The sequence below is a fragment of the Panthera tigris genome, chromosome B3, assembly GCF_018350195.1.
Source record: "Panthera tigris isolate Pti1 chromosome B3, P.tigris_Pti1_mat1.1, whole genome shotgun sequence".
Classification (NCBI taxonomy): domain Eukaryota; kingdom Metazoa; phylum Chordata; class Mammalia; order Carnivora; family Felidae; genus Panthera; species Panthera tigris.
The window spans coordinates 115,083,923-115,372,280 of record NC_056665.1 but is presented as its reverse complement, the minus strand read 5'-3'; the positions used below and the strand labels follow the sequence as shown (position 1 = coordinate 115,372,280).

Sequence of the window (288,358 nt, the reverse complement as noted above, 5' to 3'; positions counted from 1 at the left end):
GCTTTTATGTTCTTGATCTGTGAAGGTTCCTTAGAGCCATGTTTTGGAAGTATACTTCAAAAGTCAGGAGGACTGGGGCGCCTGGGTGGCGCAGTCGGTTAAGCGTCCGACTTCAGCCAGGCCACGATCTCGCGGTCCATGAGTTCGAGCCCCGCGTCAGGCTCTGGGCTGATGGCTCGGAGCCTGGAGCCTGTTTCCGATTCTGTGTCTCCCTCTCTCTCTGCCCCTCCCCCGTTCATGCTCTGTCTCTCTCTGTCCCGAAAATAAATAAAAAAAAAAAAAAAAAAAAACGTTGGAGAAAAAAAAAGTCAGGAGGACTGGGCTGAAGTCACAGTAAGTCCATCCACTAGTCTTACTGTAAGAATTAAACAAACAAGCAAATAAAAACTTGAATTTTCCCTGTTACCAAAAAGAAGAAACCTTTACCTTCTCTCCCTTTTTTTAGATTTTTTTTTTAATTTTTAAAGTTTATTTATTTATTTTGGAGAGACAGAATGAGCGGGGGAGGGGCAGAGAGAAAGGGAGTGAGAGAATCCCAAGCAGGCTCTGCAGGGTCAGCATAGAGCCGGATGCGGGGCTTGAACTCACAAACCGCAAGATCATGACCTGAGCCAAAACCAAGAGTTGGATGCTTAAACGACTGAGCCACCCAGGTGCCCTTAGATTCTTTTTGAGCAAGCTTGTAATTATAAATCTTTCCTTCTCTCTTTTATATGTATATAAAATTTTGTAAAAGCCAAAAAGCCTCTTGTCAGGTACAACTCTCTTTGAAATGTAAATATCGAGGAAAATCGTGCCCCCTCTCCCCCACAGCAGTTAGGCTAGGGCCTTGCTCTAGGTTTAAGCACCTGCCTGTCAGAGTTTTATTTTTCCTTTGAATGACAATTAACTCTCACAGATGATCACTTACAGGGGTGACTTACCAAAGAATGTATACAGCAAACTGTGTTAAGTCCTCTTGCCAGAGACCATGTATGAAATGGATTGTATTTGCCTGGATATATAAAAGGCTGTGAGATTTCATTCGCTGAAATCATATTAGCGGATTGCCTGATACGCCCGTCCTAGTCTGGAATCCTGAATACTGAACAAGAGAACTCCCGCCCCCCCATTTGTAACGATTTTCGGAGGCGTGAGGATTTTACATTTAACTTCTTCACAAAATCGATGTATTCATGTCTCCTACCTCTACGGCCCCCATCCCCCACGGTAAAGTGGAATGGTAACCGGGTCGTCTCTCACCGAGCGGTTCGCCGCGGGGACGGGGAGAGAGACCCGCGTGCCGGCCGCCGGAACCACGACTCCCAGCATCCCCTGCGCGCCCAGCGCTCCCGGCTTCCTCTTCCGGTCCGCGGGCCGCTGAAACCGAAAGTGTAGTGCTTGGGGCGCCGCGCGGAGATTGGCTCACCTTCACCTGCTCGAGCCCCAGCCGACTCAGTGGGGAACCCCGACGAGCAGTAAGACATGAACGGAAGAGTGGATTATTTGGTCACCGAGGAGGAAATCAATCTTACCAGAGGACCCTCGGGTATGTGCGGCACAGGTTGCCTCCGGGAGCAGGGTGCTTGAGGTTGTCATTGCAGAGTAGCCCCGTCTCCTGCTGAGCCGATTCCTTTGGCCTTGGAGCAGGCAGGCCCCAGCCTAGAGGTTTCCTGCACCTCTTTGAGCACGTAGAAGACTGTGTTGGCATCCACCGTTAGCCAGAGCGGGATCTGAGGAACCCACGTCATTTTTCAGTCGGATTATCCCATGTGTTTATAGTCAAGAAGGGTTTTTTTCGGGTGCTAATAGTACCAGAAAATCCTGTCCCAAAGCCTGCTTTTTAACACCCCCCCCCCCTTCCATTGCCTACTTTATTCCTGTGCCTGTGACAGACTGTTGAGTAAAAAGGGGAGCATCAGCGGTGTCGACTGTAAAGGCACAGCCGTTTTCTTGGTGCTAGAATCCCTCTCTCCTTCCTTCCATTTTTGGGAAATTCATTTAGTGTGTCAACTGGAATGCTAAAGCGGAAAGAAACCTCAGAGATCTGCTACCACACTTCTCAAACCTGCTTGCGCTTCAAAATTACCCGAGGTTTTTCGGTTTTGCTTAAAAAAAAAAAAAGTTAACTCCTAGATCCCATCTCTAGGAATTTGGATTCAAAGCAGGGTTTTGCTTGCTGGCTTGGGTTTTTCTTTTCTTTTCTTTTCTTTCTTTCTTTCTTTTTTTTAAACAAGCAAGTTGGGTGATTCTGATACAGCTAAATCCTCCCTTGGCCCTCAGTCGTATTTCCCCCTCCAACGCCCTCTTTTACCCCACGCTCTTCCGTGGGCTCTTAACACTACATGCCTTGGGTTTTGTTGACTCCCCTTTACAGCTGTCTAGTGGATCGATTAAGAGCTTTAGCTTTAGGACTACGTAGATCCATCTGGTATCTAACCTCTTACTGGATCTTCGATATTGGTTGGCTGACTAACTTTACTGGTGTAAGCTAAGCCTTAGTTTCTCATAAAACGTGCAGGATAATAGAATATACTTCATTTCATTTTTTAAAAAATATTTATTTATTTATTTATTTATTTATTTATTTATTTATTGAGAGACAGAGACAGAGCATGAGCGGGGAAAGGGCAGACAGAGAGAGAGGGAGTCACAGATCTGAAGCAGGCTCCAGGCTCTGAGCTGTCATCACAGAGCCCGGCGCAGGGCTTGAACTCACAAACTGCAAGATCGTGACCTGAGCCCAAGTCGACGCTTAACCAACTGAGCCACCCAGACGCCCCATAACAGAATATACTTCATAGGGTTATGAGAATGAAACGAGTTAATCTGTGTAAAACTTTCAGAACATTGCCTGACACCTCTTAAGCACTGTGTGTTTGCTAGTATTGTTGTTATTATTAACAAATGAGTAGCTAGACTAGCACAGTAAAACCTGCTAAATATTGTTATTCCAGGAGCCTCCAATAAGTTATCAAGTACTGTGAGCTCTGTCTCTGAAATGTTGCTGTAAATCTGTCACTCCTCTCCATTCACCACTATCTAGAACAGTCTATCATCATTACTCATGTGGAATTTTGCGATATCTTGACCACCACTTATAGATTATTCTTCATAAAATGTGGTTTTTACAGTCATCCATACTTTTTTTTTTTTTTTTTTTTGCTATAGAAGATTGGAAGTCAACTTATGGAAATGTAATTCATTCTAATCTGCATGTGTTAGTGTCATGCTTTACGTGAGCTCCTAAACTTTTGTTGAATGCACATTCTGTATGCCCAGTCCTTTTAGATTTACTTTTCCTACTTTATGTAAATTTCTCCTTCTCTCACTCTTAATATTTATTGACTTTTGAGGCTTACTATTTATTGACTTTTGAGGCTATGTGGGGAAGTGTTTTTAAGCCAAAATCTGCTTCCCTGTAACTTTTCATCCATTGGTACTTGTTCTTGGAGCCAGTTAAAATAATACTAGTTCTTTTCCTGATTGTCCTGCAAGTATTTAAAGATATCTAGTTGTTCTCCTGTTTTGTCTCTTTCCTCTATTGCCTAAATATCCCTAGTTATTATATTAACTGTTTTGATGTGATTTTGGATTTAATTCTTGTCTCTTGCTTAAGAATTTAACGTACTTTGACATAGTCCTTTTGCTGTGGCATCCACCGTATTTCCAGGGTCTCCTGACTATAGCAGAGCAGAACTCACTAAATATTTTTAAAGTTCAGTGTAATATCACTTCAGCTTTTTTGGTGTTTGCATAGCAGGGTTGACTAATGCGCACCTCACCGTTCGCTACAATTTCTGATCCTGTTAATTTTGCAGACCTATAGTTCCTAGTATTGCCTTTTTTCTCAATCACTGGAGTTAGGACAAACTTCAAAGGACTAATTTAGAAGAATAATTATATCTAGCTAATATATTTCCCTCAGAAGTGGTTTAATTACTATAGTATATGTGCCCATATTCACAATGAATATTTGTTCACCAGGTGACTTCTTTAATTTTCCTAAGCATTTTCATGTCTTGCTCATGTAAGTTGATAAACGTATGTTTTTAGGAGAATAGAGCCACAAATTTAGGATGGAACTGGCCTAAAAACAGTCATTTGAAGTTTGGTTGCTTCGGTTATCAAGAGAATGTTTCAAGTTTCTGTTTATCACCTCTCAGAGCTAATTACCTGGTTGTACAGCCTAATTCAGCTTTTCTTTATTGTGTGGTCATGAAGATACACGGGGACATCCCTTATCACCGCTAGAAACTTCCAGTAACTTTGGCAGTCACATAGAGCTCTTCCCTTCTGTAGAAGAAATAGGAAAAGCCTCTAGTTCGAAATATGCATTTCTGTTTGTAGGCAACATTGTCATTTTTCATGTACAGCTTCCTATGCAGAGACCTGATAGTTTAATCAGGTAGCAGCAAAAATGTGTATTCTGCATTTTTGTGCCAGTGTTCCGTCAAGGGTGAGAGTCTTGGATATTTTCAGTGTTTGGGCCCATTTTGGAAGGCAAATGAACCTATTCTGTTTGATCTTGTTTACTGCAAGGGAAAGAATGAAGTCTTGGGGAAATTATGACAAAGAAACTCAGTCTTTGGGAGTTCAGCTCAGTAACAGTCTCTAAGTCTCCTACATTTTCCTTTATCAAATTAAGAGTTCTTAATTTTGAAAAGCTGTGGTTACTCTGAGAAGTATCACAGGGATCGAATGTCGCTTCCCCCCCCCCCCCCCCCCCCCCCCCCCCCCCCCGCTACTGTAACAGGTAGAGATTGGCCATAAAGACAGCTCTGTTGCCCACCAAGTGTTAGGATTGGGATTCCTAGTTCAGAACTGAGGCCTCAATAGGTTTCAGCAGGTTGCTCTTGATATATTATCTTTAAAGAAGGAAGAGAATCTCTATGTGTCTACTTTTCTTTTTTTTTTTTTTTTTGCAGAGGATGATGGGTTGGTATAATGTTTTAATAATGAATAGTTACAGAGGGATTATATTTCTGGCACTGTTAGTTACTTTATATATTAACTCATTTAATCTTCACAGCAACCCTGAGTGCTAAATGATTAATCCACATTATTAGATGAGGAAATTATCTCTCGGAGAGGTTAAAGATTTGCCCAAGTTCTAAAGCCAGTAAGTTTAACCTAGATCTTTTGATTCTGCTGTTCCATCAACTACCTTCCAATATAGTAGCCATGTCTAAGGAGTTGACTGCCAGTCTTTCTCCTGACCTTTATTTGGTTATATCATGCGTTAAGGATTTGAGGCATCTTAAATGACCAACACAATCCACAGTGGAAAGTTTTTATAGTTTGCTGTTGATAGAGCTGAGGGCATATCAAGGTAAGAACCTAAAAACAAGAAACCCTGTTAAATCCAGGCACGTGAGTCTCTACAGACTGGTCACATGCTTTAGGTTTGACGCTGAGACTGTTGCTGATCTGTTGTTGATCTGTTCATTCATGTGCCAAGTATATCTGAGACTAAAGTGCTATATCTCTGCCCTGTTTTCTCTTGCTTACGTGAAGTCTTACCCTCATGGAATATATGTCCCCATGGAGACATTACAGTCACAGGTGAAAAGTTAAATCTCAGTGTAAAGGATGGTTAAGGACTATGATGAACATGCATGTCATCAGAGGGCAAAGGAAGTGTGGTGGGGACCTTGTCCTGGAAAAGTTCAAAGAATGGATCCATTGATAAGGTCCAGACTGATCAATTACAAGAAGATGGAACTTATGTTGGTCTTATAGACAGTCTATAGGCTAGTGCCAGGCATAGGGAAGGTGTGGCCTAAACAGTAAAAGAAAAAAGAAAATTAGTTAATAAGCATATTCTGAGGTCAGTGAGTTATACTGGCCTGGATAGAAAGAAAGGTTCATTTAGGAGAGTTAAGGAGATGAGGTTGCTGAGGTAGAGACTGGATTATGGCAAGTTCTTAATGCTACTGTGGAAACTTAACCTTTCTCTAAGGTTCCATCTTGACTCCTTCCCCTTCCTGTTCATTGGTTAAGACTGAATTCAAGAATCACCTCCTCTAGGAAGCTTTATATAGGCTAGTTGCCCCCTTGTTATGAGTATCATATACCATTTATTGAGTGCTTGTCATGTATTGCCAAACTAAACACTTTGTCTCACGTACTCCCAACTAGGAATAGATGAAATGGTTATTATCCCATTTTATAAATGAGAAAACCTTGACTCTTATGTCACACAGTTCTTTAAGGGGTCGAGTTAAGAATTGGATTCAGGTCTGTGTGACTTAAAAATCCAGGCTCTGGGGTGGTGCCCTGGTAGCTCAGTCACTTGAGCATCCAACTCTTGATTTTGGTTTAGGTCACGATCCCAGGATTGTGGGATCAAGCCCCACGTCAGGCTTCATGCTGAGTGTGGAGCCTACTTAAGATTCTGTCTCTCCCTTTCCCTCCTCCCCGACATGCGTTCACTCCACTCCACTCCACTCTCCCTCCTCCACTCACATGTGTTCTCTCTGTTTCTGTCTAAAATAAAAATAATTTTTAAAAAAATCCAGGCTCTCAACCATCATACAAAGTTCTTTTTCTCTTTATGCTCCAACTGGATTCTGTGCATATCCCTATCTTAGTGTTTATTTATGTATTTGCTTCCTTATTTGTGTCTCCTCCTCCCTCTACTTCACTCTGAGCTCTTCCGATTCAAAGGATATACACTTCTTTTGTTTTCCTGATGCCTTGCCAGGCATGACACAGGGTGGTCAGTAAGTGTCATGAAATGACTAGGAAAACTGATAAATCTCAGAAAAATGTAATAGAATATTGTTAAGTAAAGAGAACCAGTAACATGGTCTATTTCAGATTTCAAAAAGTCAACCAGGGTTCTCCACTAACTCCAAGAAAGAAGGAAAGAATGTGGATGTAATGTGTTACAATGGATATGAAACTAAGATGTAAGAAACAAGGAGATACAAGAGCTAGAAAACCTTATAGAGTGAGAAGAGCATATTATACAAGTATTTAAGGTTGCTTCAAGGATCATTCTTATTAATATTTTTTCAAGACAATCCTTACGAATAATATAAAGGAAAACATGTAGTAATTACCTTGGAGAAGTAGAAAGGCAAGCTGTTAGAGGCCGAACCATAGAAACATTTTTTAGGGGCTCAGTTGGTTAAGCGTCCAGTTCTTGGTTTCATCTGAGGTCATGATCTCACGGTTGGTGAGTTCAAGCCCCGTGTTAGGCTCTATACTGACAGTGCAGAGCCTGCTTGGGATTCTTTCTCTCTCCCACTCTCTGCCCCTCCTGGGCATGCTTTCTCTCTCTCAAAATAAATAAGCTTAAAAAAAAAAAAAAAAGCATTTTTTAAATCCACATGACTAGGCAGAAAAGTAGCCACTGACTGTATTTGAATAAGTACAAAATTACTTACTGAGGAAAAAGATCCAAGATGATAGAATCAGAACAAACTGTTGGTTTCAGGAGACTCGGAAATAAAGGTAGCTGTTTTTAAAAGCATTCATTTAGTGTTTGCTATGTGCCTACACCGTGATTAAGAATTATAGATACTAGGGGGCGCCTGGGTGGCTCAGTCGGTTGAGCATCTGACTTCGGCTCAGGTCACGATCTCACGGTTTGTGGGTTCGAGCCCCGTGTTGGGCTCTGTGCTGACAGCTCAGAGCCTGAGCCTGCTTCAGATTCTGTGTCTCCCTTTCTCTCTCTCTGCCCCTCCCCTGCTTATGCTTTGTCTTTTTTCCTCAAAAATAAAAAAAAACATTTAAAAAACTTAAAAAAAACAATTATAGATACTAGAATAAAGAATAAAAGATCCCAATTTTTAAGAATTTTGCAGTTCAATAGGAGAATAATTAATTATGATAGGCATATACCAAGTTCCCTTGAGGTAGAATAACCAAAATAGCTATGGACCTTCATTAAGATATGTTCTGTTCCTTGTAGAGTCACAGAATAAGACTCAAGACCATACTAAATGTCTTAGGAAATGTTTTGGAAACAAAGTAGATAATATCATTCTCCCCCTTGTAGGAAACTGTGGTGTATTCATGCCTGCTACAGCATACAGATTACCATATTTTGGGCAAGAAGCAGTAGAGTAGGAGCAAGTTGAAAAGAGGGTAGTGGGGGAGTGTACAGATTGTAGTATAAGGCAAAAAAATGAAGAGATTGAAACATTTTGAAAGCAAGGAATCAAATGGAGACATGATCCAGTGGAGACCTGGCATATACATTTGTTCAGTGTTTGAGCAAAAGCTTATCCTGGAATGAGAGACTAAAGGTGCCTACATAGGTATTTCAGAGAGAAGTTAAGGAGCTGTCATTCAAGAAGAGGAGGCTATAAAGTAACCAAAATGTTGATTTGGGGTTTCCCTGGGAGACAAGAGTCAGCTGAAATGGAAACTGTGCCCTGAATTGTGAGCCAGGAGTACAGGCTTTTAAAGGTAAAAACCACAAGGTGACATAACTTGTTTTGAGACCATCATAAACGGTGCTGGCAGAGTTTAAACTGGTTATCAAGTGCAGGATTGGCTATTTAACTAACAGGTGTTACAGTATCTCTGTTTCAGTCCAAAGTGGAAGAATGTGTCCATTTGGCAAAAGTCAGAAAAGTTCGTTGTGTTCTGCAAATTGAAACAGGAGTGGTGCATGGGACCTCCTTGGAGCTCCAGGCTCCGAGCTGTCAGTGCAGAGCCCGACATGGGGCTCAGAATGACAGAATCATGACCTGAGCTGAAGTCAGACACTCAACCAGCTGAGCCACCCAGGTGCCCCATGTGTTGACTAGGACCTCCAGTACAATGCTAAATACTAGTGGAGAGAGTGGACATCCTTTCCTTGTACCTAGTTTTAGGGATGTTAGCTGTTTGTAGATGCTTTTAATCAGACTTGACATTTCCTTGTATTTTCAGTTTGCCAAGAATTTTTATCATGAAAAGGTGTTGAGTTTTGCCACCTGCTATTTCTGCATATGCTGAAATAATCATGATTTTTTTCTTTATTAACTGGTGGATTTATTCATTTGACTGACCAATGTAAAAACCACTTTACTTACATTCCTTAGGTGAACCCTACATTCGTCCTTTATATATTGCTGGATTCATTTTGCTAATATTTTCTTGAGGATTTTTGAGTCCATATACAGAATATTTTTCTGTAGTTATGTTATAACCTGTGTTTCATGTTTTGGTATCAAGATTACCTTGTTCTCATAAAGTGGATTGAGAAACATTTTGTGAAATTACTGAATGTATTGTGGAATTTTTTACATAAGGGAATTATTTCTTCCTTAAATGTTTGCTATAACATACTTATGTAACACTTGAGGCCTGAAGTTGTCTCTGTGGAATACTTTTTTTATTATGAATTCAATATCTTTAATACACTTGAAGGTATTTTTTTTTTTTGAGAGAGAGAGGGTGCAAGTGAGCAATGGGCAGAGAGAGAGTCCCAGGAGGGATGGGGGTGGGGGAGGGAGAAGTGGGGCAAAAGTTCACCCAGTGTGGGACTCGAACTCACCAACTGTAAGATCATGACCTGAACCAAAGTCAGATGCTTAATGACTGAGCCACCCAGGTGCCCCTTGAAGATATTTCTAATAGATGGGATATTCAGATATTCTGTTTCTTCTTGAGTCAGTTTTGATAACTTGTGATTTTTTTGGAAAGAATTTTCCCATTTTATCTAATATACCATAATTCTTCACAATATTCCCTTATCCCTTTAATATCTTTAGGATATATATAGTGATAATCCATTTTGTATTCTGGAAATTGGTAATTTGTGAAATTACATTTTCTAGATTAGTCTTGCTAGCAGTTCATCAACTTTATTAATCCTTTCAAAGAACTTTCTTTTGGCTCTGTTAAATAAAAAGAATGTTTTTAATGTTTTATTTATATTAGAGACAGAGCATGAGTGGGGGAGGGGCAGAGAGATGGAGACAGAATCCCAAGCAGGCTCCAGGCTCCCGGCTGCAAGCTGTCAGCACAGAGCCTGATGCAGGGCTTGAACCCACGAGCAGTGAGATCATGACCTGAGCCAAAGTCGGACTCTGATTGAGCTACCCAGGCTCCCCTCTATGTTATTGAGTCTGCTTTTATTTTATTATTTTCTTCTTTTCTTCCTTTAGGTTTAACTTAGTGGGGTTTTTTTTTTTTAGCTTCTTAAGATAGAATTTAAGATCATTGATTTTATACCTTTTAATTATTTCTTTTCTATTGTGAGCACGTAAAGCTGTAAATTTCCCTCTAAATGTTGCTTTAGCTCCATCCCACAATTTTTAATATATGGTGATATCATTGTCATTCAGCTAAAATGTTTTCTATTTTCCTTTATAGTTTCATCTTTAACTCATAGGTTGTTTTCCAAACATTGAGGGATTTTTTTCAATATCTTATTGTTATGGACTGAATGTTTGTCCCCATGTGCCCACCCCCTGGGAAATTCAGATGTTGAAACCTTAACCCTCAATATGACTGTATTTGGAGATAAGGTCTTTACAGAAGTAATTAAAGTTAAATGAAGTTAAGGATGGAGCCTTGATCCTATAGAATCAGTGTCCTTATAGAGACCCAGAGAGTGCACGCTTGTGCATGTGCGCACAATCTCTCTCTCAGAACTCACAAAGAAGTCATGTGAGCACACAGTGAGATGGTGGCCACTTACACATCAAGAGAAGAGGCCTCAGCATGAAATTTGTCTTGCTGGTACTTTGACATTGGACTTCCCAAGCCTCCAGAACAGAATTTCAGCCATACGGTCTGTAGTATTTTGTTTTGGCAGTCCAAGAAAACTAATACAATTATTTTTGCTGATTTCTTTTTTTCTTTTTTTAATATTTTAATGTTTATTTTCGAGAGAGAGAGAGAGAGAAAGAGAGCAATCGGGGGAGGGGCAGAGAGAGAGAGGGAGACATAGAATCTGAAGCAGGCTCCAGGCTCTGAGCTGTCAGCACAGAACCCGATGTGGAGCTTGAACCCATGAAGGAGATCATGACCTGAGCTGAAGTTAGATGCTTAACCGACTGAGCCACCCAGGTGCCCCAGTTTTTGCTGATTTCTGATTTAAGTCTGTCTTTTGAAATTTATGGAGATTTACTTATGGAGCAGCCTTTGGTCAATCTTTGTGAACATTACCTGTGCATTAGAAAGGAATGTTTATTCCATAATTGTTGTGTGTGCTGTTCTGTAAAGATAAATTACATGAAGTTGGTTCTTAGTTTTGCTCAAGTGTTCTGTATTTTTACTGATTTTTTTGTTGTTGTTGTTCTATCAGTTGCTAAGAAGTGTTGAAATCTGCACCTGTCGTTTTTTATTTGCCTTTTTCTCATTTCACTTGTTGCTCCATTAATATTTAAGTTCTCTTATCTGGTGTGTTTATATTTAATGTTTTAACCTTTATTTTATTTTAGAGAGGGAGATAGAGCATGAGTGGGGGAGGAACAGAGGGAGAGAGAGAGAATCTTAAGGAGGCTCCATGCTCAGCACAGAGCCTGACACAGGGCTCCGTTCAATGACCCTGAGATCATGACCAGAACCAAAATCAAGAGTTGGATGCTCCGCTGACTCTGAGCCACCAAGGCACCCAGGTCATATGTTGTGTTTTAATGTCATCTTGGTGAATGGACTTTTTTCATTAGGAAAGGTACTTTTTTATTCTCTGTAATATTCTTTATTCTGAAGTCCACTTTTTATAATATTCATACGGCCAGTTCCCCTGCGTAGTGTGTGTCCATCCCTTTCCTTTTCACTAGTGTTTATCCATGTATTTATGATTTCTGGTGGTATTCATTCCTGCGTATAGATCCAGTTTCTGTTCAGTATTATTCCTCTTTTGTCTGAAGGATTTCCTTTAACATTTATCATAGTGCAGATCTGCTTGTGACAAATTCTCCCTGCTTTTGTTTTTCTGAAAAAAAATATTTATTTTGCCTTTCTTTTGAAGGCTGTATTCACTGGACATGAAATTCTAAATTATATTTTTATTTTAGCATTTTATTTATTAAAAAATATTTTTAATGTTTATTTATTTTTGAGAGAGAGAGACAGAGCGTGAGCAGGGGAGGGGCAGAGAGGGAGACACAGAACCTGAAGCAGGCTCTAGGCTCCCGACTTGTCAGCACAGAGCCCGATACGGGGCTCAAACTCAGGAACCGCAAGATCATGACCTGAGCCGAAGTTGGACACTTAACTGACTGGGCCACCCAGGCACCCACCGCTCTTTTAGCATTTTATTCAACGTTTTTTTTTTTAATTTTTATTTTTGGGACAGAGAGAGACAGAGCATGAACGGGGGAGGGGCAGAGAGAGAGGGAGACACAGAATCAGAAACAGGCTCCAGGCTCCGAGCCATCAGCCCAGAGCCTGACGCGGGGCTCGAACTCACAGACCGCGAGATCGTGACCCGGCTGAAGTCGGACGCTTAACCGACTGCGCCACCCAGGCGCCCCTCTTTTAGCATTTTAAAGATGATGTTGCATTGACTTAAGGCTTGTATAGTTTCTGAGGAGAAGTCTGGTGTCATTCTCATCTTTGCTCCTTAGTATATACTTGTCCTTTTCCCCTGTGACTGCTTTCAAGATTCTCTTTATATCTGGTGTTGAGCAGTGTGGTTATGATATACTTTGCTGTTTGGTTTTTTTCTTTTCTGTTTATTCTGATTGGAGTTTGTGGAGCTTCTTGGATCTGCTTGTGTATGTTTTTCACAAATTTGAGTCAGTAGATTCTTCAAACGTTTTTGTTTCCCTTTTCCTCTCCTTCTGGAACTCCAGTTACATATTGCTTTTATCCTACATGTTACTGTGGGTCCCTTCTATGTCTTCAGGCTCATTGATCTTTTCTCTTGTGGTATCACATTGGCTATTAATCACATCTAGTGTATTTTTCCTTTCAGATATTGTAGTTTTCAAAATCTGTGAGTTTTCTTTTTTTTTTTTTTTTCAACTTTCATTTTCATATATACATCAGTGGAACAAAATAGCCCAGAAATAAACCCATGCATGTATGGTCAATTAATTTGTAACAAAGAGGCTAAGAATATATAATAGGGAAAAGATAGTCTCTTCAAAAATGGTGTTGGAAAAACTGGACAGAACGCAAAAAACATGCAAACGTGCACAAGGATGAAACTGAACCACTCCCTTATACCATATACAAAAATCAACTCGAAATGGATTAAAGACTTGAAAAAAAATCTTCCATTTTTTCATTATGTTTAACTTACTTTAATTATTTCCACATAGTTATAATAACCTTTTAAACATCCTTGTCTGCCTGTTTCATTCTTTATTGTTTCTGGTTTTGTTTCTCATGATTGATTTTTCTCTTGATTATGGGTCGGGTTTTCTTCTTAGCATGTTAATTTTTAGATTCTGGATATTGTGACTATTACGTTGTTGCCTGTCTGCATTTTGTTTTATTACAGGAACATTGTTAATGTTACAGTGCTGAACTTTGTGTTAGCAGGCAGTTAAGTAACTTGTAGATCAGTTTGACCTCCTGAAGGCCTGTTTGTAACCTTTTCTAGGATGATTCTAAAGTCGTATTTACTTCAGGGATAGTTCAACTCTACAAATGAGTTATGTTCTAAGTGAGTATCCACAGAATTTTCAAGTGAATCACTGAGGATTTCCATTCTGGCTGGACAGAACTTGAAAATCTCCCTGCCCTTTTTGAACTCTGAGAATTATCCAGCATACAACTTCCTAGTTTTTGTTTTTCCAGTCTTCTGGAGTTTGACTCAGCATCTGCATGGGCTAGTACTTCGTAAAGACTCATGAAGATACCTGGATCTCTTTTTTTTTCTGCCTCCCTTCCTCCTTTCCAGAACTTTGCCCTGCAGCTTCCAGCGACCTCACCCTCTCCAGACTATAATCCCCATTTCATCAACTCAGTTGATTGATTTTGATAGAGAGTCCAGAAATAAACTTGGTTCTGCTTGGGTCCTGCTCCCTGTGGTTGTGATCAGAAATTGGGTTCACGTAGGTCGCTAGGGTGATCATAGAGCTACATTGTTTTAATTTAGGAACATATTAAGAGGAATATAGGCCATGACAAAATGGGGTTTATTCCATGAATGCAAAGATGATTCAATAAAAGAAAAATCCTTCAAAGTAATACAACATATTAATAGAATGAAGGAAAAAACCCACATGATCATCTCAGCAGATACAGAAAAAGCATTTAAGGATATTCAACACTTTTCCATGTTAAAAGCAAACTAGGAATTGAAGGAAACTTCCTCAGCATGATGATGGCAATGTATGAAGAATCCACAGCTGACAACATACTCACTTATGTAAGCATGAAAGCTAAGATTAAGAACAAGACAAGGATGTGTGCTTTCACCACTTTTGTTCAATATGGTATTAAAAGACCTAACCAGAATGGCTAGACAAGAAAAAGAAAGAAAAGGCATACAAATTGGAAAGAAAGAAGTAAAATTGTCTCTAGTCACAGATGAAATGATCTTACATGTAGTAAACTCTAAATGTTCTACAAACAATACCTGTTAGGGTTTATAACAAATTGAGTAAAGTTGCAGGATACACACTCAACACACAAAATCAGTTTAGTTTCTATACATTAACAGTGAACAACCTGAAAAGGAAATTAAGTAAATAATTCCATTTACAGTAGCATCAAAAAGAATAAAACACTTGTGAGTTTAACCAAGGGGGCAATAATTTGTACATTGAAAACTACAAATTTTGGCTGAAAAAAAAATGAAGACATGAATAAGTAGAAATACATTCCACATTCATGGACTGGAAGACTTAATATGGTTAAGATGACAGACAATACTATCAAAGCATCCTGTATAGTAATGCAAGCTTTGTCAAAATCTAATCAGCCTTTTTGTAGAAATAGAAAACCACACTCTACAATTCATATGAAATGTCAAAGGACCCCTAATAGCCAGAGCAATCTTGAAAAAGCGAAGTTGGGGAACTCAAAACTTCCTGATTTCAAGCCTTACTACAAAGCTACAGTGTTCCAAATAGTGTGGCCCTGACATAAGGACAGATATATAGAGCAGTGGAATAAAACGGGGGGGGGGGGGGGCCGAAACAAACCCTCTCCTATACGGTTAAATGATTTTGGAAAGGGTGCCAAGACCATTCGTTGTGTGGAAGGACAGTTTCCAATAAATGGTGTTGGGAAAACTGGATCTGCAAATGCAAAGCACTGAAGTTGGATTCTTGCCTTACATCTCATACAAAAATTAAAAGTGCATCAGATACCGAAATGTAAGAGCTAACACTGTCCATTGATTGATGAGTGGATAAAGAAGATTTGGAATATATGTTACACAATAGAATATTATTCAGCCATAAAAAAAAAAGAATGAAATCTTGCCATTTACAACATGGATGGAGCTGGAGACTATTATGCTAAGTGAAATAAGTCAGAGAAAGACAAATACATGATTTCACTCGTATGTGAAGTTTAAGAAACAGAACAAATGGGCAAAGGGAAAAGAGAGAGAGGCAAACCAAGAAACAGACTCTTAACTGTACAGAACAAACTGAGGGTTACCATAAAGGAGGTGGGCCGGGGGATGGGTTAAGTAGGTGATGGGGATTAAGAAGTACATTTGTTGTGATGAGCACTGGGTATTGTATGGAAGTGTTGAATATACTGCACACCTGAAACTAATATTACACTGTATGTTTACTAACAGGAATTTAAATAAAAACTTATAAATAAGTAAATAAGCAAGTGAGCAGACTCTCTGTCCCCCTACACCCTCCCCCCCCCCCAAAGTGAATACTATAAAACTTTTAAAAGATAGGGAAAATATTTACATTTTTGAGTTTGGTGATTTTTTTTTTTTTTTTGGCTATGACACAAAATGTACAGGCAGCGAAAAAAATAAATTGGGTTTTGCCAAAATTAAAAATTTTGTGCATCAAAAGACACAGAGTTAGAGATAACACAGAATGAGAGAAGATATTTGCAAGTCATATATCTGATAATGGATTAATATCCAGTATATAAAGAACTCTTATAACTCAACAACAACAAAACCAATTCAGAATAAGCAAAGGACTTGAAAGATCTCCAGAGAAGATATGCATGTGGGGCAATAAACTCATGAAAAGATATTCAAAATCACAGCCTTAGGAAAGTGCAAATCAAAATCACAATGATATACCACTTCACATCCACTAGAATGACTATTATCTAAAAGACAAGTAAAAATAAGTATTGGCAAGGGTATGGAGAAATTTGAACCCTGCGCATTGCTTCTTGGAATCTTAAATGATGCAGCCACTGTGGGAAACATTTGAGCAGTCCCTCAGATTGTTAAAAAATTGCTATGTGATCCAGCAATTCAGTTCCTAGATAATTGCCCAAAGGAATTGAAAGCTGGGACTCAAATAGATACTTGTACACCAATGTTCATAGCATTATTCACAGTAGCCAAAATGTGGAAATAACCAAATGTCCCCTGAGAGATGAGTAGATACACAAAATATGGTATGTACATACAATGGAATATTATTCAGCCTTTAAAAAGAACGAAATTCTGATACATGTTACAACATGGATGAACCTGGAAGATACTATGCTAAATGAAAAAGAAGCAAGTCGCCAAAGAACAAATATTGTATGATTCCACTTACATGAGGTATACAGAATATGCAAACTCCTAGAGACCTAAAGTATAATAGAGGTTACCAAGGTGAAGGGGAGGAACTACTGTTTAATGGGTACAGAATTTTTGTTTGGTATGATGAGAAAGTTCTGGATATGGATAGTGGTGATGGTTGCACAACATTGTGCCTGTACTTAATGCCATTTAATTATACATTCAAAAATGGCTAGTGGTAGGTCGCGTGGGTGGCTCAGTTGGTTAAGTGTTGGACTTCGTCTCAGTTTATGATCTCATGGTTTGTGAGTTCAAGCCATGCATTGGGCTTTGTGCTGACAGCTTACAGCCTGGAGCCTGCTTCAGATTCTGTGTCTCCCTGTCTCTGCCCCTCCCCCAGTCGTGCTGTGTCTTTCTCTCAAAAATAAATAAACATTAAAAAAAATTTTTAGGGGTGCCTGGGTGGCTCAGCCAGTTAAGTGTCCGACTTTGGCTAAGGTCATGATCTTGCAGTTTGTGGGCTCGAGCCCCGCATCGGGCTCTGTGCTGACAGCTCAGAGCCTGGAGCCTGCTTCAGATTCTGTCTCCCTCTCTCTCTGCCCCTCCCCTGTTCACACTCTGTCTCTCTCAAATATAAATAAATATTAAAATATTATTTAAAAAAATTTTTTTAATGGCTAGAGGCACCGGGTGGCTCAGTTGGTTAAGCATCCATTCAGTTTCAGCTCAGGTCGTGATTTCATGGTTTGTGAGTTCGAACCCTGGGTCGGGCTCTGTGCTCACAGTGGGGAGCCTGCTTGGGATTCTGTCTCTCTGGTTCTTTCTCTCTCTCTCTCCCTCTCAAAAACAAATAAACATTTTAAAAAAGTGGCTAAAAAGTTAAATTTTATGTTACATATATTTTACCACTAAACAAACAGTGAGTTTGATTGACATCTAGGGAAAATTAGTGAGATTATCTTGGGATAAAAAAAAAAAAAAACAAAAAAAACCTGCATGCTGATAGTGAGGGAAATAAGGGTGTTTGTTAATCTGGTATCCCTAATTCAAGAAGTGGCTACCATCATTGGTGTTAATGGACTCTTTTGTTTCATTTTCATTATGTCCAGAATTATTTCTAGAGCAATATGGTTAAACATTGTTTTTTACCTTATAACTTACAAATTTTAAAGACAAGAATCTAAAATAAATGAAGGGCTTTTCTTTCTTTGGCCTGAAAGTAAGCACTAGGGACCGAGATTAAAGTGACAGAACTCCAGAATGACCAGTTCTTCCTCTGGAATATATTACTGTTGGGAACTGTTCTACAAGCATTATTCCAACATTGCTTGTTCGGCCAGCCCAAAGACAAGTTGCCTCCCAAGATAGCCAGCCTTGCTTAGCAGATTTTTTTTCCTAAAGCAGTTGTTTCTATTTTCTACAACGATAGAGTATGGCAAAATGATTTAAAACTCACACTTTGGAATCAAACATCCGGATTAACCTTTTGCAAAATTACTTAATCTCTTAATGCCTCATCTTCAAATTCATCTGTAAAATGTAATAATCACTTCACCTGTTTGTTGAGAAGATTAAATGTGATAATGTATGCAAAGTGCATAGCATGGTAGCTGGTACATATTAAATGCTCCGTAAATATTAACTGTTGCTTCTACTATTACTGCTCTTATACATAAATGAGCCCAACGTCCAGACTTGGAGACAGGTTGGGGGGTGTCCACAAGAAGGCATTTCTTGTTTGACTTTGCAAAGCTTCTATACAAGATGTACTTTCTTTCTCTCCTAGTCCTACGGTGGTGTAATTCTTATGCCATCTTTACTTTCTTGCATTTAGACTTCTTTTCCAAATTAGAGACCAAGCAGTGCATTTTAATCTTATCACATTTAAAAAAAATGATTGGCACATTATAACCCGAGTTCACTATGTAATACTTCTTCATTCACTCACTTTTTAAAAAGCCATTGAGTCCTAGTCTTTTTCTTTTTTCCTCTCCCTCAGCACCTTTTGGATTATAGATGCTGAGAGCTGAATTAATTGTATCCTTTAGGTCCATAACACATTGTCATCATCAGTAAATGCAAGGTCCCTCTCTGGTTTTATTTTTGTCCTTTATCCCTAAACTTCATCTTGTACCCTTTCCCCCATAGGTACCCATTCTAACGTGTCTTTACATGTCTTTAACAATACATGTACTTTTGTCTTTTGTGTTTTTTAAAAAATATTTATTTATTTTGAGAGAGAGAGAGAAGGAAAGAGAGAATCCCAAGAAGGCTTTGCATTGTCAGGGCAGAGTCCGACTTGAGGCTCGATCTCATGAACCGTGAAATCATGACCTGAGCTGAAATCGAGAGTCAGATGCTTAACCAACTGAGCCACCCAGGTGCCCCTATATATACATGCATTTTTGTAAGTAGGTAATACTGTTTTGTGTGCATGGGTTTCTAATTTATAAGAAGATATTGGGCTATTAATAACCAACATTACATTTTAAAACCCTGTTACCTTAGATATGATTACTTAGTGCTTCTGACTTTTAACTATATTTTAGTTATCAGTTCCCTAAAGTATAGACATCTAAATTACCATCAGTTTTACCCTACCACAAAACATGCTGCAGTTAACATTTTTACATTATCCTTTATAGATAGGATGATCACAGTGGTCCAAAATGAGATGCTTTTTAAGTTGAAGGGGACTATTTTAATTATAACAGGTATTCATCAAGACTCCCAGACAAACTAGGATCGGTGGTCTACCCTATTTATGGAAGATTTTCCTGAGACACAGTTGGTAATCAGCAGATATATACTGGGAGAGCCCTTCTCCTTCTGGTTGTTTCTAGCTGACATCTGTTGCAATTGATTGGTACATGTGCTGGACTGACTGTTGTGTATTTTAAATGCCACCCTTGCTAGAAACTCTTCATGATGGGGATGTCTGGGTCACCATAGATATACTTAATTTCAATAAGTTTGAGTTCCAAACCAGTCTTGTTCTAATAGTTGGGTGGACTTTTTATCTGTCTTCTTATATTTTAGGACTTTCCACATTTGTACTGTGTCTTTCTTAATCTTTTTTCCATCAAACTGTCCAGTTTGGGCTGTAGCAGGCACCACTGTTTATTGACAACTGCTCTTACAGTAACTACTTTGTAGATTATGAAGGATTTTTTCAGATTTGATGTTATTAGACCCTAGCAATTACCTTTTGAGGTAGAGAGGGCAGAACTTGTAATCCTTATGTTACAGAAAAGGAAACTGAGGATTAGAGGTACACTGACTTAGTAAGTCCACACATGTGATAAGTTATGGAGTTGAATTTATGACCAGGTGTTCTGCCTCTAATTAGCCTCTGCACAATCTAAAAGGGACAGGCAAGAGGGTAAATTTCTGTTTGTGGTTAAAGCAGGACTATCCAGTTTAGCTTTATGTCTTCCTCAGAACATAACACCGTGCCTGACGCATAGTAAATGATCGGGGATTTTTAATGAACAGATGACTTGGGGATTAATGTAGGGCCCAGGTTTGAATTGGTAGTACTGCTGCCCAGTGCTTTGGTGACTCCCATTTTATTTCAGCAATGCTTCGAATTATGGGTGAGTTCAGTTCTGTAAATGCTCTTAATGAAGAAAGAGACTTCCTGCCAGCCTCAGAGTTTTCATGTTAAATGGCATAGTGCATTTACAACTGACCTAGCGATCGCTTAGAAACATGCCATTGAAGTGTGACTTCTGGGTGAGAGTAGACTGTACTTACGTGTTCATAGAAAATTTCGATTAGATTTCTCCCACTCTCCTTTTTTTAGGCACTCTTCTGTAGCTTTGAATAACAGTAGCAAATTCCTGCCTCTTTCTAACAATTATATTGCATTAGGCTGCTTAACACATGCTTCCTATTCCCCAAATCCCCAGTCATCTATAGTGTTTAGTAAAGATGTTAGATTTGAAAGATTTGCTCCAAATAGTTTGTGCTAGTATTGTGAGAGGCTGGTTGTCCTTAGCCACCTTGCTCAAACCAGTCACAGTTTTGAAGTGGTTTCAAAGCCTTCAACAATCAGGCTTCACCTACCTTTCTGTCTTCTCTCATAACTACCCACCGTCCCCTTTCTCATAGTTATAACTACCCACCATCCCCTTTCCAGTACCTCCCACCCACTATGAAACAAATTAAGAGTGTTCTAAGAAAAACCATTTAATAACTTAAGTTTTCATACCCTACCCTTCAAGGAAGTTGAAATAGTCATCTTCTAGAAGTAGCTTTCTATCATGTATCTTAAATCCTTTTCATTCTCTACCTGCAGAGACTCTGTGCACAAGGTATGCTATGTAAATGAGATGTTTCCTGCTGCTTCTCTCCTTTTGGCCATGTGTTTCTTTCACTCACAGATTGATTTGCTAGTACTTGTGTTAACACTGTGAGCTTTACATGGAAGCTTTCATCCTATCAATGGTGAGAATTTTTAAGAAAGCCCACGTATGTCTCCTTAAGTATCTTTTCTGTTGAAACCAATAGTAAGCTAGTGATTACGGCCATTCCTTCTAATCGTGCCACCAGACTTTTGTTTTTTCATTGTTTCCAAACCCTTTTCTCTTTTCACTGTGGCTATGAATTCTACAGTATCTGACGTAAAGAAAACCCCAGGAGGTTCTTTCCTTTTCTTTTATATTCTTTCTTTTCCTTTTCTTTCCTTTATAAAAGTGGTTTTGTAAAGTGAAATTCTTCCAACAGCTGAGTGGTGGGTCCATGGAAATGATACTTTGGTGGTCAGATGAGACCTACTCTCTTAACTGATTTTTAAGAGTACGGTAACACTGTTATTATCTGTAGGCACCATGTTGTACCTCAGATCTCTAGAACTTACTCATCTTGCATAACTGAAATTTTATACCTATTTAAATGACTCACAGAGGGGCGCGCCTGGGTGGCTCAGTCGGTTGAGCGTCTGACTTCAGCTCAGGTCACGATCTCGCGGTCCGTGAGTTCAAGCCCCGCGTCGGGCTCTGGGCTGATGGCTCAGAGCCTGGAGCCTGCTTCGGATTCTGTGTGTCTCTCTCTCTCTGCCCCTCCCCTGTTCATGCTCTGTCTCTCTCTGTCTCAAAAATAAATAAACGTTTAAAAAAATAAAATAAAATAAAAAATAAAACTTTCCAGTCGCTACGTTTCTAAAATCAAAATAAATAGGTGAAGATAATTAAAAAAATAATAAAATAAAAAAAAAATGACTCACAGAAGCAAAGAATCAAAGGGTAGTTGCCAGGGGTGAGGGTGAGGGGCAAGATGGAGAGTTGCTAATCAGTGGGTAGTCTGTTCTCTACAGTGGATAAAACTTGGCAAACTACCTGAATATGTAGTTGTTTGCACTGAAAGTAGAAAAGGAAACAAGAGTGAATTTGGTGATTTAGTCCCATTATGAAGCTTCAGTCACCTCTCTAGTTCCTGACACTACTGCCCTTCATGCTAAGTAGAAGAAAAAATGAAACTCCTAAGACCATTTCCTCCAAAACACCTCCATACACAAATTGTCCTGAAGGTTGGGAGAAGAGAAGTATGAAGGGGAAGGTTTGGTTAGGAATCTCTCCTCCACTAAATTGAAAATAGTTCAGGGCACCTGGCTGGCTCAGTCAGAACAACATGCACAATGCTTTATCTCTGGGTTGTGAGTTCAGGCCCCACTTTGTGTGTAGAGATTACTTTAAATAAGTATTAAAAAAAATAGCTCATTTGCTAATTAGTTAAATGCATGGCTTCTTCTCATGAACACTGCTTACCCTGTTACATTAATATCGAGAAAGTTGAGAATTGGGTCCTCTGAAAGCCACCAGCAGAATCAAAATCAGATGTGAACAGAAGCACATCTTACAAGAATCACCATTATTCTTTCATTGAGTTTAATATAGATTTTTCTTTTCATACTCAACAAACTATGTTGATTACCCTGTTTGTATTTTTAGTCTAGCCTGGTCTAAGTGGGCAACTCTGGGTACTGTTGACCTCTGTTGATGATACTTTTCATTGACCTTGCCTGGGTCTATTGACTAGTTACGTCACAGTTGACTCGCCAGCCTCCCCTCCCCACTAGGCCTTTCCTCTTTCTTTTTCCTCTTCTTCTCTAATCCCTTTCTTCTTCGCCACTCTCTCCTTCACAACTCCTCCATGATTTTCTCAGGGCTGGGCTTCAACATCGTCGGTGGGACAGATCAGCAGTATGTCTCCAACGACAGTGGCATCTACGTCAGCCGCATCAAAGAGAATGGGGCTGCGGCCCTGGATGGGCGGCTCCAGGAGGGTGATAAGATCCTCTCGGTGAGAACTGGCTTCGGCCTCCTTCGCTGTTCCTTGCTCCCTAGACCCCAGTTCTTACCCTTGGCCCCTTCTTTGGGAAGATTTCTGCCTGCCTTTTTGGATCTGGAAATTTCTGGATTGTAGAATTCGGTGGGAGGGACCTTGATCAGTCACCTTTTCCAGCCCTGCCATGGAGCAAGGAGGATAATACCTCACTTGATAGCAAGGCCTATAAGTCCAGAATATGAAGCTACTTACCCAAGTTCAAAAAACAGGGAACAGGGAGGGTGAGGGACCGATATGGGGGAAAAGGACTTAAAACCCATAATTGTTGTCTTTCTTCAGTTATACTTTATCACCTCCCTTTTGTTAATTGAAACACTAATGTGTGTCTTCCTTTACTCCAAAGAGACAAAAAAGGAAGGTAGGAATTAAAGTGTCCTTTTTAGACTCAGATCCTTTCTCACCTGTTATTAAGAATTGGAAATTGGAATGCATTCTCATTTGGATATGTGTCCACTGTGCTCCCATTTCACTCTGCTATATATTTTGTAATAAGACACTACATGGTAAGCATTAGTTTTTTGTTTTTGTTTTGTTTTTTTAATGTTCTAGAAGTTCCTCAAGGGCAGGGACTGGATCTTTTTAAATTTTTTGTATCCTTGCACAATGCTCAATATATATTTAACAGATGAACAGGTTGAGAAATCCAGGCAAGCCCAGAAAGGTTGGCTGATCCAAAATATAAATACAGTGTCATGGATGGTAACATCCTATTTTCGTCCTTCTCACCAACTGTTTTGCCTCTTTTCAGTCCATTGAGCTGCTAGATCCTGTTTATTAATTTGAGAGGTACAGTGATAAATACCTTTATCCCAAAACGATCCTGAGAAGCTTACAAGCAGATTATTTCCTGTGGCCCCCTGGAGAAAGATGTCCTAAAAACATGAAATCAGCTTGAATGGTACATTAAGGAAAATTTGAGAGTGAGTTGTTAAAGGTATAGCATGTAGTTAGAAACTATGCATTTTAAAGTGCCATTTACCACATTGTCTCCAGGAAACTGGGGCCTGGGTTGCATTTGAAAAGTATAGGGGTTAAGAGGACAACCATGTTATTCAAAAAAGTTTGGTAAAAGATAGATTATTGAAGAATGAGAATGGTTAGTTTTTGAGCACCATATGCTGAGCAATATGCTGAGAACTTTAAATTTGTTTAATATTGTGGTAATCCTACGAGGTGGGTACGTTTATTATGACTATTTTGCTGCTAAAGAAGCTGAGTTCTTAGTGAAGTCAAGCCGCTTGCCCAAGGTCACACAGCTAGTAGGTGGCAGAGGGCTAAAACTGGTCTGTCTGAATTTGGAGCCTTTACTCTTAATCAGTATACTGTACTGCTTCCTAAGAGGTAAATGAGGAGCTCAGACTAGTTCTCCTAAACAGAAAGTTGCATGTGAATTAATAGATTTTATGTATGGTTTCATATAAAAACTGAATATAAGGGATAGAATTAGGGGAAAGAAGGACATAAAGCTCACTATGAGAGAATTTATTAGACATAAGCTGAGATGAGGGGCCTTACTTATGTGGGCCATTGCCTCACAGAGAAAAGAAATTACTGGAAGGTCCGTTCGAGTTTTTTAAAAGGGTATGGTAGGAGATAAATGTCCATGAAAAGAAAAAGTAGATGTCGAAAAAACTCAACTCGCTTCTTTTTAAAATTTATAGCAAGGAGGATTTTACTTTATCAAAGAAAAAGAAATATGAGAAATATTACAAAGATCTATAAAAGATATTAAGTATTAAACAAATATCTGTAAGACACATAACAAAGAATGATTCATGTTTATGTTTTGGCCAGTTAAGACATGGCAAAGAAAAGAGGGAGGAAATGCCCAGCAAAGAAAAGGCAAAATTTTAAGACAGATATGGAGAGAAATAAAGGAAAGCTGAGAAAGAGAAAAAGCATGTACAGGAGGACAAGGCCAGTATATTCTCTCCATTCTTTTTTCTTTTTTTAAATTTCTTTATGTTAATTTTTGAGAGAAAGAGAGACAGAACGTGAGCGGGAGAGGGGCAGAGAGAGGGAGACATAGACTCCGAAGCAGGCTCCAGGCTCTGAGCTGTCAGCATAGAGCCTGACACAGGGCTTGATCTCACAAACTCATGACCTGAGCTGAAGTTGGACACTTAGCCGACTGAGCCACCCAGGCACCCTTCTCTATTCTTTCTGGGGCTATCTTATTTGACTCCAGTTTCCCTTCCAGGAGTTTGCTCCAAAATTCTTCTTTCTAGACCCTGTTCCTTAAGAAATAAGCTTCTGTTGCCTCACCATCTTATCCCCTTTCTGTCCTTAGGTTAACTTGTTAGGCATTAACCACTAAATGGTTATGTCTCCTCTGTAACTCACTTTATCCCTTTGATGTACTTAAGTACTCGATTACTGGCTTTGGAGTCACTTCCTTAGCACATTCATTTTGGATAACTAATAGAAGTATCATTAAGGGATCTAGGTTTCCTGTGAATTATTATTGACAATTCAGTCTTTCCATTTCTCCCCAGATTATGCCCATGTTTTTCAAGGAATATTAAATAATTGCATGACTTACCATGCAGTTTAAGGCCCTATTGCATCTGACCACCATGAAACAAAAACAGATATTACCGATGGAATAGAGCTGAGGTTGACATGAGGGCTGGAGATGGAGATTCCTCACCAAAGTTTATTTTGTGCATGTGATAGTGAGGTGATTTAATATTTGTATAGGTTACCAGGGAACCTGGGGAAATTTTATTTTTCTGAAAAAAAAATTAAACTGCCTAGGTTTATTTTCCTTGTGTGTCTGCCTCAATGAAGGGAGGTGGATAGTCAAGAATAGTCAGTCCTCAGCCAACTCTACATTTTTATGAAGCTCAGGAGCTCAAGGTGATGTGGCTGAGTTTTGCATTGAATAGATGAATATTCCATTTTGACCAAACCCCTTGTATAACAAAATGGTACACACAGATTGGGCCACTAGTCAGCTCCATTTCTTGTTCTTGTCAAATATAATTCTTAATTTGGTGACTGAAAGAGTTCATTTCAGGATCTTGGCGAGAAATTAAAATATCCAGAGTATAATCAGAAGTCAATGCTTATTAAATTGAGTCCATTTCTTCTCTACATTTTATACATGTATATTGATATTATTCTATAGTTAGAGCTCTTGAGGCAATTCAAAAATTTTTTTTCAGGCTATTCAAAATTGTTAATCATCAAAGAAAACTAAATTTAACTCAGTTTATTAATTTCCTAAGACAGAAAATAGGAAACTCCATTTTGAAGACTGCTAACAACTATAGTTAAAGGGAAAAACATGTATGTTTCCCTATATGTTAACTAGAACACCACCATTACAGTTCTCCGAACATTCAGTCAGCAAAATTTTCTAGCATGTTGCAAATCTGCCATATCTCAAGTTCAATAAAACTATGCCATGAGTTAAGGAAGCTGAAGTAGCAAGTTTAGCAATGTTCTAGGTTTCTTGGTTGAGTAGCTTGGTACTAAAAGTGAGATCCACGGACCATCTGGCCATTACTTGCGATCTTATTAGAAATGCAGTCTCAGAAACCCTCCCAGACTTACTGGAATCAAAATCTTCATTATAACACGATCCCTGGGGTATGAATAAAAAATGTGAATAAGTTTTGAGAGGCATTACTGTAGGCAAGTGTTATTGAAACGTTTCACGTTATGACCTATAGTAGGTAATACACACACATGCACATGCATACAGACATAATTGAAGCAAAGTTTAAGAAAATAATATCTCTTCTATATGTGATACATTCTGTTATGTTTTCTTCTAATTTCACTTTTTTAAAGTTAAATACTGCTCTTGACCCACTGGATTGACCTCACTATCTTCTGTGATGGGTCAATAGACTCATATTTGAAAATCACTACTTTGGTAAATGGAAAATCACTGATGAAATCTGTGTATGCACAGCATATGTATTAAATAGGGTAAGTAGGCTGGATGTAGAGACCACTAAAGTTTGTTTCAGTTAGTTTAGATTAGAATTAACTCAAACTCAGAATCACGTGGATGGCTTGTGAAAGCATGGATTGCTTTTAAGTTCCCAAGTGAATGCTAATGCTGCTGGTTCTGGGATCACATATCGAGAACCTCCATTTATTAGTATGGGTGGTGACAAAGAGTGAGCTCCACGTACATTTAGGGGTAAAATCTACAGAACTTGGTGGTTAGTATGAGGTAGAATCTAAAAATGCTTAGAGGAGGCAGATTTTGGACAGCCAGTTTGGCTTTGGATTAGAGGTGGCCTTGTCATGAGACAAAGAATCATGATTTGTTTTATGGGGCTGTTTTACCTTGAGGATAAGAAATGGTTTAGGGGTGCCTGGGTGGCGCAGTCGGTTAAGCGTCCGGCTTCAGCCAGGTCACGATCTCGCGGTCCGTGAGTTCGAGCCCCGCGTCAGGCTCTGGGCTGATGGCTCGGAGCCTGGAGCCTGTTTCCGATTCTGTGTCTCCCTCTCTCTCTGCCCCTCCCCCGTTCATGCTCTGTCTCTCTCTGTCCCAAAAATAAATAAAAAACGTTGAAAAAAAAAAATTAAAAAAAAAAAAAAAGAAATGGTTTAAAAAAGAAATTCCCTTGGAATGTCTAAAAGCCTCTTGTTTGTTTTTTTGTTTTTGTTTTTTGTTTTTAGTTTATTTATTTATTTTGAGAGAGGCAGAGAGAGTACAAGCAGAGGAGGGGTGGAGAGAGGAGAATCCTAAGCAGGCTCCATATGCAGTCAGTGCACAGAGTGGGCCTCGAAACCACGAAACCACGAGACCATGACCTGAGCCAAAATCAAGAGTCAGACGCTTAACTAACTGAGCCACCCAGGGGCCCCCGTGGGTTTTGTTTTGGTTTTTTAAGTAATTAGAGTTAAGTGTCCTTTTATATTAGAATACCTTTAGGCTTAACTAGGAGAGTTGAAAGGCATAATTGGTATAATTGGCCTGTGTCCTGTCTAGCACCTTCTTTTGCCTGATATTACCAATGTCTTTCTTCCCCATTGGCAGAAGGAGGCTCAGGTGAGGACCAAGGTTACACACTGAGTCACTGGCAGATAAAGCTGCTGTCAGAGTCCAGGCCTTTCAGCATTGTATAATACTGATAATAGGTCAGTCGGGCTCTTGCAGGGTGCAGTCTATGAGCAAACCTCAGGAGATCACGTAACATTTATTCTAATCAAGTGTTGTTCAAAGTACTCTTTAGATATAACAGGAGTTATAATGATGAGTTTTGCAACACAGCCTTTCCAGGTTATTTACAGTACAATGTAAAGTGATGTAATATAGGACAGAGTTCGCTTTGAGCTTTAAGATCACTAAATAGTATGGAGATACAGAAAAGTAAATCACTCACATCTACTAGAATTCTTTAGAAAGGTCTTGTCAATGAAGTGGCACTTGACTAAATTTTAGCTTCTTAAATTTTAATGCTGCTTCAATATATGCACATGAATAAAAATATATAAACAACTTATATTTTATACAACTAAAATTTTTTAAATGTATAACATTTGAAACAAATGAAACTGTAAAACCAGTAAAAATTCAATGAACAACACCAATATGATGGATAGTGATATTTCCTGAAATAAAATCCTTATTTACAATGTAAATTTCTATGGTTTTGTGTTGTTGTTTTTTTATTTTTGAGAGAGCAGGAGTGGGGGAGGGGCAGAGAAAGAGAGAGAGGGAGACACAGAATCCAAAGCAGGCTCCATACTCTGAGCTGTCAGCACAGAGCCCAATGCGGTGCTTGAACCCACGAACCTGCGAGATCATGACCTGAGCCAAAGTGGGCTGCTTAACCAACTGAGCCATCCAGGCAACCGTATGGTTTTGCATTTTAAAGTGAAGGTTTTGCGGCCAGGCTATTTGAGTCCTGGCTTTGCTGCTTCCGTTCTTTATGCCTGTGGACAAGCTGCATAGCCTTTCAAGTTTTTCATCTATAACATGGGGGGGTTCCTAACTCATGGGATCATCGCGAAGACTAAATAGGTTAGTACATGTAAAATGAAGAGACCTCTCCAGACATGATGATAAATATGCAGTGATTCCTAGCAATTAGTGTTGGCTGTGATTGCAAAGATGACTTTGACCTCAGTACTCCTGCCATCGCATGTCATATAGTGACTCAGTTCTCCCACTTGCATTCATGTCACTATGAAACTTGGCTCTCATACTGAGCTCTGGTATCTTTGGCATTTGTTGACATGACTGCTTCATTATTTGTCTCTAAGAGAAAACACTTATTTCCTTACAATGAAAAATACAGTTATCACATGGGGTAGAGTAGTTACAGGAGCCTTCTCAGTATAATCAGCAGTCTCACACCTATTCTCTCCCCCAGGAATTAACTGGAAAGTTGAGTTGTTGAGAATTCATTGTGATGGTTCTAGGACTCCTGAAGTTCTTTCCCTGTGGCATGGCTACCAAAAAAAAAAAAAACAAACAAAAAAAACCCACCTAATCAGAAGGTGGCTTTGTAGCATGAAATCAAAGTCCATCAACTAGAAAACTATATTCACTTCTACACTATAGATAGCAGGACTGATCTTGTTAGATACATAGAATTTTTAAAAAGGGAAGTGTATTCAGATGGTGGAAATAGCTAGGGCACAGGTATGAAGGTAAGAATATATGTTTTATGTCCTAGGGACAGTGAGTTATGTGACTTAGAGCACAGTTATGAAAAGGAATAACATGAGATTAAACTGGGAATGTGGGTTGGAGCCATTTCCTGGAGGACTTTGCATACCAGAATGAAAAATCAGGCATTCTCCCTGCCTCCAGTTTTGTTTTTGTTTTTAAGCAGTAAAGTGGTATACATAGGATTGTACTTTAGGAGGATTGATCTGGAGACATAGTGTTTGAATAGGTTAGAGTGGGGGAGGGCCTAGAGGAAAGTGAATCAGAGAGAAGGTGATCATGATAGTTCATCTGAAAGCATCCACAGCCTAAAGAGAGAGGCAATTCAAAGAAAATCGTGTATGAGGAATTATACTATGTTAGGCTATAGGATTTGACAGTCTGTTGTATGTGAAGATTGACAAAGAATGGAGTTTAAAAATATTATCAGAGTTTTAGTCTGAAGGAATGGTAGTAGCAAAAAGAGGGAAGTTGGGATAGTCTGGTTTTGTGGGAAGTAAAAAAGGAGGCGTTGGATATATTGATTGGGATCTAACAGAATATTTGGGTTCAGGCACCCAACAAGAAACTGGCAAATCCAGAAGTAGAAATAAGGATAAACATTTGGGAGTTGTGTTGCAGATTACAGGTGAAATTGTGAAAGGTCATCATGGCAGAGAAGTTCAGAAGACAGGACTACTGACATGGAGGAATATTTACTTGCCTTAAAGAGGAAGGAAGGGAAGAGGCATCAGGAAAGGAATCATTCAAGAACTAGGAGAGCTACATATGCATAAGCTGAGATTGGAGAGAACTGCAAAAGGGAGGAGGTCTGAAGACAGGAAGGGCTGTAGGATTTGGTAATGGGAAGTCACTGCTGAGCTGCAGGACAGCATATGCTTTCCTCCCACCTTATATTACGAGAGTACCAGGGAATAAAGAGCGAATGGCTGCTGAAGAAGTGGAGGATAGTGCTTTCAAACAAAGTTTGCAATGAAAGGAAGAGGAGAAAAGATGGGAAGAGGGTGATAGTTCAAGAAATATTTATATTGTTTTCTGTGTAAATGAGGATAATTTTAGTTGAGAAGGAGCCAAGAGCAATAATAAAGGAATCAAGAGGAGCAAGGGACCACTTAAGTTCTATAAGAAGGCTAGAAGGGATATGACCAAGAGCACTAGGGAGTAGCTTAGCCTTGGTAAAGGAAACATCTAATTCAGAAAGAAGGGCAAAGCAGCAGTGGGAGGCTGTCATGAAACTTGGAACTAGGTGGAAAGAAAATGGAGAGAGTGTGGAAAGTTATCCATATTCTCAAGAAAGATAAGGCAAAGGAATCTGCAGAGAGAAGAGATGGGGTTGGAGTTGGGGTTTGATGGTAGGAATGGTCTGGAACAGCTGCCACTGGGAATTCATTAGGGATTTCACCAGGTTAGTAGAGAGGTCATAAGGATATAGCAAGTGTCAGCCAGCATGGATCTGTGCTGGAAAGTGTGTGTGTGTATTTTTCCCCAGGAACATTAAACTCAGGACAAGGAAAGTAAATGCAGTGTGTTGTACAGGTCTGAAAAGATGGCAGAAGATCATAGGGGCTAGGGATTCAAATAGTTTACCAAGTGCTTTGTTGAAATAACAGCAAGAACTCCTAGATGGGTAAGGATGCAAGTAAAGCCTAAAAAGGTTAAAAGATTTTGATGAGGATAATGAGCACATGGAGTAGAGGAATATGAAGTGTGAAAGGAGTATAAATTGTGGTCCGGGAGTTTGAGATATTGGAGCTGAAGCATGCCCATTGCTGAAGTCAAAGGCATATGCCAGTTGGTGACTAAAGTGGAATAGAGCAGGAAACTGTTAATATGGAAAGGTAGACAGTCTGTAACACCAAAGTGTTGTTAGTTAGATTAATTCACCAAGGGCATTGGCAGGGGATTATATGGAGAACCTCTTGGAGAAGGAAGATAGTAACGAGATGAGAGGCTTGAATAAGTCAGTGGCTTGAGCTTCAGCTGACAATAGTTAGAGAATAGTTGGTTAAGTGTCCAACTCTTGATTTCAGCTCAGGTCATGATCTCATGGTTAATGGGATCAAGGCTCACATCAGGCTCCTTGCTGACAGCACGGAGCCTGCTTGGGATTCTCTCTCTCCCTCTCTCTCTCTCTGCCCCTCCCCTACTAGTGCTATCTCTCTGTCTCTCTCTCTCTCAAAATAAATGAACAAAAAAAGAATAGTCAAGGTGGAAGAATAATAGCACAGAAGGAACAGTAAATTGCAAGGGCACTTTAACCTTCCAGTATTTAAAAACACTAGCCCTAGCTCCTATACCTACTATGACTTAGGGTAGAGTTTCTTCATTGTGAAGACAAGATAAAAATGGTATCTACCTCATAGGATTATTGTGAAAAGTACATTACGTAGTATATGTGAAGCATACAGCACAGAACCTACCAAGTAAATACATTAAGTGTTCTTGGTGCTGTTGCTGTTGCGGACACCAACATGTACCAAAGATGTGTAAATCTTGCATAGAGTGGGCTATGCTGTGTCACTGAGTACAGCATAGGATAGATGTCACTTGTGGACACTGTCACTCCTGACGCTAAAAGGTATTACTACCACCGGTCACCTCTCACCTTTAAATGGTAGGACTGACCTACACTGAAACATTTTTTAGGACTTTATATCATCAAAGAAATAGTGTAAAATTATTAAATTGGAGAAGGATGGGAGTATTCATGGAATCAAGGGAAATTGTTCACAATTGAACAAGACCAATAAAATGGGCTAGTAGGTTTGTTTCGTAGAGTTACATTTGTAGAGTTTCATCAAGTTATATTTCTGGAGTTGATGCTGGCAATGCCAAGGATTAGGAATATAAAGGATAGAGGATAACTCGGAAGACCATGTCGGCTGTAGGGAAGCAGGCTGATGCTCATGGAAGACACACAAATACTGTAACAGAAACCCAACTGTCAAAATGAGACAGGCAGTAAGAGCTAAGGTGAAGGAGAGACTTTTTTTTTTAACCTTGGTGCTCTTCAAATGGCCCATGGAACCTCAGTTCTAGGAAAACACAGCTTTAAAAATGACAAAAGTTACTCTGAGTTCTACGTAACATTCCCATTCTCCTAGCCCTTGGAATTTGCTCTGTAGTTTTTTAAATGTCCAGTCACATGAATGTAAATCTTTGACTTAAGAGAATTCACATTCTCCCCCTCTTACTACTTTTCTTGCTGTTTTTGACAGGTAAATGGCCAAGACCTAAAGAACTTGCTGCACCAGGATGCTGTAGACCTCTTTCGTAACGCAGGCTATGCTGTGTCCCTAAGAGTACAGCACAGGGTAGGTGTTATTTGCAGCCAGCAAGCTGGCACCAGGTTTTGTGGGAATAAAGCCTCTTCGGTAGTGCGTTTGGCTTTTTTTCCCCCTCCCATTCTCACTTTTTTAAAGAGCTTGTCTGGCACAGGCAGGGGTCTTCAGGGACTTCTGCTTATCATGAAAGGAAATTCAAATAGTACGCTTGCAGCCTAGGTCCTGGCTTCAAGGTGACGTGCCTTAAATATAAAGCGTGACAACAAAATTTAAATAAATGGGGAAAAATACAACCAGCATCAGTTTTATTTTTAGTAGGGAGGGAAGCCTGTGTCTGCCCTTGAACATACTTATTAAGGAAACTCAAAGTGTAAACGAAAGATGGTGGATTTTCTGATACCCACTATGTGCTTTTCCCTATCACCACCATGAACCCCATTTCTTACCATCTTGATGACACTGTTGACCAAAGCTATAATGCTCAAAGGGGAACTCCAGGAAAAAGGAAATGGATTTCAGAGTTTCATCAAAGCAGCACCTATCCCTGCATCCACTTCTTAGTTCCTAGTGTTTTATAATTTGGATGATGGGTGGAGAAGCCAGGTAGACCTAATTCTTTCCATAGCACCAAGGACTTCAGAGTGCGTTTACAGCATAGGTTCAGTGTGCCTTTAAAGTTACTCCCTCTTAAATTAATGCTGTCCTGCCTCACTCAGCTCTTGAGTGAGGCTTCAGAGCCTGAAGAAGGGCCTAACAGGAGATAGTTCAAAATTGGAAGGGGCTAGGCATGAAAGACACTTGAGAAAACAGCCATGGTTGCAAGCAGAATCTGCATGTGATGGATTCGAAAACAGATCCGTAAGCGACAGTATTGGTAATCAGCTGTTTCTGCCTTGGCTCTTCTGTTTCTAAAGCATGGAAGGCTTTGCGCAATAGATAAAGGCAAGTAACGAACACAGGTATACACTTCAGGTATGATTAGTGCTTTTTGAAGGCATGTGGGAAATGATTTTCAAAGTTCACATTTTAGGAAACATCCATAAATAACTCCTGATAAAATTTCTGGTCAGAGAATTGGCCTAGTCCTAAAAACCATATCTTACTATTGGCATGCCTTCTCAGGAAATCTCAACAGGAAATGAGTGAAAGATGTAGAGGTAGGTGGGAGAGAGGATAGAAAAGGTAGTTTGTGCGGTGTTGCCTTTCAGATGGAATGGTCAGACTTTTCACTGGTTGCAATGAGGAGGTCGATACCATTGAACTGAAACAAGATGGTACTATGACTCATAATTGCACGTTAGCTATTAAAAGTTAATATTAAGAAAGGCCACCAGCCTCAAAAGGGAATGCCTAGGCAGTGGAAGGTTATTACCACTTGGATATGATTTTTTCTTTTTCCTTATTTCCCTCCGAGTCTTTTACTTCTGTTTCATATAAATTTCATCTTTACTGTGCCCAGTGCTAGAAAGTAGAGATGAAGGACATGACCCCGAATTAGGAGGGAGTGGGTGCCTTTTGGGAATTGCAAAGTATTTCCCAAAATGGCACCGTACCTGTGTTAACATTGCTCAGATCTGCTCTTACTGTTTTCTGATGACTGGAAATCTTTCTAAGTAAACATTTCTAGGAAGGTCGACACTCCCTGCCCCCGCCCAATAATTTCTAGCTTCCCCACAGGATCAATAGGCTTCAGCTCATGTCTTCATTGTCCTAATATGATAGACATAGAGCTTGGTGGAGGCAGTACAGAAACAGAAAGAGGTTACCTGCTTACCTTCGGATCCTTTTAGGTCAGTAGCACAGCAAGGTTAAACACCTCCCCATCAGACTTATTTCCAGAGAATTGATGATGCTGATGTATCAATCTGGAACAAATAGAGAGGGCTCCCGCTGGATAGTTCTTGGAGGTTACAGCTTTGGGTGGTCTGGACCCAGGTCATGTGTCAGCCTGGACATTTCAGTTGGGGTAAACACACATTGGTCACTAGAGTAATGTTTTTCTTCTCCTTCCAGTTACAGGTGCAGAATGGGCCTATAGGACATCGAAGTGAAGGGGAGCCGAGTGGTATCCCCATAGCTCTGGTGCTGGTGCCGGTGTTTGCCCTCACCATGGTAGCAGCATGGGCCTTCATGAGATACCGGCAACGACTTTGAAAACCTTGCTGTCTTCCAGTGCTCCCAATAGAAGATACATTTCTCTCTCCCTCTCACCCTCCTCCCCTGCCATTCTCCCATATCCTTCCCTCTCTGCGTAGCCATCACTTCATTTTAAGAGACTGCTACCTAGCCAGGACCTCGCCACCCAAATCTCCAAGTCCTTATATTCTAATGGGAGAGTGAAGGCATTGTTTGAAGACGACTTGGCTTGGAACAAATGGGGAGTTAATCTGTTTTGCTAGGACCACCAATAGAAGTTCAGCTACAACCCAAAGAGGGAAAGGTCCAGTCTTTCCATCAGCACGGGTGACACCTGTTCCTTAGCTGGCATGCCTCAAAGGCCAGCTGTGTGCTGCAAGAGAAGAGAGGATTTTTCTCCTTAATGATCTTCCTTGGGAAGTTTTTGTGGCCTTTATTTAATTTCTAACTACATACTTGGGTGCCTATATCAAACACAGGATGGTGAGGAGAGCATTTTTGCTTTTTCAAAAAAGCAAATGCACACACACACACACACACACACACATCCATATATGACAGTATAATAGTGATGCCTCGTGGAGAATTAAAGAAGTGGAAAGCGGCTCTGTGGTTTCAGGTTTCTGTTATAAGGGATGTTCTGAATGGAAGAATGCGATACGTAGCAGAAGTTGAGGGACTGAGCCTTACAAAGATGCCCAAAAAGAAAAAGAGAAGACCAAACCAACTAATCAAAAATCTTAGAACAATATTTCTTCTTACAATAGCTGTGGTGGAGTGGAGGTAAAATGCCATAATCCAGCTTCACGTAAGTCAGTGTGTTCCCCAACCTTTGAAATGCAAAGATAAATCTGACTGGTCTCTGGGCTGCCCTAGGGACCTTTTTGGTACCTCACAGTCCTGTTAAAGGATCAGCTGGCATGATTGTGGTCAGGGCTATGGTCATGGGGCCAAACCAAACCAGTGAGAAAACTCTAAAAGGCAAAAGGACGGTGCCTCCAAGGTGGCACCTGAACCCTCTCAGGCCATCTAACAGACTTTTGGTCTCTAGAAATAGGCAAATTCTGAGTGATGGAGCCGCTCTCTGTCAGGACAGGCATGAAGCAGCTCTGCTTACAACTCAGTTGAGAGAGTTCGGATCACAGGTAGTTTTGAGAGGATCTAAACACCGGCTGTGGCTTTGAATGAACAAACCATTTTGCAGGGAAGGGGAAGAAAAGAGTTTTATCTTAGTGGATAGGGAAGTTTGGTGGATGTTTCATGGGGAGACCTTGAGAGAAGGAGATGGATGAATGGATGCTCAGGAATACCAAAGACATTAATGAGATAGGAACCAGTCCATTCATGTGCTACTGAATGTTGGTTTTAAGGCCCTAAGGAGAGCTGAACCAAGACAGATTTTCTAGCTTAAAAAGAAATCATTTCCGCCCTCCAGATATACTGGCTATCAGCTACAGGCCTTACATGATCCCGCAGCAATAGTGTGAACACCTGCCCTGAGGCAACCAGCCATGTCCGACTTTTAGCGTGGATAATCTAGTCAATATTTTACACTTGTTGGTTGGACACCAGCTTTGGTTTTTTGTTTTTTTTTTTAATTTTTTTTTTTAACGTTTATTTATTTTTGAGACAGAGAGAGACAGAGCATGAATGGGGGGAGGGTCAGAGAGAGAGGGAGACACAGAATCTGAAACAGGCTCCAGGCTCTGAGCAGTCAGCACAGAGCCCGACACGGGGCTCGAACTCACATACCGCGAGATCGTGACCTGAGCCGAAGTTGGATGCTTAACCGACTGAGCCACCCAGGCGCCCCAACACCAGCTTTGTTAAGACACTTGTACAAAGAATGTCAAATTTATACTGCAGACAGCAAAAGGGAACAGTTCCTGAGACTCAAAACACTTGGGAAAGTTCCCTGGAGAAAGGGGACAAATTGAGGACCCTTGAGGAGCTCACAGTCTAATTAAGGCAATTCATAAATAGATGAGAAGTTAAAAGTATATCATCAGGTTAAGTAACAGTTGAAAACAATAAATGGAAAAAGAAACTCAGAACATGATGTAGCAACAGAAATGTGCAGGCAGCCATCACATTTTTTTTTTCAGGAATTCCAAAAAAGAAAGCTGTCACATAATGACATGAGGCCAGAGTGTAAAGGGAAGTCTTTTAAAAATAAAAACCTTAGTAAGACCTTTCCTCTGGGCCAACCATTGCTCTAAGGAGAAACTTGCTTTAAACAATCGCAGTAGGACTTAGGCTCTTAGACCTGAACTGTTCAGTACCTTTGAGACTCACTTAGACGACTGTACCTGTAGGGCCCACAGAGAGCACGGACAGGATTCCAGTTCTCACCTCAACCAGTCCCGCTGTGGAGGCACCACGCTGGGTGCCCGCCCTGTGTTTGGAGGCTGGTGCAGAAGCTTCCGCAAAGGGCCTGCTTACCTCCCGGGACTCATCTCAGGGTTTGGACATCAACTCTTGAGAGGACCTTGAGACATTCAAAATAAATAGGACACTTATCCCCTTGTTGGTAGAAGTTTTGCTTTGTCTAATAATAGGGGTTCTTATGCACTTTAATAATTTAGTTTTTTTCTGGAATTAAACAGCATTAAAAGATCCATGATTCAAGTTTTAGGCAAGTATGCCATTCAACTTTTCTGATTCTCTAGAAAACTGTTATTCTGGATGAAGTATTGAAGTCCATTGTAGGTCATTTAAAAAATTCATGATCTATATAGATCTTTCACTTTATAGATTGTGTCTAATATTCCTGCTACCTAAATTACTATGTACAAGTTTTAAAAATTGAATGAAAGTATTTTAAGACAATATACTTAAAACACTTCTGTATTTATCATCTTATATGAATAATTTTAATAAGACATCATTTGCTTCCATTGTCTCTGTTTTCTTTTCCTGCCAAGTTTTAATCTGTGCTTTTGATTTAACTTAATTATTCACACCATCTAGCCATGTACAATAGAAAAGGAAATTAATACTTGTTACCATATTTTCTGCTAGATAGTGTACTAAATCCTGATTGGTACACTGTATGTTTATGACTCACAACTCTGAGATCTAAGTATTGTTTAAAAAGACACCAAAGGGAAGATAATAAATTACTTTTCTAAGATTACATAGGTGGTAGTGGTAGAATCAGGATTTAACTCAGGACATTGGATGCCACTGTCAGTGATATTTGTTATTCGCAGTGGTTATCAAAGTGTCAAAACATCAGCATCACTGGGGACCTTGTTAGAAAAGTAAATTCTTGGGCTTCATCCCAGACCTGCTGAATCAGAAACAGTACAGCACTGAGTAATCTGTGTTGTAACAATCCCTCCAGGTGACTGGTTGACAGTGAACTTTGAGAATCGCTGCTCTATGCCAATAGTTGTCCTCTTTTTCTTAGGCTAGAATCATCTGGAGAGCTTTTAAAATTCTGGTTCCCGGATGCACCTAGACCAACTCAATAGAATCTCTGGGGGTGGGACTCAGGCAGCAGTAAAATAAAGTTCATCAGGTCATTCCAGTATGCAGCGTCAGTAAACAATGCTCTGTGGCGTTTAAATTCTTAAATAACTTGAATAGTCAAATCACATGCAGGCATTGCTCCAGTCTAAAATGAGAATTTCACTTGGGCCTTTTTTTTTGTTTTAATGTTTTTATTTATTTTTGAGACAGAGACAGAGCATGAGCAGGTGAGGGGCAGAGAGAGAGGGAGACACAGAATCTGAAGCAGGCTCCAGGCCCCGAGCTGTCAGCACAGAGCCCGACGCGGGGCTCAAACTCACGGACTGTGAGATCATGACCTGAGCTGAAGTCGGACGTTTAACCGACTGAGCCACCCAGGCGCCCCTCACTTGGGCCTTTTAGGGCCGAACTGTGAGCTTCTGCCCAAGTATGGATGTGGAATGAGAAGTGGAGCATTCTGTGGCTTCTGATTTGCTAAGGATTGGCCAGCAAAATGTTATTAGTGATTCAGTGTGTGCAGCTAGTAAATAAATTAGAGCCCAATCATAGAACATTAGAGCCAAAAGGGAACCAGAAAGATTCTAGGATTAATCTATCTTAGAGATGAGAAAATCCAAGCTCAGAGAGAGAAACTGACTGAGATCTGAGATCTAAGTCAGATCAAAGACTTAGTCTATTGTAGAAGTGCCCTTTCCATCTCATATTTGTGACTTGAATGTATCCACTACATGAACATAGACAATGTCCTTTCTATCTCCGTCCACTTGTATCTTCTGTCTTTGGGCCTTGAACAGAGACGGGAAGAGCTGACAGCTGAAGGGTATTGCAGGCCATTGGGCAAAACTGGGAGATCCCACAGAATCATCTGTGAAAGCTCTAATATCAAATTCAATCACACAAGCTCTTCTGAAACAAATTCCAGTAGTTTTAAACTAGAGAAGTGTGTGTGTGTGTTTTGATGTTGGACATTGTTTTTATTGTGTAAATAGCAATTTAAACGGAATATGTAAAGAAACGGAACATAACCATTAGGCTGTCAAGTATGGAGGGGGAGTGGTATTCATGTAATCTCACGTGGAGCCAATAAAGATTTTACTCTAGTCAATTTTAGTCAGAATTTATCTTTGGACGGATGAGAGTTGTTTCTTTCAACAGGTGAGCGTCTAGTATGCACTAGGTGGTGGATACAAAGATAAATAAGATACAGTCACTCTAAGCTGAAATGGCTCATTATCTGATCGTGGGGGAGTATTTGTTGGGGATCTTGATGTTAAAGTATTTTGCTAACATCATCTAGAAGTAGGTGATTAAGTTACGAAGCTCTCAACCTCTTACCTATAATGGCTTTAGACTTGGTTACTGTCCTGGAATAGGCCCCTTTTGCTGTTCCTCTTTTGTCTGCAGATCTTGAGACCAGCATTCACATCCAAAAGGACAACTGTGATCAGAAGGAGGACAGTATTTGAAGGAATTCTGTTCTGATCGGAACCAGGTTCTTAACTGCCATAGACTCTTGCCTGATGTTGACGTTTATATATACACACACATACTACAAAGCACTTGGTCTGCTTACCTGATGCACTTGGGACCATATCAGCCTATATTATAAAGAAAGTATTGCTGTGTCTAAAGAAGTTATACAAACATTAGGTCTTGTTCCTAAACGTTTTCCATACTGTTCATGTTCTTTTTTCAGGGGGAGAGGGCTGAAGTGTGTTTTCAAATGCAAGACAATCATTAACAGAGTCATTTACAAAAGAACTTTGTATTTACTGTAATCATTAAATTTATTAACCAATCACAGGCAAATGGGATGACCCTTCTTACTAGTTTATAGATTTCTGAATTGAATTCCAATTTAATTCTGTATTTGCAATGCTGATTTGAATACGAGTTTCTTATTCCTGAATATATGTGCATTTTACCCACAGGCTAAAATGTTAGTTCCTATAAGATTATTTTCCTTATGAACCTTATTTTGCTTCCTTTCTACTTTGATCTTATGATGCCTGGATCTGAACAGCTGTCGGTTTCTCAGATCAAATAGATGCCCTGTTGCAACTTGGAATGGAAGACACATGGACATGAAACCCTAGTCCCTAGGGAATATCACCAGAGATTAAATGTGTAAAGGAAGCCATTAAAATAGCGGATAATCTCTCCTAAGCTTTGCTACTGATACCAGGTATAGCAAATGAAGTAAAAGTAGATCTAACCGCCTAGCCCTATTGGCATTCAACAAAAACTTGTTGCATTTGTCAGTGAACCTTTACAATATTTTTTCCACATTATTCTGGAGGCTATTGAATAAATACGTCCTTATTTTTCTAACAGCATAGCATCTCTGACAGAACAATGGAAAGAGGAAAGGAAGAAATCTAAATGAACAGTTTGGGGCTTAGCTTTGATACAGGAGATAAGGATAAGGGCACATACAGTTACCAACATTTACTATCTTATTTGTACCCTCTCTACTCCCCCAAAGCCTGACAAGATACGTGGAAGGCAGAAATAGGTTTGTGCCACAGAATGAGAATGGACTTGTCAAAACTGAATATTGACCTTTGGTCCAAGTTACTTTGCATGTAGCTGACCTTGGTATAAAGAGAAAAGGCAGTTTATCTTGGTCATCATTGCTCTGTCACATGGCTTAAACAAAGTTCAGACCTGAAGTCCAAGGACTAGTCTATCGTTGTGTGTACAGAATGGCTTTTCTACCTTGAGGAGCTAAGAAGATATGTCAGTTGTCAATTACATAATAAACCACTGCAAAACCTAGTGGGTTACCACAATAGTTTAGTAATATTCTGTGGGTTTCAGAGTGTTTTTTCTGCTAACACCTGGGTCACATGCAGCTTCATCCATCTGATGGTCGAACAGAAGTAGGTAGTCCAGAATGGCCTTGTTTTGGCGTTTAGTGCTGGCTATTGGCTAGGGTGCCTTGATTCTTCACATGGCCTCTCATCTTCCAGTAGCTAGATTGAGCTCTTCACAGTATGGGGGATAGGGGTCAAGATTTGAAGCCAGACCAGAACTTTTTCTGTGCTCCTTATACTCCATCACATTGCTCTTGCCTTGTGTGTTTAAGAGGAAAACAATATATAATAAGTAATATATAAGAATGAGTAATAATGAAGAATGTAGAAGAATGAATAACTTTTTCATGGAAAATTTGTTTGCTAGAAGCCTATTTGGGTGCAGATAGAAGATAGGGAATCAGAAAGGGTTGGTAGTTTTCCTGTTTTAGATATTGGGTATTAATAGAATAATTGAGGTATAGTAAGGCCAGAAGATCAGGAGACCGCTGACATTGAAAAGATAGTTCGTTACGCACAGTTCCCAAGAGAAGGGGACACACCATGCCATGGGGACCATACAGGGAAGTACTAGCATTGGGCATAAGGCAGAGGGAAAGGGAGGAAGTATGGACAAGAACCTTCACGATGGTTGCATGGGAAGGAACAGGCAAGACCAGATATATAGGGTTAGGATTGGCTAGTTTGAACAACTGCAGTGGCCTGTGTGGCAGAGGAGCTCTCCTAGTTTTCTGGTACCTGGCCTTGGGGTGTTTAGGGCATGTGTATAAATGACCCTGAGTGTGAGAGCTCCACAAAGGAGCGTAGGCTCCGGGTTGGTTGGTTTGTATTTGAAAAGTAGGCTCATGAGAGAGTCAGCTGCTTACTCTCTGTAAAAACCGGCTAACCCTGGGAGGAGCAGTCCCTTCTGGGTCAGCAAGGCCCCAGATGTCAAAACATCAAAATACAGAAAATAAAATACATAGTGAATACACTACCATTACTACTATAGTGGGCTCTCTGTCCCTCTAATTTCTACCTTTACTCCCAAACATACAGACGTGACTGAGATATCCAAAGGTAATCTGAACTATCTAGAAAATAACCAAGAAGGACGGAAGCAGCAACAAGATTTTTTTTTAAACCCAAACAACTAAATATCACCAAATCCATGTGCAAAAAGTCTTCAGTTTTATTTTATATAATTTTCTAACAAGTTCGGTTAGCTGGTTTCCTAATCCATAATAAATTACTAGTTAAAATTATGGCTAGTTCCACTGCCTGCGGGGTCTGGCAATATATACCCCCCAGGGCCCCAAGTAGTTAATGGGGAGTGATTCTCTCATATCACAACTTTAATCCACCCTCAACCACAGTGCGATGGTGTTTCAAACTTTGTATCTGAGGTCAATGGTTAATTAGAAACCACTTTATGGAAAAGGAAGTTTTAAGTTCGCTTTTCTGGGCAACTATTATCTAAGGCAAAGGAAAATGGTCCATCTCCAGCCATGTCAAATGACCCTGGGTACCCTATAGTCCTTGTGCCCATTTATTTCAGTGGCACGTCGCTTTACACATTTTACTCCATCTCGTACTGACCATTCCCAGCCTGTCACACTGTTCCTTGAATTGTAGTCTAAACCACCATCCAATTTTGCTTGGACCACTGCATTAGCTTTCTAACTGCCCTCTTCGTTAGCCACTGTGTCTCCCTCCAATTTGCTTGTCTTAGACCAAAGATTCTGGTAAAAACAAATCTCAAACATGTCTCTCCTCTGCTTAAAAACCCCTAGAAGTTTCCCATTGCACTTAGGATTCCATCCAAAATACTCGAAGGCCACTGCACAATTTAGTTCCCACCTGCTTCTTCAGACCCTTTTCACCCCACACTCCACCCTTTCTCTCTGATCCCTCCCCTCCCCAACTTTTTGGTTACTCAGAAATGTCAGACTCTTCCCCTCAGGGTTTTCTTATAAACTTTAAAGTTTGTGTGTTTTCTCCTCCACTTCTTTTCTAGTGAGATTGTTAACTCTGTGTCATTTCCTCTGTGTCAATTCTCAGCCTCTGTTTTCAAGCTTGTCTGGTCCTGGGGGCACCAGCTACATCCTGCACAGCTCCTCTCCATCCGGCACCTACTTACTCCCTGTAACCCAATCTGCCTGGCCACAGAAGCCTCCACAAATTAGCCCTTTAACATCAGCTTCCCCATCCCTCGGCCCACCCTAATGCCAACTTCTTCTGCATTTACGTTTTGTTTTCAAATTTGGTTCTTTTTCTCCTCAGTGCTCTAGTCTCCAATCCTTCCCCTTGTCCTTCTAATATTTTCTCTGGGTATCAATTCTGGGTTTGCACAGAAAATGGTATTTTTTGTTTGTTTGTTTGTTTGACGGACACCAATATATAGAGACAGTAAAAAAGCTTTCCTCCCATGGAGGACACAAAGGACTGGCCGTAAGAACTCAGATGCTTTCAGAAACTTTTACACAACTGTCAGAGGAAGTTGATATAAGCCCTATGATCATACATTCAGAAGGAAAAGGCCCTTGAATTCACGAAATGGCAAATTCCTTTAAAGTACCAGTAAAACTACCTATACAACAGTCCCCAAGAAGAACTGACTAGAGGAGGAATACAATGTTTCAGGACGCTGGGGATACAGGAAACAAGTGTATTTTAATCTGGCTCTGGCTGCAGGTGGGGGCGGGGGGGGTGGGGTGGTGGAGTACAAGTATAGGGAAATTTAACAGCATTACTACAGGGCTCATTTAAAGCTGGTCTTGGCTAGAACAAAGTGAATGACAGACTGCTGACGTGGGGAAAGTATTAAAAGCTTTTCTCTATCTCAGTATTACTTTAGGGGGTCAGGAAATTTATTTCAGACTTTAAATAAATCTGGCTTTTCTGTGGATGTGCTAAGTAGAGGTTCTTTTAGATAATGAGTATAAGACCATAAAGTATCTTTCAAGGGAGATGTTATCCTCTCTCCTAGTCTCCTATTTCCTACCTTGTCCTTTTTCCTACTATCCTTTTTTTAAAAAGAATTATTCCTTTTATTACAAAATTTAATAATTTAATGGTTTCTGTACTTTTCCTTATAAGAATAAAAATGACAGCTGATGTTCAAAATTGGAAACAAGATAATCAGACAAAAAAATCACATTTATTTCAATAGTTCAAAGTGCAAATACAGCAAGTCGGTTCACAATGTTTCAAGATATAGTTTTAGGTATAATGAATACTTAACCTACAAAAATGAAAGGGTAAACAGCAGAAATAAAGCTCAATTTAAAAAAAAAAATTCAAGTAACCCGAAAACCTTCAGACTAAACTATTCCACTTACAACAATTCAGAAAGGCCTTCGTTTATGGAAACCAGTAGTACTTTGCAATCCAAAAGGACTTCTCAAAGAGAATTCCCTCAAACTGGTCAGCTGAGGACAAGAGTGGAGGTTCTTGGTGCTGGCTCTTCCTGGTTCAGCAGCCTCACTCACACTGTCATTTGATGTGATTCAACCCGTGATACTTTGATGTTTAGGCAAATTCTAAAAGATGCTTAAAGTTCAATATGAGACTAACACCCTGCTAAGAGTTTTTGAAATGACCACTATATATTTAAAAGATTTTAAAGACCAATTTCAACTTCAGGAATATGGTGTTATTGGGGGAAAGACATAGATGAATACTTCTTCCATTACTTCAAACCTTTCTGTAAGGTTAGCAACGTGGCCTTTGAAACTTCCTCATGAAAATCGTACTTCGATATCTATTTACTTATTTCTACACACACAGAACTTTTATGTAGAGTAGAAAAAGTTCCCACTAGGAAGATAGTTCAAGGTTGTTAATGTCTTTTGTATCGTTGTTCATTTCTGCTTGTTCATTTCTGCTCCCCAGAAGCAATGTTAGCTACTCACTTCAATTCAGGAAAAGTACCTTCAGGAAGGTTTAGAAGAGATATTTACTCAGTCTTTTTTTGCAACCTTCTTCACCTTTTCATTGTAGGCAATAAACTGAGAGTCTCTTGCAAAAATTCTATCCCACCATGTAAATGCTGAAGTGTAATTTCCAATGAAGTTCATGTGGTGGAAATCATGATGTTGAGAACCAGCAATGAAAGGGATCAGATTTAAAGGGTTGAGAGGAATGTCACCACTGCTATGGACATCAGTAGTGTCTATCGAACAAATGGTCACCCATGCCCAAAGAAGAATGACATGATCACCCAGAAGCATGATTCCAATGGAAAATCCAGTTCCGAAAATCAGTTTCCAACGGATATGCATAGTCAGCTTCCATCCCAAATGGCACCTGAAATTCATGATGAATTTTATGAATATATTTTATGTATTCTTTTGTGATGTAAGAGCCTATGCAGAAAATGGTGCCAGGCGTCCTCAATCACCGCACAGCCTACGCATCTTCCCAACAGCATATACCGTCTTGGCATTCTTTCCCAATCATAAGGAATATTAAAATACTCTGCAAAATAATAAGTTCCACAAATCAAAGGAAGCTGGATACAAAACTGATTAAAGAGAAGTACTTTAAAACATTTCTATTGGCTTTCTCATGTTTCTGATTTATTTTTCTGAATTTTGTACTTTTCCACATAAGGTATAAATTGAAACAAAAATCCAGGTAAACAGAACAAGAAATAAAGGGCCTCATGAACTATCAAGGTTCCCATGTTGCAATCTGGAACTATGTGTAATTATTCACTATATAGTTCCAAGCATTTTTAAATGGTTCTTGTAGAGGGTTCTCAGGTAAAAGTGAATCTATCTACTCCACAGCCAAGGATGCTGAACTAAAGATGCTGATACTTCCATTTGTTGCCGTTTTTCAAATCTCTGCAGAAAGCCTGAGAATTCTGGATGACAGTAGGGGACCTGTAGGCCGCTGTCACCCAGACCCCAGCTATCCTTTTTAAAAAGAACTTGTGCTGTGATGGATGTTGAGAAGTAAGTAAAATATATTTTATTTCCACTGTTGTTAAACCCCGCCCAATCTACTCACACTGCTGTTTGCTAGAAAGACCAGTTTTTCACTGGACTTTTGAAAGATAGTTATGGCTGGACTCAATTAAGATGAATGTTTTTTCCTATATCACAGCCAAGGGTCTAGTCCTTCTTAATGGTAAATTTCCAATCTCCTCAGTAACTGGGATGTTTGACTTTTATGTTTTATCACAAAGCCATCAATTTCTCTTGCTGCTCAATGTATGGTAATAGAACTTGAAATTCTCCTGCAATCTTTTTTACTTTCTTATAGATCTCTGTTTTTGTTTTCTGTCTCATTCCTAACAGATTTAAATATTTTTTCTTTAATCTTTGAATTGATTCTTTCTAATAACCAGCTTTTGGATTTATATTAATCCATTTTTCTGGTTTTGTTTGTTTTCCATTTCTTTTATTTTAGCTTTTATTTTCACTAATTTCTATACTTTTTTTTTTTTTGGTTCTTCTTCATTACAAGTCAAAAGTTTATTTTCTGTCATCTGTCATATGATGTTTTTTCCTTTTTATTAATTGCCATGTGAATTATAATTGTTATTTTGATATCCTTCATGATTTAGGGATTATTCAAAATAGTGTTACTAATAGTCTCATTAATAGTGTTGTAGGAGATCTTAAAAATTCTTATTACAAGGAAAAAAATTTTGTAACTATGTGAGGTGATAGATCTTAACTAAATTTACTTTGGTGATCATTTCACAATATGTACCTTAATCAAATCATTATGGTATATGCATTAATCTTATACAATGTTCTATCTCCGTTCTATATCAGTAAAGCTGGGAAAATTTAAATTTGAAAAACAGTGTTACTTGACTGCAGTGGTTACTTTAGGAAGTAGGTTCACTTTTGAGTGTCAAGTTTTAGTTTTATTGGATGCATACTATGTTTTGATTTACAGGAAACTTTATATGTACAATGATTTTTAACTGTTGTGTTTTTAAAAATTTTTTTTAATTAAATTTTTTTTAATTAAAAAAATTTTTTTAAAAATGTTTATTTATTTCTGAGGCAGAGAGAGATAGAGAGCATGAGTGGGGGAGGGTCAGAGAGGGAAGGAGACACAGAATCAGAAGCAGGCTCCAGGCTCTCAGCTGTCAGCACAGAGCCTGACGCGGGGCTCGAACTCACAAACCATGAGATCATGACCCGACCCGAAGTGGGTTGCTCAACTGACTGAGCCACCCAGGCGCCCCTAAATTTTTTTTTTAATGTTTATTTATTTCTGAGACAGAGAGAGACAGAGCATGAAAGGGGGAGGGTCAGAGAGAGGGAGACACAGAATCTGAAGCAGGCTCCAGGCTCTGAGCTGTCAGCACAGAGCCCGACGCGGGGCTCAAACTACAGACCTGAGCTGAAGTCAGATGTTTAACCGACTGAGCCACCCAGGCGCCCCACGTTTTTTTTTAAACCAGTGGTGGACAAAGATGTTACTCAAACACTTAAAACACACAAATAGGCCATTTTTAAATGGTCTCCTTTTCAAAAAATTTATCTTGAGATAAAAGTACACTTTACTTGCTCTTTATTCAAACATTTGTCTTTACAATTCTCAATAGACGTTTTTCTACAAAGCTTTTTTGAACATAAATTTCAATAGATAAAATCCCATTTCACCGTTGACTTATATCACAAAAGCACACAATCGTCTACCCAGAAAGGAAGCCTTAGTTAGTTTAATAGACAATATTTAGAAAGCTTTCAGATAGGCTTTAGTCCCATGGCAATTGGAAGGTTAGAGTTTTCCTGATTTGCTCTCCATGATGAAATTTGCTGTAATCTAGCTAATACTGCACTTTGAGACAATGTAATTAACTTTGGATTTTGTTAATATTTTGGTTTCATTAATCTGTACAGAAGAGATTTCCAACACTTTTTTTTTTTTTTTTTTTTTTTTTTTTTTGGTACAGGAGACTTACCTTGGATTTTCTCCAGATTTGTGTTTGGTTTAGAAATCACTACTTGGGGAGTCTTCGCAGAGCAGATTTGTGTTTGGTTTAGAAATCACTACTTGGGGAGTCTTCGCTATAAAGCATGGTACGGGAAGTTCTTGTCACCTTTGCTGCGGCTATTTTGTTTGTTTTCCCAAAAGTCATGGACTGTGGTTTAGGGCTACAAAGGAAGTCAGGGAAGACAGAAGTGTATTAGACATGGTCACATTCATCCCATAGTTCATATTCTGTAAAAAGTAATAAGACAAAAACAGGAATAATTCTAAAACTATAATGTTAATGATCACTATCACAAGAGAGATGTGCATTAAGGGAGAAACAATTTCTTTCCTAGCTGAATAATGTCAAAGGCTTCCTTTTAACTGATTTCACATTTGACTGGATTGGAAGCTGAGTAGCCAACTATCAGCCACTGTGGTTATAGCCAGAGAAATTAGATGGACTGGAGGGAAGGACAAAAAAAGAAAGAAAGAAAAGAAAGAAAGAAAGAAAGAAAGAAAGAAAGAAAGAAAGAAAGAAAAAAAAGGAAAAGAAATCTTTGTGACATGTTGACTTTGAAGTGTTAGAAAACCATTTATGCTGCTGGAAATGTGCCAGAAGTCATCCACAGTGTGATAAAATTTGAAGCCAATGTGATAATTGACTTTACCTAGGGAAAGAGGATAGAGCGTGGGAACAAGGACAGAGCAGTGTTTCTCACAGAGTAGTCCCCAGACCAGCAGAAGGATCACACGAATGAAAGCTTGTTAGAGAAGCCAGTTTTCAAGTCCCGTCCCAGACCCACTGAATCAGACATTTGGGATGTAGCCCAGCAATCTGTGTTTTGAAAAGCTCTCGCAAGGATTCTGTGCACACTAGACTTGGAGAGTCACTGAGATACAGAAGAAAACTGGAATAGGCTGACGACTCCAGCTACGATTTCTAAGGCTGAAGTTTTTATTTATAAGGCTCGAAGTTGGCGAGGATCCGCGAGAGCCAAACATCCACAGAAGCCACAAGCGGAGGAAATTTCAAGAATCAGATGGTCAGTATTGTCAAATGCTACAGATGTTTAGTTCTAGTCGGGGCATTTGTGCTACTTCACACAGTTTTGACCTTGTACAAGCCTCTTCACTTTTCTGAGCCTCAAAGCGCTCATCTGTAAAATGGATCTGGAATCGTGCTCTTCCAAACTTTGTAAGGTTTTTGAGTGAATCAACTTAGATATTAGGTGTCAATTAGGAAAGCAAACAAAGATGCATGAAGTAACTAATCTTTTGGTACCCATAGCCATTAAGTTTGGCCACAGTTCTAAAACTTAACCTTAGTGCTAAAGCTCTCAAGATTGGTCATTTTGATACGAATGCTCCTATATACTGGCACGAGTTAAGTGATGGTAGAGCAAATACTGGAGGAAAACATAACTTGCCTACATATCAAAAACATATGAGTCCTAAAAGACTAGCATGGGTGGTGGAGATGCCTTGTTTCCTGGATGTGCATTTTCATATCCTCCCCCTTGGAAGTATGACAGTTGGGATGGCTGAATCAACACTGTGACTGTTGATGAACACTGAAAGCACAGATGGGATTTGAGTCGTGTTTCTGAGAAGGCAACAGAGCCCATACTGATGAAGAATTTTGTGGGTTTTGTAAGAAATATAAAAAGGGTGACAAATATCACTTATTTGGATTTAACAGAGAAACTGAGGTATACCGTAGTAATGTTTAAGGTGAGCACTAAACACAGACAATGGAGTTTACCACCTATTTAATATTATTTGTTAGGCATTTAAATTTCCCATCGCTCCAAATTTTGCTCCCTGACAATCTTCCAGCATACTTGTAATTTTTACTATTTAGTTGCTCCTTCAGAGCCATCTCATAGATGCTTACTTAAATAACGGAACAAATGAGAGACTGAAGACCTATATTTACCTAAATTGAATATATGCTTTATCTAAAAAGGGTAGCAGATTATTAGCTACAGTATTACCTAGAATATATGTGTACGACTTAATCCATTATTAACTACTAGCTTAATGCAGTAAGCATTTACTGGTGTTTGATCCAGTAGGGAGAGGTTTTATATAGTGAGAAGGTAGGAAAAGGCCTGGACTTTAGAGGAGTGCCCTTCACATCTAGGATATGAGGGAAAGTGGGAGAAATAATACGGAACTAACCTGGATGCTCTATGAGTTCTGAAATATTGAAAGGAAGTGAATGAGGAAAGAAGGAAAGCTATATGCAAAATTTGCATCCTTCACAATACATCCTGTAAGAAATCTCATGACCCTATCTGGTTCCTTCTCTGCAGAGAGATGAATTAAATGAACAAATATACAACAAACAGCAAAAGTCAAACAATTCAAAATAAAGTACAACAAAATCACATTGAAGGAGACCCTATTCATAAAACATAGCAACATTGTTTATAAGGCCATTCCTTCAATCCTAAATTCTCCTGCACTCTATAACTGTTCCAGACTCTTTCCCATGAATCTACATAGTTTTTCCCCAGCACTCCCCACCTGGGAAGTTTGACTTAACCTCTCAGGCTAAATGCTCCCCAGTTTGCAAGAAGTCTCTTCCTTGGACAGATTGGGGTGATAGAAGATTGGAGAAATAGGGGTGAGGAATTTTCAGTCTCCCTTTAATAAAGCTTGTCCTGATCACTTCAAACTCTCTTGGATCAGTTCATGTGATGCTTCTTTAGGGAAAAGGGGGTGGAGAGGTTTGACTAATTTCCTCAGCCTCAGAACCAAAAAGTAAATCCCGAGGTTCAAATTCAAACTCTGAAGTATCCTTCCTTCTCTCCTGTTTTCATTTTGCTTTTATGCTATTCGGAGCAACAATGACTTCATACACTAAGGCTGGTAATACAGTGTGATAGTGCTGTGTGATATGTATTAGTCAAAGGCTACTCCAGCTCTGAGGAGGGAAGAATTTATATCGCTTGTGGAGTAAGGGAGGCTTACTGGTGTCCCTGAAACTGCATTTTGAAGATGTGGAAGTTCATGCAATACTCATGGAATAATATCTCTTCCAAGATGGAGTATGGCGTGAGTGAAGAAGAGCGGTAGAAAATGCAGGCCAAAGTCATACTATATTACAAAGGGCCCGAAGTTCCTTGCTAAGAAAATTGGAGTCACTACTGTAGGCAAAGAACAAAGCCAACCAAGAGAATCTCATTGTTTATGCTTTTTGAATAACTTTTCAGCAGTGTGGAAGACAGACTTGAGAACCACCATTCCGGTTCTGTTTGTTTTATCATATTTGACCCCATGGGCCTATTATTAGAGCAGCTGAAAGGCAGAGCTGGTGTTTCTCTTCTGAAGACCACTCAGGGGTGACTTCAGTAGGTGGAAAGATAACAAAGGATTCAACTACGAACGTTTCGGTGGCACTAGAGGCAGGGGCAGATGGAAAGATTTCAGGGCTAGCCTGGGAAATATTACCCCGTGTCACCTGTATTTTATACTATTATGGCATCTCAAATAGTACTCGGTAGGTGAGGCTTTTTCTCTGACTCACCTGGCAAATGGCACGTGGGAGCTGTTTCCTGAGCAACGGTCGTACTTAAGGCACGTTCATTTGTTTGCCCATTAAACTGCCAGCTTCTTTCTTTAAGACAGGGATTGTTATTTTTTTCATCGCTGTTGTCTTCGAACCTTCGAATGACCTGCAAAAATGTGTGCCGGAGGGTTGCGGAGTGATTGGAAAATGGACATTCATAAACGGCTGAAGATTACAGGCTATCTGGCAGTAAAAGTACTAGCATTAAATGTCCAGTGATAGCAAGGTACTACACTGATTGCCACTCAACCCACCCTTTCGTGGCGGTTTATTTCTAAAAATCTCTATCAAGCCGGTAAACTCCCCATCCTACAAAGAGCCAGAGTACAAGAAACTGTAGTACTAGCTTCAATTTTTTTTTTTTTTTCTTTTTGGTTAGCTGACTTTATAGAGCGGCTATATGCTTGGGAAGGTAGGAAGACGTTGGCCAAGACCCCAAACGTGGGAGGTACGGGTTTCGACATCATTTGCTTATGACTACAGACAGGGTTACACGCCGCAGTCCCGATTGCAAACCAGAGTGCCGGAACCAAACCGCCGACACTCGAATTTCCGCCCGGACGCGCTAGCGTGTTACGACGCATCGACTGCTTTTGCCTGGAGGAGGCCTATCAAGGGAGGACCGAGTATCGGGAGACCAAGGAGAGGAGGCGAGTGAAGGACTTCCTCGTGGGGAGGGAGCTCGAGCTGCCGAGATTCGGGAGGCCGCGCTGGGCCTGTTGAGCTAGACGTCCAAGTGCGTCTGAGAGTTCAGTCATGTCTACACAAGCGGTGATGCGCGCCCTGCGCAAGAACAAGACCCTTCGCTACGGAGTCCCCATGCTGGTGAGCGCAGGGAGGAAAACGTGTGGGGCGGGATTCCGGAAGGGGTGGGTCCGGATTCCGAAAAGGGTGGAGCCTCGAGGTGGGCAGGATCCTGGCTGCTAGGGTCTGTGATGTGGCCGTCGGGGAGCAGCAACCTAGGATAGGAAGAGGCTTCTAGGCAGTCTTAAGACTTCTGCCCCCGCCGGTAGTGGGATCTTTTACCCTCCTTAAGAGTTACCAGGATGTGCTTCAGAGAACGAGGTCAGAACCAGCTTTTATTCCAGCACTGGGTGATTACTAAACTTGCCTTTTTAACCTGTTGCTACTCTTTGACGATGCTGTGGATCGTCGAAATAGATATATTTACTTTAACTGTACAATTTCGGGCATCTCTATATTTCAGCTTCCTGGTTTGTGAACTGGTTTAATTCTTCCCGGGTTGTTGTTAGGAGTTCAGTAAAACCTTGTGAATTGAGTGGTTAGCACCGTACCTGCCACACTGTAACAGCTTTCAAAAGTCGCTAAATTATAATTGATAATTTTAAGGCACATTGAAAGTAGTTGTGGTGTTTATATGTTTGTCTACAGCCCTACACCGAGTTCCCTGAAGATCTCATTCATCTTTGAAGATGCAGGTTGAGGTTGACATGACACCAACCAGAGTTGGAATCCAGCCCAACAACCCCTCTTACTTGCTGATCCACCTTGGCAAGTTATTTTGCTTCAGCAAGTCTTGATGTCATAGTAAATGAAACAATTTCAGTACAGCATGTGGACAAAAGCCACTTTGTTTTAAATACATAATAGTTTATTACTTTGGAATGAATAGGTGTTGGTGTAGGTGAAGACACCAGCTTTGTGCATTTTAGCAGAACAAAAGGAGAGAAGTGACCTTAAAAAAAGTTTAAAGAAAACTGCCTTAAAAGGTAGTGTAGTAATTATATTTGTGTAGATCACAGGGCATGTGTAAAAACCATCCTCTCTATAGATTTCTTTGCCCCAAAAAGGAGATCCATTCAGAAGCATTGTGATTGTGGCCACTAACCTGAGGTCACCTGCATGTGCCAGTGAATGCCAGTATGATTTTGTTTCTTATTTTTCAAAATCACCAAAGCCAGATCTTAAAACCACTAGTGTTGAAGTACCTTCTAGATACTTAGAGGTTTCCTGTTTTGTTTTATTTCCTGGAATGGAAAGTACCATAGTAGCCTTTCCCCCAAACATGTTACTCTATATTTGTCTCTATGTCTATACTGGACCTAGAGGACCATGTTTCAAAATATGAATCCTAAACATATAAATAATATTGAAGAGGAAGATGTTGAATTCAGTGCTGTGAAACCCAGCACTACTGGAAAGACCTCAAAAGATACATCCTTTTCATCGAGTATCAGTCAAATATGCCGTAATTTCTGTACTACATTTATCTTCAAGCTGAAATTATTTCCTTTCTTGGATAAGTATTAATGCTTCCTAGGATCTTTATTCAACAACATACAGAAGAGGACTTGGAATACCAGGTGTATGTTAATGCTACTTTCCTTCCCTTCTTGTCCAAACCAGGTCGAGTGAAGGTATGGGGTACTGATTCTGGTATTTGGTAAGGGGCTAAAATGTTTTCTTGTAATGGTATATACTGCACTTACTCTGAACAGATGAATGGCAACTCACCAGGAAAAATAATCTATCGGATTTCATATAAGCGGTCGCTGTTGGCATTTAGATAAATAATCTATAGCTAGACTGAATTTTGCACTTCTATTTTGTTTCATTGTTTCCTTTCTTTGTTTTAGGTGCTGATTGTTGGAGGTTCTTTTGGTCTTCGTGAGTTTTCACAAATCCGCTACGATGCTGTGAAAATTAAAGTAAGGACTGTAATTGGTGTTCAGCATGTGTCTGTGTATATGTATGTTCTGGTTTACATGTGTATATGCAGTGTTAAACAGTCTGAGTTTTGTCTTGCTTTTCAAGGTGGCCATATAATCTTTGGACTTTTCCTTATTCTGTAAGACAACATGAGTGATGATCTGGAAATGAATCATGAAATGTAAAGAATTTAGTAATCTTCTTCATCATTGGAAAATTTACAATACTGTATTCTCCAATAAAATGGACTCTGGTGTAGTTGTTTTTAGGATTTAGGAGGGACTGAAGAATGTGGGACAGTTTCACTCCCATTTTATTTCTCCATTTCATATTAATACCAGTAATTTTATAAATTATATGGATATATAAACTGATATACTAACAGTAAAAGAAAATTGTTTTCATTATAAATAATAAATTATATATGTGTGTGTGTGTATATATATATAATGCATATATATAACGCATATATATATATATATATATATATATGAAATTTACAGGTGAGGAAGCTGAGGTTCAGAGAACTTAAGTAACTTGCCTAAGGTTACATGACTATTTCGAGGTAGTGTTAGGATTCTCACCTTCTGTGATTACACGGTTACTTAAAAATTCAAGCCAAGTGTTACATAAGAACCCTGATTAATTCTTTCAGAAGTATGTAGTTTTTGTTTGTGGCCATTTGTGATATTTGAGTTTTTTCCAAGTTATTTATATATGATAAATATATGTAAGATATTTAATATTCATATTATATATAAATATAAATATATATGTGTGATGAAATATATATATGATTTACTACCAATGTTACTGAGGTCTGCTAATGAAATATATATAATATATAATATTAATTAATAATTATCAATAGGAAAATAAAGAGTAAAGGCCTATTTAGTTTTCTCAGTTAATTTTATGATTTAAGAGAAATGCCAATTCCAACTAGTCTTAAAGATATTAGATATTAGAGTAAATATTAAATTTAAAAAGAATGTGTGATTTCTGTGGGGTAATAGAGCAATTATCAACTGTATTAAAAAGTGTCTTTTAGCATCCTACTTATTTTATTAAGGAATTTTTTTCCCTTTCCCTTTAAGATGAAAGTTATAATAATCTGACTTTTGGAAGTGGGATGACTGTACATATTTGAAAAATAATTGAATATTTGTCATTGAATAATTGAATAAATGTCACATTTATCATGTGGCAGATCCTATAGATAAAGATTCAAGAAATTAGTTCTTACAAAGCTTGTGGCATAATTTAGGCTGGAAGACATCCAGTATAAAAATGTAGTCAAACAAATTACATCATTGCCCAGTAAAATGCTATATTAGAGTTTTGCATAAAACATTACTAGAGACATACAATTTAGACTTGGGAAAGGGGTATCACAGAAGGTTTGCTAGAGGCATTAACCTTTGAATTATGACCCTACGAATGAGTAAGTGTTGGGTCACCTGGGCGGCTCAGTCTGACTCTTGATTTCAGCCCAGGTCATAATCTCACAGTTTCTCACAGATCTCAGAGTTTGTGGGTTGGAGCCCCATGTGGGACTCCACATGCTGACAGAATAGAGCCTGTTTGGGATTCTCTCTTTTCCTCTCTTTCTTCCCCTCCCTTGAGCACGTGTACGTGCTCTCTCTCTCTCTCTCAAAATAAACTTTAAAAAAAAATTGGATGAGTGTTAGCTAAATGTTGAAAATGATATTCTATAACACAGGAGGAGTATTGGGCATATCGTCAGACGTTCATTTTAGAAATCCCTCTGGCCATGGATGGGACAAGACAGATGGGGATTGAGCAAGGTGGAAGGGGAGAGTTGAGACCTGTTAGGGTGCTTTGGCAGTAGTACACATGGACAGTAATGAAACTTGAAATAAAATATTTGCAATGAAGTTAGAAATAAATGGGTTCCAGAAAAAAATATTTTAGTAGCTAATTGATAGTATTTGATGACTAATGTGATGTATATAATATAAAAAAATGAATATGTCTTGCCCAGCTTGAGGTTTTGGTTTTGTGGACTGGATAAATGATGATGCCATTCACCGAGTTAAGGAGAGAGAATGAGGGAGATTGCATTAATAGGAGAAGTTTAGAAGATGGGCTTAAAGAGAAGAAAGGTGAAATAGAATGAGGTTCATTGCAATTGAGAGGACAAGGTTGGTTGACGAGAACAAGGTTGAGAGGATGCGGTTGGTCAAGTCTATGGGAGGAGGCTGAGTGGACAGAGTTCAAGTGAGAAGGATCAGAGGACAAGACCTGAGATTGAGAAGTCCAGGTTGGTTGATGTTCAGAAGTCAAACTCAGATGAAGTCAAGAGTCAGTGTTTGGGTGAGATTGAGTTCAGACAAGATAAAGAGGATAAGGTGGACTGAATGTGAGAGGGATTAACAGGATGATTCATTGAGGTTAACTGGGGTTATTAGGGTTGAGAGACCAAGAGCAAGGGGGAGTCAAAAGGACAGAATTGCTGAGAGTAAGGGGGGGATCAAGTCTGAGGTTGAGAGTACAAATGTCGTTGAGAAAGACTAGGATAAGTTCAGCTGAGAAGTGTTGAGAAGGGTGGAGAAAGACAGTATTGATTTGGAGTGACTGGCCATCTTAGTTTGCCTGGAAATGTCCTGATTTTAGTACTGAAAGTCTGGCATCCCAGAACACAGAAACTCCTGCTTTTCAGTCATTGGTAAGGAAAGTGGAAAGGAAAGTACAGAATCCAAGAGGTGGGCGAAAAAAATGAACTGAAAGCACTAGCTTTCAATTCTCGTGTGAAATACATAGGGCATAGTTTATGCCATTCTTTTGTTTTTTTTTAAGGTTACTTATTTATTTTGAGAGAGCCCGAGTGCAAATGGGGGAGGGGCAGAGAGAAAGGGGAATAGAGGATCTGAAGTGGGATCTGAAATGGGCTCTGTGCTGACACCAGAGAGCTCAACGTAGAGAACTGGATGCAGAGAGCGGAACGCAGAGAGCCAGACGCAGAGAACCCAGACTCACGAACTGTGTGATTTTGACCTGAGCCACCCAGACACCCCTTATCTACCTTATCGCCATTCTTAGTGGTGGTGGTTCTTTTTTGTTCTCCTGACTCTTAATACTAACAACCATGGAACTACAATAATGGACCATCCATTGTTGCATCGCTCCAAGTAATATGACCTAAGTGTGCATATAAGTGCATTATAATCCTGAGTATTCTTTCTTTTTCCTTTGAAATAGAGCTAGTTTAATTCTTAACATTGTTAATGTTGTGATCATGTTTTCTAAGATTTAGATAATGAGAATGAGAACAATTACAATACCAATGCCAGCATGGTCCAAACATCACTGAAAGAGAAAGCCAAATGACTGTGTTATTTTTTTTAATGTTTATTTATTTTTGAGAGAGAGAGCACAAGTTGGGGAGGGGCAGAGAGAGAAGGAGACACAGAATCTGAAGCAGGCTCCAGGCTCTGAGCTGTCAGCACAAAGCCTGACATAGGGCTTGAACTCCACTGAACGCGAGATCATGACCTGAGCTGAAGTCAGACACTCAGTCAGACTGAGCCACCCAGGCGCCCCTATTCTTAATATTCTAACACTTTACTATTACTCAATTAAGAATAGGCTGTTTTTGTTTTGTTGTGGTTATTTTTTCTTGTGTTGTTTCAGGCTGAGGACTCATGCTTTTCTAAATATTACTCAGTTAATTACTGGTCAATTATTTAATTATATCCCTTCCTCCATTCTCTCTGTTCTCTAATTCTGAAATCCCCAACAGAACTATATTGGGGCTTTTAGATGTAGCTTTCATCATAGGCCTTCTCTTTCCTTCATCCCAATTCTTGTGCATTATTCTAATGGTATTTCTAGTGTATTAATGGTCTTTTTTTTTTTTTTTAATTAAGTTTATTTATTTTGAGAAAGAGAGACCATGAGTGGGGAAAAGGCAGAGAGACAGAGAGGGAGACAGAGAATCCCAAGCTGGCTCCACCTTCAGTGTGGACCCTGACACGGGGCTCGATCTCATGACCTTGAGATCATGACCTGAGCTGAAGTCGGACACTCAATCAACTGAGCCACCCAGGCACCCTAGTGTATTAATGGTCTTAAGCTGTGTTCAGTTACTATTCTGCTATTCCATTTATTTTAATTTGGGTTCTGTTGTTTATCAATTTCAGTGATCACATTCTTCTTTCCTCAACACTTTGCCACGCATAGGTAACATGGCATCAGCTCCTGTTTACTACTGTGGACTCCTGTTGAATTTTTTCTTCGATGCTTCTTTATTTCAGGTGTATTGAAGGTCTTATTTTTTGTTTTCAAGAGCAGCACTATACTTATTAGTATTTTTATGTTATTTTGTTTGTATTTTATGTTATTTATCATTTAGGGTGGTTGTTAACAGCATGGACTCTGGAGGCAGAGGGCCAAGTTTCAAAGCCAGTTTCTTCCTCTTCAACAAGCGATTCGAACTCCTTGTGTCCCATTATCTTCACTTGTGATCATCATCATAATAATTGTCTCATAAGTTTCGGTGAGGATTACAAGAGATAATGTATGTCAGAATGCCTGGCATATGAAGAGTGCTGGCGAATACAGGCTGCTGATAATTACAGTAGTGGTGGTAGTACGTTAGCTGTCATTACGCTATCGGGTGGGAGAGATTTTGTCGTGTGTTTGTCACCTGCCACACCTCCCCAGCCATCCCTTATATAACTTTTTACATTCACAGTTGAATGTAAGAGACTTGAACAACTTACGGCTCCTCTTTCTTTTCTACAGATTGATCCTGAATTAGAAAAAAAGCTGAAAATGAATAAAGTGTCATTGGAATCAGAGTATGAGGTACATACGTTAATATGTATTGTATGTTAATACAGCCTCTCTTTTGTAACTGTCTTCCCGGTCGGTGACTGATTCGCTCTCTCTTAAGGTTAACGGAAATGATTACCAGTGCAGAAGAAAATTATTTATCTTAAACAGTATGGTATCGGGGCAACTATGTAGTCATTTGGAAAGAAAATAAGGATGGATCTATATTTCATATACTATAAATGGATGAATTCTAGATGGAACAAGAATTTAAAAATAAAAAAGCAATGCTAAAAATACTAGGAGAAAAAAAAATGGAGATTCTTTTCTGTGGTCTTGAGTCAGAAAAGCTGATTTAAATGTGATACAAAATTCCAAAGCTTTACAGGGAAAGATTGATGAGTTTATATATAAAAATTCAAAAGTTCAGCCTTAAAAAATGTATATAAAGTCACTGGTTAAATGAGACATCCTAAAACTGTTGTTTATCTTATCATGATGAATTAATTTAAATATGAAGAGCGTCTGCAGATCAGTACGGAAAAGTTTAACAATTTAGGTGGGCAGTAGGAACATGGGCAAAGCGTGTAAAGACTACAGAGAAAAGGAAATAAATATCATTCTTAGACATATAAAGAGGTACTAAACTTAGAGGAATGTTAGTTAAAGTTATAATGAGGTGTCATTTTCCACTCATCTGATCAGAAACCAAAGTGTTTAATATAGGATGTGGTGAGGAGGGTGTGCTCCATTTCTTGGAGTCCGTTCGTTTTTTTGACTGTGGGTCATATTTTCCCATTTCTTTGTATGTTTGATCATTTTTGCTTGAAAGGTGAACATTATAAATAATACATTGAAGAACGTCGACTCTCATTTTAGCAGGCACTTCAATTATTGGCTGATCATTTTGAGCTCGGTTTTGTCTTTTTGAGGGAGGATCTGTGGAAAGACTTTGGCGTTCCCTAAACTGCTGTAACCCTATGAGACTCATTCTCCAAATTGCCTCCCCAGAGGATCTTGTCAGAGCTTGGCCTTAAGCTCTGTTGGACCGAGTCTAACGCGGGTCTTCCTCTTGGCATGATCCTTATTTCTAAAGACTAGCTTTTGGTGCCTAAGCTGTATGCCAAAGGAGCAACTCGGTGTTAAAGAGAGGTCCCACACCAGCAGGGCTGAAAATCAGTATTGACACTGCTTTCTTCTTGATTCCGTTCCGTGCTCAGTTCTGTAGCAGTTGGTTAAGTGGTAAGCCGTAAGTGGTCTTGCCCACCACGTGTACGGTGTAGTCTTCAGTGACCGTACATGTTTTGCAGAATTCCACAGAGACTCTTTCATTCACCAAAGATCTTTGAAGACTTGGAACCCTCTCGCGTGAAGTTGTTTTACCAACTTGCATCCCATCGAAGAATTATTCTTCAGTTCTCTTGAGCATATATCTTACATTACCTGGGTAGAGGCCATTATTCTTTCTTCAGACCTTTTTGTAACTGAATCATTTCATAACTAAACTTTAAAATAATTTACTCTCCTGCACCTTAAATTAGTACAATCTTGTTCATCCACATATATTTAATACAGACATCCTATAAGTGAAATTTAGAGAGTGGTTAAGTTCTCTGCTTCCCCACTAGTTTTTCAAAACCTGTAACTTGCTCCTTCTCAGTCTATAAGCACTATGTCAGTAGTGATGGCTCTGGAGGGTTTGTCTGGGGATAAATTTTCCTTTACTTATTTTGGAAATCATAGAATTTGAGAACTGAAGAAACCATGTAGACCATTTGGTCAAGCCTTTTTATTATTACTTAGGAGGGAATAGTGCCCAGACAGCTTAAATCACTTGTCCAAGGTTATACAGCTTCTTTTTTTTTTTTTTTAATGTTTATTTTTGACAGAGAGAGAGAGAGAGAGACAGTGTGAGTGGGGGACGGGCAGAGAGAAGGAGGGAAATGCAGAATCCAAAGCAGACTCCAGGCTCTGAGCTGTCAGCACAGAGCCTGATGCGAGGCTCGAAATCGTGAACTGCAAGATCGTGACCTGAGCCAAAGTCGGATGCTTGACTAACTGAGCCACCCAGGTGCCCCAAGGTTATACAGCTTCTTAGTAAAAGGGAAATGCTCTTTTTTATTTTTGTTACCAGGGTCCATGTAAATTTATGTCATTTTCCTTATCTTTGGATATAAGCTATTCTGTGTTCTGTGAGTCTCTTTTTCTATATTATTTCAGCAGTAATTCGAGAACAGATAAAGCAGTTGTAGAAAACTTGTTGTCAGAGTGGTGTTGAAGGGTGAAGAAACCTTTATATTCTTCCCTTTATCCTACCTCTGTGCTGAGAGATACTTCACACTCACTGAAGGTACAGTGATCCAGACTGGTTGAAACTAGGTTTTACTGACTGAAAGGGATTGGCTCACGGCAGCTCTGGGGAATGTCTTTTCATTCTCTGGCTCAGGCTCATTTCTCATGTGCAGGACAAATCATCTTGGCCTCTTTTCTTCCTTCTAGCAGGCATTAGGGTCTCTACCTTTGTTTTTCCCCTCTTACTTACTACCATTACCCATGCTAACCCATGCTAGTCATTATTATGTTCGTTTAACCTTCGGAGTTGGATTTTTGTTTTCCCAGCTTCTTCCCTTTCTTTGTATTCTCAGAAATAAAGCATGTAGACCCTCTATAATTTGATAATTTTATTCTGATGGGGGGGAAAGATAGTCTAATTAACATGACTAGCAAGCGAGAAAACTTCCAAACCCTAAGAGATATGCCATTTTTTCAATTATTATGCGTGATATGCAGTTGATTTGTTTGCTAAAATTGGATTTTTTCCACTCATTTATTCATTGATGAATCAGTGATGTCCTAATCAAAGCTACATGCCTCCTACACTAATATATATGCTTTAATTTTTGTGGCTATATAGAAAATAAAGGATTCCACTTTTGATGACTGGAAGAATATTCGAGGACCCAGGCCTTGGGAAGATCCTGACCTCCTCCAAGGACGAAATCCAGAAATCCTTAAGACTAAGACTAAGACAACCTAAGTGGATTCTTTTCTTTCTTTCTTTTTTTTCTTTTTGACAAAAATGCCATCCACTGGAATTCTTGCTACATATTCAGTGGGAAGAAAATCTCAGACCTGCAGAAGCCTGGATGCGAGCAATGTGATGACAGATACTTTTGATAAAAGTCAAAGTAACATTACACAGTGATTTTATGTCAAACCTATGTAGAAAAATAATACTGATCACAGGCTGATAAGAGTTTTGGTTTTGCTTATAATACTACTAATCAGTCTCCAAAGTCTTAACCTGACGATTGCATTGATACCATTAGAACATGTTAAGAAAATACCTCTCCAGACTGAAAATATTTGAGAAAATATTTGAGAAAATATCCAGAAAATATTTGTCGACCACATATCTGCTAAAAGACTCCTATCTAGAATATATAAAGAGCTCCAAAAACTCAATTGTAAAAAAGCAAACAATCCAATCAGAAAATGGTCAAAAGACATAAAGTGACATTTCACTGGAGAGGGTATATGAATGGCAAACAGGCACCTGAAAAGAATGATTGACATCTCTGGTCATTAGGGAAATACAAATTTAGACTACACTGAGAAATCACTACATATTTATTAGAACAGCTAAAATAAAAAAGGGACAATTCCAAATGCTGGCAAAGATGTGGAGAAACTAGATCTCAAACACATTGCTGGTATAATGTAAAATGGTACAAGTGGTCTAGAAAATTCTTTGGCAGTTTCTTTAAAAACTGCATAGGGGACTTCAGTTTCCGGTCCAACAGATAGGAACCTTGGAAGTCACACGTCCCATCCTCACACAAAGGATAAGCTGAAAAAACTGAAAATCAACAACTATTCTTTGATCCATGAGAGAATTGAGGACACAGAACAAAACCACCACTGGAAAATTTGAGACGTGCAAATACAGAGGATCACAGGTTACCTGGAGGAGAAACCACCTGGAAGCCACACCAGGTAGGAATGCTTAAAGGGTAATTGCCTAATTACTGGAGACTGAGCATGGACTAATTTGAGTTAAAAACTCCTAGAGACCAGGCCAGGGGCACACTTTGATGAGGTTTACTTCCTGGGGCCCCACCAGGTTCTTGCAGTGAATATTAGAGGAAAATCTTGTGATTTCAGTAGGGGGAGGAAAAATTAACTATTCTGAAATATGTCCCCTAAATTTTGTTCTCTTTAACAAAAGCCTGGCCTCAAAGGAGACTTTTGCTACAGACTAATCACACTGGATTTTACCAGAGTCTAACCAACTCTGTGGTAAGGGAAATACCCGACATCAGCCCCTCCTAGCCTTCCTGTTCACCTAAATGGGGTGAGGATGTGGGGAGGAAGACTGAAAAGTAGTCGTGAAGGTCATGTGGGACCACGATGACTAGAAGACTGAGACCTAATCATAAGATTATAGAATGTTCCCCTCCCCCTTCACATTACCACCACATCCCTAAAGGTTCTTCACTGGAGTTTCTTTTACCCAGTCCAACTGGATATCATGTCCAAGTTTGAACAAAGAAACTACAAGGCATTCTAAAATACAAAAGGCACAGTTTGAAAAGGCCAAGCATTATAATCAGATTCATATATGGTAGGAATATTGGGTTTATCAGATTGATACTTTAAAATAACTATGATTAAGATGTTTAGAGTTCTGATGGAAAAAATACACAAAATGCAAGAACAGATGGGTAATGTAAGCAGTGAGATGGAAGTTTTAAGAAGTAAAGGGAAATTCTAGAAATCAAAAACCGTGTAACAGAAATGCCTTTGATAGGGTCATCCATAGAATAGACATGACTAAAGAAAAAAAAAAAGAATAGACATGACTGAGGAAAGAGAGAGGGAAATGATACCAGAAAGTAGTTAAATCCATAAGAAATGACAAAAGAGCACTGATAAAGGTAATTGGGTAATTATTTTTTACGAAGTACAACTACAGGGGCACGTGGGTGGCTCAGTTGCTTAAGTATCCAACTGTTGGTTTTGGCTCAGGTCATGATCTCACAGTTTGTGAGTCCGAGCCCCACATCAGACTCTGCACTGACAGCATGGAGCCTGCTTGGGATTCTCTCTCTTCCTTTCTCTCTGCCCCTCCCACCTCTCAAAATAAATAAATAAACTTAAAAAAAAAGTACAATTACAATTTTTCCCCTTCTTAATTTGTTTAAGAACAAGTAGAACCCTTTCTATAAAATGTATTTTGAGATCTACATATAGAAATGTAATATATTAGACAATAATACAGTAAGAGAATGGAGTGGGAATGAAGCTTTATTGGGGCAAGGAAATGATACCAGATAACTGAATCCACAGGAAGCAAAGAAGAGAACCAAACATGATAAATAAGAAGGCTAGTATTTAAGTTTATAAATAATTTTTTAAAACTTGTTCCAAATACATAGAAGAGCATAAATCAATAATTATAACGTTTGTTGGGTTTGTGAAATGCATAGCTATAATATGTATAAAAATAATAGCACCAAGAAAGTAGGGAAAGATCAGGGTAAATAGGAAGAAAGTTTTTATATCTTACTGGAATTAAGTTAGTATAAATCTGAAGTAGATTCTGGTAAGTAATATGTATATTGTAAGCCCTTGAGTAAGCTTTAAGAAAATCACTCAAAAATGTAGTTAAAAATCATAAAAGGTATTAAATGTTACACTAGAAAATATCTTCCTAATACAAAAGAAAGCAAAAGAAACAAATACAAAAGACAGGTAGAAAATAGTAAAAATAGACGAAAGGGTACTTATCAATTTACATTAATGAAATTTTTTTTAATGTTTATTTTTGAGAGAGAGAGAGCATGAGCGGGGGGGGGGGGGGAAGGGGGGCAGATAGAGAGGGAGACACAGAATCTGAAGCAGGTTCCAGGCTCTAAGTTGTCAGCACAGAGCCTGATGTGGGGCTCGAACCCACAAACCGTGAGATCATGACCTGAGCTGAAGTTGGATGCTTAACCGACTGAGCCATCCAGGTGCCCCTATCAATTTACATTAAGTAAATTGAATTATTTACATTAATTAAATTGAATAAAAGAATTATATTCACAAATTTAAAAGCAGAGATTGACAGAATGGATAAAAAAACATGATCCAGTTGTATGCTGTCTACAAGAGGCTCACTTTAGATTCAGAGACACTGTAAGTTCAGAGTATAAGGATGGAAAAATGTATACCATGCAAATAGTAACCAAAGGGAGCTGCTTTGGCTGTCTAATATCAGAAAAAGTATACTTTGAGGCAAAAATTATTCCAAGAGACAAAGAAGAACATTTTATAATGATAAATGATCAATAGTCAAGATACAACGATTATAAAACATATATACAACTAACAACACATTCCAATAATATAAGAAGCAAAAATGTAGAAAAAGGCAATTTTATAATTACAGTGGGAGACCTAAGTACTCCACCTTTAATAATGGATAGAACAACTAGGCAGAAGACCATCTATCTACGTTAATAGAAGACTTGAACAACACTGTAAACCAACTTGACCTGACATCTATGGATTACCCAACAAGAGAAGAAGACATTCTTTTCAGGTGCGCATGAAACATTCTCCAGGATAAACTTTTTGCCATAAAACAAGCCTCAATAAATTTAAAAGGATTTCAATCATACTAATTTCAAACATGTTCTAGGACTGTAAGAAATCAACTATAGAGAAAATTTTGGAATTTTACATGTATATGAAAATGAAATGTAATTGAATGTCCCAACTGGTTGGAGAAAAAATCAAAACGGAAATAATAAATACTTTTAGGTGAATCCAAATGAAGATACAACATACCAAAACTACGGGATGTATCAAAACAGCACTTAGATTGAAATGTGTAACTATAGACATCTATTTCAAGAAAAGATCTCAAATTAGTGACTTAGCCTTTCACCTTAACACAGTTGAAAAAGAAGAGCAAACAAAACCTAAAGCAAACAGAAAGTAAATAAAGATTAGAAAGAAGTAAACGGAAGAGAACAGAAACACAATAGAGAAATCCATGAAACCAAAGGTTCTTTTTTTTTTTTTTTTTAACATTTATTTATTTTTGAGACAGAGAGAGACAGAGCATGAACGGGGGAGGGGCAGAGAGAGAAGGAGACACAGAATCGGAAGCAGGCTCCGGGCTCTGAGCCATCAGCCCAGAGCCTGACGCGGGGCTCGAACTCACGGACTGCGAGATCGTGACCTGAGCCGAAGTCGGACGCTCAACCGACTGAGCCACCCAGGCGCCCCCAAAGGTTCTTTTTTTTTAAGAGCAACAAAATTGACAAGCCTTTAGATTGATTAAAATAAAAAAAGAAACAAGACCCAAATTATTAAAGTCAGGAATGTAAGGGGGACATTACTAGCAACCTTACAGAAATTAAAAGTTAAAAAAACTTTAAGGGAATGCTATAAGCAATTCTATGCCAATGAGTTAGGTAATTTAGGTTAAATAAACAAATTCCTAGAAAGACACAAACTACCAAAACCGATTCAAGAAGGAATATAAATCTGAATAGACCTATAACAAGGTACTGAATTGGTTTAAAAAAAAAAATACCCACAAAGAAAAACCCAGACCCAGATGGCTTTGTTGTGAATTCTACCAAATATTCAAAAGAAGAACAAATGCCAATTCTTTACAAACGTTTCCAAAAAAGTAGCAGAGAATGGAACATTTCCTAACTCATTTTATGAAACTAGTATCCTGATAAAAATACCAAAGACATAACAAGAAAGTTACTGACCAATACCTCCTGTGAATGTAGATGTAAAAACCCTCAACAAAATATGAGCACACGAATCCAGTAACACAGAGTTATACATCATGATCAAGTGAGGTTTATCTCAGGAATGCAAGATTGACAACATTAAAAAATTAGTACGTAATACCACATCAATGGAATTAAGAGTAAAAACCACATAATCCTATCAAGATGCAGAAAACCACTTGACAGAAAATAAGCTCTTTTCTGCCACAGGGAACTAGTGAGGAACCATAGTGAGGAACGTTACATTCGAGAATTTAAATATACATGTATAGTCTTGGGAAAAATATTTAACTACTTGGTGGCCCTGTTTCCTCATGTGGAAAATGGGAATAACAGTAGCAACATCATAGAGTTGATGTGAGTTAGTTATGTAAAGCTTAGAACAATGGCATAGAGAAAGTACTTGACAGATGTTAGCTATTAAATAGGTAACAATTATTAGTAATAACGAAGTTCTTAACAAAATGTCACATCTAAAACAGTATTTTAATAACATTGCACAGACATCTATCAGTAACAATCCTGTGTGGAAAGATTTGCATGATCTATGTCCCTTCTGCAAACAGCAAAGTTCAGTGGGAAAATACACAAACTGATAGACTTGAACTGGAATCTTGTCAGTTTGTCAGATTACAAACATGACAAACAGATTACAAATCTTACACAGATTACATAACCCACTTCAGTCTCCGTTAACTGGCCTGTGAATTGGGAGTTTTGTAGTTGTCTCAGCCAGTTAACCTAGTGAAGTATGCGAGGCACTCAGTAGAGAAACAGGCAGAGAAGATAGGTGATAAAGGAGTGGTTGGTACTATCATTGACCAGTAGATGAAAAATGGTTTGCTTACAGATGATAGACATTCTGTCTGAAGTCATGGCTTCAAATAATTCATTAAAAACTTTTTTTTTTTTTAAAGAGGTTAGAGTGGGAGAGAGCCAAAGCATAAGAGACTCTTAAAAACTGAGAACAAACTGAGGGTTGATGGGGGGTGGGAGGGAGGGGAGGGTGGGTGATGGGTATTGAGGAGGGCACCTTTTGGGATGAGCACTTGGTGTTGTATGGAAACCAATTTGACAATAAATTTCATATATTAAAAAAAAAACAAAACTTTTTTTTAACTGATTTTCTGCCTTTTGACCCTTAAACAATGTTTAAACCTTCTAGCTGCCTCAGCAAATGATAGGGGGAAAGTGGACGACAGATTTCTGCAGTGGGATTTTTTAGACTGTAAGAGTGGAGACTAGATTCGAGGACAACAGGGTTGAGAGGCACGAGACGTCTGTGATGCTCCCATCCAGCATCCCGGTGTGAGAAAGCCTTAGAGTCACTGCCTAACGCCAGCAGAGGGCGTGCTAAGACCACACAAGACTGAATTTGGCGGCTCTGACTCCGTGAAGCCCAGCCCCGGCGTAAGGCTGCTCTCTCTACAGGGGTCCCATAATCCTGAATCCTGACTGTTCTCCCTCTGCATTCTCCCTTTAGATCCCGTGGGGCCAGGAGATTCCAAGCTGGGCGAATCACCTCGGCCGCCTCAGCTACTTGTGTCCTCTGTGTGCAGAGTTGGCTCCCCAAGGACCTGCCGATGCCTTCAGCGCATCAGAACCACATGAACCCTGCACTCCACAACCAGGAGTCCTAACAAAGCACAGACGAGAAAATCTTCCACATCTGGTGTTCTGAGGAGCTGCCAACCAGCTGGGCTCTACTCCCTTTCTACAGCTATTCCCTCTGCCTTCGTGCTTTGTGCTCCGCTTTCTCCTATTTTTTTCTCACCTCCCTTTTCTTGCCAACATAAACCTTGACACCAGAAACCAGGGCTCCTGAGCATCAGATGCCTGCAGGCAGTAATAATCAAAGCTTCCTGGTGGGCCGTCGAACCTGCTGCTTCACAAACATCCTGCTCCCCACAGACACATGTACACATACCCAGACGCACATGGTGGGCACCTGAGTGGGGAGGGACCATCTGGGACAGTGGCCCTGGCAGGTAGCTCTGAGGTCTGCCCTCAGCAGCATGAGTCACCAGTCCATGTCATCGCCGGGGGGCATGTTTACTCCTGTGCCATAAAGGGATGATGTCCTTGCACATTGCCTTTTCCTTGATCTGGAGAATTTCTTCGGGGCAAATCAAGTTTTCCTCAGGCATTGGGGAACAAGAAAAGAAACTCCCAAATCCTACACTGAACACCGTGTGTGAGAAAACACCCCACTTTCGGAAATCCCAGCTCTTCACCAACAAAGGCCCAGCAGGGAGGTTCTTCAGGCTTGTTTGGTGATTTTTGTGGGAAGGGCCTGGGCGAGCAGACTAAGTATATTGGGAAGCACACAGGGAAAACATCTTGAAAAAGTGGTGTAAAGGTGTCCACTCCTAAGCAGTTCCTTGGACTTTACAATATTGTGAAGGCCCCAAGGGCAGCCTTCTGTCCCCTATCTGCTTCTTTCCTTTCCCATTAAGGAAATCAAGAAGCACCACAGTTGTCTTGTTCCCTCTTTCCCCCTTTTCCTTTGCTAATTGCTTTTACCATGATCTTTCTCTTAAGTTCTGGTATGTAAAGATCAGAGAAGCCCATAGATAGCCAAGTGCCAATCCATGCACTCAGGCCACAGTTGGCCCCAGAAAATAACATCTCCTACTCTTTGCTAGAAAAAAATCTAGACGCTTCATCAGTTTATGCCAGCTAAAAGCCTCCGTTTCTCCTACAATTGAGGTAGGGCCTGCATTTATTAAGGTGTCAGAATAAGAGAATGTGAAATTTTCTCAAAAGATCACCCATCTTTGAATAAGATCCTTATTTTACAGAAGAGGAATATGAAGCCAGAGGAAAAGAGACGAGTTGCCCAAGGTCACCCAGGTGATTAGTAGATGATTCTGGGCTGAACTTTAGTTATCCTGACTACCAATTGAACAAACCCTCCTGTTCACTCGCAGTTCAAAGGGTCGGGTAGGGACCATTATTTTTTTCTAAAGGTCATAAAGCCTGCATATCTCCATTTGTGACTATGTGTGAGGATACAAGCTCCTGAGAGCAGGGACACTGTTTTTGACATTTGTAACAGTGCTAGGTGAACACATGCTAAAAAATGTTTATTCAATGAAGAATGTTAAAACAGGCTCCACCTGGTATAGTTCAGGCTCCTCTAGTGGGCAGCACAGAGCCAGAAGCTTTAAAACAGCTCAGTTCTGGGGGCACCTGGGTGGCTTGGTCGGTTAAGCGTCCGGCTTCGGTTCAGGTCATGATCTCACGGTCCCTGAGTTCGAGCCCCGCGTGGGGCTCTGTGCTGACAGCTCAGAGCCTGGAGCCTGCTTCAGATTCTGTGTCTCCCTCTCTCACTGCTCCTCCCCTGTTCATGCTCTGTCTCTCTCTGTCTCAAAAATAAATAAACGTTAAAAAAAAAAAAAAAGTAACTGCTCTCTTTAAAACAAACAAACAAAAAAAACAGCTCAGTTCTGGGGCCCCTGGGTGGCTCAGTCGGTTAAGTGTCCGATTTCAGCTCAGGTCATGATTTCACAGTCTGTGGGTTCGAGCCCCACATCGGGCTCTGTGCTGACAGCTCAGAGCCTGGAGCCTGCTTCCAATTCTGTGTCTCCCTCTCTCTCTGCCCCTCCCCTGCTCATGCTCTGTCTCTCTCTGTCGAAAAAATAAATAAAAACATTTAAAAAAAATAAAAAAGAATTTTTTTAAACAGCTCAGTTCTTTGGCTCACTCCAGCTGCTTTTTCTATCAAACCAGGGGAGAAAGTGTGTTTGAACGAACGAAGTGTGCCACAGAACTCCTTCACAGCACCAACTTGATAAAGGGACCGGCAGAGAAGACTTTTATTAAAATCACTTACATCATCATTCGTTCATTGAACAGTTATTGAACACTTGCCATACACTAGAGACTTGTATAGATGTTGGAGATTCAAACAGTAGTACTCTCCTCTTTTCATGTTCCTTATATCCTTACGTGCGTTGATCCTTGAACAATATGGGTTTGAACTGTGTGGGTCCACTTCTATGCTGATTTCTTACAGTACAGTACTGTAAATATTTTCTCATGATTTTCTTAACATTTTCTTTATTGTAAGAATGCAGTATATAATACACATATAAAATATGCGTTAATTGACTTTATGTTCTTGGTAAGGCTTCCAGTCAACAGTAGGCTATTGATAGTTCAGGTTTTTTGTGGGGGAGGGGTGGCAAAAGTTACATGCAGATTTTCAACTACATGGGGTCAGCACCCCTAGCCCCCGTGTTGTTCAAAGTTCAGCTGTATAGTGAAGGCACTCTTTATACATTAAAAATAATAGACTGTGATATATAGGAGTCCCAGGTGCTGAGGAGGGATTAATTCAACACTGCCTGTGGCGTCTAGAGGCTTCCTGAACCTGGTTTCCCTGGAGGTGCACTTTGTAGTTGTGGAAGTTCGCAGAATACTCAGGGAATGCTGTCTCCTCTAGACGGCGTACGGAGTAAATAGGGGATACAGGCAGGAAGGCAGCCTTTGACCTCAAAGTTGTAGTACAAAAGGCTTGATTGATATTCCTTGCTAAGAAAATCAGAATGAACACTGCAGGCAAGGGCAGAAGAATCCCACCATCTTTTGTATCTTGAATAACTTTCAGCATTGTCAAAGATGGACTTGAAAATCACAATGAAGTTTCTTTCCTCTCCCCCACCCCATATTTGACCCTGCAGTCCTGTGAACATGAGTGTTACTGGAGCAGCCCTAAAAGCAGGAGTTCAGGACTTTCTCCTCTGGTGACCACTCAAGGGCTACTTTAATATGTGGGAAGATAAAGGGTTAAACCAGGGACATTTCAGTGGCAAAACAGAAGCAAGGACAGATGGGAAGATTTCAGGGATAGCGTGGGTAATGTTATTCCGTGCCACTTGCGCTCTATTATGTCATCTCAAATAGTACTTGATAGGTGAGACTTTCTCTGACACCCTGGCAAATGGGACACGTGGGGGCTGCTTCCTAAGCTACCGAAAGCACATGTTCGTGTGCCTGTTGGACTGCCAGCCTTGGTATCTTCTCATCTCTGTTCCGTTAGCCTTCCGATGACCCACAGAAGGGTGTGCTGGAGGGTCACTGAAGGAGAAAACAGACACTCATAGGTGACTGGATTACAGGCCATCTGGCAGTAAAAGCACTACCACCGAAAGCTCAATGATAGCAAGATACTACACGGATTACCATTCGATCTAACCTTTCATAGCACTTAAAAATTTTTACTTTTTAAATGAAGCCGGCAAGCTCTCCATCCCACAAGTATCCACGGAGGCTATGTGCAAGGGAGTGTTCTAAGAATTAGTCTGGGGTATGTTAAGTATCCTTTCCAGATCAGTTTGAACGCGACAGCGAACCCAATTCCGGTCTGTAAATCCCAATTGCGGGCCAAGGCGGCGGAACCAAAGCGTGGCCGCTTCCATTTCCGGGCGGAGGCGCCAGTTTGTGGCGAGGGATCGATTGCTTTTGCCTGGCGGGGGTCGGGCCAGAGAGGACGGCGAGCTCGGCGGCTGCGGGCCAGCCTGGCGGTGTACGGCGTCCTCGTCGCGGGGGAGCCCGAGCTGCTGAGATCCGGGAGGCGCGCTGGGCCCGCGTCGGACGGCTCGGTCGTGTTTGCACGCGCGCTGGTGCGAGGCCCCTTGTTGGTGATGGAGGTGGCGAGGTGAGAGCAGAGAGACGTGAGGAAGAGGTGGGCGGGCGGGTGCAGGGAACGGGTGTCGCAGCGGGCGGAAGAGCCGGACCCTGGCGCTCGAGGGATGGTCCGGGGAGTGGGGGTTTTAAGGCAGCCCGCGTCGAGGGCGACCCTTGCCGGAGGTAACAAAATTAACGTACGTCAGAGCCAGATTTTAACCCCGGTGTGGGTACTTGCCAAGCCTGCGGACTGCGGTCACGGGGGACTCGATGCGGTTGCTTAATAATTGTGTGATTTTCGGCCTCTCCCTGCGTCAGTCTCCTGGTTTGTGAAATGGACTTGATTCGTATTTCACGTAGCTGACCAAACGATGTATGAAGCGTTCAGCCCAACGTCTGCCAAATGGTAGGGATTCCCAAAGCGATGGCTGTGTTGTTCTTTGTGCCAGTACTGCTCACATGATACTCTTTTGTGTTCTGGGTTCCCTTCTACACCGAGTGCCCTGAGAATGAGGACTTTGTTCCATTGCTCCAGGGAGTGCAAGTTGACGTTGGTATAACGATGGAACGATTAGGCCTTGGAACCAGTTAGACCTCAGTTGGAATCCACACCACTCCTTTGATTTGCGGCGTGACCTTGTGCAGGTTGTTTTCCGTGGCCGCCTTGTCCATAAACACAATAATTTGGATAAAGCTGTGGGCGGCGAGGTAGGCCTTCCAATCGGAGTTAAGTCCAATTATACTAATTAGGCCGTGGACAAAGGCCATTTAATTGTAAACCCAACATGGTGTGCGTTTGGGAAGGATTATAAAATTATAAAATCTTTGGTCGTGTGTCAAATATACCAATTAACCTGTTGGCATAGTTGGAGTCAGGCAGACAGAAAATATTAGATTGAGTGCTCATAAACGTAGCAAAATTACTGGAATGAACTCAAGTCATGCATTCACTTTTCCTTGTAGCAATATTATGTAAAGAGCAGCATGTTATTACATAAAGCCCATAATTACTATAACATCTTCAAGGTAGATTATATCCTCTGATAAATGTTGCTAATCTTTATGGAACAACATTCAGAAGAGGGTTTTAAAGTACCAGGGACACACTAATAATTTTCTCCTTTCCTTCTCAGATAATGCTCTTGAAAACATACGGATTTTGGTGCTTCAGCTTCTTCTCTGTTCCTCAGTTTCCCTTGCTGAGATCATCAGTGACCTGCTGCTTTCTAAATCTAGTATTTTCTCATCTGTAGCCAACCTGTTAGCTGCATTAGTTCTATCTGCAGCCTTAATTCCTTTTTGCTGTGTAGGAAAATATATGCACAATTTCCAGTGATTAGAATGTGGATATCTTTGGGAGTGGTGGGGGAGCATCCTTCTTACCACAAGAATATTTTTATTGTTTTGGGAAAGTCCTATCTAAGTGTGACAGGAAAAAAGGTAGAAATATCTCACAAATAAGGATCAACATTATCATCATAATCTTCCATTAAAAAAATAAGACATCTTAAATATGTTTGAAAAGCAAATGATAAGCTTTTACATATACATCATCTCACTAAAATAGTTAAGGAGCACCTGGGTGGCTCAGTCGGTTGAGCGTCTGACTTCGGCTCAGGTCATGAACTAGCAGTTAATGGGTTCGAGTCCCATGTTGGGCTCTGTGCTGACAGCTCAGAGCCTGGAGCCTACTTCCGATTCTGTGTCTTCCCCCCTCTCTCTCTCTGCCCCTCTCCTGCTCGTGCTCTCTCTCTCTCAAAAATAAATAAACATTTAAAAAAACCTTTTTAAATTATTAAATAATGAGATAAAAATTATCCACAAGGTACCACTGGACACTTAAATTCTTTTCAAACTTAATGAAATACGAGTCAGTGAGAATTTAAATAGTATTTTCTATGTGTTGGATTGTCAAAGATTAAAACATTTGATAATGTATAATTAGTGAAATGATTAGTGAAGATGTCTACAAATATGCGCACTGTTGGTATTAATAAATTTGAGATGAATTTGATACATTTATCAGAATTTAAAATGGGTATGCCTTTTGACTTCACATTTCCGCCTCTGCAAAGTAAATATTTATCAGATGTTCTTTACAGTGTTATTTGTAATTTTGAAGAAACGAAAAAGGAGGTAGTTTATTTATCTAAAAGAAAGCTTTGGCCTTTGTTTATTTATATCTATGTGTTAGGATGATATCACTTTAAAAATACATGGGGGACGGGGCACCTGAGTGGCTCAGTTGGTTGGGCGTCCGGCTTCGGCTCAGGTCACGATCTCACGGTCCGTGAGTTGGAGCCCCGCGTCGGGCTCTGGGCTGATGGCCCAGAGCCTGGAGCCTGCTTCCGATTCTGTGTCTCCCTCTCTCTCTGCCCCTCCCCCGTTCATGCTCTGTCTCTCTCTGTCTCAAAAATAAATAAACGTTAACAAAAAAAAAATTTTAAAATACATGGGGAGAGGACTTCTAGTTCTGACCAAGACGGAGCGTGAGTGCCCCCTAGTACTCCCTCTGAACAACTAAAGTCCCCGGACATAATATAGCAGACAATTATAGAAGGACTTTAAACGGGAAAAGAAGATACCAGACTGCCTAGGAACCTCATAAAATTCAGTTAAGCAATGAGATGAAGTGGTCTTCTGGCTTTGGGATAACGGATATTTCCCTCATTTCTTATTGCTGACAGATCTTTTGGCAAATAGCGAAGTGTATTAACAAAAAAAAAGTCCTTGGGGTGCCTGGGTGGTTCAGTCGGTTGAGTGTCTTACTCTTGATTTTGGCTCAGGCCATGATCTCAGGGTCAAGCCCCATGTCGGGCCTCCCTAAGCATGGAGCCTACGACTCCATGAGATTCATATTCTCTCTCTCTCTTTGTCTCTCAGCAACAACAACAAAAAGGAGTTCTTTATGGCGAATTCAGACCATCCTAGGCCTTTTGAGAGTTACTCCTTCCTTTTTGGAATGAATGCCCTGTGGGCAGGATGGCTGAAAACCAGAGGATAGTCCCTGCAGAGTCCTGTGCTTCTGAAGAAACACTCTTATTATGATAGCTGTATTGAAGCAGGTGAGAAATATAATAATTTTTATTAACAAGTCTAATCTACTTGAAAGGCACTGACATAGAGGTTGTTGGGACCCTTGGCTCACATAGCAGTTTCTGAAGAAATCCTTTTATTATTATTTATTTTTATTTTTATTTTTTGAAGAAATCCTTTTGAAAAGCAGTGGAATTTAAATTGCTCAGACCATGGTAAGGGGTATGGGGACTTTGGAAAAGAAGAATATGTGAAACAGATCATGGTCTTCTCAAGCAGGGCATTACAGGGCAAGGAAGAGGAGGGCTGGGGTGGTCACAGTGGAATCTATCTTTCTGGGTCCTTTTAGTCATTTGTATCATCTGCTCAGTCTTTGGAAATGGTATAATTCACTTTGGCATCAGTAAACCTCTACTTTCCAGTTCTACAGGATTTCTAGCTCAGTGTTTGAAAAGAGATCGAATTTCTTGTCAATTCCTTGACAAAGCCAGGTTTCTCCAAAACGTCATGCCCTTGTCTTGCCCTCCCTTCCTCAGCTTTCCCCACTCTCTATTTCCATCCATTTCCCTGCGGGTCTTCCTGTTTAGCAGCAGCAATACTGTAATACCGGTGCCCAGAATCCAGTGTTGGTGAGTGAGATCTGTGATACAGTCTGCAGTGCCTGGGCCTGTCAGCAGCAACGCCCATATCTGCCCTGGACCATCTGTGGAGCCAGGTTTGTTCTGGCCTCAGAGTGACTGTGGTTGGCTCTCTGACCTTCCCAGATTGTGCGAGCAGCTTAGATCACTAAGAATCTGTTTCACACTTGAAAGCAGTAACCTAGACTGATATAAACGTTTATAAAGCATCTGCTAGCTGACAGGATCTGGTGCTGCAGAAATGACCAAGGAATTTACAGTGGAGTGGGGGAAAACCGACAACTAAAGAAATAACTACAGGGCTTCCACAGTCAATAGTGATAGACCAGGTAATTCAGATCAAACTCTGAGAAAACCAGAAAATCTAGGTCGATTTTACAATAGAAAATCTACTTGAGGCATACAAGATATAAGATAAAGGATTATCAGGCTGTGAATGGAGAGAAGAAAGGAATCCAGAGAGCTGAGTATGGAATTTGGTGTTGTTTTTCCCGTGGGAGTATTTCTGCCATAGGCTGAATGTTCGTATCTCCCCCCCCAAATTCACGTTGAAACCTAATCCTCATGTGATCATGGTCTTTGGAGGTGGGGCCTTTGGGAGGTGGTTAGGTCATGAGGGTGGAGCCCTCATGAATGGGATCAGTGCCCTTATAAAAGCTCCACAGGGGCGCCTGGGTGGCTCAGTCGGTTAAGCATCCGACTTTGGCTCAGGTCATGATCTCGCAGTTGGTGGGTTCGAGCCCTGGGTTGGGTTCTGTATGGACAGTTCAGAGCCTGGAGCCTGCTTCAGATTCTGTGTGTGTGTCTCTCTCTTTCTGTCTCTCTCTGCCCCTCTCCCGCTCATACTCTGACTCTCTCTCTCTTATAAATTATAAATATACGTTAAAAAAATAAAAATAAATAAAAAATTTAAAAAACATTATCTCAGGGTGCCTGGGTGGCTCAGTCAGCTAAGCATCCGACTCTACGCTGACAGCACAGAGCCTGCTTGGAATTCTCTGTCTCCCTCTTTCTCTGCCCCTTGCTCACGCTTTCTCTTTCAAAAATAAATAAACTTAAACACACACACAGACACACACACAGACACACACAGACACACACACACACACACACACACACACACACACACATTATCTCAGTCCCTGAATTTGGATCAAGGTATTTTGGATTACTGTTGCCTCTAGCCACTGGCGGGAAAAGAAAAAGTGAAATTCTTTCTGGAGAATTTTAACACTGTTAGGTCACAGATTAATTCTAATTTTGGAAATGTAATGTTAGATAAAATTTGAAAAGAAATAACTAGGCACACAAGAGACAAGGTAACATATAACATAAACAAGAACCAGCAGAAACAACAAATATTAGGTTCACGAGGACTCTAGCTGTTGGAGTTACCAGCCAGAGACTTAGAAAACTGTGTTAATAGATTTAAGATGATAAAAGTCAAGATTTTTAATTTTGGCAGAGAACTGGAACTATCAAAGACGTAGTAGATTTGAAAAAGAGCCAAAAGATACTGTAATATGAAAAAATAATAACAAATATTTAAAACTTAGTGGGTAAAATAATGAGAAACAGAGCACAACTGAACAGAGAATTACCGAACTGAAAGAAAGTTTTGAAAAAAATATCCTGAATAAAACATGGAGACCCAAAATGATGAAAAATAGTGATGAGAAGGTAAAATACAAAGAAGATGCCACGAGAATGTCTAATCTACATATAACCGTTAAAGGCGAGTGGAAGGAGTGGAAGAATGAATCTCGCAGACAACAGAGAGTGAACAAAGCGATAAGAGTTTATCAAGGGAAAGTATAAAGCTCTCGAGAGTGAGAGAGGTCCTGACTGGGTAGCCGTCAAGGATTTTTGTCCCTGACCTTATCAGAGAGTTTGTGAGGCTCCACTCATGGCGCCTAGCCCAGACAGGTCTGGAATATGCTGCTTCTTCAGCCTCCCACTTGAACCTGCAGTCTGCTTCCCTGAGGCTCCCTTATCTCTCCTCGCCTAATGTTAACCCTTTCCCTATTCATAACCGAAGTTCTGGAAAGCAAGTCCAAAATGAATGGGGCAGAAGCTACGTTTGAAAAAACTAATGGTTAAGAATTTGCCAAATCTCATGAAAGATATCAAGCTGCAAATTCAAGAATTGTTACAAACTACATCCAGAATAGTAATAGCAGTAATAGTCCTAAGTGCATATCACAAACAATTTGCTGAAAACCAATGATAAGGAAAATAACTATAAAAACAGTGAGGGAATATCTTTAGGTTGTCTAGCTACCAATAGTACTAAAAATGGAGGGGAAAATTTTTTCTTCTGATGCCAGATTATAAGAAAACCTACAACAAATGTCAGGCTTAATGGCGAAATGTTGCAGTCATTCCCTTTGAGATTAGATTAGGGATTCCCACACTATCCCTACCACTTATATTCAACAATGTACTGGAAGTCCTAGCCAATCCAGTAAAGCAAGAAAATGAAAATAATTGTTAACAGATCAGAAAGAAAATTTTAAGTGTCATTATTTGAATGTGATTGTGTGAAAACCCAAAAAGCTCCACAAATGAGTTTTTAGAATTAATGAGTTTAACAAGTTTGCATTTCAAGATCAAAAGACTAAAATCAATTGTATTCTATATACCAGGGTAAAAAAATGAAAGTTAGTTTTAGAAAGAATACCATATATATTAGCATAAAAATAGCCAGTATTTTGCATCAAATAAAAGGCATTCAAGAACTAAAATAGAAAATATTATTGAGGCTAAAAAGTGACCTAAAATAAATGTATGATGTACCTACCATTTCATGGATTATAGGATTCGAAATCATATAGATATCTCAATCCAGCATGATCTATAAATTCAATGTACACTGGTGACATTCCCAGCAACTATTTTGTGAAATTTGAGAAGATGATTCTAAAGTTTATGATGGAAATTCACAGGGCTGAGATTTGCCCAAGACGGTAATTAAGGTATATGTGCAAGGATAGACAAATAGCCAAGGTCAAAAAATAATGCAGATTACAGGGAGAAGACCCATACATATCAATACCTGATTTATGAAAACAATTAAAAACACAAGGTAAAGGAAGAACTTCTAGGTATATAGTGCTAGGACAAAGAAATGTGCACGTGCCAAAAAAAAAAAAAGATTCCTATCCTATTACCACATAAAATCAGTATTTCATTAGCTATACATCTCCATGTAAGGGATTATTAAAATTTTAGGTAATATTAGATAATATATTAGTTAAGAGCAGAAAAATAATGTTTTAAGTGTATTTATTTTTGAGAGAGAGTCAGCGCATATGCGAGGTGGGGAGAGGCAGAGAGAGAGAGAGAATCCCAAGCAAGCTTTGCACTGTCAGCACAGAGCCCTACATGGGGCTTGAACCCACAAACTGTGAGATCGAGACCTGAGCTGAAATCAAGAGTCCGGTGCTTAACTGGCTGAAACACCTAGGTTTCCCCAGAAAAATAATTATTAAATAGGATATAAAACAATTTACTATAAAGGAAAATATTGATAAATTGGGTAATACCAAAATGAAGAACTTAGGTTCATCAAAAGATAATTTTAAGAAAGAGAAAAGACAAGCTTTAAACTGGGAGAAGATATTTGCTACACATAAAGTCAATAAAGGGCTTGTGTCCATAATATAAAATGGACTTATGAATTATGAATCAAAAGTAGAAGGACAAAGCTTTCACAAAGGAGGATATCCAAATTGCCAATACAAATGTGAAAAGGGCTCAGCCTCATTAATCAGAGAAAGAAATGCAAATTAAAACCACAATGAGATACCACTACACATGTAGCAGAATGGCTAAAATATTTTTTTAAAAGAGGAAAATGGTAGGAATTGGCAAGGATGTGGAATAACTAAAAATCTCACACACTGCTGATGGGGTATAAATTGGCACAGTCAATTTGGAAACAGAAACGTGTGCCTGTGCATCAAGATACGTGCATGAGATTGTTCATCGCCGCATACTTCATAGCAGTAAAAAACTAGCATCAGCCAAAAAATCTATTATCAGTAGAATGAAAAACACATGAGGAAGGGTGAGGATGCTAACTGAGGCATATAGAGCTGGAGCAGAACATGAAACTAACCAGATAGGATGACAGATTAGAAGTGGCATTGACAAAGAGCGTGAAACTTCAGTGAGTGAGGTTCCAAGATTTCTGAGTTGTGCTGGTCACCAGTATGGGGGAAATAGAAGACAGAACAGGTTGATCTCATTTTGTTGGTTTAACAAACGTTACTGAGCACCATTTATATCCTAGGCACTCTGTAGGATCTGGAAATAAACTGTGAGTAAGAGTGCACAGTCAGCTGAGTCTTCATTTGAGCTTTACAATGGCCTTTTGAAACCGGACAGTCATTTACATCTGACAGATGGGCTTTTGTGGCTCTGAAATGTCCTCCTAGTTGATGGTGAATCTGAGACTCAACTCAAGCCTTTTTGCCTCAGCGCTTTTTCTTCAGCCAAATGAGGAGAGGATGTGGATGGGAACTGTGTGAGGCCTCTGAGGAGCACATTTCCCCACCCCAGAGGTGCCTGTAACAGCCAGAGACTCAAAGCTCATGAACAAGCTTATGTTCACTGTAGGCAAGCCAGGGCAGGGTGACCAGCCAGCTCTCCTGTTTCGCAGGCTTCTGTAACAACCATCAACTTCTCTTATTGCTCCTCCTGGCCTGGTTCATTTCATCCAAGTGTTTTCCATCAATTATTTGGATGGCTGTTGAGTCGTGGGCACTGAGCAAATTATCAGAAACACACACACACACACACACACACACACACACACACACACAGACACATTGTATGCCTGCAAGGAACTCTCAAATTCTAATCTGTGGATAAAGGCAGATCTATAGGCCAGTGAGAGAAATGGAGGGTTTGGGGGCTTTGAGAGTCATAAGAGCATGACATAGGAAGCACAGAGGAGGAAGTGATCAGTTCTGGGAATTTAACCTTGAAAAGGGGTAGTGTTACTTTCAGGACAACTGAGCAGATACTCAGGAAAGATAACAGGTCTAACTAAGCCACAGAGCCACCACAGTCTGTTGTGTTAGAGGAAACTTTCTGAGGTCTTGGTATTTGCATGTTTGTATTAGTAAGCAGCAGCTGATTATGTTGAAATATAAGGCAAGATCAATATTCTTAAGAAGGTGGAAGTATGAAGAGGATAGAAGACAAATGAGTATATGCTTCAAAGGAGGCTTGGTAAAAAAAATCAGAGTAAAAACAAAACCCGTACAGGTTTTATCCTGAAATGGCATCATACATAGAACGCAAGGGAAGAAAATTTTTCAAGAAGACAGTATCCACCTGTGCCAGATGCTTGAGACTTTATGTGAGAAGAGAATAGAGAACTGATTATTGAGTTTGGCCATGTGAAGGTTGTCAGGGTTTACGAAAGTCATTTCCAAGGAGGAATAGAGATAAGGGTGACTTAGAGTGGATTGAAGAGAGAATGGGAAGTAAGGAAGTGAAAACAGCTAATGTGGAAAACTTCTGAGAAGTATTTTGCAGTTAAGGGAGGTAGAGAATGGAGTGGTAATTAGAGAGAGAAGACTAAGTTGGTTAAGGTCATAAACCTTTTTCACATTGGCAGTGGAAACCCTTGAAGATTTCAGAATCAGAAAATTCACTGAACGTGTAGGGCGAAAGGGGCAGTAATAATTTGGAGAAGGTGAAGTTGAGAGACTGGTGGCCACCAGGATAGAAATTAAACAGAAATGAAAGCTGTCTTAGAAAAATGGTGATCTTTGCTGAAAGATTTTCAGCAAAATACCCAAGTCACTTGCTTGGAGACAAAAGTGTGGACATGAAAGGAATCTAAAAGGAAACTAACACCCAAGAAAGGAGTTAAGGCATATGTCTTACGTGGAAAGAAATGATATTAAATGTACGCACATATATTTATACATTTATGCACCGGGAGCATACAATGTACTGGAGGACACCGTGGTTAAGGGCCCTGGGTAGAGATCGTCTGAGAAGTTTGTTCGGTTTGCTTCTTGGTCTTCAACAGCCCCATCTGGTAAATGGTAGGACCTTAGGCTTTCCTCAGTCATGCCCCTCAGGTGTTCCCAAAAGGACAGGGCCATGGTACACATTGTCAGGACTTGCCCTCTGTTCTGGGGGACATCAGTGTAGACTGCTGGGCTCATGGGGCCTTTGCTCTGCACTTCTGTCCGGTGGTCATCTTGAGTCTGTCTCCTCTCACCTTCTCCTCTGCACATCTGTGGTCCTCAGTCGGCCAGCTCTCCCAACATTCCTGTTGCGGGGGAGCTGGCTTGTTATGCTCCAACTCTGGTTAGGATTTGGATACCTGCTCTCCATGTTGCTGCCACCCAGAGCCAGTTTTGTCTCTTAGCTGCTGCTACGACCTCGGGCAAATTACTTAACTTCTCTGTGCTTTTGATGTCTCACTTAGGAAATGGTAAAAATATTACTGCTTACCTTATAGGTTTGCCTTGAGCATCATTAAATAAGTTACTATAGAACTCTTAAATATATTAGTGTATGTAGAGAGCTTAGGATACCACTTGGCCCATAAGTATTTTTACAATATTGTAATTGTGCTCACCTGATACTGTAGATGAAACCAGATGTTTGGCCCTTCTTTCTTTCTGCCCAACAGAGCCCTACTCAAAAGTTTTATGGGTGTGTGTGGGTGTGTAGAACGCTGTACCAAAGATGGGGGAAATGGAGGGATTTGCATTTCATTTGTGCCCACAGCTTACAATTTCAGGGTATACAGTTCTGTTCCTGAAAGCTTCTCAAACATTTCCCGTTTAAATTTACTCTCCTCTTGTTCTCTGCCCATCCCACATTTTTCATCGTTACAAATGCAGAGAAATTTAGCTATCTGTTCCTTCACCTTTAGCTCCACTGACCTGTGTTCTCAGGGTCTTATCATTCACTCCCAACCTGTTTATTAAGAATTTTCTTAAGCATGTATATTTCCTTCTGCGAGCATTCATCATGCAGTAGGTACAATTTGTAATGGTTCTCGTGTATTCCTTAGTGTTGAAGTACGTTGAAAGCAATCTGATGAATTATTTTATCATTTGAGCCATCAGTCTGGCCGTAGGTTTTCTGTAAGTCTACATTTTCACACCTTAGGGCACAAAAGTAATACAAGAAACTGTGAGCCCCTAAAGAGCATAGATTACATCTTTTTCGTCTTTATGTCTGCAGCTGTACCCAGTAGGTGTCTCAAAAATTGATGTACTTATAATTCATTGTCTATATCTTTTCAGTAGGAAGGAAATACTTTACTTGGGGAGAAGGCTTCAAGCTTGGTACTCGTTTGCAATTAGTGGGTTAAGAGTTGCAGAATTTCTTCACTACCATGGTGGTGATTCCACTACCATGGCAAATGGTTCCTTTTGGGCTCAGCTCAGGTACCAGAGAGGCCCAGCTGATACTTATAATACTGCATAATCTCAAGAACTTTTAAACATCATGAGCAATTCTCATTCTTTTCACTCCACAAGACTTGATATCTAAGTTTATGTTACTATAATAATTCCTCTTGCTACGGAGTTTCTTCTGTGGAATAGTAAAGAATTTAAATTTTCTACAAAGTTTGTTTGACCATAGTTGTTTCCTCTAGTGGGATATTCCTGGGAGAAGAATGGGAGAAGTGGTATCTAGAAGGGAGAGGTAATATCCCTTCCAACACAGATCTGTTACTTCCAAAATGGCAAATATCCCTTTTGTTTCCTTTGTTAAAGTTGCAAATATCCCTTTTGTTTCCTTTGGTTACAGTTTTGTTTAAAATATTTTTTGTTATAAAGAGTGTAACTCCATTTTTTAATGTTTAACTGACATCTTTTAAACCTCCCCTCTCCTTCTTCACCACCTGTCCCACACATGGACAAACTGATAAGAAAGCCAAAGTGATCTTTCCTTTGTTCCTGTGGAACGTCACAGCAGGCATGGGAACCCTTTTTCTAGTCACCTTTCCTAGTCACCATAAAAGGCTTACGCCGATCTTTTCCTGCTCTCTCAAGCCATTTTTGGGCCTGCTTGGGAACGACCCTGTTCTCCCCAGAAAGCCTTATTATATGATTAATAAATCTTTTCATACCTTCTTGGTGTCTGTGTCCACGTTTCAATCAGATTTGAATTGGGGTCCATCCTGACCCTACAATGTGTATGCAACAATTTTATTAAATATTGAATTTAATGCATGTGAAGGAATGTTAATATGTTTAAAGTATAGAAGCAACAATTTAAAAAAGTTCTAGACCTACCACCCAACCAAGAAACAGAATATCACCACTGTATTTGAAGTGCTTTACCTGATTTCATGACTTGCCCTGCATAAACCAGTCCCCTACCTCCACTCATCATGGCATTTGAGATATTTGATGATTTATCACTCCCCTTATTTTTATATTTTAAGCACAGATGTAAGTTTTCCTAAATTATATATTGTTTTATGTGTTTATTAACTCAATATAGATGAAATCATGTTGTATAAACTATTTGGATACTTTTTCCGGTTAATGTTTAGAAGTTTTGATTCATAGAGCTGCATGCATTAATTTTCTCTAGTGTATGTCTATAGTGTGAATATATTACAAGTGACTTGTGGATTCTCTTCTTAGTGGACATTTGGATTTTCCCCCTTATCTTTTCCTTATGTGTAAAATGCTGTGAACATTCTTCTACATAAACTCTGGTGAAAATGTGCAAATCTTTTCAGCAGGTGTACCTAGGAGTGGAATTTCTGCATCATACAATGTCCACAGTTTTAGGTGTGGCTGATGATGACACATTGATTTCCAATTTCATATCTATTTGGTTTTTTTAAAAATATATTTTATTTTTAAGTAATCTCTATACCCAATGTCGAGCTCGAACTCACAGCCTCAAGATTAAGAGTTGAATGCTATACAGGGGCGCCTGGGTGGCTCAGCCAGTTAAGCATCCGACTTCGGCTCAGGTCATGGTCTCACAGTTCGTGGGTTCAAGCCCCGCGTCAGGCTATGTGCTGATAGCTCAGAGCCTGGAGCCTGCTTTGGATTCTGTGTCTCCCTCTCTCTCTGCCCCTCCCCTGCTTGCTCTCTGTCTCTGTCTCTCTCTCAAAAATAAATAAACATTAAAAAAAATTGCATGCTATACAGACTGCGCCAGCCAGGCTCCATATCTAACTATTTGGATGAACAATTTTTTCAGCACCATTTATCAAAAGGCTCTTAACCCACTGATCCATTTTTATCACTTCTGACATAAATCAAGTTTGCATGTATATGTGGTCTGTTTCTAAGTTCTCTGTTCCCATTTGTCAGTCTGTTTTTGTCTGTTTCTGTACAGGTACCATTTGGGCTCATGAATATAGCTTAGTTATAAGCCTTGATATTTAATACAAGATTCCTACTTTATTCTTTTTCTTCATGAATGTCCTAACTATTCTTGGCCCTTTGTTTTTTCATAGAAATTTTAGAAACAGTTTATTGAGCCACCAACCAAGAAAACAAAATAAACAAAAACCAAAACTAGATTGAATTGAATCTATAAGTCAATTTGAAAACTGACTTGTTTGCAATATTGGGTATATATATATATATATATATATATATATATATATATATACATACACACACACACACACACATACACATAAACATAGCACATCTTCCTACCGGGTGAAGCCTTTTGCAATGTCCTTCAAGAAGGTAGTACAGTTTTCCTCAGGAAGGGCACACACCTTTTTGGTTAGATTTATTCCTAGCTACCTCATTTTTATATACTATTGTAGATGTAATCTTCTCTCTAAATTAGGCTTTATCTTTTAAAAGCTGGGTTTTGATGGCATATATAAAAGAACTTGAGTTGTATGTTTTGGTTTTGATTCCAAATACAGTCACCTCTCATTCCAGTTATTTATCTGTAAATTATTTTGATTTTTCCCCGCACCTCTGAATAACACTTCTGATTCTTCCTTTCCAGTTCTTGTAATTTTTAACTCTTTTTCTTGCCTTTAACTGGCTAGAACCTCCAGTGCAATGTTATATAGAAATGTCTTGTTCCTGATTGTAAAAAGGAAGGTGTCACCATTAAGGAAGTATGTAGGCTGTTTGTAGATGCCCTGCCCTGACTGATGATGGTGATCCTGGGAGTGCTCCTTAGTTGCCTAAAAATGAAATAGTTGGGACTTGGGGATACTGCCTCTTCAGCTCAGCAGCAGGGGACAAACCTAAGCCTAACTTCACATAGGACTGGAGGCTTTCCTTCTTCAAGGTGCCTGAATCCAGTTTCCTTAAGATCATCAGTAGAAATGAAAACATATAACCTTGATACAAAGACTTGAACATGAATATTCATAGCAGCATTTCTCACAGTAGCTGAAAAGTGGAAGGAATCTAAATATCCCTCAACTGGTAAATGGATAAACAAAATATGGTAGAGCCATACGATGGAATATAATTTGGCAATAAAAAGGAATGACGTACTGATGCATACTACAACGTGGATGAGCTACAAAATCATACTCAGTGAAAAAAGCCGGTCACAAAAGAACACATATTGTATGAATCCATTTATGTTAAATATCCAAAAAAGGCAAATCTAAAGAGAGAGAAAATAAATTGGTGGCTCTCTAGTGCTGGGAATGATAATGGAGAATGGGTATAAATGGACCATGAGGGTTTTTTTTAGGGTAATGAAAATGTTCTAAAATGAGGTTGTGATGATGGTTTTGCAACTGGAAATATAATAAAATTAATTATACGTTGAAAATGAGTGACTTTTATGGCATGTGAATTACATCTCAGTGAGGCTGCTTAAAAAAACAAACAGTAAAGCAGCTGACAGTAATCTGACTGGCACCTAAACCTAGACCACTTGGTGTCTAGGTCCTGACCGATTATTCCCTGCATACGAGGCTGCTCTGATGCTTGCCTGGAAAGAGGATAGTAAAGGGGCAGGAGATCATTGCAAACAGATCACTGAACAGCCATCTACCCAGATTGCAGTGCAGATATCAGTCTGCTCTGGTCTTGGGCCACCACAGTGCCGATGTGATGGATTCATGAATGGAGTAGCAATGGCGGACAGATGAAGGCTCCGCCTGGGCACAGAAGCATGGCGTCCCTCATCAAAGCTGACCTTGCTACTGCTCCCACCCTCCCTGTCAACCACGGAGACGGATGCCGGACCCTTTTAGTGTGCGAATCTTTGAGGAGCCACTTAGTGATTACCTGAGACCCTTTCCACCCTGGAGAGGGCAGCAATTCATTTTGACTAAGATTGACATGTTTTCTAAGTGTGCGTTTACCTTTCCTGCCTGTTACCAACTTGGTCAGCGCCTCTATTCAAGGACTCACAGAGTATCTGATTTACTGACATGGGATCTCCCACATACTGGCACTTCAGATCAAAGGGCTCGATTTATGAAAAAAATGCGGTTCTGCAGTGGGTACATGTCTCTGTGATTCACTGATCCCACTACATCCCACATCATTGCTAAGCTGCTAGCCTGAAAGAGCAATGGAATGGCCTCAAAGAAACACAGCCGAAGCAACAGTTTGAAGGTGATGTCTTACAAAGGTATTCCTTCAGGATACAGTATATGTATATATTAAAGCAGAGGTTGGCGAACTGGTTCAGAGGCCAAATCGGGCTTGCTCCTGTTTTACAAACATGATGTCACTGGAACACAACCACACTCATCATTTATATATTGTCTGTGGCTTCTGTTAGGCTACGTCGGCAGAGTTAAGTAGTCGGGTCAGAGACTGTATGGTCCACAAAGTCTAAAATATGTACCGACTGGCACTTTAAAGAAAAGGTTTGCCATTTTCCCCTTAAATCAGTGATGGCTGTATGGTTCTGTGTTACTGCTGGGAACCAAGGACTGGGAAGGATCGCTCTGTTCCAGCAACCCACTTGGGAAACTTTTGCTTCCAGTTTCTGAAACTTTAGGGCTCTTCAGTTGAAGAACTAGAGGTCCTGGTTTCTAGAAAGGGAACATTTCCAATAAGGGAAACATTAATAGTTCCACTAAACTTAAGGTGTTGGCTGCCACTGGTCATTTTATGCTCATTGTGCCAGTAGACCAGCAAGAGGAGAAAGGAGTTACCATACTTGAAAGGGTAATTGAATATGATATTCATGGGAAGGCAAGGTTACTGCTACATACTGGTAGCAGGGAAGATTTATATGTAGCACTCATGTGAGCCACTGGGGTATCTCTTGGTAATCCAGACCTTGTAAATTGGCAAGCAGAGCTTAACTGTGGCCAGACAACAGCATGGTAACCAAAGTCTCAGACCCCTCAGGTGACAGTACCACACAGGAAGCCACCTAGACCAGCAGAAATGCAAGCACAGGGTGAGGGGAATGTAGACCGGCTAGTAAAGAAAGGAAATCATCCTTGTCAGTTCTGACCTCAGGACTGACGGCAGCTGTGGAGGCTATAGTTTATCCCACTAACTTCTCTTTTAAGTTTTCATAGAAATTGTAATCAACCAGAATCCTGCAGAAGTTGCCAAAGAATGGAGTGAACCTAATGTGTAAAGCAAGTGGACCTGAGTGGTTCAAGGGGTGGAGCACAGCAGACAATGTTGGTGCTGCGTCCAGACGTCCTGAGTTTGCTTTCGTTGGCTTGGTGTACGCATTCTCCTCCAGCTGCTCCACGCGACGCTACTAATGCACTTGCAACATTTTCAAGAGGCTTGCCTTTGGTAGATTGGAACAACATGACCAGGAGGTGTCTGGAAGTTATGCATTACTTATCCCTGTTACAGCCTGCAAACAGTGACTGCCTAATGCCTGTTACGGAGATACAGAAACCTCACTCCCCTGCTAAGGTGGGAAAGACTGTGGTGTGCTGTGTGCATCGGAGCTCCTGGAGATGTGGGGCTGAGGCCAGACCCAGCTGAAACCACAGTCTTGCTTTGCTTCTTCCGTTCGCTTCTGCTGCTGCCCCTCCTTCCTTACAGGTTTTCCCTTTTTCTTCTCTTACACAGTTATAAGTTTGGACCTTAAAAGATACTGTTGATATGCTGATTGGTCTAAAACAGGCACCTAGGGGCATGTGTTTGGCCCCAAATTTCTTATGTAATTGTGTAATTTCTCTCTTAATAAAAAACTTGATTATATCTTTTGTGCCTTGTAAAGTTTGTTCTGTATTTTTCCCATAATGTCTAAGGTTGGAATGCTTATTAGTTCGTTACTTTTGAGCCTTTTGTGTTTACTTAGGAACATACAATTATCCATTTTTCCCAAACTAAGACTTTAGCAGCATCTCGCAAATACTGACTACTCGCAAATACTGAATATGACATTCTTCATTATTTGGTTCTGAGAATTTTCTGATTTCTATTACCACATTTTTTGACCCACAAATGAATGTTAAAATTTCTAAACACGTGCGAATGGTTTTACTCATCTGTTACTGGTTTGTGACTTAATTTTATTGTTGTTAAGTAAGTGTTCTGTGTGATACTAATTTTTGAAAATTTACTGACATTTGTATGCATGATCATAAATATTTTGTGCTTGGAAAGAATATATTCTACAGCTGTTGAGTGCAGTATTCTCTCTCTCTCTCTCTCTCTCTCTCTCTCTCTGCTTTCCATTTAACTTGTTAATTGTGTTGCTCAGATTCTTTATATCCTTATTTTTTGCTCTATTTAATTTATTATAAGAAATTAGTTAAAATCCTCCTCTATGATAGTGAAATTGTCTATATATTTTGAGACTATGTTATTAAGCCATAAAGTTTAGAATTGTTATATTTTCCTGATGAGACCTTTATCATTATGTAGTGATCATCTTTATCTCTAGAAGTGCTTTTTGCTTTAAAGTCTATTTTGTATGGCATTAGTATAGCTACCCCAAGTTTCTTTAATATTTTCCTAGTCTCTTTTTCCCATGCTTTGACTTTCACACTTTTTCTGTCCTTGTGTTTTGTGAGGCACTTATAAAGAGCAGAGGGTTGGATTAGTTTTAATCCAGTGTGATAATCACTGACTTCAAATTGGATAGTCTAGACAATTTCCATTTATTGGGATCAGTTTTATATTTGGTGTAGTAGATTATTATCAAAATTGTCCCTGGCCCTTCCTAACAGCCCCTCCTTACAATCCCTGTCTCTTCTAAGCCTGTCCCTACTAAAGTATTATAACCCCATTGACATCTAAGTCTATTAAGATGCGTGGCCTTAATGATTTCTTTTGTGTTTTTGTTTTGTTTTTGTTTTTTACTAATTAGAAGTGAGTAGAAATAAATGTACTACTTCTCAGTAGAAGCTTGTATATACAGAGTCACTGTTGTTCTAACGAGTTGTTTTCCGCCACCATACCTGTGGCAGACTGAAGCCATTCCTTCAGTCTAGGTTCCAGATTGAATAGCTAAGGCCAACCAAAGACTGGCATGCAATGTATGTGAAAAACAAACAGATTCTGTAAGTCACTGAGATGTGGAGATTATTAATGTAGAAACCTTCCAAGATACGATCAATGCAGTTGACCCTTGAACAACACGGGTTGGGGGTGCTGACCCCCACGTGGTCAAAAATCCACATGTAACTTTGACTCCTCCAGAATTTAACTACTAATAGTCTACTGTTGATTGGAAGCCTTACCGATAACATCAACAGTCAATTAATACATATTTTGTGTGTTATATGTATTACATACTATAGTCTTACAATAAAGTAAGCTGAAGAAAGAAATGTTACTAAAATCATAAGGAAGGGAAAATACATTTACAGTACTGTACTGTAAGAAATATAAGCGGACACATGCAGTTCAGGCCCATGTTGTTTAAAGTTCAACTGTACATCTAGATTGATTTCTACCATATTATTTGCTGCCCTCTGTTGCTCTCTCTCTGTTTTCCTTTTTTTATTCTAATGTACTTTCTTCTTGATTGATTGTTATTGACAGTTTCTAACGGTCTATTGCGAAGTAAGAGAAGGGCAATGTAGCAAGCTTTTCCTAAGATTTTATTTCTTCAGTGTAGAGGACTGTTCTTTATTATGAGTCTTCTTGATTGATTTTTAATTTTCCATTCCTGTTCTCCCCTAACAGTTTGGAATTATATTCTATATTCTTTTATTTCTCTTTATACTTTAACTTGTATACCAGTATCCACTAGGATAGACTGTATTATGCACTGGGAATAAACTGTCCCAAATTCTTAGTGGCTTATAACTGTAAAGATTTCCATGCCCCCTCTGCACCGTAGGCTGATGGAAGATTGACCATTTGGGAGCATCAGTTGTAGGAGGAAGATCAGAGAATGGACAGTTTGTAGCGGTGCTTAAATACGTCTCCTTGGATCACTTCTCATATTTCATTGGACACAAGTCACGGGACCACACCCAAATTAGTGGAGCAGGGAAATGCACTCCTCTCGTGTGAGTAGAAGGAAAGGAAAACTTGAAATACTGATGAAGAGATGTAATGTCTACCACAGTTTGCCCTTTTGCTCACCAAATGTAGGTTAAGCTTACTCCCATGTCAAAGGAGAGCCACCCCAAATTCCCATCTAGTGAGAAAGGTTAGCTCAGGATCAGGTTTCCTCTGTATTGTAGGGTAGGATGGATACATAGCAATCTCTACAACAGATCTTGATATACTTGCTCTTGATGCAAGGCCTTTGAGCCAAAAAGAAAAATTGGGGGCCCCTGGGTGGCTCAGTAGGTTAAGTGTCTGACTTTGGCTCAGGTCATGATCTCACAGCTCGTGATTTCGAGCCCCACGTTGGGCCCGGTGCTGACAGCTCAGAGCCTGGAGCCTGCTTCGGATTCTGTGTCTCCCTCTCTCTCTACCCCTCCTCTGCTCATGCTCTGCCTCTCTCTGTCTCAAAAATAAATAAACTTTTTTTTAAAATTCGAAAAGAAAAATTCGGTTTGTTACAAGCTCCCAGTATACAATGATGAAATAAGCACAGCATAAAGAGAAAAGTACCCCCATTTGGAAAAGAAAAATTCCGTGAAACATAGCAATCACTGGTCCGTAGCAGTTTTGAAATTCTGGTGGGCACATATGGTTAAGGCCTTCCCTCTTTGGGGTGGGAAATACCTCCTGATTGAGTCTACTCTAGAGAGTGAAAGGACTTCTTTTTCCATTGTTTGCTGTGGCCCTGACTCTACCTTCTGGAAAGTTCTTCCTTTTGTATTGTTCTTCTTGGTCTCATCGGAAAACGAGGGCAATAGAACCTCCTTGTGGGCCATGCAGTTTTCTCCACCTTTTGTTGCCCTGCTTCCTCTGGCAGTAAAACTCCCCCAAACTTAATAGACTTGCTCTCTATTTGATTTCAATCAGCTGTATGCACCAGTATCCATATCTGCAGTTCTTTATAATAAATATGCTTTTTTAGAGTGTTCTATTTCTCTTCTCTAACACATATATCCCTACGTCCCTATCCCCTTTAATATTAGGTAACTTGAGTCTACTCGATGTCACTGGGAAGAACACATACTTTTAGCTATTTACTTTGAGTTATTTTATCTAAATGAACAATTTGCTGGATACAACACCCTTATTTGGCTTTTTCCCAATTTGAAGTTCTTCATCCATCCAGTAGTTTTCATAAAGTTACAATGAGCACTCCTTTATTTTGACTTTTGCCTCAAGGCTGAGTTATAATTAGCCTTTGTTGCTCAAATATTTTTTACATTTAGCTTTGACATTTGGGGTGGTGAGGAAGTTTTCTTTTCCATTTCTGAAAGTCCCTGAATTTCCATATTCTCTCTACTCCCTTTGATTCCTGTTTGTAAACATGCAAATTCTTTCGTGAACTAAGGAAATGGTCAAATGCAGACAGTTATCAACACTCACTAGTAAAGTTGTTTTCCAGCTTCTTCCCTTAGAGCCACACATAACTTTATTAGGTACATGATATGTCTCCCAACATAGGTCAGATGACTTTTTACTAAACATTTTGGCATTACATGTTCTCACCTCCGTATGCATTTCACCCACTGCTCTCAGTACCAATGCTTGTTTCTGTTGGGATAAAGTAATTTATATTGTTGTATGAACAATCTGAAAATTTCAGAAAGAACCAAGATTTCATCCTCACTGTGGGTTACAGGCTGTTGAGGAGGGTTCAACAGGAATAGTACTAGTCACTGGTCACAGCAGCAAAGGGAAGAGAGAATGGGTACTCAAACCAACTCTTAAATACTTCTTGGAAGTGACACTTCTGTTCATATTTCATTGATTAAAGCTAGTTTCATGGCCAGTGCTAACTTCCAGTAGGCAAGGAGGTACAGGCCCCCAACGTTTCCCAAAGGAGAGTAGAATCATAAATACTGAAGAGTAGCATTACTGTCTGTAACAAAATACAAAGTTATTATCTTTAGCCTTTTCTAAAATAGTATAAGGACAAGAAAACTTTAATTTCCCAAACTTATGTATTTCCCAGGATATTATTTTTTTGAAAATGGTTCTCCCAAATTAGATACTATTTTAATACCATTTCTGCAGTCAGTATTTATTTTGATTCATTCATACATTTACCACTTTGTTTTCCTACATTGCATTTTCTTACTAAATTCAGTTTCTTTTTGTGTGTGACATAAAGACTTTAGAGTCCTTCACCTGAGTCTTTAATAGCAAATTATTTTTGTTTGAAAAGACTCACTTCATCCCTTTTCTCCTGAGTGAGAATTTATTTTCTTGGATATTCGATACTATGTTTTCTTCTCAGATTTTGAAGGTGTGATTCTGCTGTCTTATGGCCAGTACCATTGTTGTTGAGAATTCAGCTGTTTGTAAAAACTGCCATTACTTCGTATCTCATCTGCCTTTCTTTCTAGCTTCTTTTACAGTCTTCTTTTCTTTGCTCTTCTGTAAATGCACTGTGATGTGTCTGGGTGTGGAAGTCTAATTTATCCAGCTTGGGGTTTGGAAATCTTAATCTGAATGTTCTTATCTTTCATCAGTCTGGAAAACTTCCAGCCTCCATCTTTAGGAATATTGCCTTACCAAGTCCATCTTGAAACTCTGATTAGATAGAAGATAGGTCTTCTTACTCTAATGTCCAGGGATTTTTCACCTGTCTTACAGTATTTATCTTTTTGCCTTTTACTCCATTTTGGTCTTGGATAATTTCCCTTACTTTCTTGTTAGGATACCTATATGCATATAAAAAGTTGGGAGGATTAAAAAAAACTATCCAGATGTTTAAATTATTTTGCAGTGTGAGCTTGGAACTGGACATATAGTTTACCATACTGTCAGTTATGGAGTTGAATTTTCCAGGTTTTTTTTGCTTGCTTATTCTGTTACATTTATTTATTTATATTCTTTTTTTTTAATTCTGTTCCTTTTTTTTTTTTTTTTTTGGTTTGTTTTATTTTTGAGACAGAGAGCAAGAGCCGGGGGGAGGGCAGAGACAGAGGAGGACAGAGAATCCCAAGCAGGCTCCACGCTGACAGCAGTGAGCCTGATGCAGGGCTCGAGCTCATGAACCATGAGATCATGACCTGACCAAAGCTGGACACTCAACCAGCTGAGCCAACCAGGCACCCCATTCTGCTACTTTTAAACAGGTACACGAGAAAGACCATTAGAGAGCTGGTGTTTATTTATGATCCTTTAAACTACAATGACCTATCACTGACTTCCATCCTGTATGTGGAATCTCCAACATTTACTTTGTGGAATCTCCAATATTTTCTCTTCTTTCTTTTAAATTTTTAAATTTTTAAATTTTTTAAATGTTTATTTGTGTATTTTGAGAGAGAGAGCAAGAGAGCAAGCAGGGGAGGGTCAGAAAGAGGGAGACAGAGAATCCTAAGCAGGCTCCGCACTGTCAGCATGGAGCCCAGTATGGGGCTTGAACTCACAAACTATGAGATCATGACCCAAGGCGAAATCAAGAGTCAGACACTCAACAGACTGAGCCACCCAGATGCCCCTCCACTATTTTCTATTCCAGGAAATTACCTTGACCCTTTGCTACTTTGTCCATTTCCTTGTTTTTACTTCTTCCTTGGAACCAGAGTATAGGCAGACTCTGACCTTTCTCTTTGTATCTCATTTCAAACCCAAAGTTGACCTCTTAGACTTGAACACTAATTAAGCCTTCTGAATTTTTGTATCTTGATACTCCCTAGAATTTTCCTCTGTTCACATCATTGCCCTTTCTGCATTTTTACTGTTGTAACTGAATTACTACATTTTACCAGATCCTACACTCTTGTTATTAGCCACTCAACTTGTGCCTTGGAAAAGTATGTCCCCACTCAACAAAACAAAACAAAACCCAAAAAATAGTCAAGAAGGAAAAGATAACCTCAGTTCATCTGTGACCACTCTTCTGACAGTGATCAAATTTTGGTATGTAAGCTAAATATACTCTTAAGATTTTGTGTTTTACTACTGGCTGTGTTGGTATTAATATTATGGCATATCTTATTATGTACCAGGTATTGATTTACTGACATCACATTTAGCAAATGGTCTCTCCTTCTCCTGGATGACTTCTTCACTTTTATTCACACAGATTTTCCAGGCTTTAGAGTTGCAGTTCATTTCAGTGCTCCAAACATGTCATCTAGTTCCAAGGAAACATCTTCCCTTTGTGTGCACTTATTCATCTCCAAATAAAATACCACGGACAGAGAAATCCATTGTTCTCAGCCAGGATAGTGCCATGTTAAAACTCCCAAAGCCAGGAAAGTGTTCAGCTTTGTGCAGGTTAAAAACCTTAGTGGAAGAAATCATGGTGCTCTTATCAGAATAAGAAAAACAGGACAAATAAAAACAGATGTTTGCTACCATTTCTTACTGTGATTTGGACAAAGTCTGGCTACAAAAGGATTTGGTAGAAGGGGCTTCTACCCCTTGAGCTTTCTTTTCCTATGCCTTTGAATAACTGATTGTGTCTTTTAATCCCCTCCCTTGCTTTGTGGTTTACACAGGCAGCCTGGACCTTGAGTACCCTGAAGGATAGCTGTAGCACCTATTCCCTATCAGCCTAGCAGAGTTTCCACTTCTTCCCAAGTCCAATTCCATTTCTTGCGATCTTCCATTCTCTAGATCACCACAAGGTACAGGAGGCTAAGCAATGATGAGTATAAAGAGACACTAGGTGAACTTGCAAGTTGGTTAGTCCAAGTGGATCTTCGTTCAGTTTACCAATCCTACCACATGGGGGCAGTAGGAAGCAAGAGAGAGGGAGCTACACATAGGACCTTTTAATACACAATGGCTCCCAGTCAGTAACTGGACCAAACAGAATCCCAGAATTTGCCCAAACGCTAGCAACTCCCTCTCAGGATTGGGATGAATTAGGGAAGAGCAAGTAGGGGGAGTGAAGTGAAAGAAGGGAATAAAGATTCTTTTTTCTACTTCAATATATATTTTCCAGTTACATTTCTAAGCATAGGGAATAATGTTTAGTAATTTGTTTTTTTACTTAAGAGTATATTTTGCATGTCCTTAGATATCTGATAGCACATAATTTTTAATCACTGGTAAATTTCTAGTCAAAAGATATAATCTAACCAACCACTATTTTTGGATAGTTGAGGTATTTCCAGATTTTCTATATTATAAATAATAATTGTGTAATTAATTTACATAGGGTTAAATCATTATCAGAATTTATAGTTATTTCCTCTGTACAAATTAAAGGGGTAGGTTACAATGAATATAGATTTTTGAGGATAAATATTGCTAAATTCTCCAGGATACCAATTTATACTCCACAAATAATGTATTAGCTTTCTATTTCTCTGTCTTACCATGCCAACACTTGGTGACTTTTTAAATCTTTGGCAAGTTGATTCTCTATTTATTCATATTTCTTAAATTGTAGTGAGGTGACTATTTCATTTTATTAGCATTATAACATTGTTTTATTTACATATTTATTACTTTTTAAATTTCTTTTTTGAATTTTCCATGAGTATTTTTGACCCAGACCTACTGACTTATTCTGTCATTTTGGTATTGTTTGGATATATGGCACCCCCACCAACTCTCAGGACAAGAAAGCATTGGCGGGAAAAAAAAGGAATTTTATCATTGTGGTTTTGAAAAAGCGTTTCTCTTTCTTGTGGTGCCTTTTGTTTAGGTTCTCTTTTCCGCCCCATATCATTGGCCTCCCCCACCACATCACTTTCCCCATCACAGGACTGCTCCTTTAAACAGTTTGTGGAGACATCTAGATGCTCCCCATTCAGAGTCCTCACAACAGGAAATTGAGCCCAGTACCCTGCTACCTAATAAAGCATCCTTTTCTGACCTTTCCTGGTCTTCTGGTTTGTGATACACGGGCTTTCATTCAGTTTCCTGTGCAGCCTGTTCTCTGATGAATTCACCGCAGAGCCAGTTCCACTATCACTGGGTCCATCATATTAAAACAGCACTTCAGAGCTGGGTGAGGCAATGAAGAGAAAGAGAAGAGAGAGAAGAATGAACAGAAAGGACACAGGAAGGTGAGGTGGGAACCCTGATGCTTGACAGGGAAAAATGTAACTGGACTGCTCTGGAAGTAGACTCCACTTATTTTTGGATTAAACCCAGTGTTCTATCTAGGGTATTTGACAGCTGGCGTAGATTAATTCTTTTTTTTTTTTTTTAACATTTCTTCCTCTTGATGACAGAGTTATTTTTAGGAATAATCATGAGATGAAGTAAATAATAATAATGGCCAGAAAACATGTAAACAGTGAACGTTTCTTTTTTTGAACCTTACAGTATGTCATGTCAGTAAAAATAAATAAAAGTGAAAATTCCATTTCAAAAGCTTTGAAAAAAGTGGAAATTTTCGTTTATTGAACTTCCCTTTGTAATCATATAATTGAAAAAGTTTTAAAAAGTAAAATATATACAGAGCAGAAAAAGGAGAGAAAGAATAGGTTAACACTTGTTACATATATGTGTGTGTGTGTGTGTGTGTGTGTGTATGTAGTAAAACTTGTGCCTTCATATTAGTTTATCATAGTAAAGAATAACAACATTACAGTTTCTGTTTGGGCCTTGACTTCTGCAGATTTGTCAATGGCTTTATGAGAATTCATTTTCACATACTGTTGTTTAATGGACAGTATAGCAAGACTTGTTATTAATTTCTCATTAATTTTCACTTCAAAAGTTTTCACATGAAGCAAGATAAACTAGTAAGATAAGTTTTATTTTTTTATTTTTTATTTTTATTTTTTAAAAAAATTTTAATGTTTATTTTTGAGAGAGAGAGAGAGCATGCGAGAGCGTGAATGCAGGAGGGGCAGAGAGAGAGAGCGAGACACAGAATCCGAAGCAGGCTCCAGGCTCTGAGCTGTCAGCACAGAGCCTGGTGTGGGGCTCAAACCCACAAACCATGAGATCATGACCTGAGCCAGAGTCAGACGCTTAACTGACTGAGCCACTCAGGTGCCCCTAAGAGAAGTTTTAAATTGAAAAGGAGAGCCAGTGGGCGTGGGGGAGGGGGACAGAAGGAGAGAGGGAATCTTAAGCAGGCTCCAGGCCCAGCACAGAGCCTGACATAGGGCTACATCCCACAACCCTGGGATCATGAACTGAGCTGAAATCAAGAGTTGGACGTTCAACCGCCAGAGCCATCCAGGCGTCCCAAGAGAAGTTTTAAACAAAAGGATAAGCAGAGATTCATGAAAATCCAATTTCACAACAAAATTCAAAAATTGGCAAACTGCCATGTCTTTATTTCTTCAGGATCAATTCTAGCAACTTTTAAATATCTCTATAATCTAAAATTTTAAGTACAAATACATTTTTATTTATTTTTGACAGAGAGAGAGAGCGCGCACGCGTGCATGAGTGGGGGAGGGGCAGAGAGAGAGGGAGACAGAATCTGAAGCAGGCTCCAGGCTCTGAGCTGTCAGCACAGAGCCCGACGTAGGGCTCGAACTCACAGACCGCGAGATCATGACCTGAGCCGAAGTCCGACACTCAACTGACTGAGCCACCCAAGCACCCCTTAAGTACAAATAAAAACCTCACTATCACATACAGTGACAGAGTTGAAGTAATGTGTCTTTGTCTTTACAATCACTGTGCTATCATTATTTGAATTTTTTGTTTGAACACCAGAATGTGTGGTATCATATGAATTGGAGAAACAAACTACACCCAAAGTTAGTTTGAATGATTATGAACCCTTACAAACTTACTCTCAAAATGAATGCACGGATGGCACAAAAACAGACCCTCAGATCAGTGGAACAGAATAGAGATCCCAGAAATAGACCCACAAACGTATGGCCAACTAATCTTTGACAAAGCAGGAAAGAATATCCAATGGAATACAGACAGTCTCTTCAGCAAATGGTGTTGGAAAAACTGGACAGTGACATGCAGAAAAATGAAATTTGACCACTTTCTTACACCATCCACAAAAAACTCAAAATAGATGAAAGACCTAAATGTAAGACAGGAAGCCATCAAAATCCTCGAGGAGAAAGCAGGCGAAAGCCTCTTTGGCCTTGGCCGCAGCAGCTTCTTACTCAACACGTCTCCAGAGGCAAGGGAAACAAGTAAAAATGAGCTATTGGGACCTCATCAAAATAAAAAGCTTCTGCACAGCAAAGGAAACAATCAGCAAAACTAAAAGGCAACCAATGGAATGGGAAAAGATATTTGCAAATGACATATCAGATAAAGGGTTAGTATCCAAAATCTATAAAGAAGTTATCAAACTCAAAAACAAATAATCTTGTAAAGAAATGGGCAAAAGACATGAATAGACACTTCTCCAAAGAAGACATCCAGATGACCAGCCGACACATAAAAAAAAATGCTCAACATCACTCATCATCAGGGAAATACAAATCAAAACCACAATGAGATACCACCTCACACCTGTCAAAATGGCTAACATTAACAATTCAGGCAACAACAGATGTTGGTGAGAATGCGGAGGAAGAGGATCTCTTTTGCACTGCTGGTGGGAATGCAAACTGATGCAGCCACTCTGGAAAACAGTATGGAGGTTCCTCAAAAAATTAAAACTAGAACTACCCTACGACCCAGCAGTTGCACTGCTGGGTATTTATGCAAGGGATACAGGTGTGCTGTTTTGAAGGGACACATGCACCCCAATGTTTATAGCAGCACTACCAACAATAGCCAAAGTATGGAAAGAGCCCAAATGTCCATCAGTGGATGAATGGATAAAGAAGATGTGGTGTATGTATGTGTGTGTGTGTGTATATACACACACACACACACACACACACACACACACACACAATGGAGTATTACTCAGCAATCAAAAAGAATGAAATCTTGCCATTTACAACTATGTGGATGGAACTAGAGGGCATTAGGCTAAGCAAAATTAGTCAGAGAAAGACAAATATCATATGACTTCACTCATATGAAGACTTTAAGATACAAAACAGATGAACATAAGGGAAGGGAAGCAAAAACAATATAAAAACAGGGAGGGGGACAAAACATAAAAGACTCAAATATAGAGAATAAACAGAGGGTTGCTGGAGGGGTTGTGGGAGAGGGGATGTTTAAATGAGTAAGGGGCATTAAGGAATCTACTCCTGAAATCATTGTTGCACTATATGCTAACTAGGATGTAAATGAATGAATGAATGAATGAATGAATGGAGCTAGTCTGAATGGCAAGGGCCAGAGCTCTCATCGTTAACCTCCATGTAGAATGCAATGTTTACTGAAGAATAAGCAACAAAAGTGCTACCTTGAAGGTCACGTATAATAAAAACTTAACAGTAGCCATGGCAATTATTTAGAACCTAGTCCAACAACAACAAAAAATATTCAGGGAATAGTACTTTGTTTAGAATTCCAGATTTATATAGTAACGATAAAAAGCTGGCAGACTTTGGGACGCCTGGGTGGCTCAGTCAGTTGACTGTCCAACTCTTGGACTCTTGGCACCTGCTTAAAATTCTCTCACTCCCCCTCTGCCCCTCTTCCCCGCTCGTGCGTTCTCTTTCTAAAATTAAAAAAAAAAAAATGAAATAATTAATTTTTTTAAAAAGCAGGCAGACTTTTACTCAGTTGGTTTTTAATTCTTTCCAGATAATATATTTCTTTATTACCTGCATCTGAAGCAGAACTGTAGCCCTGACCTTGGTACAAAAATTAGAGCAAATTCTCATAAGCTCAGCAAAAAAATAGTAACACAGAAGTGCTACTATTTAGTGATCGGTCACTTACTATGCTTCGAAGCCTCTGCTTTTCAAATACTATTCCATTAATCGCTATTCTAACTGTGAGTTTAAGTGTCTTGATTATTTACATGTTACCAATGAGACAACTGAGGCATAAAGAGATTAACCTTATGTAATCATGGCTAAGATCACACAGCAGCTGAAAAATAATCCTGTGAGCCAGGACTTGAACCCAGATCTGTCTGGTGTTAAGGTCTGCAGTCTTTTTTTTTTTTATAATTTTTTTTTTATGTTTATTCATTTTTGAGAGATAGAGAGAGACAAAACATGAGCGGGGAAGGGGCAGAGAGAGGGAGACACAGAATCTGAAGCAGGCTCCAGGCTCCGAGCTGTCAGCACAGAGCCCGATGTGGGGCTCGAACTCATGAACTGCGAGATCATGACCTGAGCCGAAGTCGGATGCTCAACCAACTGAGCCACCCAGGCGCCCCAAGGTCTGCAGTCTTAATGACTTCATGTCTACTAGAAAAGCAGCTTATACTTCTCTTATCTGCCACAGGATTTTCATGTTTGTAGTAATGGGTAGTGTCTTGTGAAAATTGGATGGAGAAAGAAGGAAGCAAGAACCAAAATGGGGTCAGAAAGGTGTAACTGGTATAGTGTGAAGACTAGCAGTCTTGGAGTCACAGTACCTTTTTTTTGATTTATCTAATGATCTATGAAACTAATAGTATCTATTAGTATTTTTGCAGGATGTGGTTCACAGTAACAGCTGAGTATTTCTTTAAGATACATATTCTTAGAGCTTACTTCAAACCTGGTGATTAGAATTTTTGAGTTGGAACTTAGGAATAGGAAATACGTCAAATTTAAGGTAAAAAAAAAAAACCACAGGAAACTGAGTACCTGGGGAAAAGATACAATAGATAAGATATGGCAAACGAGGTTTATAATAATAAACTCTTACAAATCAATAAAATGTTAGTAACGATAGGCATTTAGATAAAGATGAGATACAACGAAGTAGGTAATATAGGTAAAGATGTTCAGACTGTGTTCAAGGTATGCCTAGGTCAGCGTGAGGAGAAACAAGAACTCTCAAAGTGATAGTTGCAGTATAAATTGGATAGTTGCAATGTAAATTGCCAAATTAGAAAGCGAACAATTCTGATTCAAAAGAAAATAATAAGGATTTCCATTTTGGATCCTTTGGCCAACTAGATACCTGGAATAACCCTTTTAGACTGAAGTAATTAAAACTGTAAATAAGATATCTTTAAAAATTGTTGACCGTAGATGAGGGGAGACCACTGAGAAACCATAAAAAAGAAAAGTAAAACTCTGGTTTCTGGTCTCCCATGTGAGGAAGCTTGGAAGCTTGGAAGTTGCATTCTGTCTCAACAACAAGGGAAACGCTAAATAAACTGAAAAATTAACAACTTTAGTGAGATCCATCAGAGAAGTGAGAGGTTGTGGCACGGGAGGGAAGCAGAGGGTATGTGGGAACTCTCTGTACTGTATGCTCAATTTTGCCGTGAACCTACAACTTAAAAAAAAAAAAAAAAAGCCTTTTAAAAAATTTGTTTAAAGCTTTTCTGAGTTGAGACAAATGAAAGGATTTACAGAGGCCAAAAGTAGTACTAGGAGAAACTCCCAAGAAGTAAGAGAGCACCCAGGTCTGCTTTTTCCCTAATGGGAAATTTCTCCTAATCCCTAATTTCTCCTAAAGGGATTTCTCCTAATCCCTGGAGATTTTGATCTTTGGGGGTTTCAGTGCCTGTGTTATGCCAGGGAACAGGAGTGAAGTCGGACCTCAGAAGTCTAACAGGAGATCTCTTCATAAAGCTAGAACCCAAAAGGAAAATGAGAAACAAACCTTCTACAAAAAAAGGAGGAGAGGGGTGAAAATTACTTGTCTCAAACTTGTAACAAAGGAGAGGTAGGTAATCTCCCATGAGAATTTATAATAACAGGCATGCCCAAAGTAGGTTTGAGGCCAAATGCATACAATCTATGTGACTCCTAGAAATCTCTAAAAACTTTCAATAGATAATTTAATGTATCCAGGTTGATATAGTGCCCTTAAGCAAAAGCAAATCTTCTTTGCAGGAATGCGACTTCAACGAAATCCCAAAGCATTCCCAAAGATTCCAAAATGAATGAATGAACGAATGAATGAATGAATGAACGAATGAACAAATAAACAGCTCTAGGAAAAACAGATAATAGGGCAGAAATAAGGCCCCATAAGTGACAGCCAAAGAAACAACAGTTGTATTAGGCCCCAAAAGACTTAACGTATTCAAATTGTCATGCATAGATTATAAAATAAACATACTTAATATATTTAAAGAAAAATTTAAAAGCTCAAACTGTGCTCAAAAATAAAATAATTTGAAGGGAGACCACTAAGATTTGGAAAACAGCCAGCAAGAATTTCTAGAAATGAAAAATAAAATAATTAGACTGATAAAACTCAGTGGAGCAAGTTAGAACAGTTTAGAGAAAATTGGTGTACTGAAAGGTACATTGGAAGAAATTACCCAGAATTCAAATTATCCAGAAAATGGAAAAATGAAAGAAATATTAGATAAGGAGGCTAGAGCAACAAGTTCCAAGAAGTATCTATTCAAAGTCTAAAACAGAAATAACAGAAAAGGAGGAAGAGGCAATCTTCAAAGAGATAATGACAGAGAATTTTCCACATTTTATGAGAAACACACATGAAGCCTTCCTGTATCACAAATAGAATAAATAAAAGAAAATAAATAAAAGAAAACTTTGGCAAGTCATGGTGAAATCGTAGACAACAAAGAAAAGGATAATTTTTAAAACAAGCGGAGAAAAGTAACTCAAACATTACATTCTAAATTTGAGAATTAAAATTCCTTTAAAATTCTTGTGAAACATACCAAAATTAACATACTACCACATTCCCTAATCACAATGTGGTTTAGTTAGAAATTTTTATTTTTATTTTTTAAAGTTTATTTATTTTGAGAGAGAGAGTGAGAGAGACAGCACAAGCCAGGGAGGGGCAGAGAGAGGGGAAGAGAGAGAATCCCAAACAGGCTCCACACTGTCAGCGTGGTGCCTGATGTGGGGCTCAAAGCCACAAATGACTAGATTATGATCTGAGCCAAAGTCGGCCGCTTACCTGACTGAGCCACTCAGGCACCTCTAGTTAGAAGTTTTTAAATTCAGCGAAAACACCGTGTAGTTAGATACTTTAGAATATACACACATACTTCTAAACAACTCTTAGTCAAAGAAGAAGTCATGATGGCACTAACAATATTTAGAAATAAATTATAGTGGTAATATTATGTGCCATAAAGAGTCTGACTCCATCAGTGATGTTTGCTGATAATTTTCAGGCTCCACCACTCCTTCGCCTTCGCCTTCGCCTCCGCCTTCGCCTCACTGCTGGGCAAGGAGATAAGAAAGTTTGGATGTTCTTTCCTTCCTCTGATACATTCAAGCCACACAAGCTCTAGTCAACCTGTGGGAACTCTCACCTCAAACCCACCCCTTAACCACCATAAAATCCCAAGCCAGTTGCCCCTTCCTGCTCTCTCAAGCCATCTTTGGAGCTGCTTTCAAGCTTACCTTACTCCCCAGAAAACCTTATTATGTCAGGAATAAACTTTTTCATACTCTCAGTAGATGTGTGGTGTCATCAGTCTCCACATCAAAACTTTGGGTGAAGCTGGCATCCCTCCTCTATAGGAGACCACATGTTATATATCAAAACTTTCTGTGTAAGTACTGCTGGGTTTATAGGGATATTTATAGTCTTAAACGATACATATATTGGAAAAGAAGAAAGGCTGAAAATTAATAAGCTAAGTCTCCAATTTAAGAAATTTGGAAAAGAATTGAGAACAAACCCAAAGAAAGGCAGAGTGGAGGAAATTAATAAATTAACATAAAGTTGAAAGACTCATCAAAGGTATAAACTAGCTATTCAAAAAGACTTATGGGGCACCTGAGTGGCTCCGTTGGTTAAGCTTCTGACTTCAGCTCAGGTCATGATCTCATGGTTGGTAGATTCGAGCCTGGCATTGGGCTCTGTGCTGACAGCTCAGAGCCTGGAGCCTGCTTCAGATTCTGTGTCTCCCTTTTTCTCTGCCTTCCCCAATTTGCACTCTGTCTCTCTCTGTCATAAATAGGGGCGCCTGGGTGACTCAGTCGGTTAAACTACTGACTTGGGCTTGGGTCATGATCTCATGGTTTGTGAGTACGAGCCCCGCATCAGGCTCTGAGCCTGCTTCAAATTCTGTGTCTCCCTTTCTCTCTGCCCCTCCACTGCTCATGCCCTCTCTCTCAAAAATAAATTAACATTAAAAAATTAAGTAAATAAACATTTAAAAAAAAGGGCTTATAAAATAGATAACTCTTGGGATGCCTAGCTGGCTCAGTTGATAGAGCATGTGACTCTTGATTTTAGGGCTGTGAGTTCAAGCCCCACGTTGGGTTTTGGAGATTACTTAAAAATAAAATCTTAGGGGCGCCTGGGTGGCGCAGTCAGTTAAGCGTCTGACTTCAGCCAGGTCACGATCTCGCGGTCCGTGAGTTCGAGCCCCGCGTCAGGCTCTGGGCTGATGGCTCGGAGCCTGGAGCCTGTTTCCGATTCTGTGTCTCCCTCTCTCTCTGCCCCTCCCCCGTTCATGCTCTGTCTCTCTCTGTCCCAAAAATAAAAAATAAAAAAAAAGTTGAAAAAAAAAAATTAAAAAAAAAAAAGAAAAAAAAATCTTAAAAAAAATAGGTAATTCTTTATAACTATAGAGATTTAAAGACAATAAAGTGAAAGCTTTTTGACAGCACATTTGAAAACTTAGATGAAATTAATAAAGTCCTAGAAAACTTAACTTACCAAAGCTGATTTTAGAATGAATAGAAAACCTGAATAGTCTACAAATGGTAAGAGAACTGAATAAGTAAATAATTTCCAGTTCACAAAAGATGGTGTAGATTTGTTTCTCCCTGCTCCTTCCCACTAAATACATCTATAGACCCTGGAAGTAACACAAAAGGTAGCCAAAGTAGAACTCTAATAAAAGGTTGTAAAAAGATGGCAAACTGGTTTGGAATCTCAATACCCAGCAGCAGCGTATTTTACAAACACCTCACCCAACGGCACCTCGGACCCAGTGTTTCTGAACACCCAACTTAGCGACAGCAAGTAGCCCAGGTTGGCTCATTCACCACTTCCCATTCCCCTTCCCCCTGCCGTCTCCCCACCAGTATCAAACAGGAAAACACCACCCAGCGAGCCTGGCATCACTGGCAAGGAGCCCTGCTAATGATTAGTGGTTAGGGATAGCACTTTTCTGGGCCTGAGATTCACTTCCCCCATCAAGAGATACTGGGACAGCTGAGCAGCACTGGACCACTGGCCCCCATCACAATTTGCATCCCAAGCAGGAAAGTCGTCTTTGTCCTTGTGGGCCTGAGACTGCCGTCTCCTAGTCAGAGACACTAGAGAGGCCACATAACATGAACAGGAGAGGCGCTGTCACAACAGTAGCAAGGCATGGCACACCTTTTTGTCTTCATGGGCCTGAGATTTCCCTTCTCCATCCAGAGACACTGGGGTGGGAGGACAGGTCATCAGCAAGATGGACCCCACCACAACAAGCTGCCCAGCCAGGAAGCTTCTTTGTCCCTGTAGAACTAAGGCTCCCTTCTCCTTGCTGGAGGACACTAGATGGCCCAGTCTGCACAAATCCTTCTGTTTTCTTAGGCAGCAACAGCAGGAACAAGTGGGAATCCCAGTGTCACCTGAAAAAAGCAAGTAAACCAAAATAATACCACAAAGGCTCTGAAAATTAAACTGTCACTGAAACTACAGCTCACAAAAGTTGGATAGAACTTGCATGCTAAACCTAAACAAGGTAAATGCCTGTTAAAATAAAGTGTTTAAATAGGGACCAGAGTTGTTTTCTTGTTGTTTTTTTTTTTTAACATAATGGTCAAAATGTCCAAGGTATAATTGAAAATCACTCATCATACCAAGAACCAAGAAAATCACAACTTCAATGAGAAAAAGCGATCATCTAATACCAATATGGAAATGAATCAGATGTTGGAATTATCTGACAAGGATTTTTAAAGAGGCCATTGTAAAGTGCTTTAACGATCATTACAAATTCTTTTCAAACAAGAAAAAAACAGAAAATGTGAGCAAAGAAACAAGTTATATAAAAAGAAACATTAAAATTATAGAACTGAAAAATACAATTAAAAATTTCTTTTATATTGCTGGGTTAAATAGTAGAATGAAGATGACCAGGGATAGACGCAGTGAACTCTAGCACAAATCGATAGAACTTACCCAGTATGAACAAGAGGTAAGATAGGCTGAGGGAAAAAGAAGAATAGAGCTTCAGGGGATCAGGGACCTGTGAGACAATGCAAACATTCGTATCAGAGTCCCAGAAAAAGAGAGTGAGACTGAAAGAGCATTCAAAGAAATAATAGCTGAAAACGTCCCACATTTGGCAAAAGACACAAACCTATATATTCAAGATGAACAAATCCCAAACAGAACAAATCCGAAGAGGTCTACTCCAACACACAGCATAATTAAACTTAGGGAAACTTCAGAAAAAGAAAAAAAAATCTTGAAAATAGAAATTGTTACCAAAACCCAAGTTTGACTGCCCATTACTCAAAAAGCCAATACTCAAGGGTTTTGTTTGAAAAAGAGTTTGAGCTTTTTTCAGGCGTCTGGCAATCTGGGGAAAAGGCAGAATCTTGTCCAAAGGCCAGCTTTAAGGTTTCTGCCTGGTGCAGGGGTTTTTAAAGGAGTTTAGGGCAGTTAATCAGTAAAGAGAGTGCATTGATCTGTAACATTACTCTATTTATTTATTATTTATTTATTATTTGAGAGAGAGAGAGAGCGAGGGGGGTAGGCAGAGAGAGAGAGAGAGAGAGAGAGAATCTTAAGCAGGCTTACGACCATGAGATCATGACTTGAACCAAAATCAAGAGTCGGATGCTTAACTGAATGAGCCACCCAGGTGCCCCAATCCATAGCATTTTTTGATTGCATGGAGACTTGATGGTGCCAGCTACAGATGTTATCTCAGCTTGGAGATCGTGCAAGGGGGTCTAGTTCCTTGGTGCCCAGAGGGGAGGGAGGTTTGTGCAAGAGAATTTGGTGATGTGTAGATGGGCTTTGTTTTCGAAAAGAATGCCTGATCTATAGATACACGAAGAAAGATTTAGTTAATCACCCAGGCTGCAGGTACTTGCTGAGGCTTGAGAACTACCAGGTTGGCCAGAAGGGCCAAGGCAGCTTCCAGATGATGCCTATCCCCTATGAAGAACACTAATTCCAATGACAGAAGATGTCTCATAAAAAATATGCAGGCCCAGAAGGAAGTGGTGCATTTTTCAAGTGGTGAAAGAACAGAACTGTCAACCATGAATTCTATTTCCTGTGAAACTATCCTTCAGGAATGAAGAGGAAATAAAGACATTTTTGAAGGAAAGAAAATGCCAAGAATTGGTCTCTAGCAGACCTACCCTTATTAGCTAAAGAAACGTCTTCAAAGAGACAAGATATGATAAAAGAAGGAATCTTGGAGCATCAGGAAGGAAGAACAATGGGAAGATTAGAAATATGGGTACATACAGTAGACTGTCCTTCTCCTCCTGAGTTCTAGAAGTCATATTTGATGACTGAAACAAAAACTGTAACACCACCTGATACTCAAGACAATGATATTTGAAAGTGGAGAAGGCAAAGGGACCTAAATAGAAGTAAGGTTACTAAACTTAACTATAAATGCTCAAATGTTGATGCCAGCAGAACATAATAAGTCATATATTTATATTGTAATATTTCGAGCAACCACTATGAAAAGTATACAAAGAGATCCACTCAAACACACCACATTTATTTAAAAAAAATTTTTTTTTAAACGTTTATTTATTTTTGAGACAGAGAGAGACAGAGCATGAACAGGGGAGGGTCAGAGAGAGGGAGACACAGAATATGAAGCAGGCTCCAGGCTCTGAGCTGTCAGCACAGAGCCCAATGCGGGGCTAGAACTCACGGACCGCAAGATCATGACCTGAGCCGAAGTCGGCCGCCTAACCGACTGAGCCACCCAGGCGCCCCATCAAACACACTACATTTAAAAAAAATGTTCAAATAACCCACAGAAAGGCAAGAAAAAGAAACAAAGGAATGAGAACTAGTGGAAACAAAAACAAATAATAAAATTGCAGACTTAAGCATTAACAACATCACCTTGAGTGTGGTCTAAATACACCAGTTAAAAGGCAAAGATAAGTGGGATGGATAAATAAACATCACTTAAAAATATGCTGTGTACAAGAAATTCACTTCAAATTCAATGAAATAGGTAGGTTGAAAAAAATAATTGAAAAAGATTTACGATGCAAACATTGATCTAAAAAACCAGGAGTGGCATATTAATATCTGATAAAGTAGATTTCAAAGCAAAGGATATTACTAGAGACAAAGAGGAATATTACACAATGATAAAGGATCAGTCCACTAGGAAGATACATTAGTTTCCTAAGTACTACAAACTGGGTGGCTTAAAACAATATATTATTATCTCACAGTTTTGGAGGGTAAAATCCTGAAATTAAGGTGTTGGCAAGGCCATGCTCCCTCTGAAACGTGTAGGGGAGAATCCTTCTTTTTGCCTTCTAGCTTCTGGTGTTTTCTGGCAACCTTTGGCATTCCTTGGCTTGTAGATGCATCACTTCAATTTCTGCCTCTTTCATCACATAGCTGCCTTCTCCCTGTGTCTGTGTCCAATTTTTTTTCTTCTTATAAACCCGACCCTAATCCAGCGTGACCTCATTATAACCTGATTACATCTATTTCCAAGTGAGGTCAAATTCACAGATACCAGGAGTTATGACTTCAACATATCTTTTTGGATGACACAATTCAACTCTTAACAGAAGATATAATTATCCTAAATGTGTATGCACTCAACTTCAGAGCTTCAAATTACATGAAGCAAAAACTGATCTAGCTGAAAGGAGAAATAGACAAACCACAATTACAGCTGGGGACTTAAACAGCCCATCTCAGAAACTGATAGAACTACCAGCTAGAAAATCAACAAGATCCTATTGAATGATTGTGTTGAATTCTACCTGACAGTCAAGAAATAGATAATTCCAATCTTAAACCAGCTCTTCCAGAAACTTATAAAAGAGAGAATACTTTATAATTTATTTTAAGAGAATGGTATAATCATGATAATTAAAATCCAAGAAAGAGAAAATAAGAAAGAAAATTATAGGTAATGCTCAATAATGAACATGGATTTAAAATTTTTAAATAAAATATTAGCAAACTGAATTTAGCAACATATAAAAGACATACTACATTATGACTAAGTTTAATTTATTCTGGTAATGCAACATTGGTTCAACATTTGAAAATCAATTGATAGAATTTCCAACATTAACAGATTAAAGAAGACCATATAACCAGTTCAAGTTATACAACTACTTAAATTTCAACACTCTTTCATGACTTTTAAAAAACATTGTTAGCAAATTAAAAATAAAAGGAAACTTCCTGCTGCAACAAAATTAAGCCTACAACAAATATCATATTTACCTCTGAAAAAAATGAAGCATTCTCCTTAAGATTTATTAGAAGACACAGGTTATCTATTACTACTTCCACTAATCATTGTTCTGGAGCCCCAGGCCAACACAGTAAGGCAAGGAAATAAATAAATTTATAAGTATTGTAAAGAAGTAAATAAAATGGTCATAATTCATAAATGACATGATTTTCTTTGTAGACAATCCAAAATAATCTAAAGACAAATTATTAAAGAGTATCTAGCAAGTCTGTTAGGTAAAATGTAATTACACGAATTATTACATTTTTATTTAGCAACAAGAAACAGTAAAAATAATATTTATGGAAACTTCAAAAATATAAATACCTAGGAAAAGCTAACAGAAGACACACAACACTTTCACTGAAAAAAAAAATGATAAACCTTTAATGAATTAAAGTTGCCCAAATAAAACAAGAGATACACCATGTTCGTGGATTGGAAAACATTATCATAAAGCTGTCAGTTCTCTCTCAAATACTTGTATTTTTCAATGCAATTGCAATCAAAATCCAATAAATGTTTTTCTGATCTTAAAAGTTAATTCTTTTTCGGGGATCCTGAGTGGCACAGTTGGTTAAGCATCCAACTCTTGATCTCAGCTGAAGTCATGATCTCACGGTTCATGAGTTCGAGCCCCACATTAGTCTGTGCACTGATGGTGTGGAGCCTGCTTGGGATTCTGTCTCTCCTTCTCTCTGCTCCTCCCCTGCTTGTGCTTACTCTCTCAAAGTAAATAAATAAACTTAAATAAGAAAAAATTTTTTTAAAGTTAATTCTATTTTTTCAAATTTATTTTTATTTTTATTTTTTTGAGAGAGAGTGAGTGCATGTGCAAGTGGGAGAGGGGCAGAAGGAGAGAATCCTAAGCAGGCTCCACATTGAGCGTGGAGTCCAACGCCAGCTCTATCTCACGACTGAGATTATGCCCTGAGCCGGAATCAAGAGTTGGACACTTCACTGACTGAGCCATCCAGGCACCCCTTAAAAGCTAATTCTAAAATGTTTAGGGTCGGGGAGAGGTAGTGATTACAGATATTTGGATTAACCTTGGATAGAAGACTTTACATTTTCTAAAACTGTTTAATAAGTTACAAGTAAACTTCTGGGTTTGGTAGCTTATGCTATAGTCAGGCCTGGGGAAATAGAAGTGGAGAAGGCTGGTCCCAGAAGAAAGCACAGAGATATGTCTACCAGAGAATTATAAAGCACAGCCCTGTTGGGGAATAATGGATGAAGGGAAGAAAGCCAGTGTTGGTATGTGAAGGAACCTTGAGTCCACGCTGTTGAAGGTCCCTTTGTGCTTCCAGAAAATTACCGTATTTAAAAGGACTAATTTTAAAATCAGACTCTCAATCAATTCGTATTTTATTTTTGGAACCTGAATACTGTGCCCCAAGCAGAAATTCATTAGTTTGGAACTGGAGGATTCCTTTGCATCACATACTAAGATAAAAGAGTCACCGATAGTTAGTGAATGTGACAAAGCAGTGGCACCACAACTGGGTCGGCTAGATGAAACGAAGACAGAAGCTGACAGTGCTCGGGAGTGCTGTGAAGCCCAGCAGCCCCAAACTTAGGAGAATGAACTGAAAATAAACACGACATTTTCAGACACTCTACAGTTGGCTACAGGCATTCATTCAGCCTTCTCTGACATCATCTGGTAGGAAGAAAATACTTCCTTCGGTTTCAACCACAGCTATTCAGGTTTCCTGTTCTGGTTGTAAAAAAAATCTTCAGAGGAGGGGGTCTACTCAGCTCTTCTGCTCCACATTGTGCATCATTGCATACATTTCATCTGCCAATTCACCAGCTCTTCCCAAGAGAACTTCTTCAAACTGCTCCAAGTATATAATTCCAAATTATGCCCCATTACTTCCCTGCATAGATCTTGATCAGAGTCTTGGCTGTAATTGTCTACATTTTCATTTTTTCTGAAGACGTGTCCCCTTGGTTGAGTGAAAAGAAGCTGCTTCTACTTTTAGTTGGTCTGTTAGACTCTTCAGAAATAGTTTTTTTGTTGTTGAGAGATTTGCAGAAATTAAAATGTAAGGGGTTTTCTCTTCGGCTTTAAATAATATGGCTTCTGAAACTTTCCTCTTCATTTGAAATTCTCTGTAAGTGGAATTATTATATGCCCATTCTGTTTTAGCATTTAACTGTATAGTGTGCAAACCACTAACACATTAATCCTACCACAGTTAATTTAGATCTTCCAAGGTATAAAATTACCTAATGTTTCTCTTGTACTGGTAAATGAGGTTATTTGATTCTTTTGCAAAATTGAATAGCCATAGGTAAACGTGGATAGATGGCTGAAGTCTTCAAGATTTCTGTGAGCTACTGTTGGGGTCTGTATTGCCTTTTTTCTTTTTCTTTTTCTTTTTTTTTTTCTTTTCACATTTGTAGGGCAATTGAGATGCAGAGAAAGGAAGTAGTAGTAATTTCATAATGAACTAGTGAAAAACGTCCACAGCTTTAAACTATAACCTGAGATGTATAAAGGATCAACGTGCTTTGAGACTCCTATCACAGTATAATTCTGGTTTGTTATTACTCATTACATGCTAATGCCAAACTTTGAATATTTTTGTTTCAGAACAAAGAAAACATAGGCCACCAGTTTTGCTTGTAAATATAATAAATTTCCTTCCAAATGTCTTTAAAAATAAAACAAAGTAAAATAAAATAAAATGTTTATGGAAAGGCCAAGAATAACTAAGACACTCTTGTAGAAACACTTAGAGATGAATAGACATACCTACAAGATATGAAGAGTCTTTATACAGCTATAGTAATTAAGGATGGTGTGATATTGGTGGAGATGTAAAGAGTCTAGTTGAATAAAATGAAAGCCTGGGAAGAGACACAAATACTGAAACGTGGTATATGATAGAGTTAGCATAGCAGATCAGTAGAAAAGGATTATTTGTCAACAAACAGGGCTGGCATAATTGGTTATCTATGTGACGGAAAATAAAATTATACCCATACCTCACATTATACGCAAAAATTAATATCAGATGGTTTAAGAATCTAAATGTCAAAGACAACTCTATAAAAGTTCTAAAAGACCATATAGATGAATGCCTCTACAAGACACTTTACAATACAGGGCCTTCATACATGCTGGCCCTTCTATCCAGAATGGTCTGCCTTGCCCTCTGCCTGTTTAACAGCATCTTGCACTTCAAATTCTAGCTCATATGTTACTTGTCCAGCAAAGCCTTCTTAATTATCCAGGCTTAATCAGATCCCCTGGTTATAAATGCTCAAAGGTCATTCTACTTTTTTCTTTTTAAAATATCTTTCTTTGAGGTATAATTTACCTAAAATAAACTTGACAAATCTTAAATGTACAGCCTGATGGATTTTTACATGGGTAAATACCTGTGTAATCACTACCCAGACAAAGACATTGAACATGCTTCACCCAAGTATAAACGGGTGGCTTCTTCCTATTGTTGAATAAAAGGGCAGTAAGGTCTGGATGGAGGTGTTGGCTAGCAGATAATGAAAAACATCAACAATTCATTGAGGCCAAAGTCAGTGCAAACCCCAGGTAGGACCCTTTAAAGGGAATGCATGTCATATATTGGCTTTGGAAGCAAAGCCCATTTATTCTACTCAAAGCAATTTTTTTTTTCAACGTTTTTTATTTATTTTTGGGACAGAGAGAGACAGAGCATGAACGGGGGAGGGGCAGAGAGAGAGGGAGACACAGAATCGGAAGCAGGCTCCAGGCTCCGAGCCATCAGCCCAGAGCCTGACGCGGGGCTCGAACTCACAGACCGCGAGATCGTGACCTGGCTGAAGTCGGACGCTTAACCGACTGCGCCACCCAGGCGCCCCATCAAAGCAATTTCTAATTCATACTTAAGTCACTTTCTGAACTCTATTCTGTGTGTGTGTGTGTTTCTATTTTTGATATAAGTTTCATTCTGATTTCAATATTGTAAACTTTTAATATTATATATGATACTGAAAATACCCCCTCCATGCACTTATTTGTCATCATTACTTTTGAAATTTTTAAACGTTTATTTATTTTTGAGAGCGAGAGAGACAGAGCATGAGCAGGGGAGGGGCAGAGAGAGAGGGAGACACAGAATCTGAAGCCGACTCCAGGCTCTGAGCTGTCCGCACAGAGCCCAATGCGGGGCTTGAACTCACGAGCCGAACCGTGAGATCATGACCTGAGCTGAGGTCAGACTCAGCTTAACCGACTGAGCCACCCAGGCGCCCCCATCATCATCATTTTTATTTTGAGAAGTTTTTGACTGTTTTTGCCCTTATTTTTCCTTCTAGATAACTTTCAGAATAATTTTATCAAGGGGCCATAAAAACATGAAACATTCTAGGAACATGTAACTCCTTCAGTTCAAGTTTTTCGTTCATGTCTCTGGTGGCATCAACTACTAAATTCTGGTCGGTGGAATGTGGGTTAAATTGATGATGGAACTTCCAGCCTGGGCTCATAAAAATCTTCCCACTCAAAATTCTTTCACTTAAAATCCTTCATGCTCATTTTCCCATTTGATCTGGCAGGAATGGAGGTAGAAACAACCCCATGACAACTTTGGATTAAAGATGAAGGCCATACAATATGGAAGTAACCTGGGTCCCTGAATCCCATTTGGAAGAGAGTTGCCTGAACTGGAAGGTACTATGCTGAGTGAAGTCAGTCAGTCAGAGAAGGACAGATATCTTATGTTTTCACTCATGTGTATCTTGAGAAACTTAACAGAAGACCATGGGGGAAGGGGAGGGAAAAAAATAGTTACAAAGAGAGAGGGAGGGAGGCAAACCATAAGAGACTCTTAAATACAGAAAACAAATTGAGGGTGGATGAGGGGGCAGGAGAAGGGAAAATGGGTGATGGGCATTGAGGGTGAGGGGACTTGTTGGGTTGAGCACAGGGTGTTGTATGTAAGCGATAAACCATGGGAATCTACCCCAAAACCAAGAGCATACTTTACACACTGTATGTTAGCCAATTTGACAATTAATTATATTTAAAAATAAAAAATAATAAAAATAAACATTTAAGTAATAAAAAAATGTAAATTCACATTGATGGGTATGTCAAAGGGGCACCAGGAGTCAACGGAAAGAACTACCAATGGCCAAAGCTGAAATATTTGAGCAGCTTAGTAAATAATGTACTATAAGATTGTAGCTCAAAGTATAAAATTAATATCCATGAGTCCATTAAATAAATAAATAAATAAATAAATAAATAAAACACCCATTTTGACTTTTATGTGAGGAAGGAGTTTTCATTGGGTTTCGCTACTGAAGTTGGGGATTGTGTATTACAACAGCTAGCTAGTTCTGAGTAATGTATCCTTTAGGTGCTTCTCTAGATCTCCCCAACACAAACACTATACTATTTGAATTATACATTAATATAACAATATTTAGAAAAAGTAGAATTTAGGAAAAGTACATTAAAATCACTATAATACTGCTATTCAATTATAACCATTTTTAACCTTTAGTTTCTAACTTTTCAGTTGTCTGTCAGTTGATCACTCTATCTCTGGCTTTCCCATATTGTGATAAAAAAAATCAGTTACATTTCATAAGGTCCCACTTGCCCAATGCAATAGAGTTATCCGATTTAGCAAGTAAAGATACAATATCCCCAGTTAAATTTTAATTTCAAATAAAATGAATAATTGCTTAGTTTATTTCCCATATAATATTTGAGAAGTACTTATATTTAAAAAGTGCTGTTTGTCTGAAATTCATATTTCACAGGGTGTCCCGAATTTTTTTTGGCAGTTCTACCATGCAAGGACTTAATACACTCATAGTGTACCCCAGGTTTTTCTAAGTTTCATTTGTTAAGGAACAGCTCCAGCGTGGTCTTTCTCTGGCGTCTAGCCGCCCCACTGCTGTCTCCCTTGCCGATGGACCTCATAAAAAAACCTAGCTAAAGCTTTATATGCAGCTTGATGGCGAATCATAAACAACAAATAAAATAAAGCTACCAACCTAGACCCACCTCAGAGTCCTTATTGGGCACCTCTCTCCCAGTCTCCTTCCTTGCCTCCATATAGCAGGACCAGTTCGTTCCCATCATTGGGAAACCTCAGAGCATCTCTGTGCCCTAACTCCAGATTCAACTTCCTTGAGGCCCTAATGAACACTTCTGTCCTTGGCATCGTGCTAAGTGCTCTATGTGTATTATCTTATTTAATTGGCTAGAGTGACCAACCCTCTCGGTTTGCTGTCAGGTGTTCAATTTTAGTATTGTAAGTCCTGGTCTCAGTAGACCCTCTCCCTGAGAAAAAAGGCCTGATTTTCAGTGATGAGTACAGAAGGTTGAAGGAAAAGTACAAACTTCATAGAGTGGCCCAAAGAATAGAGGCTGAAAGCAACATTGCTTTTTAGTGTCAAAGAGATACAGCATAGACTACCCATCTTTTGTAGCCACTGTTGATTTCCCGTTGTCCACCGATGTGGGCAACCATGATTTGCACTCCACAGTAATGGATCACCCATTTTGGTCACTCCCAGTGATGCAGCTGAAGTGTGAATCTCAAGTGCATTGTAACCATGACTGTCAGCGGTTTGCGCTCAATTGCCTCCGGACTGTTTTGCTTTTTATGAAGGTAGCACTAGTTTGTTGTTTCACATTGTGAATATTGTGACCATGTTTTCTAAGAGTTCAGATAATGAGTATGATTATAGTGCCAAAGCCAGCATGTCCCAAACTTCACTAAAAAATAAAGCAAAATGTGTTACTTAAATAATAAATGGAAAGACGTACATACAACTGGGTTAGGGAGGTACAAAACCAGAACAACATACTGCACAGTCTTTGGGACTGGGCATGGTGGAGATGGGAAGTGAAAGCACATAGAGAAATGATCTCACAGATCTGGGATGAGGTAGGCAAGTACTTCTAAATCAATAAAAACTTTATTGTCCCTCCCACAAAAGACACAAATGCTAACTTGAAAAGTATAGCTGCTGAATTGCCTTGGGTGCCCCATGGGACACCCATTATAGTTCCCTTGACTGCTCCATGGAATTGAGTGAACGTTTCTTGATTCAAAAGTTGCAGCTAGAAAGTCCGATGGGCAAACAAAAGGGCAAAGTTTCACGACAGACGTGCTGACGCCTTACAGCGTGGAGTCAATTCTTCAGTTCTCATCAAGATCCTACTTCTAGGGAACAGTAGATGATGCTTCGAATCATTGAAATGTAAAAAAATGTCCCTTCAGCTCTCGTGTACTTTGATTTCAAAACTGGAGTTTCAACTCATCTTCTTGACTTCTACCAAGATTTTAATGGAAGCACACACACACAAAATAAGACAAAAGATTATTGGTATCTTATCCAAATACAAACTAGACTTGTTCGTCTAGCTACACATTCACCAGACAGCGCAAAGTTAAGTTTTGCCGAGTTCCATTGAGTCCATAAATATCTTACCAAAGAAAATGAATATATCATAGTTTCTAAGTAGCATGTACATTTGGTATCTAACACTGCTAACAAGAGGTGGCTTGTTTACCTGTGAAATTGAGGCTTTCATCATGAAAAATTTTAGTCTTTTTTCAGTTCTCAAAATGTACAAAGGCACTTAATGAGATTTTTTATTTTACAGAACAGGAGATAGCCTCATTATGCATGTGCCTGTAAGACAGTTATCATTGTTGCCTTCCATATAAAAGATGTTAAAATGTTGGCCTACCATAAAATCAAATCTTCAAAGTGTGGGATGAGAAGAATATCCTTCTCTAATTTGGAAATACGTTGAAGAAAACAAGGATTCCGATAAAACAGAAATGTATGTGCTGCTCTCTAAAATTGTTTGATGATCTCTGAAGAGGCCCTACGAGGCCTAAAAGTGAATAAACTGATTGCCACCAGAGTTTGATGTTTGTTAGTTGTGACAAAAACTAATACTGTGAAAAATGATTCATGTTTTGGAAATAAGACTGCTCCACAATTCAAAAGAAAAAAATGCTACCAGAAAAAGACACCGAGTTAAACAGGACTTCTGAATTTCTTTACTACGTGGTAACTTATGTGGACTCCAAATTCAGTTTCACAAGTTAAGTTACTTTAGTGCTTTAAAATGATTTTTCCTGAGCGGTGTCTGGGTGGCTCAGTTGGTTGAGTGTCCGACTTCGGCTCAGGTCATGATCTCACAGTGTGTGAGTTCAAGCCCCGCATCAGGCTCCGTGCTGACAGCTCAGAGCCTGGAGCCTGCTTCAAATTCTCTGTCTCCCTCTCTCTCTGCCCCTCCCATGCTCATGCTTTGTCTCTCTCTGTCTCAAAAATAAATAAAAACATTAAAGAAAACAGATTTTAAACTATTTTTCCTGAGAAAGAGAGGTTAAAATTACGATAGCATTTAATGTGTTTCAGAATATTTTTTATTTATTTATTTATTTATTTATTTAATTTATTTATTTTAGAGAGAAAGAATGCGAGTGGGGGAGAGGGGCAAAGGGAGAGAGAATCATAAGCAGGCTACATGCTCATTGCAGAATCCGATGCAGGGCTTGATCCCATGACCCTGGGATCATGACCTGAGCTGAAATCAAGAGTTGGTTGCTCAACCAACTGAGCCACCTAGGCACCCCTTAGAATATTTTTAAGACCTGGATCGCCTATATGATGAATCCATAGATGCAAAGGACCTAATTAATTGACAAAGAACTAATCTGTCAAAACAGCCCTATGGAAACATGTGGATAGACATTTCTGGAGAACTGGAAACTAACTTCTACGAGTCTGAAAATCTGCTGGTTGGAAGTAAAATCCTCCATGTTCATATACTTCTGTTACGATGACATTTAGCTTGATGTCATCACATTGGACCCATACCTAGATTCTGAGTCACGCAGGCCTGAGAAGAGCAAAACTGCAAGTCAAAGTGAATTTTATGTTTTACCGCTCAATTTTACCATTATGTTAAAAAAGAGAAGCAAGTTCTAAAGGTTGTAAGGAGTTCAGAGAAGTATTATTGGGAAAGGAAAACAGTAAAATATGGGACAGAAAGATAAAGTTCATTATTATTTTAATTAAATAATTAAATTAAAAAGTTAAATAGGTAATACCTGTCTAATTAGTCCTATTGATTTACATGCTTCTTTTAAAAAAAAGTCTTACGTGTCTTAACATACACAATAAACCGATGTGTCTATGGGCAACTGATTTCAACAAGGGTGCCAAGACCATTCAGTGGGGGAAAGAGAGTCTTCTGAACAAATGTTCTGGGACAGCTTCTTATTGTCCTAATTAACATAATTATGTTAATAATAGTAGCACTATGTAATTGTTTATTTTTTAAAAAATTTTAATGTTTATTTTTCAGAGAGAGAGATAGAGTATGAGTGGGAGAGGGGCAGAGAGAGAGGGAGACAGAATCTGAAGCAGGCCCCAGGCTGTGAGCTGTCAGGACAGAGCCCGATGTGGGGCTCAAACCCACAAACCATGAGATCATGACCTGAGCTGAAGTCAGATGCTCAACTGACTGGGCCACTCAGGTGCCCCAACATGCTATTGTTTAAAAGTATTTGAAAGTATGGGGCACTTGGGTGGCTCAGTCGGTTAAGTGTCCGACTTCAGCTCAGGTCATGATCTCATGGTTCGTGGGTTTGAGCCCCACATCGGGTTCTGTGCTGACAGCTCGGAGCCTGGAGCCTGCTTCCAATTTTGTGTCTCCCTCCCTCTCTACCCCTCCTCCACTCTCACTCTGTTTCTCAAAAATAAACATTTAAAAAAATTAAAAAAAAAAAAGTATTTAAAAGTAAATTTAAAAAAGTAAATAATACAGAATGATGTATAATTTCAAATAAACGCTTATCTTCTAAACTTTTTGTTAAACTAATAAAGTATATTTATGTAATCATAATTATATATTGTATGTAATACATTTACTCTATGCACTTATAATATATATTATATATTACATATATTTTAGTCTGGCCTGGCTGTGTCCCAGGTTGGTACTCTAAAAAGTTGGTTATCCCAGTTAACCCCCACCTAAACCCTATGAGATAATACTGTTTCCTACACCAACTAATAGATGAGAAAACAGAGACATAAATTAACTTACTTAACATGACAACATAATAAATGGTGGAGTTCTTTTCCTCCCTCCCATCTAAGGTCTATCAACTCGGCTATCTTCTTTTTTGGGTATGATTGAACATGGAAATGTCCATCTTCTTTAATATAGGGTTCAGAAATTACTCATCCATGGTAGTATGAATGTGTGTTACATATGTGTGTGTTTTGGCCAGCAGTGTACTTTAAAATTAGGAATTTTACTTAGGGGCGCCTGGGTGGCTCAGTTGGTTGAGCGTCTGACTTCGGCTCAGGTCACAATCTCGTGGTTTGTGAGTTTGAGCCCTGCATCGGGCTCTGCGCTGACAGTGCGGAGCCTGGGGCCTGCTTTGGATTCTGTGTCTCCCTCTCTCTGCTCCTCCCCTGCTCATGCTGTCTCTCTCTCTCTCAAAAATAAATAAAAGCATTTTAAAAAAATAAAAATAGGGGCGCCTGGGTGGCTCAGTCGGTTAAGCATCCGACTTCAGCTCAGGTCACGATCTCGCGGTCCATGAGTTTGAGCCCCGCGTTGGGCTCTGGGCCGATGGCTCAGAGCCTGGAGCCTGCTTCCGATTCTGTGTCTCCCTCTCTCTCTGCCCCTCCCCCGTTCATGCTCTGTCCCTCTCTGTCTCAAAAATAAATAAACATTGGAAAAAAATAAAAATAAATAAAAATAAAATTAGGAATTTTACTTGGAGTGCCTGGGTGGCTCAGTCAGTTAAGCATCTGACTCTTGATTTTGGCCCAGGTCATGAACTCACGGTTTGTGAGATCCAGCTCCGCGTCAAACTCTGTGCTGACAGTGCATAGGCTGCTTGGGATTTTCTCTCTTCCTCTCTCTCTGCCCCTCCCCGCTCTCTTGCAAAAAAAATTAAACTTCAAAAAAATAGAAAAATTTGAAAACTTAAATTAGGAATTTTACTTAAAAATCCAGATTTCCGTTTTCTTTTGAAAGCTCACATCATCTGGAAACACTGAGCCCACATTCCTCTACAACAGCAGTTGCTGACTGGTAGCTGTTTCTTCAGGCAGGACATTCATCTCCAGTTTGCCCACTTCCCCCTTCTCCCATTTGCTTATGTCCTGCCAGCTTCACTCAAGGATATTACACACACTTCACAGAGGCAACAGATCATAATGTCAGAACCCAGCTCTGCACCCAAACTGAGGTTCCAATTCCATCTCTGTTACTTTCTGGCTCTTTAACTGTGGACAAGGTACTTAACCTCTCTATGTATGGGTTCCTTCCTTCTGTAAAATTACACTGATAATAGTATCTTCTCCAGAGGGTATTTTGAGGATTTAAAGGGGTGATTCAAGTAGAATCCTTAGAACACTTTTGGACATGTATGTTTCCTGTTAATATCATTACTACCTGTCACACTGTAACCACTTCAGTTCACTTCCCTTGCTGTAGAGGAAAGTTCATCCCTCCACCCTCAGAGGTATGGCTCCAGCCAGACAATGAAAACAGATCACAATAGTCCGGCAGCTGTACTTTTTGGGTTATTCTGTCCTAAGTAATTGCACACATGGACATCAGTCATCTGGCCCACGTGGAGCTAAACCATGGTCAGTCCAATGACTTTTCAGAGTCTCTTTTCTAAAGGGAAGATTGGTTTCCTAGCTCCAGATACCCTGCACGTAATTAACCAAAAAAAAAAGCAACACTTGGCAAGGGAGTGCTTTCTAAATCCACTAGGCAAACGACAGCATTTTTTCCATCTTGACCCTGAGCCCCACCCCAAAGAAGTTACAGAGACTCAGAGACAGCTCTGGTTCAAACACACTTGAGAGGGCCTATTACCAAACACAATACTGACCAAGTATTGTGAATCAAGGATGACTCCCCCCCCCCCTCCCCAGTCCCCTAAAAAATGTGAAATCAACTCTCTACCACTTTCAGGACTGAAAAAAGGCTGGAAGTTTATAAAAGATCCCCAAAGAATCTTAAGGGTCTGGCTTTAAATAATTATATCTAGATATAAATCTAGATTATAAATATAATAGAAATGTAATTTTCACAAAATAGATTCTATAATATCTTAAAAACTATTGTTTCACTTAGCACTGTATTACTAATATATTTGGTGTCAATATGTTTACTTTTACAATGTTATTTTTAGTAGTTTTATGGTATTCAGCTGTACGATGTAATCAATTCGCCATCCTCAGACATCTGGATTGTTTCCTGGTTTTCAATAAGACAACAATGAGGTGATAAACAGCTTTGTGAATTAAATTTGGACAGCAGCTCTGTTTGTTTAACCTGGAAATTTTTCCTAGATGTGGTTCCCCTCGGTACTTCCCTCCTTTGGAAATAACTCCATTTGTAAGGAAGAAAAAAAAATGTTAAAACATCCTAATTTGCATATTCCATCTATTTCCTGTTAGACCCTAATTGACAGAGAAGCTATTACTTATCATCTGCATGTTCTGTACTTTACATTCTTTTTTTTTTTTTCTTTTCTTTTTTTTTTTTTTTTAGTTTATTTATTTTCAGAGAGAGAGAATCCCAAGCAGGCTCCCTGGTGCCAGCACAGAGCCCCATGTGACGCTCCCTCTCACCAACTGTGAGGTCGTGACCTGAACTGAAGTCAGTAGTCGGCTGCCTAACGGACTGAGCCACCCATGTGCCCATGTACTTTAAATTCTTTCCTTCAATCACCCAATAGACGTTTGTGATGCATATTATTATCCTCATTTAAGAAATGAGGCTCAAGAAGTAAAGTAATATGTCCAAGGTCACAGCTAGTTAATAGCAGAAAATTTGAATTCTTGTTGGTCTGACTTCAAAGTTCAGGAACTTTCCTTAACCATATTCCTGAAGAGATTCCATAATTCAGTTTTTGTATAGATCCAACAGTATTTTAGATGCTCTGTGGAAGATGGCCATTTAAAATTGTCAGTGAACAAATTTGCAAAATGAATAACCACTCACTAAAAATGGATAGAAACTAAAATGTATGGTTGTAAGAGAGCTGAAATTAAGAGGTATTTCTAATTTCCTTTGATCCTGAATACACATTATTTTGTGCCATCTGCTCTGGGATGAACGCGTGTTCAAGTTAAACCCCATGTCGTTCCTTAGCGCCTGTCCCAAGCTCTTTGAGAGGTCTCCATTTGTGAGTCTGACTCCCTGTTCTTAGACCATATAGGTTAACTTCCCTCTGTTAAATGTTGTCAAAAACATATGTTTTTAGGCTTAACAGAAAACACAGCTAAAAAGTATGCCACCTTAACTGTACTCAAGGATTGTGGAATATAGATTCTGGATGATTCCTTTTTACCCACTCCTTCATCTTAATCTGTCCATCTTCTGGAAAGATCAGCTTCCACCAGTTGAAAGAAAAATGCATCCTATTCACCCACCTGGTCAGCTCCTGACATTGGATTTGTTAGTTTGTAGTTTTGCAGCTACTACAATATCAACACCACCTTTCAGAAAAGTTGAGCCTCTCATGCATTGGCCACCATTGGCATGTATCAATTAGGATAGGTTCACCTGCAAGAAAGAGTGCCTTAAACTGGAAGGAATTTTCTTGTTTCTTGAGAAAGATTCCCCAAGTGGGCAATTCCAGAGTTGACTGCTAACTCAAAAATGTCATCAAGGATCCAGTTCCTTTGTGCCCTTCAGCATAGGCATCCTGAGCACGGTAGTTTTTCACCCTCCTGCTGTCACCTCACCGTCACCAGATGGCTAGGCTACCTCCCTCAGCTCTAGGCATGAGGTCTTCCTACTACATTCAAAGATGAGAAAAGGGGGGCAAAGGATCCTATTCATCAGGAAGGAAATATTTTCCAGATTTTTTTCCTCTGCCCATCATGGGAGCTGGATCACATGGCCATGTCAAGCAGCAAGGCAGGCTGAAAAGTGATTATCTGGCAAAGAGGTTTAAGATTCCCATGATTGGCTTAGACCAGTCACAGTTTATATTTATTCAGCCTTTTTATTCCTACCTTTTCAGTGCTTTTTTAGCTCTTTCTTACCGTGGTCAAGGCTGCAAAAGGAGGAAATGACTATTGGACAGGCAGCCAACAGTGCCTGTTCCTCAAGTGACAATGGTTCATCACGTGACCCTCTGCACTCTGATAAGTAAGAAAGGACAATAAAGTTACATATATACTGTGACAGGGCCGGTCAAGAAGTGAGTTGGGTTTATGCTCGGCTCCTGCTTTAGCTTGGCCAACAGTAGCAATGAAAACTACAGCAAAGACACCAAAATTGTAAGAATGCAAAAGCTGATTAAAATGTTCCATAGGCCGAACTCGTTACAAATACCATTAAGAAGTTCACGTGGGCCAAAAATGAGGAGGCAGTTGGAGTTGTGGTTCCGAGTCAGGCAGACAACAGTTCATCTCCGATAGTATCTTCACTGAAGACAGCTCTCCTTATGTCTTAAGACTAAAAATCAGCCAGCTTCCCTGGTTAGAGAGGCCCGCTTAGCAGGGCAAAAGTCAGGACGTGTGCCACGATACAGGTGGTCAAAATTTTGTTTACATGCCATTTGTGTGCGTGTGTCTGTGCATGGTCCTCAGCAATGCATCTACCAGGCATTGCAAGAAGTCTGACCACTATACGCCCAATAAAATCATCTGCTCTAAAAACCAGTCCCTGGGTCTCTGAGTCTCTCCTGTTCTCTTTGTATGACATCCTCTTACAAACTGGGGAGGAAAGCCAGGAAACTGCCAAGGTTTAACACCATGGTGTTACCTCAGAAAACAACCACATGGGACATATTTTTGCCTTTTGCCCACCCCAACCTCTCTGTCTCTCTCTCTCTCTCTCTCTCTCTCTCTCTCTCTCTCTCTCTGCCTTATTTCCCTTGGTATGGCTGGAGCCTGGAGCCCAGTTTGGGAAATTATAAAAGATACTGTCAGTGGGAAAGCGATGGCTAAGTAATGCCAAATTTAAAATTAGGATACAAAACTGTAGCTCCCAGATGATCTCAGGTATATCCAGATATATATTAACTGTACAGTTATATAAAATTAGAAACCTTAATAATAGTTCTCTCTAGGTGGTGATACTTGGGTGATTTTTCCTCATACTTTTCTGCATGTGTAATTCCCCAACCATAAATACTGCTCTCATAATTAGGTAAATACCATTGTTTTTCTTCTCTCTCTCTTTTAATCAGCGTCACAGAGGAAGAGGCTATTACGACAGCTGGTGCTGTTCGCCATCTTCAGAAGGAGCAAACCTTCCAAGAGCTGTTTTTCTTTACATCAAGAGGTGCATTTCTCACTGGTGAGCGAATAATCAATAGATCAGGACCAGAAGTTTTGTGATGATTTCTCCGGGAAGAGACTGCCCAGGGTGCTTGCGGCCTGTTCTGCCTGTCTCCCTGCTGCTCCTGGCTCCCTGCAGAATTTAGCAGATTAATCACCGTGCTCCAGCCCAGACTGTTATTTTTAGCTCTGTTGACTTCTCAGCTGGCTGCAAACAACCATGCACTAGACAAAGTACCTTGCAGGTGGGCAAGAGAGCCCCGCGAAGGGAAGAGGAGTACTCACCCCACCGTGAAGAATGGCAGGGTATCTCAGGTAGGAGGTCTTTGGAGAAGATGAGACCAGGCTGAAGGCCCCAGGGACTCCGGGCTGCCTGGCTTCTCGCGCCACCTCGTGCCCCTTTCCCCCATCACTGACTGGGCTCTGGCCTGGGTGGCCTCTCCTCATTCCTCCAACCCACACCAGCCTCTCTGGGTCACTGATTTGAAGTCCCTGCTCTTCCGAGAGCCCTGCCCTGAGGAGTCCACCTAAATTGCTATGGGCACCGCCCCCCCGCCGCCACAGCCACCCTCCGGCCTTTCCCCGGGCTTGAGTTGTCTTCATACCGCCTGTCTTCCTCTGAAGTTTTATAAAAACGCGCCCTATTTCGCTTGTTGCTTATCTCCTCCGCTCTGGCAGGAGGGAAGCTCACGGAAAGAAGGAAACCTGTCCTGTTGACCGGTGGTTAGTCTTCACGTGGATCGCTGCCGGGTATAGTTGGCTTGCAGTAAACAGTTGAGCCATCAGTGGACGAACGGACAAGTCATCGCCCTCCCCCGCGCCATGAAGGTGATTTTGTGGCAGCTGGACTGCGCCTCACTCAGGTGCCGAAACTCCCGAGTCCAGTGTCACTGCCTTTCCCTTTGGTCGCCCTCGCCCGCCTCCATGATCACTGCCCAGCAGCACTGCCTCCTGCTCGCGTCACTCGCTGTCGCTTTGTCTAGGTCATTCCCTTCAGCCTTTCCTCTGGGGAGTCCCCTTAGAGCCTCAGCCTTTTTCTGGGCATCACCACTGTGCTCTTTTAATTAAAAAAAAAATGTTTTTGGCCAGCTTTATTGAGGTGGAAATGGCAAACGGAAGTTGTATAAGTTTAGGTTGTACAGTGTGATTTTTTTTGAAGGTGTACAATGTGATGACTTCATATATGTATACATTTTTCAGTGGCGAGAACACTTAAGATCTACTCTCGGCAGATTTCAAGCATACAATATAGTTTTATTTACTGTAGTCACCCTGCTGTACCTTAGGTCCCCCAATTTATTCTTCTTATAACTGAGTTCGTTCCCTTTAACCAACATTTCCCCGTACCTCCCAAGCCCGCGGCAACCGCTGTTCTACTGCCTGGTTCTGTGAGTCCAACTCTTTCAGATTCTACACGTAAGTGAGACCATACAGTATCTGCCTTTGTGTCTGGCTTATTTCACTTAGCATAATGCCCTCCAGGTTCCTCTATGTTGTGGCAAATGGCAGGATTTCCTTCCCTTTCACTCTTTATCGTAATAGAAACACCTTCTTTCCCATCTGGACCTAGCCTCTGAATGTCAGAGACTGTGACTAGTGTCCAAGGGCAGTGACCCAGAAAAGCCCACAATAGCATCCTTGTTACTGCAGAAGCTCCCGTGAGGCCTAGTTCATCCCCGACGCTCAATGTGACAACTTCCTCGCCTCTAACAAAATGGAACAGGTAGCCCTGAATTAAACCCTCTTACCAACTGTGGACGTTTGCTACCATCGCATGCTCCTGAAGTTACAGACATGATGAGGAAAGTCAAACGTGTCACGGACAGTTGGACAGAAATGACAGAAAGGTCTTGCCTTCTTTTTTTATTTTTTTTTAATTTTTTTTTAACGTTTATTTATTTTTGAGACAGAGAGAGACAGAGCATGAACGGGGGAGGGTCAGAGAGAGAGGGAGACACAGAATCTGAAACAGGCTCCAGGCTCTGAGTGGTCAGCACAGAGCCCGACGCGGGGCTCGAACTCATGGACCGCGAGATCATGACCTGAGCTGAAGTCGGACGCTTAACCGACCGAGCCACTCAGGTGCCCCAAGGTCTGGCCTTCTTGATGACCTTGCTGAGCTGCTAAATTGCCCTGAGATCACTTTCTTTTGGACTTCTTGTAGTTTAAACTGCTGTGGGGCGGGCACTCTGTTACTTACAGAGGAAGAAGTCCTAACAGGGTGTGGGATTGAGCAAGAGTTTCTTTAAGGATGGGAGATATTTGTACATATAAAGCCCTTTATTTTTTTGTGCCATAATAATAATAATAATGTTATTACTATTATATCATTATTTGTAAATAGATAATTCTTTATCATATTTCTAGTGTACATTTGGGTTTACTTGTAATTTCTGTTTATATCAGTTCTATTAAAATCAGGAAGAAGAAAAAATGCCTATTATTTCTTCTTTTATTCAATATTGTTTTGTAAGTTTTAGCCAATACAATAAGGAAATAAAATGAAGCAATTAGTATAAATATTGGTAAATAGTAAAATTTTCATTTTCAGATTAGAAGATTGTTTTCCTAGAAAGACTAAGAAATTCTACCTTAGGTCTCAGTTTCCTCATCTGTAGAACTGATATGATAGTATCTAGCTTTTAGAAATATTGAGGATTAAATGAGCTAATATGCATAAAAAACTTAGACAAATGCCTAGCCCATTGGTAGTTCTTGTTATCGCTAGGCTATTGTTATTAAAATAATTGAATAAAGTAATTAGACTCAAAATTGAAATGCAAAGTTTAGTTTTACTTAAAAAATTTTTTTAATGTTTATTTACTTTTAAGAGAGGGAGAGAGAGACAGAGCATGAGCAGGGGAGGGGCAGAGAGAGAGGGAGACACAGAATCTGAAGCAGGCTCCAGGCTCTGAACTGTCAGCACAGAGCCCGACGAGGGGCTCGAACTCACGAACAGTGAGATCATGACCTGAGCTGAAGTCAGATGCTTAACCAACTGAGCCACCCTGGTGCTCCAGTAGTTTTACTTTTTTAATGTTTATTTATTTGGAGAGAGAGAGAGGGAAAGAGAGAGAATGATCACGAGAAGGGGAGAGGGGCAGATTCTGAGCTCTGCACGGAGCCCAACATGGACCTCGATCCCACGACCCTGGGATCATGACCTGAGCCAAAATCAAGAGTTGGAGACTTAACTGATTGAGCCACCCAGGCACCCCGGAAATCCCATTTTTTATTATTATTTATTATTTTTTTAATGTTTGTTTATTTTTGAGAGAGGGAGACAGAGCATGAGTGGGGGAGGGGCAGAGAGAGAGGAAGACAGAGAGTCTGAAGCAGGCTCCAGGCTCTGAGCTGTCAGCACAGAGCCCAGTGCGGGTCTCGAACCTGAGAGCCGTGAGATCCTGACCTGAGCCGAAGTTGGATGCTTAACCAACTGAGCCACCCAGGTGCCCCCGGAAATCTCATTTTTAATAAAAAAATCAAATGACAATGCCTAGAAGTAAAATTCACAAGAAAGGCAAAAGGCCTAAATAACTACAACCATAAAACCTGATTAAAATGTGACAAAAAGGGGCCCCTGTGTGGGCTCAGTCGGTTGAGCAACCAACTCTTGATTTCAGCTCAGGTCATGATCTCATGATTCGTGAGATGAGCCTCATGTCGGGCTCCATGCTGAATGTGGAGCCTGTTTCAAATTCTCTCTTTCTCTCTCTCAAAATAAATAAATAAACTTAAAACAATGATGGACTTGGTACAATAATAGACAAAGAAAATAATGAAACAGAATCCAAAATTGGTTCAAGTAGATATGAGTCTTAATATTTGACCAAGTAGAAAAGGGTAGATTATTGAGAAAATTATGCTGATAGAATTGGCATCCGGAGGGAAAGCAGGTTAGACCCATGCATCATACCATGTACAAAAAAATTCTAGATAAATTAAAAATCTCAATGTAGAATATAAAATCTTAGGAAACCAACTTTAGGAAAACATTTGTGTAAACTTGAAGTGGGGAAGCCTTAAAGAAAACAAGGGCCAGAATTCATAGCCCAAATATGGGCATGTTATACATGTAAAAATTAAAACCTTCACATGAGAAAAGATACTGTAAGGAGCATTTTAAAAGGCAAATAGACTTTGGGAAGGTATTTGCAACATATGTGGCAAATAAGGGGTTTATATCATGAATTATATTGAGAGCTCTTACACATCTGATAACAGAAAAATGGACAAAGGATATACACAAGAGTTTTCAAAGGAGTCTATGCACAGGCCAATAAGCACTTTTTAAATACCTTAAATATCTTGGAGTAGAATTAAATACATATTTCACATGGTAGATTGGCAAAAATTGAGAAAGTAGTAATGTATTTGTGAGGTTGGAAAAAAATAGAAACAATATGAATGTCTAGTAACAAGACCGATTTAATAAATATGACACAAATATAGTATGAAATATTATGCAGTTAATTTTTTAAATGCATTTTTAATGCATTGATGTAGTTCTAAGTAAAAAGCAAATTGCAGAATCATGTGTACATGTGATACCATTTTTGTAAAACCAACCCAAACTAATTGTCTTCAGCAACCTCTATGTTGGTATACATGAGCATAAAAAAAAAAAAAGGAAGAAAACTCATCAGACCTTAACATTAGTTAATTCAATAAAGGAGACATATTGGGGAAGGGGATTTATTAAACTATTCCGTGTGTGTGTGTGTGTGTGTGTGTGTGTGTGTGTGTATTATTTAACTTGATAGAACAAGCATGTATTTCTTTTGTGTTTGAAAAAATAATCAAGTGATGTGCACTTCTGGCTATGGTTTGACGAAAACAGACCTGCCAAGGCAGTAAGGACCTGAAGCATCAAAAAACTAAAGGAATGGAAAGTATTGAGAAGGAAGCTGAAATTCTCTAGTGCTTTACTCCTTGAAGCACCTGCAGACCCACCCATAAACTCTGGTCTACTGAAAAGCTAAGAAGAACATAGCAACTAAGAGATTGAGATACTAAGTAGAATTTTGAGCAGTCTGATGGGCATAGAGACAAAAAAGTTGGAGTTCTGGCTCACTACAGAAGTGAGCCTTGGGAAACAGGGGTGATGGGAAACGGACCGCTGCTCACAACTGCATGGAACAGTCTGGAATAAACTCATGTGCTGACAAGATTAAGATACGTCATCTCTATCCTAACCACCTACCCAAAAGAAAAGTAATTCCTCTCTAAACAAGCTAATATGATCCAGAGACTCAAATTGTACACTCAAAATGTGTACAATTCTTCACACATAATGTTAGTATTCAGTAAAAACAAAAACAAAAAACAAACCCAGGCATTCCCATGGACAAGAAAAACAGAAGGTAGGGAGGGAGAGGGAGAAAGAGGGGAATAGGAGGGAGAGGGGAGGAGAGGGGGAGAGAGGAAGGAGGAAGGGAGGAGAATAAATCTAGAAATAGACCCACAGGAGATCTAGATACTGGAGGTATCATATCCAGACTTTAAAATAGCCGTGATGAATAGATAACAAGATGGCAATTTTCAGCAAAAACCTAGAATCTATAAAAAAGAAAAAGAGCAGATGGAAATTAGTGAACTGAAAGATAGGGTAGCATAAAATACTAGACTAAAACATAGAGATAAAAAGGAATAGAAAATCCAGATGAGGACATAAAAGAAATGTGGGGCATAGTAACACAGTTGAACAGTACTGTAACGAGTTCCAGAGGAAAAGGAGACAGACAACAGGAGAGAAATATTAAAAAAAATTTTTTAATGTTTCTTTGTTATTGAGAGACAGAGACACAGCATGAGCACGGGAGGGGCAGAGAGAGAGGGAGACACAGGATCCGAAGTAGGGTCCAGGCTCTGAGCTGTCAGCACAGAGCCTGATGCGGGGCTGGGACTCACGAACGGCAAGATGATGACCTGAGCCGAAGTCAGACATTTAACCGACTAAGTCACCCAGGCACCCCCAGAAATATTATTTAAAAGGATAATTACCACATTTCCAAAATCATTTAAGGGCATTAAGTGACACGTTCAAAAATTTCTATAAAATCCAAATAAGAGAAACTCAGTGAAAGCCACACCTAGGCACATGATAGTAAAATGGATAAGAACCAAAGAGAAAATTTAAGAGCGACAGAGCAAGATTCATTAGCTGCAGTAAACTGACAACTGACTTCTCAACTGCCTAATTTACATTAAATTTAATAAAGCAAGGGTGCATGTTGTAACCTCTAGGCGAAGGATTAGCAAACTTTTTTGTAAAAGGCCAGATAGGAACTATTTCCCACTTTACAGGTCATACAGCATCTGTTGCCACCTCTCTGCTGTTGTAGAGCAAAAGCAATTGTAGACAATACATAAACTGGCATGACTGTGTTCCAATTAACTTCTACTTGCAAAGCAGACCATAGGCCACAGACTGTGGCCCACAGGCCACAGATTGCTAAGCTCCGCTCTAGGATAATCATTTAAAAATGATTCAGAGGGGTGTCTGGGTGGCTCAGTTGGTTAAGTGTCCGACTTCGGCTCAGGTCATGATTTCGCAGTTCATAGGTTCGAGCCCCGCATCAGGCTCTGTGCTGACAGCTTGGAACCTGGAACCTGCTTCATATTCCGTGTCTCCCTCTCTCTCTGCCCCTCCCCCGCTCACACTCTGTCTCTCTCTCAAGAAATAAATGAACATTAAAAAAAAAAAAAAAGGATTCGGAGAGTGTGTAAGAAGCTCCACACATCCTCCCTGGGTGTTCTCTGTTCCCATGGCCGTAGGTGACTACCTACATGCTGATGGCTCCCAATCTGTGTCCAGCCAGACTTGTCTTCTAAGCTTCAGAGATGTCTCTGCAGCCGCCTCTGAGATTTCCTATTTGAACGTCACAACAGGTTCAGCAGGTGCAAAATGACACCTTCCTCCTTGCTCTCCAAATGTGTTTTCCCTTTTGTATTTCCTAAGCTGGTGCAGCCATCCATCTAGCTGCTCAAGCCAGACACCTGGAAGTCGTGCTAGACTCCCCTTCTCTGTCACCTGTTAGTCAATCCGCAAATGAGGCCTGCTTATTCCGCCATGGAAATATTTTCTCTCCAGCAACTCACAGTCTAGCAATAAAACCTTTATAAACAAATCTGGAAAATATGTAAGAGGTAAAAGGATGTGCCGCTGGATATTAGATGAGGGGCTTGATCACTAAATATCAAGCAAATTACTGTAACCTATGGCTAGAAAAGAAAATGTAAGTGTCTAGGAGGAGAGGGCAAAGAGAATGCTTTATTTTTGAATGAAAAACCATTTTTTTTTTTACATTTATTCTCTGAGAGACAGAGACAGAGTGTGAGCAGGGGAGGGGTAGAGAGAGAGGGAGACACAGAATCTGAATCAGGCTCCCGACTCTGAGCTGTCAGCACGGAGGGCCCAACGCAGGGCTCGAACTCACGAACCGCGAGATCATGACCTCATCCGAGGTCAGAGGCTTAACCAACTGAGCCACCCAGATGCCCCGAAGAGAATGCTTTAATGCTGACATGCCATTCTCTTTATTCCACAACTGTCCTCTACCTGCTACTGGCAGGAAGTGCGTCCAAGAGCAGCCCTTTCTTTCCATCGCCATAGACATTTAGGGAAGCCCATTTGGGTTAGAAGAACACAACAACTCCAAACTTCAAAGGCATGAAAATCAGGAGCTCCTCTTAAAGAGACCTGTTCTCTTGCACAGAAGATGAACTGTTCTTCTATCCCTTTGACCATTCTCAAGGTCATGGTGCAGTGGGAGGGAAGGGAGAAGCTGTGAGCTCTGAACTGAGACAAAGGAACCTGGGTGAATGGGAATCCTAACGACCAAGAACACCCTACACGGTTTTGTGAAAAGACAAATTTGTGGAAAACATCCGACAGGGACATTACACGAACAGAAAATTACAGCCCAATCTCTACCGTGAATATAGATACAGAAATCCTTAACAAATTAGAAACAAACCAAATCCATTAATACACATAAAAGGATATTTCACATTAGCAAATGAGTCCATATAATTTACCACTTTAACAGATTAAGGAAAAACTTCATACAGTCATCTCAATAGATATAAAGAAAGCATTTGATAACATTCAATACAAGTTTATGATATTTCAGAAAACCTTAAGAAACTAAGAATTGAAGGGAACTTCCTTAATATAAAGATTTTCTAGAAAGAACATACAGCAAACATCATATTTAATGGGAAAATATTGAACTATGGGAAATATTCTCCACTATTATGGACATATATTATTATTGCAGAAATATATTAATAAAAACATCAAAACTATTATCCATTATTAATGGAACTACATTAAGATAAAGAAAAAAACAGAGAGATTCCCACTATGTCCACTTCTATTTACCATTGTATTTGATATCCTACCCAATGCAAAAATGAGATTTGAAAGGAAGAAATTCGTAAACATGATCATGTATGAGGAAAATGAACAAAGCAAAGTCTGCCACTATTAGAACTAAAAATTTTAGTGCTGTCACTGTATTCAAAGTAAGTGCACAAAAATCAGTTGTATTTTATTTACCATAAAAACAGTGCAACATAACATTTTGTTTAACAACAAAAAGAAAACAATACCATTTGCCTGGTATAACAAAACCTAAATACCTAGGAATAAATCTAAAGAAATATGTGTGAGACCTATACATTTTAAAACTTTACTGGGAGGGCGCCTGGGTGGCTCAGTCATTAAGCATCTGACTTCTGTTCAGGTCATGATCTCATGGTTCATGGGTTCGAGCCCCACGTTGGGCTCTGTGCTGACAGCTTGGAGCCTGGAGCCTCCTTCAGATTCTGTGTCTCCCTCATTCTCTGTGCCTCCCCAGTTCGCACTCTGTGTCTCTCTCTCAGAAATGAATAGGGACACCTGGGTGGCTCAGTCAGTTAAGCTGCTGACTTTGGCTTGGGTCATGATCTCGCGATTCGTGAGCTGGAACCCTGCTCCAGGTGAGCTCAAGCTGCACTTGGGGTGAGCCCTGCTTCTCTCTTTCTCTTCTCCCCACTTCCCCGCTCTCTCCTTCTGTCCCTCCTGGCATTCTCTCTCTGCCTCTCACTTCTGCCCTCTTACTCTCAAACAAATAAAACAAAACATTGCTGGGAGAATGTAAAGACAATGTAAATAAATAGATCGCTAATCCTTGTTCATGAGTCAAAAGACTCAATATTATAAAGATGTAAATTATCTTCGAATTGATCTATAGATTCAGTGCCATCTTAATAAAAATCCGGCAGGCATTTTTGTGAAAATCAATGAACTGATTCTAAAATTTATATGCAATTGCAAATAAATACATATTTGTATGTATACAAGAATAACCGAGATACTCATGAAAAGAACGAAGCGAAAACACTCGCTCTACTAAATAGCAAGATTTCTTATAAGTTACAGAAATTAAGACATATGAGGTACAGAATAGAAAAATAAACCCATAAAACAGAGAGTCCACAAACAGACCCATACATACACCAATACTTGGTTTGTATCAGAAGGTGACGTTGCGGGTGAAATGATCTCTTTTCAACAAATTGTCCCGGGTCATTTGTATGTCCACACGGGAAGAAAACGAAATTTCACCCCTCCTTTACGTTAAATCAAAAAAGATATCAAAATCAAAAGCCCTATAAATACAGAGAACCAGCTCGTGGTTGCCAGAGGGGAGGGCAGTGAGGGGAAGGGCAAAAATAGGTGAGGAAGAATGGGAGATCCAGGCTTCCAGTCATGGAATGAATAAGTCACGGGAATAAAAGACACACTGTAGGAAATATAGTCGATGATATTGTAATAGTGTTATACGGTGACAGATGGTAACTACACTTGTGGGGAGCACAGCATAATGTACACAGAAGTTGAATCATGACGTGGTACACCTGGAACTTATGTTTGTGTCAACTACACTCAAATGAAAACGTTTAAAAAATACAATTCTAGGGGCGCCTGGGTGGCTCAGTCGATTGGGCGGCCGACTTCGGCTCAGGTCATGATCTCGCGGTCCGTGAGTTTGAGCCCCGCGTCGAGCTCTGTGCTGACAGCTCAGAGCCTGGAGCCTGTTTCCGATTCTGTCTCCCTCTCTCTCTCTGACCCTCCCCCGTTCATGCTCTGTCTCTGTTAATAAACAAACGTTAAAAAAAAATTAAAAAAAAAAACAATTCTAGAAGAATTATAGAGCCAAACTTTAAAGATAAAAATTAAGAGTTCTAGAAGATAACATGGAAAAATATCCTGATGACCTTGGACAGACAAAGGATCAGAGAGCACTTAGGATAGAGAAAAAAAAAAAATGATAACTGTGCTACACGAAAACTAAAAACTTTTAGGGGTACCTGGTCGGCTCAGTCACTTGAGCCTCTGACTGTTGATTTCGGCTCAGGTCATGATCCCAGGGTTGTGGGATCAAGCCCCATGATGGGCTCCCCACTGAGCATGGAGCCTGCTTAAGATTCTCTCTGTCCTTCTGCCCCTCTCCCCTGCTCACACACACACACACACACACACACACACTCTCTCTCTCTCTCTCTTTCTCTAAAATTAAAACAACAAAACTAAAAATTAAAAACTTTTATTCATCAAAAGACACAATGAAGAGCATGAAAAGGCAAGCCACAGACTGGGAGGAGATATTTGCAATGCTTGTAATGACAGAGGTCTCATATCCAGAATATATAAAGACCCCCCCTCCACAGGTCAGTAAGACAAAGGCAACCTTATAGAAAAATAAGCCACAGACTCAATCAGACACTTAACAAAAGAGGATATTCAAAAGCGAATGACTGTGTATGAAAAAGTTCCCACTTCAAGAGTCAGTAGGAAAATGTAAATGACAAGCACAATTAAAGGGAAATACACACCCGTTGGAATGGCTAAAATCAAATAGATTGATAATACTAAGCACTGCCAGCAACGTGATGCCGCAATGCTAGGGAGGGGCAGGTGTTAACGGCTACAAGCAGCTAAAACCCATCATTATCCATTATAGGTGCATGTTCACGAGCCGTCAAGTCCATTCCGAGGTAAACACCCAGGAGAACCCAGTACACATGTGAACCAAAACACACGTATGAAAGTGTGCATAGCAGCATTATTCAAAATAGCCCAAAGATACATATAACTGGAAACAACTTAGATGTCAATCATGACCAGAATAAAAAATTGCACTGTGGCGTATTCGTTCAGTGGAAACGCCACGCAAAGACCAGTCACAAACAGTTGCCACACACACTCTGGGTGACCCTTCCAGACATACTGTGAGCGGACACAATAGTACACATTATGCTTCCTTTTGCACAAAATCCCCAAATCACATTAAACTCAGGTAGCGTTTCAGAAGTTAGGAGAGTGGTTACCTTTGAAGACAAGGAAATGCCACTGGGTGGGACCTGAGGAGTACCTAGGACACATAATATTTATTGTTCTGGGTGATGATTCAATGAATTATAATCGCTTTGTGAAAATTCTTTGAGCTTATACTTACGACCTGTGCGCTTGTCTGTATGCGTGTTCTACTTCAGTAGACAATTTCATTAAAGGAAAACCGAAGAAAAATAATTCAGTGAAAGATTCTGGAAATATAAGTTATAAGAAGGTTACAAATTATATAACCCACAGGGAAGAATTAGATCTTACTAAACTAGCCTATTGTCAAAAATTCCTTATGAAACTTTTCTCTCTCTGACAGAGCTGCTCCAGGACTTACCTTAAGCTTCAACTTGATTGTCTGTTTCTTCCTCTCCTCAGCTACTCTCAGATTTTCTAGTCCCAGGGCCGCGGAAGGCTGGCACCTGGATACAGCGGTGCCTGAAACTAGCAGAGGTAGAGGCAGCAAAGGCAGGCAGCGCTGTTCCTTGCGATGTGCCACCAACTTGTGGAGCCCTGGGGCGTCACGGTAAATAATGGGGCATAAGAGAGAATCCACATGGCAGGCTCTCAATATTCACCATCTGCCCCATTGGGCTGCCAGCCCCTGGAGAAAGAAGGGCATCACCGCCTCCTGCATCGACACGGCTCCCTTCCCCTCCCCTTTTGAGTTCTCACTCCACTGCCACTTTCTCAATGAAGCTTCCAGGACAAACTCCCCAAGGCGCTTCAGTTAAGAAGCCAAACGGTGTCCCCTCCTTCCCTCCGCAGTCCCTTACCCTTCTCCTCTGCTTTGTTTTTTTCTCCACTGCCCCGTGTATTGTGTTCATTCATTTTTATCATCTGTCTCTTCCTTGAGAATGTAGGTTCTATGAGGGCAGGGATTTTTACCTTCACTATCTGTAGCTGTGTCCCCAGCACTTAGAATAGTATCTGGCACATCGAAGGTGTTCCACAAATATTTACGGAGTGAAAAAACACACATAAAAGTGTATAGCACAGTGTCATAGCGTGCATTCAGTAAAAGCTGGTCTCCTTCCCCCCTGCCTTTTTTTTAATTCTAAAAGTCAGGTTGTTTCAAGCTTCCAAATAACCTCAGGTAACTCCTTAAAGTTGGAATATAGCAGACACACATAGAATCAGCCAGAATACTTGGATTCTGAATTCGTCTGCTCTGGCTGCCATAACAAAATACCACAGGCTGGGTGGCTCAAACAACGGAAATATGTTTTCTCCCTCGCCGGAGGCTACAAGTCCAAGATCAAGGTGTCAGAAGGTTTTGATTTCTGCCGAAGCCTCTCTCTCGACTTGCAGATGGCTGCTTCCTGGCATGTCTTCACGTGGTATTCCCTCCCCCTGTCTGTGTCCTAATCTCCTTTTCTTATAAGAACGTCAGTCATTCCATCAGGACCCACCCTCATGACCTCATTTAACTAACTACCTCTTCACCTCACGTTCTGAAGCGCAGGAGGTTTACCAGTTCGACCTACACATTTGGGGGTGGGGGTGGGGGTGGGGGTGACCCTTCAGCCTGTAACAGTTTAGTCCTTGCTGAGCCACTGAATCCTCACATCAACCCCATGAGGTGGATGTTATTGTTATTATTACTTCTTCCATGGAACTGGTGAGGACACAGAGGCTCAGAAGGGAGGGCTGGGTTTTGTTCGCTTCGGTGTACCTAGAGGTCAGATAAACCCACACGCATCGCTCTGCCTACAGCAGTGGGTGAACGTGTGACGCTTCCCTCACCTCCTACCTTTCTACGCAGTCACACCCTGCCACAGGTGACAAGAAGAGGAGGCTCCTGGCAGTTTGTGGGTAGTTCTAAAAAAAGGACAAGACCCATTCTGTCTGTATTGTTGCCGTTGTTGTTTCAGTGAATGGGTCATGTTCCTCGAAGAAAGAGCAAGAGCTAGAAACACACAAAGAGAAGAAAACTCTAGAACAAGCAACACTAATCTCCAGGGACAGAAAGCAGATCAATGGTTGCTTGGGGGTGGGGGTGGGGGTGGGGAGGAGGGAGAACTGCAAAGGAGCTAGAAGCCTTCAGGGGGGAGATGTAAACATTCTGTATCTTGATTGCAGTTGTTGTCCTTGTATGTACTGTTGTCAAAATCCATCAAACGTGTATACTTAAAACAGGTGAATTTTTTTGTATGTAAATTATGCCTCGACACGTTTGATTTCAATAGAAAAATAAACCAGTAGGCATCTCACCACTCAAAGACAACCACCATTACCATTTTGGTATGTTTATGCTGCTGGGGCATGCGTGTGCACACACACACACACACACACACACACACACACACTCCATGTTCTGTTTTTTCTTCTCTCTCAATAACATATCATGAAAACCTTTCCATGTCAGTACGTGGAATGCTGCACTGGCATTTTTATAATGATAGAATACATCATTCCATAACATGATCGACTTCAACCAATTCTGGGGGAAAAATTAAGATGTTTCCAATTTTTCACTATTCTAAACACTACCATGAATATCCTTGTAAGTATTTGAGCACACCCTTAACTATTGCCCTAGAATAAATTTCTCCCAGTAAAATTACTGAGTCAAAAGAAGTTCACATTTTTTAAGGAATTTGATATATCTTTCAAAAGTGCCCTCCCCTAAAAGCTACACCAATTTATGCGCCCGCTGGCCATCTCTTGGTCTTGACTGTGGACAGATCAACATTGTGGATCTCCATGGAAACAGACACAAAGAAAATCCCACCAGTGACATACCCTAAAATCCTCAAACTTTAGAAATTATTAAGGGGCGCCTGGGTGGCTCAGCCGGTTGAGCACCTGGCTTTGGCTCAGGTCATGATCTTGTGGTTTGTGAGTTCAAGCTCCGTGTCGGGCTCTGTGCTGACAGCTCAGAGCCTGGAACCCGTTGGGGCACCTGGGTGGCTCAGTCGGTTGAGTGTCCGACTTCAGCTCAGGTCACGATCTTGCGGTCCGTGAGTTCGAGCCCTGCGTCAGGCTCTGGGATGGCCCAGAGCCTGGAGCCTACTTCCAATTCTGTGTCTCCCTCTCTCTCTGCCCCTCCCCTGTTCATGCTCTGTCTCTCTCTGTCTCAAAAATAAATAAATGTTAAAAAAAAAAAAAAGAAATTATTGAAACCCTACAGAGTCAGTGTCTCAGCCCTAACCACCGAACTCAAGGGCCATGAAGGTGCAGGGCTGAGATCACAAGGCTCAGTTAGGAGCACCTCCGGGACTCAACTCAGGGTGGAAGCCACCCATGATGTGCTGAAGGAACACTGAGTCAAGGGCTCAGAAAAGAACTCAAGTCGTCCTAGGCTCAGACACTTTCTAACTCCTATGCCTACTTGTCTCTTTGGACCAATCTTGTTCTAGAACTCAGGGGAGCTGGGGATCCTGGGAGTTGCACATACTGCTGTGGTTATCAGTGAAAACTCTAGTTGGTTCCACCTTATTCCAATCCTTGGCTCTGCTGTTCGTGGGCCCGGGATGGTTATTTGGCCTTTCCAAGGCTCAATTTCCTCAACAGAAACGTGGAGTTAATAATTCTACTTATCTCACAGAGTTTCACGAGGATGACATAAAATAATGCAATCAGATTCATTAGCAAGGCGCCTGGCCTTAAGGAGGTGCTGATACTTGCTAAGTATCATTCTTTTGGCCCCTCGTACTTGCTTCCGGCTGCAGAGGCCTGAGGTGAACAACTTCCCACCTTTCTGTTCCGACCCAGCACCCCTACTGCTGTCTCTCCAAAGGCCCAGCCAGCCACCAAGCTCGTTTTAGATCTGCCTAATGGCCACCGATAAACTAGATGAAACCTCATTCTTAGGGGAGGCCTGGCCATCCCTCCTGCCTCCAGGACCACGCCTGACAAATATAGAAGAAATTACAGGCATCCGATTTCAGGCTGCGTGTGTACATTTTGTCTGAGCCAAGCCCCAAACCCTACTTCTGCTGCTGCATCAAAAGACCATGTCTCCTCCAGGCTCCAGGCCCAGGGTAGGCAGCAATTTGGGACGCAGCCCCCTCTTATTTTTAGCCTTAAAAACCCAAAAGCCAACATACCAGCGCTCACCCAAGCGTCTCGCACAAGCTGTTGTTTGATTTGGGTTGAGAAAATGACAGAGTTCTGCACCAAGAACAGAAGGGAAAAAAAAAAAAAAAAAAAAAAAGAGGGGAAAAAGGGAGTTTTCTTTTCCCTCCCCTGCCAACCTCCATCCCCCCCTCAACTCCTCCCTTAGGCCTGGGTGGACCCTGCCTGGGTAATCGTCCCCTGCTATATTTAAAAACCACAGATGTGTTGGTGGAGACTTCATTTCGGAATTGCAGGCGGCGTCTCCTGAGGACAAGGGGAAAGCCGGTGCCGCGCGCCCGCCTGGCCGCCCTCCCCGCCCGCCGCCCGGAGCCCCGGACTCCGCGGAATCCAGGTCAGGACGCGCCGCCGTGTCGGGAGTGCCGCGGGCCGGGAGGCGCCCGGGCGCCGGGCTCCGGCGATTGGGTGGGTGGCCGCGGGCGAGGGCTTCCGCCCGCGTTCGGCCCCCCGGGGGCCCTCGGGCCGCGAGGCGCAGGTCCACTCGCCCGCGGCTGCTCGGGGCGCTATCTGAAAATCCCCCTCGGCGCGCGAGGATAAATATGCGCGGCTTGTCATTCGGTGCGGCTCCCTGGCTCCCAGCTGATAGGGTGACGTTCGGTTGGGAGGCTTGGAGATTGGCTTTTTGATTTGGCTTCTTGCTGCAGCTTAATGGGCAAAGCTCGCGGCTCGCCCAGAAACCAGCCCCTCCGCGCGAACCCTCCGCGCGGCGAGGCCGACACGTCCCCCGCGGTGACGGCGTGCCGGGCGGAGAGCCGGCGCGCGCCCAGCCCCGGGAAAGCCCCGGCGACGCGGCCGCGAGCCGGGGTCCCTCGGAGCCGCCAGGGCGCGCCGGGCCGCCCGCCTTCCCGCCCCTCCCGGCAGGGATCCCCCCGCTGCCGGCGGCCGGGACTCCGGGCCTCCCCGGCTCAGTTCCCGAGCCCGCGCCCCGGCCCGGGCTCCTCCGGGGGTCCTCGGCAGGGGGGTCTCCCCGCTCCTCTCCAGGCCCCCTGCCCTGGCCGCAGCCCGCGCGCCCCGCCGAAGGCTGCGAGCCCACGAGCCCCGCGGGCGGCGGCGGCGGCCGACTGACATGCCCCGGACGCGGCTGCGGCCGGCGGGCAGCCCGCGGGGGCGATGAGCCGCTGCGGCCGCTGAGCAGCCGGGCGGCGGGGCGTCGCGCACCTTCCTCTCCCCCTCGCTTGGCCACTCCGCTCCGGAGACCGAGAGGAAACGGTGAGTAATGGGGTGAGCCTCCTGCCCTTCCCCCTCGGCGGGCGGCCGAGGCTGGGGGGTTGGGGTGCCCCCCCTCCCCGGAGGGCTCTCGCTTGGGAATGCTTGTGTTAATTAAGTTATTTCTCAAGATCATTCATACGGGCTGCCTTCCTGTGGGTTTTAGTGCCTGGAGAGGTGGGGGGAGGGTGCCCCGGAAAGTGAACGTTTTGTCTGCGGAGCCCGGGGTGGGGGTGGTATTGTGGCAGAGTGTCTGGTGGGGGGGGGGTCGGGGGTGGGGGGGCAGAACGAGACGCCGGGGCATGTGTGTGCACTCGGGCGGCGGGTGCACAGCGGGGGGACCGAATGCTGCGGCGCGGGCCGGCTGCGTGTGTGCCCGTGTGCCGGCCGTGCCGGGGCGTGCGGCGCTCCCGGGGCCGTGAGTGCCCGCCGGGGTCGGGGGCTAGGAGCCGAGAGCGGTCCCCCGCGGCGCGCGCCCGCGGCCCCACACGCACGCGCGCGCCCAACCCCGGGACTCCGCGGCCGCGGGTCGGGAACCGCAGCCCCGGCGCACCGGCCCGCCGCGGCCAAGGGGGCGGGGAGAGAGAGGGCTTCTCCGGTCCTGGGCCTTCCCGACCGCGGGGGTCTGGGCGGTCCGCGGCCAGGTGTAGAGAAGGGAGGTGTGTAACTATCCCCCCCCCCCCAACACACACACACACACACGCGCGCACACACCACACGCACGCACACAGGCCCTCTTTCGGAGGCTAGCGCTGCTCTGCAGACCCTGCCTGACCTGCTCCGAGGACCTGAGCCACTGGGGGAGATGTAGAAAGCGATTTGCTCTGGGGGTGGGGGGTGGGAAGCAGTATTTCGTCTTTATTCAGTGTGTTTTATTTTTAACCGTGGAGGGAGTGGGGGGGGGTTTAAATAGAACAAATGCCTTTAATGCAGTGCCATAAATTTACCCGCTTGCTGCCCGCCTCTCTCTCTCTCTCACTCTCACTCACTCACTCGCTGGTCTTTTCTGGCGACTGTAAAACAAACCCTGAACGTTTGGTGGTTGGGGCTCCGGGGCAGAGGGTAGAAATTGGGGCAGTTCCTCAGAAGGGCAGGCAGCGAGGCTCCGAGCCCCATGATGGTCAAGAAACACCCCAGACTGGGGAGTTGTGGGTACGTGATGGGCGAGCAGCCGGCCTGCTGGTGGGGCACCGAAAGGGAACCCTCAGGGCCTCTGGCGACCTCGTGACTTGCGGCCGCGTGTGATTAATCTTCCACAGCTGTTGTGCCCCATCCACTTGAGCCGAGCGCTTGTTTACCTCGATTTTCAAATATAGCTGCTGCGCCATGCTCTTCCTGAACTAGGGGGACCCGTGCACTCTTGGGGCGCTGGCCTTCCGCCGGCCCTTCTTTGTGCCGGCCTCCCAAGTTGGAGAGGAACCTGCGTTCTTGTGCCTTGCACCTCCTCGCCCCAGGATGATTGATCCCAGAGCTGAGGGTGACTTGGTGGGGGCTGATCACCCCAGCTTACCATCTACAAGTCCTACCCGCAGCCCCCGCGCACAGGTCCACTTCCTAGCCTTTTCCTTTAAATAAAATACAGGTATTGGGCTGAGAAGAAGCAGATGGAGTGTAAAGAAATGAACTTGGCTGAAGTCCTTCTTGAGCTTGATGGAGATAGGAAGGCTGTTCATGCAGTTTTCTGTACCCAGAATGCTTTATTGTTCTCCCAGCACCCCTAAACTCCAACCCTATTCTTGTCTCATGTACTCCTCTTCCACCTCCAGCTCTTAGTTCATTGGTTACTTCTTCCAGGAAGCCTTCCAGACCTTCTCTGACTGGGCCAGCCTCTCTATACATTCATAACCTGAACCTATTATTTTGAAGTCTCTTAAAGATGCACATTAAATTTACTTACGTGATTGAGTAATGCTTGTCACACCTCTAGACAGGAAGCTGCATGAAGAGAGGGAACATGGCTCGTGTTTATTCACATCGTAACCCCAAGACTTCACACTGTGCCTGGCATGCTGTAGGCACTCAGTAAATGCTGGATGAACGAATGAACTTGAAGAGCCAAGTTATCCCTCCTCTCCGCTCCTGGTCCTCTGATCTCCACTTTGGTGTCTCTTGTACTTGCCTTCCGTGGTCTCCTGATCAGAGAAAAGAGAACAAGGATAACAAACTCACCCTGTAAAAAAAACATTTCCTTCCTTTAGGCTCCTTCCTGGGCTGGAACCCTGAAGCTGGGGGGGTGTGTTCTTGCCCCATCCCTGCCCTGTCCCTGAGCCAGTCTTTGGGCATAGTTGCTGGTATTGTCCATGGTAGTCACTGGGGCATTGTTCCCTGGTCCATCCCTGCTCCCAATCTGGATTTGGGGAAATGGGTCACACGTCTTGGCTTCCCTTTAATATACCAAGGTTAGGTGAGAAGAGAGGGCAACCCCCTTCTCACTCAAGCCTGGGGGTTTTGCCTAGAGGTTCAGATATTTGGTGAAGTTCCGAAATATATCAGTCTCCGAAAGGAAAAAGCACTCATTTATTCAATTAGTTATTTGTTCAGTAAGTATTCAACGACAGCCTACTCTGCCAGCCATTTGCCTGGTACAGAGGCAAATAAAATAGAATGGTCCTTTTCCTCATAAACACACATTCATTCCAGCAGGGATCATCAACTAGTTAACTGCAGTTACCGTATAAAGTGATTGCTTTCAGTGGAAGGTAAATCCTGGGTGTAGTGGAAGCATGTAAGGGAGATCACCTCTTCTGGGGGCTTAAGGAGGACTTCTAGGGACAGCCATCCCACAAAGAAAGGATGGGTAGGGGTTGGCTTTGGTGAAAGCAGAGAAGGGAGTGGGGAGAAAGTGTTATGACGCAGGGGATCCATATGCAAAGGCCTAACATGGATAATGGCTCTTCCAAATGACTGAAGACAGAGGGTACAATTCTGGGAGAGGGGTTTGGAGGACCCTAGGGGCCAAACCTTGAAGGGCTTGTACTCCGTGCTAAGGAATTTCACTGTTTCCAGTGGGGGCTTTAGGAAGGTTGTTAGCACTGAAGTGACTGTTCAGATTTGCATTTGGGAAGATATGTTGAGACTGGAATGTAGGGAGAGAGACCAAGGCAGAGAGTTGGGAGGCCTCAGTAGAAACTCAGTAGAAACTCTTGGGCATCTTCTGGGTGGCCTGTGAGGGAGGGGTATGGGTTCCTCATTCTGTTTTAGCCCACAAGCCGGAGCTGCTCTTCTAGGAAGACATTCCCCCATTTTCTTCAATGAGATTGGCTTGTGTTTGCTTGTCTGTGTTTTGTATGGGCACTCTAAACCCCACACTGACAAGGCGCCCTAGGGAAAAGAGAAGGAAAAGTGGCTCCAGCAGATGTAAAACACACTTCCTCGTCTACTGAGCTGCAAAGCCAGGTGATCTGCCAAAGACCTGAGATCTCTGAGGTCTGGAAGGGTAAGGAGGATTCAGATCCGTATTTGGATCCATAGACACTATTGAGCAAGATGTTTAGATGGAGAGAATCACAAGTATATGCATATGTACATGTGTATGTATATGTGTATGTGTATGTATATGTGTCGTTTTTGATAACATGGAGAGTGAATAAAGACTAATTCCAGAATCAAGGATATTTGCGGATGGTATACAGAATCACGTCTACCAAAACAGCAGCTCTGTTTCATCCTGGATGAAATGTACTGCTTTGATACTTGCCATGACAAATCATGCCTCCCTGGTCGTATGCAGGGGCGCTGGTTCATGGGGGGCCTGGATCCCGAAGTGGGACTGGAAACTGAAATCCTGCCCTGGCTTCCCTGTGGTCGTTTCTGAAACCATTTGAGAAGAGAGGCCCCTAGAGTCGGGCACTGCTACGCTCGTCCTACAGATTGAAGGCAGGCAGTGTGCACTTGGTCAGCTCTTCCTTTGCACCCGGACCTGCCCACTTCGTTCCTCACCTGCCCTGCCACTAGTCTCGGAGTAGAAAAGGTCTCCCTTCCTCTCCTGCACGGGGCCTGGCGGCCGCCCCTGCGCTGCCTTCATCAGCTTGCCTTGTGCACTTTCTCCTCCATACTGGATCCCCTCCCTCCAACTCTTAGAATGCTCAGCAAGCGCCATCTGGAAAAGAATGTCCCTCATCCAATTCCTACCCCTTCCTGCTCCCTTTCCAGCCAGCTTTCACCAAACTCTTGAAATTTTAGAGTAAACATCTGTCTCCCATCTCGTCACCTCACTCATTCACTTAGCCCCATGCTTTCCCACTTTTTGGTACCCTCTGCTCGACTGCCGTCCGCCGAGGACTTCTCACTTCCCCAGATATAGGAATTCGTTTCTGATCTCTTTCCCCGCCATCAGGTAAGATCGACAGTTCCTTCTAGACAACTCGCCCCTCTTGGCTTCCACCACACTGAGCTCTCCAGGACCCTCAGTTCTCTAGGCGGCCCCCTTGCTCTTCCTCTCCAGGGGTCTCTCCTCCCTCGCGTTCCCCTCCCCCACTGGCCCTCGGCAGTCTCCCTCAGTGGTTGGTGCCGTGATGGTGGCTCCCCGTCACTGTAGCTCTCCACGCCCAGTGTCTTGTTTCCAGCCACTTGCACGGTATCTCTGACAAGGTGCTACCTCAGCGTCTCAAACCGAGTTTCTGCTAAACTGAAATTGGCTTTGTCCTTAGAAGCTACTTCTCTTGACTTCCCACTTTCTGTTGATGGCACCATCCGACTTCCAGTCACCTTGGCTCAAAATCCCCAAGTTTATCTTTGACTCCTCTGCCTTATTTGCCTGAATATTGCTAGTGTCCGAGAAGTCCCTCCCCATCTTCTCTATCCCTACCACCCGCACCTGAGTACATCTGATAAGCTCTTATGAAATAGTAACGGTACCGGCGATAGTTACTGTTCTAGGAGTTTACCACCTGACAGATACTCGGTTGCCAAATGCTTGACTTTGATTTTCCCATTCAGTCCTTACCATACCCCATGAAGTAGTGGCTGTTATTGTTAAACTACATAAAATAGTTTCCTGACGCCGTCCCAGCTTCACCCTCCAATTCGTATTAAGACTGGTACAGCATCGGGGCGCCTGGGTGGCTCGGTAGGTTGAGCGGCCGACTTCGGCTCGGGTCGCGATCTTGCAGTGTGTGAGCTCGAGCCCCGCGTCGGGCTCTGTGCTGACAGCTCAGAGGCCTGGAGCCTGCTTCGGATTCTGTGTCTCCCGGTCTCTCTACCCCTCCCCTGCTCATGCTCTGTGTCTCTCTGTCTCTCAATAATAAGTAAACGTTTAAAAAAAAAAAAAAAAAAAGAGACTGGTACAAGAACCCCCTCCTAAAACACCCTTCTGGGCCTGCCGTTTTTCTACACAGAAACCCTGAGGGGCCTCCTGTGTTTGGCCGCTGTCCACCTGCCTGTACTCAAGGCTCTCCACGGCCTGGTTCGCCGCTGCACGTGAAGCTTCTCGCCCCACAGTTCCTATGTGGGCACCTCAGTAAACCTGTCCTTTCCTCTTCTGTGCCTTTGTTCATGGCTTCCTTCTCACCTGTTCCTCAGTGTTCCATTCCAGTGCCTCTTCCTGATGGGAAGGCTTCAGCGGAGAGCAGTCCCTTCCTCTGGATTTTAACACCGCATCTGCGGACATGCTGAAATGCAGGTGTTTTGTTTTGTTTTTCCAGGTGGCTTCCCACCCCTCTTGGACCACGTGCTTTTTCTCTCTGTCACATGCTGCGGTGGGCGTTTCAACGAATAAGGAAGGAGTGAATAAATGAATAACCTCCCTTACTTTTGAGGGGTCAGGAAAGGGGATCTGTCCCATTTATCATAAAAGAAGCCAGTGGTGAAGTCCCCGGTGTGTCTGTTATCTCACTGGGTTTCTAGAGATCAGCATGGCCAGCCAACTCAACTCTCTGGATGTGTGGCCTACACCGGGCCCCGAGCTGGTTGAGTGTCCTGATGGCCTTCGGCTGGCACTCCTGCACAGAGTCCCCTCCCCCTACAACACTGCGGGGCATTCACAGAATGACCAGTAATGCTCTAGACCCCAAATGCTCCTGCACCGCACCCCGCTTCCTTTTCCGTCCAGGAAGGCTGTGTCTGGAGCCACGCAGACTCTGCTGAGGGTCTTTGTGGGACTGCTCTGCTCGGGAGCTTTCCAGAGGCTCTGGCCACCCCCTGCCACACCAGCGTCCTCTCTCCCCTATGACGCTGGAAGAGCTGAGTTGAGCCTGTGCCTTCTGGCCCCTCAGGAGGAAGCAGTGGGGGAGTCGGCTTCGAGGGGAATCGTGACAGGAGTGGTGAGAGAGCACAGCTGACCCCCCTCCCATCCTCGGAGTCTGCCCCTGGCACCTTCTTGTTGAAGGAGGCCCAGAGTGCCCTAGAGCTGATGGTACAAGAGAACCCCCAGCCGTGGCTCAGAGAGATGATTTTGACTGCTCGCCAGAGCCCCTTTGTTCTCCATTCAGGCAATGATATGATTTAATTCCATATTTCAACATTTGAAAATTAAGAGAAATTAAATGGCATTAAAATAAATCAGGCTCCTGGAGAACGAGCCGGGGAAAAGGTACATAAAGGCAGCTAATCACCAGCTTCCCGTTGGTGCGTAGGCAGCAGGGCAGAGGGGTGGCATTCCTCTCTCCGTGGGCAACCCCAAAAGATAGAGCACGGGTGGCTTTCTCTGGGGAACAGAGAGAGGGAGGAGCAATACCCCCTCCAGCCGCCCTGGGCTTCTCACTCCCTTGACCCAGCCCTGGCAGGAGAGGTTTTCTCTTGGTCCTTTCTGAAATGACTAAACTCCTGGAGGCTTCGTGGAAGGAGCCCTCGGGGAGCCGGAGGACCAAGGTTTGCTTCCGGCTCCCTTATTAATTGGCATAGAGATTCTTGGCAATTACCTGAGCCCACACGGTTTCCTCATCTGTATGAGCGATCTCACAAAAGGATTACGTGAGACCAGGTGAGCGCGGAGGCCTTTGTAAACCGTTGGCATGTAGTGTTGGCTTAAGATCTGTAGAGCGAATGATGCACCCCACGTGTTGCTTATTGTTATGCTACACACTGTGGGATAAGGTGCCAATGGGGGGGCCGTGGTGCAGAGAAGAAATCGTGTTTAGGGATAGCCCCAGAACTGCCGTCCAAACACTGTGTGCTCTTGTTCTTTTGAAGGAAGGAAACGGACTGCCCTGTGCGGCCAGTGGCTTTAACCGTTTACCTCTCTACCCTCCAGCTTCCCAGGAGGTTTGAAGCCCCCCTCGTTGGTGCCTCTTTCCCGTATTTGCTCAGTTCTGCAGAGGCAGCATTGATCCTCTCAGCAAACACGACGCTCACTCGGCCGGACGCCGGCCGAGGCCCTGAAGATGCTGTCAGCAAGAAGGCGAACAAGAGGGACAGGTTTCCAGCTACTGTGGGGTTTATAGTCTACGATAAACCAGTAGACAGACTAACAGAAACAATGATGATTTCAGCAGGTGATACGTGCTGTAAAGAAAACGAACCATGGTGTTCCAGAGAGTGCCGGCAGGGACGCTGGGACCCCCTTTGGATAAGGCGAGGAGGGGAAAAGCCTCTGAGAAGCTGGCATCTGAGACCTGAATGATATGAAACAGTGACCCATGGGGATCTTTAGGGTAAGGGTGTTCGAAGCAGGGAGAAGAGTAAATGCAAAGGTCTTAGGGCAGGTGCGCGCCTGATGTGCTCTAGAAACCTCAGAGAACACCGCCTTCGCTACAGGGGAGTACGCAGGCAGCAAAACAAGAGTGGCAGGAGGGAAGGGCAGTAAGTTAGAAGGTGAAGGCAGAAAGGGGGTGAGGAGTTCTGCAGGGAGAGAAGGTTGCGAGGGATGGCGTGGTCTGATTGAGGTTTTAAAAAGACACTTTGGGCCGTTTTGTGGAAAGTAGACTACAAGGGAAGGGGCAAGATCGGCAGCTACGGCGGGAGTGCAGGCGAGAGGTCTAATAGCGAATCTCCAGTAGCTAGAACAGAGCGTGGCACGTTATGGGCAGTACGTTCGGGAACACAAACCCGGGCCGAACCAAAAACCTGCAGCTGTGATGGGCACACAGAGACTCTTCTCACGAACCACGAGCAGAGTCAGGCTTTTCTTGGAGTCACTCTAGGATTTGAGTTCCTCCCAATGTTTTGGATCTTTAAAAAATACTTCTAATTTTTCTAGCTGGCAGTATTTCACAGGGGCAATGTGCTCACGAGTTTGTTTTCTTGTCTGTGACACTGCGCGCTCATTCGAGACAGACGTGAGAAATCCCACTCCGCCCGCTCTGTGATGTTCTCAGCCAGTGTACGCAAATCCCCAAATCCTTTGCTCGCATTTGGATCCTGATCTTGGGAGCTTTTCTCTCCTGTCCTCCATGGCAGGGACCAGACCTGCTTCATCGCTGTGTCTCCAGAGTTTATCACAGTCTGGATGATCGAATGAGCAAATGGCGATGACGGTGACCAGGCTAGGGAGCACCCCCATGCTTTGGTTGAATTCCAGGGCCCTCCTGCTCCCTTCCTGGAGAGTCCAGGACCCTCGCTGGCCTCATTTGCTACAGGATGTCCCTAACACAAAATGTGTATCTCAGTTCAGTGGTTTTGTGTTGATTCCTTTGGCCTCTGTGCCTTTGGGCACTGTGGAGATCCCTGACGCGGGAGGAGCTCTGCAGGGCCCTGGGGAGGAAGAGGGTGTCTGATGTGGTTTGGTTTTTGCTGTGCCTCATTTATATTCTTTCACCAGCCTCCTCGTTTCAGTTGGTCTCCAGAACGCATTGATTCTACTTTTTTTTTTTTAATGTTTGTTTATTTTTGAGAGACAGAGAGAGCACGAGCAGGGGAGGGACAGAGAGAGGGAGACACAGAATCCGAAGCAGGCTCCAGGCTCTGAGCTGTCAGCACACAGCCCGATGCGGGGCTCGAACCCACGGTCATGAGATCATGACCTGAGCCGAAGTCAGACGCCTAGTGGACTGAGCCACCCAGGCGCCCCAGAACGTATTGATTCTACTTTAAAGAGCTCACAGGTCCACACCTTCCACCACAGGCCCGCTCTCACTGCCTTGCTTCGGGTTCTGCCCCCTCATACTCAGATGCCTTGGGAGACTCTGGACTCGTCTTCCTGCCTCCCGTCTTTCCTTGCTTCTGTTCATCTACCTGGTTTCCCCACTGTCTTCGTGCTAGGCCTCCTATCCCGAGGAAAAACATCAGTCTTGTCCCTCCTGTGATTGAAACACTTTCAGAGGTTCCCCGTTGCCGCCGGGATAATGCTCTAATTCCTCGGCCGGGTGTACAAGGCCTTTTGCGAACGATTTCTTGCTTATCTCTGCAGCTTTGCCCCGGTGCCCGGTTCCTTCAGCCACACTGCTCACCCTCATTCAGGCTGCCGTGCTCGTTAGCACAGGCTTTCTATTTCTTTGAGAAACACTGGCTTCCACCCAGTTAACTCCTGTTCCTTCTTCAAATCCTACATCTCAAGTGGCCTGGTTCATGAATCTGGCCCTGATGATTCTGGGCACAGCATGAGGCCTCCCTTCCTCCGTGCTCTCTTGGCACATTGCACAGGCTTCCAAATCTAGTACTTGTTTTGTTGTAATTATTTGGTTTTCTGTCACTGGCCTCAAGTGAAGTGGGTGCTCCTCACAGGGGATTATTTTTTGTTCATACTACTCAGACTTGAAAAACCGTGCTCACAGCATCCCCGACAGATGGGATGCTTCATATGAACACTGCCAAGAGTGGGAGAAATCACTGGATCTTCTGCTTTCTATTTTCGCACAATTATTCAATGTATCTATTCATTCAGTAAATATATACTGAGTAACTACTATATGCCAGGCACTGATATAGGCACTGAGGATATAGAAATACCAAAGGGATAAAAATTCCCACCCTCTAGGAAATTTTATTCTAATTTTTCGGAGTGTGCAAAGACAAAAAAAAACAAAACAAAACGAGGTGGGCACAAATCAGAGTAATTTTCATAACTCTGTGAAAGTCAGCCCATGGCACGCCGACTGGGTTTCATAAAAAATGCATGCATGCGTGAATGAAAGAATAAATGAATGAGCAAGCTAAGAGACCCTGAGGAAACAAGTGTGGACAAGCCAACTAAGCCATCGTCGCTGAAAGGGAAAATAACTAGAAATCTGTCCTGCTGGCAGTGGAAGAGCAGCGTCATTTTTTCCTATGAAAATGGGAGGGACCTCTGGATCTTTTCTGTTTCCTCAGTAAACGTGTAAACCAAGCAGACGGCAGGTTTCGGGAGACACAGAGGGAAAGTCTGCTTGGATGGGTAGGCAATCCTTGGCAAGGTGTGACGGCAAGAGTCCAGGAGTGTGGGGTATCTGTCCGGGACACAGAAAGACTTTGTGCTACCCATTGTATGTCACAGCTCGCTATACACTAAGAGTTCTTCTCCTGGTCCAAAGAAAGTCTCTCATGGTCGGAATCCCTAAGACACAAATGTCATGGTCAGGCTGCATTCCCGTCTTCTCTTCCAGGATTTTCAGCCTTGGTTGTACCTCAAAATCAGGCAAGGAAATTTTAAGGCACTTCAATATCTAGGACTCCCAGAGAGTCCAGAACTTAGGTTTGGAGCTGGATCCAGGTGTCTGTACGTTTTTAGAGCTCCAGAGTTATTCTAATGCACATCCTTCTTCAGCATGTGGTCCTAGTTCCATCATTGCCTCCAGCGCTATGGGGGCTGGGGGGTGACTTAAAGGCAGATGCAGATCCAGCAGGGGGAGAAACAGAATTTCGGAGGGCAAAGCCTTTCCTCTTCCCACGTCTCCAGCCCACTCTCATTGTTTATGACATCCTAGACCTGCCAGAGACTTGCAGAGGGCAAAAACCTCTGGCTTCTACAGAGTCCGGTAAACCTTAGAATCATAGACTCAATGAGCCCTTGAGTCGTAGAATTTTAGGCAGAGAGGCAGAGAGGATGTCAGAGGTCACGTCCAACCTCTTTGTCCTATCAGTAGAGTTTCACTGAGTGTGACCACTTGTCCTAAAACAGAAAAGTAAAAAAATAAGGCTTCCCAATATAGAGTTGAGGTCCCTCAGGGAGTTTCCATGAGGGTGTAGAAGGTGGAGGAAGAGGGTGTTGTCGGGGAAGGTTTTCCAAAGGAGGTCGAGGGTTCTGGGACCCGAGGTTCTTGACTTATGGGCTCCAGATTCCTACCCTACTTTTCCACCATCCCTCTCATCCCCTGGGGTTGGAAAGCAGATTTGGGCATTGGACATACCAAATTTCATAGCCTAGTAGTGCTCATCTAGTGGACTTTGGGTGGGTTATTAATCTTTGAGCCCAAATCCTCTCATTTCTAAATTTTTAAAAAATTATATATGTTATTTTTGAGAGAGTGAGCAGGGAAGGGGCAGAAAGGTGGGGAGTAGAGAGGATTTGAGGCGGGCTCTGTGCTGACAGCAGAGAGCCCGACATGGGGCTCGAACTCACGAACCGTGAGATCATTACCTGAGCCGAAGCCAGATGCTTACCCAGCTGAGCCACCTAGGCGCCCCTAAATCCCCCCATTTCTAACACAGATAATAATACGTGTCTTATCGTGGGGTGCTTGGGTATGAAATAGCAGCCATAAAAGCACTTAATGCAGTTCTGGCCATAGAGCTGGTCCTTGATGGATAGATACGATTATTGTTTTTGTTGTCATTTTTAAGATGGTGTGTGCAAAGCATGAGGTGCGTAGGGCCTGCTGGTGCCCTACTCCCCCCCGGGGAGGCTGCCACTTCTGGTGCGACGGCACCGAGGAGAACGTCAGCAGGGTCCCATGGGGTTTCCTGTGGTTTGGATGTTATTACGAATTTGACGGTCTTCAGGGAAGGCAAATACGACAAGCTCAGGAGATCGGAGAAGCAAGAGCGGTGAGATGCCATACCACGTACTACTGCGAGGTTCTCTCTGTCATGAAGCCGTGCTGCATTGCAGCCACTGCCCTCGTGGTTTGAGACAGCTGGAAGTGACCAACCTGAGGGCTTAGAGCAGCACAAGTAAAAGATCTTCGTTCCCGTGGCATCATTGCAATCACTCGCTCTTGTAATTGCGTATTTGCTTCCCTCCCTCACCAGAAGATAAAAACGCTGTAAGGGTGGAGAGGTGGTGTAGCTCATTCGTGGCTGCACTCCCACTCACTAGCACAGAGCTTGGCCCCAAATGGGCATTCAAAGAGCAGTTGTTTAAAAAATGGATTTGATCCAATGTGCTTTTGGCAGATCCAGAAGGTAGGCTCTCCTTGACTCTTTTTTTGGGCCCCCCCTTTCCTACTGTCCTCCCTCAACCTACCCTCTTATACTCTCAGGGCTCCATGGGAGTCTGAATCCTGTGCCTGGTTCTCACAGGGCTATGGGCCAACCTAACCTGAATGTGTCCCTTCGGTTCCCTGCCCGTGGAGAGACAGGCCTGTCTGCAGTCGGGGCACCTTTGTCAAAGAGGACCTATGGAGACCATCCAACCCGACGTGAGTTTTCTGGAAGAGGAAGCTAACCCCCTGAGAGGTTCACTGAGTCTTTGAATTCTTACAGCTTGTGGAAAAAGCTCTTGTCTCCTGCTTTCAAATCTGGGGCTCTGTCAGTGCTCCAGGCTGCCTTGGAGTATGGAGAACTGCCAAGCTCATGCACACCCAGAAAGGCCTACCCCATCCTTCCTGGGCCCTTGCTCAAAGGGGTCCCCAAATCCAGGGTCCGTCCCAAGCCAGTGGTGGACACCGTATGTCTCGGAGTCGGGCTGCCAGTACTCAGATGCTTAGTTTTCTACTTACTGTGATTTTTAGGCAAATTACTTAATCTTTGGGAGCTCAAATTAGCTTACCTGCAAAACGGAGCACGATGATGATAGCAGCTCCTTCACCATGAAGATTCAAAGAGATAATAATGTACAAAATCCAGCACCATTATGTTTTCCTCCTTGGATCCAAGCTCCAGTGTGACAAACTACCTAAGCAGCCGAGGTCACATCTTTCCCACTCTTGCGGGTGCAAGGGATTTCGTTCCTGTGTTTCTGGGGAGCACTGCCAGAGAGGACTCTGTACCGACGGTCATCCCTGTAGGCAGAAGAGGTACAGAAGATGCAGTGCTCAGGGACTCCGGTGACACGTTGGATCCAGTGCAGCCCGGCTGCACTAAAACTTTAATGTAAATTGGCCGTGACGCCTGTGCAGGGGCCCAGATTTAGAAGCAGAGCAGGACGACTCTACCCAGGCTGGTGACAGGCCTGGAGCAGTGTTCCCATTGGAGAAAGTGGAGGGCGTAGCAGGAGGGAGAATTTGCTCAGTCTGGCCTGGTGGCACTGTTTTATTAATGATCTGGAAGAGCAGAGGAACAGTGACTTTAATTAAATTTGCCAGTGATATTAAAAGATGTCAGGAGCCACTGCTGAGGACACAGACACCTTGCAGATGGCCCTGGGGGTGTTCGGAAAATAATCCAGGAAAGGGATGAGAAGCCATGGGCTGAGTTGGGGCATTGGTTCAGCTGAGGAAGAAGAATGTGACATGGGGACAGAGGGTCATCATCTGCAGAAAATGTTCCAGGCCCACCCTCTTTTATCTGTATCTGCTGTGTTTCCAAGAGATCTCTCACTGATCATCCTGCTCCGGTCTGGTTCTTCTTAACAGCCATCTTAAACCCTTTAGCCAAATTGGTTTTTCTGAAATACAAATCAGACCATGTCGCTCTCCTGTTTAAAATCCTTTCATTGGCCTTTTACTGACCTTGGGTTGAAATCCTGTCATCTCAGCCTAGCATATAAGACTTGCCATGAATCGAGTCCTTCCTACGTGTCCAGTCTTCTGGCCATTCGTCTTCGCCCCTCCTGCCTCACACTGAATTCCTTGTTTTTTTTTTTTAAGTTTATTTATTTTTGACAGAGAGACAGAGTGAGTGAGTGGGGGAGGGGCAGAGAGAGAGGGAGGGAGAGAATGTCAAGCAGGCTCCGCGCTGTCAGCACAGAGCCTGATGCAGGGCTCGAACTCACAAAGTGTGAGATCATGACCAGAGCCAAAACCAAGAGTTGGACGCTTAACCGACTGAGCCACCCAGGTGCCCCTCACACTGAATTCCTTGTAAATCCAAGCACACAGCAGGCTTTTCCATGTCTCCATGTCTTTTCTTGGTCTATCCGTTTGACTCAAATGTCCCTCTTTCTCCCTTCTTTCCTTCCTTCCACCCTTCCTTCCATCCTTCCTTCCTTCCTTCCTTCCTTCCTTCCTTCCTTCCTTCCTCACTCACTTCTTTCCTTCTTTCTTTCTCTTTCTCTCTTCCTTCTTCTTTTTGACCACAGCTCACTCAGGCTTGAAGACTCATTTCAAGGATCACTTCCTTCAGAACGCCTCCCTGAATCCCCAAGCTGGCTCAGTGCCTTCCTCATGTTCCCACAGCATTCTGCCTGTGCCTTCACTTATCACAGTAAAAATGCCTATTTGTGCAGCTGTCCGGGCCTGCTGGATTGTACCTTTGAGGGCAAAGCCTGTGTGTTACTTTTCATTTTGCCCATTGGCATCTGGTAGAGTCCTGACAGATCATAGGCGTTGGCTAATTTTGTCACACTGAACTGAAGGGGAAGAGAGTATTCAGGTGGGAGACTGCCTCAGCCAGTCAGGGCGCACCAGTAAGCTGCCTGGGGACTAGGTAGCTCTGCCACATGGTTGGTCTCCCCTGTCAGGGTCCATGGGTCAGTCATATTGCTTCTAAGTCCACAGAAAACTGGACGCTGAGAGGCACTTGGGTGGCTCAGTCGGTTAAGCGTCTGACTTCGGCTCAGGTCATGATCTCACCGTTTGTGAGTTCGAGCCCCGCGTCAGGCTCTGTGCTGACAGCTCAGAGGCCTGGAGCCTGCTTCGGATTCTGTGTCTCCCTCTCTCTTCCCCTCCCCCACTTTCACTCTGTCTCTCTCTCTCTCTCTCTCTGTCTCTCTCAAAAATAAATACAATATTAAAAAAATTAAAAAAAAAAAGAAAAGTGGAAGCTGATGGGGCCATGGACATTCTACGACAAAGTGGGACATCTTAGTAAAATGGAGTGGTTAAAAACATAAATTTTATGTCATCTGTGTGTGAGTTCTGGCTTTTCTATTTCCTTGCTTTATACTTTGAGTAAATGACTTAATTAAGGCTTAGTTTCCCAAAATATAAAGCAGGGATAAAAATAGTACTAATCTCATAGGATTGCTCTGAAGATCAAGTGAGGAAGTAAGTACTGGGCATTATGCACATGAGAAGCACTTAGATGTGTTAGTTACAGTTATTAACATCTTCACTATTTGGGGAGGTGTTGGGGCTCTCAAACGGAGTCAGATACCTGAGTATATGTATTTTAGGGCTGATTAAGAGCCTTCTGGAACCACAGGAGATATTTGGTTCTCTAAGGAGCTGGGGTGGGTCCCCAGTAGGTCAGGAGATGCCTCAGTTGTGTCTGGGGCTGGGGTAACAGCACACACACAAAAATGACTATTGGCTGTGTCTGTCCACCGTGTCCACTGTCCCCCTGACATCTCGGGCAGAAACCATTTCCTGGCAGGGCCGGAAGGAACAACTGGGAATTCACAGATCATTTTCCACCGTCAATTCCAAGAACTTGGTGCAGGCATTTACTAGCTACCTTCCTGCCTTGTTTTCTTTCATCTTTGCCTTCAGTTTATTTGTTTCTCAGGGAACAGTCTTTCTTTCTTTCTTTCTTTCTTTCTTTCTTTCTTTCTTTCTTTCTTTCTTTCTTTTTATTATTTTTTTGGTAATGTTTATTTATTTTTGAGAGAGAGAGAGAGACAGAGAGACAGAGTATGAGCAGGGGAGGGGCAGAGAGAGAGGAAGACACAGAATCCGAAGCAGGCTCCAGGCTCCGAGCTGTCAGCACAGAGCCCAACACGGGGCTCGAACCCACAAACGGCGAGCTCATGACCCGAGACGAAGTCGGACCCTTAACCGACTGAGCCCCCCAGGGGCCCCCAGGGAACAGTCTTTCTAGAGTGGCCCCTCATTCTGACCACATGACAGCGTATTCTCCAGAAAACCAGTGGTCGCAGGTGGTTTGCAAGACCTAGGAGAGCAAAGACCACGATCCTTATCTCCCTGCCGGCTGGGAGAAGAGGAAGCCCTGTCCCCTGTTAATCAGGAAAACTCTACTACCTAAGTGTCCCATGTCCTTTGGCTTCAGAAAGCCAGCCCTCTTCCCTAACCTGTGGATAGCCCACCCCCTTCAGGTTGGCTGGCCCACGCAGCTGCCTCCTCCGGTCACCATGTTGGCTTCTAATCAAAGAGCTGCTCCAGCTGTGCCCACCTTCTGTCTCCTGCATGGGGCTTATCAGAATCCACAAAATGGAGGGTTTTCAGAGGTCAAGGCAAAGTGCCAAGATCCTTCTCTGTCCACGTTTCTCCAGGGTGGAGGGATCTGTGTTCATCGCAGATTTTGAGAGACTTTTCGACCTTTGAACACGGATACGGAACACCTTCAGCTGCCCCACTCTTCCATTGTCATCCTCATATCCTCTTTTCTGAGGGCGGTCAGAGCCCCAGGCACCTGCCGTGATGACCCCAAGTACCTGGGCCGTGGGGAATGTGGGCCTCAGCACTTGGCTGCCATTCTGGGGAATATGAAACCAAGTTAATCCATGGAGCTCTTTGGAAGGGAGGCCTTCATGATTACAGTATGCACCAAGCTGTACTGTGTCCTGAAGGGAATTTCTCTTTGAGTACAATTTAAAGAGGTCATACATAGCCTCTAAAATCTAGTCAGGATATGTCTATGAGATCTCTATATTGTTTTCTAAAGCAAATGGCTATAATCCAGGTCATAAAATGGCTTTAAAGAAGGCTGATGTCTGAGTGTGGTAGTCTGCTCAGGCAGCCGTAACAAAATACCACAGATTGGGTGGCTTAAACAATAGAAATCCCATTTTCTCGCAGTTCTGGAGGCTAGAATGTCCAAGATCAAGGTGCTGGCCATTTCATTTTCTGGAGAGAGCTCTCTTCCTGGCTTGCCTGTGCCACTTTCTGGCTATGTGGTGGGGAGAGAGTGCTTTCTCTCTTCCTCTTCTTATAAAGCCATCAATCCTATCAGAGTAGGACCCACCCTTATAATCGCACTTAACTTTAATTACCTCCTAAAAGCTCTGCCTCCCATTACAGTCACACTGGGGCCTAGGGGCTCATCATAGGAATGGCGGGGGCTGGGGGACACAGTTCAGTCCATAGCACTGAGGACGCTTCCTTAGTGGCTATATTTGTTTATTCCAAAAACATACAGCTGCTGAGAATGCACTAATTGACTACTTAGGACACCACAGTAAACAGAATAGACGCAGTCTTTGCCTTGATTTTATTCACAGTTTAATGGATGAGTTAGACATTCATTATATAACCCCACAAATAGACATGTAATTTTAAAGTTTCATAAGTGCCATGAAGGAAAAGGAGAGTGTGATGAGAAGACATAACAGGGAAAGTTGACCGTCCCTAGGAGTGAGAGTAATTTTTTCTGAGACAGTGATATTAAGCTAAGATCTAAAACCTTGTTAAGAGTAGGGGTACCAAGAAGAAATAGTCATTTCAGGCGTGCGTGGATGATGTCGTGTGTGCAAAGGTCCTGAGGTAGAAAATAACTTGGTGCCATCCAGGGCCAGACATGAAGTCCATTGCTGCTGAAATGCAGTAAGAGGGAGAGTGGCAGAAGATAAAGGGGGAGACTTTGTAGGTCATGGTAAAGAATCTTGAAACTGATGAGAACAGATCGTACACTTGATCTTAGCCAAAAGGCCGAGAAGTGGTGGTAAAGAACCTTTATATTAAGGATAAGCAGAAACTACGGAAGGGCTTCACGTAGGGATGTGACAGTGTAGGTTTGGAGTTTTTAGAAAAGGCGACTGTTGCTGTCTGAGGAAATCGAGTGGAGAGTTCGGTCAGGAGGTCACTGCAGTAGATTCGTGAGGTGAGGAGTAATGGTGGCTGTGATGGTTTTGGTAGAGGTGGGGGGAGAGTCTAGGCTTCAGTGCTGGGTGCACAAGGGACAGGAGCAAGGGGGAAGGCCTGCAGACACATACCCATTGTCTGGCATGAGTAACAGGGTGGATGGAGGTGCCATATTCTGAGATGGGAAACAGTGGAGAAAGGGGGACAGATGTGGAGGACAGGACTTTGAATCCTTTAAGGTACTGTACAGACGCAAATTAGCATTCTTCTGTTACTAAAGGTACCCCGCACGGGCGCAGCAGAGGTGGAAAAATGGGCAAATAGCTTTTTTCCTTTTTTTTTTTTTTTTTTTTTTTTTTTTAGAGCTATCACATGGATATTTGCATTCTCCTTGCGTCTGAATGAGGCAATGAGTGGAAAGATGAATCCGTAGTTTCTGTTGAGTTTCTTTTCCTTCTCCTGAATTCGTGCTCCGCTCTTACTGGTCTGAGGCCGGCGGATGAGGCTGCATTTCACCCCCAAATCGTGTCTACGATTAAAAAAAAAAGTATTTGAGAGCCACTTGTACGTTTCAGTCATGGTGATCTCTATCACTCGGCCCTTCCAGGGTTTGGGGGTGGAGTTTGAGCGGCTGACTGATTTCATCTTCCTGTAACTGGATGCCTCAGCTGTTTCCTAAGCAAGTTTTCATAAGAGCTGCTGGGTATTGGGGCTTGAGCACAGCTTTCAGGGCCCCTGTTTAGCTATACTGCAGGTAGCATTCGCCACCCGATCAACCCTCTTGATTCCCCAAGCAATGTCAGAATTACGGTTTGCCTGTAGAAGTTTTGCATTTGGGGAAGGAAGTTTTCCCAGGTGGGCTCAATTGCACACAGGGCAATGTATTTTATTTTGGGGGAGTCATCCGTGAAAAAAGTTCGGTATATACCCTGGCGCACGTATGCCATGCAGAATTCTCGAGTGTGGAAATGGTAGGGGTGAAGAAGCCTGGAAACAGTATAAGTGGGGATGAAGATTCAGGTCATGCTTGGCCTATTTTCGGTTGATTCTTAACTCTCACAGATAACAGTGGGGCCTGAGACAGGACTAGAAGGGTATCACTTATGTTTCCATTACCAGTATTCCCAGCTATTTTAAGCCATTCTTCAACTGAGTCTCCACCAGATGGTCCTGTGGACAGAGCAGCTATTCGTGCTTCCCATTGACATCTTTTTTTCCGAGTGAGAGACTGCCCCATATGTTAGTGCAATATGTCGCTCAAGGTGAAACGTCGGTTTGTATTGGTGGGAACCCGCCATTTGCTGTCCCCCTTTTCCTCATGCCTTTTCCTGCCTCTCTGGTCTTTTCTAGGTCTCTGGCCCATCGGGAGGACCATTGGTGCTGCAGTGGAAGCCAGCGGCTAAGTCTTGTGTATGGCGTGGTTAAGGTTTCAGCCTCTCACCTCTGCCTTCCTCCATTTTGGGCTGATTACTTTTGTGCTCTTCCTGAATGGTCTCCGGGCGGAGGCTGGTGGCTCAGGGGATGTGCCCAGCACAGGACAGAACAATGAGTCCTGCTCAGAGTCCTCGGACTGCAAGGAGGGTGTCATCCTACCAATCTGGTACCCGGAGAACCCTTCCCTTGGGGACAAGATTGCCAGGGTCATTGTCTATTTTGTGGCCCTGATCTACATGTTCCTTGGGGTGTCCATCATTGCTGACCGCTTCATGGCATCTATTGAAGTCATCACTTCTCAAGAGAGAGAGGTGACCGTCAAAAAGCCCAACGGAGAGACCAGCACGACAACAATTCGGGTCTGGAATGAAACTGTCTCCAACCTGACCCTCATGGCCCTGGGTTCCTCTGCTCCGGAGATCCTTCTGTCTTTAATTGAGGTGTGTGGTCATGGCTTCATCGCTGGGGATCTGGGACCTTCTACCATCGTAGGTAGTGCAGCTTTTAACATGTTCATCATCATTGGAATCTGCGTCTCCGTGATCCCTGACGGAGAGACTCGTAAGATCAAGCACCTCCGGGTCTTCCTCATCACCGCTGCCTGGAGTATCTTTGCCTACATCTGGCTCTATATGATCCTGGCAGTCTTCTCTCCTGGTGTGGTTCAGGTTTGGGAAGGCCTTCTCACTCTCTTCTTCTTTCCAGTGTGTGTCCTTCTGGCCTGGGTGGCAGACAGGCGACTGCTCTTCTACAAATACATGCACAAAAAGTACCGCACCGATAAACACCGAGGGGTTATCATAGAGACAGAGGGTAACCACCCCAAGGGCATTGAGATGGATGGGAAAATGATGAATTCCCACTTCCTGGATGGGAACCTGGTGCCCCTGGAAGGGAAGGAAGTGGATGAGTCCCGCAGGGAGATGATCCGGATTCTAAAGGATCTGAAGCAAAAATACCCAGAGAAGGACTTAGATCAGCTGGTAGAGATGGCCAATTACTATGCTCTTTCCCATCAACAGAAGAGCCGTGCCTTCTACCGGATCCAAGCGACCCGTATGATGACCGGCGCAGGCAATATTCTGAAGAAGCATGCAGCAGAACAAGCCAAAAAGGCCTCCAGCATAAGCGAGGTGCACACCAATGAGCCCGAGGACTTCGTCTCAAAGGTCTTCTTCGACCCATGCTCTTACCAGTGCCTGGAGAACTGCGGGGCTGTACTCCTGACGGTGGTGAGGAAAGGGGGGGACGTGTCCAAGACCGTGTATGTGGACTACAAAACAGAGGATGGCTCTGCCAATGCAGGGGCTGACTACGAGTTCACAGAGGGCACTGTGGTTCTGAAGCCAGGAGAGACCCAGAAGGAGTTCTCTGTGGGCATCATTGATGATGACATTTTTGAGGAGGATGAACACTTCTTCGTGAGGTTGAGCAACGTCCGGATGGAGGAGGAGCAACCAGAGGAAGGGATTCCTCCAATAGTACTCAATAGTCTGCCGTTGCCTCGGGCCATCCTGGCGTCCCCTTACGTGGCCACAGTCACCATCTTGGATGATGATCACGCAGGCATCTTCACTTTTGAGTGTGACACTATTCGTGTCAGTGAGAGTATTGGTGTCCTGGAAGTCAAGGTTCTGCGGACATCAGGTGCCCGGGGCACAGTAATCGTCCCCTTTAGGACAGTAGAGGGGACAGCCAAGGGTGGTGGTGAGGATTTTGAAGACGTGTACGGGGAGCTGGAGTTCAAGAATGACGAAACTGTGTAAGTAACCTTTCCATATTCTATCCGCCCCCCTCCATCCCTTGTCATCTCCTCTGTCGTTAAAACTCTTCCTCGCGGCGCGTTAATGTCAGACTTGGGTTCCAGCACAGGTGCGCAGGATCGGCAGGCACTCCTGGCTGGTTCCACTTCCAAACCTTCCTTCGGTTTTCTCACCTTACAGTGTTTCTGGGCAGGGAATCCTGTGGCAGGATCTAAGGACACAGAACATTCCTCAGGGGAACTCAGAATGATGGCTGGTGGAGGTGTGGGGTGACAGAAGTTTTGATGTCCGATTTTGGAGAGTTCTCGTGACTAAGCAGGAGCTGGGAGACCCGTGGGGTCTCTCCTTCCTCCTCCTGTCCTCATGCCGAAGGCTCATAGGAACCTCGAGGCTGTTCCTTTCCATTCTGAGGTGGCGCCAGCTCAGTCGGGGGCATCCTCAGGGAAGCAAGTGCCGTTGGCTCCCCCCCACCCCCTACCCGGGACCACACTGCAGTTGTCTTGTATAGCCAGATTCCAGGCGTCTCTCCTTCAATTTGGAAATTGCTGAGGTGGTTGAAATTTGGCAATCACCGTACATGCCCGTAGGCTATTTTATGGTGTGAGGCCGGCCCAGTCTAGGTGAGATGAGTCAATACAGCTTGGGTATTGGAGGTGTCTTGCAGAAGCAGAGTTCCCAGGGCAGTGGCTGCCTGCCTTTAGTCACAGGTGTGAGCTCCAAGATCTGACTGAGCAACATAGGGAAGCCCCTCTTAGGAACTATGGGAGAAAATACATCCTCAGTGTGGTCGTCTCCCTTCGTAGTTTAGAATGCTCCTGGAACGCTTCTCTGGTTAGTGAAGGTCCACTGAGTCCTTCAGACACCGTGGTTATTGCACTTCTGTTACCTCGATCACTATAAGGGCTCTCCCCATTGAACCTTCTTGTGCTGGGTATTCCGTTTTTGTTTCTGTTTTCTCAGATGGATAGCTCTGAAGAAGCAACAGAATGACTTTCCCCAGGATTTGCAGGGTGGCCGAAAAGGTGGGGGTGGTAAGGGGTAAACTTGTCTCTGAATTCTTGTTCACGTCCACAAACAATAAGCAGAAACAGGAGGCGTGAAGGACAAAAGGGGCATTGAGGAAGGGGAGGGGGATGTCAGACTGCTCCGAGAACCTGCTAAAAACACCTTGAGTGGGAAATGAAAACACATAGTTTGTAAGAGGGTGAAGGAAGGAGGGCACAGAGAAGGGAGCCCATAGAACCGAAGGAGAGGTGTCATGGAAGTGCTTCCTCCCAGGTCCAGTCATGCGACAGGGCTCAAAAGGGGTTGGATCCTGCTGACAGCAGACCAGCCATCCGGGGACTCTGTTCTTGTCCTCCCTCAATTCCTTCCTACTAATGTGACTTTGGGCGAGACGTTTAGTTTCGGCTCTAGAACCGCACTGTCTCATCTGCAAAGTGAGAACGATGGTCGTGTCCTTGCCTGGAGGCAGGGTCGGATCTTTTTGCAGTTCCTGCCAGCCCCAGGATTTTCGGAACCGTAGACACGGGCACTCAAATTAGGTCCTGTTTGCACTAGCCAAAGATGGAGCAGGGGATATCGTCTCCCACAATGAAATAGGCATTGACAAATTGATTTATTAGAGCTCTGTTTAGTCATTTTGCTGGGAGGGATAATCATTCGTTAGCCTAAGTAAAAACCTGTGCTTCTAGAGAATACTGTCCGTTTATATGTGCTCTGGAGAGAGTGTTTGTACATACAAATGAAGGACAGGCTCTCGCTGGGAAGACAGACTCCACGCAACTTCACGTGCTTACGGCGATGTCAGTATATAAGAGGTTTTGGTCGGGCACTCGGTGAGCTCGAGACCACAGCATTGGCCATGATTTGACGGACTAGTGATTTCTCCAGTTCAGTGCCTATCTACCAAAGGCACTGAAGAGTAATTTTTGACAGATCAGAGGCTTGGCTCCCGGTTTCTTTGTCCCATTAAGAATCAGTTGTGCACTTTGGATCTCTGAGTATGACTAACCCTTCCTCAAATCTCTTTGTGTTTTCAGCTTGAATAATATCCTGGTGTAAATGGACCTCATGAGTGATCACTTCTGATATCGGTTCTACATGTATATCAGCCTCCACACATTTCCGATTCTGGTCCAGGTATCCCAGGATTTCGTGAACAAGCTTTGTCGCCGCCGTCTCTTCCTCCCCATTAGTTTTTAGACTTCGGTAGACTTTAGGCTACCCTTCTGGTTTTCTTCCTTGCGGAAGGATGAGTCCGTAACCTGCTAGTCTGTCTTCACACCGTAGCCCTACCCTTGATCCTGTAGATTGTAATTTTATAAATAGTGGCAGTATGATGTAGCAGAAAAACCATGGGCTCTATGTACTTTGGGTGAAGATTCTGGCTCTAGGTCTGATTGAACCAGGTATTTGGGGGACATTTTATTAATTTGTGAGATGATTTCCTCATCGGTAAAAAAGGGATAATAATGTTTCTCTTGGAGGGCTGTTACGATTCAAAATACCATATGCAGTGTTGTCTGTATATGCTAAGTGCTCAGTACATGAGGCCATTAATAACAGTCTCAGTGAATTAACAGTATTCTTCAGAAGACGCTGTTGAGGTGATCGGGCTTCTTGAATCTCTGTGTAACCCTAGTTAATAAACATGTTAGTTTTTTGGTTATTGTGAAGATTCCTAATCTAAACTCCCAAAATATTAGAGCCAGAAAGGACCTTAGAATATCTTCTAGAGTAATGTTTCTCGGGTTTTAACGTGCTTCTGAACCACCCAGGAACCTTGCAGATTACGATTCAAAAGGTCGAGAGTAGGGTTTGAGATCCCGTGTTTCTAAGAAGCTCCTGATGCTGTTGGTCCCAACTTAGAGTTGAAAGGCGTTAGAGCTCTGAGCCGAACCATGAGACCCAGGAAGCAAAGTGGCTTTTCAGCTGACCTGCTTAATTGAATCAAGAAGGCTTGCTTTCCAGTTCCAGCTTGCAACTCCAACTTAGCTAGAACCCAGCTCCTACCCTGAGACCTTGCTAATTGCAATGCCAATCTGGAAACTGAAATTGAAACCCTCAGGGTACCTAGACAGAAGCTGTGTGATGCCTGGAGCAGTTCCGCCTTCCAATCCTTCCCTCTCTGTGCAGCTTTCTTTGCCTACCCGGCTCCGGAGCACCGTCGATCTTGCCCTCATTACACTCTTCCAAAAACCTATTCAGGTTGAAGCCAGGCCTGTGCCCTATCAATGCTATTGGGCGATGAATTCACTCGTGTGGTTTTATTTTATGCTTTACTTCTTCATTGACGTCCTTAGCACCACGGTAGGATAGACAACCATGAACTTTGAAGTCTGACAAACAGATGTGAATCCGTCACCAGTTGTGTAGCTTTGAACAAGTCATTTCACCTGGCCAAGCCCCAGATATTTTGTTGGGATGACAGGAATTGTAGTATCTATCCTGCAGGGGAGTGATAAGTACGATATACAAATACGCAGAAGTTGTACCTGCAGCACGGTGCCTGCTCAAAAAAGGTGCTCGGTCATTCAACAAACATTTATTAAATGTCTGCCACGTGCTAGATACATTACGTGGACTGGAGATAAATAAGTGAGTAGGACAAGCTGACATTTCAGCTCTCAAGAATCTTCTCCAGTGAAGAGGGTACTAGGCATATAGACAAATCAAAACACATGGGAGAAGTGCTGTGGTTGAGATAAGCTCAGTAAAAGAGAAATGAAAGCTCTTTGCCGTATGTGTGACACCACTCAAGTTTCGAAAGCAGCCTTCACCAAGGATGTAGTAGTGAAGCAGATGAAGCGGGGGGGTGGGTACGTGACGACCTTAAACCCACATCACAATAAACTCTCGACATTTGTGAGGGATCCGATTGACATCTTCATGATCTAGAAGAATCCCCACCTTTGTGGCTACCACTAAAGCACATCCTTAGAATTATGGCCTTTGAGGGGCGCCTGGGTGGCGCAGTCGGTTAAGCGTCCGACTTCAGCCAGGTCACGATCTCGCGGTCCGTGAGTTCGAGCCCCGCGTCAGGCTCTGGGCTAATGGCTCAGAGCCTGGAGCCTGCTTCCGATTCTGTGTCTCCCTCTCTCTCTGCCCCCACCCCGTTCATGCTCTGTCTCTCTCTGTCCCAAAAATAAATAAAAAACGTTGAAAAAAAAAAATTAAAAAAAAAAAAAAAAAGAATTATGGCCTTTGAGCCTACTGCAGACAATAACAAAACCTCGTGGAGATATATATGCGTGCTGCTGGCACATTAATCTCACTCACTAAACAATGTGCCTGCACCTGTATCCCAGGCTCACAGCACGCTTCTGCAAAATAATAGAATATTGCAGCTCATAGACCTTTGGGGTCTCTGAGAATAGTCAGAGTCCCTGACGTCAGACAGGCAAATGTCAAGACCTCCTGTAATTAAATGGCATAGGCCTCCTTCAAAGAAGAATGGAGTATTAGCTGTGCCACGTAGTTTCCAACAAAATTAGAATGCAAAAGCCAGAAAGCACCTGACCTCCCACTTACAAATTATGAAGCTGAGATTCGGAGAGGGGAAGGGACTTGTCTAATATCACACAGCTAGATAGGATAGAAAGTTAAGAGTTAGCAAGGACGTTGTAGACGCTACTGATTTAATGTCTCTCCCTCCCAGTTTGGACTTTCTTGTTTTTATCCATCAGAACAATGTTAACTTTGGAAAGTGTATAGAAATTCTTGGGTGAAAAGTGCTCTGGGAAGTACAAATCCAACAGTATTATGTGACTAATATCTTAACTGGGAATAATAACGTATTATGGGCTATTTTTAATCTCTTGGTTCACCTTGAGACTGTTCAGGAAGAAAACTATTGGGCCCAAAGGTGGGGGAAAAACCATCTTAGTGATTTACTGAGAAAAGGTGACAAGCATAGCTGGGACATCTTTTGGGCAATGCTGGTAAATTGCAGACAAGACCTTGTTCCATGAAATAATGACTTTTTTTTTTTTCTTTCAAAATGATGTAGGCCATTCCCTTCCAGAGGTGCTTTCTCTATAAAGTTTCAACCTCAGGGAATCTTTCCATCAAACTCCGGACTGCTCCAGGACACAATCCGCCCCTCCTACACTTTAACTAAAACATACTAGGCTTTTTCCTTATTCTTTGGTGTTAGAATAGACTCTTCCCGTGCCAGCAAGGGAGATTATTTGCCCGGAGAATGCCCTTCCTGTGCTTGAGAAAAGTCACAAGCTGCAAACTTTGTGAGGGTGGGATCAGGTGACATTCCTTTCCCTCTCTTTTCTTCTGCCTTCAGTGCCGGACTTCCAGTAAGGAGATCTCTCTCCAGCTTTAGGGAAACCGTCGGTCACCAGGACCCGTGGCTTTGTGGAACTCACAGCGGAGCTATGTACTTGGCTCCAAGTAGTCCTGGAGAAGGGAATCCGTACCTAAGCCAGTAGTTGAATGGGGTTCTTAACAGTACAATGGACATTTCAAATAGGGTTGTTCAACTACAGCTCTTTTCCTTCTGGGTCCAAAGGAACGATTATAGGTTATGTGGCTGTGTGGCTTTCTTCGCAGAAGCTTTGGATATTGTGCCCAGAAAGGCCCTGATATATATTGTTTCGTCTTAATTACTGAAACTGTCAAAGATTATGTCAAAGAAGGGCATATTCCGGTGTGCCTGGGTGGCTCAGTCATCGAGCGTCTGACTCTCAGTTTTGGCTCAGGTCATGATTTCACGGTGCATGGGTTCGCTCACAGCTTGGAGCCTGCTTGGGATTCTCTTCCTCCACGCCCCACCCCCCCCCCCACCTCTCCCCCACTTATGCACTATCTCAAAATAATTAATTAAAAAAAAAAAAAAGAAGGACATATCCCAACTCCAGGATCCACAAAGCACCCAAAGTCTACTTAAACTTTACATGTTTATAAAAATCTCTGGAAGTCCAGAGTCTTCCTGGTTAATTTGTTTTGGGGTCTAAGATGCAGGGTCTCCTGGCAACCTTGGATCAGTCAGCATTCCCTGTACCTCACTTGGTCAGAGACCCTGTGTAGCAGAGCGTCCTGTGTGACCACCCCTGCTCCTCTCACATTGGATTGCCCTCTGGTATGAGACAGCTCAGTGCTGCGGGGTTGAGGATACATTAGGTTGGTGTGAGGGGAAAGGAATATTGTGATTCGAGAGGATCACATGACTGGCCAGTCAGGAAATGAAACAGACTTCTCCTCAAAGAAGGCTTCCTTTCTTAGAGAGGAGCTAGTTGGGCTTTGGGCAGTATTAATAAAGGAATACCAGTGAAGGTACTGCCATCAGCCTTGTTTATTTTGTTTTGACTTTTCTGGTTCTTAAGGTCAAAGTTTCCTCGTTCATTCACAAGAAAGATAGAAAGGGACAAAGCAAGGTGGGTGAGTGGGCAGGACTTTCTAACTGTCCAGCCTTTCATCGCCTTCCCAGGTGTATTATTGTTTTCTTGTTTTTTAAAAGAGAAAGTAGGTACGCCTGTGTGGTTCAGTCTATTAAGCGTCCGACTTCAGCTTAGGTCACGGTCTCATGGTTCGTGAGTTCGAGCCCTGTGTTGGGCTCTGTGCTGACAGCTCAGAGCCTGCTTGGGATTCTCTCTCTCCCTCTCTCTGCTCCTCTTCCACTCGTGCTTTCTCCCTCCCTCTCTCTCTCTCTCTCTCTCTCAAGTAAATAAATAAACTTAATAAATAAATAAAATAAAAGAGAAACTAAGCTTCACTTCTAGAAGCAATAGGAAGCCCTGGCCTAGAGCCAGTCATATATAATTGACAGTTGGAAAGAGAGAACTCCTTGATCTGCAAATAGAGCAAAGTCCTCATATTTAAATTCTTCACAGTCCAGAAACATTTTGCAGGAATCAAATGCTTTGAGAGTTTTGCTAAATGACCACAAAGGAAAGCACTAGGTCAACATTCTCAGGGGGCATGGTAGTTATCATTCATAGGAATTATATTCCCATCCCTACCACCTACCAGGTACCCAAGTGGGAAATTACCTGTATGCACAGAGAAGAAGGTAAAGTTGAAGGAGGAACTTACTCATTATGGAGAAATTTGTTTTTCTGAAAATGGAGTCACCATGAGGTACATGTATACATTTGACTTCAGCTACGGATGTGCACCCTCCTGGGCCCCTCTAGCTAACGGTCAGCATGAATGGATGCAGCCTCCTTAACCTGAGCCTGAGCCCAAGCCGGTCACCACTTGGTGGGGAGGCTCATGAACCAGTTCTTTATGACACAGACCATGCCCTGTCTTGGGTCCTTTAGTTGGTGCTTTCAAAATGAGTGACATCTTTTTTTTTTTTTTAATTTTTTTTTTTTTAACGTTTTTTATTTACTTTTGAGACAGGGAGAGACAGAGCATGACCAGGGGAGGATCAGAGAGAGGGAGACACAGAATCTGAAACAGGCTCCAGGCTCTGAGCTGTCAGCACAGAGCCCGACGCGGGGCTCGAACTCACGGACCGCGAGATCATGACCTGAGCCAAAGTCGGCCGCTTAAACCGACTGAGCCACCCAGGCGCCCCCAAAACGAGTGACATCTTGATAATAACTCAAACTCAGAATATGAGTGCAGAACGAATTATGGATTACGGATGACTAATACTGCTGCGTTTCCCTCGTCGTCCATCTCTCTCCAGAGCCATTGGCCTTGATCTGTCTACCTTTCGATGCTGTCCTTGTGAATCCCACACGGTTTCTCCTTGTGAACCCCACTGTCGCCGGACCCTCTCTGTCTGAGCTGTGGTCATCTAGGATGTGCTCCGCCACCGTAGCTAGGGCTCACGGCCCTGGCTGCAAATCTTCACGTATTTGCCTTATTCCCCTGCTCACACCTTACTTCCCGTTGGAATACTTTGTTGTTAATTCTCGCCGTCTCTTCTACACGCCCTGTGGTGCATCATCTCTCTCTCTCTCTATCATACATGCTCCAGGCACTGGCGCCACGAAAGCTGTGGTTCCTACCCCTGTCACACTCAGCGCCTTCCTCCTCGCTTCCTTTAAGTCTTCTTCTGTATTCTTATCCCTCACACTGCTGGCATCTGTACTTGGATTGCCTCGTGTCTGCCGTCTGATCTGCGATTTCTTCGAGTGATCGAGAATGAGCTGTAGGTATCCCTTACGAAAGCCTGTCATTTGGACAGAGACAACGGGCTTCACGATAACCCAGAAGACTGATATCCCCCAGCTAGCAAACCACTCACTGTGGTGCTCTTTTTCCCTTACCCACAAAGTCTTTGCCTTGACTGTATGTTGAGACAGTAGGGTTCAACTGTAAGGATCAGCGTAGACTAGAACTGGTAGCAGAAAGCTGTCAGGCAGGCAGGGGAGCCCTGGGGGGCTACCTTCTCTTTCTGATGCTCTCCCCTCTGGACCACGTGGTCTCTGTCTCCAGGCATCTCCGCTTCTCTCTGTGGCCTTCCCCCGTGCCGCTTCCTAGCTTGCAGTGATACCTCACAGACCAGCCGTCCTGCTTCATGGCTCCTCTCTCCGTGTGGCTCTCGGCTCCTATCTGGAAAGACCTTCTACCTCAGGTTCTCAAGAGAGGGAGTCGAACGGGTCCGTACTTTGCCAGCTTGGCCATGTCAGAGGCCACTGGCCAGATCTGTCTTGGTTGCCCTGAGTCAAGCCAAGCTCTCCTCGCCCCAGCAGTTAATCTGCCACAACCAGATGGCAGAGTGGAAAAACGAAGTTACCGTGCGGATTCCATGGTAAGCTACCCAAGCAGCTGTGTCTATAAGTGGGGGCAGTGTCACTTCGAAAAACGTCCCAGGTGTGACCATCATCTGTCACCTCAAAACTGGCACGTAACGAGGTTTGCCGTGCCTCAGAGAGAACGCTGATTTTACCGTGGTCTGTGCTGGGGCGGTAGGCTGGAGAATGGGAGAAATAGCCGCCTCTGGAGGCCCCAGCCGGATCAAATTCACATTGACCGCAGCCTCAGTAGCCAAGAGTAAATTGGCCTCTGCTCGGATCAACAGAAAGCATTCCTAGTGGGTGATGTTCAGTGGCACAAATCTCAAGGCTACCAGGGTCATCCCCCCCTCCCCCCCTCCCCCTTATCCTCTTCTGGTCTGTCCTCTCCAGGAGACTAGCGTCAGCAGATGAGCTGCTGTCATTTTCGAGTGTGTTATTTGGGTACTGAGTCACTTTCAAAGCCTCTTCCTGGGTGTGGGTTTCCAGACTGGCTTGTGTTCCAGACCAAGACAGAAAGCTTTCCTACCTCCCATGCCCGCCAGGGACAGAGTGACAGCCTTTCCTTTGCCACCCCTCCCCTGCCCGACAGCTGGTCAGCTGGACTTAGCCGGAGCCAGCAGGCACCCCCTCTTTGTGTCTGGAGCTGTAACTGGACGCGTTTCCAGGAACTCCCCGGAAGCCAGAGTATTCCCATCTCCAGGTGACACGGCGTGTGACTCTGTCAGCTGCCTGTGTTCCTGGGCACCGGGCTGGGGTGTAAGATAGGATTCCTTTTGTGGCAGCTGCAGTCAGTTCATAGTGACTGTCCAGGGGGCCATCTTGGAAAGGAGTTTTGAGGCTGTGGCCGGAGCCAACTGTGGCTATGAGAAGGGAAGGCCAAATACTACCACTGCTAGTCCTGGGTGGAGAAATGGAAGGAACTTCACGGGATGAAGAAACTCAAGAGTCTCCGTTTCAGTGAGTTGCATTAGTGTGAAGTTGCCACTGTCTCTGATATGGGGCCAGTCCCAAGGAACCGCTCTCTTCTTCATCCTACACAAAGCAGAACTTTGTCCTGTTCCCTGGATAGATCCACAAATGCCCATTGGACACATGGAGCAGATAATTTACTTGTCAGACCATGATCTTTCAGAACCCCTGCTAAGCTAGTGGGTTTCATCAGCTAGACCAGTGGTTCCCTGCCAGCTCCCCATCACAGGCCATTTTAATTATCTGTCCTTCCTCATAGAACCCGTGTTTTAGAAGATTCACTGAAAATTAATTAGATTTTCATTTTTTTCCCCATAAAACATAGCAAAAGATAACTCACGTTACTATAATGAATTAATTTGATTGTAGCCAAAGCAAAGACAAATGGCATTTTAATTAACCCATGTGGACTGCTGGTAGAAAATACACTTTCTAGTTTGGGGGTCAGGGAGTGAGTAGAATGAACATAGCCAAGGGCTGACTTTCAAAGTAAGTGTCTGATGTGAAATGCTCTAAAAATATTAGGCACTAATTGTTTAAAGTTATTTTGATGCAGGTGACCTCATGGGAAGATCAAGGTACTAGAAATATATCAGAATATATCAGACTATAAGGCATAGTATTGGTTACTTAGGCTTTACCGTTCAGACCTGCGGGGAAAAGACTACTATTATTATTTTTCTTACACAATAAAACTTGGAATATTTATTTGAAAATATAAAAAAAAATAAGGATTTTGTAATACTTTAGGGTTAACGTTATCACTTTCTTCAGATTAGGTAACAGAGTCCTAAGAAACATGAAGTAATTTGCCCTAGAACACAGGGATTTAAGGACGTATCAAAACCTACATCATCTTGGGGCACCGGGGTGGCTCAGTCGGTTAAGCGTCCAACTTCAGCTCGGGTCATGATCTCATGGTTCATGAGTTCAAGCCCTACGCTGGGCTCTGTGCTGACAGCTCAGAGCCTGGAGCCTGCTTCGGATCCTGTGTCTCCCCCTCTCTCTCTGCCCCTCCTCTGCTAGCGCTCTGTCTCAGTCTCTCTCTCTCTCTCTCTCTCAAAAATAAACATTAAAAAAAATTTTTTTTTAAAAACCTAGATCTTCTGTTTCTAAATCACATATTCTTTCTACTATGTCCCACATTTTAGCATCAGAATAAGGTGATGAAGCTGAAAGCGGGCTTTCTTCTCCTCCTATGGAAGAGTCTAAGGGCGCATCCCCCCATCTCTTCCTTAACAGCAAGAGTTGGCTGCTTTCCTTTTAATTCAGGGGCAGCTGGGCTCAGAGAAGTTGGCCAGGGCCAAATAAACTCCTTAACGCCCAACTCAGAAGTCTGGACTCGTCACCCTTGACTGCTGGCTCAGCCCCACCCGTGCCCAGGCCGGTGCACAGAAGATTCTTATTTGTGCCACTGCACCATCAGGAGCTACCAACAGATGATGGTTTGGCCTGCTGCCTGGGGAACAGGGCAAGGCTGGCACAGGACCACGTGTTCAGATCCGGGGGCGCCTCCTCTGAGGCTGTGCCTATCAGCCTCATGTGTCTGAGGGCGTTTAGGACCAAGAGTTAGAGGGAGGGATGATCAAAGAGAGCAGGAGGGGCTCCGCCGCAGCCCCCCAAGAGCCTATGAGAGGCTCAATCAGTGAGGCTGGAAGCAACAGGAGAGTGGAAGCAGGAGGCCGTTGTCCAGCACTCTGGGTACAGCCAGCAGACATTGGTGAGCTCACACTGTGAGTTGACACAGTGAGAAGAGACCCAATCCCTGTCCTCAGGGAGTTCCCAGTCTGGCAGGATTTGAAGCGTGTTGAAGGAGTTGCGTATGTGGAGCTTTAAGAGACAAAACAAACGAGCAAAGGGGAAAAAAAAGAGAAAGAGAGACACAAACCAAGAAACAGACTCCTAACTATAGAGCCCAAACTGATGGCCGCCAGAGGGGAGGTGGGCGGGGGGGGGGGGGGCGGGGGCGGGGAATAGGGGATAGAGATGAAGGAGTGCTCTTGTCATGAGCACTGGGTGATGTATGCAAGTGTCGGATCGCTCGATTGTACACCTGAAACTAATAGAACACTGGATGTTAACGAGCTAGAATTGAAATAAAAACTAATCAGTTCACATCCCGTTTAGAGTTTCTATAGAAGAGGGGTCCTCCTCAGGCTGTGGCCTCACAGAGGCATTGCCACCGGCCTTTGTTGGGATTCAGTTTGGAGGCGTTAGAGGTGACCTCCTCCTGCAGTCGCCCCAGGAAGACTGGTTAGGAAGAATGGCTGGAGCGCGGTTAATTACCCGACTCCTGATCTCAGCTCAGGTCATGATCTCAGCTCAGGTCATGATCTCACGGTTCCTGAGTTCAAGCCCCACGTCGGGCTCTGTGTTGACAGCACGGAGCCTGCTTGGGATTCCATCTCTCCCTCTCTCTCTGCCCCTCCCCCACTCATTCTCTCCCCCCCCTCTCTCTTTCTCTCTCTCTCTCAAAATAAAAAATAAAATAAAATGAAGAAGATTGGCTAATTGGCTTGGCTTGTGGGGCACACACAGATATAAGTACAGGTTGGCCTCAGGAGTAAATGGTATCCAGCCAGGCCATGTCCTCAGACCAGAACAGCAGCCAGTTCTTCCCCATGCCTGTCACATATCATAGAGACACCAAAAAATGTCCGTTGAATGAATGAATGAATGAACGAACGAATGAACAGAATGAATTCCTGGCATCTCCTCTGGCTCTGTACCACTTCCAGTTTGCAGCAAGCCCAGGGGGACATGGGACTGGAACTCACTTCTAAGGCATGAAGACCAGGGGTCCCCTGCTTTCCACGCATACTTCCTCTCCTCTCCCAGTTTCAACGAGATCCATGGAGCCCTCTGGGCCTGCGCGTGCCTGAACTTCTCCACGGCCCAACCCCTGCCTGGCACCAGCTCCTCGGAGGGTCTGTTCCTGGACTGCTCGGCCACCTCTGAGCACGGGCTGCCTTTCCTGCTCAGGAGACACCCTGTAATTCGATTAGGAGCTCCCTCCCGGGAGCATGTAATTATGTCCTATCTGGGCCTTGTAATGACAGCCCCCTGCCACTGTGCAAGGAGCTGCCCTGCTCAGCTGCCCAGAACTTTTCACTGGGAGGGAACTAATCTGCTTAGCCCAGATTGGATGCAGTTCTGCAGAGTCCGCACCAGCAGAAAGGAGGGAACCTGGGGGTCAATCCTGTTCTGCTCTGTGATTTGCCACGAACCCCCCTGCCCAGGATTGTTCTTAGCTGAGTGGGAGGCCGGGGGCCCCGTTCTCCTTTCATGGTCAGAGCCCCTTGGGGTCCTCCAGCCCTCCTGGGGGTTAGAAGGGAGAGGAAAGGAGACTGAAGGCATTTGCCTGTTTTCCATGGTAGCTTGTGGGGAGGGGAGGTTAGATGGGTTGAGTTACCTGGCATTTTACCTGGATGATTCAAATGTTGCCCGTTGTGGGGGAGGACGCCTGCTGTTTCGAGCTGTGGGGGGAATTGCCTTAGTTCTGTGCATGACTTTCTTTGCTCCTTTGGGCTCGATTTCTGTGAAATGTTTTAAATGGGGCGGTGCCTCAGTGTGGCGGGGACACTGACTGCTCAAGGTGGCCTCCTCCTTCTACCTCCCCACCTGCATCTTGAGCCCTCCTCTTGAGGAACCCACATCCCTTCCTTGCTGTTATGTGGGATCTGCCAAAAACGTCATTGGCAACATGTACTGGGTTGAAGAGAGTCCCCCGCCGCCGACCCACTGAAATTCATGTCTACCCAGAACCTAGATCCTACAACTGGCATCCTTTTAAGGAGGCCATGTGAAGGTAGACGGGGAAGAAGTCCATGTGACAACCGAGGACAAAGATGCAGAGGGATGCAGGTACAAGCCAGGGGGTGCCAAGCGTTGTCAGCCAACACCAGAAGCTAGGAGAGAAGCATGGAATCGATTCTCCCTCGGAACCGCCGAGGAAGGCGTCAACCCTACCAACACCTTGATTTCAGACCTGTAGCTTTCAGACCCACGAGAGAAAATGTTTCTATTTTTTGAGGCTGCCAGGTTTGTTATAGCAGCTGCAGGAAGCTGATACCCAAGCCCCGCATAATGCATACTCTACACTTCAGGGAGTGAGGGACCTCGCGCTCATGGCTGAAGGACAGGTGCAGGGGAGAGCAGTGCCGGTGGGGTGAACTGTCCTTACGCCGCTGACCCACAGCTCCCAGGGCAAAGGAGGCCAGACCTCATTTAGCAGCTTATATATGGACTATAATTGTCCATATAATTTGGATTCCTGCTTGTAAATTATATGAGGAACCAGGGGAATAAAGGCCACTTCCTTTAAGCCATTTACCCAAGTCAGGTTACTTTATTACAGCTATTATAATGGCCTCCTCTTTTGTCTTCTTGGTCCTGGTCCATTGGTAGTTCTTAAATAACTGCCCAGAGGCCCTAGGTGATGCTCTATGAACTGCATGCTCGTTTCTCCCTCCCCACCCTTCCAATGGCTAAACTCTGGGCCACTGACAACAATGCCCCCCCATGTGGTCAAGACTCTCGCATCTTGTGACTGGGAGGCAACAGAAGGGCCTATTCTCCCGATCCTCTCTCCCTTTGGTGTCCCCTGGTGCTTTGCGGCTGGTCCTGAGATGTAGGTGTGTCACCTGCTTGTCCTGAAATGCAGACATGTTACCTTGTTCCTTCTTCAAATGAGGCAGGCCTGGCTGGGGCAGGACAGCCTGACCTCAAGAGAGCCATGACTGTCATGTAAGGAGGGTGGCACTCAGGTGAGTAGGGGGCACAGGATGAACATCAGGGAGTTGGAAGACAGGACTTTGCTTTATCACCAGTGAGATTGCCAATGACATGTGTAAGAGCAACAGTGTGGGTAGAAGCCCGTATACACATAGGAGGGTAATAGGGCAGAGTGATTAAGTGCATAGACCAGGTGTCACACAGACCAAGTTGGAGTCCCAGCACGGCTACCTCCTGGTGATGGGAGCTGGGGCAGGTTACCTAACCTTTCACTTTTCTCATCTATGCAATGTGGATAATAATAGTACCTCCCTCGTAGGGTTGACATGAGGATTAGAAACGACTGTCAAACATTTAACACGGTGCCTAGTCTAAATCACTCATCAGGCACATTGTGCTAGTTATCAGTTAAGTAATTAATTAATAGAACCTTGGCCATATCACAGCCATTCTGACCTATGTGGACCAGCATTTTGCTCAGGTTCTCCTATTAGTAATTATATTCCCACTCTGAGCCCAAGGTGAGCTTTTAGGAAGAGACAGTTGATCTAAAGATAGAAAGTCAAAGAGTCTTGTCTGGAGGAAGGTGGAGGGAAATATCATCATCTGGGATTTCTTTGACGATGTCAGGGAACATGACAGGCTGCTCTCTCTTTGGAGAGCAGCCTCGGGCCGGGGTGAGAGGTGACCTTGGGGCTGATTCCTCTGCATCCTGAGATGGACTTTATGGGATTTGTTTGGGAGATGGAGGAACGTGGAGAGAGGCGGAACGTGGAGCAGGAACGTGGAGAGAGGCAGAGAATAAAAGGAGAGGAAGGGCCGAAAGCATAACTACGTGTGAAATTACTTGCCGGTGGGATTCTGGGGCTGGGACAACTACAATAATTATAGTGCAGGCTCCTGAGGGTCCTTGGCATGTAGGCAGTGGCGAGGCCTCTCTCACTTGACTTGCTCCCCCGGGGCCTCATGCTACACTATCCACCCAGATCCTGTTGCTGATCAGGAGGCTTGAACAGAACAATTACTGTTCCAGAGTGGAGTCTCGTCTATGGGCTCCTGTGATGAAAACCACACGCCTGTGGGTCCTGGACTCCTTCAGATGGAGAACCCTGCTCTTGATGGACAGGTGATCTGGAGTAAGAGCGCCATGACTCCTGTAGTGCTGTCCAGGGTGCTGCCCTTCTCCCGTGCCACGCAAAAGAGGAAGTTCACTGACCAAAGAATTAAATATTTTCCAGCCTGATTCTGGCTTTCTCTGTGAGGGCCTCATACATCTCCTTTTTATCCTTGTATTTGGAAATGACTCACCCTTGCTTTCGTCTTATGTGGCAAGGCAATTTTCTGTCGCCAAATAAGTGCCAGATAATAAGATTGCCATTTATTTAGTACTTACCACATGCCAACTATTACACTAGGTGTGTGGGATGTATTCTTTATGACCCTTGTGTTAATTCCATATTGGTATAACCCCATCCCAGCCATGAACACTCTGCCTGTGCTTCCTCATTCATGCACAGGATATTACTAAATTGAAGTCAGATATTCGAAGATTAAGCTTGGGTTTTATAAGGTGTTCATCCTTCCCACAGTTGTGCAGAGTCTTCAATTAAAATCCCCCATGGTTGGGGCATGAATGTGATCACTGACATTGCTCCTCTTGGCTCTGAACCCTTGCCCTGACATATCCTCGTTCATCTCTCTTCCCACTCAAGAAGACCTTCCCTGTGGAGCTCTTGGTTTCTTCCCAGCGTCTGGTCTCTGACCTGGCACTTCCTAACTGCTGGTTAAATCTTGTCCTTGCATGTACTTGTTGAAGCATATGTAATTGCATTTGTGTATGTCAAAAACAATCACGTTGGCAATTTCATGTGGCTCATCCAACACTAGGGATCAGCTTGTCTCTGTATGAACATTGCTGCCTCTAAATTCCCACAAGCTACTTCCTGGGCAAGAGGAGATAAAATGCTTGTCCATTCCCATCCTTCATCTCCCAACACTTGGAGGCTCCCCACTTTTTAAATGGTCACTGTTACTGCCATCATTCAAGTCCTTTGTGTTGGGGCTTAGACCTTAGCCGTGGTGTCTGAATGTCTTTCATATCTCCTTCTGCTAAGACCTTCCTCCATGCCAACCAAGCAAGGAAGCCAACAAACAAAAACCAAACCAGATGTGGCCTCACATAATATAAAGGACAAGCTTTGGAGACAAGTGGACCTGTGTTTGAACCCTGACTCTGCAGCTCCTTAGCTGTGTATATAAGGTTTCTATTGCTGCATAAGTAATTACCACAAACAACACTGATGTATTATCTCTCAATTTCCGTGGATCAAAAATCTAGACACAGCTGAGTTGAAGTCAGGGTGTTGGCTGGGGCTTCTGTCTTACCTGAGGCTTGGATCCTTTTCCAATTCAAGTGGTTATTGGCGGAATTAATTTCCTTGCATGGCTTGCTTCTTCAAGGCCAGCTACAAAGAGACTCTCACCTCTTTTAAAGGGCTCTCCTGATCAGGCCAGGCCCACCCTGGATCATTTCCCTTAAAATCAAGGTTTAAAAGTTAACTGATTAGGGACCCTAATTACATCTGCAGAATGCCTTCACCTGTACCAAAACCTTTACCATGTTCACAGAACCCACTCACACTTGGGGGATTCTACAGGGCATGTGCGGAGGGAGCAGAAAGTATCTTAGGGCCACTTTAGGATTCTGCCTGCCATGCTACATGACCTTAGGTAAATTGCCTAACCTCTCTAAGATTCAGTTTCCTTACCTGGATAAAAAGGATGACAAAACCAGCCATATGGAGTTATTACAAGGACTAAGCGACGTATATTATGTTGTAAAAAGTGGCAGGCAGTAGACACAAGCACATGATTTCCTTCTTTTGTTGTTCATCTGTCCTGGTGTCTCTGTGATTTGAAATACTGTAGAAAACCATTTTGAGTAGTGAAAATTGTGCCAGAAAGTATAGCTGACTCTCGTTATTTGAGGTAGTTATATTCCATAAAGTCGTCGCACACACTGAATTAGCGAACACTAAAGCATCGCTCCAAATACAGTTCGTTCCTGTGAGCCTTTCTGTGATAACAACATTTTCATTAGCTGGTGGAACTTTATTTTAAGTGCGTTTCTGTTTACGGACACCTTCTTTAATGTGTAACAGGTGTGTGTTTTTTTTTTCATGGCTAGATGGAGGCGTGGGAGCCAAGGCCAGAAGCAAGCGCCCTTCCCCCTCTTGCCTTGCTGGGCCTCTTTGGAGAGCATTCATCCCCTTAATACATTTCACAGCTTTTCTCAGGTACCATTAAAAGAGGGAAACTGAGTCACTGCTGATTAAAAAAACCCCATTTGCCTGTCGCTCGGTAGTAAGAGGCGAAATGTGATTGGGTGGCCTTTTGAAGACAAGGACTAGCCCTTAGGCTTTGCTGCAGACCCAGATTCCTGCCAAAGGAGCTTTGGCTTGGATTTCCTGGACACGGCACTCTGGGTGCTATAGATCTTGCACTGCCCAGGGTGGGGCAGCACCCACAGTGGCTGTTACATTTCCAAGAAGGTCGAAGAGCCGAAGCCCAAGTGGCTAGGGCTGGGTGTGGGTTGGCCAAGCAAAATGCCTTTTCTCTCTTTCTTTTGCACGTGGTGAAGGATTGCGAGCATCCCCGACTGGTGGTGGCTTTGAGACACCTGCATAGCGTGCCAGCGGAAATCTTACACTGAGCCTGTAGTTCGGATCCTTGGGACATACTGTCTTTCGGTTCTGCCTTCCTTCCTTATACTCATCAGCTTTGAAACCAGCTTTGCTGAGTGCCTGTCTCTGCACCTCTTCATTGGTGACATTGGAACCCTTCCCTTCTCGCTACCCTAACTGTGGCTTATTCTAAGCCAGTAGCCACAGCTGCATGAGCTGGGCAGCAACCGTTGTGGGGCCAAAAATGGGTCTGGGGATTCAGGGTGGTGCAGAGGTTTTCTGGGGCAGGTGAGCTCATCTGTTCCTTTTGTCCTTCTTCTGTTCTCCTTCCCCCACCCCTTTTACTAAACCTAAGGAAGACAGAAACCAATGATCTGTTTGGCAACGTGGCTATTTTTGGGTACCAGGCCTGCCATCTGCGGGGAACCCTTCTGTATCGTCAGTTGGCAGAACAGAGGAGAGCCCTGTGTTTTGCATCTGATGGAGGGGAGCACCATCTCTGCTGAGGGGACCAGGGTATCCATTTCCTTCATTAAGAAATGAAACAGCAGACCTGATTCTATATTTAGAAATCACACGTAGGTGCAACTGTGGGTGTGCAGACACCAAGCAACCCAGCTGGCACCGCAAGCTTTCCTCCGGAGCGACTTGCTGAATTTAATAATGGGGAGGTATGAAATCCAGAGGGAGTCGAATTGAAGCTTTAGAGGCTTGGTGTAGAATTGATCCACGAGGGCTTTGGAAGCAGATGGGGGATTCTTCCCTGATACTTCTCATTCAGTTTGGGAGCCAGGTAATCAAGCACTTACCGAAAGCAAACGAGAAGTTGAAACAGGATTTAATCGGAGAATTTCCAGGCCTCATACGAACCACGTCTTACAATAAGAATTATGCTTTTCCTCTTCATGCCCAGTCAGCGAATATGATTAGTGGGAACCTAGTGGGTTCAGGGCATCGGGCTAAAAGGGGTTACCAATTGTCTTCATTTAACAAAGTCCCGCCGAGCCCTTAACCTGTGCCAGCTCGTTGCCAGGGCCCGCCCCCACGAAGAGTAATGTCAGAGAGTGTCAGGCCTCAAAGAGCGGACCGTTTGTCAGGAGACATCAAACAAGTGAGCCAACAAAATGGCTTACCATTTTAGAGATAGTCCCTAAATTCGCGGAATTTACACTCTTTTTAGGAAGGTAAAATACAAACCTGTGAGCTTTAAAAAAAAAAAAACAAAACACAACCATTGAAGACAGTAACAGAGGAACGCAATTGACAACTGAATTATACAGACTCTAATGACTATCGAAATTCACTAAAAGAGATCATTATGAGCTGGGGACGATCCAAGAGACTTCCTTTTAGAAGTAGGTTTGGAGCCAAATCTTGAAGGGTGAGTTACTTTTGTTTTTTGCTTCCTCTAAAAAGTCTTAGTGTCAAATGGAGGTGAATGGAAGGAGAGGCTGTGGCACCAGAAAGAGACAGATTTCTCTACAGATTTTTCCGGTATCAGGTCTGAATGTATTCTTTCAACCAACCTCGTTCGAGTCCATCGTCCGTGCTCCGTCACACGGCAGGGATAGAGGGAGAGTCCAGACCCAGCCTCAGTCCCTGTGTGGTTCCCAGTGTGGTGGAGGGTGGACTTACAGATATTGACAGAACAGTGAGATGAGTCCTGTACGGGGTGGGTGATCATGGTGTCGTGGGAACTTCCAAGAGGGAATGGCCAACCATGGGTGAGGGACAGGGAGAGGGGCACGGGTGGGGGGAAGAATTCACAGAGGATAAGTAAGCACCTGGGTGCCGTGAAATGTGTGTACAGCTAACAGCCATGTTACATTTCAGCACTCAGAAGGGCATAGGCTCTCTGGGGGTAGCGAGAGGTGTGGGATTCTAGAATAGCAGCAGCAAAACCACCAAGTTACTGCTGCTGTTAGAACTCAGATCAGCTCTGGGGTCTAGAATCAAAACACTTTCCTAGGCATGAACTCAGTCCTTTCCTGTGGGTGAGTGGATCTAAGCCTGGCTCCTCAGTAGAATTACCCAGGGAGCTTAAAAAAATACTGAGAGCTGGGTCCTACCTCCAGAAATTCTGATTTCATAGGGCTGAGGTGGAGTTTGGGCATCAGTATATTTTAAAAGCGTCCCAGAGGGTTCTGATATATAGCTGGGTTTGAGAACTGCTGCTCCAGATTACCTGTCCACACTCCAGAGGTGCTTTTAGACCCAACCCTTTGTGGGTGGACAGGTTTTTTGCAGTAGGAGATGGAGAGAGTTCTGTGCCAAGGCTCTGGAACCAAGCACACCTGGGCTTAAGACTCTACGCTACCACTTAATGGCTGCCACTCAGGCAAATTGCTAAACGGTCTTAAGTTTAAAACTCTTAATTTGTGAAATGAGGACGACGATAGCACCTCCTCGCGGGATTACTGTGAGCTTTACTGTGTTCATAAATAAGCACTCACACAGGTCCTAGGGGCTAAGCCCCAAAACACTTAATGTTTGAAACCAGAAGGAAGATCCAAGATGTAAGGAATTTTTGCCACCAAGTCAAAATTCCATGACCGCTATTGAGAAGTAAAAGCTTGTCCCCAGCAGCTCTTATCTAGGGGACATATGAGCTGCAGAAGGAAGGATGAGCCCTGTGGGGTTATGTGAAGGTACATGGGAAAGGAATGGAGTTCTTCAGGAAAACACTAGAGTGTCACACATGGCTGTGCTCAGTGGTGAATAATAAAATGAGTGCAGGCCCCAGACCAAAACTTTGTTGGTGAGGCAAAGGCAATGAGTTAATTTTGCATCCACTGAGGGATAATTCTAGAATTGTGACCTCTTTTTTTTTAGCAGAAGAATCTAGGATACATTTAATCTAAATCAGTGCATCAGACAGAGTCTTACCCTCTAGACTAGACGGGGAAAAAAAGTCGAATTAGAGAAAGAACAAAAGAATCCTCCACTGAAATGGTAACATTTAGCTAACTGCTTTTGAGTGGTGTTTTCTGGAGAATAGGTTGCGCTCAGAAATGAGTAGATTTCTATCCATTCAATCATTGGAAGCCAATACTGGACTTAAGTGTGATTCCCAAGAGAAGATCATTCCTGTTTGTCTTTGAGAAAAATCAACCAGCCTATGCAAGATTAGTTGGGTCTAAGAACGTAGCTTTACACTAATTCTAGCAAAAAAAAAAAAAAAAAAATTACCCAAATGCCTTATTTTACACACATTTGTGAACAGCTGATGGAAGCTAAATCATATTTTGGGGAGCCCTGTACTCAAATGAAGACTCTTTCAGATAAACCGATGATCGTCTGGATTGCCACGCTTATCTATCCCACCTGACTTTTATGTGAATCCGGATGATCACAGTCAGCCAGAGTTTCTGAAGGTTTCTAGCTCTTTTTCCGGATTCTGCAAGAATAGGGTACAGCATCTCTCAAGAAAGCCCTGGCTGATTGTCCAGGAGAGATTGGGAGCCTGTCTGCTTATAGCAGTAAGGTCAGTCAGTTAAAAAGTCACCCTATACATCAGACCTGTTGTTTCTTGAGTAGGGTTTCTGACTCAGTCCAACTCGAGTGACTTCCAGTTTTTCGCTCTGGCTCACATGGGACTGCATTGGCCATTAGGTGCTGGGCTGGGCTCTGTGGAGCTGGGTTCTATGGCAGGACTCTTGTCATTGTTGAGAGAGAGGCCACTGGGACCCTTGGGCTAGATCTGTAGATCCCAGGGGTGGCAGCTAGGTGAGCACCTTTTCAGAGAGAGTGGCTTACAAGATGAAAGAGGTCAGCCAGGGAGAAAGAGAGAGAACAGATCTCAGAAAGGGACTGAGTCTCTGGGAGTGTTAGCGGAGGATATCAGAGATAGCCCTCTGGGATGGTAATATTCCTGTATTATAGCACTTAGGTTTTGGTGGGGCATTAATTGATTTCTGATCAGTTGAAAGTTGGGACTATTTCCTTGGGTGTCACATCCAAAGCCTTACCATTCCTCCCACTAGAGCTGGGGAGAGCTTGTCCTGTTGACAATGCAAGTGGTTAGAAGCGGGCCCCATGACATCTTGTCCTAGGGAAGGGCTCCACAGGTTGAAACAAACAAGTGCTGTGTTTATGAACTGCTGCTTGGAGTCCTGTTTCTGCTACCATGTATTGGAGCTGACTGAGCTCTAGAGCCGGAGGGATCCCATCTCCGTATTGTCAATCGTTAGCTACGTACTCTTTGGAAAGTCCCGTAACTTGTTAGCACTAAAGCACAAGGATTAAGACTGTGCTTTGGAGGCAAACTTCAAAGGTTTGAATCTTGGATCTTTCATTTTCTAGCTCTGTGACTTTAAACAATCTATGTAACCTATCTGTGTCTCTACCTACAGAATGGGTATGCTAGTATCTATCATATAGCCTTTCAGTGAGGTCTGAATGGGATAATACATGTTGAATACACTTTGAACAGTGTCCGTGCTTACTGTAAGCTCTTAATAACTCTTAATTAAGCCAACCAACTAACTGACCCAGCAACAAACAAAACCTTTTAGCCAGGGTTGATGGAAGGAGTCCCCAAGAGAATGCATTTGAAGCACCTAGTACCATGTCTGACATACAGTAAGTTCTCAATAAATTAATTGTTTTTCTTTTCAGTATCACTGTCGTCATCTTTCTCTTCCATAGGCCTCAGGTCTCCCCAGCTGTTTAACAGGTGACTATGTCAGGGGCACCTGGGTGGCTCAGTTGGTTGAGCGTCCGACTTCAGCTCAGGTCATGATCTCATGGTTTGTGAGTTCAAGCCCCCTGTCAGGCTCTGTGTTGGGCAGTTCAGGGCCTGGAGCCTGCTTCTGATTCTGTGTCTCCCTCTCTCTCTTCCCCTCCCCTGTTTGTGCTCCGTCTCTCTCAAAAATAAATAAACATTACAAAATTTAAAAAAACCCAGGTGATTATGTCAGCAGAGCATAGATTGAATTGCTTTAGGATTTAGCTCTTACAATGTGTGTGGCTAGATGCTTTAGAACACAGAGAAGAGTGGATTTGGTTTCGCCCTTAAGTAGCTTAGAGTCTAATTAAGGAGAGATGTAATCCAATGGAAAGGGCACTAAACACATGCAGAGCAGGTCACGGGAAGTGCCAAGTGTTGCAGATAAAGGATTCCTTCGAGAAGGTCTTACTGGTGCCATGTGAGATCAAGGGAGAAGGGTGCACCTTGAGCTAGGCTTTCAAGGAAATGGCCGCAAGAATTAGTCAAGTATACCTACGTTACCTGCCAGCCGTATGCAAAAGTGTTCTTAAACCCTCATAGCACCTCAGCCCAGACTCATGAAGTCATGTGTCCTGAATCCCAAGGTGTGAGGCCGCGGTGCCATGACACAAATCCATTGCCGTCTTGCCCCGAATCCATGCTCTCAATCCCCCATGGCTTCTGCCTGCAAACACGTCCAGGGCTCAGTGCACAGGGAGGAATGGGGGAGGCAGTGTTCTGCAAAAGTTAAGAGCACTGATTCCTACTCCTGTGTGACTTCTTCTGGCAAGTTATTTTACCTTCTTAACCCTTAGTTTCCTCATCTGTTCAGTGGGGGTTGTGTATCACACCTTACATGGCTGCCATAAGTATGCAGTGACATAACATCCGTGCAACTAGTTCATTAGGCAGTCTGGACTCAGTATATGGGACAGTTTTATTGTTCTTGACTCACTGTCTCCAAAAGCCTTACACTGACTGCCCTCCCCTCTGGGGCATATGCCTTAAACAGATTGATGTCTTGAACAGAATCCATGATTTCCTGGCAACCTCTATTGTTAAAGCTATTCTGTCCATCTAGTTGAAAGCACCAATCTCAAACTTCCACCGCGGTTCTTGGGGGTACCGCTGGAGACGCGGGGCCTGCCTCTGGGACACCTCCACCCTGGCCCACTTCTACATTTCAACTCCTCTGATGTTTTGGGTCAGGGAGGATGAAGAGGAGAAGTGTCTGGGGTTGTCACTCACTCTATTGACATAGCCTGTAGTCACTGTGGACCCTCTGAGAGAAGAGGCACTTATATTTCCCTTAGGCCAGGCCCATTTCTCCAGCCCCTCTCCCACCACCTTGCTTGATCCAGAAGCTGCCTGGGCACCTTACGGCTCATTCCTGCCCTCTACCTTTATATTCTCCTTTGTGTAGCCATGGGAGCCTCTGGGTTCCTCTTTGATACCCTCGGAGGCCCAGAGGTACCTGGAGGAAGGAGTGGGACATTGGGACATTGCACTGCCATCCTTCTTCAACTAGCTGGCTCTAGCCATCCAGCAGCCTCCTGCCTGGCAAGAAGCAGCAGACTTGAAGCCCTGTGTTCTCATATGCTCCCGAAATGTTGGGGTTTCACCCTGGCTCCCTTAAAGACTCTCTCAGTACTCTGCTCTGCTCATTTTGATGGCGGCACCAGGGAGGGTGCAGACTGTCATCTGGGAGTGGAATGCCAGTGCCCCTTCTCGGAGGCAGCCCCATGTTTCTGAGCAGTTGTCTTGGCTCCCCCTTCGCTTGGCTTGGTGGGGGTGAGAGAAAGGTCTTCTTTCCTTTATTTCATGAAAGGAGCGGGAAAGGCCGAAAATCCCACTCTTCAACAACTCAGGCACCCCTCCCTCTCTTCTTCTCTGTGTTATGGACTGGGAAGGGGGTTGCTGGAGCAAGGGGAGAGAGAAGGGGAAGGGGTGGGCAGAGCCAATTCAGTGGCCTTTTGCCAAGTCCTGAGGGAGGTGTCGGGTCAGCTGTGGGCTCTGTCTTTAAGTCTGGGGAAACTTAAGACCTCTCTGCCTCAGCTCTGCGCTCCAGCTGCCAGTGTTGGGATAGCAGAGAAAGTTCTGTCCAACATCCTGTTAAATACGTAATGCACATTAGCATAGTGCCTGGCACTGGGCGAGTGTTTTTTAAGTGGTAGCCAATGCAAGGTTTACTGTATTATTTTCCTCTTTGCTTAACCTCCGAGGTGGCTGTTTGCTTGTCCCTACATGGCAGACAAGCAGAGCACTGAGACTGTGGTGCTCTCTGCTCTGTGTCCTTATCCTACCCAGGAGTCTGGACACCCTCATTCTCAAGTGTTTACCGGAGCCTGCTCTATGCAAAGCACTGCACTGAGCTACAGAGCCCGCTTTTTCTGAACTCCAATTCAGGGCACGTGGTTGGGTCGCTTCAATTTGGGGGGTCAAGGAAAGAGATGGTTGTTGTAAGCGGAGCTCTAAGCCCCTACCTTCCGGCAGCTTCCAGTCAGTGAATGACAGGAGAGGTTTGAACCAAGATTCAACCTGCTTGATGTAGGTGGGTGATACGGCGGCCAGAGCTATGCGCTCAGAGCGGGAAGAAACCATTGGTTCAAGGAAGGGTTCGTCACATCGAAGCTGCTTTTTATGGTTGGTGGGAAGCATGGTCAGTCATTCATTCATTCTTTCCTTCAGTCAACAAAGATGCCTAAGCCCTACTATTCTAGGTACTGAAGATGCGACAGTGAACAAAGCGGGTAAAATCCCTGCTCCATGGAGTCTACAGCCCAGATATTGGAAGCCCCTTTCTCAGCAGCTGCTGTCTTTATTTGAGAAACCACAGGCTGTTCTCCTCTCAGCCTAGAGCCGATTATTTCACAGAGTCACACAGGCCATTGGAAGCCCTGTAGCCACAGGCTCCCTCAAGGGCAGGGACTGCAGCTATTGGCAGTGTGAGTAGGGCCGTCCCCACCCTGCCGCCTCCCCTCGCCTGAAAGCCAGATCCCAGGAACATCTGCCACCCATTTCTCCTCCCCCCACATCTGCACCGGGGAAGGCATATGAGGGGACTCAGAGGTGTGATGGATTGGGGCACCGTGGATGTGAATCATTGCCCAGCATGGAGAACGAGGACAGGCCATGCTAAGTCATCTGTCCTCTGGCCCTGTGGAGGTGAACTGAAGATCCCATTTTCCCCAAAGAATGAAATCGATGAGATGTGAGAGATTTCCAAATTGGCAAAAAAAAAAAAAAAAAGAGAGAGAAGGGAGGGAGGAAGGGAAGGAGAGAGAGAGAGAGAGAGAGAGGAAAGAAGGAAGAAGAAAGAAAGAAAAAAAGAGAAGGAAGACAAAAGAAAAAGAGGAAGGAAGGAAGGAAGGAAGGAAGGAAGGAAGGAAAGGAAGGAAGGAAGGAGATGCTGAGAGATTTCCAAATTGGCAAAAGAGGAGGGAAGGAGAGAGAGAGAGAAAGGAAAGGAAGGAAGGAAGGAAAGAAGGAAGGAAGGAAGGAAGGGAGAAAGAAAGAAAAGAGAAAGAAAGGAAAGAAAGAAGAGAAAGAAAGAAAAGAAAGAGAAAAAGAGAAAGAAAAAAAGAAGAGAAAGAAAAAGAAAGAAGAGAAAGAAAGAAAGAAAAGAAAAAAGAAAAGAAAAAAGAAAAAAGAAAAGAAAAGAAAGCAAAGGAGCTTTCAAACCAGACAGACTGGTGGGTTGTTTTGTGGAACAGATCATTGTGTTTGGCATCCAACTCTGAAAGTGGACTGAAGGCAAGGAGTTTATATGAAAAATTCATCCACCTCTGAGCAGGTGGTACAGATAAGCACCATTGTGTCTCCAGAGGCAGGACCCATGGGTGTGCCCCAACAACACCAGCCACCTCTTAAGCACAAAGCTGAATTTTCACAACTTACGACTTCGGGAGTTGTTGCGCATTTTACGAATTAGTTTGCCTCAGGATTCCTTTTAAGTGGCCAGCCTGCTCGGTACTTGAAAAACGTGACTTGCTTGATAAAAACTTGACATATGAACAGATTTTCTTGCTAGTCTTAGCATGAAAGTAAAAAAACAAGCATGAGTTTTAAGTCTTAGAGGCCTGGTTTCCGATTCTGTTCCTAATTCCAATGAAGGCCTGCGGTCACCTACGCTGAGTAGCCCTTCTGTGCTTCATAGTGGGTGCTCCTGCCTTCATTTAAGGGAGATGTGCCCTGAATGTAGCATTCACTGAAAACATATTTATTGAGTACCTCCCATGTGCCAAGCACTGTGAGAAGGATGTATTGGTGAACTAACTCTTTTAAGACAATGACTGCGAGCTCGGCTTAAAACAGCAATCCCATTTTAACGGTCCGTGCCCTGATGCAGCCAATAGTCTAGTGGAAGAGTAAAGTAGCTAACAATATTAAATAATCTTAGGTTGAGATGGATGCTGTGAAGGAAAGAAGCAGGGTGCTCTGAACTTACGTAGGTTGGATGGTCTGGAAAGGTCTCTCTGAAGTGCTGACATTTAAAGCAAAACCAAAAGGAACAATTACGTGAAGAGGTAAAAGCAATGTCCCTGGCAAAGGACTAGTGCACTCAAAGGCCCTAGAGGCAGTGTGGGCTTCCTGTGTTCTAGAACTTGAAGAAAAAGCCAATGTGGACAGCTCATCAAATGAGCTCGGTGGAGGGGGCAGAGTCCTCCTCACGCAGGTTCTTAGAAGCCACGTGTCTTGGCTTCCTTGGGCTGCTGTAGCAAGTGCCACAAACCAGGTGGCTTCGAACAACTGAAATTTGCTGTCTCCCAGCTGTGGAGGCCAGCCGGCTGAAATTAAGATGCCGGCCGAGCCAGGATCCCACTGTAGGGGATCCTTCTTTGCCTACTCCTAGCTTCTGGTGGGTTGCTAGCAATCTTTGGTGTCACTTGGCTTGTGGCTATGTCACTCCAACCTGCCTTCGTCATCACGTGGCATTTTCCCTGTCTTCCCATGGCCGTCTTCTTATAAGGACACCAGCCATGTTGGATTGGGGGCCTAGCCTATTCCACAATGACCTCGTTATAACCTAACGAATTACACCTGCAGCAACCCTATTACCAAATAAGGTCACATTCTGTGCCACCAGAGGCTAGGACTTCAACATCTAAATCTTAGCGGGGCACAGGTCAACCCATATCACCATAGTAAGAGGTTGGGATTTTATTCTGCATGCAAGGCCTGAGTTGTCTCACGCAAGTGGATGGGTGTTTGAAAGGCTGCTGTGTGAGGGTGAGCTGCTCGTGGAATAAGGGCTGGTGCAGGTAAGAGTTGGTGACTAGTCGGTGACTTGTAAGAGCTGTTCCAGGTGAGAAGTGTTGATGGCATGGACCAAGGTGACAGCAGTTGATTGGAGCCTAGATATCAAAGAACAGGAAGAACGACAAGTTGGGCCTATGGCTTGGATGTGGGATGAGGAAAAAGAAGGTCATGGGAAGGGTGTTCAGGCTTCTTACTTCATTGTAAGGGGACGATGATGTTGTTCACTTTCTTCAGGCAAACGTGGGGAGGACCAGGTTTGGGGCCGGAAGTGGTTTGGATGGGGAATCACAGAATGGGAAAAAAAAAATGCAGGGATGAAAATCAGAAAGCCTCGCCCACTCCCGGTCACCATCATCTTGCTTCTGTCTAAAATATCGTTAAGTAAGAAAGCTTTCTTTGTGAGAAGGCTCAATCCCTTGTTAAAATGCAAACATCCCTGGGAGAGGAAACACGACCAGCCAGAGCACCTTTCCCAGAAGCACCTATTGATTGGGAGATGAGACAGGCAGCAAATAAGACAGCAGAGAGAACGTGTTCGGGAAAGAGAGTGATGGAGATCCAAGGCAAAGCGTCCCAGTGTCGCAGTTGCTCCTTAGACTGTAGGAGTGTGTGCTTAATTTAATTCCATCTCCGTGCTGGAGGAGAACCAAAAGGAGATAGCCAAAAATGCCAGCAAAATGGGGTTAGGGAGTGGGAGTTGCAAGTTCCCTTCATAGGCACCAGCTGGAAGAAAGTAAGACAGAGGGGAATTCGGTGGGGGGGGGGTGCGGGGGGGACAATGGGGCAGTAAGAGAACTACATGAAACTGAGGACAGGATAGGGCTTGGAGTGAAACGTGGGCTAAATGCCAGCCTTTTAAAAGTGGACTGTTCCCTGAGCTTGACCCCCCCTTTCCGATCTCCATGGCCTTCTCTCCCCCCGATCATTTTCCATACCTCAGCTGCCTCTGCCTTCCCAGCAATAGTGCTTCCAAGCTCCAGAAGCTTTGTGTGTACCAGAGCTGTTTTCATCACAGCATCCCTTTAAGCTTGTATTCTCTTATCCCTTTTTGTTTGAATTCTTGACAGATCAGTGAAATTTGGGCATTTGGGATGCTAACCATCAAGAGTGGCATGCTGCCTTTGGGACCTGGCATGGTGGGCCCAGTGGTTCCCAACGTTTGATGTGCTGCGGCCCCATCCTGGGTTCTCCCACCCATGCCTGGACTTCGCCAAAAGACATGCTCAGTGTCCACTCCTCTCCAGCCTCCAGGCACCTTGCTCTGAATAGGATATTACCACCCAAGGGCATATGAGGGCATTTGCCTTTGCCAAAAGGAGTCCTTAGCCCCTTTGTTGCTTTTTTCTGAGTGGTGGTGGAGGCAGGGTGGCTGCAGGTCTGCTATTTCAGAACCTGGCATCAGGACCACTTGTCCAGCCTGTTGAGTGGAGGTTACTCAGCCGGAGCTGGGAGCACAAAAGCATTGGAGGCATCACTTAACATCCTATTTCATTGTTTCTTTCCTCTCTTCCTTTAAGGTCTCATTGTTTTGAGCTTGAACAAATGGCAGAGGCAGCCATCAAAGGCACCAAGCCAACCTTGCCGCAGTTTTATCGCCATGCTGGTGGGGAAGGAAGCCCCCCTCCCCCTTGTATAACTTCAAAAGGCATCTATTTGGTTTGGGAGATTGGAGGAGGGGGCGGTGGCTAGAGGAAGGAAGGATTTCCTAGCTCGCGTTTTTGTGGCTTTTATTGAGCGGCAGATCCCAGCAATACATTAGAATCAGAAGACAGCAGCCGGTGGTAGGCAGGGCCAGAGATGTTGCCTGGGCCAGGTAGCAGAGAAAGGTGAGTTGCTGGCTGGCCCCACTAAAAGGATCTGAAGGTCTCATTGTGTCATGTGGTGAATCCCCGGATGCCTGAGGATGGGCCGTGGACTCCTGCAGCTCCTGTCTCCTCTCACCTCCCTGGGGAACTGACAAAAGAGCACACACTTGCTCACAGAGGCCGGGTGTTCAGCAGCAAAGCAAAGAGCTGAATTTATCTGGTCAATCTAGATACCCCTCTCGGAACACCACACTGCCAGGACGGCCACCTCCAAAGGCTGCCCTGAGACGCAACTGGGGGATGGGACAAGGAGCTTCCTATCTCTTCCCCGTTTGCCTTCTGAGCTACTTAGAGCCACAAGTGAAAGCCACCAGAGCCGCGCTTGCCCCCGCCGCTGGGAGTCCGAGCACTGCCGCTCTAGCCTCAGGTTGGCCATGGATTCCCTGTGTGCTTGGCAAACTGAGGTCTTCATCTGTAAGAGGAGTTGCTCTTCGGTAACTTTTTGTTTTTGGTTTTGTTTTTGGTGCTGAGACGCTAGGACTCTCGCTAATGAGCTCCAATAGTGTATAGTACAAAAGGGTGGTCCCCTAAATATAACGGTGAAGCCTGCAGCATTTCCCAAATTTGCTACTTTCTCTGACCGGAGGCGTTTTGTTTCTCAGTTTGGCTTCCTCTTTCCAATTCAAGTCCATCAAGAAGTGATCACCATAAGGGGAACTCACCCAAACAAGACAAGCGAATTCTTCCATTTTTAACTCATTTCAACCCAACAGATGCCGTAGAAAGAGCCAAGGGATCCAGGTTCTAGCTCTAGGTCTACCATTAACTATATGTAGATCAGCCATTCCGTCCTCCAGCTCTTTCTTTGCACGGCCAACGGGCAACCCGGTGACGGCAGATCATTCCCTCCCCTCCCGGGGTGAGAATCTGCTCCCTCGGGAACTTTCCCAGGAGGCTGTGTGGGTGTCTCACGGCCCCTCCTGCTGGTTAGAGTCAGCCCTCGGCCTCAGCCTCTCCTTCCTTCCCCAGGACCTTGTTTCATGGTTGATCCTCTTTCCGTTTTTTCCATTGTTCTTTCACTGTACTTATCACTTCCAGACTATCGCTGTGACCTTTCCTCTCCACTGTCCCTGAACTTCCGCCTGATTTTCACACAGACACAGTGCCTTCCTAAATAAACAATTACGGACGCTGTCACATCCTGTAACCGACACATTTCCTGTCATCAAGTGCAAGGGCCTAGGAAACTCATGATTTCTCCCCGTGTCAGCAAGAGAAGTGAGCAGCCCTTGAATGGCACCATTTGATGATACTAGGGCTGGTGTCTGAATTTACCTATCCATCCCTGTCACTTCTGATCTACCTATCTTTGAAAAAAACCTTTCCTATGACCCTGCGTCCTCCTCCGGCTCCATTTATTGAGCACCTACTGTATGCCCTATGGTCTAGCTTTTATTATGTTCCCCTTACTGATGAAGAAACAGGCTTAGAGGTGAGATGATCTACTCTGGGCCACACAAGTGAATGGAAGCTGAGCATCTCGTTAAGCCTTGTATGGCTCCAAAGCATGGAAGCCCCATTCTCTGCCTCCTCTCCTGTATCACTTCAGCTCCTTCCCTCTTCCACCTCCAATTCCTGGACTTCACATCCAGACTTCTCAGGCGTCTCACCATCCCTGTGTCCCCGTTGTACCTTCACGCCTCGGCCCTGCGCAGTATGACTTCTCTGAGATCATGTGAGGCTTCTCTGCTGTATTCGATGATGCTGATCACTAGTCTTCTGGAAGTTCTGTACCCCCATGCACTCCAGAACAGAGCACTCTCCTGGTTCTTCTGTTATGTCTCCATCTGTCTCACTGGTAGCTTTTTCTCCACCATACCCCATAAATATGCCCCTCCTCAGTGTCCCACCTTTGCTTCCTTGCTGTATAGTCTTCTTGATCTATTTCATTCACTCAGGTTTTGTCCACAATTTCTGGATCGATGAGACCCAGATCTACACCTTTAGCCACGTATCCCATTGCCTGCTGGACATCTCTGCCCAAACACCCCGCCCGTGTGCCTCACGGTTACGCCCCCCCCAGGGAGTTGCCTCTTCCTCAGCTGCTAACACCACCGTTCACCTGAGTTTCTTTCAAGCCAAGCTTGCTCTGTTCTGCATTCCGTCCAACCCCACGCCCTTCTTCCTTCTGCCTGTCGCCGAGCCTACATCAGGCCTTCATCATCTTCATTCTGTTGTACTGCCATCCCTTCCTAAGTGGTCTGTGTCATTAGTCTTTCCCCCTCCAAGTCTATCCTCCACACGGTCACCAAAGTAAACCTTGCTCCTGAAGTTCTTTAGTCACTAACAGAACGAGACACAGGCTTCTCATCCGAAAGATGGTACTGTCTGTGACCTGGTCGTGTCTACCCCGCCTACCTCATCTCCCTTCACGCTGCTTCAGGCTTTATGTTTTAGCTGCACATGACAGCCTCTGGTCCCTGCCCATAACTGGCTGTTTCTCATCTCTGTGCCTTTGAGCCGGTCCATCTGCCTTAAATGCCCTCTCCCTTTTCTTGCCCAGGAAAATCCTACCTACCCTATAAAACTCAGCTGTAGGTCACCTCATCCAGGAAAACTTCATGTGCGCGCGCGCACACACACACACACACACACACACACACACACACACACACCCCAGGCTGCTTTGGGTATCCTTTCTCAGTCTTCTCGAAAATTCTTTGTCCAAAAAATAAAAATAAAAAAAATTTTTGTACAAATCTCCACCCTCCCACTCACAGTCCTGTACAACTCTCTGTTCATGTGTCTCTCATCCTGATCAGAGTGTGAAGACAATGACTCGTTCACCCCGGGTGCCTGACCCAATGCCTGGAACCCAGCAGGCACTGAATAAATGCTCGGAGGATAAATGAGTGGACGCACCAAGTGCAGAGCAGATCTTTAGCTCGGATATCTGGATAGGGTTTCCTTTTCCTCTCTCCTCTTTTAACCTTTGTCTCTCATTCCAATTAAACCAAAACGCTTGAGAAGACTAGACCAAACAATCTTGAGAGCCAGCCTAGAGACAGGTGAAGAGTACTTTGAAACACACTAGGGCCTGGTAAAATATGTCACCTGTTTTCTGTTAGTACGTGAGCAACATTTCTGGATCTTCGGCTTTCTCAAATTCATGTATACGCAGATGAGCCCCTCCTGAGAGATGGCTTTGGAAAAGTGAGTTTAGCCAAGGGGCAGAGTAATCATAATAATAGATAACCTTTAATAATGATAATAGAAAGCCTTTAGATGTAGTGGTTACATGTGCCAGGCACTGTATCAAGCAAGTTACATAGTTAATATAATTTGCATAATCTGCAGAATGACCAGGTGAGTGAGGTCCCTTTGCTCCCCCATTTTGCAGATGAGGAAACTGAGGTACAGAGAACTTGTGTAGCTTGTCCGAGGCAACATAACCAGTAAGTGGCACATACAGATATTCGGATATTTAGATAGCGTTAATCGCTGATGAAGCCAATTCTGCAGGTAGATTTTCGTGAGCCAATTAGCCTCGCTTTACTCAGAACCACGTTGCATCTTGAGAAGGAAGAAAGGAAAAGAAAAGGTAAGAATTGATACTTTTTGAGCACCTAGTATGTGTCAAGAAGTGCCTTAGGGGTTTTATACAGATTGTCTCACTTGTCACAATAGCCTGACAAAATAGGTGTTCTTATTTTACAGATGGAGAAACCAAGACTCGGCAAGGCTGGGCTCCTTGTCTGAGATTGCCTAGCAAGTGGCAGCGCCAGAGTGGGACACAGGCCTGTCTGATGGCTTGACGTTGCCCACAGTCAGGCCTCAAGGCAGACAGGGCTACTGCGTGGCTGCGCAATGGGGGGTGAGGGGGATGAGCTTCCCAGTACCAGGAAATGCGATTCTGAGTATGAGCCCTTGAGATGCTGGCTGCGTTGGGCAGGCTAGTCTCGAGTGCACCTGCGGTAACCAAAAACCCCTGCACTCTCACTAGCTTCATACCATACAGTTTATCTCTTGTTCACTAGACCACAACGCCCAAGGCGGGACATATTGCCCTCCCTCATCTGGCGGCTCCTCCACTTGGAAAGATGGGGAGCGAGGACGGAGGGGGGAGAAGGAGGGAGGGGTCACACAGGCTTTGCACTGCTTTCACCTTGAATTGACACATTGCACTTTCAGTTAGAGTCCATTGGCCCAAACGGGTCACGTGGCCTGCTGCAACTGCACAGGAACCTGGAAAATGTAGCAGAGGGTGTGGCTGCTGAGCCAGCACTAGCTTTACCATAGTGCTTCAGGGGTACCTGCCTCTTATCCCCACGGGCTGTTAAACGGTGTTGCTTTGTGAACAGATGTTGGTGGTATGGACGTGGAGGTGTGGAATCTGTGCAGCACAGTTCTCAGACCTCTTTCCTCCTCTGTAAAAGCGAATCCTGTGTGGAAGGGAGACCAGGAAGTCCCAACCGGGCAAATTAGCAGATGCCCCTTGAACCCTGTGCCCTCTGGCTCCTGGTCCTGTGAAATTCAGCTTTATTCCTTTGCATGCCCAGGAGAGAGGGTGCATGCTATGAAACCCACTATGAAACCCACCATGAAATGCACTGCCCTGAATGTCCAAAAGGCAGGAAGAAGTAGGCCTTCGGATGGAGCAGGGAAGCGCTGGAGGTGGGGGTGGGGACGTGAGGATGGGGGGGACTCCAGTCACCCTCACTCCACAGCAGAGAGCAATCCTCTTTTATGAAGACATCGTGCCTCTTTCGAAAATAATTTACAGCACAAAACCAAGCCTGCTGTGCGGCATTTCAATTTGTCATTAAAACTCCATTCCTCTTGCCAGAGTAAATGAGCCATTTACAGCCAGGGCGCCAAGATGGACTGTTGTTATGTTTTCTGCCTTTGTTATTATGAATGTTCATGGCTCTTCTCAGACAAGCCCCCGAGGATCCCCAGAGGACTTGCCTTGCCATTCGGGTCAATTAGCTAGGCTTGCCAGTGTTTTCCTGGATATAGGTTTCATTACCCTTGCAGAGGGCAGGGGGATGCCAGACCTGGGTGCTCTCAGTGTGGAGGGTGATCCTGAGAAGTATCGCTTGCACCTACCTGCGCACTGTCGATCTCTCTGTCTCTCTCTCTCACACGCACACGCACACGCGTGCGTGCTCACACGTGCACACCCTCAGGACGTGCACACACAGCACAGAAGCAAACGCAGGAACCCAGCATCTCTGACTTCCTAGTCATCAGCATTGTCGCACGTCCATTAAGGGTGGGCACATGTGGGGCAGCAGATAAACCTCAGGTGAGTTGAGTATCATTAAGGAAGTTTATTACATTTCCTCTGAAATGTGTGTGTAGACAGGCTGGGTAAGTGACCTTCAGATACGTTAGGCTGTGAAGCTCTTTCCCAGGGTCTTTCTGGTCTCAGAATTCCATCCCCAGATGCTGTTCTGGGTTGTCTGATCCAGAGGAAGCAGAAGACCATCAAAGAAGTCAGTCAAGTATTCATTGAGGGAAAGAGGGTAAGGGGATCCCGGGGGTGTCTAGAGGAAGGCATACTACTAGTGACTAAGGGGAGGTTTGCCCAGCGGTCTGAGGGCAACAGCTCTGTGTTGTTTCTCTCTCTATCCCCCCCTTCCGTATGGAAGATACATTGTACCCTGGCAGGTACATTGAAGGTGCTTGATAAATATCTCTGGCATTGAATTATAAACAGAAGATTCGATTCTGCCCTCAAGTAGTTTACAGTTCAGTTCAGTTTGCAGAAAGCACGCGCCCTCCTATCTCTGCCTTTGAAGTCTGACCTGTCTTGCAACTCCACTGGCCCAAATTATTTTCTCTAATTAAGACCACCGAGTCACTGCCAACCTCACCATCTCCCTAACAAATCAGGCTTACTTGAATGCTTTAGTGTCTCTTCCACTGGCCTGTGAACTTCTTGGGTCAGGGAGGGTATTTGATTTATCCCTGTATCTCCCACAGTGTCTAGCATAGTGGCTGGAGCACAGCGTTCAATAAATGCATTAAAACATTAATGAAGCTTACTTAATGCTTTTAAAGTTTCCTAAACTTTGCTTTTCTTCTCTGTAAAATAAGGATGAATAATAATAATTATAATACGCACATAGGATTCCTGGGAGGATTAAGGGAGATGATGTTTATAAAGCTCTTAGCATAGACACCTGACTTACAGTGACACAGTAGTTATTATGTAATGGTAGCCTTTGGGAGGAAGTTTTCTCAGTATTGTTTACCCCTCCTACAAAGGAGTCCAGAACAGAATGGTCAGATTCCAGAACACCATGTTTTCTATAGGCACTTCCCTAGGAGTCTAGATAAGGTTATTCAGGTTCACCCCATCATCATCTGAACTCTCTTCCTCTCCTTACAGGCATTGAGTGTGGCCTGCCCAGTCTTGAGCAGGGTATCATCTGAGATGAGTTTGAGTGTAGGGGGATTCTATTCAGGTCTACCCTGTATAGGAAAATGTGCCTTCCCAAGGTCTGTTTGGCCTTCTGTGGAGGAGTCACGCATGGGCATTTAGGCCAAGAGCCCAAGCCAAAAAGGGGGCCCACTTCATGCAGGCCACTGCATCCTACTAGCACCATAATGAGGACTATGCCCATAACTACAACAGAGGCTAATTAACCTGGTGATAACATTGACAAATACCAAGGCACCCTAAGTTCAGACTCTTTGGTGCTCTGTATGAGCTCTAAACTGGGAAGGAAAACTCTTTGGCCAACACCTATCTTGAGAGATGGATAGTAAGAGCTAACATGGAGGTACGACGAGGTACAGTGACTGGAGGGAGAATGATTTTAACAGCCTGAGGCCTGGTCCTTGATTGGGAGAAATAAAACATGTTAAAAGGTGTCACCCCATAACTACTTCAGATTGTCCACGGTTTTGCTTTTGTACAGCTTCTTCTAATATCTTCATATCAAAGTCAATAGCCAGCATGTCGTCAATTTCACCTTAAACTCTTAACGGCGCCACTCTGTGAGAATGTGTGGGATGGGGGGTGGCTTTGTTAAAGAAGTGAGTCCTAAAGAAGAAGTAGCATTTTGTCAAGATAATATGGGAGGAAGAGCGTGTCTGTTCAAGAGAAGGAATCGCGGGGCCTGTGGAAGGAGGAGAAGGGTGGAGTGGAGTATGGCCACATTGTAGAGAGCCTTGATGATACGTAGAAGGGTTTGGACATTACTCGCTAGACAATAAAGTGACCATAGGAGCTCATTTGAGTAAGAGAATGACAGGAAAGATCAGTGTTCTTAAAGAGTTAGTCTGGCAGGGATATGGAAGACCGCTAAGGGGCAGATGGGGAGAATCCAGAAAGAGGACCACCGATGAAATAGCTGTCGCAGTAATGCAGGTGGCGGATGATGGGGCCTGGGTTGTGTCCACTGAAATAGACAGGAGGAGACGGGTAAGAAGGCATTCTATGGTGAGAACCAATAGATCTGGAGACTGAATGGCACTACGGAGGGAAAATAAAGAGTTAGCCAAGGATGACTGTCCAGTTTCAATTCTGCATGGCAGAATGGTTAGGACTGCCCTTCAAATAGGTTGGAGAATCTGAAAATGGGGAATAAGCTTGTGGAGGCATTTGGGGGTGTCAGTGATGAATTCCACTTACAGCATGTTGTTTTGAGATGGTAATGGGACACCCATGTGAAAATGTTGTAGGCAAATGGCAATATGGTCCTGGAATTCAGGATAGGTTCGGGGCGAGGGACACAGATTAGAGGGAGGTGAGAGTGGAGATGAGCCTGAAGACCTGGAGGTATATGAGATCACCAAACGGGAGAGTTTCGAATGAAGAAAACAAGTCCAAAGGCTAAGTGCGTAGTGTCTTTTCTCCTCATGGTACCCTTCAGACCTGAGTACCAACCATCAGAGTGTCATGATGCTTGACACCACCTAGTGGGTGGCCCTGGGCAAGTCCCTACTCTGGAAGGGCCTGGCTCCTCATCTGTAAAATCAGCGGTTGGACAGGATGGTCCATGTTCTGTGAAGCCATGTTTGGAGAGAACATAACAAACCAGCTGCTATCAGAGAAGGACATTCTGAGGCAGAACTAAGCCAAGAAAGCCCACCACAGGGGAAGACACTTTCTGGTGCTGGTCCCAGGGAGGCAGGACCCAGCATAATTCCTCATCATCACAATCAGCAGCCTTCGGCTACTACTGGTCACACTCACTGGAAGAGAAACAATTATAGTTGAGAGTTAACCCTTGGGAGATGGCCAAAGAACACTGGTCTGCAAGACCTGTCAATGAAATGCTACTGGGCAAGTTCAAAATATCTGCCTTGCGGTGCACTTACCACACATTGCTCAGATGTCTGACCTGTACCAGGTCCACGTTCACCACATCCTCCATGAACCTAGTCTCTGCACCACCCAGACTCACTTTTCAATGAATCAGACATTTGGTCCTTAATTGTAAGTGTCTGGGATACCATTTACTCCCCCACCCCAATCCTTTCTGTGACCCTGTAATCTAATTTGCATGTAAATTACTTGGAAATGAATTTGGGGGCCATTACTAGGGGAGTAGAAGGCAGAGACGATGGGAAGGGTAGTAGATGTTTCTTGCTACTTCCTGCTGTGCTCAGCAATTAGGAGGCATTCTGGGAACCCCCACCCATTGCCAGGAATTAGTCATGGCATGAATAAACTTGATAGTAGGTTTGGGATGATACCAGCACTCTAAGGTCAAAGAGGCTTTGCTGGAAATGGTGGGAAGAACATAGATCTTTCCCTCCCCTGGGTGCCATCTGAACACTGTTATTCTGGGGCCCTGTATTTAGTTCTAAATTGTGTGTGTATGTGTGTGCGTGCGTGGACGCACGTATGTGTTGATTTTCTTTCCTCAGTTATAGTCTAAGCTTCTCTGGACAAAGTTCTGTGCTGCTTTGTGTTTCTCCAGACAGCTCCTTGCATAGTTCTAAACAATAATAGGGATTCATTCAAGTCCTTAATTTCGGCAGCTCTAGGTTTTCTACATAAGAAGTCTTAGAGCCAACAACTTGGTTGCAAGGGAAGTTCAGGAATTTTTCTTAAAGCATTTTTCACAAATATGAGAAAGTGTCAGTTGCACACATCTAAGGGTGGGTGAGGTTTCATGACCCCCAAGTTACGTATCATCATTTAGTAGAGTTGGTTGGTTGATTGACATAAGAAGCAATCTTTCCAATGTCTAGAGCAGGCTGGAAAAATGGGGGAAAAAAAGAATACATCAGGCTTTCCATTTCTTCTGATCCTAGGAGCATCTGATGGAGGCTTTTAAATTTTTTTTTTCAACGTTTTTTAATTTATTTTTGGGACAGAGAGAGACAGAGCATGAACGGGGGAGGGGCAGAGAGAGAGGGAGACACAGAATCGGAAACAGGCTCCAGGCTCCGAGCCATTAGCCCAGAGCCTGACACGGGGCTCAAACTCACGGACCGCGAGATCGTGACCTGGCTGAAGTCGGACGCTTAACCGACTGCGCCACCCAGGCGCCCCTGATGGAGGCTTTTAGATCCCTAGTATAAGAGCTGGACTCTACTGGTAGAGAAATCCTTTAGGAAGTGGAAGAGAAAACTGGGAGAACTTGAACACACCTTAGATATAACACAGTAGCACTACTTTATTTTCGAACAGATGAAATGGAGACCCAGTGATTAGTTCATGATCACATGCTATTCAGGAAAAGCAGGACTTCTGAGTGCTATTGCCCTTCCCTTCAACCAGTGGTTCCCAACCTTGGGGAGCTTTAAAAAACTACTAGTGCTGAATCCTTTCCAGACTAATTAAGTCAGAACCTATATGGGTGAGGCACAAACATCAGTTGTTTTTTTTGTTTTTGTTTTTGTTTTTTTTTTTTTAATTTTTTTTTTTCCAACGTTTTTTATTTATTTTTGGGACAGAGAGAGACAGAGCATGAACGGGGGAGGGGCAGAGAGAGAGGGAGACACAGAATCGGAAACAGGCTCCAGGCTCCGAGCCATCAGCCCAGAGCCTGACGCGGGGCTCGAACTCACGGACCGCGAGATCGTGACCTGGCTGAAGTCGGACGCTTAACCAACTGCGCCACCCAGGCGCCCCTTGTTTTTGTTTTTTAATATATAGCTCCCCAGGGTTGAGAACCACTGCTCTATCCTATGGGGCTTCTGCTTTATTGTAGGTCAAAATGAGTTCAGAAAAATGTATGAGTCCATTTAAAAATATTTATTGAGTATCTACTGTGTGCAAGGTACTGTTAAGTGGCTGCAGGGAAAATTAGATTGGGGGAGAAAAGTAAAGTTATGGCCTAGATGAGTTTCATTCTAATAGAAAAGACCAGGGATACAAATGAAATGCCACCTTCTTCCACCTCTCCTCCTTTTAACGGTGGCAGATATTGCTAATTGATTTTGGCACCCTTTTTCTCTGACCCAAATATGTTTATAATAAGCCTCTTTAACCCAGGGCTCTAGGCAGACATCACCTTTTGATCTCTTGGCATCCGAGAAGAAACCCATTTATCATTTTGGGGCAACTCATGTGTATATGGTTAGAGTTGAATGACTGATTTGGGGGAATCATAAGGATTAAACCAAGGATCCGTAGATTCAGGAGCTAGAGAAGGGTCTTGTCTGTCAGGCAGTGATTTTCAACTTCATTTTGTAGGCAATTCAGAGCTATTGAGGTTTTTGCACTAGAAACAGTAAATAAGATTAACCTGGTTACCATGAAGGACCCAGAGATTGGAGTTAGTGAGACCAACTGGAAGGCTATTGCATAGCTGGGTCCTCAGTGCATATATGGCAGCATCCAGGGCCAGCACGTGAGGGGTCACAGTGGAAATGGAGGGATGGGGACAACTTGAGAGACACTGAAAGAGAAGAAGTGCGAGGGCTCCATGACTGACAGAGTGAGGTGGCAGAGAAGAGCACGAGAGAAGTCAGACGAGTACCAGGTGAGTGGGGACATGGTAAGGCCATCACTACAGAGAGGCTGGAGGAGCCACCGGATATGGGGGAGAGGTAGGTAATCAGCATGGCTGTCCAGGTGTTTTCCTCTGGGAGAAACTTGTCCTGAAGTGGAATCAGCACCCCTGGATTCACACTTCTAGTTCCCCCATTTATCTAGCGACTGAAATGGCAATGGAATATGTAAGCCTTCTAATTTGTCTTGGTTGTTTCTTCTGTAAAATGGGAGTGATGATATTCGTTTCCTTATCACAGGGTTATTTTGAGGATCAAGTGAGACCCGTGTGGTAGGGCTTTGTAAACAGTAATAGATCATGAGCAGTTGATTAATTATGGATTCTTCTGGCTCATCCACATGCATGTATGCTGGCCCAGGGGGCCCAAAGTCTGGGAGGGAAGCCAGGCCTGGAGGTGGAGACTTGAAAATAAATTTGCTGTGGGAAAGATGATTAAAGTTAGGCGATGTTTAAGACCTCTTAAGTAGATGGCAGAAAGAGAGGTGGAGTTTACATAGAATGTTGAATAACACCACTTTTAAAAATATTTTATCTTATCTCCATCACAAAAAAGTAAACCTCCATAGTCTCCTACCATCATATGCACTGTTCACATTTTGTTGTAGTTCCTTCTTCCATGTTTTTTTTTTGTTTTGTTTTCAACATAAATAAATATTAATAAAGGAGAATAAGAAAAGGAGAGGGGCACCTGGGTGGCTCAGTCAATTGAGCGTCTGACTTCGGCTCAGGTAATGATCTCGTGGTTTGTGAGTTTGAGCCCCACGTCGTGGTCTGTGCTGACATTTTGGAGCCTGGAGCCTGCTTCAGATTCTGTGTCTCCTTCTCTCTCTGCTCCTCCCGTTCTCCCTCTCTCTCTCTCTCTCTCTCCAAAATAAACATTTTTTTTTTATAAATTTTTAAAAAAATTTTTTTTAACCTTTATTTATTTTTGAGACAGAGAGAGACAGAGCATGAATGGGGGAGGGGCAGAGAGAGAGGGAGACAGAATCGGAAGCAGGCTCCAGGCTCTGAGCCATCAGCCCAGAGCCTGACGCGGGGCTCGAACCCACGGACCGCGAGATCGTGACCTGAGCTGAAGTCGGACGCTTAACCGACTGAGCCACCCAGGCACCCCTCCAAAATAAACATTTTAAAAAATTAAAAAAAAAAGAAAAGGAGAGAATAAGACATTAAAAAAATAGTTGAAATAATCCTAACCATGAAGGGTAGTCATAATACTTTTTTTTTTTTTTTTTTTTTTTTTAGAGAAGTGGGGAAAGAAATCACAGCTTCCTGCAATTGGGAAAACTATAAAATTTATTTAGCCTAAACTTATATTTTTGGCTAGGTCTACATTTATTTTTTTTAATGTTTACTTATTTATTTTGAGAGAGAGAGAGAGAGAGAGAGAGAGAGATAGACAGCAAGCAGGAGAGGGGCAGAGAGAGAGGGGGAGAGAGAGAGAATCCCAAGCAGGCATCCTACTGCCAGCAAGGAACCCAACATGGGGCTCAAACCTATGGACCGTGAGATAATGCCTTGGGCTGAAATCAAGAGTCAGACACTTAACCAACTGAGCCACCCAGCTGCTGCTAAATCTACATTAATTAAATATGGGTTATACTCCAGGTTCTTGGCTAAAGGCTATCCATGCAATAGATACTATTCCCAGTAATCCTATGGATAGGTAGTATTATCATGCAATTTACAAATGAGGAAACCGAGACTCTGAGGCTTACTATCCTGACTGAGGTCAAAGAGCCCCAGGCCCATCTGACATAATCAGAGCCCCTTTCCTGCCCTTGGCTGGGAGCTCTTCATGAGGGTTGGACAGGGGATGCGCTCCCCAGGGGTGTGTCTGAGTCATAAACAGCTGGCAGTAGGCTGAGAAATGAGTCTTCTGTGAAACAGAGCAAAAGGAAATATGGGTCAGGAGACAATAATCAGTGTCAACCTTTGTGTGAATGTGTGGTGTGGTGTGGGAGTCACGAAGGATTCTAAAGTCGCACGGGAGGCTCGAGGCTGCCCACTGTCTCCATATATGCCCTCCTCCCCCTGCTCCACCAAATTGTCTCTAACATGGTTCGCTTTCTGGTTATCTCTGGCTTCTTCAGATGAGAGGTGCTCAGTCACCCTGTGCTGGTGGGACAGGGATACAGCTGTACCAGTGGAGATGAGGAAACCTCTTCTCAGTGACTTTGAGTCTTTACACAGAGAACCCTACTCCATAGTCATTTGAAGTGAGCCTTGGGTCCTGGCCCCTTTTCTTGCCAGCTGGGTAATGCCATGTACGAAGATGCCCTAGGGCCAGAGGCTGGGGAACCACTCCCAGCACCCCCCACAAGATTAGGAGTGCTGACAGAATTGCTTTTTCACAAACAGCCTTCCTGGCTCTTTGGCACGAAAGCCCTCTCCCCAGCTCTGCTCCATGGCGGCCTCCTGCAGAGCATCCATAACATTGCTGAACTGTTCCCATGGCAACAGAGGAAGGGGCTTTTTGTTTTCCTCAGAGGGTGGAATCTTTTCAACCAGAAGGTGACTGTTGGCTCTGGCTCACAATCTGCACTCCACCCCCTACCCTTGTTGGGCTGCAGGACGAGTTTTGCAGTTCTGGAGTTTTAAACATAATCAAAAGAGGTATAGTGTGTGGAAACTGAGCCTGGGAGACTTAAGGAAGCAACTGGTCTCAAGTTTTCTCAGCGACCGTACATCAGAACTATGGGCGTCCATTAAAGAAATCCAGAGATTTTTCCAAACAAGGGGTCTGGGTGGCATTGCAGCGGGAGACGCTCACCTGGACTCCCATGGGTGTAGAGCAGGGAAGCTTTTGCAAATTTCCCTTCTTTTCCAAGGCCATGATCAAGATGATGGGCAAAGAGAGCCTGGACCTGACCTCATTTTCAGGTAAATGGCCTCAGATGAGCTATTTAATCTCTCTAGGCCTTAGTTTTATTTGACGAGGGAGTATGAGATAAGGGGCTCCTTTGGGGGGGTCTAAAATGCAGTGCTCCTGAGTTGCTAGGGAGGAAAAAAAGAGACTTTTCTGAATTGTTGCCATGTTGCAGATTCTGGGCTGCTCCAGAATGAAGACCTTTCTTAGGGTACTTGACTTGTAAATAGACCTTCCCCCCTTCTGCCTTTGTATTTTATATAAAGGTGGTAAACGAACCTCATAAGCAGCCACATGGGCAGAGAACACAGCATAAAGGCCACCTCCATCACGCCTGACCCCACGACAGGCACTGTGAACGGCAAACATTTTGTGAACATCTTCTGGACTGTGAACATTTTGAGGTCAGAGACCGTATCTTAAAGATCTTTGTACGTCCAGCACCCAGCTCAGAGCTCAATACATGTTTGTTGAATGGGTGAACTTGTAAAAGCCCCAGATCATTAGAGCCGAAAGGATCCTTGGGCCTTCAGTGCCTCATTTTACAGATGAGGAAACCGAGGCTCAATTATGTCGCTGGTTATAAGCAAGCTCACGGTGAAGGGAAGACCGGGCTGTCTGAGTGCCTCCCTGCCGTTGCCCTTCCTGCGGTGTTTCTAATTCTTTCACCAGTCTTGCCAGGGGTATACAGGAGCCTACCACCAGGGCTGAGATCATTTAGAATCCTCTTATCACTCACCAGGAAGGCTGTCAGTCTCCGGGCAGGACAGAGCCAGACTGGACTCTGCCTCTTTGCCCTCTGCTGTTTAATAGCAGGAGAATGTAGGCCCTTGAGCATGAGGATTAGTGTCAGTAGGGGTGTTGCAAATGTACCCCTTTCCCACCCTTAGACTCAGAAGTTAAAGGCAAGAGTCACACTGGTTAAACCCTCCAGTTGCCCTCTCATTTTCCGAGCATTTGTCTACTTTAGTGATCATAGCAATAGCATATTGGTCAGGGTGCTTCATGCTAGCTGTGCTGACAACGCCCGATCTCATTGGCTTACACAGTAAAAGTGTATTTTTCACTCAAGCCACGTCTCACGTCCTGGACGGGTAGTGCTCCTCCAAGCCACTACTCAGGGATGTCGGCTGCTTTCATCTCACAGCTTCCATCCCACAGCCTCCATTTTGGGGCTGCACGGTTGTTCTGGCATAATCCAACCCGTAGAGGCGGGCAGCCTGTGCACCCGTTGCTTACCCAGCCGGCCCAGCAGCGGCACACATCGCGTCTACCTGCACTCCTCTGGTGATCACGCAGTCCTGTGGCCCTCCCTAGAGGCAAGAGGGGCTGGGAAATGTAACCCCAGGCCGGTCAGCCGTGTTCCAGCAACAGCTCTACACTCCGGAAGGGGAGGCTGAGTCTTTACCGGTCTCTACCACATGTAGCTAGCCTTTATGCAACACTTACTATCTACCAGGCAGTGTGCTAAGTATTATTTCAGTTACTGTTCACAACAACCCATAAAGGGTGAAAAACCGATTGTGAGGCATAACATGGCTAGTGCAAGCTTAACACAGCGGTGGGCGGCAAATCCAAAATTCAAGCCGTAACTCAAGAGCCCTCCGTTCATGATGGTTACATGCCACCGTTGGGAGCGTCTGTGTGGTTTTTTTTTTTTTCAGCAGTTTACGTTTCCCTTCTACACCTTGGTTTCATCCTTCATAAAGTCCAACTGGATGAGATCTGAGGTAGTCTGCCAGCTAAGATGTTGTATGATTCTTGGGGTGAACAGATCAGATGCGTGCATGTCTTAGCTTGGGCTGCTAGAGCCGAGTACCCTAGACTGGATGGTTTAAAACAATGGACATTTATTTCTCACATTTCTTCAGGCTGGGAAGCCGAGATGAAGGTGCTGACAGATTTGATGTCTGGAGGGAGCATGTTTCCAGAGGTGTAGACAGCCGCCTTCTCGCTGTTTCCTTGCATGGTGGAGAAAGAAAGCTGTGGTGTCTCTTCCCCTTCTTATATGGGCACTGGTCCCATGACGGATGTTCCTCTCTCATCACCTCATCTAAACCCAGTTTACCACCCTCTCCCCCATCACACACTTCCTAGTATCACTTCGGGGAGTGTTAGACCTTCAACATACGAATTTTGAGGGGGAACACAATCTAGTCCATAACAATGGGATCCCCAGTGTTGCTTGACTATAACAAGGCCCTCACAAAGTTCCCTAATTCCCTATAGAAACATGAAGGCTTAGGGGATCCATATAGGGGACAGCAGGTCAAATTATTCCCATTTACCTAGTGAAGGAATCAATATTCAGAAAACTGAGAGTGCTTTTACCCCTAAGGCATGAGTGACTTAAGGGCATCCTTGGAAATCAAGCTTTTTATCCAGTGCTCTTGTCGCTGGAGTGGAGGGAAGAATACTGGTTTTGTGCCCAGATTGTTGATTTCCCAAAAGCAAAATGTGTCACATGGAAACGATTCCCAACAAAAACCTTTGCACTTCCATGAAAGAGTGGAGCTTCAGGACTTTACTGAGCAGTGTCCTGTAGGATCCCTGCATTGACAGCTCTTGAATGTTCGAGATAGCATGAACTGCTCAGCATTCCTTTCCCTTGGAGGTTTCATATGGTAGGAGAATAAGTCTAAACTCATTCCAGGTTCAAATATTTAAGGGAAGGATAATATTTGAATGGCTATATCCAATAAAGCTATATTTTACTGTGTGCCGAGAAGACCAGTTGTGTGTGTGTGTGTGTGTGTGTGTGTGTGTGTGTGTATCTGTGTACGCGTGCATATGTTCTTTCTACTTGCATCGCCCTGTTGCTCCCACCCACATCATCTTTGCCCCAACCCAGGTTCCTCTTGAGAGCCCCAGACTTGAGGGTGGGAGAACCTTCAAAAAGGCCTCTTATGATGTCTTTTGGAGTCTTCTTTGGTGACATGTTGGAAAGGTTGTTAAGGAACAGGCATCCTTTCTTAAGAATGAATTGTGCCCCCGGAAGGATTATCCGCAAGAAGCTAGCGAGGAGAAAATAAAGACTTGAACGTAGAGCTTACCAGTGGCCAGACTGAGCTATAGGCAGGGAGGAGTCAAGAGCAACTTCGGAAGACCCCAGAACTTGTTTGGGTGGTTCCTCTGCAGTAAGCGGTTCTTGTCCATCCTTGTTCCAGAATAAGAGAAGAACGTAAGGAGTCAAATGTCAGCGGAAGCAGGGTAGGAAGCAATGGGCACTTGTGATCTGCCTGTCGTAGGCTGGGCTACTGGGCAGCAGGCAGCTTGCCGGGGAATGACCAACCCTGATGTCTTCCCGAAGCCTCCTCCGTCTGTAAGGGCAGGATGTACACGGGGACTGAGACATTTCGCTGGCTTGGAGAAGCTTCTCTTCAGTGCCTTGTTTTAAAATGTGATTTGTTTGAAGCCACACTTACTCTGCATCTGCAACCACCTGTCATTTTCATATTCTCTTGTAACGCCCTTCCCTCCTCCTGCTGGAGTTCCTGATTGTTGCTCTTCTAGTCTCCCTCCTTCTCATGTCTGGGCTTAGTAGCAGTAAGAGCAGCGTGGCTTGGTCAGTACCACCCGTGTGCCAGGGATTGTGCCAAGTGCCTCACATGAGTTAATCCACCTACTCCTCATGAGAACTTTGTGAAGGAAGAGCATTATTGACCCTGTTCTGCAGATGGGAAGACTGAGGCACTGGGATTCAAATCAAAAGAATCCTTTTTTTTTTTTAATCTATTTATTTGAGAGAGAGAGAGGAGGAGGAGAGGGGCAGAGAGAGAGGGAGAGACAGAATCCCAAGCAGGCTGCACATTGTCAGTGCAGAGCCCAACGCGGGACTCAGACTCATGAAACTGAGATCATGACCTCAGCTGAAATTAAGAGTTGGATGCTTAACCGACTGAGCCACCCAGGTGCCCCGAAAGAATCCCTTCTTTTAACCAGCTCACTACCCCAGACAAGTGGCTAGCAATGAAAATGCTGGTGTCTGGATTACTTTGTGCAAAAGTTTATTTTTTAGCACCTTATTGGAGGAAGGGGCTCCTTTCTCAAATTTTGGTGGGGGAGGAGTGGGGAAAAAGATTACACATCCTGAAGCTTGGTATAAGGAAAGCACATTGGGCACGGAGTGAAGTGCCATGGTGTCTGGGCCTAACTCTTGCCTCTCTCTTGCTGTTTCCTGGATGTCACTTTATCCCATGGGGTCACGGGTCTTTCATCTGAGAAGAAAAGGGCAGAGGCCTACAGATAAGATCTTTGAATGTTCTTAGAGCACAAGCATCTCCAGAATCTGTGACTCCATCTTTCAAGTCATCTCCGTGTAGAGAATTCCTGGTTATATCCTGCAGGGAACCAGACCCTCATTCATCAGCGCCCCCCTGGAGCCTGCAAAGTCCACTTCATATCAGCCCTGCCTGGCCATGACACATAGAGAGAGGCTGAGATTAGGAAGCTCCACCTCTTGGACTTTGGAACATCTACACACACACACACACACACACACACACACACACACACACACACACATGCATACACACACTCCTGCCTAGGTGAGGCGTCTGTAGGTCTGAGAAATCCTCATCGCATCTGCAGACCCAGCAGGGATTTGGCTTTGGGCTCAGACAGCACAGCCCCACCATAGTCATCTGGGGTTTGCTTGGTATGATAATACGTTCAGTTGAGGGCTTATATAATTGCAGAGTGATGATCTCCAGGCCAATTTCAAGTCAAAGCTATTTTTAATGGAATTGCCAAAGGATGGTAGGGATGGGAGCAGGGAGAAGAGATGTTTAGAGAATGCTTTTTCAAGCCAATAAGTCTCACAAAATCTTAGCCTTTTGCATTATTGGGCCTGATTTTTCGGGGTTGGGGACAGGGATTAGAGAATGCCAATTAAATCATAGCAGCTATATGTGAGAGTTGCGTTCACTTTTCTGCACCTACATTTTTCTTCTGGATGCTGTTGCACAGTGGGAAAGGTGACTGGTGACAAGGGACCTGAGTCCATTCCCTGCTCAGCTAAAAGCCCTAAATGTGTCCTTGAGTTTAGTTCCTTCCCCCATCAGTTTCCTCATCTGCAAAATGAGAAGGTTGAACTAAATGTCTCTTCCAGCTCTCAAATCCTAGATGATCCTCAGATATTAGCAGTGCTAACGCCCCACAAGTGCGAAATGTCATCTGGTCCACAAAGGGTTAAGTTCTTCCTGCTTAAACTCTTTTGCTGCCCCCAAGACTTATCTTTGTTCATACAGCCTAGCCTGTCCTACCAAGTATCCAAGAACCTAGGGCTCTGTTTACAAACTCTCTTGGAGAAAAAGGTATCAAAAGTTTAGGGGGGAGAAAAAAGCCGGAAGTAAAACCAGTGAATCACTGACGTAATAATTAGCATAAGTTTATTGCGCACACGCTGAAAAGACAGGAACACTCCAACCAAAACATGGAATGAGGCTTAGAGATGTATTGTTCTAGGCAGCTTCTGTATTATGGAGGCACTGAGTGTTTATTCTCCATAGTAATTGATTTATATGAGAATTTTCTTAAACGGGAGGGAACTGGTTAGTGGTTACCTCATGTCAATTTGGGGGAACAATTTAAATTCCACTTGCAAGAAGCACCCAGGTCAAGTTAGCCTCACTTGTCTTGCAAAATAAGCTAAATTAAGCTTGGCTTGTATGACTAAACCGGTTTTGTCTGCTCAGAAAATTTTTGTCTGGCCTCCGTTTGTGTTTGATTTCAACAAAATCAAGACTTCTCTGCGTTATGAGGACCATCTAGGAAGGGCATAGTTTGAGGTATTCTAGCGGTGGGAATTCATGAGTCTTCAGAGAGGAAAATGCCACCAACACCTAGGAACATCAGAAAAAGTTAAGTGTCCCCTGTGCCACCGTCAGGTTAGGCTGCCGTATTCTGGTTTGACCTTGAACTTGTTATAAATGAACAAGATGGACAAGTGACCTAATGGCACGCTTTAAAATGTATTGCTTCCCTTAGCACAGAGGTGGATTTTTGAACCAATTTTAAGCGATCCTGGTTCTGTCTGCGCATGTTGATTTAGCCTGTGGTTATAGTGCTAACAATTTACTAATTCGCCTCATTTTTAATCTCCCTTTCCCTTTGGCAGGATCATTTTCTCTGTGTTGGGGGATTAACACTGAGGTAAGAATGGCTAAATAACAGTCCTTTCTGGAATACAAATGACTTTATAAATATGAGAGTATAAAAGGAAGAAGCAGGCAGGGTCTGCTCTCTGTTGCAGTGAGCCAGTGCCTTAGGCTGTCCCCACCTGCCACACGAGTCATCATGGCCCCAGGAGTTCAGTTCTAGACACTACATTCCAACACGTCCCCATGCTCGAATCGCACTGAGCACAAAGCCCAGCGTGCTCAGTTGAAGAGTGTTCCCAAAAGTTTATGTCCCCTTCACAATGTAATCTTATTTAGAAATAGGGTCGTTGCAGATGCAGTAAGTTAGGATGAGGTTACACCAGAGTAGGGTGGGGCCTAAATCCAATCTGACTTACATCCTTACAAGAGGAAAAGAGACACGGACAGACGGGATGAGGTCATGTGATGACAGACGCAGAGACTGGTGTGATACATTAGCAACGTGGGGGCCACAGCCCCCAGAAGGTGGGAAGAGTCAAGGAAGTATACCTTCCTAGAGCCTCTGGAGGGATCCCAGCCCCGCCTCCCTTTGATCTCAAACTTTTGGTCTCCAGGACCACTGAGACAATAGATTTATGTTTGTTCAAGCCACGCAATGTGTGGAAATTTATGATGACAGCTTTAGGATACGAATACAACCAGGCTTGAGAGGCCACATGAGAACAAACTGACAGAACCAGAAACCCCCAGCCTTGGCTTGTCCCCCACCCACTTCCTTAAGAATCATCTGTCTGTCAGTCACTGTGCTGCGTGACGAGAGTGCTAGGTGATAAAAATAAAGTTCCTCCCCTTGAGGACCTTCCGGCCCACCGGAAAAGGCTGCTTTAGGTAATAAATAAATAGGTGTAAAAATTGCGATTTGTGAAAAGTGCTATGAGGAAAATGAAAGGGTACTAAGATGACAATTATGGCACTTTATATTGAGAAGACCCTTCGAAAGCAGCTTATAAAGAGCAGAAGTTACACAGGCAGCTATTGAGGAAACAGCAATCCAGGCAGAAGAAACATCAAATGCAAAGGCCCCGAGGCAGAGAAGAGCCTGGAGAAGAAATTAAAATGAGGGAAGGCCAGTGTGGCAGGACAAAGGTTTAGGTACAGACCTAGACAGAGCCTCTGAGATCACGGTGAGTAGTTCAGATTTTCTTCTCAATGCACTAGGAAACCAGGGAAAGTCATAAGGTAGTTACACATTCTAAAATAATATGATTGGGGGTGCCTGGGTGACTCAGTTAAGTATCTGACGGCTCAGGTCGTGATCTTGCCCCATGTCAGGCTCTGTGCTGACGGCTCAGAGCCTGGAGCCTGCTTCGGATCCTGTGTCTCCCTCTCTCTCTGCCCCTCCCCAGCTCACACTCTGTCTCTCTCTCAAAAATAAATAAACATTAAAAAAATTTTTAAATGATATGATTGCTGTTTACAGGGTAATTCATCTAAGGATGGCAGCTTCTTAAATAAACTCTTCGGGGGGCGCCTGGGTGGCTCAGTCAATTAAGCGTCCAACTTCGGCTCAGGTCATGGTCTCGCGGTCCGTGAGTTCAAGCCCCGCGTCGGGCTCTGTGCTGACAGCTCAGAGCCTGGAGCCTGTTTCAGATTCTGTGTCTCCCTCTCTCTCTGCCCCTCCCCCGTTCATGCTCTGTCTCTCTCTGTCTCAAAAATAAATAAAACATTAAAAAAAAAACCCAAAACTCTTCGGGGGCGCCTGGGTGGCTCAGTTGCGTGTCCGACTTCAGCTCAGGTCATGATCTCTTTGAGCCCTGCGTGGGCTCTCTGCTGTCAGTGCGGAGCCTGCTTCGAATCCCCTGCCCCCTCCCCCTCTGCCCCACCTCCACTCACGCTGTCTGTCCCTGAAATAAACTTTAAAAAGTAAATAAACTCCTGTATAACTTGTACTACGCCAACATAAGCAGTAGCTGTTCTAATTCAGAGCGGGTCCTCCTGGCAAACACTGTGTGGGACAGACCTCTGGTTCATAATGGGGGCATTTCTTCCCTGGGAGGAACCCAGTGATCTGCCTACAGAAGGAGACAAGGCAGCAAGGGAAGACAACCTGTTGGGATAGGGATTTGTAAGGGTGAAAACGGGAATGGAGGTGCTGAGCCCTTTTCCCTAATCCACAACCTTCAGTTGGGTCACACAGTGGAGCCTGTCTTCACTACGTCCATGTGATGGCTGGAGAGAACTGGAAAGGAATCTCAAAAACAACAGCCTGTTCATCCAGTTTTTCAGTGGATTTTTATTGAGTGTCTATTCCATGCAAGGCTGTACCAGGCACTGAGGAGATGACAATGAACCTGACGGGCAAAGCTCTTGCCATCAGAGAGCCTCCGTAGCAGTGGACATGAGGGGGTGGAAAACAGACCTTTAGGAAGTCATTGTAAGCACAGCCAAGAAAAAAAAAGGCTAAGGACAAACACATCCATTGATGCCAAACATCTATCAGAGGCGAGAGAGAGAGAGAGAGAGAGAGAGAGAGAGAGAGAGAGAAGAATTTTAAGACCTGACCTGAATGAGGCAAAGGAGGTTTTTGGAAAGGAAAATAGAGAGGAAGGACAAGGGAAATTATCTGGGTGACAAAATTTGTCCACTATGGTCCCTCATCCTCTCTCTAATCCTTTTCCACTCCAGCCCCAAATCTGCAAGGATTGCCAGGTGGAGCTCTGCTGGACTCATTTCTGGAATAAACAAATGAGCAGAAATGATGACTTCTGCCCTGAGTTTGCAGACTTCCCCATCCTGCATCCCTGTTGTAGAAAGCAGCTTACATAAAAGGATGTGCTCTGGCTTTCTGAGCTGTTGTGAGAATGTTGGGACCCCACTGAACAGCATTAGCATGAAATTAATCTACTGCAGTATCTCTACAAATCAAAAGGCTGACTTCTACTGGAAATGTCCCAAGGCTTTATGCGCTGGGCCAGCCAAATATCTCCCCACGCTGAGACTGAAAATGCCTTGGGTGCCCTTGCTGATAAGATCTGATGTATAGATGCATGTCTACAAGCACTCAGTGGCTGCTGGCAACGTTTATTACAACCTGAGTGTCAGACATTCCATTCTATTCAAGGATTCTGACAAAATTTGTCAGCCACAGTAGTGGATGTATAAGGTAGCTGGCTCCACTGTGACTGATTGGTTATCTTCTTTCCTATTTATATACCGCTTTTAGTCTGGGGAGGAAGCAAGAAGCTGCTCACCAAATTCCCTTTTCAGTCATCAGGGCGTGGTTATTTGGTTTTCTGTAGGAAGAGATACAAAACGGTCAGATTGAATAGTGTTCTGTTGATGTCAGAACAGCTGGTCCCAACTTAAACTTTCCAGCCTCAGCTCCTACCTATTCTTTGTTATGCTTGCTCCTCCAAACCAAACTACTTGTGGCCTCTTGTCAACTTTGTCCTGTCTGGTCCTTTCACCAGGAAGGCTCTAGGCAATTTTCTCTTAACCTTTATGACCCAGCTGAAATCTGTGTTGCTGACATTCTTGCTGTCCTACTGGAAATCTTTCTTCTGGGTTCTCATAGGTCAAGTCCTGTGCTTGGCATTGAGGATTCAAAGTCCAGTAAATCCTGGGGCGCCTGGATGGCTCAGTCAGTTGGGCGTCCGACTTTGGCTCAGGTCATGATCTCACAGCTCGCGAGTTCGAGCCTCACGTCAGGCTCTGTGCTGACAGCTTGGAGCCTGGAGCCTGCTTCGGATTCTGTGCCTCCCTCTCTCTCTGCCCCTAACCCGCTCGCCTTCTGTCTCTGTCTTTCTCAAAAGTAAATAAACATTAAAAAAAAAAAAATTTCAAAGTCAAGTAAATCCTCACAGTCTGAGAGGGCTGCAGACACAAAGAGATATACAATGTGCAGCTTCCTATAACAGAGGTAGAAGAGGAGATATCGAATAAAGAACTGAATCGCATCAAACATAGGGATCGTCCATCATTATGAAATTCCCAGTTTGCTCCAGTGGTGCCATGATCTTACGCCGGCACACTCCAAGGCACATTGGCCACATTTCTACAAAGTAATCTCCATTCTCATTACGATCGCAGCAACCTGACCACCATCATGATCGTCAAATTACTAAAACAGGGTTAACAATATATGAATTTTCTTTTTTTTTTTTTTAAATATTTATTTATTTTTGAGACAGGGAGAGACAGCAGAACGGGGGAGGGTCAGAGAGAGAGGGAGACACTGAATCCGAAGCAGGCTCCAGGCTCTGAGCTGTCAGCACAGAGCCCGATGCGGGGCTCAAACTCACAGACTGCGAGATCATGACCTGAGCCGAAGTCGGATGCTTAACCGACTGAGCCACCCAGGCGCCCCAATACATGAATTTCCTAAATCAACAATGTATGGGATGATTATTTGTATTATAAACATGATTATTTTCTAAAGGCACCTCTAAATACTCAAATTCCTTCTATGATAAAACTTGAGTTCAATTTACAGATACTGAAAACAGTCTGTTTTTCCATGGATATTTATTTCATAAAAGAAAATTGAAAATGCATGAGAGAGTATTAGCACAAAGGAGCTGCAAAATAAATTTGATTTAGTCAGATAGGAAATAAGATGCATATGTGTTAAGAGTAGAAAGAGTGATGGTCAATGTTATCCATACAATTGATAGTTCTCTTTCAGTGTTGCTGTTCTTTGTAGTATTAAGAGTTGCAATTAATTATTGCACAGAGTACAAACTGTTCACATGCATTTTCTTCTTGTATTCCAGGTAACCTAATTTTCTTAGAACAATTTTAGTTATGATCCCTTTTCTACCCATTTGTCCTCAGTGGAAATGAGAAACTCACAATTCTGTTACATTGATCTGTCGTTTTGCCAGTATCACACTAGCTTAATTACCGTGGCCTTTTAGTAAGAAGTGTTAATCCCCCAATTTTATTCTTGTTCAAAGATTATTCTAGGTTCTTTGCATCTCCATATACATGTTAGAATCAGCTTCTCAGTTCTTTTAAAGTTTATTTATTTTGAGAGAGAGGCAGAGCACAAGCAAGGGAGGGGCAGAAAGAGGATGAGAGAGAGAATTCCAAGTAGATACTGCACTGTCAGTGAGGAGCCCCATGCAGGGCTTGAACCCATGAACTGTGAACTCGCGACCTGAGCCGAAATCAAGAGACGGACGCTTAACCAACTGAGCCACCTAGGTGCTTCTCAGCTCATCAATTTTTATTAAAAAGTGGTTATGATTATAATTGGAAATGTGATGTTGAATGTATAGGTCCCTTTCAGAATTAAAATCTTAAAAAGATTGAGGCTTCTAATCTAGGAACATGATGTGTGTCTACATTAGTTTAGATCTTTAATTTCCCTCAGGAATGTTTTATAGTTTTCACTGGAGATGTATTACGTATATTTTCTTAAATTTATTCCAAAGTATTTTTGCTTTTGATACTGTGTTACATAAAAATTTAAATTAAACAAATTTTCATTTTCCAATTTTTTGCTGCTAGTGTATAAAAATACAATTGAATTTTGTCTATTGACCTTTTGTCCTATGACCTTTCTAAATTCTCTTATTAGCACCTGATAGTTGCTTTATATTTTTCCTAGGGTTTTTATATAAACAATTATGTTGTCTGCAAACAGTTTTACTTCTTTCCTATCTTCATGAATTTTATTTTTTTTCTTGTTTTATTGCACCAGTTAGAACTTTTAGTATAATGTTGAATAGGAGTGATAAGAATGAACATCCTAACTTTGTTCCCAGTCTCCTTCAATATGATGTCTTCTATAAGTTTTTCATAAATTCCTCTTATTAAATTGAAGAATTTTCCTTCTATTTCTGTTGACTGATAATTCATTTTAACCATTTGCATTTATAAAATTTTATCAAATTTTTTCCAGTATCTATTGAGATGATCATATGGTTTTGCTTTTTTTTTTTTTTTTTTTAAGAGAGCGAGAGTACATGAACAGGGGAGAGGGGCAGAGGGAGCGAGAGAGAGAGAGAGAGAGAGAGAGAGAGAAAGAGAGAGACTCTCAAGCAGGCTCTACACTCAGTGCAGAGCCCAATGCAGGGCTCAATCCCACAACCCTGGGGTCATGACCTGAGCCAAAATCAAGAGTTGAAGGCTCAACTGACTGAGCCACCCAGGCACCCTGGTTTTGCTTTTTAAAGCTGTTAATATGGTTTAATTACATTGATCGATTTTCACATGTACACCAACCTTATATTATGGGCATAAGTTGTACTTGGTCGTTGATATATTGTCCCTTTTAAATGCTGATGGATTCAGTCTAATACTGTTTTGTTAAGGATTTTCTTGTGTCTGTTTTCATGGTGGATATCAGCCTGCTGTTTTCTTGTAAAGTTTTTCAGGTGCTTAGAGTGTCAAGGTTATGCAGGCCTCACAAAAGAAGTCAAGAAGTACTCTTCCATTTTATTTTCTGAAAGAATTTTTTTTGTCTAAAATTTATTTATTTTGAGAGACAGAGTGTGTGTGTGAGTGGGGTAGGGGCAGAGAGAGAGGGAGAGAGGGCATCCCAAGCAGGCTCTTCACTGTCAGTGAAGCCCGAGGTGGGATTTGAACTCACAAACCATGAGATCATAACCTTAGCCAAAATCAGGAGTCAGATGTTTAACTGAGTAAGCCACCCAAGTGCCCCTTTCTGAAAGAATTTGTGTAGCATTTGAATTATTTTTTCCTTATATGGTTGCTAGAATATACCAGTGAAACCATTTGAACTTAGTTTCCTTATAGGAAGGCTTTTTATAAAGAATGCAATTTCTCTAATACATAGTACTTATGTTTTCTATATCATCTTGTTACAGTTTTTTTAATTGTGTTTTTCAAAGATTTTGTCCATGTCATCTAAGTTGTTAAATTTATAATATTCCTACAGTATCCTTTGATTGTCTGTAGGATCTGTAGTGATATCCCCTCATTTAGTTTCAAGAATTCTTGCTAGATAGAGGCTTATCAATTTTATTAATCTTTTCAAAGAAGTACTATTGGCTTTGTTTATTTTCCCTCTTTGTCTATGTTATACTGATTTCTTATCTTTATTATTTTCTCCTTTCTACTTACTTTGGGTTTAATTTGTTCATCCTTTTCTAGCTCCTTGAGATGGAAGCTTACATCATTGGTTTTGAAACTTTATTTTCTAACAAGTACATTTGAAGCTTTTTTATAAGTCTATTTAAACTGGTAAATTTCCCTCTCACAAATTTTGACACTGTGTTCTCATTATCATTAAATTCAACATATTCTAATTTTCTTTATGATCCTCTTTTACCCATAGCTTATTTAGATGTATGATATTAATTTCCAACTATTTGGGAGCTTTCACAGCTTATTATTATTGATACATAATTTATTTCTGCTATGGTCAGTGTACATATTCTATAACGTTTCATTCTTTTGAGGGTGCCTGGGTGGCTCAGTCAGTTAAGCATCTGATTTCAGCTTAGGTCATGATTTGGTGAATTTGAGTCCCAATTCAGGTGAGTTCAAGCCCCACTTTGGATGAGCTTGAGTGCCACTTCAAGTGAGCTTGAGGCCCGCCTAGGGTGAACACAGCCCTGCTTCAGGTGAGCCCTGCTTCTCATGAGCCCCGCTTGTCTCTCTCTTTCCCTCTCCCTCTCTCTGCCCCTTGTGAGACTCTTTCCTTCTTTCGTGCCCCCTCTCTTCTCTCTCTCTCCCCCTTGATCACTTGAGCCCTCTCTCTCTATCTCAAAAAAAAAAGTTTCGGGGCGCCTGGGTGGCTCAGTGGTTAAACGTCCGACTTCGGCTCAGGTCACGATCTCGCAGTATGTGAGTTTGAGCCCCGCGTCGGGCTCTGTGCTGACTGCTCAGAGACTGGAGCCTGTTTCAGATTCTGTGTCTCCCTCTCTCTCTGACCCTCCCCCGTTCATGCTCTGTCTCTGTCTCAAAAATAAACAAACGTTAAAAAAAAAAAAATTGAAAAAAAAAAAGTTTCATTCTTTTGAAATTTATTGAGAATTGGTTTTTGGCCTAGCAGATAGATGGTTTATCTTGGTGAACATTTCATGTGCTCTTAAAAATAAAGTGTATTCCATAGTTATTGGGTATAGAATTCTATAAATGTCAATGAAATGATTGATAATCTATAGATCATCTATATCCTTATAGAATTTTGTTTGTTTCATGAATTACTAATATAAGTGTGTTAAAAATTACATCTATGATTATGGATTTGACCATTCCTCTCCTTAGTGCTATCACTTTTATTTCATGTAATTTGAAATTCTGTTATTAGACACATATACATTTATGATTGCTGTATCTCCTGATGAATTTACTCTTTATTATTTATGAAATGTCCTTCTTTATCTCTGGTAATACTCTTTGTCTTGAAATCTTTGCCTGATATTAATATTGTCACTTCATCTTTCCTGGGCTTATTATTTGCATAGTTTATATTTTCCATTATTTTACTTTCAAACTATTTGTCTTTGTATGTAAAGTGCTTGTCCTGTAAACGGTATATAGTTATTGCATCTTGATTGTTTTTACTCCTGACAATTTCTGCTTTTTACTTAACATGCTTCTTAATATATTGGGTTTAAGTCTACCATTTTGTTATTTCTCCTTTCTCTCATCTTTTTCATTGCTGTTCTTCATTTATCGCCTTATTTTAACATTTTTTTAAAAAAAATTTTTTTTTCAACGTTTTTTATTTATTTTTGGGACAGAGAGAGACAGAGCATGAACAGGGGAGGGGCAGAGAGAGAGGGAGACACAGAATCGGAAACAGGCTCCAGGCTCCGAGCCATCAGCCCAGAGCCTGACGCGGGGCTCGAACTCACAGACCGCGAGATCGTGACCTGGCTGAAGTCGGACGCTTAACCGACTGCGCCACCCAGGCGCCCCTATTTTAACATTTTTAAGTATTCATTTTAGGTACTTTGTTGGCTTTAAAGCTATAATTCTTTTTTTTTTTAATTTTTTTTAACGTTTATTTTTATTTTTGAGACAGAGAGAGACAGAGCATGAACGGGGGAGGGGAAGAGAGGGAGGGAGACACAGAATCGGAAGCAGGCTCCAGGCTCTGAGCCATCAGCCCAGAGCCTGACGCGGGGCTCGAACTCACGGACTGCGAGATCGTGACCTGAGCTGAAGTCGGACGCTTAACCGACTGAGCCACCCAGGCGCCCCTAAAGCTATAATTCTATGCATTATTTTTAATTGGTTTCTCTGGGATAACAATATGCATCTTTAACTTATTATAGTCAACTTAGAGTTTACTGTACATTACTTTACCTGAAATGTAAAAATTTGCAGAAGTCTATGCCCTTTTACATCCCTCCATCCTTTGTGCTATTGTTGTGATACATATTATAGCTACATACTTTATAAAACCCACAATATGGTGTTGTAACTTTTGCTTTAAGCCCTCATGTGAGTTGTAAAGATTTTATGAGTAGAAAAAATATATAGTATTTTGTTCTTACCTACATATTTGTCATGGTTTTCACTCTTACTTGTAGACCTATTTCCACTTGGTATCATTTCTTTCCATCTGAAAAACTTCCATTAGCATTTCTAGAGCAGGATCATTGGCAACATTTTCTGTTTTCATTTATCTTAAAAAGCCTTTATTTTGCCTTCATTTCTGAAATATATATTTATTGGGCATAGAAATCTAGGTTGTCAGTTTTGTTCCTTTCCTTTGAGTTCCATTGTTTTCTGAGTTCTGTTATTTATGAAAGAAGTTATCCATTATTTTCTGCTTCTCTGTGTATAACATGTTGCTTTTCTTTGGCTGCTATCAAGATTTTTCTCTTTTTCTATGGCTATCAGTGCATTGATATGCTTAAGTGTTGTTTTTTGCATTCATTTTACTTGGAGTCCACTGAACCGCTAGGCTTTGCAAGTTAATTTTTTTCAGTAGATTTGGGAAAGTTTAAACCATCATAAACCATTATTTTATGTTTTTTTCTTCCCAATTCCTATCCTCTCTTCCTGGGACTCCAATTACACATTGATTATACCACTTAATGTTGTCCCACAAATCACTGAAAGTCTACCTTCCTTCCCTCCCTCTCCTCCTTCCTTAAAGGAAGGAGAAGAGCGAGAGGGAGAGGGAAAGAGAACCTTCAGTAGGCTCCATGCCCAGTGTGGAGCCCGATGCAGGGCTCAATCTCACAACCATGAGATCATAACCTGAGCCAAAATCAAGAGTTGGACACTTAACTGACTGAGCCCCCCAGGCACCCCAGTAGAACATTTTTAAGGTGGAAAGAACAACATGTGAGAAGTGCCTGGGGTAGAAGTTCACGGAAAGCAAGAAGACTAACAAGGGGGTAGTGTATATATATCCTTCCTTCCTTCCTTCCTTCCTTCCTTCCTTCCTTCCTTCCCTCCCTCCCTCCCTCCCTCCCTCCCTCCCTCCCTCCCTCTTATCTTACCTCCTTCAAGGTTTTCCTCTGTGTTCTTCAGACTGGGAAATTAACCTTGATCTGTCTCAAAGTTCACTTATCCTTTCTTATGCCATTTCCAATCTGATATCAAAGCTATCCAGATCTAGAATTTCTATGTTCTTTTTTATAGTTTCCATTTTTCTGCTAAGATCCTTCATCTGTTGATTCTTTATAATACATTTTCATTTAAGCTCTTAAACATATTTGTAATTGCTGTTCTCAAGTTCTTGTCAGCTAATTTGAACATCTATGTTATCTTGAGGGATTTTTTCTTATTTATTGGTTTCTTTGCATGTCTAGTAATCATTTATTGTATGCTAGACATTGAAATGGGATATTGTAAACAGTTTGAATAATGCCATCTTTCTTTAAAGAGTATTGAATTTTGTTTGGAAAGTAGTTACATTGCTGTAACTTTTGTTCCTCTCAAGCTTAGTCTTATTTTTTTGTTAGGATGGGCCTCTTTTAGTTTTAAATTTAGCCCCAGGGTATGGCCCTTGATCTATGGTATGGTCCTTTCTTCTACCCCACTTATTCCTAACGCCTGAGATGCTCAGTAGGGTCTTACCACTCTGGCTGGGCTGGAGCTGCAGTGTTTCCCAGTGTGGCCTGATCTCAGTTTTTGTTACTCAGCTCTCAGGCCTGCAGGAGAAGATCCCTTCAGGCCTTGTGGAATCTTGCACATACTTGTGCAGCCCAATTCTCTGCGAGGGACCTGCACAAAACCTCCATGCAGACTTCTGGGCCCTCGGCCTTTGTATAACTCCCCCTTTTCAGGGACTTTGCCCTGAGGAGTTCAGCCACCTCAGCAACCCAGAATTCTAATCTCTGCCTCCTTAGTTAGGCTAAACTACCACAGTTTTTGCGCTCCATCTTCTTGCTCCACAACAGGAGAGTAGTCCCAGAAAGGAAGGCTGGACGACTGTGGTGCGATTGTGGTGCTTGGTTCATGTATTTTCTTTCTTTCAAGGATCACAGTTCTGTACTGTTTGTCATTCAGTGTGTAAAGAGAGTTTCTTCAAATATTTTGTCCAGTTTTATGGTTGTTTTCAGTGGGAGTCAAGTCTGGTTGTTCCAGTTACTGTGTCATGGCCAGACACACAAATTTAACCTGAATCTTGTTTTACATACAAATTGGGCCATATCACTTCCTGCCCCAAACCCACTGTTAGCTTTCTACTGCTCTTAGGATACATTTGTGATCCATAACATCATCTTCAAGGCCCTACATGACATGGACTCCACCTGCTTCTTTAGTTTCTTATTGTACCACTCTTCCCCCCCATATACACTACCCTCTTGTTAGTCTTCTTGCTTTCCGTGAACTTCTACCCCAGGCACTTCTCACATGTTGTTCTTTCCACCTTAAAAATGTTCTACTGGGGTGCCTGGGGGGCTCAGTCAGTTAAGTGTCCAACTCTTGATTTTGGCTCAGGTTATGATCTCATGGTTGTGAGATTGAGCCCTGCATCGGGCTCCACACTGGGCATGGAGCCTACTGAAGGTTCTCTCTCCCTCTCCCTCTCGCTCTGCTCCTCCCCCAACTCATGCTTTCATGCAGGCACTCTCTCTAAAAAAAAAAATTAAAATTAAAAAAGAATGCTTTACCATCTTCTTGCCTTGGTCACTGCAACTCTTCCTCAGATTTCATCTGAGAGATGTCATTTCCTGAGGATGGCCATTTCTGACCCAGCCAGTCTAGGTTACATCCCTTGTTATATGCTCTTGTTTCACCCTGTATTTTTCCTTCAAAGCACTTATTAAAAATGTAATTATGTGGTTATTTGATGTCCATCTTTGCCTCTAGAATGCACAATCCAGCAGCACAGAGATCCCATCTCCCTTATTTATTCCACATCCCCAGTATTTATTAGTGCCTGACACCCAGTAGGTACTTAATATACACTTGTTGAGTAAATGAATTTACCTCTGTCTTTGAAATCTTCTACTCGCTTCATCATTGATAATAAATATAACACCTTACATTCTTATAGTCTTTTTTTACTTTTCAAAGAAGGGGTTCCTGCATGACGCCTCTGGGCCTCACAAAACCCAATAAGGAAGGTTTGTGACCATTATCAGGTAAAGATTTTGAGACATGGAAAATCCATATAATATGCTAAGCTTATGCTGCCAGAGGCAGAAAGCTGACTAGAAGAGCCTCCTGGCATCTAATCAGGAATTCTTCATAAGACCCCTTAGTCTCCCATTCTCCTAGGGTTCTTTCTAACTTCATAGGGGAAAATGTGTATAAAATATAATCTTCTTTTGGAAATTGGCTTTTTAAGCCCTTCAAAACCATCAGTGAGGACAGAGGATGCTCTATGTAGGTTTGCAGTCATTGTGTTCCTGTCCATTCCCACGCTGAGCAGTCTCTCTGTTCCCATTCTTGGCCTTATAGAGCTCTTTGCCATTCAGTTATGATTTAAAGTTGCTTGGGCCTTTTCAATGCAATTATGTATTTCAAAAATTCGAATGCCTCTTTTTAGAAAAGCGAACAAAGACTGTGCCAAAAGTCAACCATCCGTCTAGAGAAAGCCTGCAGTCATTTGTGTGTTGTCCTTGGGTAGAAGTGAACGTGTTGAGGTCTACATCCTCTAGCCACTTTCTCTTTCCAGCGCGGGGGTTCACAGGACAGCTGGCTGGGAACACCATCTGAATTTTTGACCACACAAAGCTGTGTGGCCGCTCTAGGTTTAACCTTGACCTTATCAGCTCTACTTTCTCAGCACCACTTTGACTCAGCACCTTCATTATTTCTTCCAAGGAATGACTGAATGCAGCGCTAGTGTCTCTTCAAGGGTTTTGAACTCATTTGCCTATTCAATCTCCTATAAAAGGCGAAGATGAGAAAAAGGTAGGCCCGAGAAGTTTCGCACTGTGAAAGATTGTCCGACTTCTCACTGCATGTTCTTTGCCACTCTTCTCCCATTTCACAATTCCAAAGACCATAGGTAGGTCAACACACGATTCTTAACATGACGACAGTGGCTTTAGTAGGTCTTGTGCCTAATGGGACGGGACTTAGAGCACAGCCGGTAAGGTGGTGATTGGGTGAGCAGCAAGTTCTGGCTTTAAATGCGTATCATCAGAGCCTTTGTCAAACTCCTTGTAGCCCAGGATCCCTGCATACATGGAATACCCTAGAACTCTGGGAATTTGAATTCCTGAACCAATGATGAGGATGCATATCTGATACTTAGCGCAAACCAAGGGAGCATTATAAGCATTTATGCAACCAGCATTGTGCTAAGCTGGTACCTACATTCTCTGTAAGATAGGTACTTTTAGTCCATTTTACAACTGGGAAAACTGAGAGGCAAAGAGATAAAGTCCATAAATTCATTGAGCTAGTCCATAGGGTAGCTGGGATTTGAGCCTAAATCTGTTTGTCTGATTCCATAGTTTTTGCTCTTAACCAGGGATTGGCAAACTGCTTCTGTAAAGTGTAGATAGTAAATATCTTAGTCTTTGCAGGGATTATATGGTGTCTGTCACATAGTCATCTCTCTTTCTTTTACAACCCTTAAAAACGTAAAAGTTATTTTGAAATCACAAGCCACACAAAAACAGGTCATGGGCCAAATTTGGCCCAGGTTTGGGCCACATCCATAGTTTGCTGATCCTTGCTTTTCATCAGTGCACGCACTGCTTCTCAGGATATGAAACTCAGTGTTTCCAGTGGAAAGTAGCGAGAAAATAGTAAGGGCCTAGGAGAGGTAGCAGGATTACAGTAGGTGCTATCCCTGCTCTGGAGAGATGAAGACAGGGGTCATTTAACCACCTGGCTGCTGTGCCCTGGATGGATTGAGCTTTCCCTTCTAGATTCTTCAGGAGCTTCATGCCTCCAGCAGCACAGAGACACGCAGGCTGGACGGCAATGCCTCCTCTTGGGAGAAGGAAATGTGCAGGGAAGAAACTGTCTTCACATCTGACCCTTCTCAACTTTTCTCCTTTGTATTTTCTTGGTTATAATCAGAGCACTATCAGGAACCCTAGAGTCAGCAGCTTTTATTTTTATGTTTTAATTTATTTTTTTTTTCAGCTGCCAAGTGTTTGATTGCTTCAGGAACTCCCGTGATAAATATTTAACTCCTGCCCAGAAGAAGCTGAGGTTCCCTTTGCTGAGCTCACACAGTGTGGCTCTTCCCCTGCTGCTGATGGGGCAGCTGACCATCTCCAGTGGGTGCAGTCCCCGACTATGGGGCTGAAGCCCTTCCAGAAAAGGCTTCCAGAAAAGGCTTCAGGGCCAAGAGGTTGTCTTTGACTCCCCACTGTCCCATCTAACCAACATCTCTGTCTCCTCACAACAAGCTTCCCTGCCCACCCCTTTTCCCTGGCTCAGACACATTCTTCTGCCTGGCAAAAGGAACCTTGTTTCCATGGAAGCCTCATTAAATCTGCATCTTGCTCAGTTTGGGTTTGATCACGGCTGCCAGAAGTATTTTTAGTCCATGCAGTTGCGTAATGAGATAGGGATTGAGAGAGGGAGAGGGGACAGTATGGACAGAGAGAAGATTTAAAAAAAAAAGCAGGAAGGGAAAGAAAACCTCAAGGAGGAGAGGGTTTCACCAAGGGTGGGAAGGATGGAACACTCCTCTTGGATGGCTGGGGCTACTGCTCCTGGCGAGCTCCATCCCACTGGAAGCCTGTGGACACTTGCCATGACAGCCGTACTGGTCACATGTCAGGGGAACCTCTGATCTCCCTTTCCATGAGCTCAGTTGGCCCCAGCCAGGGTGTCACTTAAACCAGGGTGGGGGGGTGGGGGGGTAGTGATTGATTGAGATGCTGCTCATGGGATTCCCTACCAGGGAGGGGAGGGGGCAGGGAAGGAATAACAACAGAGGGGAGGGCTGATGCCCTTGGGGTCTATAGTGTGGAATGGCCCCAGAGTGATAGCAGGGAGAGGGGCATCTCAACTCATTGCAGGTTTCCACCCAAAGACAGGATTTGGGGGTGAGAGAGGGCATAGAGTGTGATGGGAACCTGAAACCAAGTCCATCCCTTGGCTGCTGAGGTTCTCAGAACTGTTGCTTCTGCTCTTTGGCCGTAATATGCCCTCAGCCTGCCCTTGCACTTGAGAGAGCTCTTAATAACTGTTTTGGTTGTTTGCGTTGGAGCTGTTGGTATGTGTTGGTGTGTGTGTGTGTGTGTGTGTGTGTGTGTGTGAGAGAGAGAGAGAGAGAGAGAGAGAGAGAGAGAGAGAGATGTACAAGTGCATATCCATGTATAGCATAGAGAGATAACACCCAGGGAGAGATGGCAACTGATGTTTATTGAGCCCTTACTACGTGGCTACATGCTGTTTTAGGCATTGTATACATGTTAACTCATTTTTCCTTTTCCTAGGCATTTTTAATGCCTAGACAATTCCCATCTCCATTCTATAGGCAGGGAAACTGTGGCTCAGAGAAGTAGAGAAACTTACTCAAGTTCGTCCAGCTAATGAGTGGCAGAGCCAGGTTTTGTACCCAAGGAGCCTGATTTGAGAGTCTGCAGTCCTAAATCAGTAACGTGTCATTGGCCTGTCATACATTTTCCACAACTCTCTGTGCACAGAACCATTTATAGCAACTTTGTATTGATGAGCTGGACGTAGTCTGCAAATGTGCTGCTGGGATTTCATTCATCCTCAAAGAGGTGTTGTTTTTTTTTTTTCTCAAAGGTTTTCTGAGGGCGGTATCCAAATTCATAAAAATCTTTACAATCAAGATTTTCATGAGCTTCCTTCTGACTCTCCTGCATTGCCATTCTTCCTGAATTTCCAGCTGGTTTTATTGCATTGTCTCTCCTGAGCCCTCATGGCTCCCTAAAGTTGCTTGTGTTACTGAGTCCTGCCTTCCTACTCCAGAAGTGGGGGTTCCTCTCTTCGTCTGGCCCCATGGTCCTGCTTCTCCTGTCTCAGGACAGCATTTCATTTCCCTTTTCTCTCCTTGTACTCCTCTCCCAGGGGAGAGCTCTGGGGTCCTGCCTTGAACTTGGCAAGCTGCTTCCCTTCTTAGCCAGCCAGTCTCTTTGAGTATCTCTTTTTCAACCTGCCCTCTTGGTCTTCTCTGCAGTTACCAGCTTCCCTCCTCAACCCTCATAAAACCAAAGTGGAGAAGACGAAACCAAAACCTGTTCATGGGCCACCTGCCACAGCCTCTCCTCCAAGTGCTTTCTGTCTTCTGTGTAGGACTTGAAAACCATAGGGGACCTGTACTGACGATTTATTGTGCACCTCAGTCTTTACAATATCCTTATGAGCTAAGTACCACAAATATTCTCCATCTTACAGATGAGTAAGCTGAGGCACAGAGAGAGAGAGTAACTTGCTCAAGGTCACACAACCAGTAGGTGGTTGAAACCATGATGCAACACTGGGCAGTGTGGCTCCAGAACATACGCTTTTTTTTTTTTTTAAGTTTGTTTATTTATTTATTTTGGAGGGGGAGGGGCAGAGAGTCAGGGAGAGAATCTCAAGTGCAGAGCCCGACGTGGGGCTCAAACTCACGAACCATGAGATCATGACTTGAACCGAGATCAAGAGTCTGACATTTAATCGCCTGAGCCACCCAGGCACCCTGAGAACCTATGCTTTTAATCACCACTCTGTATTGCCTCCCACTTGGAAATGCCCAAGGAAATGTTTGAGAGAGCTTAGCTGCAGTCTTCTTGCCCAGTAAAGCAGAGGCCAACTGTCCAGGAGCTGCACTGGCCTCATTGTTCATTGTCAGTGGCTTGTGTTCAGCTGTAGCCCCTAAAGTCCAGGATTTTGCTCGGGTGCTGTGACAGCTGGGCACCACCAAGAATAGCCGATGACTGTCATTTCATCAGCGATGTAGCCCATCAAGGGCAAGGTGGGAAGAGCACACACATATTATCCTTGTTTGGTTATAAGAAGCAGGAATCCACCAAAGCTAGCTTACATTAAAAACACAAGAAGTTGAGTGCCTAATAGATAAGGGAATCTTGCAGAACTCAAGTTAGGGCAAATGTGCCTCCTGAGGTACTGAAAATAGGAACTGGGATGTTGCCGGCACCTCCCTGTCTTTTCCTCTGCAACTCAATGGGTTCTCACCTGCTTCCCTACATCTCGCCTCCTTTCTCTCCATGTCTGCAGACTATCTTTCATTGCTTCATCTTGCACATGGAAAAACCTGCAGCAGCACTTCCAACTTGACATAGCCTCGTTTCAGGCAGCCACAGTAGCCTTAAAACTCCACATTCGGTGGGTCGAGGGCCCAGCCGAAGGGCACGGAAACGGAAACAAAGACATGGTGGCCGGGCCTCTGGCAAACAGGGAGGCTGTCATGGAGTAAGTGATGGTTTAAAAGGTCCTTTTCACAGACGGAGAAACTGAGGTGCAGGACGAGCCTGGCTGGCGGGGTGGGGGGTGGGGGGAGGGGTAGATCTCTGGCCTTTCTCCCATGTGACAAACCCTCACGAACCTCGCAACAACCCTGTGAGACTGGTGCCTTCAGATCCATGTCACAGACGAGCAGTTGGGGTCAGCAGCGAGTCGAAGGTCGCACAGCTGAGCCAGGATGTGAGCAGGGCTCTGATTCCCAACAGCCACTTGTGATACTCTGCTCTCTGCTTCATTTCCTCATCTGTCAGATGGGAACGATAATGCCCATCTCACATGGATATTGTAGGGGAAAAACAGATGAAAGAAGAGAAAGTGCTCTGGAAAGTGTAAGCAGCCTATGCAGATGGGAATTATTTTTGTTGTTGTCGCACACTGCCAGCCCCCAGGGCTTGGCTGAGCTGTACCTAGCTCAGATCTCCTCCCCACCAAAAGCAGCAGACTGTCTCCATCCCGAGCAATGCCGACCAAGTGAGCCTCACTACCCCTCCGGCCCCCTTCCCATGCCTGGAAGGAGCATAGCTCATACTATCTGTTCTCTTATTGCCACGGGAATGCAGAACATGGCTTTTGGGTCTCAGCAGGTTGAGGAAAATGGATTCCCACCCCCACCCCCCAAATTTATTTCGAAGTATTTTTATTTGTGGATTCAGGTTTGCATGCAAGTTTCTGCAAGAGATAGAAGGTCTCTCAATGATGGGGGCTCTTATAATTGAAGGATGGGAAAAGAAACATCAGTTACTGAGCACCTACTGTATACTGGGCAGCTATGTGATGGCTGGTCATTCTTGCAGTGTAATACAGGCCTTATTCTCCCCATTTTACAGACTGGGAATGTGACCCAGAAAGGTTGTGTTCCATGTGCTAGTTCTCACGGTCGTGGCAGGGCTAGGATTTAAACCCAAGTCTCCAGAGGCTCTGTCTTTCTACCACTGCGTCCTATTGGAGGGGAGGCCATGGAATAGGTGTTAGAGATGTCCCTTTCTAGCCAAGCAGACTAGGAAGCTGCTGGAAACTACTTTTGCAGAGGTCAGCAAGGAAGGAAGCAGAGTCAGAACTGGATGGGGCTCCCGGGCAGCTTGCCCATGCTGGCCCACACCGTCTGGCCAGCTGTCATTACCGGGTCTTAGACTGTGCTGGCTGTGTTCTGCAGAGGCATCCTGGACATTGCGTAGGCTGATGGGAACCTGTGAAGAAACAGTCTGTCAGGTTTCACTGAGGTTCAGCCCAACTCAGATACCTACGAGTGTATTCCAAGGGACGGAACCTGGAGACAGGAGACTCAGCGTCCATTTTCATGGCCACAGGCTGAGCTGAGAGGCTTTCTGAGCAGTGGCAGAGTGGGAAGTGTGTAGAAGCTTTGTATGACCACTGAGCCAAGAGGAGAGGAAAGAAAGTGGATATGTTGGACATGGGATAGCTCACCTCAGCTCCTTGCTCTTGAAGCAGTGACCCTGCCTTAGGCCATATGTTTATCAAAGCAGACCTGTCAGCCCTGCAGTGGCCTCTGTGTTTAGAGAAGGGCCTGACATGATTCCCCTCGAAAGGATTTGACAACAACAACAAAATGCCGCCAGATGTGTGTTCTCGTTTCATCCTCTCAATAGTCCCACGAGGTATGTGAGGCAAGTCCCTCCACTTGGCAAATGGGGAAAGCAAGGCCCAGAGAATTAAAGTTGCTTTTCCAGAGCCCCACAGCTGGTAAACAGTGTCCATCTCAACTGTCTTCTCTCCCACCATGCAAATGGAAAGCCAACTGGGGAGCGCCTGGGTGGCTCAGTTGATTGAGCATCTGACTTGGGCTCAGGTCATGATCTCACAGCTCATGGGTTTGAGCCCCACATCGGGTTCCATGCTGATAGCTCAGAGCCTGGAGCCTGCTTCGGATTCTGTGTCTTCCTCTGTCTCTGCCTCTCCCCCAGTCATGCTTTCTCTCTCTCTCTCTCTCTCAAAAATAAATAAATATTAAAAAAATTAAAAAAGAAAAGAAGGCCATTTGAGCAGTCACGTAGCCCATTATTGTAAATGTATGCACGCAGTCTTCCTCATTTTGTCTTTCAGGGCTGTATCCTAGAAAAGCTGACTATTCTTGGTTGGACAACAAATAAGCAGTCAACATTTCTTCAGGCCAGTTGATCAGATACCAATAGAACAAACTCAGACCCAAACAGATGCTCGGAATGTGTATGGAGTCATCACTATAGCTCTAAGGTGTGACCCCGATACACTATCATAATATGATGTGTGTTGACTCCTGCCTTAGTCTTTGATTTCACATGACAACGAACATGATTTCAGGCTTTAAGCTTAACAAGAGCTAAGTTTATGGAGTCCCTTTTGAATGCCAAATCCTGAGTCGGCAACTGGAGATAAAGAGATGAAAAAGGCAGGGAATGTTACTTGGTTGTGAATAACAGAAACACAACTTGCTGTTCTGTTGTTGAGGAAGGGAGGTTCATTGGCTCACATAAGCAAGGCATGAGAATGACAGTCCCAGGGATGACCGCCACCAGGCATTCAGATGCCTCTGGAATTCTTTCTTTCTTCTCCATTCATGCCAGCTTTCTTCTTTCAGACTGGCTCCCTTCACTGAGTTGGAGACAGTTGCAAGCAGCCAGCAGGCTCACATCTTTAGCTTAAATATTGGAGACAGGCTGTCCCTCTTGTGTCAGAAACGACTTAGACCATTCACTCTGCCAGGGATGTGGGATATGTAAGAAGATGGCAGCTTCCATTTCAACTACATGGTTAGAAGTAGAGGAATGAGCATACCCCAAAGCAGAAGGTTGGAAGAAGGAGGTTGATACTCTAGGTGATGAATAATACCCAGTCCTTGACCTTAAGGAGCTCTTGCTCTAGTGGGGAGTGTGGTTCTGGACAAGTAAGTCAATAGCTATGACACAGCACCCTAAGCCCTAGGACAGAAGAGCCTTGAGAGCCAGAGGAGGGGCATCCATGTGGGTCTCTGTTGGAGTGAGGAAGGACATCAGGAAAGCTGAGGGACACTTGATGACTGGGAGTCACTCAGATGTACAAAGGAGGAAGAGAATTCCAGCCAGAAACAAACACATTGGCAAAAATCCACAGAGGGAGGGTGGTAAAGCCCTGATGTTAAGGATTGAAGAATAAAGTTCTTCAAAAATATTTGTGGGATTAGGGCCATAAGAACTCTGAAAAAATTTGCTTGGGAGTAGAATCAAAGACTAACCTGAACGAAGTATGAGGGCTGGGAGGTATTGGAAAGCAAGCAACGTGGTGAGAAACGTTGGCTTGAAAACAGTCTAACCTGATGCTGTTTTAGATGATTGTCCTTTGGGAAGAGAGAGAAAAATCTCAAGTCATCCCAGTAACAAATGAGTTTCCTTGTACATATAAAATCTTAGTAGATGCAGTTCTGAGGGTGATGGTGAGGTAGACAAACTAGATTATGGTGCAGTTTGCAACCGGTGGTTACTAAGTTGGTATGTCCTTCAGGTCACAGTTTTAAACATATTTCCAAAAATTAAAGGTCAGCTAAGATAAAAAAAAAAATATTGAAGGAGGGAGATTATGTTGTCTCAAGTTGGGAAGGAACATCGGAGATGTTGACTCGAATGATCAAAAGCACCAAGCTGCTGCTTAGGTTTCAAGGGAATGGTGTGCGGCTCAGAGATCAGATATGTGCCGAGCAATATGGAGTGAGATAAATACCAGACGTTCAGAAGATGGGCACTGATCTAGGATTTTCAGACACCAGCCTCAAGAAAATGAAATGAGATCTAATAAAGGTGAGTAGAGGTCAAGGGAGTGTAAGATATTAGAGAAAGTGAGGAGCTAGAGGTTTGTGGGGAGCAAGGGTGGGGGGAGTGGCAGAAAGCACAGATGTCCTAACACAGGAGCCTCCTTTTCCCCTCCCCTCCCTCTTGCTATAAAGTGCATTTGTTTTAGCTGAAGTGGCTGGGAGGCAAATTTTTGTTTGAAAAAAAAGGAGCTGTTTTGTGCTGACTCCCATCATCAAATCAGAGCTCTGCTGCCATAAAATAAAACCTCATAATGGAATGAGTAGAGCGCTTGATGCCCTGAAGAAGGAAGGATGGCCATGCTGGGCATGACGGTACACAAGCCGTGCAGCTCCTGCTGGGACTTGTAGCTAACGCCCAGCCGTTCACATGTTCATTGCAGCTGTTTTCTGCATGTTCAGAGGTTACTGAAATCCTCACCCATCAGCAACTGAACTTTAGCCCTTAGTCTAGGAGTTATTAACTTGGAGCCCAGGGACCTTTAGGGGATCAGTGGCTGGTTTTTCATAGGATCTCGTGAACTCCCTGAAATCATATACAGGACATTGTGTGTAAGAGTGTACGTTTTTCTGGTAAAGGGCATCTGAATTATCAACACGGTTCGTGACCCCCCCATGGGGCAAAGACCCATTCCCTGGAACGAAGGAAGTTTTTGCTACATGTAGGGACTTTCAGAATTGACCAGGGCAACTCAAGCAACTGAGATCGGCTTCACACTTCAATGGCAAATCTACCTCCAACAGTACAAATTCATCAGGGATGTATTGTAGTCATTCTCTCTCTTTTTAAAATGTTTATTTATGTATTTTGAGAGACAGAGAGAGTGTGTGAGTGGGGGAGGGGCAGAGAGAGAAGCAGAGAGAGAATCCCAAGCAGGATCCGCACTGTCAACGCAGAACCCGATGCGGGGCTTGATCTCATTAACCACGAGATCATGACCTGATCTCGCTCAACCGACTGAGCCACCCAGGCGCCCCTGTGGTAATTCCATAAGGAGCAAAAATTTAGTACAGGGGATGTATTTAGAGTAAGGACCACTATATACAACACGTTCTTTCCAAAGACCAAAGACTCTGTCCTGAATAGGAAAGTACATTCTGAGATTCACAAAGTGCTCATGCATTTATATTTCAACCCTGAAAAACAATTGAGATTTCACTAAATAAACCTTTACACTCCAGTTAGGAAAATATTGGCTGATTTTAGGTTCGAGGGGTAAAATGTAGTCCTTGTGAAGGGCCAGTGCTTTTGGACTCGACAAGCAGGTGTAAGGATGTGTCCATATTATGTAATATGTTTGAGGACTCACAAGGAGTCACTGGAAATGGAGGAGAAGAAAATTCAGAACACAGACTTTATATGGAAAATCAACTTACAGGAGGCAGGAGTGAGAGTAAGCAAGAATGTATCTGGTAAAATGTGGATGGATCAATAGCCAGTCAATGTGTTGGTCAAAGAAATGATCTTTTGGGGGAAAACAGTAGAAGCCAATAGAAAAATAAGCATCTTGCTGCATAAAGCAGCCTGCAGAAGTCACAATGGCCTGATTGTGTGATGAGGTAATTAACAGCTGGAGTTAGGAAAATATGCTCAAAAAAAGGAGAAATAGTCATTAGGAGAAGAAAAAAAAAACACACAGCAGATCTTCAAAGTCAGAAGCAACGGAGACAATTATTCAGAAAATTAAGGGGGAAAAAAACCTTGCTTAGACCTGAATTCTCTGGATAATTGGGAAAACTTTCTACATGCAGAAGCCTCTGCCAGCTGCTCTTCTCTATCTAAATTCGATATTGAAGATGCCATCCATGCAGATGGCTTCAAAGATCTCTTCTTTGGGTGTAAATCCCAAATCTGTGACTCCTGGGCCCTGCTCCTTTATGGCTAACCATACAAGTCAGCAGGCCCACGTTGAGAGCCTCATGTTTATTCACCAAAGCCAAGTCCTTCTGCTTTCCTGGAAGTTCCCTCTTTCTGTCTAGTGCGCCATCATCCCCCACCTCCATCATCCAGTGTGAAACCTTAAATTGATCTCTTATTTTGCCTTACCTTCCATCTCTGTATTCAAAATGTTTTTCTTGGGGCGCCTGGGTGGCTCAGTCGGTTAAGCTTCTGACTTCGGCTCGGGTCATGATCTCACAGTTCATGAGTTTGAGCCCCATGTGGACTCTGTGCTGACAGCTCAGAGCCTGGAGCCTGCTTCAGATTCTGTGTCTCCCTCTCTGTCTGCCCCTCCCCCACTTGCTCTCTCTCTCTCTCTCTCTCTCAAAAATAAACATTAAACATTTTTTAAAAATTTAGAGCAAAATGTTTTTCTCATGTATCTCTTCTTCCATCATTGATTTGTTTATTTCACGAACATTCATGAGCTTCTGCTGTGTTCTGGAAACTGCTTGGTGCTGGGGACCGTATGTCAACAAGAAATGTCAACTGAGCGTGATTGTCATCAGAGGCAAGCACAAGGTGCTGTGGGACAGCGACCTGAGAAACACCCCAAACCAGTCCAGGGAGGTTGGGAAAGCGTCTCAGAAAGCATGATGTCTGAGGCTGGGGGTGTGTGTAGGAATTGGGCGAGAAAGAAAGGAAGAATTGGGCGTAGCAGCAGTGGAGAAGAGGGCCTTTGACAGCATGCTGAGAAGTTTGGAGGACAGTGAAGAACCATTCAATAAAGAAGGGGGGGTGGCCTAGTGAGATTTGCAGCTTGACAAGATGGCTGTAGCTCGGTTGTGAGAATGACACCGAGTGGGCACAAATTGGGTCCCAGGGATGGGTTTGGGAGGCTGTTACTGGAATCCAGGCCGGAGGTGGCCAGCGAATAAGAGTTTGAGAAGAGAATGGAAAGAAGACATTGTATTTGTGAGCTCGAAGAAGGCAGAAAGCACAGGATCTGGTGCCTGACCGGGAGTGAGGGTGCCCCGGAGAGGGAGCCAGGTGCAGGAATGGATGCACGGTGCTGTGATCTACTGGCGTGGGGATGAAAGGACGAGAAGCGGCTTTGGTAAAGAAGATGGTAAGTTCAGCTTTGGGGTGGGTGAACGCGTTCTTCCAGAGACGGAGCAATTCTAGAGGATGAGAAAAAGCTCAGGGCCTAGGCTTGAGAGTGGGTGGCTGAAGTAGTGGTGAAGGTCATTAAAGATGACAAGGTCCGTGGGTCGAGGGGCAAGGATTTTTGGATTAGTCATTTTGGGGGGCCACTACCATCGGCCAGGATGCCGGCGGGAAGATTGTGAGCCAGGTACCAAGGTCTTCAATGTTAAGGCAAGTGACCCACATATCAGCAAACAGGAGGGAGAAACAGCAGGAAAGGGGTTTGTGGCCCTGCTGGGGAAGGAACCACTACGTGAGGGCGGCAGGGAGGACGGAATTATCCCAGCTGATGCAGCTCTGAGTGTTTGCGCCTCTCAGGCAGCCCTTGGGAAAGAAAGGGCAGTAGCCATAGGAGGTGGTAGGCACTGGCTTCCCCAGAAAACAAGCCCACACGGATTCGATTCCGAAGGGACTGCTGAATATCACCAACCGGATGTATAAGCCATTACTTACTGGCTCCCACAACCTTTGTGCTCTGGCCACATGGCCTGCTGGATGCACTTTGCATTTTCCTCTTTGAATGCCACACTGTTTGTTTTTTCTTCACTTCATCTACCCGAATCATATGTATTTCTTTTCTTTTCTTTTTTTTTTAACGTTTATTTATTTTTGAGACAGAGAGAGACAGAGCATGAACGGGGGAGGGGCAGAGAGAGAGGGAGACACAGAATCGGAAACAGGCTCCAGGCTCCGAGCCATCAGCCCAGAGCCCGATGCGGGGCTCGAACCCACAGACCACGAGATCGTGACCTGAGTTGAAGTCGGACGCTTAACCGACTGAGCCACCCAGGCGCCCCAGGAATCATATGTATTTCTAACGAGCAGCTCCATCCCAGCTCTTCCAAGGACATTAAAAAAAATTTTTTTTTTAATTTTATGCTTTAAATTTACATCCAAATTAGCATATAGTGCAACAATGATTTCAGGAGTAGGTTCCCTATAGTGCCCTCTACCCGTTTAGCCCATCCCCCCTCCCACAACCCCTCCGGTAACCTTCAGTTTGTTCTCCATATTTATGAGTCTCTTCTGTTTTGTCCCCCTCCCTGATTTTATATTATTTTTGTTTCCCTTCCCTTATGTTCATCTGTTTTGTCTCTTAAAGTCCTCATATGAGGGAAGTCATATGATTTTTGTCTTCCTCTGACTAATTTCACTTAGCATGATACCCTCCAGTTCCATCCACGTAGTTGCAAATGGCAAGATTTCATTCTTTTTGATTGCCGAGTGATACTCCATTGTGATATGTACCACATCTTCTTTATCCATTCATCCATCGATGGATATTTGGGCTCTTTCCATACTTTGGCTATTGTTGATAGTGCTGCTATAAACATGGGGGTGCATGTGTCCCTTCGAAACAGCACCCCTGTATCCCTTGGATAAATACCTAGTGGTGCAATTTCTGGGTCGTAGGGTAGTTCTCCAAGAACATTTTCATACCTGCCAAGTGAGCCTTCTCCGCACTGCTTGCACATTTCCTGCAGTAGCTGTTCTATAACTATCAAGTACTATATATACCGTAAACTCTTGGTGAGCACAAAATCTGACTTATACTCTGTCAGCTTCCAGCACACTTCCCTGCAAATGTAGATGAACCATGAATATTTGGAAGACTGGTTGGTTAATTTCCCACTTGGAAATCGCACGGGTTGCAAAGTTCTGACCCTTGTGTTTCTTGTATAAAGTGGGGATGACGGATAGCACATGGAGCTCAAGTTCCATGAAGCCAAAGCGTGTAAAAGTTGGTGCTGAATTATTTTTGCCTTTTAGCTCTTGTAGCAATTGTTTTGAATTTGTTTGATTTGCCTTAAGAGCCAAAAGTGTGAATGGCAGCTCAAGTGATTTTTCTGTGCACCCAGAAAATGGAATTGAGTATTTGATAAAGAGTAGCTGCTTAAGACGGGAAAGAGAGGAGATTGTAGCACTCAGGATATATATATATATATATTTTTTTAGAGCAAAGCAATAAAAAAAAAGTGAAGATAAATGAGATCAAGTGGCAAGTGCCTGAACCTGTTGGACACAAGCCCCTATGGCCATTGATGGACAGCATTTACGTGACTGCTGGGCCATCAGTAGATATCCTGCACCCGCAGCCAGTGGTCCAGGAAGTTTCAAGAGATGAACGGGAGTTGCACAGCAACCCAAGAGCCTTCTTAGGAAGGCAATACTCCTTCAGAGTACCATCTGCCTGTCTGCCGGCTCCTTATTCTTTATTAAACTATCTTCCTTTTCTCATTTTTATGACGGTTATCCTAATAATACTCTAGCTTGGACTTTGGCCAGGACATGTGGAGATAGGAATGATCCTGAATCATTTTTCCCCTTGGGCAATTGTAATGGCTTTAAAAACTTGTTAGGTGGCTAGCGATCCTTGGAGAATTTTTGTTTTCTTAAATAATGATCAAAGATGGTCGGTGAGGCCTGTGCATTGGACGGTGGGCACCTGTGGAAGGTGACAGCAGCAGCAGCCCCAGGCTCCAGTCACTCAGGACCTTGGGGACCACAAGGGACTCCAGCTCTCCTAACTCAGCACTGGCTCTGTGGAGTAGGGGGCCTGGGTTTTGCATTCTGAGTCAGTCTCAGCAAGACGTGGATACAAACACATTCCCAGAGTGAAGAATGTGGTGTGGCTGGTCTTAAGCCAAGGAAACTGGAAGATCTTACCTTACTGTTCTTGAAACTCCAGAATTTTGCGGGGGTTGGGGGGAGACCTATAAACGTTCAGTCTGTGACAAGGCATAGTGTTAGCACCTGCCTCACTCGGTTGTAATGAGGGTTAAGTGAGATGTGTTGAAAGCACTTAGCATGGTGCCTGGCACATCAGGAATGTTCGATAAATGTTGGTTGAAAAGAAGCCAGAGAAACCCAAAGGTGATAGCAGATGACAGAGGCCACTATCTCCTTCTGTCTCACTGGAGAGCAACTTTTATGATCTCATCAGTATGGTATGGTGGTTAAGGGACTGTGGAGCTAGGCTATCTCAGTCCAAATTCCGTCTCTGTCATTATTAGCTGTGCAACCTTAGGCAAGTGGCTTAACTGCCCTGTGCCTCCATTATTTCATCTCTGAAAGGATAGTGAATAAAATAATAGTTTCTACCTGGTTGGATTGTGGAGATTTGTTAAGTCAGCACATGTAAGGCATGTGAGACGATGCCTGGAAACTATTAAATGATATGTAAGTAATAGGTGTTACTCTGAAATGATGTGTGGCTTGAGACCTATAGGAACTTCAGAGTCCTTCCCAGTTTCGTAATCAGACTGAGTTTGCAGTGTAAGTATCTGCTTACATGTCTGCCTTCCCCATTCGACTGTGAATTCTCAAAGAACTCTTGTTATTTATCTCTACCATCGTATTATGATGCTTGCCTGGGTGTCCAACACAGTACTGGCCTTGTTGTAGGGATTCGGTCAATGTGGGTCAACGCAGGTGAGGAGTTGGGCAGGTTAAAGTTAAGAGAAGGGCCTCAGGGACATCACACTAAATAGTCACCAACACAAACTACAAATACCGTTATGCAGGAGAAATCAGGTCCGTGTTTCCTCTTCAGTGTCGACACCAAAAAGAGCCTAGGAGAGTGGGTGGAAAGAAAGAGAAAATTATAATCTGCTTTTATGTGTTTTATTATTATTATTATTATTGTTGTTGTTGTTGTTATTGTTATTGTTACTATTACTACTACTCTATGGTTTTGTGTATGGGTTGTACGTTTCATTTCACGCATGGAAAATGGGGTGCCAATCCATTCTCTTTCCTAAGATTAGAGCCTGGGTGAAATGGCCACAGACAGGAATCCGTAACTCTGAATTTGGCCGGATCTTCTAGGCCGGTTTCTCTACATTTGTGATCTGCTTCATGCCAAGCTCCTTGAGCTAAAAAACAATGTCTTACTTATGCTCGTAACTCCTTCAGCCCCTAACACCTATCACACTCTTTGCCCATAACACGCTCATAGCCATATGTAAATGGACTAAGTTTCTGGAGCCCAGGAAAGCCCTCACTTTCCCCCATTTCCTCCACCCCAAGTTTGTCTGGTCATGTCTTCCCTTCCACTGTCCACCTTACAAAGCCTCTTCTTCCTCCATCCCTGTACTAACATGTCCACTGTTCTTTGTCTTCCATTTCAAATGTTTCAAGTGTCATTTGGGAAACAGAATTCTAGAACTCTGGAGATCGAGGGCTCTTTACACCACGCAGTCCAGCTTCTGACCTGAGGCGGGTCCCTAATGTCTCTCCCCAACTCCATTTCTTGTCTTCCTCCGTGAATATTTGATGCATCCCAATGAGGCATTAGCAATTCCAGAAAATATTCCATGTTCCACCCTCTTAATGCCACACTCCCGGATACCATATTTCCTCTAGAGACTGAACCCAGGAGAGAGATGGAAAAATACTTTGAAAGTGTGTGCATGTGAGGAAAATGCTAAGTGCTCTGTCTGATGGCTTCAATGACAAATTTGCTTTTTTAGAAACTTGACTAGACAGAGTGTGTGTGTGTGTGTGGGGGGGGGTGGGGAATGAAAAGGCAGAAATGTGTTAAGCTTGGCTGAATAATGACCAACAGGGTGAAAAGAAAAGATAACAACCCACCCACAGGATTTCTATCCTCCAGCCCAAGAAAGTTGGCAGCGAAAAGCATTGAAACTACTCTTAATGGAGGGTATGGTTAAAAAAAGGCAACTTTACAGCCACTTGTAGGAAGCAAGACAGGGAAGTTTGTGAAATAAAGAAGATGCCTAAGCATGTGGGATACCACCTCCATCTTGGAAAATAACCAAGATGAGATGATCTTGTTCAGAATCATTTAATTAAAACCGATTCAGCGACTAATTGTCAGTGCTGCTGTCACTGCTTCTGTTACCTTCAGAATCCCCAGGTATGGCTTGGGTAGAGCTCTTCGGAGGAAGGAAGAATAGAGTATTGAAAAGATCCTTGGCTTGTCATCTGAAGATGTGAGCCTAATCCGAGCAGTGCCATTTACCAGTTGTGTGACCTCGGGTAAATCCCTTCATTCTTCCTGGTCTCAATTGCCACACCCCTCAAAGGTGAGTGGTGGTAACTACACAGATGTCACTAGGTTGTTGTGAGGATAAAATGAAATAACTCTGTAAACAGAAGCACCCAGTGCAAATGCAAAGAATTAGTGGCATTCCTTCCTTACTCTTCCTGTGTTGGAAGTTGGTACTTAGGCAGCTAGGAATGCAAAACATGGTCAGTTGTCTGCTGTCTGGTATTATCACTAACTTTGGCTCATCTCTTTCTCTTCTTTCTCCCCAAATTAAGACATTCGCCAGCTGCCTTTCTAATAGGATTTCGTTTTCCTTTGGGAGAGAGGAAATAGACCCAAACTAACCCCACAATTCCATTTTCAGCAGTAAGCAGGGTGCGGTCCCTGATAACTGCCCTGCCTACCCCACAGGGTAGTTGGGAAACTCTTGAATGGTCATACATGAAAGAGCATTTCATAAACTGTGAAGGGCTATCCAGAGAGAAGAAATCTCAAGCAGAGGGCCACATGCCTGAGGGATGAATTCTTGAAAAAAATGAATTACTGTACGTATGTGGCCAGAATCTGAGGGACACGCTGGGGTGAGGAACCAGGTCAGTTTCCAAAATGGCACAGTAGAAACCAGTCATGTTGCATCTGAATTTAGGAGTGCTTTATTTTATTTATTTTTTTAAATATAATGTATTGACAAAATGGTTTCCGTACAACACGGATGCTGGCGAGGATGTGGAGAAACGGGAAGCCTCTTGCACTGTTGGTGGGAATGCAAACTCGTGCAGCCGCTCTGGAAAACAGTGTGGAGGTTCCTCGAGAAATTAAAAATAGAATTACCCTACGACCCAGCAATAACGCTGCTAGGAATTTACCCAGGGATACAGGAGTGCTGATGCCTAGGGGCACATGTACCCCCAATGTTTATAGCAACACTTTCAACAATAGCCAAATTATGGAAAGAGCCTAAATGTCCATTAGCTGCCGAATGAATTTAGGAGTGCTTTAAAACTAGAATCAGCCAACTTCCTTTGGATCATAAGCTGGGATCATGATTTAAGTTTAGGTCATGTCTCCTTCAGTCCTTATCCTCCTTTCTCTCCTACTTATCCCTTCTTAACCCCAGGACAAGTGATAAGTAGAGGAGATTATGATCCCGGAGAATCATACAAATGAGAAAGGAAAGATGTATTCAAGAGTGTTTCCACCTATATTAAAATTGCGCAGGAAGCGGGTGAATTCAGGCTACCCATTCTCACCTCCCCTTGTACCCATAATTCCTTGGCCTCCTTCAATTTTGGTTTCCCTTCGTTCAACTTCCTGTTCCTTTATGAGTGCTCAGTGGCTCAAGTTAACCTCACTGTAACCAAGCGCTAGAGGAACAGAGATGTACAACCTGGCCATGCCCCCATGGAGCTCACAGGACAGTAAGGATGGGAGAAGAGAGAGGTTGTGGGTGTTGGATGCCAAGTGGTTGCTACAAACTAGAAATGGGAGGCGGTGTGTGGGCCAAGTCACTGGGGAAAGTTTCTGGGGCAGATGGGACAGTGGCTCTGCCTTAGAGGCAGGACTTACATAATAAATGTATTGTAGTCCTTAGTTGTTGGGGTTTTTTAAAACACATTTTTTAAAAGACAGCTTTAAAAATGCAATCTGCTGGGCCACCTGGGTGGCTCAGTCGGTTGAGTGTCCGACTTCGGCTCAGGTCATGATCTCACGGTTTGTGAGTTCGAGCCCCACGTCGGGCTCTGTGCTGACAGCTCTGAGCCTTGAGCCTGCTTCGGATTCTGTGTCTCTGTCTCTCCCTGCCCCTCCCCCACTTGTGCTTTGTCTCTCTCTCTCAAAAGTAAGTAAACATTAAAAATTTTTTTTAAATGCAATCTACTGAAAGATCAGGAAGCCGAAAGGGGGGAAAATTGGGAAAATAACCTTCTTGGAGACATTCCTTCACTTACCCAGTACCGGATTCCTCAAAAATATCAGCTAAATAGGGATCATCCCCCCCGCCCCAAAATTGGGGAAAAATTGAAATAATTTGAGATTGAAAAAACCCTCATCATGATAACTTAATTGGACTTACACTTATTTTATGGGCTAGTTTTGGGTAAGAGTATTCACAGGCCTTGGCATCAGACCACTGGGATCAAATCCTGGTTCTGTCACTTATGGCTGAGTAACCTTGGGCAAAATTACTTAACTTCTAATAGTTTCAGTTTCCTCACCTGCAAACTAGAAACTCTAATAGTGCCTCATAGGACACTGGGAAGGATTAAATGACTTATTTGTGTAAAGCACAGTGTCTGGAGCAGAGGAAGCCATTACTTTTAGGGGAGGGGGGCATCATTAGGTCTTTAGAACATAGGGAAGCTAAAAACCTTAGCTTAATCTTGACTTCCTCCTTCAGCTGCATCATTAGAACTTCCTTCCTTTGTTGTACAGTTCTCTCAACCCTTCAGTGAGTGAAAAATCGAGGGAGCTTTCACATCCCTGTATATTTTTCCAGACTTTGCTCTTGGCCAATAAGTATATTTTAGTCCAAATCTCACATGCTCCTTTGGGACTTTTCACCTGATAAACATTACTTGTGTGCTCTTGCGTGTGGTACCCATTCTTCCTACCCTGACCTAGAGCTTCTTTGGATGCATATCTGCTGTGTTAGGCACAATGATGACCCACCAAGGTCAGACAATGGCTATGATTTCATCTGGACCCTGATGACCAGCTTGTAGTCTAGAGCCCAGGGCTTAGCAACTGGCGGAGACCCAAAGGGCAGTTGGAAACCAAAAAACAGTCCAGCCTGATTGTTTTGAGATGCCTCAGGCTAGGCTGCTATAAATGCACTTGCGAAATCAGATAGGAAAAGAGAAAGAGGTCATACAGTTATGTCCCATCTCCCAATTTTTTGGCTCAAGAGTTTGCTAGTCTACCTCCAGTTAAGTTAGTGTTTATAAGAATCTCCTGGGATGTTTGTCCAAATGTAGTCTCCTAGGCATCATCCCCAGATCTACTGAATCAGAATCTGGGATTGGGCTCTGGGAATTAGTACTTTAACAGTTACCCCAGATGTTTGTAATATGGGTGCTTCCATGACTACACTCTGAGAAACTTTCTCTCCCAGCATGTGAGGCTGGGAGGAGAGGTTGTCCAAGAGGAACCCCCCCACTTCAACAGCAGCACCTCTGATTTGACTGCTATGCTTAGTTATACTTCACTGTAGGCTTCCTTCTTGACACAAATTTCTTCAGCTTTAAGAAATTGTTTGTGATATTCATTGGTATGGAAAGAACACTGGATTTGGAGCATAGGTGGCCTGGATTCAAATCCCTGCTCTGCCATTTACCAGCTCAAAGGAAACCGAGGGGCTGCTTGGGAAGAAGCCAAATATTTTCCCTCTCCTCTCTGTTCCCAACACTCAGACGAATCTCACCTGGCCTCAGCTTGGTTATATGACTTTCTCAAAAAGCCCACTGTCCCCAGCAAGCTCTCCCACCTGCACCTGTATATGTGGTGTGGTGGGAAAAACACATGACCTCTGGGGTCCCAGACACCGGAGTTAAAATCTTGTGTGATTAAAAGTGTGACTTGGGCAGGTTGCCAATCTCTCTGTGTCATTTCCTCATGTAAAGATAATTCTACTTCATCAGGCCATTTTTAGGATCCAGTGAAATGATGTGTGAGTAGTACCTTTATGAAAACTGGCTTATTCTACAGTGTAAGTTTTTGTCATCAGCTTAGAGCCTGCCACGCTCACATTCAAATCCAATGAGCATGTAGAGTTTTGATTATGGATAAAGAATCATTCTCTGCCCTTGTGTGACTTTAGTTCCCCCTACGAATTGAATCCATGACAATCCTGTGCTGTGATGTGGCTCCACTGATCTCTTTGTTTCTTCCACCAGTTCTTCAGAGCTGAGTGGGACAAGAGTTTCCCCACATTCAGCAGCAAGAAAGGGGACTTTCTTCTTGGGCAGGAGTCTGGTCTGAGCATCTTCCAAACTGTAACATTATGATGCCATTCTCCTGCCAAACCCATTTTCTGATTCTGGACTTGTTTGATAGAGAAACCATTTGAGGAAGGCTCCAGAAGCTAAGGCTGTGACGGGGCCAGCAGAGCGAGCAATTTTCAATAGTCATTCTTCTTTCTCTCCCCTTTTCTTAAGAACCTTTACTAGGCAGGGCCTCCTCCTGTCTCCTTGTGCACTTCCTGATGATGGAATACACAGTAAGCGTCCTTGGAGAGCACCAGTTCACTGGGAGCAGTCCCCAGCCAGATCTACCCATCTTCATGGCTGAGCTCCATCTTCCCTTTCAGGCTGTCCTCCTCCTTCCCTCCCAGCCATCACCATAGCAACACAGTGGTGTAAAAGATAAAAGAGCTAAGGCATCTAAATATAGTCTGAGTCTCAACACTTCCAGCATGGAGTCTAAAACCTTAGGGGTGACAGTTAGAAGCATCCAAGGGATGAGTGGCAGCCAGGAGGGAGGATGAGTCAAAGGAAGGGTCGAGGATAGAAGAGAAGGGCAGGGAATAGTGATTTACTGAGCCTGCTGCTGTGTCTTCTCATTTAGCCTGCACACCACCCGATGTGGATGTTATCATCTCCATGTTACTGCTGAAGACACAGAAACTCAAAGAGATTAGGAACTTGGCCAAGGTCACACAGCTGTAAGCATTAGAGCTAAGATTTTAACTCCGGTGTCTGGGACCCCAGAGGTCATGTGTTTTCCCCACCACACCACATATACAGGCGCAGGTGGGAGAGCTTGCTGGGGACAGTGGGCTTTTTGAGAGAGTCATATAACCAAGCTGAGGCCAGGTGAGATTCATCTGAGTGTGTTGGGAACAGAGAGGAGAGGGAAAATAATTTGGTTTCTTCCCAAGCAGCCCCTCTGTCTCCTTGAGGGCCGAGGGGATCAAGCGTTGGTGAGACTGCATTTCCCAGGTGCGTGATGACACAGAGAGGGAGCGGAGGCCTTTATGATGCCCTAAAATGGAACTGAAACCAGTACAACAAAGGGCATGATTAGAATGCTCGCTGGGATTCACACCGTCACTCATTCCCTCATTCAGTCATTCAACAAATAGTTCTATTACGCGCCTGTACTTAAAACAAGTACCGCCCTGCCCTCCTACTGCTTAGGACAGTGGGGAAGACAAATGAGGCAATAATTACACGCTTGATTGATTCTTCACGACGGTGATGTGGACAACGAGTACGTAAACGAAGAACCTCACGTCCCTGATGGTATCAGTGGAGGGGAAATATAGATGCTCTTACAACGGAAGAAAATCCTCTTGATCAGTTTTTGTCTTTGTTTTTTTTTCCCTCTTGATCAGTGTTAAAGGTGATGTGCATTTTCAAGGTGAACAGGGGGGCTATCCTCGTAGCTTAGCCTCGACCGGGGGCCTGTGTGGTCAGCGCCCCCTGTTCCCTGACTTGTATCTTCATAGTAATCACGAAGTCCGTACAAATGAGCCTTTCAAAACTCAACAAACTGGACCCGAATGAAAGCCCACAGGAAGAACACGTATCACGTCTTCTTCCTACGGCCCTTGGCATCACTGGCATAAGACCAAGCGTGTGGCACGTACACAGGGTGAGTCAAGCTATGGTACTGGCTCCTGAGCGTTAGCGGGAGCGGCGCTGGGAAGTGCCTGTGAATTAAGCAGGGGCGAGGGAGGAGGGAGAAGCGATCAAGGTGGTGAGTGTCTGTGGATCCAGAGCTTTTCCAGACTACCTGCAAGGCAGCCAGTGTGGGGGCTGCCGTATGAATGAGTTAGAATTAGATAATCTAATGTGTGTGGAGCCCTTTAGCTCTTCAGAGAAATGCTGTCTAAATACATAGTATTCGCATCAAAGATAATGATACGGTACTCTATTTATAGTGTGTGCTCCTACCTACCTGCCAGCTCTTTCCCAGGGATGCCGTACAGATGAATGGGCAAGATCTGGAGAATGTGCTTTGGAATCCTTGATGAAAGGCCCTCCAGGCAGACGCAGAATCTTAAATGTATTATATTACTGTCACTGTTGATATGTTTTCTTTGATCACCCCGGAGTGTCACCGCCTTCTGTTTCAGGTGAACGGCTCTGCCTGACTGTTTCGTGCCCCGAATGTCGTCAGAAAGGCAGCTGCCCACAGATGTGCGGTATAAACAAACGTGTCTTTAACCGAGGGTTCCAGAGGTGTTCTGGGCTGGCTCCTGTCAGCTGGTCCTTGTGCCTCTGTGAGGCCAGGCTTTCCCAAGCCCATTTTATTTCCACCACCGGGACAGAAGGGTGCACGTGTTGTGCTGGAAATGCGTATTGACGGCAAACCTTCCAGCCCTGAACAGGGTTGAGAGGCGGCATTTGGAGGCAAAACAGATGTGCAGTGAAAGGGAAGCAGACTCTCTCCCACTGCCAAGCTGGGCTGGGCCAGCCAGCCAGGCCAACAGAGTGAGGGAGGGCAATCAGGGGAAGTCATTGGAGTGGGGGCTTCAGAAATTGGCACTGATTGGGACTACAAGGTCAAATTCTTGCATCTCTGGGAAAAGAAAAGGTGTGGATGCGGGGCTTAGCCGTCAAGAGGAACAGCCAGGATCAGGCTAGGTGGAAGTGAATTGAAACGCTTCCTCCGCTTACCTGACCTCTTGTGGAGAACTTCTCCAAGGTTGAGGAGCCTTCAGTAGGACAGATTGGCACCATTGTTTCCTCCACACAAACCCCTGTGGGGACTCGAACAAGACCCTCTCTCTTCATGAAATATGGGGTGGGATAAAAATATGTAAATGAACAGCCTCAGCCCCAGGAGAGAACAAAAAGAAGCGTTGGATAGTAGGCAAGGCTGCCCTCTGAAAGGCATTCAGTAACACTGGGGAGGGCAGGTGCTGGGGCGAGATGATCCCCGTTTGTGAACAGCCTTCCTAAAACAGGCTAAGATCAATATGCAGTGATGTGAAGTGACGAATGGTATTGAGGGGATGCTGAGTCCTCTCCAGTCCTCTCCTTTGTCTATAATTGTTCTTCAGGCCAACCATGGAGTTTGAAAATGCCCTGCCCTTGTCAAACTTCCAACCATTGCACCCTCTTCTGACCTTATCCTGGAGACTAGGGAAGGAATAATCCTTTTTAAAAATATTTTTTTAAATGTTCATTTATTTATTTTGAGAGAGAGCACGTGAGCAGGAGAGGGGAAGAGAGAGAGAGAGGGAGAGAGAGAATACCAAGCAGGCTCCATGCTGGCAGCGTAGAGCCTGATGTGGGGCTTGAACCCACGAACTGTGAGATCATGACCTAAGCTGAGATCAAGAGTCAGACTCTTAACCAACTGAGCCACCAGGTGCCCCGGGAAAGAGTAATCCTTTTACTGGTCGCTCCAGTTATTACTTAAACAACAGACCATCACCAAACTAAGCGACATTTCTGACTGCTTATTATGTGTCAGTTTCCATGCTACAAACTTTACTTCATTGTCTCAATCCTCTCAAAACCCTTATGAGGTGGGTTTTATTATCATATCCACTTCAGACAAGGAAACCGAGACTCATAGAGACTAAGTAATTTGCCAGGTCCTAAAACTCTTGCATCCTGAATCCAGATACAGTAAAACCTTGGTTTGTGAGCATAATTCATTCTGGAAACATGCTTATAATCCATAGCACTTGTATATCAAAGTGAATTTCCCCATAAGAAATAATGGAAACTCAGATGATTCATTCTACAACTCAAACATATCCATGTAAAAATGATGACAATACTGTAATATAATACAAAATATAAAGAAAAATAAATTAGCCGTACTTACCTTTGAAAACCTTCGTGGCTGGTGTGAGAGAGACAAGAGACAGGAGGGATTGTGGGTAGGACAGCTTTCACTGTCACGGAATCACTGCTATCTATTGGCTCAAAGGGATCTTTCTTTTCATGCAACTTTAACAAGGAACTTATCCAATGACACTTGGTCTTGCCTTCTTTTGAGGATTTTGTGGAAATGTGACATTGCATTGATGATCACCCACAATCCTGCAGCAAGAGAGAGAGAACCATTGGTTCATTTATGATCATGTGACATTCGGTGTCATGTACTACTTCTGTTGCAGGACATGGCTCGTTTATCAAGTTTAAGTTTATTAGAAATGTTTGCTGGTCTTGCGAAACACTCACAGAACAAGTTACTTGCCATCTAAGATTTTACTGTATCTCTGACCGTAGGGCCCACGCTCTGAACCACTAAATGACAGAATGAATGATTATTTTCATGGCATCAGTCACCGGAAGGAACAATGGAGAATATACTCAAATGAAGTCATGACTGAGTAATTGAAGTGACAGCAGAGCCAGGTTCTAGCCAAGGTGACTCCTTTCATGCATGTGTTGAAGGCCAGGAAGGGAGTTTAGACTTGCTTGGGAAGGGAAAGGAGAGTGATTAAAGTGACCTTTTCATAAGAATATCCCAGTGTCTGTGCTCTGAAGGGAACTGAGTTGTATGGGCAAGAATGGAGTCAGGGAGACCAGCCTTAGCTCTGCCACAGCACTTGGATGAGTGTCATCACATGGGAAGTGTTAAGGGTATAGGCTCTGCAGTCAGTCCTTGGCTCAAATTCTGGCTCCCCCACTTGGTAGTATCCATTATTCATTCATTCATTCATTCATCCATTCATTCACTGAACAAACAAACATATAGTGGGTACCATCTATGTGCCAAAGATAGTTTAGGTGCTGGTAAATCAGATGGTCACAGTTTTTGCCCTCATGGAACTTGCATTAGGTTGAGGGAAACAGGCCATATACAGATAAACAAATAACTAAACAAGATAGAAACAAAACAGGGTGATTTGATGGGTAGTAGCTGGAGAGCCAGTCACACTGGGTGGACAAGGAAGTAACATTAAGCTGAATATCTGGAGGAGGAAAGCTCCAGGCAGAGGAAACGGCTATTGCAAAGGCCCTGGAGCAGGAATGAGGTTGATGGGTTTGAGAAAGCAGAAGGCAAACACAGCTAGGATAGAGTATCAACTGTCTTGGAGGAAGAACGGTAGAAGGTGAGCTGTGGGGAAGCAAGGTTGAGTTTTGCAGGCTTGATTAGGTTCTCAGTGTGGTTTTGGAGCAGGAAGCCCAGCGGTTAGCATTGCCTGGGAACCTGTTTGAAATGCAAATTCTTGGACCCTGACTCAGACCTCCTGAATCCAAAACTCTGGCGATGGAACCCAGCATTTTGTGTTTTATCTAGCCCTCTAGATGATTTTGAGTATGCTGGTGTCTCAGAACTCATGGGCTACATTATGCAATTTTAATTTTATGCTGAGTGCAAGGGGAACTTACTGAAGGTTTAAGGAGGGAATGTTATGATTTTCTGTAATAAATTTGTAACAGTTTATTCTGGCTGTAGAGGGGAGAATGGACTGCAACAGGGCAAGAGGAATGGAAACAGAGAGTTGGGTTGGATGGCTATTGCAAAGGTCCCAGCCAGATGTGACGGTGGTTTGCGTTGGGCGGAATGGCAGAGAGGAAAAGTGGACCAGGACCGACAAGGTCAGGGAGGCAGAAGCGGGGGCCACAGAGAGCTGGCCGCCATCTGTCCAGAGCCCAGTGCAAAGGCAATGTTCTCAGAGAAGGCATTCCACCCTCCCCCCGCCCCCAGTCCTTCCCTATTGTCTAAAAATAGGGAGCGCTGTGGAGGTCCGGCCTGTCCCACAGGGCAGGTGCTTCCTCAGCTAAGGAAGGACAGGTGAGGGGGAGCTGTGATGAAGTGATGGACTCTGAAAGGTTGAGGAAGTTGGCTGGCTTCCCGGAAGCCTAAAGCTGTTAGCTCCGGAGAGTGAAGTAGGAGCCCTACTTGACATCACACGCACATACATACACACTGAGTTGAGTGGGACTCGCAGTTTCCAAAAGCAAGGGTTGTGTTTTTCCGCTCGTATCATGACCCACAAAAAAATCCCAGGAGAGAAATGAGGCCTCTTGCCCTCGGATACGCGCAGAGAGCGTGGATGGCTAGGGAAAAAGCAGTAAAGATAGGGCAGTAAGTTAAGCCGTTGAACTCAGACTCCAGTCTTTTGCTTCTCAATCTGACATTCTCTCCGTCACACCAGAAGGCACCCAATGACCACTAGGGTAGATCAGGGTCAAGGTGAGGTGGGTCCTGCAAGTGGATTGCGATATTTTGTTCGTCGTGGACTTTTGGATTAATTCTGACTTTGAAAAATGGTGCATTAAATCACTCCTCAGGGAAATACAAATCAAAACTACACTCAGGTATCACCTCACGCCAGTCAGAGTGGCCAAAATGAAGAAATCAGGAGACTGTAGATGCTGGAGAGGATGTGGAGAAACGGGAACCCTCTTGCACTGTTGGTGGGAATGCAAATTGGTGCAGCCGCTCTGGAAAACAGTGTGGAGGTTCCTCAAAAAATTAAAAATAGACCTACTCTCTGACCCAGCAGTAGCACTGCTAGGAATTTACCCAAGGGATACAGGAGTACTGATGCATAGGGGCACTTGTACCCCAATGTTTATAGCAGCACTCTCAACAATGGCCAAATTGTGGAAAAAGCCTAAATGTCCATCAACTGATGAATGGATAAAGAAATCGTGGTTTATATACACAATGGAGTACTACATGGCGATGAGAAAGAATGAAATATGGCCCTTTGTAGCAACATGGATGGAACTGGAGAGTGTTATGCTAAGTGAAATAAGTCATACAGAGAAAGAAAGATACCGTATGTTTTCACTCTTATGTAGATCCTGAGAAAGTTGACAGAAGACCATGGGGGAGGGGAAGGAAAAAAAAAAGAGAGGGAGGGAGCCAAACCATAAGAGACTCTTAAGAACTGAGAACAAACTGAGGGTTGATGGGGGGGCAGGGGAGAGGGGAAAGTGGGTGATGGGCATGGAGGAGGGCACCTGTTGGGATGAGCACTGGGTGTTTGTATGGAAACCAATTTGACAATAAATTTCATATTAAAAAAATAAAAAACAAATAAATAAATAAATAAATTAAAACGGTGCATTAAAATATCACTTATCCAGGGGCACCTGGGTGGCTCAGTCGGTTGAGCGTCCGACCCCGGCTCAGGTCGTGATCTTACAGTCTGTGAGTTTGAACCCCACATTGGACTCTGTGCTGACAGCTCAGAGCCTGGAACCTGTTTCCGATTCTGTCTCCCTCTCTCTGACCCTCCCTCGTTCATGCTCTGTCTCTCTCTGTCTCTCAATAATAAATAAAGTTTAAAAAAAAACTACCACTTATCTGATTGCTGATCAAGGGTTTGGCGTACCCTTAAATTCTGCACCATGCCTCACTTGCCCTCCCCCCCGCCTCCCCGCCCCGGTCCTGGTCCTGGATCTGTTACTCTCTATTCTGTATCAGCCTCTTCTGTTGACCATCAGCAGAATGTCAGAGCTTTAAACACAAAGCAAATAGGATTTTTATTCCCCTTACCCTTGTGAAAATCTTAGCTTCTGCCTTTAGACTCTGTCCTCCAAGAAGTTTGCCTACTACGTTCCCGACAAGATCGCCAGGTTCTGTGAAATTAGCAGCAGGCTAGGTTGTCACATCAGAGCAGGGGACACAGTGCTCAGCACTCCTGCAGCTGAGATGGAGCTGGGACTCAGGCCCTCTGGCTCCCAACCTTGACGGCCTGGGCCCCATTTTGCCTCTGTGTGGTACAAAATAAGAATTTGCCATTTGGCTGGCAGAAGAAGGGAAGAGCCCTTTCCAGTGAACTGGAAAACAGTTCATTCAGAAGTCTTACAGGCAGAAATTTCTAACAACTCCTTTGGGACCCACAACACAATACACTCACACGGTGACAATGGCTGACATGTCACCGGTGTGCTGTTTCCTCACCCAGAGCCGCTGCTACACTGCACAACCCCAGGGGGCGGCATTCCCGCTGCCTTGTGTGTGAACAGAGCCACCGCCGTTGTTCAAGGCTGCGGCTTCGCCTTAGTTTAGTCCCTGATTGATTCAGTCAAGAAAATGTCTGTAGAATAAGCTGATCTTCCATGTAGTTAAGTCTCTAATTGAAGGATTTTCTCCCCCCAGCCCGGGGACGGTAATCTTCCCAGAACTTGTTATTCACTGGGATCTCTAGAAATTATCCACCAACAGTATGGACTTTATATGTGCTCTAGTGGACAGGGAATTAAGGAGGACGTAAGGAGCTTTGACAATGTTTGACTCAGGTCCTTAGAAACCAGCCCTTCTTTCTTCCTAATTACTAGAAGGTTTTTCTTGGATCTGAAGTTTCATGTCCATACAATATAGTCTTCTCTCTTTTCTGCTTGGATCAGAATCATTTTTTTTTTAAGCTTTATTTATTTTTGAGAGAAAGAGAGAGAGAGCATGAGTGGGGGAGGAGCAGAGAGAGGGAGACACAGAATCTGAAGCAGGCTCCAGGCTCCAAGCTGTCAGCACAGAGCCTGACGCGGGGCTCGAACTCACGAACTGTGAGATCATGGCCTGAGCCGAAGTCAGACGCCCAACCGACTGAGCCACCCAGGCACCCCGGATCAGAATCATTCTTAAAAAATGAGATCCCTGGGGCGCCTGGGTGGCTCAGTCATTAAGCATCCGACTGTGGCTCAGGTCATGATCTCACAGTTCGTGAGAGTAACTGGGCAAGGCCCTTACAGAGACTACTTTCAGGAAGGCCAAATTCTCCCCCTTACAGTGGAACTTCCTAACCCTCACTCCACCCCATCATGCTCCCACTCACCTGCACACACGCACAATCAGGAACATGAAGCACTCCCCGCCACAGCACAGCGAAGAGGGAGAGAAATCTGTCTCACGACTTCAAGAGATGAGAGCACTCTTGTAATTGGACAATGCACGAGCACATTAATTTTCCCAGTATGCGAGCATGCGCGCACACACACCCACACGCTGTCATCTTTGCCTGGTGGCCGTGAGAAGTAGTCAAGCTTAGGAGCCTCCTTGAGGTCTGTGATATGGTCAAAGCAAGACTGACCTGGGGCTGCCTGAGGCACGTGAGTAAGCTGATTTCCTCTATCGAGATAGTACATTTCCTAGAGCTGAATAGCACCCCCTACCTTGTGGAGATTCCACACAAGCAAAGGGAAGCAGCAAAAGGGATGTTTTCTGTGCACGTTCACATCACAAGAGTGTAAGATTCATGAGAGCAGGAACATGCTTGTGATAAATAATGAGTGGCTGTGTTCCCGGGGGTGGTGGGTGGTAGGATTCCTTAGTCCTGGTCTTCTCCAAGGAAAGAATTCAGTCAAGAGACTCAACAGAGAATTAAAGTAGCAAAGGGTTTTTATTTGTTTGTTTGACAGTTTATTTATTTTGGGGCACCTGGGTGGCTCAGTCGGTTAAGCGTCCGACTTTAGCTCAGGTCATGATCTCACAGTTCGTGGGTGCAAGCCCCACGTCGGGCTCCGTGCTGACAGCTCAGAGCCTGGGGCCTGCTTCGGATTCTGTGTCTCCCTGTCTCTCTGCCCCTCCCCCACTCACGCTCTGTCTCTCAAAAATAAATAAATGTCGAAGAAAAATTTTAAAAATAAAAAAAATACATAAAGTTTATTTATTTTGAGAGAGAGATAAAGAGCATGTGTGCAAGCTGGGGAGGGGCAGAGAGAGGGGAAGACACACAATCTCAAGCAGGCTCCTTGCTGTCCCCTGAGCCGAAATCAAGAGTTGATGCTTAACCAACTGAGCCAGCCAAGTGCCCTGCAAATGATTTTTTATTTAGCAGAAAGCGATAGTACACTCCAGAAGCAGAGAAGCTTGCTGACCTTAGGGCGGGTGGCAGCTTGCAGAGTTTCTCATTGTGTTCTTTTATGGGTTGTTTTTTTTTGGGGGGGGTCTCCTCTCCTCCATTTTGTTATCATTGCTCCACCATTGAATCTGCCTTGGTTTCTTCCCTTCCAACCTTTTGTGTCATCTTCCCATGAGCCTCCTAAGCACAACCCGCTGGGTGGGGGTGGGAGGCCAAACCACAATGCAAATGGTATTGTAATGATATAATAGCCTCAGGGTTACTAGTGGATACGTGTGCATAACTTTCTTAAGTGTGCATGATCCAAAGTTGGGCAGGTCTCTGTAGCCTGTATCTTCTGCCTATCAATCTGTGCTACACTGCAAAAGGGGTTGATATAAGGGAGATGGGGCTGTGTCTGGGCAGAGACCAGGTGGTGCCTGGAAGTTGTCTGTGTGTTATGCTCCTTTCTCTCCTCCTCCTCATGTCTATTTAATTGCCTTCTCTAACAGGTGAATGGATGGATGGATGGATAAATCAGGAGCCATCTATCCAGCAAGCATTTTGGAACTCTGTACCCAGACCTGAGCTAAGCCCTGAAGAAGAACCAAAGAAGGAGGTGGGAGCAGGACATATTCCGAGCCCTGGAAATCCAGCCTAGCTCGGGAGGCAAGATAATTACTTGTGAGGCTGCCAGGAAATGCATCAGGCAATACATGATTAGTCTAGTGCAATAGTCAGAACATTAGAACCCAGCATGGGCTGGATATTCAAGAGCCTCCTCCAGATCTAGGCGGTACCTAGGTAATATTTAATGGAATAAGGGGAACCTAGATAGGTAGAGAGGAGGGCAGGCTATCCCAGACTCCCTAATGTGGCTCATAGGGCCCTCTATGTCCTTGACCTTGCCTTCTCTCCTGACTCATCAATTCCCACTTCCTCCCTCTCACTCTTGGTGCTTTAGCCAAACTGAATTCATTTCATCACCTTGAAGCCACCATGAATATTTTCATCACCAAGCCTTTGCACATGGCATCTCCTCTCTCTGGAAGACTCTTTCTCCTCCTCTTGGCCAAACCAACTTGAATCTTCATTCAGGACTCTGCTGAAATACCCCTTCCTCTGGTGAGGCCATTCTAGACCATGTGCTTCCTCAGCTCTATTTTTCCCCTATCGTCACACTGATCACATTTTACTGTAATCATTTGGTTAATTCCCATTACACAGAACTCTTAAGGCAGAAATTCTTGCTTGAGAATCATGTCTGACATGCATTAGGTGCTTAATAAATACTTGCTGAGTGAAGTATTTTATTATACAGTTTAATGCAGCTTCATTAAGTGGTTTCATTATTCAGTGTTATCGTTATGAAGGAATAGATGGATGGATGGATGAATAGATGGGTCCATAGAGCGATGGATGGAGGAAGGAAGGGAGAAAGGGAGAGAAGAAGGAATATCTCCAGGGTGAGGAGAAGCATGGCATGTTTTGAGCATAATGAGGAGAATTGAAGTGTAGAATTTGTGTGGGGAAGTGTGAGAAGATAAAGGGATGGATGGATGGATGGATGGATGGACGGACACTACAGAGAGCTTTCAATTCCTGGGATGAAGGGTTCAGTCTTTATCCTCTATGAAAGAATGGAGAGAATAAAAATTTATTATGTAAAATATTTTCTACCGTAGAGCTGCCCTACAAGGCATGACAGCTTTCAGAAGAAAGGATGCCTATTTTAGAAGACTGCTTTTCTGGGGTGCCTGGGTGACTCAGTCAGTTAAGCATCCCACTTCAGCTCAGGTCGTGATGTCACAGCTTGTGGGTTCGAGCCGTGCGCCAGGCTCTATGCTGATAGCTCAGAGCCTGGAACCTGCTTCAGATTCTGTCTCTCTCTCTCTCAAAAATAAATAAACATTAAAAAAATGTTTTTTCTAAGAAATAAAAGTTCCATCACTTTGCCCTGACCTTTGGGAAACAGAGTGAGTGGGCCCTTTGGGGATTTTTGGTACCACTTTGCCTCTGACCATATCCTAAAGCCTAGATCTGTAATCATACAGTCATCTCGGATGTGCTTTTCCCTTTAGCCACAGGTAAGAAGCTCTTCAGGCATTGGGGAAGTGGATATTTGGGAGAGCAAGTGAATCAGTCATGAGCTACAGTTCTCAGTTATGAGCCCAGACATTCCAGAATGGACAGAATGACCACCAAATCATCAGACTTGTGGTTCTGTGCCCATGGACATGCCCAGCAGTCACGAGTTAACTAAAAGTGGAGACAAAATGTTCCTGCAGTTTTGCCCAGGGGAAGCTGTATCTTTGTGGGTTTTCTCTGATCAGCTCAGGTAGTCATAGCTATAAAGAAGCTACAAGCAGCTTGGAAGGGTCCAGAATAGATGCCAAAGAACAGAGATCATGTGCATGCTCCTCCGTGCACACCCAAACCCCCTCCCTCCCAATTTGTACCTCCCTGCCTGCCCACCCTCCCACCCACTTGACCACCCGCCCCACAAGTTGTAGTAAGTTCTTCAGCGAAATCCATCTCTGTGCCTCAGCCTGTCCCATGTGGCTGTTGGTTCCGGCATGTGTGTGGAGTAGTGAGTGAATCACACAAGAGTCTGCCAAGCAGGGCTGCTGCTTACAGTTGTGCAGGCTGTGCATTGCATAAAGACCCTTGAATGGAGGCTAAAAATCCAACCAGTTCTCTCCATGCCAAGCCCAGCATCATGTGTGGCTATGCAAGCCAGAGGAAGGCGCCCTGCCCTTGCCAGGCTGTGTATCTCCAGGGCTGTATCTTTTCTCCATTTTGTACAAAGGTGCTGTAGAGCCTAGCAGTGTCCCTGCCATCAGGACAAAGTATTCTGATTACAAAATAGATACAGTAAGACAGTTTCAAGAGATCATTTGGCTCAGTTCCTGACTTTGTAAAATAAGCAAGCCTCCCATATTCCTTGTCTATTGCTGTGTAACACGTTGTCCGTAAACTGAGAGGCTTAACACAATATCCATTTAGTATCTCACAGTTCTGTAGTTCAGAAGTTCTGGTACTGTGTGGCTAAGTTCTCTGCTCAGGGTCTCACAAGGCTGAAATCAAGATGTTGGCTGAATTGGGCTCCTGTCTAGAAGCTCTGAGGAAATGCCTGCCTCCAAGTTCACTCAGGTTGTTGACAGAATCCTATTTCTTGGGGCTTTGAGCCTGAAGGTCTCATTCCTTGCTGTCATTCAGGGACGACTCTGCTGCTGAAGGCTACCTGCATTCCCGCTCATGTGACACCCTTCATCTTTAAACTGGAAACAATGTGTTGAGTCCTTCTCATGGTTCAAATCTCTGGCTTCCCCTTCTTCTTGGGCCAGAGAAAGCTCCCTGCTTTTAAGGGCCCATGTGATGGAACCAGGCCCACCTGGATAATCTCCTTATTTTAAGGTCAACAATAAATTTTTTTAACGTTTATTTATTTTTGAGACAGAGAGAGACAGAGCATGAATGGGGGAGGGTCAGAGAGAGAGGGAGACACAGAATCCGAAACGGGCTCCAGGCTCTGAGCTGTCAGCACAGAGCCCGACGCGGGGCTCGAACCCACGGACCGTGAGATCATGACCTGAGCCGAAGTCGGACGCTTAACCGACTGAGCCACCCAGGTGCCCCTAAGGTCAACAATATACCATATCATATAACATTATGGGAGTGATATTTCAACTGTGCTATATAATATACTATATCATATAACATTATGGAAGTTTGCCAGAGTTTATTCATGGGTTCCAGGGATTAGGACAGAACATCTTCAATGGAACTTTTAGAAATTTGACCTACCACAGCTTCCTCACCCACCCACATTCCTTTTAAAAGCCAAATCTCTGTTCTCAAATTTTTGAATTCTAGTTAGTTAACATACAGTGCAATATTGGTTTCAGGAGTAGAATTCAGTCTTTCATCACTTACATACAACACCCAGTGCTCATCGTAACAAGTGCCCTCCTTAGTACCCATCACCCAGCTAGCCCATCCCTCCACCCATCTCCCTCCATCCACCCTTTGTTCTCTCTCATTAAGAGTTTCCTATGATTTGTTTCCCTCTCTTTTTCCCCCCTCCTATAGTTCATCTGTCTTGTTTCTTAAATTCCACGTATGAATGAAACCATATGGTATTTGTTTTTCTCTGACTTGTTTCGCTTAGCATAATACACTCTAGCTCCATCCACGTCAGTGTAAATGGCAAGATTTCGTTTAAAAGCCAAATCTTCGAGTCTTTTTTCCAAAGGCTTGTTTGAATAAACCCACTCATACCTTACTTTATCAGATAGTTACCCGTTTTGAGGAGCCACTAGCATGGGTAAAATCTTTTGTAAATCAATCAGAACCACCTTTTGTCATCCTAACATCTCTTAAACATTTTAGTAGACTCTGACACTGTCAGTCGTGTGCTGGAACGAAATCCTACTAGTTCATAAGAGCTTATCGTTAAATGTTTGGGAATTTTGCAAGTTGCTTATTAAAACTTAGTAGCTTGAAATTGACTACAGTGGGAGTATTTACACTATGGAAGGCGTATGCCACAAATCAGAGTTCCTATTTTTTTTTTTTTTTTTCTCCCCCAGACAGCTGGTTTACCAGTATACCACTGGGTATGGACCTTTACAGGTCATCTACTTGACTTTCTATAGCATGCAGGAGTCCTTTCCATGACCATTTTCATGCATGGTCACCAACCTACTTTTTAATACCACCAGGAATGGGGCAGCCACTCCCTTATAAGCCAGTTCATCATATTGATGTGATGATGCTTGGTAGAGTCGAAGCCTGCCTCCCTGCCAACGGCCTCGGTGCTTTGGAAACAGTATTTGTGACAGCCCCAGAATCATTTGGAGTGGTGTCATCTTCTGCAACAGACCTCTCTCCTATGGGTCCACACATCAGACCTCATTTAGAAGCACAGTCTTGAGACCCACACTGAGTTCAAATCCCAAGTCTGCCCCTTATTTAGCTATGGCCTTGGGCAAGTCTCTTAACTTTTCTGAGCGTCCAGGTCTTCAGCTATAAAATAGAGATAAAAATAGTATCTAATTCATTGGTTATGGTCAACATTCAATGAGATAGTACACGCAGAGAGAAGAGCACCTTACCTGGCACGTTCCTATCTTACGGGTTTGTCGTGAGGATTAATTTACTAATATAAGTAAAGTGTCTGAATAGGACAGTGCCTGGCATGAGGCGAGCACCATATAAATATTAGTAAATTAATTTGAAACTTGGTTTCTAGACCCTTCACCATACTAGTCACCCTACTCTGGGTGCACTCCAGTTTCCCCTTCAAAATGTGGTCTCAAAATGGACCTGATAACTCCAGCCTTTGGCTGAAACGCTAGCCTTTGATTCCAGCCTCCTTCTCCCTGACTGGCACTAACATTTGAGAAGCTCTCTTATTTTCCCAAAGTTTTTAATAGAATCAGAGAGACTTCTCCAAGGAGTCTTGGGCCCTAGACCGACACTAGCATGGGGGTGTACTGGTTGCTTGTTAGAAATGCAGGATCTCAGGCACACCCTGGACCTACTGAATCCGAATCTGCATTTTAACAAGATCCCAGATGATGCATAGGCACATCAAAATTTGAGAAGCACTGTTTTGGGGACCCTATGGACACCTGTTTTCAAGAGGAAATCAATCAGGGCACCCTAAACCTTTTCATGTGACGAGGAATCTTCCCCCAGACCTTGGTAAGGGTGAGGGGAATGTCAGTGTTGGGCTGTCAGGGTATGGTTGGAAATGGGAGGGGCTTTTCTGCCCCAAATCAGGGCCAGGAACCTGCCAGGGGAAGAGGAGGGGTCTGCTCTGGTGCCCAACTAGAGAGAGAAAGAAGACTTAAAATATCTCAACACAGAGATGTGAGGCTTCTGAACGCTGCCCCAGAAAAGCTGAAAGGTCCACGGTCAGCTCTGTCCCACAGCCCCGGCTCAAGGAAGCTTTCTGAGCATTAGCTGGCCTGGAGCAGCCAGGATACATTTAGAAACGATGAAAAAGGACCCTTCTCGATGCGGTGAAGAGTCATTTAGTAGAAATCAGAAGGGAAGAAGTCACCAAGTCAGAGACTATTTAGAGACTACTTCTAGCAAGGGAGGCCAAAGGGTTAGGAAGCCACCTACTCACCAACGCAATGCAGATCCGCGTGTTAACCTTAATTCTCACCTGCCGCCTGAATTTAAATGGGAGACCTCTGTGGTTCCTCACTGTGGCCACAGCTCAGAGCTGGCATCCAGAGTTGATCCACCTGCTTGCTTGTAGGAAACAAACTGTTGGAGTAATAAGGTACATGTGCTAAAATCCCAGTTCTGCTGGGTACGAGCTGTGTGACTCTGGGAAAGTTACTTAACCTCTCTGAGAATTTGTTTTCTCCTCTTTAGAGCGGAAGCAATAATACCTATGTTGTTCGGCTGACGTGGGAATGAAATAAGAAAGTTCCCATGGTGTTGAGATTGTAAATGTATATATTATCTTAGATTCCTTCCTTGTATAAAGCCAAATCCACAGGGCCCTCCTCCAATACAGTATTCACCATTCAACAAAGAAATGCTGCTTCCTCTCCCTTTCATCCTAAAGGAACTCAGTGGCTAAAGAGCGCCTTTCCCTTTGCAGTACCCTGAGGACCAGAGGCCTGATTTGGAATTGGGTGTCCTCAAGGCAAAGGAATGTTCTGAGAGGCCAGCCAGGCAGCCCAGAAATGGGTTTCCTAATCCCTCTGTTGTTGGTGGGAGATTCCCCCGGGGACATCTTTTCCGAGCAGTGTAGCCCGGTCTTAGCTGGAAGTGCTACGTGCTTTGGCTCCTCCCTCAGCAGAAAGTTGGAAGGAGAAGCAGGGCGGGCAGGTCAGAGCCCTGCCCAGCCTCACCCCATGCATTCAGTCCCGGCTTGTTGTTGTAGAGCTTCTCTCATAGACAGACAAATGGAGTGGGCTAGTCAGCTGAGGGTTTAGATGGATGACATTGGGCTTCTGGTCTCTTTGTCCCTCTGGAAATCCTTAGGCGTTCTATCAGAATAGGCTTTTGTTGTTGATCCTAATGAGTTTTTGCTGCAAAGAGGCAGATGTGTTCTCAGGCGTGTTCGAAATCCACCTTTAGTCCCTCAGCAAGTCATGAGCGAGGGCCTCCTCCGTGCCGGGTGCTAGGACGGGGGCAGCAAGTGAGACAGGCTCCCTGTCACCATGGCCCTTACCTTCCAGTATGGACAGACTGTGGGCAAGTAAGTTAACAAACTAACCAGCTAACTTCAGGCTGTGATTAGTGCACTGGAGGAAACAAGCACGTGGGACACGAGGGAAAGTGACCTGTGGCGGGGAGGTAGAGACGATGGGGAGGAAAGATACTGAAGAAGGTCACATGGCCGTGGAAGGCCTCTCCTAGGCCTTCCATGCTTACGTGGAGACCCAAAGGTTGAGGGTAAGGACAGACCCAGGCACAGAGAACAAGCAAGGACGATGCCCAAAGTGGGAAGGGGCTTGATTTAAGGAACAGAAGCAGGGGCACCTGGGTGGCTCAGTTGGTTAAGCATCCGACTTCAGGTCAGGTCATGATCTCACGGCTTGTGAGTTTGAGCTCTGCATCGGACTCTGTGCTGACAGCTGAGAGCCCACAGCCTGCTTTGGATTCTGTCTCTGTCTTTTTCTGCCCCTCGTCCCCCCTCAAATATAAATACACGTAGAAAATTTTTTTTAAAAATTGAAGGAACAGGAAGAAAGACCAGTGTATCTGGGTCTCACAAGCAAGGGGAGAACGTTATGAATGGAATCATAGAGGTCACCAGCAGCTGATGATCTAAGATACTATAGACCATGATAAGGACTTTGTATTTATTCCAATTACAAGGGTGTGATGGGACTCAGATTGCATTTTTTTTTTTTTTAGTTTTTTTTTAACGTTTTTATTTATTTTTGAGACAGGGAGAGACAGAGCATGAACAGGAGAGGGTCAGAGAGAGGAAACAGAATCTGAAACAGGCTCCAGGCTCTGAGCTGTCAGCACAGAGCCTGACGTGGGGCTCGAACTCACGGACCGTGAGATCATGACCTGAGCCGAAGTCGGCCGCTTAACTGACTGAGCCACCCAGGCGCCCCCAGATTGCATTTTTAATGGACAATCCTGGGTTGTTATGGGGTTAGGAATTGAGGGAAGCGGCAAAGGCAGGGATCTCTCTTAGGAGGCTATTACCAAGTTCAAGGGAGAGGCAATGTTGTTTTGCTCTAGGTCTTGGTAGCAGAGAGAAAGATGGTGGCAGATGTATTAGGGTTGAGGTGGGGTCGAGAGGGAAGGGTGAGGAAAAGGAAGGGATCAGGGGTGATCCCAGGTTTGGATAGACGATGTTGCTGTTGACTGAAATGAGGAAGAACACGCCTGGAAAGAGAACTCAAGACCTGGCTGGTGATTCTCACTCAGTTTAAATGTTCTTGTGGCTTCATTTGGGTTGGGCAGAACCGAGAGCTTACTTGGTTTTCTAGAGCTGGAAGAGATTTCTCATGCTTCCAGGCAAGGTAATGCCTTAACTCCAAACAGATGTGATGCCTTCCCCATGACTGATCTCAGTGAGGGCGTCTCACACCCCGTCTCCTCCCCTCACTACACCCTCCAGCCAGTGGCCCCAGCCAGCTACCCTCACTTCCTTATGCCACCACTAATGTCTGTCCTCATTGCCCTGTCTTCCACTGAGTTGTCGATGGCATCTCTTATTCTATTTTATCCGTTCACTAAAAATCACAAGCGCAGTGTCTTATGACGTGTGGTCTGTCCAGCCCAGAGCTTGTTGCTGACAAGGCCACAATTTGAAAAATGTGAGTCAGTATCTGTGCTCTCACCCTTGACATTACAAGCCCCTCTAAGAGCTCATTTGGGGTCGATCATCCTGTATTAGCCAGTCCTTTCTTGACCTGACTTCTCTTTCCAACCTGTTCCATGTCTTGGGTCACCAGTTCTATGTATTGATTTCCCCTTATTTTCTGCCTTAATGATTGGAGATATAATACTTTCAGACATCAAATTGGGGTCATATTACTTTTAAGGAATAATAGTTGCTATTTAGTAAACACTTACTAAGGATCATGCACCCCACCAAGCACTTCACATGCGTTATCGGGGTGGGAGGGAGGGGAAAGTGGGTGATGGGCATGGAGGAGGGCACCTGTTGGGATGAGCACTGGGTGTTGTATGGAAACCAGTTTGACAATAAATTTCATATTAAAAAAAAAAAAAGAACGCTCTGAAGTAGATGCTTGTACTCTGCTTTACGTATGAGACTTGAAGAGCCTTAGCAAGTTGTCCAAGGTCACCCGGCTAGTGAGAATTGGAGGCTGGATTTGATCTCAGGTCCTCGTCTCTAATACCAGTGCCGCTGCTCTCAAGGAAGAAAGGCCAAAGAGGCCTCTCAGAGCTTGAACGTTCATGCTTTCTGTGGTGGCTAGCCAGGATTGTATGGGATAGGGATGGGTGTGGGTTTGGAGTCTTTGATTTTGAAACAGTGGGCTGGCGGGGGCCAGGATGTATTAGTAACTGCTATTAATTCACTTCAGGAACAACAGACCTACATTTGTTTCTGTAGGATCCACAATGTGGACAGAGGAAGCTCTGTAGACATCCAGCACTCTTAACAGTGACTCAGGAAAGCTTGGGAGAGCAGAGAGGTTGTCCCAAGTCAGAGTATAAAGATATTCCTACTTTATATGAAAATAAAGGCAGGTGCTGAAGGCCTCAGCCTCCTCAACAAAGGGCAGGCCTCGGGCTCCCCAAGTCTGAGAGAGCGCATGCCCAGGGGCTCCTGTGTGCATCCCTTCATCCCGCTGCTGAGGGGAGACTCAGCAGCATGCGCGCCCCTCCACCAGTGTCCCATACCCTCTGCGAAAGGCCTCAAGTGGAGTCTGGTCCTGAATGTCCCCATTATTAAGCAAAGGTTGGGAGAGGCCCAGGTCCATCTTTGTTTTTAAAGCTTTTAGTAATAGAAAAAGAAAGAGAAAGAAAGAAAGAAAGAAAGAAAGAAAGAAAGAAAGAAAGAAAGAAAGAAAGAAAGAAAGAAAGAAAGAAAGAAAGAAAAAGAAAGAAAGAAAAAAAGAGAAACAGGGAAGGAAGGAAGGAAGGAAGGAAGGAAGGAAGGAAGGGGGAGGGAGAGAAAAGAAAAGAGAAAAATGCAAATCAGGACTACTAAAATTGCTTTATATTTTTCAATGTTTAAATTAATGAAACATCTTTTAACATAAAAACAATATAATTGTGTTAGTCACAAAATCACTGTAGGATTTATAAGGCAGCCGTGATTCGGATCGTCCTAGAGTTAATGTGATCCAGTCAGCGCACCCCTGGGGCTGCAGGGTTCATTTGCAGGTAGACTTGTAGTTTCTGCACCCAGTTATGAATTACCAGAATGCGTGACTTGAGCCACATGGCCCTCCTGGCTTCCCCGTGGTAGTCACTGCCACAGAGAAAGGGAAAAGTCCTTCTATTTCCAGGCAAGACTCCCACAGGCCAACGTGCCCCTCCATCCGTGTCCTTTCTATAACATGAGCCTTTCAGAGCAACACCTGCTCATTTCAAAAGTCAAAAACTTAAAAAAAAAAATTCTCTCTTGTCCTCAAAGCAAGAGGGCTAAGGAAACAAACACTACAGAGGACCTAAGTGCTTGAGCTGTGATATATCTTTAATTCAGTGCTCTGACGACTGCCCTGGGATGCTGTAAGCATTATTTAGCCTGTTTGTGTATCAGTTACGTTATTTGTCCAGGGTTACGTGGCGTATCTCAGATTAGAACCCCAAACTTTTGACTTTCCAGTCTTCGAGTCTGACCATGCCACGAAGCCACACAAAGCCTAAGAGGAGCCCAGTGAGCCTGGAAGGGGGTCTGGGGCAGCCCCTCTCCTCTGTGCCCTCGTGGTGTTGGGGACACACTTTGACCTTTCTGGATCTTTTCACTGTTTTCATTCTCTTCCTGTTCCTTCTCCCAGCTGGCTGGCCCCCCACTGTGCTCCTTGCTTATGATACTTATTTTTCCATCCACAGCAAAACAATTCACATCAAGGTAATTGATGATGAGGCGTATGAGAAAAACAAGAATTACTTCATTGAGATGATGGGCCCCCGCATGGTGGATATGAGTTTTCAGAAAGGTGTAGTACCCTGTCCTCCACACTAACGTTAACATTCTTCTCTTCCCTCCTCTTCTGGTTCTTCCTGTCTCCAATCCATTTGTCTTCTCTTCCCCTTTCTTCTACCTCTCTGGTTCACGTTCCTTTGTTTTCTTTCTTGTTCTCTCTTTTCCTTTCTTTCCACCTCTCCCTCTCCTCTCTCTGATCCTAGCTCTGTCCTAACACCTGCCAGCCTGTCACATGGTATCCATAAGAAGGATGTTCAAGAGTCGGTGGTAGTTTTTGTGGGACGGGGAAATGGATATGGGGGAAAACAGAGAGTGGGGAGAGAGAGAGAGAAAGTCAGCCAGAGCCCAGAGTATTATATGTGTGGCTCTCTGCTTCTCCCGGATGGCTTTATATACGGGAAAGAAAAAGACCATATAGCACAGCACCAGCAGGAGGGCAGCACTTGAGAAACTGGCTCAGATGCTCAGCACAGATGTCCATGGGCAGACATTGAGAATCAATGTATTTGGACTTGGGTTCTATTTGTGGCTCATCCCATTCCCCAAAGCAGCCTTTAGGAACCATCCTTTTCACCATAGTCCTGTTGTCAAGGTGTGTTTCTCTCTCTGACCTTGATTGAGCTGAAAGTACAGGTTTGAGCTCCAGGTCTAGGTCACAGGCCTACCTGTTGGACTCTGTTTTCCCTGCAAAGAGCATCCAGGTAGACAGGTGGCAGACGAGCTAGAATAGTGGGAGAGGGGATTCTGACTTGAGTGGAAGCTTTCCCAAAAGATCACAGGATTTCTCAGAGTAGATGGAGCCTTTGACTTCAATGTAAATGACCACACACATATCCCGGACTTCCAATGGGCAGGTCAGAACATCCTCTTCTGGACAGACCATCTATGTAGAGGGGAGCGGCCAGTATTTGGGGAAGCATTCCTTCCCTGGCAGGGCCATCAATCATGTCCCTCCAGGCCATGCCCTTGGTCATAGAGCACCCCATTTCCAACCCACGGCAGAGTCCCTGCAGGGGAAAAACTGCCAGGCTCCTATTTCGTAGACAGCCCGAGGTTCCCATATCTAGGGCCTAGAGAGAGGTTCCTAGAAAATTCTTTTATTTTTTAAATTTTTTTTTTAACGTTTATTTATTTTTGAGACAGAGAGAGACAGAGCATGAACGGGGGAGGGTCAGAGAGAGAGAGGGAGACACAGAATCTGAAACAGGCTCCAGGCTCTGAGCTGTCAGCACAGAGCCCGACGCGGGGCTCGAACTCACGGACCGCGAGATCATGACCTGAGCTGAAATCGGCCGCTCAACCGACTGAGCCACCCAGGTGCCCCTAGAAAATTCTTCTTGTTAGTCATTTAGCTTTGTCTTTTGTCTACTCAGCAAGGTATGTAAAGGTGTCCCAAAATAGTACCAAAAAGGGTGACTGAAAATGTACTTGTGAAACACGCACACACAAAACACAAACACACACCAAATCTTGTGTTCAACAAACCATCTCAGGTCAGTCTACCACTTTATAGATGGCAAAGCTGAGCACGTCTTCAGAATGGAAGGGGAACATCAGAGGCTCTGATTAGACATCTTAGGTTATTGTTTGTTAGCACCTCTTTGCCCTTTAGAGAGCATTTAGGTCCCAGGCCAAAAACAAAGCAAGCAGAAAAGAAAAATCGTGGCTCACTACTGAGGCCCGCCAACCCCACTGTGGTTCCATGAAGGACCAACATGGGAAAGAAAAATCATGGCTCACTACTGAGACCCGCCAACCCCACTGTGGTTCCATGAAGGACCAAGATGGGGATGATCCAGGCCCCATAGCAACTTCTCCCACGACAGCAGGGCTGAACCAGCGTCATGCCAGTCTTCGGAGGGGAGTGATTTTCAAGGAAACTTTGCTTCCCTGAATGATTTGTTTTTAAAAGACAACATGCTTTGTTGAGATAACCCAGAAATGAATCAGAACCTCCATCACCTTTTCCCCCAGAGCCCAGATAATCAGCATTTAAGGAAGCCAGCCTTGGGACATATCACCCTATGTGATAGAAGTATAAAGGTGATTTAGAATTTGATGACTTCTATCATTTTCTTTACATTTTCCCAGGAGTGCATCAGCCATAAATATTAAAGCAGTCCTATATCATATTGTAGTTAATACATACTTATTTTAGTTCCCACCACTGAAGCCCTGAGGTAAAGAATGACAAAGATAATAGAATTCTGCCTTCCTTTCTCTCTCTCGCTGTCTCTCTCTCTCGTTTCCCTTCCTCATAAATACTTTAAAATTTTCTTTATGAGGCTCACATAAGAAGTGAGTATAGACACAAGGAAGGAAAACGAGACCCCAGCTAGGCACTGTTGACACATTTCCTGTTGTAGAAGAATCATTTCCAATGGGCCGGTAATTTACCTGCTTCCCAAAGAAATGCCAGTTACCATGTGACACCCAATGGAATGCGCTGCCTGACTCACCTCCTACTAACTATCAGCAGGATCTAAACTGACTCCTTCCCACCATCACCCCCTTTGTCCTTCCCCTTTCCCTCCTGTCCCCCTGGAACCCTTCCTTTGCCCACTTTTCCTTGTCCCCTGGCTCCCTTTCCTTCACACCCAGAAGGACAACTACGACCAAGGAGACAAGAAAAGCTGAGACCATTTTTTTTATATGAGAAATATACAATCCACCATAGTCCCGTCAAATGCCACCATGGCGGGACTGGGCTGCATGTACCAGGAGTGATGGGGAATGATTTTAAAGGCTGTGCTCCAAATGACAAACCAACCTACCGACCCAGTCGACACACTCTCTCTCTTGTTGTCCCTACAGGAAAACCATAAGGGTTAAAATAGTAGATGAGGAGGAATACGAAAGGCAAGAGAATTTCTTCATTGTCCTTGGTGAACCGAAATGGATGGAACGTGGAATATCAGGTGTGAGATTCTTTAAAAAACAAAACAAAATAAAACGACAACAACAAAAAGAAAGATAAAAAAAATTTAACTGAAAAGCAACAGCAGCAAAAAGCAACTCTATTTTTCTCCCCCCATTTTCTTCCCTTTTCCTTTTTCCTCTTTTTGACCAATGGACTTTTTTATTCTTTTCCCTCCTGTATTCTCGCTCTCACCCTGTTTCGGTGTCATCTCTGCCTTCTTAGCCTTAGCTGATTACCAAGTCCTCCTTTCCCACCTTCTGGACAGCGCTGCAGCCTGAACTCCTCATTACCCTACTGAGTTACTTCCTTCCGCCTTGTGCTCCAATGATCTGATCACCACTGTCCCCTGCACTCTCCCCCACAGCCCCCACACATACATGTAACCTGTAAATGTGGAAACTCCTTGGGGGGTGGGGAGGAGAAGAAAAAGAAAGGAATGTGATGCCATGCATGTCTGTGCCCCTTCCCTGCCTTCTTCCCCTCCCACCCCTTACCCTCGAGCCTGGATTGAATGGGGAAGGGTCTGGGCTGGGGGCTGGGGCCCATGTTGCAATGATGCTTTGACAGTTTTCTGCTGCATTCCCCAACCTTCCTTGAGTGCTTGGCAGGTTATTCACTTGCAGAGGGGTTCATAGGCCCCTCTGCCCTTCATGGAGGTAAGTGTTTTATCTGACTATTTCACAGTTGGGGAGACCATGGTATGAAAGGGTATACCAATTGTCAGAGCCCACAGCTTCTGAGACCTCTCTGAGAGACAGCTGGCTTCTGAGGTGGTCATACAATCTGGAGTCCTGAACTATTCTTCCTCCACTTGATATCCATCCCGTCTCATTCCACCTCTATTCCTAGCCCAAGGTAGAGAACTTTATTTAGACTACTTGAGGACAGTGCAATCCCTAAAGCAGAAAATTGAGAGTCTGCAAAAAGAAGGAAGTAATTCCAGGTATGGGAATCTCCCCAGCCAGAGGGCCTCGGAAAAGGAATGACATTGAGCAGGCCCAGAGTGTTGACTCAATGGGTTTTCTACTAGAAGGGCCTCTAAATGGTGTAGTTGGTATTGATCCCCGAGAAGCAAGACGGCCCACAGGAGTCTGCCTTTGCTTGGCACCTGCAAATAGGCATGTCACCCAGATCCCAAGATAACCCTCATCCCACACCAGAGAAGTGGCCTCATCTCCTCTCTTCCTGAAGACATGCATCTTGGAATACCTGCTAGGGCTCTGTTACTCAGGGACTGATTATGTTGCAACCAAGGAAGATGTAAGGAAAGATTTCCTCCCTTGAAGAAAATGATTGGAAACCACTACTTCAGAAGTGTTGGAGGAATCTATGTGGGAATGGAAAAGGATGCTCTTGGGAAATACCAAGAGAAGGACTTTCACACTCCCCTTCAGAAGAGGTATGCTTCTGGGACCCTCATGGAAGATGGAACAGTGAGACCCACTTGTTTTTCAAAAAAGGATGATTATTCTTCAGTTATTTCATATTCACATGACAGAGAGCAGCATAAAGCCTTTCATTCAAGGACAGCTGCTAAGAAATCCAGCAACTGTACTCCTGAAGGCTATCGACAGGTATGATTGATCAGTTCTCACTGTCTTCTGGGGACTCTCTCTGCAAATCTGACCAGTTCTATGTCCACCCAGGTCTGGATATGCCTAGTGTTCTAGAGACAAAAGCCATCTCCATCTTCCATTACTCATCTTTCCCTCGCCACCTGATAAGATGTCGCCATGAACCTGACTTCCAGAGTGCAGGGGAAAAAAAATCTCTAGTTCCATTGCTTAGATTATGTTCCTGCCGATCCTCCAGTTACTACCGCTGAGAATATTCCCAGAAATCGTCTCAACACCTGCCCCACCTCATTCCCACCTCCCTTGTATCCATTGTAAGCTAGTTTACAATGGCCTTAGATGTCTGCTGCATCTTCATGATTGGTTAGATGCAGCAGACATCTAAGGCCATTGTAAACTAGCTTAATCAATTTCCACAGTCTCTGCTACTTAGGTGCAAATGAAAGCAGCACAAATGATCAGGGTAGCTGGAAAGAAGGCAGTGGCTCCAGACAAGAAGAATGGGTTACAAGTCTACCCATGACTTTATTCCACCATTAAAGAGGCTTTTCTTTTCTGCCTCCCCAATAAACCCTGATCAACAGCAGGACAGAGAGTGACCCAAGATACACCTTGTGCTCTTCAAGAGACTCAGCCAAATGCAAAAATGCCTTTGTCTACTCTCCATTTGAGACTCTCCCACCACCCCCACCCCCTTTTCTGAACTGGGCTCTTTGTCCAACGAGATTTCAGCAAAGGCTTAGTGGAGCTTAGTCCTAGAGAGGGAGTAGGTGAGCAGACAGGTATCTTCCAGATCTTCCCGGTGACCAAGATGCCAAAATGGAAGATGCCAATAGGAAATATGTGCATTTCCAGACGTGGTCTCTTGTCTAATTTCAGTTTCTTCAGATTTTCCCATATTTTGGCATTAGACCATAAGGTAAAAGGTCATACAACTTGATTGTCTAGACTCAGAATCAAATGAAAACCCATCCTGATTTTCAGAATTCCCTGGTGTTCTCAGGGTGAGAAGCTGTACAGTAGAAATTGCTTTTCATTATCACTGCTGCATGGGAGAGTCTCAGGCACTCAGAACAGCATAGACTTTGCATGGTCAAAATGACAATTGCATTACAAAAAAAAAAAAAAAAAAAAGCCTGTATTTGAAATAGCAGATTCTATTCTTGGCAAACAAAACAGACTTGAGAGGTGAAATTAAATGCTCTAGACGAGCTAGAGGAGGGGAAAAGGGAGGATGAATAGGAAATACGGTTGCCCTGGCATAGAGTAAACATCCGAGTCCAGAAGTAGGCATCTGAGATCAATACTGAGCAGCATGGTCAAGGCTGTTGGGCCTGGACACTGAAAGCCTCATGTGGAAAGGATAGCATTCTCCCCCAGTCATAGGGCCTGTTCGTGCCCCGTCTTACCACATCAATGGGCTCACCCTGACAAGCTGCCCAGATGCTTCCAATTACTCACAGAACTACGCTAGTTCCTGTATGTCCCTGGGGTATGTGAGCAGGGATAAATGATGCTCACCTGACCCTGGGGATCAATACAGGGGAAAGTTCAGCTGCAGATTCTCTCATCATCAGCAGCAGGAAAAACACCCTGGAGGTATTATGTCACTCAGAATTGGCCTATCTGGATCTTGCTGACCCATCTATAACTGCTAAATGGAAAGTCTCAAATCATGTAGACAATGACCAGAGAGTAGTACAACTCTAGCTGACTGCAAGCCCTCTCACTGTGTTAGAGATGAGCCTGGTGTTGGGAGGGACATCTGAGTGAAAATCAGGGCAGCAGGGACCTTTATGGAAGAGCTATCCCTTGTCTTGCCAACATGGGTACACTAATGTGTTCAGGTTTCTGGTTTCCACTGGAACTTGGGGGCCAGGAGAGGCTCTTCCATGCAGACCCATAGAAGGAGCAGAATGAACAAGCTTTCTTGCTATCTATCTATCTATCTATCTGTCATCCTTCTATCTATCTCAATATAGCAAGGAGATTCACTCATCAATTACTCCCTTGGACTTCCATATGGGAGAAAGCAGAACGTCAACCTGTTTGCCCTGTTTACGTACTGTAGAGATTCTTGATCCACATGTGTCTTCAGTGGTTGCAACTGTGCGATGATGGATCATAGACCTGAGTTGCCTTCCTAGAGATTTCTAGAGGAAACAATTCACAGACACCACCCCCACTCCTTCCGCAGCACCATCAGTCACCAGCTGTACCAAGACTATGTGGTAGGATGTGCCCAGACTTTTATTTGATAAGAGCTAGGGAGTGTGGGGCTGTGCTAAGACACCAATGAGATGAAAATGTGGTATGTCACAAGAATTTTTTAACATAAGTACAGTCCAGGGGCTAGGGATGCCCTGTGTTAGGTATGTCTAACCCAGCTTCCCAGTCCATGTAGGGGCCTTGCTATTTGTCATCTTTCATCTACAAATAGTTTTCAGTACGACTCTGGTTTAGCCTGTCCTTTCTGGAACAAAAAGACCAGCATCCAGAGATGCAGCACCACTGGATCTATTACAGTTGCCAAAATATGTGGCAAAAAACAAAGCTTTATTGAACACCTCCTAGTTGCAGTGACTTTGCTGGGCACAGGTGATACAAATGGTAGGAGTCCCTGGCCCTAACCTCCAGGCTGTATCTATAAAAAGATAAACCATTCAAAAAATACTCTGCAGAACTTAGCTTTTCACTAGGTCATTCTTTGAGGGGAACTCAAACGTTCTGGCCAGTGTGGTAGCTAGGAAGCTATTTGTGGCCATGGAAATGTTACAGTCCCTGAGAAGCTAAGCATGATCTGATTATAAGGTTAGGGATAGAAGCCGTGGGACTGAGCACTGTTCACTATTTTATGCCACTGCCCACGCTGAACTCCTGTTCAAGCCCCAGGGTCATATTCTCCACTGACAAGCCAGCTACACTGGCAAGGCTGTGACCTCTACAGTTTTCCTGGTAACCGGATTCTCATTCCTTCACAGATATGATATGGTATATGATATGATATGATATGATATGATATGATATGATAGCCTGATAACCTGATATGATAACCTGATTCCTTAGAAGGTCATGAATGACCAACTCTGTCCCTGCTCCACTCAAATGGTCCTCCCATCCTCATTGCTTTTTCCCTAGTCCCCAAGAGTTACAGGGAAGGTCCGGGGGGAAAGTCAGGCTGCAGGGCTCTGGTGCTCAGCAGTCCCTCCAGTGGCTCATACCTCTTGCTGCTGCTGCTGCTGCTGTTGCGCATGCTCCAAATGCTGCCTTTTGCATGTGGCTGCAGAGCTCTCACCCACTAAGCTCACTGCTTTCCTTATACTGCTGCAACCACAAAGCCTGGGGACACTTTCAAGATGGGACCTTAATGCTCTTTCCTTTTCTTTCTTCCCCTTGTCTGGTATCCATTTGCAAACAGCGCTCCTGTTGTCTCCAGGTAAGAGGTGTCTTGCCCCATCTTTTCTACTTCTTGCCAGTGCCATTATTTAGTTTAAGACCAATGTCCTTTGATTTATTTAATAGGAACTGCGGGCTCGAGCTAACCTGACAAGTTCTCCTAAGGACTGAGAGGTTTATTTCCCTACTTGAAGTAATTGTGAGGAAGTTGACAATTCACTGAGCACCACTTTTGTCAGTGGATGTGGGTGAAGGCATAGCTGGTCTTCTCTAGGACCAGGAAGAGAGTTGAAACTTACCAAAGAGATAGTGGGTCAAGACTTCTGAGTCTTAATCATCTGTCATCTCATGTTGTGGGGCAGGAGCGGATAGGGTCATGATGGGATTCGAAAGAAAATACTTTGATCTTGAGGGAACCGGGGAAAAACAACCAGGAGCTGCTGTGAGAACATGAAACGCACTTTTTAAAGAATCTGGAATTTTACTGATCCTGGAGATGTTGCATCTCATTACAGCTGAGACCTAAATTGCTAGAACTTTGGTTCATTTGTCATTTACCCTTGAAGTCACAGGTGCCGTGAACAAGAAGAAGAATTAGGATATGATGGGTGGTGGGGACAATTATCTGGCTGAAAATAGAAATCTTGGAGAATTTACTGTGGACATATTCGCATGCAGAATCTAGGTTCTGTTGTAGGACATACACCTTCTTTGAGAGCATGCTTGCATCAGTGGAATCAGATCATAAACAACATCCAACTTCGCGAGCAGATAGACAAGCATTTCCAGCATATCAGTAATACTCTAACTCTCAGTATAGACAGCGTGAGCTATACCAGATGTCTCAATGTAAGTTAAGATAACATTTTAAATTTCATCAGGTCTTTGAGCATGCAAAAAATTTTTAAGAGCATTTGAGAAGCAAAACAACTTACGGAATTTGCTAGTATTCAAAATTACATACAGGCTGCAGCCTCGTTTTGAGAAGGGGCAGTGTATATAGTAAGGACATTTGCCTTCTTGGCAGCCTTATACAAGAATAACAATATAAATAGGGAAACCCCTACATTTTTACTTTCTGGAAAACAAAATGACTCTAGCTTCCTTGGCCACTTGCTTCCTCTCTAGACCAACAGGATAAGAACTACCTCTGACTCCATATTTTCCACTCTTCCCCCAGGGTATTAATGCCATGGCATTGGGAGTTACTTCTCCACTTACCTTCTTGCCTGAGAAGGTGTTTGAGCTTCTTTGTTACAACTCTTGCTTCTATGCACCCCCACCGCCAACCACACACATATGCACACAACAAAGTTTGTGATTTAATTTAGGCTTTCTTGTACTTTTAACATATTTGTTAAAATACCAGTAGAAACCGAAATAGGAAAAGAAGGTGTCATTTTCTATATCTTTCAGTCTGTAAACTTTTCATTTAGGAGCCCATGGTTAGACTTAAAATTCATGGTAAATCTCCAATTCTTGTTTCAATTTTCCTGGGTGGACAGGCAAACATGGTTAACAATGCCTGGTGGTGAAAGGTGGAGAGTAGATACGCTTCGTTTTGAGCTACCCCGCCAAGCTCAGGAACCTGGGAGTGAGGGCGTTAGTTAAATCGCCCCATTTCTTCCTGAGGATGCCTGTAGAGCATTCACAACATCTATTCTTGTCTGGCCTGGCAAGCTCTTTGTTCCTCCAATATTTGTTCAATCTTTCATCCTATTCATATTCTCTCTCTATCACTCTCTCTCTCTTCCCCCTCCCCCTTTTCTGAGATCTGAGAGTTTGTTCAGTCAGCCCAAATGTCAAAATCACCTATCATTTATTCTCTTCACTTGAAATTCTCAGTAATTACATAAACAAATTATCAGAATCATTATGGTCTTTTAGATTTGAGACTTATCACTCTCTCAAGAAATTAATTTAAATGTAAAGGAATGATAATTATAAAAATAGGAAAAGGCAGGAATTACTACCAAACCAAGACACTAAATCAGAGTTGATTTAAAGGCATGTGAATCAATCACTTAACCGATCTATATGGAGTACCTCTGTGGAGCTATGGGAGAGCCAAAGATAAAGGATTGGTATTTGTCAAAGAGATTTTTGCAAAAAGCTAGATGGAAAAACTGACTATCACCACAGGGGTGGACAGGTCAGTAGGTAGATCAATATCTTGCCAGATGGATGTAGTGCCAGATTGATAGCTAGACACGGGGTTAGACAGGTACGTTTATATGTCACTGGAGAGCTCATTATATTGGTATAATAAAGTTCTTGTGGCACATGTAAAGTATGACATGGGGGAATTGGGGAGGGAGGAATAGAATAATACGGTCACTGCTAGGATAGCTATGGTGCCAAAATGTAAAGTCGAGGGAAGAAAAAAGTACCCATGGTTTTAAAGAATCTGTGAGTCTTTTCCTAAAGGCTTTTTCTCAGAGTGGCTTGCAGTCTGGCTTCTAGGATCACTGACTTCATAGCCAGAACCCTGGATGCACCCAGATTTACCTTCATAATTAACTCATTAAAAACTCAGAATCAATGAATTGAATAAAATCAGGCTGCTAGAGGGTGTCTGTTTACTTAGAAATAGACAGGACATTGATCCTTGAGAAATAATTGCTTCCGAAAGCCGTCACCAACACTACCGGGAGGACAGCACCACGGACAGCTCCCAAACATTTTGGGATTGCCTTCTGTGTTTGTTGCCAGAAGCACTGAGTAAAACAGCCAGCTCAGGAATCGTCCACATACTTTCTTACCATCTTCATTCACGACAACTAAGAAAATCCTTATGTAAAACAGGCTCTCTAGTAACTTATACTCTTGGCTTATCGTCTTTCCAGTGAATTCCTTTCCTTGCAACTTCAAGAGCTCAAGTCTCACCTGTCCCTATGTTTCAGCGATTCCCAAGTTAGAGAGAAAAGAAGACCTCCCTGGCCTCTGACCCACTTTGTCCTTGAGATTATCCAAGGACCAAAGGATTTCCGTAGGAGATTCACTGTGTGGAATGAAAGCAATTAAGGAGCTCAATAAAAGAATTAATTGCATGTAAGAATGTGGACTTGGAAGGAAAGATGTTTAAATGATCTCTGAAAGAAACAGTCTGCCAAGAGCAATTTCCTAATCAAAGGGGAATAAAAAGATTCAATCTCTATTTCACTCTAATCCAGAAAACATGTCTTCATGGTGAAGTGGTCTCAAAATGGACTCACCAGCTGAAGTGGAAAATTTTTCCCACCATGCAACATGAGAAGGGACCACTGGTAAATGAGTCAAGATGCTGAGGGATACAGGGAATGCCTCAAAAGAAAGTAAAGGAAGAGCTTCCTCTGGATTTTGATTGAACAAGTATTTCTGTTCCAGAAGAAATGGGCCTGGTTCCTACAGAAATCCTGGGGATCTTTCATTGGAAAATCATGAAATCTTTCAGGAAATCTTCCAAGTTCTCATTATGAGGATGACATTCACTTGTATGGAGTGTAGATATTCCTCCTTTCTCCTTTATAGAGGGCACAACCCCAGTGGTGTTGGAAACAGATGTTCATGGGAACCAGTAGACATACCCTTTTGATTAACGTGTGGTTCTGACCCCCAAGAATTTTTACATTAAGTAGTTGAACGGTCAGGCCCAGTAATTCAAAATTGTTAAAGCCTTTTGTTCCCAACTCTCCAATATCTCACCAGATGACATGGTGACTTTCCTAGGTGCTGTTTCTCCAAAGGTCTTTGGATCAGGTTGCTCACCCCGGTATAAAATGGAAATAGGAATGTTTATCCCAGGCCTGAAAGGGACCCTCTCATGGTCTGATGGTTATAAAATGTTCAGCATGGTGTAGAAAGAGTCGCTAAAAAGTACACAAAGGACCCATTCTCAAGAGCAGTTTGCTTTGTGCCCACTACCCATGCCTCACACTCTGACCTTTAGCCTCCTAGGGAGTGGCGAATGTGCTAAAGCTAGTCTGATTTTGTTTTGTTGCAGAGGTGACAGACAGGAAGCTGACTGTGGAGGAAGAGGAGGCCAAGAGGATAGCAGAAATGGGAAAGCCAGTACTGGGCGAACACCCCAAACTAGAGGTCATCATTGAAGAGTCCTTTGAGTTCAAGGTCAGGCTATAAGTGAGCTCAAATTGAAGAATAGGGTAATGTGGTGGGAGATAGAAGTTCTGTTCCAGTTTCACCACTGAATGTGTGAAGTTGAAACTGAACAAATCATTTAACCACCCAGGGCCAGTCTCCCCATTTGTAACATGGAATGAATAGGGCCGGCCATTTAGATCCTAGGAACATTGGGAGGAAACAACATATAGAATAAATGGGCTATAAAGCCCCTGGATGTATTATCACTATTGTTAACTGCATTTTAAAAACAGAAATTCTAAAATTTTCTGCTCCGGGGCAAAGTTTATTGATCTCATTACCGTTACGCTCTACTGTATTGCTCTAAGTATCCACTATCCGTCATCACAACCAAAGAAAAGGGAAGTGGAAAGACTGACCCAGCAGATATCATCCAAGGCCATTACTTTGAGAATCCATGTGGACATGCCTGGAATGCAACAGTTCTGAGCGTTCTAACCTCATGATTCCAAGTTTTTCTCTCCCTGACAGAATACGGTGGACAAACTGATCAAGAAGACAAACCTGGCCATGGTTGTGGGGACCCATTCCTGGAGGGACCAGTTCATGGAGGCCATCACTGTCAGCGCAGGTAAGAGGGTCTCAAGACGGGTACTAGCCTCACTGGGAGAAGCAGGCAACACCAGAGAAGGGAGAACACAGCCCCATCAGCAGCTACCAATTTCTGGGAAGGCTTCTGTGCCCCAGCTCTAGTCCTTGATGTTCGCCTGTTTCACTGGGTCACTTTGGAAAAGAATCATGGGGTAGCTAAAAAAGCATGGCTATTTCTGGTTTCAAATCCTGGCTCCACTGTGTGACCTGGAACAAGTTATCCTCCCTGAACCACAATTCCCTCATTCGAAAAAGGAACCATTTCGACCTTTCTCAGCAAAGTAAATAGAATGATAGCATCTGGTACCAACACAAACTGATTAAAATCCTGTTTCCATTATTACTTCCTCTCATTACTTTGGTCCTCCTTTTCTGTAAAATAGGGGACTCTTCTGATTAGACATGTGGGGGTCCGGAGTTTGTAAAATCTGTGCCTTGATTTCTGACAGACCTCCACCCTGGATGATTCCAGACCTCTCCTTTGGCATGTACTGACAGATTCCCTCAGTGGTGGCCCACAGCACAGCCAGGGTCCCAGGCGAGGTCTCACCGCCACCGCCAATAGCGCCTCCTGGCATCACCAAGGCCCCCTTGTACTGCCCAGCTCCACCAGCCTTGTCTGCTTTTGTGAGGCTTTGTCGTCATAGCAACAACCCACAGGGTCATATCCCTAAGGCCCCAGAGCCAGAGCAAAAGTACGGCCAGGAAGACAGGGTGGCTGTGGCTGCCGCGGCTGCCCCACTTTTCATGTCGCCTGCTTCAGATACTCCCAGTTTCCCCTCTGGTGACCTTGCTTTGACCCTACAGAGACAATAAACAGAATATAGGCCACGTCATGTAATCCCCTCCTTTCTCAGAGGGGGGAACTGAGGTTCAGAAACAAGAGGTGATTTATCCCCAGCTTATGGATGCTCTTCCTGGCAAAGCTGTGACTGGAACTCAAGCGTCCTAACTCCTCCTCTTTCACAACCCAGCTTCCTCCGATGGTGTCAAAACCTTACAGAGGTTGCCCTGGACAAGGTGCCAGCGTGCCTCAGCGCATCCTCTTCTCCCAGACTGCTGAATGGGCAACTCTGCCCACATTTCCTGGCAAGGACCATGGGGCCCATGCCTGCTCTGTCCCATGGGATATTTGGAGGATGGCGCGGGCTCTCTGGTATGCCTGCATGATCTGGAATGACAGCCGCCCCTCTGGGGACGGATAACAACCAGAACCACGAGGTTATTGCAGCAGGCATATCAGGAAAATTAGGCACTCCACCGGTGTCCAGCGAAGAGGGGACACACAGCTGATTTCGCTGTTCTTCACGCAGGCAACCTGACGCGGCCGGCTCCACCCTCCTCTGCTTCATTGCCTTGGCCCTCCTGTGTTCTTCCCCCAGTCTCTTTCTCTCTCTCTCCCTTTTCTCCCTATTCCCCTGTCCTCTGTTTCCCAGTCTCCCGCGGTGCCCTGCATTCACATCGACCAGTGGGGCACCCCAACTCAGGTCCCGTTTCCCAGCTGTTTTCTGGTGCCCGTGCCCTGGCCCACACCACTTCTCAGGAGAGAGCTGAGGTCTCCTGCCAGCCAGTAATGCTTGTCATGTGGGTTGACTCGACTTCCTCCTGAGTGGGGATCTGACCTTGCTGCCCTCTCCTGGGCCTGTTTTCTCTTGTCTCCAGCAGGGGACGAGGATGAGGACGAGTCAGGAGAGGAGCGGCTGCCATCCTGCTTTGACTACGTCATGCACTTTCTGACGGTCTTCTGGAAGGTGCTGTTTGCCTGCGTGCCCCCCACAGAGTACTGCCATGGCTGGGCCTGCTTCGTTGTGTCCATTCTCATCATTGGCATGCTCACAGCCATAATCGGGGACCTGGCCTCCCACTTCGGCTGCACCATTGGGCTCAAGGACTCAGTCACGGCTGTTGTGTTTGTGGCATTCGGCACCTCTGTGCCAGGTAAGAGTGAGGGGTGCTCGGGTTTGCAAAGAGGATATTCCCGGGGTCAGGTGACCCCTACACTTTGCCTCATTATCTTCCTTGCTGTCTCAGATCTGAGCTTAACAGAGCCTCTGCCCCCTAAGGTGCACAAAAGTCAAAGGGATTCCTGATGATATTGCCAACGAGGGCTAACATTTCTTGAGTACTTCTGATGTGTCACCCACTGTGTATGCTAAGCAGTTGACACGTTTTATCCCTGTGATGCTCACCAAAACCCTATTTACTAGACATAGTTGTCATCCCCACGTGACAGATGAGAAAACTGCGGCGCACAGAGTTAAGTCAACTGCCCGTGTAAGTGGTCCACTCTCTTAACCTCCACGTTGTATGAGCGCCACAAACAACGTAATTCAAAGAACATAGATTCTGCTCTTCTTCCATTTCCCTCTGGCGGTCTCTGAGATAGAAGTTTGGCCCAGTTGAAGATGCCACGTTCGAAATGTTTCCAAGCATTCTTGACCTCCTCCCTTCGAGGGACACCTGTGGGGTACAAAGCGTCTCCTGGCGGCACAGGAGAGGCAGCTTTAGTGAGCTGTTGTCGTTGCATGTGATGAATCACACCTTTTTTTTTCTTATAAACACCCAAAGGCGAACAGGAACAGGCATGAATTTATTCGTTCATTAGACAAATATTTACTGAGCCCGATGCAGTTTTGTGCTAGTTGTTGAGGCAATCGTGGGAGGCAGGGCAGACGTGCTCCCCTCTCTGAGTGGAGTCCGTCAGCTAGTGACAGAAACCATATTCAACTACTGCGGTTGAAACCATCTCGATAAGTTCAATGAAGGGCAAGTAGAGATGCTGTGCAAGCATAAAACAGGGGGCCTGGGCTGGATCAGGGATGGCTTCCAAGAGAGGCTTATGGAAGCTGGGCTGGAATGACAAGGAGCAGTTAGTAGGCAGAGGGCTGTGTTAGCTTCGGCTTCTTACTTGGTTCAGTTGGGTGTCCAAGGCATCTGAACCTGAACTCCTGCCAGGGTGCCTCCCCACTGCCACAGCAAGGAAGAGAGCACATCCTCTGACAAGGGGGTTCGGCTGAGTCCCATCAGACAGGACCCTGCTGGCTGGACCTAGGGAACCCCTTCCCGGACTGAGAGAACACATCCTTTTGGAGGGTAGCTAAATTGACATCACCCTCCAGGAAAACCTCTTCCCCAAGCCCCAGCACAGAGCAGTGGGATTATGTCTACATTAGTGATGCAAGAGAGTTGGCTCTCCTGGAAATGTGTTGGGTGGTGGGAAATTAGACAGATGATCCATGGAAGGCTTTGTGGAGGAGATGCCCTGTGATCCCTGTTCTCCGGGCCTCTGGGGACTGGAACTATCAGAGGGGAAGGAGAAGAACTGTCACAGGGGAAAAGGAACACATGTGGGTAGAAAGTGCAGAGGATCAGAGGTGAAAAATCAAGGTCATAGGCAAGAAAAGGCAAGAGGTTTTCTCTAGGAGATCTGAGAAAATTGGCAACAAGGAGGCAAGCCGGGACAAGCGGGCAAGGAGGGAGCTTGGGGCACTTCCAAGTCCTTGCAGTTGGTCCAGGGAGCAGCTGGCAGCATTAGGGGCTTGAAAAAGGTTATGTGATGGTCCGCTTCGCTGATTTCGTGGCTTGGCCTGAAACTCTCTGGATGAAGGATGACGATAGACAGAGGACCCTTCCATGAGGTTTTTAGGGCCAAATGTCTTGTTAATTTCCCCTGTGACCTTGGGTAGATTCCTTGACCCTTATTTTCCTTACCTGTGAAGTAAAAGGGTGGCTAGATGTCCCTGACAGTCCTTCCAATGCCTACAATCCATGCCAGCATCTGAAGTCAAACAGCTTGAGGGGCTCTGTGCCCCACATAATAACTACAAAGGCAGAGCCCTGTCTTCTTTGAGCCCATACCTCACGGTTCCCTGGTGTGTCCTCTGTCCCCGTAAATCCAGCACCTAACACACTGCTGAGTCCGGGGGCATCGGGTCACGACTGTGTTCCGTGAGAATGCCCCACATGATGGTTATAATCAGGCATCTACACAAAGCAGCTTCCCAGGAGGCCAAGGTTCCCTGGGGGAGATGGTGGGATAGCAAACTCCCCTTACTAAAAAAATAACCCCAAAGGAACAGCAAGCCCACTCAGTAAATATCAGCACCAGCAGGCCCTTAGGGACTGTTCACACTCCAGCAGATGAGGAACCTGAAGCCCAGAGAAGTGGGGTAACTTGTCCAAGGCCACACAGCCTGTTCATGACAGAGCCCTTGCCTCTCCTTCCTGAGCTCAGCCTTCTGGACACACAGGTGGGCCCTCCACGTCTCAGGCTCCTTCCAGCTCCTGCTGTCTCTGCCCTTTTCCAGATATGTTTGCCAGCAAAGCCGCTGCCATCCAGGATATGTACTCAGATGCCTCCATCGGCAACGTCACGGGCAGCAACGCCATCAACGTCTTCCTGGGCATCGGCCTGGCCTGGTCCGTGGCCGCCATCTACTGGGCCCTGCAGGGACAGGAGTTCTACGTGTCCGCCGGCACGCTGGCCTTCTCCGTCACCCTCTTCACCATCTTCGCGTTCGTGTGCGTCAGTGTGCTCCTGTACCGTCGGCGGCCCCACCTGGGCGGGGAGCTGGGCGGCCCTCGTGGCTGCAAGCTGGCCACAACGTGGCTCTTTGTGAGCCTGTGGCTCCTCTACATACTCTTTGCCACGCTGGAGGCCTACTGCTACATCAGGGGGTTCTGAGCCACAGCGCGGGGCCTCCGCAGCGCAGGCCCCGGACTCCTCCTGAGAGAAGGGCGCTTCGCCCCCCTCTCCGGGTGAGCAGCCCCCGCAGAGGCAGGGGCCCAGCCCCAGGAACCTCACCCGACCCAGGCCCCGGCCGCGGACTGAAAGGGCAGAGTCTTGACCAACCGAACAGAGTGGAGGAGACACCCACTTTACAAAGTATTTAATTCAGTACAAACCAACAACAGCAACAAATCCACCTCCTCTCCATCTTCCCACCCATGTCCCCGACCCACCGCAAAGGTCAGAGCCTCTCACCGCCTTTGGATTATTCCTTTGCTTCTCCTTCCCCGGGGACAGGGCGTCGTCCCCTGTCTGTCCGGTCCCGCTCATCCCTGCTCTCTGACTCGGCTGGCCAGGATGGAAATGAGGCCTATCCGTGTGGATGCTTTGGGGCTCCCTTTTCGTTTCGTGGTAGTCATTGTTGCGGTTGCTTTCGTTTTCATTTTCCCGTCAGGTGTTGCTCACTGTTTGTTCGTTGTGTCTTTTCTTTCCGAAGTCAGTAACAGGTGCTGTGAAGGAGCTCGCGGTCTGAGCCAACAGGTAGATGCAAGGATTCTCAGCCGCACTCTCTCCCTCTTGCTGGGTCTCTCGGCTTCATCAGGGTCCTGCCCCCCAGGCTCCTTTTCTTCTGAGCGGGAGAGTGAGGGTGTTTGGGTGGAACTATGTTTCCACACCTACGCAGGGCGCGGAAGAACGGGCTCGGCCTGAGATGGGGGCAGGAGGAGCCTTATGTGCTTATGTCCAGATCCAGTTTAAAACACAAGGTCATGGTTCCCTTCCCTGCCTTTCCAGTTGATTCTGTCTGCCTCGCTGTGTCTGCTGTGTCCGTGTCTTTATGTTTATCCTTCTGCAGGAAGACCCGCCAAGCAGGAGATGCGGGACAAAAATAGGAATGGTATGTGATGACAGAGGAGGGCAGCTGGGGAAACAAAAGGAGTAGATGGCTTCTCGAGTATCTTTGGCTTCGCATCGGAGGCAGAGAAGAGCTGTCCACCTAGCGAGATCTTTAAGAGGAAAGATTGTATTTAAAATGTCAGTGCTTCGGAGAAATGTCAGTTTCACCACCCCCTTGCTCTCTAACATGCCACACCAAGAGGTCTGACTGTATTTCTCGAGGTAATGCAAAAACTTAGAGGTTGGTAAGAAAACAAGGGGCTCCTTCCACCTCTCCTGGACCCTCCGGTCACGTCTGAGAGCATTTTCTCAAGAGAAGAACTGGAATTTCTCATCTCTCCCACATTCCTGCTTGTTTTTAAACCTCATGAAGCTCTTTTTCCAGCCTGTGGGCCGTTTCTTGCCCCAGTAAAGAGGAATCTTAGTTGTTGTCATCCCATGGAGACTGGGTTTATAGAAAAAGAGATTGCCGTGGCCTACAGACCTTTTCCCAACAAATTTGAAAAGGACCTGGCTTTAAAACACACACACGCGTGCACACACACACACACACACACGAACACACATATGAAATCATCACAAAACTGCCCACAGATCTTTAGGCTTTCTGCATTGACATAAATACATTTTTTAAGGGGAAAAAAAAAAGAAATTAAAAAACACCTGTTTAATTTTAAACACATTTTTTTAAGAAAAAAAAATAACTAAAAAAGAAACAGTGCTCATGTCATAAGCTATGTTGACAGTTGCCAGTGGAAATGTTGGGTTGGTTTAAAAAAAAAAATAAAAGCTATACTTATATCTCTCTAAATACAGCTTGCTTCTCCCATGTTTCTTCAGGAAAAGGTCCAGGGAGCCACGTGGGGTTTCTTCTGGAGCAGATGTGGTTGAGGTGAAAGTGTCTTCTCCTATTTGTATCTCCTGTTGGCATCTGTTGTCCCCTCAGATGCTGGTGTGCCAGACCCAGTATTTTTAAAGCAAAAAAATCCTTCAGGGAAATGCCACCTGTCAGAAGCTAGACGTTTGGACACTGGGGTACAGAGGTAGCAGAACTGTGGTGATTACAGGAAAGAGCCTTTTGAATCAGAGAGGCATGGTGGGGCAGGAGTCCATCCGGGCAAACGGCGCCCTGCATTGATCACCAAGAGGCGCATTCGTTCATGCGTTTACTCGTCGCCCATTCCATAGGTGGATTTTGAACACCTTCTATGCACCGATCTACACTCTGGTGATACAAGGAAGACCTCAAGCAACTCATAGTCCAGAGGGGGAGGTAACACTTTTTTAACCAAGACTTTTTTGGTTACGAGAAACAGAAGCCCATTAACTTAGCCCGAGAAGTGGAGGGGGACAGTGCTGCAAAGGGCCGGTGGGGGCTCTTGTGGAAGCCAAGGCAGAACCACAGCTGGTGATGGGGTGCTGAAAGCCCTCAGGAACCAAGTCCACTCTCCCCATTCCCCAAGTGGCATTGTCCCCCCGGTCCTCGCTTCCTTCTCTCCATCACCAGCTGCTTCCCCTCCCTTCTGAGGTGCTCCCTCTACTGTGCTTGTCTGACACAGGGCCAGGCACTGCCACCAGCCCTGACACTGTGTCGTGAGTGTACAGCTCCATTCCCCCAACCGACTGGGACATCCCTCTTTTTCTCTGAGCGTGAATTCTCAATGGAGTGAATGTGACCAATCCCCCCACCCC

General features: G+C 43.6%; 3 protein-coding genes, 3 long non-coding RNA genes and 2 pseudogenes across 13 annotated transcripts in view; 5 read left to right on the top strand and 3 right to left on the bottom strand.

Annotated features, from left to right (window-relative positions):
• The window catches only part of LOC122239649, a 10,389-nt gene extending 9,067 nt beyond the window's left edge, over positions 1-1,322 (bottom strand). Inside the window, exons 1-2 of one of the 3 annotated variants that reach the window (XR_006218962.1) lie at positions 1,243-1,322; positions 924-994 (exon numbers count right to left, since the gene is read on the bottom strand). This is a non-coding gene — a long non-coding RNA (uncharacterized LOC122239649). The other 2 variants (XR_006218961.1, XR_006218960.1) reach the window with 2 other exon arrangements.
• A 38-nt stretch (positions 1,323-1,360) lies between these two features.
• LOC102949960 (synaptojanin 2 binding protein) lies at positions 1,361-35,566 on the top strand. The gene is made up of 4 exons (XM_015543370.2): positions 1,361-1,528; positions 22,719-22,855; positions 32,759-32,854; positions 34,838-35,566. Exons 1-4 carry the CDS (start codon positions 1,465-1,467, stop codon positions 34,976-34,978), a joined length of 438 nt encoding a protein of 145 aa, XP_015398856.1. The 5' UTR covers positions 1,361-1,464; the 3' UTR covers positions 34,979-35,566.
• Positions 35,567-44,431: 8,865 nt separating this feature from the next.
• LOC122239648 lies at positions 44,432-52,080 on the bottom strand (annotated as a pseudogene).
• A 47-nt stretch (positions 52,081-52,127) lies between these two features.
• On the top strand, positions 52,128-70,220 carry LOC102950429 (cytochrome c oxidase assembly protein COX16 homolog, mitochondrial). 2 transcript variants are annotated; one of them, XM_007095133.3, is made up of 5 exons: positions 52,204-52,576; positions 54,349-54,420; positions 59,189-59,251; positions 62,133-63,214; positions 68,501-70,220. In XM_007095133.3, exons 1-4 carry the CDS (start codon positions 52,508-52,510, stop codon positions 62,253-62,255), a joined length of 327 nt encoding a protein of 108 aa, XP_007095195.1. In that variant the 5' UTR covers positions 52,204-52,507; the 3' UTR covers positions 62,256-63,214; positions 68,501-70,220. The 2 variants fall into 2 exon arrangements, with proteins under 2 accessions (XP_015398857.1, XP_007095195.1); XM_015543371.2 differs by lacking the exon at positions 62,133-63,214 and having other exon boundaries at positions 52,128-52,576.
• Positions 70,221-72,095: 1,875 nt separating this feature from the next.
• On the top strand, positions 72,096-89,512 carry LOC102951041. The gene is made up of 3 exons (XR_006218959.1): positions 72,096-72,679; positions 75,532-75,713; positions 88,804-89,512. It is a non-coding gene; the product is annotated as an uncharacterized LOC102951041 (long non-coding RNA).
• Positions 89,513-142,132: 52,620 nt separating this feature from the next.
• Positions 142,133-287,426, top strand: SLC8A3 (solute carrier family 8 member A3). Of its 5 annotated transcripts, none has more exons than XM_042990008.1 (7): positions 142,133-142,180; positions 162,270-164,115; positions 271,237-271,340; positions 280,295-280,419; positions 280,924-281,023; positions 282,706-282,981; positions 285,351-287,426. In XM_042990008.1, exons 2-7 carry the CDS (start codon positions 162,332-162,334, stop codon positions 285,725-285,727), a joined length of 2,766 nt encoding a protein of 921 aa, XP_042845942.1. In that variant the 5' UTR covers positions 142,133-142,180; positions 162,270-162,331; the 3' UTR covers positions 285,728-287,426. The 5 variants fall into 5 exon arrangements, with proteins under 5 accessions (XP_042845942.1, XP_042845943.1, XP_042845941.1 ...); XM_042990009.1 differs by lacking the exon at positions 142,133-142,180 and adding an exon at positions 142,972-143,055 and having other exon boundaries at positions 282,709-282,981; XM_042990007.1 differs by lacking the exon at positions 142,133-142,180 and adding an exon at positions 142,972-143,055.
• On the bottom strand, positions 160,700-160,778 carry LOC122240022 (annotated as a pseudogene).
• LOC122239647 lies at positions 207,468-210,555 on the top strand. Its single transcript, XR_006218958.1, has 3 exons — positions 207,468-207,847; positions 208,100-208,237; positions 209,705-210,555. It is a non-coding gene; the product is annotated as an uncharacterized LOC122239647 (long non-coding RNA).
• Positions 287,427-288,358: the final 932 nt, after the last annotated feature.

Coding starts and splice junctions, on each gene's coding strand:
- LOC102949960 (XM_015543370.2), top strand. CDS start 1,465: ATGAACGGAAGAGTGGATTATTTGGTCACCGAGGAGGAAATCAATCTT. Junction 1,529..22,718: donor TCTTACCAGAGGACCCTCGG/GTATGTGCGGCA, acceptor TGATTTTCTCAG/GGCTGGGCTTCAACATCGTC. Junction 32,855..34,837: donor CCCTAAGAGTACAGCACAGG/GTAGGTGTTATT, acceptor TTCTCCTTCCAG/TTACAGGTGCAGAATGGGCC.
- LOC102950429 (XM_015543371.2), top strand. CDS start 52,508: ATGTCTACACAAGCGGTGATGCGCGCCCTGCGCAAGAACAAGACCCTT. Junction 52,577..54,348: donor GCTACGGAGTCCCCATGCTG/GTGAGCGCAGGG, acceptor TCTTTGTTTTAG/GTGCTGATTGTTGGAGGTTC. Junction 59,252..68,500: donor CATTGGAATCAGAGTATGAG/GTACATACGTTA, acceptor TTCTCCCTTTAG/ATCCCGTGGGGCCAGGAGAT.
- SLC8A3 (XM_042990008.1), top strand. CDS start 162,332: ATGGCGTGGTTAAGGTTTCAGCCTCTCACCTCTGCCTTCCTCCATTTT. Junction 271,341..280,294: donor GATGGAACGTGGAATATCAG/GTGTGAGATTCT, acceptor GTTTTGTTGCAG/AGGTGACAGACAGGAAGCTG. Junction 280,420..280,923: donor AAGAGTCCTTTGAGTTCAAG/GTCAGGCTATAA, acceptor TCTCCCTGACAG/AATACGGTGGACAAACTGAT.